The sequence below is a fragment of the Archocentrus centrarchus genome, chromosome 14 (assembly GCF_007364275.1).
Source record: "Archocentrus centrarchus isolate MPI-CPG fArcCen1 chromosome 14, fArcCen1, whole genome shotgun sequence".
Taxonomy (NCBI): Eukaryota; Metazoa; Chordata; class Actinopteri; order Cichliformes; family Cichlidae; genus Archocentrus; species Archocentrus centrarchus.
This window is the reverse complement of record NC_044359.1, coordinates 1,439,296-1,727,653: the sequence shown is the minus strand read 5'-3', so window position 1 is coordinate 1,727,653 and position 288,358 is coordinate 1,439,296. Positions and strand designations below refer to the sequence as shown.

General features: G+C 43.4%; 3 protein-coding genes across 9 annotated transcripts; 2 read left to right on the top strand and 1 right to left on the bottom strand.

Moving 5' to 3' along the window:
* Positions 1-67,251: 67,251 nt before the first annotated feature.
* ins (preproinsulin) lies at positions 67,252-68,628 on the top strand. Its single transcript, XM_030746975.1, has 3 exons — positions 67,252-67,315; positions 67,387-67,582; positions 68,282-68,628. The coding sequence occupies exons 2-3, from the start codon at positions 67,399-67,401 to the stop codon at positions 68,437-68,439; spliced, it is 342 nt and encodes a 113-aa protein (XP_030602835.1). The 5' UTR covers positions 67,252-67,315; positions 67,387-67,398; the 3' UTR covers positions 68,440-68,628.
* Positions 68,629-70,505: 1,877 nt separating this feature from the next.
* nipal4 (NIPA like domain containing 4) lies at positions 70,506-89,832 on the top strand. 2 transcript variants are annotated; one of them, XM_030746443.1, is made up of 10 exons: positions 70,506-70,771; positions 75,495-75,599; positions 78,119-78,256; positions 80,599-80,655; positions 80,998-81,088; positions 81,177-81,337; positions 81,730-81,897; positions 82,482-82,561; positions 86,451-86,663; positions 87,563-89,832. In XM_030746443.1, exons 1-10 carry the CDS (start codon positions 70,732-70,734, stop codon positions 87,764-87,766), a joined length of 1,257 nt encoding a protein of 418 aa, XP_030602303.1. In that variant the 5' UTR covers positions 70,506-70,731; the 3' UTR covers positions 87,767-89,832. The 2 variants fall into 2 exon arrangements, with proteins under 2 accessions (XP_030602303.1, XP_030602304.1); XM_030746444.1 differs by lacking the exon at positions 75,495-75,599.
* A 25,485-nt stretch (positions 89,833-115,317) lies between these two features.
* LOC115791590 (glutamate receptor 1-like) lies at positions 115,318-233,709 on the bottom strand. Of its 6 annotated transcripts, none has more exons than XM_030745719.1 (18): positions 233,471-233,709; positions 215,165-215,299; positions 183,063-183,302; positions 170,858-171,042; positions 157,275-157,328; positions 156,774-156,932; positions 156,418-156,585; positions 155,554-155,658; positions 153,463-153,570; positions 151,566-151,772; positions 149,671-149,886; positions 145,632-145,752; positions 145,402-145,537; positions 140,136-140,334; positions 139,795-140,042; positions 133,336-133,450; positions 126,278-126,412; positions 115,318-116,916 (listed from the first exon to the last, which is right to left on the bottom strand). In XM_030745719.1, the coding sequence occupies exons 1-18, from the start codon at positions 233,583-233,585 to the stop codon at positions 116,704-116,706; spliced, it is 2,859 nt and encodes a 952-aa protein (XP_030601579.1). In that variant the 5' UTR covers positions 233,586-233,709; the 3' UTR covers positions 115,318-116,703. The 6 variants fall into 6 exon arrangements, with proteins under 6 accessions (XP_030601579.1, XP_030601574.1, XP_030601577.1 ...); XM_030745714.1 differs by lacking the exon at positions 133,336-133,450 and adding an exon at positions 131,322-131,436; XM_030745717.1 differs by lacking the exons at positions 133,336-133,450; positions 215,165-215,299; positions 233,471-233,709 and adding exons at positions 131,322-131,436; positions 191,715-191,792.
* Positions 233,710-288,358: the final 54,649 nt, after the last annotated feature.

Below are 288,358 nucleotides of genomic sequence, written 5' to 3'. Positions count from 1 at the left end.
TGCACAGTAACATTTCAGTAACCTTTTAAAATATGTCATGGTCTGTATAAAGATCATTTTTATTCTCATTTTTTAATCCCTTTCCAAATCTATTGATATATAATGCTTTTTATGATCAAAGTTTTGCTGCTACAGCTCAACAAATTTCCCAATTTGAAAAATCTATTACATACTATGTTGTGTAAAAAGGTGAGAGAAGATGGTGAGAGAATGACTAAGTCAAGTCAAAAAACTTTTAAACAATATAAAATTATGGTCAGAAAGGATCAAAATGTTACACAACAAAAGAATGAAGGTCCAAAGGTTATGATTTATAAGTTAGTGTTACAGTCACAAGTATTTTGAGTTTAATGGATTAACTGATTGGCATTAGTGTTTATGTCTCTGTCACTAACAAATGTAAACATATTTCTAGGGGATCTCTTTGTATAGGAATGTTTTTTCTTGTATTACAGACATTTAGTCCTTTCACATTTCCATTATTTTAGATTCTTCACAGTTGCAGCCAAAAGTGTTGTGGAATTTCTTTGTCAGGTTCTGAATGTTTGTAATGTCAGTCACTACATCAGCTTTTTCTCCATTTTAAGGTGGGAGTGGACAGCGCAAATTGGCAGTCATTCCCCCTGACTCAGATGGCTACACAGGGCAACAGCTTAAAGGTGTTAGTGCAAATGGAGAGTCTATGATTTACATTGCTCCCATACAGGAAAATATGGACACTACTCCACTACCACCAGAAGCCAAAGAATTTGAGCATATGCCCAGAGTTACTTGCACAACCTGCGGGAAGATGTTTCCATTGCAAGCGCTTCTTTTACACATTAAGAGCTGCAAGGAGGAGACAATTCATCTGCACAGTTCTTCTGATGATGTATGTCAGCTACTTTGCTGTCATATTTTCAGTTTAATTTCCTGAAATTTTAAAATTAAAGTTGTTTCATACTGTTTTGTGTATTCATAACCATATTTAGGACCACCATGTGTCTTCTGACTGTGCTGAGGATCAAGGAGAAATGGTGAAATTTTCATTTCCTTTTTTTCATTTTGCAATCTTAGCAAAGTATTTTAATCTGCATGATGTTTTCAGAGTGCTGAATGCCCTGTGTGCCATGTTGTATTCCATATCAAATGATTGAGAGTCACGCATCAGAGTGTGGACTACGGTACCTTATTAAATATTGGATAATATTCATGAACACCATAACTATAAAAAAGGATATAGTTCTGTAATGTAATTTCAATGTAATTTCAACTCAGTGATTTAAATGATTCGATTGTGACTGTCTGTCTGCAGAATTGTTGACAGTGAAAGCAATGGTACCAGCTCAAATGAACAAAACTTTCAAAGGTACTATTACTTGTGTGTCTTTGACCTTCAAATACCTGTTTTCAAAAGATATAAGTGTATGTGTGTGTGTGTGTGTGTGTGTGTGTATACACATATATATATATATATATATATATATATATATATATATATATATATATATATATATATATATATATATATATATATATATATACACACACACACACAAAGTGTGTGGTGTATCTTAGCATAATCTTGGCCTTGTGGGGGGTGGTGTTATTTTTGACTAAACTTTTAATGCCAGATTTGACATTGTAGATTTAACATTTTTCTTTTGTGCATGTCTATATTTTTAAAGTGCTGAGGATGTCTTACAATGGCTCAATTGCCAAGTGGATGAAGGCAACACGTTCTCCCTTTGTATATCGGGAAGCGACCTCTTCACAAGAGGAATACAACAATGACAAAGACAAAAAAATTATCTCCAAGATCCAAACTGAAGGTTTCTTTTTTTGGGGAACCTGGTATAGACACAGGGGCTCTGAGCAAAGAATTTTTAACAGGTACAGCTGCATATGTCTTTCTTGAAGTGATTGCTTCACTGTAACAAGATTGGTTCAGTATTTTATTTCTCCTGTTCTCTGTCCCTACTTTGTTTTTTTGTTGTTTTTTTCTTTTTTTAATTCAGAAATGGTTGCTGAAATAGAAAAAAGACTCTTTCTGAGCAGCCCAGACATCAAGGGGAACAATCCTCGTTATTGCCTAACCAGCCTGGATCTCAATTACTTCAGGTATTCTGTTTACTACAAGTAAGGCAAATTTAATTTATTGCAAGATGCGTCCGGTTAACAGACACTTTGCTTTCTAATTGACCTGGTATGTAGGACTGCAGGAGAAATTATGGCAGCCAGCTTAGCATAAGGAGGACCTCCTCCAAACTTCCTTCGCAAATGGTGCTACACATATTTGTGCTCTGGTGATGTGGACCACATTCAGGTATCTGCCTGTGATGTCACTGACTTGGAGTTGACACAACTTATTATGGAGGTAAAGTAATAATAAATTGAGTGAAATTAGATCTAACATTGTAATATTTACTAAAAAGCACGTTTACAAGTATGCAGTTGAAACCACAAGTTTATATACTGTGAATACAAAGCCTTTCTTTTCTCCTCATTGTGTGACCTCTAGTCAGTCTAAACCTTTAACATTTTAGGACATAACTTATTACCAAAAGTAATTTTTCATGACAATTATACATGCCAATTGGAACAGATGGTTGAATAATCTGGAGCTGTCAGATGGCTAAACATCCACTACCTTTGTTTTATTCTGGCATTCATTATTTGGAAATAGTTTTGATCATCCTATCAGACCTAAAAAAAAAAAAAAAAAAAAGAGAGGAAAAAAAATGTTGTAGTCTGATTTAAGGTCTAACGTGGAAAAAAAAATAGCTGTGTTTTTATATTTTTCATTTAAACCTCTAGCTTTAATTGTATTTAAGCTCATGGTTTTTCCTAATTCCTTGCATGTGAAGCAAGACACAAAATAAATGCCTTCTCAGAACTGGCAGTAAAAATGGTATTAAATAATGAACTTTGTATCTTCAGGTAAATACAGCAAACAGGTACAGATAATCAGGTAGGTACAGTCCCTGACAGAAGTTCTGTCGCTTATCCATGTTGTGGAAACAAAAGCTCATAACTTGACTTTAAATTCATCCATTGGTTTTAGAAATGACTCATATGAAAGCTGAAACCCTCCCAAATGAGGTTTAATTTATGAAAATACATTTGCTTCACTGCAGAAATATTGATCATTTAATGAACACAGAAAGGTCAGATTTTGGCAAGACAAAAGTTTTGTCGCCTTGTCATATAATGCACCCAATCCTAGTTTACAGCCTCACCTGTGCTCACTAATCGATCGGTTAATTAGTGGGTGTGTATAAAAAGAACCCCAGCACCCCAGACCTTCACTTGAACTGCAACTTGACTTCTGACAACATGCCAAAAATCCACCCTGCGACCAAAGCCTTGATTATCAAGAAGCTGAAGACCAGATCCACTGCAGAGGTGGCTGGCACCTTTAATGTGTCTCAGCATCAAGTACAAAGAATTAAAAAAAGATCTGAAGAGACTGGAGATGTTTTTGACAAGCCCAGGTCTGGCTGACCCCGCAAGACAACTGCTCAGGGGGAACGTTTGTTGGTTAGAAAATCCAAAGCCAGCCCCTTTTCCACTGCAGCAGAGCTCTACCAGGCCTGGTCACCTCAAGCCCCTGTGTCAACTAGAACAGTTTGTAGGATTCTGTCTCGAAATGGCCTCCATGGTCGAATCAGTGCCCAGAAGCCAGCACTAAACAAAAGGCAATTAAAAAACCGTGTGGCATTTGCCAAGGCCCGCAGCCTGCTAAACGGATGGATGCTGGAAAAGTGGCAGAAGGTGGATTTCTCAGATGAATCTTCAGTTGAATTACACCACAGCCACCTCAAATACTGCAGGAGACCTACTGGAGCCCGTATGGATCCAAGATTCACCCAGAAAACAGTTAAGTTTGGTGGTGGAAAGATCATGGTCTGGGGTTACATTCAGTATGTGGGTGTGCGAAACATTTGCAGAGTGGAAGGCAATATCAATAGCCTAAAATATCAAGAAGTATTAGCTACCTCTTACATTCCCAATCATAAAAGGGGTAAAATTTTGCAGCAGGATGGTGCTCCATCTCATACATCCATCTCTACATCAAAGTTCCTCAAGGCGAAGAAGATCAAGGTGCTCCAGGACTGGCCAGCCCAGTCACCAGACATGAACATCATTGAGCATGTCTGGGGTTGGATGAAAGAGGAAGCTTGGAAGACAAAACCAAAGAATCTTGATGAACTCTGGGAGGCATGTAAGACTGCATTCTTTGCTGTTCCTGATGACTTCATCAATACATGGATGCAGTCCTTCAAGCTCATGGAAGTCACACAAAATATTAAATATGGCTCTAATAGCACCACAACTTCATTCACCAATGTTATGAAACATCTTTGTATAGTCCTTGGGGTTACAGATCTTGTACAGCACTTTGGTCAACGTCGTTGTTTTAAATGTGCTTTATAAATAAACTTGACTTGACTTGAAGTAAATTATTTGTTTGATTTTCACATTACTTTCTGTGGGTGACAAAACTTTTGTCTTGCCAAAATCTGACCTTTCTGTGTTCATAAATGATCAATATTTCTGCAGTGAAGCAAATTTATTTTCATAAATTAAACCTCATTTGGGAGGGTTTCAGCTTTCATATGAGTCATTTCTAAAACCAATGGATGAATTTAAAGTCAAGTTATGAGCTTTTGTTTCCACAACATGGATAAGCGACAGAACTTCTGTCAGGGACTGTAGACATTGCAACTGTCTCATGCCAGGTGACAAAATTTAACATACAATTTGACAAACTATCTCCAGTTATGATTAGAATGCTGGTACTGAACTGTTTACACATTTCCAGGTCTACTGTGCTTCACTCAACCATGAGGGTTATCCCAATGCTTGACCAACTGAGAAAAGGCCTGCAGCTGTATGGCCTGTATCTGTCTGCCACTGTTTGTACCAACTGAAGATGATAAGGTAGTTAAATGATTCTGGATCCTTTTTTCTTTTTCACTGAACATATTTTATGTTGAATGCTAGAAATGCAGTGTACATCTAAACCCACTTTTCAAAAGGTGGATGCAGCATTTATCCTTGAGAAGTGCCAGCCAGTTTTCAGTGAGAGGGGCTCCATGAAGTACACCCGAGAAGCGAACATCATGAATTTTTTCCAAGACTTCCTACGAGAAACAGAGGATTGCGGTATGTTTGATCTGGTTCACTACTTTTTTTTTTTTTGCTCACTACATACAGGTCTCTGCCATATGATTGTGATGGCGCAAGGGGATTGAGGACAGATGTCATAGATTCTAATCCAGCAGGAGATGGAGGGCATGGAGTTTCTGGGAGCTGAACTCCATGGGGTTCTTGTCTGACGCCATCAAATGTCTCCCAGTCAGTGCCAAACAGTTCCAGGTTCTGTCATTGAATAAAAATACATGAATTAAGATTGGAGACAAGAAAAAATGAGTGGTAAAGAGTGTCAAACACACCTGCAAGTCTTCCTCTCTTTCATCAGCTGGGTTTTGCATGTGTCCATAACCCACAGCTGGTTTGGGGTAAGTCCACTCTCAGACTTCAAAGGATGATTGTCCCACGCTTCAGTGAAAGTGTGCAGTGCATCTGCCAGCCGAGGGAGGAACACGTAATGTGCACAAAACATATGAACCACATTGGACAAATCCAGAAGGCCGTCCTCCTCCAGGCTGTGAAGTACCTCGTAGTACAGTTGTGTTACACTGGTCCACACATCTCGCCACAGGCGCTCAATTCTGTATCAGACAACGTAAACAATAAAAAAACTTAATTACAAAGAAAAAGATAATTTATGATTAACTTACTAGTATAGGAAAGCTACCTATTTTTTTTTTTTTTTAAAGAGGCAACTTTTGTTTTACACAGTCTTTATATAATCCTGAAAACTTTGCACTGTTAATGTGCACGATTGTGATTGTTGTTACAAATATAAAATATAGAAATCCTAAATGACAGTAACCAATTAATTATATATATTATTATTTACATTTAATTATATATAAATACTAACCTTTGATTCTGAACACTTTTACCTCTGCCTGTCCCTTTTACACTGAACATGGTTTCAGCTATCGCCACATTTTCAACACCTTCATCACCCCTGACCCTAAGGGAAGAGTAACAAACTTTTCATAGTGCAAACACAAACTATATATATATATATATATATATATATATATATATATATATATATATATATATATATATATATATATATAGAGAGAGAGAGAGAGAGAGAGAGAGAGAGAGAGAGAGAGAGAGAGATATACACAGGCTGACAGAACTTACCTTGATGGCCAACCGTAATTCTCTACTGCTTTCAAAAAAAATGTGGCTGATCTGTTATTTGTTGCTGCTTCCAGGTACATGATCTGCACACACAATTTGAGATTATCTGCAATTTTAGAACAAAATTAATCACATTCTCTGTAAGAAACAATGCCTCACCTTTCTGGACAACCTATCAATTCCTCCAAATATGATGATGTTGTACCTACACAAAAGTGCAACAAATTAATCAAAAAATTAGGCAAGTGCTGCCCATATCCAACTTACTGTTGGGTCTCTTAACATTTATTTTCAAGAACTTATTAGCTTATGGTTTGTGTCCATGTGTACTAAAGACAGAGCGTGTTGTACACAGTATGTCCTTCTGACAATACAACCAAGCTGCAATAATCTTTCCAAAACTCCAGCAGCATCAACTCTGTGCATTGAACCCTTATTGCGTTCCCATTGAACTCTGTGTCCTTCTGCTTGCAAGCAACCTTTAACCATTCTGTAACCAGCATTTGGTAGTCTGTTTTTTACAGACAACACAGCACTGTCCAGTTCTGTGTCAGATAAGGTGCTGTAGGAAAATCTGGTTGACAATCCAAGTTCTCTCATGCGTCGAAAGATGGTAGATTCACTGACCCCCCAGAAGATGAGCAACACATGACACCGGAAGGGACATGTCAATCAGATGAGCAAGCAGGTCCTCAGAGACTTCTAATTTAGGCCGTCCTTTTGCACTGCTAACTTCTGTGATTAGTGCTTGGAGTCCCTCTTGAGAAACAGCAAGGAAGATTTTTTCTTGAAGCCTTAAAAGACACTCCAAAACATCCATGGGTATAGGAAGCACAGTTGAGGCAGATGTAAATATAAAAACCTCCTGATTTATAACATAATGGAAGTAATCCAAATCCAAATGCTGCTGACCAATAACTTCACATATTCTTGACTGAAGACATCTCATTAGTTGCTCCAGCAGTAATTCCTAGAAATAAATGATGTTCAGAATGACAAATTATCTTGCAACTGTTTAGATTAGCATTAAAATCCTTTTTTCATTCTAAAAGTGACTACTTACTTTAATTAATAGTTATCTCTTGTCATTACATGTAGCAAAACAAATTTAGACAGTACAGTATTCTGTTAACTTGGATGAATCTATCTGATAGAAGACAAGAGCTTTAAATTAGCAGAAATAAAGCAGATAACACAGGACTCGAAAGGTTGATGCATCGGAGTTTCTGACACCAGCACTTTTTGAAACCAGGTCTCGAGTGGAACTCTTACGATTAATAAGATTAAAGTAGAATATTTTAAGATGATCCATTGTTTTTATCCCTGCAAGCTTTTTTTTTCTCAGTTATACAGAAAAAGACATTGACATGAACTGCTCACTCTGCAATCTCTATGAAGACCTTTGTAATTTATTCTGGTCCTGTCTCATGCATTTTCTGTCAAGATATTTGTACATTTAGTTTCCAAAACATTCTTGATAATTTTTCATTCACTTGTGTATATATGTTGTTTGGTTACTTCTCTTGTCCTACTAATAAAACAGACAAATTCTATATCATCAACCTAACTTATTAGTTGCAAAATATTAGATGCATAAATCTAAATTTTCAAATCACAAACCTTCTTTCTTAATCTTTAAAGAGGAATTCAAACAATATATTACAACACTTCAATATTCAAAAATACTAAAGCCATTAAGACAACTGATATGTTTAATCACTTTAACATGTTTGTGAATTAATTGTTTGACATTTCTATCTATTTATGATCTGTTAATGATAACCCCCTGGTCTTATATTTTTGTTTCTATATTCTTTATGATATTGATTTCGCTGTTTTGACAACCCAATACTATTAATAAAAGAATGGAACATCCTAAAGTCACAGCGCCATATCGTACCCTGGCATGACAACTACAGCGGATTCTAATGACCGAGAGCCGTCAAAATGTGGAACCTTTCCCCAATCAACATCCGAAAATACCGGCAGTTTCCAGATAGCGGTCTCGTGTAAACAAAGAAAAAAAACCCTCTCTCTCTTGTAGCACCGTTTCTAACTCAAGGATGTAAACAAACACTGTTGCCTGGAACATGGCAACCTCGGCCCACAATGCATTGCGAGCAGCCTTTCGAGACCTGCTACCTTAGCTCAACATACTCACCAACATAAAATATATAAAAAATGCTCTGGAAGCCAAATACACTACAGCGATATAGAACGTAACACAATATTAAACTGTCTGATTCTAATAACGCCAACATTAAATCATCTGTTACCTGATTACGTTCACTCTCTCCGTCCGCCATCTTGGCTCTCTAACCTTGGCTCTGGCATTCCCTGATGAACCTAACCTGCTAGTTATCATTGACACCAGACTGTGATACAACTACTTCCCAGAGTTCACATCAAAAACATCCTCTGATCAGTTCATAATCTCACATATAAACACAAAAAGTAAAACTTTTACTAAAAGTTCAGACTGGACTATTTGTAATGACACATGAATCACCTGAGAAGAAATCTTTAAAAACATTGAACACAATGAAGAAACTGAGGGGAATAAACATCTGTGGTGGGTCGTTACAGACCTCAGAATCGGTTCATTTATTTTTTTATATGCACTAACTTTAGTATATTAAATGTAGACTTTTACCTTCATGCTGTGAAAAATTACAATGAATTAATTGAAATATATTTTACATATGTTACTTAAAACAACTATAAACATTTTCCAACGTGTAGAAAGAAAATGTTTATATTTTTTCAGGACCTTTAATTTTGCCTGGTTCTTTGGTATTGTAATGTAATAGGAAGTTTTTAAACTATGGAAACCCAAAAGGGACATGGGAGAAAAAAAGACAGATGGTTTGAAAGAGGAGTAAAAGAAGCATCTATGTCCACTGTGAACAACCATCACTGAACAGAGGAGGTGGATTACATCACCAAATTTCTCCCCTTACAGTGCTGTCCTGAGCTCCCTCCCCAGGTCCCTCAACCCCCATTCACACCTTTGTTCCAGTGACCTCAATAGGTCACATGATACAATGGAGCGAAGTCCTATATTGGTTTCACCTTGAACCACTGATTGTGACCCACGCCTCCTTTCACACCTTGGCACATGTTTTTACGCACATGAACAATAGAGGGTCATAACCACCTCCAGGGGACTACACCCACAGGGGTTTGAATACCTGGGTCTCTCCACCATTTGGTTGAGAACTGAAGAAGGCTTTGGGATGAGAGGAGGAATGTCTTCAAGAAACAAAAAGAAGTCCAGTCGCCTTTCCATGCTCCAGAGACACCCACCTATTCATCTTAGTGACGTGCAGTCAGGGGAGGCAGGGGAGGCTCTGCCTCCCCTGTCATCATGACAAGTAAAATACTAACAGTGATAAGAGAAAATAGATTTGACCACTTGACTGTTTTATAAAACTGTTTTCTGAATTATTTCAACACTTTAATGGTCAAAATCGCAGAATTTACCCATTACCTGTTCAAACACATGGAGGACATGCGGTACTGTGCAGTGCTGTGGCTCACCTCTGGTGGCACTGTGTCACTTACCACTGCATGAAAAGTGGGGTTTTCGACAGTTTCTTGTATGTAATATTGCCGCGCGCCTTGAGCTTTAGGGCTCTCAGCAGGAGGCTTTGGTTGGACTCTCTGTGTCAGTGCTCCCCCCCCCCCCCCCCCCCCCCCTCTCCTCAGGTCTAGGGCAGGGTTTCATATGTAAAGGAGGTTTCTGTGAGTCATACAAATGCAAATCAAGTACTCACCAGTGGTCTACCCCTCCCAACAGTTGTAAGCAGCATATTTTTATTTTGAGATATATGTAATCAAATTTACATTATCATCACCCATCGTCCTGGGTGAGGGTCCAGACAAAGAGCGGTTCAGAAGACCCTTATGAGTGAAAAAACAAGGGAACAGTTTACCCTCCCCGGGATAGGGTTACCGGGGCCCCACCCTGGAGCCAGGCCTGGGGAGGGAGCTCGAGGGAGAGCGTCTGGTGGCCAGGCATTAGCCCGTGGTGCTTGGCCGGGCGCAGCCCGAAGAGGTTACATGGGCCCGCCCTCCTGCAAGCCCACCACCCGCGGGAGGTGTCGTAGGGGTCGGGTGCAGTGTGTGTCGGGCGGTGGCCGAGGGCGGAGGCCCTGGCGGACCGATCCCCGGCTATCGAAACTGGCTATTGGGACATGGAATGTCACCTCTCTGGTGGGGAAGGAGCCTGAGCTGGTGCGTGAGGTTGAGAGATACCAGCTAGATATAGTTGGGCTCACGTCAACGCATGGCCTGGGCTCTGGAACCAGTCTCCTGGAGAAGGGCTGGACTCTGTTCCAGTCTGGAGTTGCCCTCGGTGAGAGGCGGCGAGCTGGGGTGGGTATTCTTGTATCCCCCCGGCTTGCTGCCTGTACGTCGGAGTTTTCACCGGTGGACGAGAGGGTAGTTTCCCTGCGCCTTCGGGCTGGGGAACGGGTCCTGACTGTTGTTTGCGCTTATGCGCCGAATGACAGTTCAGGGTACCCACCCTTTTTGGAGTTGCTGGGTGGGGTGCTGGAGAGTGCTCCATCTGGTGACTCCATAGTCTTGCTGGGAGACTTCAACGCTCACGTGGGCAATAACAGTGAGACCTGGAGGGGCGTGATTGGGAGGAACGGCCTGCCCGATCTGAACCCGAATGGTGTTTTGTTATTGGACTTCTGTGCAAACCACAGTTTGTCCATAACAAACACCATGTTCGAACACAAGGATGTCCATAAGTGCACATGGCACCAGGACACCCTAGGTCGCAGGTCGATGATCGATTTTGTAATCGTATCATCAGATCTGCGGCCGTATGTTCTGGACACTCGGGTGAAGAGAGGAGCTGAGCTGTCAACTGATCACCACCTGGTGGTGAGTTGGATCAGGTGGCGGGGGAAGATGCTGGACAGACCTGGCACACCTAAACGTATTGTGAGGGTGCGCTGGGAACGCCTGGCAGAAGCCCCAGTCCGGGAGATCTTCAACTCCCACCTCCGGCAGAACTTCGACAGCATTCCAAGGGAGGCTGAGGACATTGAGTCCGAATGGACCATGTTCCGCACCTCCATTGTTGAGGCTGCTGCTCAGAGCTGTGGCTGCAAGGTGGTTGGTGCCTGTCGTGGTGGTAACCCCCGAACCAGATGGTGGTCACTGGAGGTGAAGGGAGCCATCAAGCTGAAGAAAGAGTCCTATCGGGCTTGGTTAGCCTGTGGGACTCCGGAGGCAGCTGACAGGTATCGACAGGCCAAGCGGAATGCAGCTCGGGTAGTGGCCGAAGCAAAAACTCGGGTGTGGGAGGAGTTCGGTGAGGCTATGGAAAAAGACTTTCGGACGGCATCGAAGCGATTCTGGCAAACCGTCAGGCGACTCAGGAGGGGAAAGCAGTGCTTCACTCACACTGTTTATAGTGCGGGGGGGGTGCTGCTGACTTCAACTGAGGCTATAGTCGGACGGTGGAAGGAATACTTCGAGGACCTTCTGAATCCCACTGACACGCCTTCTGTAGTGGAAGCAGAGTCTGGGGATGAGGGGGATGACTTGACCATCACTGGGGGTGAGGTCACCGAGGTAGTTAAACAACTCCTTGGTGGCAGAGCCCCTGGGGTGGACGAGATTCGCCCTGAGTTCCTGAAGGCTCTGGATGTTGTAGGGCTGTCTTGGTTGACACGCCTCTGCAACATCGCGTGGAGATCTGGGGCAGTGCCATTGGATTGGCAGACCGGGGTGGTGGTCCCCATCTTTAAGAAGGGAGACCGGAGGGTGTGCTCCAACTTTCGGGGGATCACACTACTCAGCCTCCCCGGTAAGGTCTATGCCAGGGTGCTGGAAAGGAGGGTGCGTCCGTTAGTCGAACCCCGGATTCAGGAGGAACAATGCGGTTTTCGTCCTGGTCGTGGAACGCTGGACCAGCTCTTTATCCTCTCAAGGATATTCGAGTGTGCGTGGGAGTTTGCCCAACCAGTCTACATGTGCTTTGTGGACTTGGAGAAGGCATTCGACCGTGTTCCTCGGGGTGTTCTTTGGGAGGTTCTGCGGGAGTATGGGGTGTCTGGCCCATTGTTGCGGGCCATTCAGTCCTTGTACAACCACAGTGAGAGCTTGGTCCGTATAGCCGGTAATAAGTCGGATTTGTTTCCTGTGGGTGTTGGACTCCGTCAGGGCTGCCCTTTGTCACCGATTCTGTTCATAATTTTTATGGACAGAATTTCTAGGCGTAGCCAGGTGGCGGAAGGCTTCTTCCTTGGTGGCCTCAGAGTCTCATCTCTGCTTTTTGCAGATGATGCGGTTCTGTTGGTTTCATCAGGGGGGGGCCTCCAGCTCGCAGTGGAACGGTTCGCAGCCGAGTGTGAAGCGGCTGGCATGAGAATCAGCACCTCTAAGTCTGAGGCCATGGTCCTCAGCCGGAAAAGGGTGGAGTGCCATCTCCGGCTCAGGAACGAGTTCTTGCCTCAAGTGGAGAAGTTTAAGTATCTCGGGGTCTTGTTCACGAGTGATGGGAGAAGGGAACGGGAGATCGACAGGCGGATCGGGGCTGCTTCTGCAGTGATGCGGACGCTGCACCGGTCCGTCGTGGTGAAGAGGGAGCTTAGCGTAAAAGCGAAGCTCTCGATTTACCGGTCGATCTACGTTCCTACCCTCACCTATGGTCACGAGCTTTGGGTAGTGACTGAAAGAATAAGATCGCGAATACAAGCGGCAGAAATGAGTTTCCTTCGAAGGGTGGCTGGCCTCTCCCTTAGAGATAAGGTGAGGAGTGCGGCCATCCGGGAGGGGCTCAGAGTAGAGCCGCTGCTCCTCCACATCGAAAGGAGCCAGTTGAGGTGGCTCGGGCATCTGATTAGGATGCCTCCTGGCTGCCTCTTGGGTGAGGTGTTCCGGGCATGTCCCACCGGGAAGAGGCCCCGTGGTAGACCCAGGACACGCTGGAGGGATTATATCTCTCGGCTGGCCTGGGAACGCCTTGGGGTCCCTCCGGATGAGCTGGAGGAGGTGGCTGGGGAGAGGGAAGCCTGGGCTTCTCTGCTTAGGCTTCTGCCCCCGCGACCCGGCCCCGGATAAGCGGAAGAAAATGGATGGATGGATGGATCTTTTAAGCCTTTTTTTTTATTACAATGTGACTACACATAAATTATACAGTGAAACATTCAAACAAGACTAAACTCGGAAGAAGTCATTCTATTTTATAAATTAGTATTATCTAGTTGGAAATATACTTTTGGACATTTTCAGCTTTTGTCCCTTTTTCCAATAAGGCTGTGAGCTTCTGTCTGTGAGCTTCTGTCTGTGAGCTTCTGTCTGTGAGCTTCTGTCTGTGAGCCTTTGTCATGGAGTTTTTTGTGAACCCTGAACTTTAGTGGACTGAGGGAGATAAACAAAGGCTATATCTTGATGTTGGTGACACTACAAGCATTATTTTCATTGAAAAGCAAACTCAGTTTTCAGTCTAATTCACTGTAACTAAAAGTCTGTCACACCATCATCCTCTCCTGTGCAGTGGCTTCCCAGCTAGCATTGAACATTCAGACAACATCCCATGAACACTGCTATAAACGTTCAGTGAATGTTCACATGCATTAATGACATTAAAGACTACCAAGGCAGATGGAATAAGAAAACATAGAAACATATAAAACATATAAACTTTTATTTTGCTATACATGGATGTACATAAGAGATATCAGCAAGACCAAAGGAAATCAGTGCGGTCGTTCTCTTCTGTTCAAACTGAATGGTGTTCTTTGTCTACGCTGCTTTCCTGGTACAACAATGGAGGTCGTCTATATTTTCAACACCCCAGAAGCTCCTCGTGAAAGCGGGCCTCTCTACCGGCCAGCTTCAACCAGCCCCGCTGCAGACGAGAAGACACTGCTGGCTGCAATGAGTGGGTTATCTCCTCAGTTAACTCAAGTTTCTACTAGTGCAACTTAAAGAAAAGATGGCGTCTATTGTGTAGAGACTCGATGCTCTAACAAAGACTCACCTACTAAAGAGGAAAAGACGGCAGCACAATCCGAAAACTGCGGTAAGACTTGGTCGTTTCTACAACAAAAATACTAAGAGTGGAGGAATGGTCACAGTAAGCTGACAGACGTATTGTGATTTGGTTTCTTATTTTTATTTGGTTTCATCTTATAGGAAGCAGTTCCTGCACAACTCTGAATCCCATAAAAGCCGGTATGTTCAAGTTCAAGTTCAAGTGTACTTTATTGTCAAAAATCTATGTAACAGGGTTAGCACAGAAGTTCGAAATTGCGTTTGACCAGTCTCCAATGTGCAAGTTTAAAAACAATTAAATAGGACATTCACAATAATCTCTCTTTACATACACACACACACACACACACACACACACACACACACACACACACATGCACACATACACAGCTAACCTACTCGTACATGAATTACCATTCTTACTCTGACATATTCATTCACAGCCTAAACACAGACAATACACACTTACATATGCGCAGTCATTCGAACACTAACATACTGATAATGTGCAATACAATACAACACAATACTCTCACTCATTCACACTCTTCATTCACTCACTCACTCCCTCACTCACTTCACTCACACACACACACACACACACACACACACACAACACACACACACAGTGTGTAATAAGTATACTGACATGACACGCAACCACACAACCCCCCCCCCTCACACACACACACACACATAGCAGCAGCAGAAGTACAATCAGTGGTCCTAGAAGTAAAGTGAAAAAGTGTACATCTGAATACAAGGTGCAAGAGTAAAATGCCAAAGGACATGGAATGTTCAAGTGTCTTTCCTCAGTGTGTTCATGAGTCTAATTGCTTGAGGAAAGAAGCTGTTACTCATTCTGCTTGTGCGGGACCGCAGGTTGCGGTACCGCTTCCCTGATGGTAGAAGGGAGAACAGTCTGTGTGCTGGATGAGTAGTGTCTTTGATGATGTTCATTGCCCTCTTGGAACAGTGTGCTGTGTACAGTTCCTGGATGGCTGGTAGGGGTGACCTGATATATATATATATATATATATATATATATATATATATATATATATATATATATATATATATTTAAAAAGAGAGACCCCCCCCACAAAAAAACATAGTTTGACCTTACATTAAATATTTTGTTTGTCTTGTCATCATTGTTGAACAGTATGGTGTTGAAGATAAGATAGTGTTAAAGCATAAATAATCATTAGCATAATTAATCATTAGCATAATTCAAATTGAAACATAAGCTTCTATTTTGGGTTCATATATGTTAACATCTGACTCCAGATGAGTCAGTGCCTCACCTGTCACAAACCTCACCGCAAGTCATTGATTCATCTATATCAGGGGTTTTCAAAGTATGAAAGGGTGAGCCCCCCTCCAAGGAGCACAATGCCTGCTGCGCCCCCCCCCCAATAATCAACCCACACACAAACAAATGCCACTACAAAACACCTTCTAATTGCTTTTATTTTAGAACCATCTTATATTTTAAAATGACACTTTATCTGAATGAAATTTAACGCATGAACATTTTAAAACATTTAATCCCATTTTAATTATTTTATCAGGGCTTTTGTATGGCAAATACGCCCTTTTTTCATTTTTCTAATGATAAGAACAACCCCAAACTCATTTTTCAACCGTTTTCTCAAACAAACGTTACATCTGAGATTCTGAGTTTAATGTTTGAGATACCAACAGTGTTTTCACATCTTATTTGTCCATTCTTTCTCTCACATCAGTAGACAGCAAGCAGATAGCTTCTTTTCCCGGTTTATTTTTTCCCTCGCACCGCGCCTCCCCTAAAGTGCTCTGGCGCCCCCTAGGGGAGGCGCACCTCACACTTTGAAAACCGCCGATCTATATCATATATATTCCTAAAATAAAAGCTCAAGGTGAGTGTGTGCATCTTTCTTTTTTCCCTCGTATTTTTTTCTCCCATGTCCCTTGTGGGGTTCTGTAAAAATTAGGGGTGGGACTTTAATGTGTTAATTTCGATTAATTAATTATGGGGAAAATAACAAATTAAAAATTTTAACGCATTTTAATCGCACTTTGCACCATGGAACGTTTCTCAGTGCACGAGTTCCCGGCATACAGATTATATCGACGCACAATGTCCAAATTCAGGGGCCGCATCCTTCGAAGGACCCGGCCCACGTCTTTCGCAGCCCACGAAGACCACAAAGGCCGGAAGTGAGCGGCTAGCCTTCATATCAGCTGCCCTCACCTCTGCGTAGCTCATGTTGCCTAGCAACCGTGAGTGTGAAGCACAGCTGTGTAAAAGCAGCTGTTAAACGGAGAACGAACTTTTTCTCCTTTTTGTGGTTTAATTTTGTCTTTATTCAAAATAAGCTGTTAAAACAAGCATAACACATTTCATCATCAAGGAATACAGCTGAGAGAATGATTAATTTCCAACTATAACAAGTGAGACATTAATGTTGAATAAAACTATCCAGTTATGATGCCTAACTTTAATTTCAGGAGTTTATCACAGGAGCACTTCCACCCTTCATTGGTCTGTGTAGTAGACTGGTGGGAAAATAAACAAAATTTTGAAGTTTAAGCTTATGTATATGGATTCATTCATCAACCAAACTTAAATTAATATTTCTCATGTTAAATATTGAAATGTGATTAAAATGCGATTAATTTCGATTAATTACAAAGCTCCTAATTAAATAGATTAATTTTTTTAATCGAGTCCCACCCCTAATAAAAACACCTCCTGGTGTTGAAAAATTCTGTAGATCTTGGTATTATATATACTCTTTCATCTCTATTAAAATATTGTATTTGTTGCACTAATAAAAATCCATCCATCCATTGTCTTTCTGGTTTTGGCAGCTAGGCGGCAGCACTCAAATTACACAGATTGACCGACATTTTCTAACTATTTAAAAGCTTTTACTGGTTTTTGCCCCCCCCCCCCCCCCCCCCCCCCCCACACACACACACACACACACACACCTGTACACTTTGGAAAATGTCGATAATTGTGAATCTTCCCTAAATACACTCAGAGAAACATGAAGAACTGATTTTCCCAGGCAAAGTTTTATGTGCATTCACAGTGTAGTGGTGTATGTGGTCCTGAGTTTGAGAACAGGGGCCTACTCCAGGAAGCAGGTTTAGCCAAAAACTCTCCTTAAATGTGGAAAAGTCTGGTTTTTTAATTCCAGAAAAAAAGCTAACGCCAACTCTGCAGTACCATGGTAACAGCCTCTGTGACTCTGTAGCCGACTCACTACCAGCATGGCTTCTTCTCCTATCTCTCCTGCACTTTCCTGCTCTGGGTGTCACATGTTTAGTTACTCCTCGGCCTCCTTTAGCAGTAACGGTACTTGTAATAAATGTAGTCTGTTTGTAGCTCTGGAGGCCAGGCTTTCTGAACTGGAGACTCGGCTCCGCACCCTGGAAAATCCTACATCTAGCCAGGCCCCTGTAGCGGGTGCGGACCATGGTAGCTTAGCCGCTGTTATCTCCCCCCCAGCAGATCCCGAGCAGCAGGGAAAACAGGCCGGCTGGGTGACGGTGAGGAGGAAGCGTAGTCCTAAGCAGAAGCCCCGGGTACACCACCAACCTGTTCACGTCTCTAACCGTTTTTCTCCACTCGGCGACACACCCGCCGAGGAACAAACTCTGGTTATTGGTGACTCTGTTTTGAGAAACGTGAAGCTAGAGACACCGGCGACCATAGTCAAATGTCTTCCAGGGGCCAGAGCAGGCGACATTCATGGAAATTTGAACCCCTGGCTAAGGCTAATCGTAGATTTGGTAAGATCGTTATTCACGTCGGCAGTAATGACACCTGGTTACGCCAATCGGAGTGTCGAATTAAGTCAGTTGAGGTTGAGATCTTGGTTATTCAATGGCCTATGCCTGGTACTATGTGGACAATCATAATTCTGATTTATAAAATGATAAGGTTGATTTATAGAATGTAACAAATAATCTGTATGATTTCTAGTCAAAGTTGATGAGAATGTGTGTAACACAGAAAAGATTTAAAGCACAGCATGTAAAGGAAGTTGTGAAATCTGGGAGAATCACTGAGCAGGGTAAAATGGGGAACAGAAACCGTTGATTAGAGACCAGTAGGAGCAAAGTTGAAAACATGTCCAGACATGTTCAGAATGGAAAAGTACCTAGAGGCCCAATGAAGTAATGGTTAAGTCCAACAGTCCCATAAATGGGTATGGACGGAGGGGTGATAATTTGTAATGATGATGTATGAAAACTAGGATGTGTCTTAGATTTAAACTATGTAAGGTGATGCACAGAAGCATCGAACGAGAATGTCAGGAGCTTCTTCCCCAGACCAGAACTGCTCTGCTGAGAGGACAGGACCAAGCCCTCCGTGGATTAATTCGACCTTGAACAGTTCTGCTGGATTCTCCCTGCCGACTGAAGCTGGAGGTTACTCTGCCTTAGGATTTCTATCTTTTGGACTTTGGACTATGTCAGAGAGGAGTTCTGAATTAAAAAAGCGAGGATTACAAGAAAGGACAGAAGGGCAGAAAACCATCTTTCTGTGGACTTCCCCTTTTCCTCCATTTCACGGAGGCAGCTGAATTGTATTGGCTTTGGGTGTAGTCGCTTCGGCCTGAAGTCCTTTCTTCCCAAAAAGGATTTTAAACAATTGGACATTTAAAAAAAAAAAAAAAAAAAAAAGAGGTTTAAAAGCAGCGGGGGGTAAAGGTCACGATCTATTGACCGACCAGTGAAAATGAGTGGAAGAGGTAAGGGAGGCAACCTCTAAGTTTATCCTTGCCCTTCCCTCCTTTGGCCTTTATTATGCCCTCGCTTGTTCCTGCATCTTATGCCTCTAAGTTTGGCAGTTTATGGGTTAGGTTGAAATACACCGGTGATGGAGAAACACCTACTCGAGAATATGTAGCTGAGGAATTGCTCTTCCAGACTACATGGGTTAATCCCCGTGACATTTATTCCTTCATTGCCTTACCGAATAAGAGAGATTTTGAACTGTGTTTCTTTCAAGAACCCCCCCTTCGACGTTTCCTGGAAATTGTGTCTTCCAAAAGCGATGATCCGAAATGGAAGGTATGGCAATCGAATCATCCCTACAGATTGATATAACGACCTTGGTGGTTAAGTTCTGGACTGGTAGAATACCAGACCAGGACATTGAACTGTACCTAAAAAGATACTGCAATATCCTACAGCCCCCAGTTAAATCTGTGGACAAGTTTGGCTTGTGGTATAGGATAAGGAAGTTCAAAGTCCGATTGAAGAAGGATAGCACTGGACATGTTGTCCAAATACCAAACTCCATCTCTTTGGGCCCGTACAACGGCCGCATTATTTACTCTGGTCAAGTGGCTAGATGTTTCATTTGTCAAGCAATGGATCATCAAGTCAAAGAGTGCCCGACGGTCAAATGCTGGAAATGTGGGGGTTTAGGACATAAAGCCAAAATCTGCCACAATGAAAGCGAATGCTCTCTGTGTGGAACTAAAGGGCACTCTTTCTTTGGATGCCCCAAATCATATAGCAACATGACTAAACAGACCCAGCAACTCACCACTGTTTCGACGGTGATAGCGGGACAGACGTCTGATACTGGGGAAAACACCCAGCTTCAAGCTGCAGTAATACCAACACCAGCAGTATCACAATCAACAACTGAATCTCAAGGATCGCCTCAACTGGAAATTGAAGAGACTCCATATGAGGGTGAGGGACCTGTAGGGGAACATGGAGACCATCGAGCAGTTGAGCCACGACGACATATTAAACATCTTGAGCAGAACCCGGAGGAAGAACTTGATAACGCAAAACAAGGTACAGCCCCGCTGTTTTTGGAGAGCAGTTATGAGGATAACGAAGATAATGAAGACATTACTAGGAGCGAGATGAGGAAAGTGCATCTGACCAATATGAAAGTGCCAGCGACAGTGAGGACAATGGTAATACATCTGTTTCATCTTCTGGAAGTACCACGATCTCCCACGCTGCTGCCTTTGCTGTGTCAAAATCTCGACGTATCTTCACTGACATGAATCACTTCGCTATGGAAGAACCAGCTAATGACCTACCCAGCATGAACAGGAAGAGATCTGTTTCTTCCTCCTCCTGCAGTAAGGTGAAACGGAAAGATAATAGACCCAGTCCCACGTAAGTCATTATTATGTCTCCCCTTTGTTTTATATGGCTTTGCTCAAAGTAGTGACTTGGAATGTTAGAGGTCTACAATCGGACAGACTGCGAAAAAAGAAAGTGGAGTTTTTATTGAAAATGGACTTTGATATTCTGTGTTTGCAGGAATTGAGACTGAAATCTGATAATGATGTAGCTGATGTAAGACGTATGTGGGGACAAGGACAGTCTGTGGTTTCCATTGGGAAGGGCAGTGCTGATGGGGTGGGCATCTTCTTCAAACACTCGGAGGTAAACATCATCAAAAGAAGGGATATTATCCCCGGGAGACTTCTCCTAGTGGACTGTTTTTAACTATGGACAAAAAATCCGTATTGTCAATGTGTACACTGCCCCTGAGAGAACTAAGGAAATGTCCTTGTTTAAAAAATTGAGACAAACATTAGAGGTTGTTTATGATGTGGTTTTATGTGGTGATTTTAATACTATAACTGAGGAAAAAGATAGAATTGCTGCTACACCTTTCAAAGCATCTTGTGAAGGAAATCTTTTGATCAAAGTGTCTCTGAAGCTTCTCTCAGAGACACTTATAGGATCTTAAATCCACACAGTGTACATTTCACCAGATTTGACTCAAAAACCCAAACGAGAATAGACAGAATATATGTCTCTTCTCAAATTCAAGTTTTTCATTATGAAACAATATTTTCTGATTGGTCAGACCACATGCTGGTCAAAGTTAGGATTACGTGTCGCTCAAATCATTTTAAAAATTATTGTAAATTAAATACTAAATGTCTTATGGATATAGATCTGATAACGGAATTAAAGATGGAAGTTCAAAGGATTTCACAACTGAGAGTTTTGGTCAAATCTGATCTTGAATTATGGGATTTATTAAAAACTAGATTGAAGGATTTCTTCAAATTTAAATGTCGTGAAATAAACCATGTTAAAATTTTAGAATATAATGAATATGTTAATAAATATATAAAATTGAAATTTATAAAAACAAGAACTGAAGTAGAGGAACATGATTTGAATGATTTGAAGACTAATATATATTTGATAAATAATGAATTATTATACAATATGCAAAAATCCACTGGATGTAATGAAAATGGTAATATTAATTATGTAATTTCTTCTAGTCAGGAGAGACGTAGCAGCAATTTTATCACTGCGATCAAAGATCTTACAGGTAAAATATTTTATGAAGAAAATGATAAAAGAATAATTATTAGGCAGAGCTGTGTGTCCATGTTTTTACCCTCAGATAAAGAAGCTGTTGAATCCTTACTTGAAGTGGTCTCCCCCTTTGATAATACAATCTTTTCTTCATTGATAGGAGAAATTAAGAAGGATGAAGTTATAGCAGCCATTAATCAATTAAATATTAATAAATCCCCAGGTCCTGACGGCCTCCCTGCTGAATTTTATAAACTATATTTAGAAGATGTAATTAAACTTTTAACCTCAGCACTGAACGATGGTGTACAAAAAGAAAAATTAAGTGATTCCTTTTATCAAGGAATTATGTGTTTATTATATAAGAAAGGGGATAAATGTGATTTAAACAATTATAGACAACTAACTTTAATGAATGTTGATTATAAAATACTGGCAAAAATTATAATGAATAGATTTAATGACATATTAGATCAAATAATTGATAAAGAGCAAACTTGTGGCATTAGAGGTCGTCAAATGTGGGATAACTTGTGCACCTTGAGAGAGGTTGTATATGCCGGTAAAGATACAGATTTCTACATTCTCGGTCTGGATCAGAGGAAAACCTTTGACTTTGTCTCACACACCTGTCTGTGGGCAGTGATGAGGAAATATGGGATCCATGAAGAGTTTGTTAAAATGCTCCAACTGTTATATAAAAGATCTATAGTGCAAATAAAGGTTAACGGGACCTTGAGTGAACCATTTGAGATTTCCCGTGGAGTGAAGCAAGGGTGTCCTTTAAGTGCAGCATTATATGTATTAGCCATCAGTCCTTTATTAAAAATAATTAATAAAGATCCTCATTTTAAAGGCTGTATGCTTGATGAGACACATAAAGGGATTGCCATGGCTTATGCAGATGATGTCACTGTAATTATAAAAAATCAAGAAGAACTAGAGAGATTAAATGATACCTCAAACAGTACGAATCAGCATCTGGAGCCATGCTGAACAAGGACAAAACTGAAGGTGTGTGGATAGAAGCTTAAACAGGCCCATCATAGACATCCAGGTTAGGAATGAAATCAAAGTCTTAGGAATATGGATTACTGGAAACGATAGTTGCCACACAAATTGGTTAAAGAAGAAGTCTTAAAATGGGAAAATAAAAACACTAATTATAAAGCACGCATTAAAATTGTTAAAATTCACATCATTTCTAAACTTCTTTTTCTTGCCACTGTGTTTCCTCCCCCACACAAAGTCATTATGACACTTAGTAAATTGTGTGTAAAACTGGTATGGGGAACAAACCGTGAGGTAACACAAAGAATATTGAAGTATAAAAATAAAAGAAATGGTGGTTTCGGAGCAACAGATCTGAGCATTAAAATCCCATTTATTAAAAACATCTGCAATGAACAGAAGAGCATTTTGGATTAAAGGAACTGAAAATCAGTGGATTAAACTGAGAGGAAGAGCAAAGATCTGGTGCTCCCTTTTATAAACTCATGTTTGGAGATTTTATTACTAATTGGGATTGTTTAAATATAAACTGGAATACTTTAAGTACAAAGCAAATTTACAATATAATTAATGGAAAGAACAATGGGGAACCGATAAAATATAAATATGTGAATAATGATGAAACTTTCCAAATTGTTAGAAATGTAAATGAAAAAACTATTTCAGAAAACCTAAGAGATCCTGTTTGGCTCATTTCTGTTGGCAGACTTCCTGTTAGAGCAGTTGTACAGTGGAGCTGTTATGTCACCACAAAGAAATGTCCTAATAATTGTGATGAAGATGAAACCCTGCAGCATTTCCTCCTGGATGTTACCGAACAACAGAAATAAGAGGTAAAATGGTCGATGTTGGGTTTGATGTAGATATTAATGAGAGGTCTGTAATGTATGGATTATTTAAAGAAAGAAGGATCGATAGTAAAAGAAAGTTGTTTTGGTTAATTATCTGCATAATCAATACCCACATTTGGAAAACAAGAACCAAGACAGTTACTGAACAAAAAATGATTAATAGTGATGTTCTTAGGAATATTATTGTGGATCTGAGGAGGAGGAAAACTATTGGACAGACAAATAACAGCCCCCTCCCTTGGAATATTTTAAAGATATAATGAGGAATATGTAATGTGAATTTATGTCATTGTGTTTTATTGTGATGTGGTTGTTTGTTTGCCAAATAATTTTGAATAAAGGCTTTAAAAAAAAATAAATAAATAAATAAAGGTACAGGGGGAGCCAGCCGGCGGGAGGTGTTAACGACTCTACTTTACTCTCTGGAGCTTGAAAAAGGCGACTGGACTTCTTTTGTTTCTTGAAGACGTTTCACCTCTGATCTGGTGACGTTTCACCTCTGATCTGGTGACGTTTCACCTCTGATCTGGGGTGAAGCTGGTTCTGTTCAGTAAGGAACAGAACCAGCTTCACCCCAGATCAGATTTGTGCACTTTTAGATCTCTGCCTTACCACAACATATTTTAAATACAATGATGGATTCTACAGACAGAAGCATGGATGTGCCATGGGCTCCCCAGTGTCTCCCATTGTAGCCAACCTTTACATGGAGGAAGTGGAAAGTAAAGCTCTTGGTTCTTTCAAAGGGATGGCACCTAGCCACTGGTACAGATATGTAGATGACACCTGGGTCAAAATCAAAACCCAAGAAGTAGAAGCCTTCACTCGTCACATTAACTCAGTGGATAAATACATACGTTTTACCAGGGAGGACACCAGAGATAACAAGTTACCATTCCTGGACTGTGCGGTGCTTATCGAGGAAGATGGAAGCCTCAACATTGAAGTTTACCGGAAGCCCACACACACAGACCAGTATCTCCTCTTTGACTCCCACCACCCTCTGGAACACAAACTTGGGGTGATCAGGACCCTACAACACCGTGCGGAAAGTGTTCCCTCTAAGGCAGAAGGGAAGCATAAGGAACACACACACATTGAGAAAGCCCTCAAAACATGCGGTTACCCCAACTGGGCCTTCATCAAATCAGCTAAGATGCACAGGAATGAAGGCCAAACACAAACTACAGAGAATGGGAAGGACAAGAGGAACAACATTGTCATCCCATATGTGTCAGGCTTGTCAGAGAAACTCAGAAGAATTTTCTCCAAGCATGACATCTCAGTATACTTCAAACCAAGTCACACCCTAAGACAAAAACTGGTTCATCCCAAGGACAAACCCGCCAAACACAAGATCAGCGATGTAGTGTATGCTGTCCAGTGCAGTGAAGAGTGCTCGGACCTCTACATTGGTGAAACCAAACAGCCTCTTCACAAACGAATGGCACAACATAGAAGAGCCACCTCGACAGGACAAGATTCAGCAGTACATCTGCATCTGAAGGAAAAAGGGCACTCTTTTGAGGATGCCAATGTTCACATTTTGGACAGGGAAAACAGATGGTTTGAAAGAGGAGTGAAAGAAGCCATCTATGTCCACTGTGAACAACCATCATTGAACAGAGGAGGTGGATTACGTCACCAACTTTCCCCCGCTTACAGTGCTGTCCTGAGCTCCCTTCCCAGACGTCTCAACCCCCATTCACACCTTTGTTCCAGTGACCTCAATAGGCCACAGGAAACAATGGAGCGGAGTCCTAAGTTGGTTTCAACTGAAACCACTGATTAAATATGACCCACGCCCTCTTCACACCTGGGCACATGTGTTCACGCACATGATCAATAGAGGGTCATAACCACCTCCAGGGGACTACGCCCACAGGGGTTTAAATACCTGGGTCTCTCCACCATTTGGTTGAGAACTGAAGAAGCCTTTCGGATGAGAGGTGAAACGTCTTCAAGAAACAAAAAGAAGTCCAGTCGCCTTTTTCAAGCTCCAGAGATACTATGACCTGGATGACTGGGAATCTACACAGACAGACTCTACTTTACATATGAATAGCAGCCCCTCAAGCCGAAGCAGCGGCAACAGACCAACGTTGTTTCTCAGTCATTGGATGAAAAAGAAGACATCACAATTCATCACTCACATGTGATTGGTTGGTAGATCTGTCCCCCATTGGCCTTTATAAAGACAGGCCTGGGTAAGCCCCTCCCTAATAAATAATAACCCGGTAATAAAAATTATTTTTAATTTTTATTTCTGTGATATACCTTGTATGTTATGTTGTATTCATGCCATGCTAATAACCTCAACTAAAAGGAATTCAATTAAGAGAAAAAAATTGTGAGGCACAAGTCTGAATTTCTTTTTTTTTTTTTATTTATAAAGCAATATGCACACACACACACACACACACATCATATAATCCATATATATATATATATATATATATATATATATATATATATATATATATATATATATATATATATAAAGAAAACAAAAACATTATGACATATAATGCTTTGCTACTTCTGGGCCATGTGGTGGTGGCTTTCTCTCAGAGCATGGTCCAGCATACAAACACTTATGGTGCACAGTGTTGTATTTAGGGTGAGCTTCTAGTCAGTCTTGCAGTTTGGCTCAGAGGTCACTGAGCTCCTGGCTGGGGAAGCTTGGGGGTCTTAATCCAGCCCGACACGCCCTCTGAGACGCCATCCTCCTCATCCAACATGAGGTCAGTGGTGACACCGTCCCAGAAGGCAACCTCCTCCACTGCCAGGACACTCGCCTCCAGCAGCTGTTGACACAGAGCACACATTAAGTCATTATGAAACTAAATGAAATATTGTGAAAAATCAGGAAACTACACTGAAAGTTTAAGTCTCTTGACTTTGAATGCACACATAGCAGATAAGACCCTGAATGCAAAAAAAAAAAAAAAAATCAGCCCATTTTTGTCATCAGAAACAATGGTTATGTGACAAAGTACCAACTCCTGCATCCTGTGAATAAAAGACAAATGAACAAGTACTTTGAAAAAATGTAACATTGATAAATGTACTTCAGTGATTTTGGTCATTAACCCTTGAGGCACCTTTAAACTGATTATACACTTTTTATCTTTAGGTCCCAAAATGTTACAGCTGCTAAAACTATAAACATTCAGTGTTAATTATTTTCACCTTCACTGCATCACCTTTTTATAGACATTTTGGGTTGTTCAAAAGAAGCCAGATTTTATATAAAGTTAAAAAAAACAATAAGTAATATTTCCCAAAAATAAAACTGCATTTACAAGCTAACTACACAAATACAGCAGACCAACAATACAATCCAACACGTCTTACCGGCTTCCTTCTTGCACGTCACCGGGCAGGATTTTTAATGGATGCCGCCTTTTCCTGAACGTGAGGCTGACTGTAGCGGAAGCTGCGGCGGACCGTCTGTAGGTTTAACAAGAAGCTGGAAAACATTTTTGTACATTGTAAATAAAGAGCATAAACACAGTGTATACATAAACATATCCAGGCAAAAAACACACAAACAACACCAATAGATACTTACACACAATTATATCACGGTCCATGCATTAGGAACACTCACTTTTTACAGTGTATATATTTTTATACATTCTGTATTTTTATATATTTTATTTTCTGTATATTTTTAGATTATATTAGATCATTGTATTTTTATTTTTATTTTAGAGAGTTTGATTTTCTGTTGCATGGCACTGAACAGGAGTGGCCCTCCAATCTCATTGTACATCCTGTATAATGACAGTACAGGCATTCCATTCTATTCTATTCTAGAAGCTTGATGATGGCTCCCAAATGTGTCTGGTCAAGGTGCAACGTGCCAAGGGATATTTAACATATATTAGTGATGGTTTATGTATACATCCTCTATGTATACTTTTGACTCTTTGTGGGTCATGAAAATCCAAGATAAATTCACATTTGTGCACCCAATTCTTGTTTTTTAAGGAATGAAAAAAGTAAGGGAGAGCGAGCTGTCAAACAGAATTTCACTGCATGAGAATGTGCAGTGACAATAAAGAATTTCTATTTTCTTAGTTTTCAAACAAATTTTAATATTAGACTCAGATAACGCAAATAAATACAAAATCCATTTTTTAAATAACAAGAACACTTCAAAGAAATCATTGAAAGCCCAAAATGGTCATGATATTCATGCCTATGATGAGTGGATGTAAACTTCTGACCACAATTGTATATCCAATAATCTTGTGATTTAATATAGTAATAGAAATTATGGCCATGTTTCTTGTTATAACAATGTTGGAGCAGATGGGTGAGTCGAGGGTTAGTGTAATTGTTTTCTCCGGTTAACACCAGAGGTGTTGTTCAGAGGTGTGGCCCCATAATGCAGGTAATTATAAAGGGTACAAAACACATTAAATATGATCTAATTTACATTCCACATAAAATCAGATTCATGTTTGGCTGAACCACAAATCAAGATGTAACTAAAATACTGAGTGTGTTTTTAAATCATCGCTGTTTTGGAAAACTTAATTTGAAATATTGACATTTTTCTGTGTCTCAGTCAAGCAGGTGGCTTTCTATTCAATTCAATTCAATTCAATTCAATTCAATTTTATTTATATAGCGCCAAATCACAACAAACTGTCGCCTCAAGCTTCTTTGTTGGATAAAAGCACTGGAAATATTGTCTGTGTAGATTCTCAGTCATCCAGGTCATAGTAGTCTCTGGAGCTTGAAAAAGGCGACTGGACTTCTTTTTGTTTCTTGAAGACGTTTCACCTCTCATCCGAAAGGCTTCTTCAGTTCTCAACCAAATGGTGGAGAGACCCAGGTATTTAAACCCCTGTGGGCGTAGTCCCCTGGAGGTGGTTATGACCCTCTATTGATCATGTGCGTGAACACATGTGCCCAGGTGAGAAGAGGGCGTGGGTCATATTTAATCAGTGGTTTCAGTTGAAACCAATTTAGGACTCCGCTCCATTGTTTCCTGTGGCCTATTGAGGTCACTGGAACAAAGGTGTGAATGGGGGTTGAGACGTCTGGGAAGGGAGCTCAGGACAGCACTGTAAGCGGGGGAAAGTTGGTGACGTAATCCACCTCCTCTGTTCAATGATGGTTGTTCACAGTGGACATAGATGGCTTCTTTCACTCCTCTTTCAAACCATCTGTTTTCCCTGTCCAAAATGTGGACATTGGCATCCTCAAAAGAGTGCCCTTTTTCCTTCAGATGCAGATGTACTGCTGAATCTTGTCCTGTCGAGGTGGCTCTTCTATGTTGTGCCATTCGTTTGTGAAGAGGCTGTTTGGTTTCACCAATGTAGAGGTCCGAGCATTCTTCACTGCACTGGACAGCATACACTACATCGCTGATCTTGTGTTTGGCGGGTTTGTCCTTGGGATGAACCAGTTTTTGTCTTAGGGTGTGACTTGGTTTGAAGTATACTGAGATGTCATGCTTGGAGAAAATTCTTCTGAGTTTCTCTGACAAGCCTGACACATATGGGATGACAATGTTGTTCCTCTTGTCCTTCCCATTCTCTGTAGTTTGTGTTTGGCCTTCATTCCTGTGCATCTTAGCTGATTTGATGAAGGCCCAGTTGGGGTAACCGCATGTTTTGAGGGCTTTCTCAATGTGTGTGTGTTCCTTATGCTTCCCTTCTGCCTTAGAGGGAACACTTTCCGCACGGTGTTGTAGGGTCCTGATCACCCCAAGTTTGTGTTCCAGAGGGTGGTGGGAGTCAAAGAGGAGATACTGGTCTGTGTGTGTGGGCTTCCGGTAAACTTCAATGTTGAGGCTTCCATCTTCCTCGATAAGCACCGCACAGTCCAGGAATGGTAACTTGTTATCTCTGGTGTCCTCCCTGGTAAAACGTATGTATTTATCCACTGAGTTAATGTGACGAGTGAAGGCTTCTACTTCTTGGGTTTTGATTTTGACCCAGGTGTCATCTACATATCTGTACCAGTGGCTAGGTGCCTTCCCTTTGAAAGAACCAAGAGCTTTACTTTCCACTTCCTCCATGTAAAGGTTGGCTACAATGGGAGACACTGGGGAGCCCATGGCACATCCATGCTTCTGTCTGTAGAATCCATCATTGTATTTAAAATATGTTGTGGTAAGGCAGAGATCTAAAAGTGCACAAATCTGATCTGGGGTGAAGCTGGTTCTGTTCAGTAAGGAATCGTCTTCCTGTAGTCGTCTTCCTGTAGTCGTCTTCTGACGGTCTCCACTGCCTCAGTTGTAGGTATGCAAGTGAAAAGTGAAACCACATCAAAAGACACCATGGTTTCATCTGGATCCAGTACAAGATTCTGGACCTTGTTAGTAAAATCTGTAGAGTTTTCAATGTGGTGGGGTGTGATGCCAACAAGCGGTGATAAGATGGTGGCGAGGTGTTTGGAAGTGTTGTAGGTGACCGAGTTTATACTGCTGATAATGGGTCGAAGTGGGACTCCTTCTTTGTGGATCTTTGGGAGTCCATAAATGCATGGAGTGGCTTCTCCAGGGTACAGGCGGTAGTAAGTGGGGCGGTCAATGGCTTTTTCCTTTTCAAGTTGTTGCAGGCAGCAAACAACTTTTTTCGTAGTTGCTTGTGGGATCACGTCTCAAGACCTCATAAGTATTGTTGTCACTGAGGAGTGTAGTAATTTTGTTGTGGTAATCCGATGAATTCAGCACAACCGTGCACCTCCCCTTGTCGGCTGGCAGTATGGTGATGTTTTGATCCTTGCTTAGGGCTGTGATGGCCTTCTTCTCCTGAATGGTGAGGTTGGATGGAGGAAGTCTTGCACTGGAGAGAGTGGCTGAAACTTTCATCCTGATCTGTTCTGCTACAGGATGAGAAAGTTTGTTATTTCTTATAGCGGTTTCTGTTGCTGTGATGAGGTCTACTATAGGAAGCTGTTGTGGATGAGAGGTGAAACGTCTTCAAGAAACAAAAAGAAGTCCAGTCGCCTTTTTCAAGCTCCAGAGACCACTGGAAATATTGGACCCTTTAACACAGATACTTCTCTGATATTCAAACATGTTCTCACAAACATTGGAAATGCCTACAACCCACACACAGGTAAGAACACTGCATGTCACCGATGTCAGTCTGATGTTTCACATGATTTTCCATTTAACAAGACAAAAACAAATGTCCCTCAGGTATTTTCACTGCACCAGTGAGAGGAGCCTACCACTTTGAATGCCATGCATATGGAAGAGCAGGCATGGTCACACGGATTGCACTGTTCAAGAATGGAGAGCAAATTTTTATTATATTTGAAACACAGTCATCTGATGTTTGGACCTCCTCTAATGGTGCCTCACTGCTTCTAGAAGTTGGAGATCATGTTTTTTTACGTCTCGCAGCTGATGCAGGTGTACGTGACAGTGAAGGTTGCCATACCATCTTCAGTGGTCATCTGCTTTTCACCATGTGAGAGCTGTAACAGCCCAAAAACCTATTATTTGCATTGTAATATATGGTTTGATTCTACATTTATTTAGATGTAAAGCAGAAAGTTCATCATGTGCTGGAATAATGTTTTTATCTCTGTGGGCTGTTGGATTGGTTAGGGGTTCGGTATTGTGGTTTCTTCTGTTTGATACAACTTCTGAAACTGCTGACTTGGAATTATGTTTGTCCTTATGTTATAATATCAGTGTAACAGCGCTGTCAATAAAAATAAATTTCAATGGTGACGAGTGTGTAACGTACAAGCAAAATCAGCCAGAACCCAAAACGCAGCCAAGACCAGAGTTGGTTCACAAAATGTCTTTATTACCAAAATAAAGGTAAGGGGCTAGCAGGGAGTAGTCAGGCTAGTGGGTCAGGACGGGGGAGGTCCACTGGGGTCGGGGATCCAGCCAGGGAGGGGTCAGGTGGATGGGCAAAGGGAAAACTAGAGGGCTCAGGGGACAAACAGACGACAGGGACAAATTCCACCAACCAGAGGCTGAGTCAGGGGGGCAATCCAGGTCCATTCACAGGAGGCAGGCAATGAAGATCCAGAAATCAGAAAAACATGAGACAAGGTCAGAGTCAGGCAGGGTCCATCAGCAGTAAGTCAGAAATCCTCCAGCAGCCAAGGGAAAAGGCAAATCTGTGGTCAAAAACAGGCAGGATCAGAAAACCAAAAAACTAGGAAACATGAGACACGGCTTGAAAGCTGAGACTGGAGCAACAGACGATCTCGCACTGAGCTGGTGACGAGCAGCTGTTTAAATAGGGAGCAGCACAGTGCAGGTGAGGGTAATGAGTAATCAGCACTCTCAGGGTAGGGCTGCAATCATGACATCACCCCCCCCTCAAGGGGCGGCTCGCGACGCCCCTCTGGGCTGGTCCGGATGCCGGCGGTGGAAGGCGCGGATGAGGGCCCTGTCCAAGATCAGGCGAGAAGGCAGCCAGGACCGCTCCTCAGGACCATAGCTCCGCCAATCCACCAGATACTGGATGCCACGGCCCCAACGGCGGGAACGCAGCAACCGCCTCACAGTAAAGGCAGGGGCCCCATCAATGAGCCGGGGGGGCGGAGGGGGTCGGGCCGGAGGGCAAAACCTGGAGGACATCAATGGTTTGAGGTTGGAGACATGGAAGGTGGGGTGTACACGCAACGAAGGCGGCAGTTTGAGACGCACAGCTACTGGGTTGACAACCCTAGCAACAGGGAATGGGCCCACAAAACGGGGTGCCAACTTACGGTTCTCTACCTTGATGGGCAGGTCCTTGGTGGATAACCACACCCTCTGACCGACCAGGTATCTAGGGGCTTGGGATCTGTGGCGATTGGCATTCCGGGCATAAACAGCAGAGGTCTTGCAGAGTGTAGCTCTGGCCCTTCTCCAGACTCTGAGACAGCGACGCACTGATAAATGGGCAGCAGGAACCTGGGTAGCTCCCTCCTGAACAGAGAGAATGGGCGGCTGGTAGCCATACACAACATGAAATGGTGACAGACCCGTGGCGCTTGATGGTAATCCGTTGATGGCATACTCCACCCAAGGTAAGTTCTGGGACCAGCGACTAGGAGCATCCATGCAAAGGATGCGCAACTTGGACTCAATCTCCTGATTCATCCTCTCTGTCTGGCCATCAGTCTGAGGGTGAAAACCTGAAGAGAGACTGACATCAATACCAAGAAGGGTGCAAAACTCACCCCAAAAACGGGAAATAAATTGTGGTCCTCTGTCCGACACGATGTTGCGGGGAATGCCATGAAGTCTGAACACCTCTCGAGCCATCACATTAGCGAGATCAGGTGCTGATGGTAACTTGTGTAACGGAATGAGGTGGGTCATCTTGGAGAACCTGTCAACCACAGTGAGGAGTACCGTGTTACCTTGAGAGGGAGGTAGTCCGGTGACAAAATCCATCGAAATGTGGGACCACGGTCGATGAGGAATCGGCAGAGGCCTCAGTAGACCGGCTGGGGAGCGTCTGGAGGGTTTTACTCTGGAGCAGGTGACACATGCTGACACAAACTCTCGTGTGTCCTTTCTCAGAGTGGGCCACCAGAACCCTGACTGGACCACTGCTAGCGTCTTTGTTATACCTGGATGACAGAAAAGTTTAGAGCCATGACAGAACTGAAGGACCTTAGATACCATTTCTTCAGGGACAAACAGAAGACCCTTAGGGCATTGTGCTGGGGGTGGTTGTTTAAGATGACTCTTCTTGAGCAAGGTCTCTATTCTGGTTATAGCTAACCTGGTCTTGGAGGGAAGGATGTAGTCATGGTCAACAGAATCTGAAGAACAGACAGAAGACTGATGAAGTCTTGAAAGGGCATCTGGTTTGATGTTCTTGCTGCCAGGTCGATAGGCCAGAATGAAGTCGAATCTGCTAAAAAACAGTGCCCATCTAGCCTGTCGTGGGTTCAGTCTCTTGGCAGACTTGAGGTATTCCAAGTTCTTATGATCTGTCCACACAGTAAAAGGAAGTGTGGACCCCTCCAACCAGTGCCGCCATTCCTCCAATGCTAGTTTAATAGCTAACAGCTCTCTGTCTCCCACGTCGTAATTCCTCTCGGAGTCAGAGAGCCGGCGAGAAAAAAAGGCACAAGGATGTAACCTGGCATCATCTGCAAAGCGTTGAGATAGAACTGCCCCTACCCCAGTGTCTGAGGCATCAACCTCCACCACAAAAGGGTTAAACGAATCAGGAAAACGCAGAATGGGAGCTGAAGTGAAAAGACGTTTCAGCTTACGAAAAGCATGCCTCGCCTCAGGCGACCACTTGAACTGAGTCTTGGTTGAAGTGAGTTGATGAAGAGGGGCAGCCACAGAGCTGTAACCCCTGATAAAACGACGATAAAAGTTGGCAAACCCAAGGAACCGTTGAAGCTCCTTCAAACTGGATGGTTCGGGCCACTCCAAGACGGCTGCCACCTTAGATGGATCCATGGAAATCCTGCCAGGAGCAATGATAGAACCCAAAAAGGATACAGATGACTGATGAAAAGCACATTTCTCGGCCTTAACAAATAGATTGTTCTGCAGAAGCCTAAGAAGAACCTCACGAACATGCTTGATGTGGGTGGGTAGATCCCTTGAAAAAATCAGAATGTCGTCAAGGTACACAAAAACAAATCTGTTTAACATGTCCCTTAAGACATCGTTAACCAATGCCTGGAAAACGGCGGGGGCATTGGTTAGCCCAAAGGGCATGACCAGGTATTCATAATGCCCTGAAGGAGTGTTAAAAGCCGTCTTCCATTCATCTCCCTCTCTCATTCGGACCAGATGGTAGGCGTTACGCAGATCCAACTTAGTGAACACAGTACTACCCTGAAGGAGCTCAAAAGCAGAAGTCATGAGAGGCAGAGGGTACCTGTTCTTAACTGTTATCTCGTTTAGGCCTCGGTAATCGATGCATGGTCTAAGAGACCCATCCTTCTTGTCCACAAAGAAGAATCCTGCACCTGCTGGAGAAGAAGACTTTCTTATAAGACCTGCTTTGAGGGCATCGGAGATGTATTCCTCCATAGCCTTTCTTTCAGGACCAGAAATGGAATACAATCTGCCCCTGAGTGGGGTGGTTCCAGGGCGAAGATCAATGGCACAGTCGTACTCTCTATGGGGAGGCAGAGAAGTGGCCTTTGTTTTGTTAAATACCTCACGCAGATCATGATAAACCTTAGGGACCTTGGACAAATCCGGATTGTCATGGTTAACCTCGCAGGGAGATGTCATGATGGGGGCTTCCTTCAAACAAGAAGTAGAGCAAGATAAACCCCAAGACAGAACCTCACCAGTGAGCCAATTGATGACTGGGCTGTGTTTGATTAGCCATGGGCGTCCCAGAATCACAGGAATCTCAGGAGACCTGGTCAGTAGAAACGTGATCCTGTCGTGGTGGTTTCCTGAAATCAGAACAGACACAGGCTTAGTGCGGTGAGTTATTTGATCAATAAGATGTCCATCAATAGCAAGAATCTCACGTGGTTTATCAAGCAGTTCCAACTCCAAGGTGAGCATATGAGCTAGGCCAACATCAATAAAGTCAGCATCAGCCCCAGAATCAATGAAGACAGGAATCTCCCTCCCTTCAGGAGAGTCAAGAAATCTGATGGTGCACTGATAGTGTGGAGGGTTCTGAGACCTGAGGATAGGGCTCAGCAAAGACCCCCCGAGCTTTACTGAGCCTGTCCTTTTGACGGACAGTTAAGAGCGCGATGGTTTCTCTCTCCACAGTAGAAACACAGGTTATTTCTGAACCTCCTCTCCCTCTCTTCAGCAGAGAGCCTGGTCCTACCCAACTGCATGGGCTCCTCAGTGCCAACAGGGGGGGCTGTGGAGACTTGTGGCATGCTGCGGGGACTGACCTGGACAGTTGAGACTCGTCTTTGATAATTAGATGAAGGCCTCTCTCTCTTACGTTCACGAAGGCGTTGATCAATCCGTGTGGCAAGTCTTTCTAAGGCCTCGAGGGTCCTGGGAGGGTCACGGGTGGCAATCTCATCTTTGATTTCATCTGACAAGCCCTGGTAAAAAACATCAAACAGGGCCTCATTATTCCAAAGACAACTGGACTTCAAGGCATGGAAATTGATTATGTAGTCAGTAACAGGCCGAGAGCCCTGTTTGAGGGAAAACAGTCTCCTGGCAGCCTCCCTCTCAGAACGGACTGGATCAAACACCCTCTTCATTTCATCAGAAAAACCAAAAAATGAGTCACAGCTATCGGCATCATTCTCCCACTCAGAAGTTCCCCACAGTTTTGCCTTACCAGATAGCAGAGAAATAGTGTAGGCCACCTTGGCCCGCTCAGAAGGGAAGGCAGAGGGCTGGAGTTCAAAAAGCAGAGAACACTGGGTTAAAAAAGGTCTGCACTGTTCGGGATCCCCATCAAAACGCTCTGGGGGGGGAATCTTAGGTTCGTTGTTCGCGTTAACCGAGGGAGTGACAGCTAGAGGACGTGGCGGTGTAATGGAGGGCCTAGCTTGGGCTTGAGAATCCCTTAGAGAGGAAAGTCCCTGTAAAAGCTCCTGGACATTTCTTTCCAGGCCCGTAATGGCACCCTCCACCTTAGAACACCAATCAGGCTTTGGCTGTGGGTTCATTCTGGCGAGATCGTACTGTAACGTACAAGCAAAATCAGCCAGAACCCAAAACGCAGCCAAGACCAGAGTTGGTTCACAAAATGTCTTTATTACCAAAATAAAGGTAAGGGGCTAGCAGGGAGTAGTCAGGCTAGTGGGTCAGGACGGGGGAGGTCCACTGGGGTCGGGGATCCAGCCAGGGAGGGGTCAGGTGGATGGGCAAAGGGAAAACTAGAGGGCTCAGGGGACAAACAGACGACAGGGACAAATTCCACCAACCAGAGGCTGAGTCAGGGGGGCAATCCAGGTCCATTCACAGGAGGCAGGCAATGAAGATCCAGAAATCAGAAAAACATGAGACAAGGTCAGAGTCAGGCAGGGTCCATCAGCAGTAAGTCAGAAATCCTCCAGCAGCCAAGGGAAAAGGCAAATCTGTGGTCAAAAACAGGCAGGATCAGAAAACCAAAAAACTAGGAAACATGAGACACGGCTTGAAAGCTGAGACTGGAGCAACAGACGATCTCGCACTGAGCTGGTGACGAGCAGCTGTTTAAATAGGGAGCAGCACAGTGCAGGTGAGGGTAATGAGTAATCAGCACTCTCAGGGTAGGGCTGCAATCATGACAGAGTGTCCCTCCACTGTGTCCTTCTTTTGAGAAATTTTTGGAAATTAGTGAGTACTTTCTATAAGGTAGTAAACCACTTTAATTACCATCATGTGTGATGTTCATCGGACTTTATTTATGTAGTTCTTTTGAACATCACAGAGAGGACCTCCATTTAAATTATTTGTAAAAGCTTTGTGTGTGTGTGTGCGTGCATGTGTGTCATCCAGACTGAAGGAACACATAAGGAATCATGTAGTAAACTTAAACATGTTAAACAAACCAGAATATGATTCAGGTTTTAGATTCTTCAGAGTCGCTTCCTTTGCTTTGATCTCAGCTTTGCACTCTCAGGGTTCTCTCAGTCAGCTTCATGAGGTCATCACCTGAAATGGTTTTCCAACAGTCTTGAAGGAGTTCTCAGAGGTGCTGAGCACTTGTTGGCTGCTTTGCCTTCCCTCTGCGGTCCAACTCATCCCAAACCATCTCAGCTGGGTTTAGATCAGATGATTGTGGAGGCCAGGTGATCTGACGCAGCACTCCATCTCCCTCTTTCTTGGTCAAATAGCCCTTACAGAGCCTGGAGGAGTGTTTGGAGTCACTGTCCTGATGAAAAACAAATGATGGTCCCACTAAGCTCAATCCAGATGGGATGGCATGTCCCTGCAGAATGCTGTGGTATCTGTGGTGGTTAAGTGTGTCTTAGATTTAGAATAAATCACAAACAGTGTCACCAGCAAAGTGTGGCACCTGGGTGTAGATGGAGGTAGAGAAATAGATGCCCCCCCATTTAATTTTTACTCTATAAAAAGGACACATTTGCTTGGGACAAATACTATTGCTCTTTTTGTTACTGTCAAATCATCTAAATGTGTGTTTTGGGTTGATATGTAGTTCCGCCAGCAAGGGGTGCTTGGTGCCTAACGCATTAGCAGCTGACGGCCAGAAGAAGAAGGCTAGTCAGTTGTAATGGCAGACTTTACACCGAGTGCGCTCCGAGAGTAAACCTTTCTCTGTATTTCCACAGGTGAGCTGGTTGTAAACAACACTTAAATGATAGACAACAGTAGCAATAGATCATAAATGCCCAGTAGTGTCAAAGAGATCGAGCTAAAGAGTAGATCGTAAGGTTTGTGTCTGGTAGGATCAAATCGCCACACTGTTATTGTAAAATGGCGGATGCGCGTCCGTGGCGACCGCGGCGATTAATCAGACGAGTGTTTGTTTGTGAAAGCTAAAATGATGAGAGTAAACTGTCAAAGGAAGCAGATGTCTAGCACAGAAGCATGAGTGGCTGGCGAAGAGTATGTTGGACAGAGTGAGTGTGTCAGGATAATGAGATGACATCAGAGCTAAGTGTAAAGCTAAGCTAAAGCACCAAGTGGTGGCTGTGTAGTAGTACAGACCCAGTTACTGAGTCGTGATTAAAGTCTATGGACTCTATATGCTTGTTATGTGTTTTAAAGCAAGGATTTATATTTTGTTTGTGTTTGCTAAAGTTTAACATGCCTGAAGTTTGTTTTAAGAAGAGTTAATACAATATAACAGTGTGTTTTGAGTTCTTAAAAGAATTTGTTTATTATGTGAATTTATAAAGTTATGTGTAAAACTGTGGCTACAGATACACCAGTATGGTGATCAGAGAGACTGTCTAGAAGTAATATGGTTTGTGTTTAACAGTATTACTGTAACATGTTATGCATAAGAAGCTGACAGCAGAAGAAGAAGGCTAGTCAGTTGTAATGGCAGACTTTACACCGAGTGCGCTCCGAGAGTAAACCTTTCTCTGTATTTCCACAGTGTCTGGAAAAAAATAAATATGTTGCACGGGATCTGACTAGGCCCATCATTTCCGTCTGTGCTACATATTTTGGCGAGCCAGCCAGGAGGTGGCGCTAGTGAGTCACAACACCACCAGCCGCCCCTCCTTCCCAAGAGACGAACCTCCCTCAATCAGTCAAAGATGGAAAAGGTGCAACCTCTGCGAGACCAAGTGAGTGCAGCTTTGTGGCAGCTGGAGAGAGAGCCTCTCGTGGACGTCTGCAGGCGATTGAAATGTTCCGGCTTAGACAGCGGAGGCCTTCCCAGCCAAACCAAGAGGACACTGATCAAGATGGCAGAAGGCGTGTTTGATGAGATTGAGGAAGCTCAAGAAGTGGATGAAGTGGAACAGTTCTACACAGACATAGCCACATACATCCAGAGTTTAAGTGAAAATGAGTGTCAGTCATCTGAGAAACCCCTATCAGAGGAGTCTGTGCCAAAGAAAGGCCCTGAGAATGTCAGGCTGTGCGCCACTCCACTGAAGACTACAGATTCTCCACCCAAAACCCAGCCAGAGCCAACACGAACTCTGCAAGAGGTAACCTTGAGGAGGGAGTTTAAAATCTGTGGGCAGATTGGAGAGCAGGGACAGAGAGATAAATTATCCTATCTCAGCTTAGTCCGCCAAATTGAAATGGGGGTTGAGAGAGGACACTCAGAGGCTGAAGTAGTTGAAGCAGTAATCAGGGCTATTACCCCAGGAATGCCTCTAAGAGATATGCTGGAGATAAAGCGTGGGCTGACCCTCAGTAAAATGCTCACTATATTAAAGGGTCACTACAAGGTAGACAGTCCCACAGAACTTTACCATCAGCTCCTCAACATCTCCCAAGAGCCCAGAGAAACTGCCCTAAATTTTGTATTTCGTGCCATTGAGCTAAAAGATAAACTGTTATGGAAGGTAGCAAACGAAGAGACTGATGAACTGTACAGCAGAGCCACCATCCAGCGCAAGTTTCTACGTTCTATTGAAACCGGGTTGCTCAGTGATTCAATAAAGTATCAGTTACTTCCTCTTCTTCACAACATAAGCATAACAGATGAAGAACTGATAGAGAGAGTCAACGAAGCTTCAAAGTTGGAAGGTGAAAGACTTGAGAAACGTAAAAGGTCAACTGCAGCCAAGATTCCCAAGGTGCAAGAGCTCCAAACAGAATGCCAGGTCACTCCGACGTCCACTCAGAGCTCCACCGTGCCCAAAGATTCTCTTACTGCAGTGGCTGTGAAGACAGCTAAAGGGAAAGAGACTAAGTCGGACAGCCCGAACACACAGCAGATTATAGAAGAGCTGCGCAAAGAAATGAAACAGATGTTTGCGGCTGCTCTGGAAACCAGTTCACGCCCTATGCAACCAAAACAGCGAGAGAGAGGCTGTAGAAAGTGCAGAGAAGAAGGAAAAGGAGAAAACTGTTTGCACTGTTTCAAATGTGGGCGAGAGGGCCACTACTCTCGTGGATGCCGAACACCAAGACAGCTGTCGGGAAACGGAGAGGGACTGCTGAGATGGGACCATCAGTAGTCCAAAACCATGTGTCCCAAAACAAACAGTCGAGACCAGCACCAGCCCCGAAGGAGACACCTAGTGCCTCATCAGCAGTAACTGAAGTTCACTACCTTCCCCCCCGACGTCAGTCACGTCTGGTGAGTCTGGTAGGAAGAAGATGCATGGTGAACTGTTTCATGGACAATCATTCAGTCAAAGCATTGTGGGATACAGGTGCACAGTCCAGCATAGTGAATGACACCTGGCGGCGAAACAATCTTCCCCACACAGTTATTCGGCCCATTTCAGAACTGTTAGAGGATGAGACGCTGACAGTTTTTGCTGCTAATGACACGCCCATCCCCTACATTGGCTGGATAGAAGTCAGTTTCAGACTAGACAATGACTCTTCCCAAGTAAATAATCTACAAGTCCCGATATTAGTATCAAGTGACCCAGCTGTAGCCAGTGACCCCATCATTGGCTATAATGTTATAGAGGCTATTGTCAACAAGAAAGATGGAAGTACAAAAGATGGAAGGAAACAGCTTGCACACAAAGTGAGTAAAGCCTTTGAAATAACTGTGAAAACGGCGCACAACATGGTCAAGCTGGTACAGAACAGCAGCAAAGATTCAGAGACTGGTGTGGTATGTACAGGAGTCAAGAGAGTGCCCTTACCAGCTAACCAAGTCACAGTAGTCTACCTGCGGGCACATGTTAGTCCACAAGCCAGAGGTCAACACATGCTCTTCTCACCAGATATGCCAGACCCACCACCCGAGGGCATAATTTATCATGAGGTACTTCTACAAATCCCAGAGAGAAAACTGCCATATGTGCCCATCCCAGTGACTAACACAACAAGCCACACCACCTACTTGGAGAGCCGTAAGGTGATTGGACACCTCGAGCCAGTTAAGACAGTCTATGCAGCAACCGTGGAGACAAAGGTAAATGAACTGACACAAGAACCCAAAAGCAGTGCAGCGCTCAACTCACACGAGCCAGAGAACGTGTATGGAAACAGGCCAGAGTCATGGGACCCACCTGTTGATCTCCAGCACCTAAGTCCAGGTCAGCAGGCAGCGGTAAGAGAGGTGCTGAGAGAGGAATGTGAGGCTTTTGCATTTGATAGCGATGATGTGGGCCAGATACCATCTCTGAGGATGCACATCACCCTCCATGATCCAAGCCCAGTGCAAAAGACCTACATGTCTGTCCCAAAGCCCCTGCACAAAGAGGTGAAGGAGTATTTGCAAGACCTGCTTAACAAAGGCTGGATCACACCATCACGATCCCCCTACTCATCACCTGTGGTGTGTGTCCGGAAAAAGGATGGTAGTCTCCGCCTCTGCTGTGACTTCAGAGAGCTCAATCGCAAGTCAGTTCCAGACCGCCACCCGATACCCAGGATTCAGGACATGTTGGATGCGCTGGGTGGGAGCTCATGGTTCTCAGTTTTGGACCAAGGAAAGGCGTACCACCAGGGTTTCCTGGATGAAGAAAGCCGCCCGTTGACAGCCTTCATCACACCCTGGGGGCTTTATGAATGGGTGCGCATCCCTTTTGGGCTGAGCTCCGCACCTGCAGAGTTCCAGAGGAGCATGGAACATTGTTTGGCTGGCCTCAGAGACACTATCTGCCTCCCATACCTGGACGACAATCTTGTGCACAGCGATAGTTTCGAGAACCACCTAGAGCACATCCGCCTTGTCCTCCAGCGGTACAAGGAGCATGGTGTTAAGTTGACCCCGAAGAAGTGTGAACTGTTTAAGTCGAGTGTAAAGTTTCTGGGTCAGTTGGTAACAGGAGAAGGCTATACCATGGACCCAGCGGAGTTGGCTCCAGTAAGGGCTCTAAAGGAGAAGACACCTGCCACTGTTGGAGAAGTACGTCAGATGCTTGGTTTTCTGTCTTATTATAGACCCTTCATCCCCAACTTCTCTCGTGTGGCCCAGCCACTGTACAGCCTGCTTAGTCCGCCAGCCCCTGAAACCAACTCTACAGCCTCACCAGCAGATAAGCACAAAGGAGGAGAGAAGAAAAATAGAGGCCACTTACCTTCACGCACACCTGTCCAGTGGACCAGCTCCCACCAGGAAATACTGAGTCAGCTTGTAGACGCTCTTACACGGCCTCCTGTCCTTGGATACCCTGATTTCACCCAGCCCTTCGTGTTACACTGCGATGCTTCACAAGTTGGTTTGGGTGCTGTGTTATACCAGCGACAGGAAGGAAAAATGAGAGTGATAGGCTGTGGCTCCCGCACCCTAAGTCCAGCAGAGAAAAAGTACCACCTGCACTCTGGCAAATTGGAGTTTTTGGCGCTGAAGTGGGCCATTTGTGAACGTTTCCGGGATTACTTGTATCATGCCCCATCCTTTGTGGTATACACAGACAACAACCCGCTGACGTATGTGCTCACTACTGCAAAACTCAATGCCACAGGCCACAGATGGGTTGCAGAGTTGGCTGATTATAACTTCACCATACGTTATCGTCCAGGCAAGACCAACACAGATGCAGATGGGCTGTCGCGGATGCCGCTGGACATAGACGACTACATGAGTCACTGCACAGTGGAGGTCAGTCAAGAAGTATTAAGTGCATCTATAGAAGTGGTGGCAATAGAAAAGAACGACCCCTGCCAAGGCATTGGAGTCGTGCAGGCCAGTGCTCTTGAGCTGGTAAAAGACCAGAACAGCAATCAGCCTTTTACCCCAGAACAGATCCGCAGAGCACAACAGGAAGATGAAGTCCTGGCAAGAGTCCTCTGGTACAAGTCCCAGAACCAAAGACCGAGGAGAATTGAGGTGAAAGCAGAACCACCTGCTGTAGCTACACTACTTAAGCAGTGGTTAAAGCTTCAGGTAGACCGAGATGGCATTCTGCGCCGGTATACTTCTCGTCGAGAGCAGTTGCTGATCCCCAAATCTTATCGTCCATTGGTCTTTAAGGAACTGCACCAAGAGATGGGCCACTTAGGAGTGGAAAGGACATTAGACCTCATTCAAGAAAGGTTCTACTGGCCTCAGATGAGTAAAGACGTGGAACACTTTGTCACCAAAGAATGCGAATGCCTCAAGAAGAAGAAGCCGAGTAAGCAGACCCGTGCACCTCTGACACCGATCCATACTACCTACCCATTCCAGCTTGTGTCTATAGATTTCCTGCACCTGGAAAAGTGCAAGAATGGATATGAGTACATATTGGTCATCATGGATCACTTCACGAGGTTTGCCCAGGCTTATGCTACAAAGAACAAGGCAGCTAAAACAGTCGCTGACAAGCTCTTCAACGACTTTGCGCTCAAGTTTGGTTTTCCAACCAAATTGCATCACGACTTGGGCAAAGAGTTTGACAACAAGCTGATGGCAAGGTTAAAGGAACTGTCTGGCATCCAGGGCTCACACACGACACCCTACCATCCACAGGGTAACGGTCAAGTGGAAAGATTCAACCGAACCCTATTGTCCATGCTACGTACCCTGGAGGACAAGGAAAAAGATGATTGGAAAGAGTCGCTAGCGAAAGTTGTACATGCGTACAATTGTACAAAGAGCGAGGCAACAGGCTACGCACCCTATCACCTGATCTTCGGACGTTCACCACGCTTGCCCATTGATCTGCTGTTTAGTCTAAAGAAGGATGAAAGTCATCTTGATTATGATGACTATGTGGACTGCTGGAAGAAGAGAATGCAGGAGGCATATGCAATTGCTGCCAGGACTGCTAATAAAGAGGCAGCTCGAGGAAAGGCCTATTATGACAAGAAAGTTCAAGGGAGAGATCTTCAACCCGGTGATAGAGTGCTCCTCCGGAACCTCACTCCTAGGGGTGGCCCAGGGAAGATCCAGTCCTACTGGGAGAACCACGTCTACAAAGTGAAGGAGAGGAAAGCTGATGACAATCCTGTCTACCAGATCAGTCCTGAAAACGGTAAAGGAAGAGATAAGGTAGTGCACAGGAACCTCCTGCTCCTGTGTGACTTCCTTCCCCTTGAAACAACGCCAGTGAAGACTGTTCATCTGCAGAGAGACTCTCAGACTGTTACAAGGAGAAGGTCACCACCAGCACATGGACCACAGCAGCGGCCAGAGGACAGCGACACTTCAGATGACGACTACAGTGGTACCTATCAGGGGTACCTCAGACCCGCTCCAGGGAGAACACAGAGGCACACTTCACTAAACCCCTTGGTGGAACCCTTCCAGCCTCAACGAAGTCATCAGGAAACAGCAGAGTTGCCACCGCAGAGTGACAAGGATGTATCCCTGCAGGTCGGAGTCCCTCAACAAAGTCGTCAGGAAGCAGAGGAGTTGCCACTGCAGAGTGACAAGGATGCATCCATGCAGATCGGAGTCCCTGAACCTGACCTTGACAGGTTGGGGAGTGGTGAGTCAGAGACAGATGTTCCAGCTGGAGTTGGAGGTGAGACAGAGACTGTAAGACAGCGGCCTCACCGGTCAAGACAACAGCCAACGATACTGAGTTATGACACTTTAGGTCAGCCGACTTTGGTTCAAAGACACTGTAAGATAATTAAGACTCAGGCTATTGAGACAAGGGCCTTTTGGAGACCCTGGGCTGTTGGACTGTGTTAAAGACACTATTGACTTTGTGATTTGAACTGAAATGTCAGGAGACATTTAATTTTGTGGGGGAGAGTGTGGCACCTGGGTGTAGATGGAGGTAGAGAAATAGATGCCCCCCCATTTAATTTTTACTCTATAAAAAGGACACATTTGCTTGGGACAAATACTATTGCTCTTTTTGTTACTGTCAAATCATCTAAATGTGTGTTTTGGGTTGATATGTAGTTCCGCCAGCAGGGGGTGCTTGGTGCCTAACGCATTAGCAGCTGACGGCCAGAAGAAGAAGGCTAGTCAGTTGTAATGGCAGACTTTACAGCGAGTGCGCTCCGAGAGTAAACCTTTCTCTGTATTTCCACAGGTAAGCTGGTTGTAAACAACACTTAAATGATAGACAACAGTAGCAATAGATCATAAATGCCCAGTAGTGTCAAAGAGATCGAGCTAAAGAGTAGATCTTAAGGTTTGTGTCTGGTAGGATCAAATCGCCACACTGTTATTGTAAAATGGCGGATGCGCGTCCGTGGCGACCGCGGCGATTAATCAGACGAGTGTTTGTTTGTGAAAGCTAAAATGATGAGAGTAAACTGTCAAAGGAAGCAGATGTCTAGCACAGAAGCATGAGTGGCTGGCGAAGAGTATGTTGGACAGAGTGAGTGTGTCAGGATAATGAGATGACATCAGAGCTAAGTGTAAAGCTAAGCTAAAGCACCAAGTGGTGGCTGTGTAGTAGCCACCACTTGCTCCAGCCTCTGACGGGGACGGTCGCATTCTATCTCTCTCCCTGCCCTCCCTATCTTTCCTGCTTGCTGCTTGCTGTGAGAGCGTCTCTTGCACACTGTTCGAATAAGAATAAGATTGAGAGCAATATGGATTTGGCAAACTGGGCCTTCAAGACCATGGATCGAATTTTTTCCACTATGAGATCTGGGAAAGGGGAGCCTGCGTGTCCGAGTGGAACAGACCCGGTTGGATACGTCATCGACTCTTGGAGCTCGTGGAGACCTGTGTGCTTCTCGGCCCTAGAGGTGGAAGACGTGGAAGACGCTTACATATTTGGCTATCTGGTAGCGGTATCTTTTCTGTTTGGGCTTGGAGGATACCTGATTTACCGTGAAATCAAGAAAACCTGGACGGCAGTTCGACATCTGCAGAGGCTGCCGACCCAGGTGGATGGGCTGACCAGAATGGTACAGACTCAGACTCAAAGCCTGATGAACCTGAGCCGTAGACTTGGGGAGTAGCAGGTGAGAGGGGTTCGATCTGGAGATAAGGTACGGTTCTGCTCAGTGAGGACGGTAACTAATGAATTTGGATTATTGGATTTATTGAATGGTTTCCCAGTGAGACTGAAGGCTGTTGAAAAAACAAGCAGCCTGTTCCAAAACAACACCTGCATTATCAGAATTCGGCTCCCTAGCCGGCCTTGGCTGGCAATCATATCTCTCCAGAACTATGTGTGAAGGCCGCTATCCCCCTCAGCCCTCTCTGTGATTTGTGAAGCTGGATCTGGTGTACCAAGGCTGCTGATGAACTTCCATCACTATCAGCAAACTGTTTGCCTGGGAGCTGGCATCTGGGCTCCACAATGCCCCCACCCTCTCGTCTCCGTCTGCGTCCCCTCCTGACCCTGACCCTACCCACCATACTGCTATCCCGGCTTTATATGTGCAATATGCTTTTTGCTGAGGTGTTTTTTGGAACCTCGTAAGGTGTTCTTTATGAACACAGTATGAGATGATTTTTTTTAACCTAACTATCCCAATGTATCTCTTTCTGTCTCTCTGCTAAAGGTAGCGCCGTTGTGAAACGGTTGCATGACCTCAGACATCTGTCCCCCCCTGTCTGTGTTATGTTTTTGTTTTGGATGGATGTTCTGTTAACTGCAATTTCCCCATTTGTGGGACTAATAAAGGCATTCTTGATACTTGATACTTGATACTTGATACAGACCCAGTTACTGAGTCGTGATTAAAGTCTATGGACTCTATATGCTTGTTATGTGTTTTAAAGCAAGGATTTATATTTTGTTTGTGTTTGCTAAAGTTTAACATGCCTGAAGTTTGTTTTAAGAAGAGTTAATACAATATAACAGTGTGTTTTGAGTTCTTAAAAGAATTTGTTTATTATGTGAATTTATAAAGTTATGTGTAAAACTGTGGCTACAGATACACCAGTATGGTGATCAGAGAGACTGTCTAGAAGTAATATGGTTTGTGTTTAACAGTATTACTGTAACATGTTATGCATAAGAAGCTGACAGCAGAAGAAGAAGGCTAGTCAGTTGTAATGGCAGACTTTACACCGAGTGCGCTCCGAGAGTAAACCTTTCTCTGTATTTCCACAGTGTCTGGAAAAAAATAAATATGTTGCACGGGATCTGACTAGGCCCATCATTTCCGTCTGTGCTACAAAAGCACCCGCATACCATCACACTTCCTCCTCCATACTTCATGGTGAGAACTGCACCACCCACTCACCTGTTCTAAAAATCATACAATGTGATTTTCTGGATATCTTTTTTTTTTTTTTTTTTTTTGATCCTGTCTCTAACAGTTGAAATGTACCTATGATTTAAAAAAAATTACAGACCTCTCCATTCTTTGTAGGTGGGAAAACCTGCAAAATCAGCAGTGTATCAAATATTTTTTTTCCCCACTGTATATATATATATATATATATATATATATGGGATGGTGTTCTGTAACTGCAATTTCCAATGTGTGAACTTGTTCACCCACATGGCAATAAACTTTATTCATTCATTCATTCATTCATTCATTCATATTAATTTACCTCGCTCTATTTCCTTTAGAAATTAAAAAAATATTGATCATCTGACTTTGCTTGATAAACTTCATAGTCTTGCTAGTAAAGATAATCTATCGACTCTGGATCACCTGGTTACTCATTACAACAGTGGACTTCAGAACATCCTGGATGATATTGCTCCTGTTAAAACCAAACTGTTTCTTTTTCCTCATTCTGCACCCTGGTATACTCCAGATCTCCGGCTCCTAAAAGCTAAGGGTCATCATCTAGAGTGCCTCTTTAGGAAGACTGGACTTATGGTTCATAAAGATATGTATGCCAACCATATTCAAGCCTATAAGAATGCTCTGTCTACAACCAAGACTGAGTATTATGCTAATCTCTTTACATCTGCTGAAGCAAATCCTAAAATACTGTTCTCTACTTTGAATTCTATTCTCAAACCTCCTCATCTGCTATCACGTGACATGTACACTGTTGAACATTGCAACAATTTTATGGACTTCTTCAACTCTAAAATTGAACAGATCCACCAGCAATTAGACTCTCAGAGCCATTCTGTGTCTGCCCATCCCAAATAGTGTCCTGCAATTCACCAACCGTTACTTTTTCCAGTTTTTTGCTTCCATCCACTAGTGAAATATCTGCTATTATTCAGAAATCCAAAGCTTCCACCTGCCAATTAGACCCTCTGCCGACCTACCTGGTCAAAATCTGCTTATCACCTCTGTCCCCACATATAACAAATATCATGCACCTCTCTCTTACTTCTGGTCAAGTTCCTTCGCCATTTAAAACAGCTGTAATTTCTCCATTGTTAAAGAAGCAGGGGGCTGATCCCAGTAATTTGAATAATTTTCAGCCCATCTCTAATCTTCCATTCCTTGCTAAAGTTCTTGAACGAACTGTAGCCAACCAGGTTTACAATTACCTCTCAAATAATAATCTTTTTGAGGAATTTCAGTCTGGTTTTCGTCCTCTACACAGCACTGAGTCTGCCTTAGTTAAAATCACAAATTACCTACTAATGGCAGCTGACTCTGGTCTCTTAACCATACTCATTCTTCTCGACCTTAGTGCGGCTTTCTACACTATTTCCCATCCAATCCTCCTTCACCGATTAGCTTCACTAGGTTTTACAGGTATTACTTTTCTATGGTTTCAGTCATACCTCTCCGGACGCACCCAATACATTCAGCTCAAAACTGCCAAGTCATCCATCACCCCAGTCTCCTCTGGTGTTCCTCAGGGCTCTGTCCTTGGTCCTCTTCTCTTGGTTATCTACTTACTACCATTAGGACATATTTTTAGGAAATACGGCATCCATTTTCATTGTTATGCCGATGACACCCATCTCTATGTCTCTTCTAAACCAAATGCTCTTCTCCCCCCGTCCTCCCTTTCTGACTGTCTTTCTGAAATAAAATCATGGTTTTCTGACAATCTTCTCAAATTGAATAATGATAAAACGGAAATCCTGCTGATTGGTGCCAAATCTACCCTTGCAAAATCCAATTACTTCACACTCACCATTGATAATTTCCCTGTCCCCATTTCCTCCCAAGTTAAGAGTCAGGGTGTCATCCTTGATAGCACTCTTTCTTTTGAAACTCATGTCAAAAACCTCACTCGGTCTGCTTATTTTCACTTACATAACATTAATCGTCTCCGTCCTTCTCTTACACCTGCCAGTACTGCAACTCTTGTCCACGCTCTTGTCACTTCTCGTTTGGATTACTGCAATTCACTTCTTGCTGGTCTACCACTCAAACTTCTCCGTAAACTCCAGATGGTTCAAAACTCTGCTGCACATATCATTACCCGAACCTCCTCTACTCAACACATCACTCCCATCCTTCAGGACCTACACTGGCTTCCAATCGACTATCGTATCAAATACAAGATTCTTCTTCTCACCTTCAAATCTCTCCATAACCTTGCTCCCCCCTACATTGCTGCTCTAATCCATTCCTATACTCCCTCACACCCACTTCGTTCTTCTTCGTCACTGCTCCTCACTATACCTTCTGTCCGCTTAGCAACTATGGGGTCTAGAGCCTTTTGTCATACAGCACCCCATCTCTGGAACACCCTACTGCAACATTTAAAGGTCATAAACAGCTTATCTCTTTTTAAATCTCGTTTAAAAACCCATCTGTTCAAACAAGCTTTTTGGCCTGTAACTGTGTGGGTTCTAGGATTTTACCTTGGTCTTAACTAATCTGTTTTTCATTTTGTTTTGTTTATTGTGTAATTGTGCTTTCTCTTTTGCTGTTTCCTCTTTGATTGGTTTTTACCTGTAAGGCGACCTTGAGTGCCCTGAAAGGCGCCCATAAATAAAATGTATTATTATTATTATTATTATCAGCAAATTTTAAAATGTGGCGCTGTGGATACCGGCTGCGACAATCATTAGTATATAAAATAAATAAAAGGGGTGAAAGAACACAGCCCTGATGAGACCCAGTAGAAGAAAAGAGGACATCGGAAAGAACGCCGTTGACCCTCACCCTTTGAGAACGTACAGTTAAAAAGTCAATCAACCAACATATGAGGCCAGAATCAATACCGTAAAAACACTGTAATTTCTTAGCCAAAATGTGTGGTTGAATACAATTAAAAGCAGATGAGAAATCAACAAAAAGCAGCCTTGCAAAGGTTTTTGTTCCCTCCAGATGTCTTAAAATCATGTTTAAAGGGTTCCCGTTGCATCCTCCACTCCCCTGCCTGACCTGTAAGCAAACTGAAGTGGGTCCAGATGTTCTCTAACTCTAGATAAAAGAATTCCCTTAATAATCTTTTCAAATGTCTTCCTTGCTAATGAGGTGAGGGCAACAGGCCTAAAATCATTCAAGGACCGAGTGTCCTTACTTTTGGGGACAGGAACAATAGTTGAGGCTTTCCAAAGCTGAGGGACCCTGTGAGTATTAAGAGACATGTCAAAAAGAAAACTAAAGATATCTGCCAGCTGCAGGGCACAGTTTTTAAGAATACGGCCTCCAATGCCATCAGGACCTGAGCTTTTTCTCTCCTTAGTCTTCCGAAAGAGATTAAAAACAGTTCCACTATCAATGTGTACTGTGTCTGTGACATCTGAGGGCACACTCTTAAAACCAGAAAACTCCTCGGTAAAATCATAAATATTAAAACTATTGTAAAAACTATTAAAATCATTAGACAACTTAAAAGCAGGCAAGGAATTAAAATGAATCCAAGTCCTTTTGGTTGGCATCCCCATCATAAATTTAACCCCATCCCAAGCCAGTCGAGAATTATTGGAGCTAAACATATTCTCCACCCTCTCCTTATAATTCACCCTGGCTATTTTCAGTTCCTTCCTCACTTGTTTTTTGAGTAACTGATATCGAGCCATATCCCCATTATTACAACTTATATTTCGCAACTTAATTAAACTTTTTACTGATTTGGAAATCCATGGTTTATTATTAGGAAATATAGTAATGGATTTCCTGGGGATGACTGATTCTTCATAGAAGGTGACATAAGATGAGACGGTGTCTGTGAGCTCATCAAGGTCAGTGCATGCACTTTTAAACATTTTCCAGTCAGTGCAGCTAAAACAGTCCTGAAGACAGCGGATAGACTCCTCCGACCACACCGGAAACAAACGTCGCTCTGGCTTGTGTTTCTTCAGGACAGGTTTGTAGGACGGAACCAAATAAACAACACTGTGGTCCGATGAGCCGAGCGGGGCTCTGCTTAAGGATTTGTAAGCATCTTTCACGTCCCATAACACAAATCCAAGGACTTTGTAAGTCGAGTGGGGCACGTCACATACTGATAAAAGTTGCCAAGTGACTTCCCGAACCTGCAGTGAATAAAATCCCCCATAATAAAGTTCGGAGCGTCTGGGGAAATTCCCTGAAGGCGATGCACGGTCTTCCCAATAGCCTGAGAAGCTAAATCCACATTGGCCTTAGGACGAATGTAAACAAGGGTAATATAAAGCTGTGCAAATTCCCTGGGCAGATAAAAAGGGCGCAATGACACAGCAAAAGGTCAATATCAGGAGTACAGTGCGTCTCCCTGATGACAATTGTGTTGCACCATTTTTTATTCACATAAAGACACCAGCCTCCACCGAGTGATTTACCTGTCACCGTGGAGTCTCTGTCCAACCGAATGGTCTCCCCAAACCCCTCAATCTCTAATCCAACTGCAAGTTATGGTCTTTTAGCCATGTTTCTGTCGGTGCCAAGACACAAGCACTTTTGTTTTCTGCCAAATACCTGACATTTGCCTGAAGCTCCTCAATTTTCCCACGGAGTGACTGCACATTTGCCAACATAATAGTGGGAATTGGCATCTGACGGTGGCCCTGCCGCTTCAACCTCTGACGTACACCAGCAGGGTGCAAGATGCTAGCAGGCAGGGCATACATGGAACGCCATAATCAAGTGGCCGGCATAGTATACAGGAACATCTGTGCCGAGTATGACTTGGAAGTCCCGAGGTCAAAATGGGACACGCCCCCAAGGGTGGTTGAGAACAACAGAGCTATGATCCTGTGGGACTTCCAGATACAGACAGACAAACTTGTGGTGGCTAACCAACCGGACATCATAGTAGTGGACAAACAAAGGCAGAAAGTCGTGGTGATAGACGTTGCAATACCAAGTGACGGGAACATCAAGAAGAAGAAACACGAGAAGCTCGATAAATACCAAGGGCTCAGAGAGGAGCTGGAAAGGATGTGGAAGATGAAGGTAACAGTGGTCCCCGTGGTAATCGGAACACTCGGGGCAGTGACCCCCAAACTGGGAGAGTGGCTCCAGCAGATTCCTGGAAGAACATCTGAGATCTCTGTCCAGAAGAGCGCAATACTGGGAACAGCTAAGATACTGTGCAGGACCCTCAAGCTCCCAGGCCTCTGGTAGAGGATCTGAGCTTGGAGGGCAAAATAGACCGCCTGTTTATATATATATATATATATATAAACAGTGGGGAAAATAAGTATTTGATACACCTTTTCACCACTTCACCCTGTTTTGGGCTCAGGTTAAAGGGTTAATATTGCAGAAAGTCTCACCTATCCTCGGCCATCCTTTTATAGCCTCTGTGTGTTGGTGCTTTTCCTGGCTGGTTGCCTGCAGGTCAAAATGAGCAGAGCCATCTTCCTTGATTCCCCTGATCAGGCTCCTGTTCTGGTTTTCTTTCTTTTCTTTTCTATTCCTCACACTTTACATACTTACTTCATTACAAATTCCACTTTCCAGTAGATTCATATTTTGCAAATTAATTTAAAATCTCTCTTTTCTCACCCTCTTTTTCCAGTTCACAGCCAGACTCTGTGCCTACACTACATTTTCTAGGCGTATGCTCACTTTGTTTAAAGGACAATGGCACCATCGTGTGGCCAGTTACCAAGCAAAAAGTGACTTCCACATCTAGTGCTTCAAATCGAGCATATTTTAGAGAGTACACTGGTCAATAAAAAAACCTTTTGTTCTGCTACCTGAGGAAAAACAACTGATTGTTACTACTGTGGGTATGCTGATTCCAAATATGCAAACAGAATTTCTCCAGCACGTCAGGATCTTGAGTTACATAACTATGCCAATTAATGCCAATCACCAAACTCGACTCAATGATTTTATTAGGAAAGTCCACCATGAACATACAACTGGTGAAAACAAAGACACAGATGGGGCGCCAGGATAGCTCAGGGTGTGAGCAGGCAACCATGTATGCCACTTAGCTGTGTGGCTGGCGCAGGTTTGAGTCCTGACCTGTCGCCATTTGCCGTGTGTCCTCCCCCGTTTCTCCTCCCTGCTTTCCTATCTCCACTGGAAAACTATCAAATAAAGGCCAAAAAAAAAGACACAGATCCCAAAATCAATCATATGAAGACTCTCAAACTAATACAGTCCACAGTTAGTCTGCCTACACAGTTCAAAAGTGTGAAAAACACTTGCTCTTGTGCTTCATGCTGTAGAAACCAGCAGCAGCCACCATCATGTTTGCGTTATAGCACCCCTGGTACCTGATCTCCATCTCAGAGGTATCCTGATGGAACCTTTCTCCATGCTCATCGCTCACATCACCCAAACTGTGTGGAAAGAAGTCAAGATGAGAGTGAAGGAAGTGAATCTTCAGGGACGTTCTGCAGCCCATGTGTGAATGAGACGAGCATGTCATCAAGTTCTTCATAGTTTGTGGTTGCCCAAGAAATTCTGTCCCACCTGAACAACTTAATTCAAGGGGTTTGAGCTTAGATGGAAAGTCTTTGTCTTTAATAAGCTCACGGACTCAGGGTCCATCATATTCCTCCATATTCTTCAGTTACTTACTTGGCAACATTATTCATAGATTGTTAAATTATTGTTTATTGTTCACAATATTTTACAGAGTGTTGAAGCCTTCATCATCTTGTTACTACACCCCACCATATAACCACTTAAATTCATTAGCTGTGAGATATTGTAGGAGGTGTTTTTAATTAGCACTGTGTCCCTGTAGGTTCTCAGTGGTTCAGATCATTGTAGTCTCGAGAGCTTGGAAAAAAAAAAGGTACCTGGAATTCTTTAAGCTTTTGAAGAAGTTTCACCTTTCATCCAAGAGGCTTCTTCAGTTCTAAAGCCAAAAGGTGGAGAGTCCCAGGTATTTGAACCCTGGTGGGGGTTGTCCCAAAGTGTAAAAACAGGCTTGGGTTGTTACTATCAGGTGAAACCACTGTGAGACCATGCTTCACTGTATCAGGTGATTTACTGAGGTCACCTTTAGTAAGGTGTGAGTGAGGGTTGAGATGCCTGGGAAGTGATCTTAAAAGAGCACTGTAGGTGGCTGACAGCTGGTGTAGTAAGCTGCCACCTCTGTTCACTGATGGTCGTTCACAGTGGACATAGATGCTTAGATAGGTACCAGTGGCTTGGTGCCATCCCTTTGAAGGAGCCAAGAGTTTTACTTTCCACTTCCTCCATGTAAAGGTTGGCGATGATGGGAGACACTGGGGAGCACATGACATATCCATGCTTGTGTCTGTAGAATCCATCATTTTATCTGAAATATGTTGTGGTAAGGCAGAGGTTTAAGTGTACAAATCTGATCTGGGGTGAAGCTGGTTCTGTAGAGGTTTTCTGACCAGCTTCACTGTCTTGTTTTTAAGTTTAATAGTGAAAGGTGAAACCACATCAGATGACACCGCAGTTTCATCTGGATTCAGGCTACGAGTTTGCAGACCTTGTTGGTGAAGTTTGTGTGATGAGGTGTATTATCCACAAGCAGAGATCAAATGGTGGTGAGGTGCTCGGGAATGTTGTAGGTGGCTGAGTTTATACTGGTGATAATGGGTCTGAGTGGGACTCCTTTATGGATCTTAGGTAGTTAAGATAAGATAAGATAAAACTTTATTGATCTCATGACGTGGAAATTTGTGTATTACAGCAGCTCAAGTACAGAGAAGAAGGATGAAATAAAATAAAATTATCCATCCATTTACTTCCACTCATCCTGTTCAGGGTTGCGGGGGGGTTGGAGCCTATCTCAGCTGTCATAGGGCGAGAGACAGGGTACACCGTGAACATGTTGCCATCCCGTCGCAGGGACAACACAGAGAGACAACCATTCAGACTCACATTCACACCTATGGGCAATTTAGAGTAGCCAGTTAACCTAACCCCAGTAAGTGCATGTCTTTGGACTGTAGGAGGAAACCCACGCAAGCATGGGTAGAACATGCAAACCCCACACAGAGAGGCCTGGGCGGAATCAAACCCAGACATTCCAGATGTTATTCTAACTGTGAGGCAGCAGTGCTAACCACTGCGTCACCGTGCTGCCCAAAAAATAAAATAATAAATATAATAATAAAAAATAAAGAAAATTAAAGAAAATAAAATAGAAAACACTATATACATAGAATATATATATATATATATATATATATATATATATATATATATATATATATATATATATATATATATATATATCTCAATACACATACACATACAGACATATACATCAAAACACTACATACATTTGTAGCCGGTAATTTGTATACAGCATACACAGTACCGTATTTTCCGGAGTATAAGTCGCACTTTTTTTCATAGTTTGGCTGGGGGTGCGACCTATACTCCGGAGTGACGTATATGTGACATTTATAACACATGAACCAAAATACTCCAGCCACTTGACATCTCCGTGAACTGCAGCTTTAAGGCAGTCTTGCGTAACCTGTGGGCGCAGTGGATGATGGATGGAGAGCACAGCTTAACGGCAACTGGGAGAATGCGCCACCCAACTTTCCTGGAAGTCATTGGATGGATCAAGAAAACATGGGCTTCAGTGACAAACCATCCTGTTGGGATTCAGAAAGGCTGGAATAATTGGAACTGCAGCTGACGACGAGTCTGACTAACGTGACACAGAAGAGGAAGCGGCGCTTCGTCTACGGAGTGTACGGAGTTGTTTAGAAGTGACACCGAGGATGAAGAATTCAATGGATTGATGGTTTGGTTAACTTGTTAGTATGTTCTTTATACTATGGTTATCTGAATAACTGTTAATGTTACGTTAACATACCGAACACGTGTTCGTTGTGCGTCGTGTAGCTGAATGTGCTACGTTAGCATAACGTAGGCGTAACCGTGTTCGTCCTGTTCTTTAATCCATTATTATTTTAAATTGCCGTTCAAGATGGAATTTCTGCTCTGAGTCTCGGATTCTATCAACCCCCCCCCCCCCCCCCCCCCAAAAAAAGTGCGACTTATAGTCCAGTGCGACCTATATATGTTTTTTTCTTCTTTATTATGCATTTTTTGGCTGGTGCGACCTATACTCCGGAGCGACGTATAGTCCGAAAAATACGGTATGTATTATGGGTGGGAGTGTAAATAAATAAAATGTATATACAATATATTTAATCCTTATTGTTGTTTCTGTGGCCATGTTGAGATCCACAATGGGCAGTCACTCCACAAATACATGTCACAACATAGACGAGCTTAACATTTATGACCATTATGGTCAGTGTATATACTGTATTTGTTTGTGGATATAGTGCATTTTTTAAACTACTTGGTCTTAATTTTCTATTTTAATTTCACCAAGTTCTTTAGAAAGTATTGTCTGTGTGTTTATAGTACCTCTAATAAATGCAACTAAATCAAAACAAAAATTGTAAAGAAAACAAAGAGGAGAAAACATCAAAATTGAGTACTCACTCCAAATTCAGCATTTAACAGGATAAAGTCAGAGTGATTGAGCAGCTTTGACAGCAGGCCTGATTTCTGGTTCATTTGTGGAGCCAAAGCAGATGAGAAAACACTCTGAGAACTCCGAAACACTTTGTGTTTGCATCCTCCTCCGTCACGGGCAGTTCATCATGGCAACCATCTTTCACGGTCAGTTGAGTTTCTCCTATAAGTGACTAACGAGCTGGAACGAGAGCTCTGTTAGCACACCTCTGACACCCATTAAGTACTGTTGGGAGATGGTTTGATGAGGCTCTGTGGTTTTGTGTAGTCGGGCTCTTCAGTGTGTGACTGCACCATGAAGAGACAAACTAAAACCTGAGCTTCCAGTTCTGAACTTGAAGTAATAAAATCTCGTTCTTAGTCCCACAAACTGCATTTAAAAGTTTGTAACATTAGGACAGTCAGTGGTCGGTTCACTCATTATCATCTTTGTCTCAGAGATCAAAGAAACAAACACAGCTTTCATGTATTGAATTAAAATAAGGTCTGGACCACATGTTTAACTTTCATGTGAATTATGTCTGGATTCATTTTATTGGGTCGTGATCAAAGCACCTTACAGCCCTATTCACACTGGATTATTATTACTGGTGAGCCCATGATTTAGAAAATAAGGATGGCACAATACCACTTTTTTTTATGTCCGATATGATGCTGATCTTTTACATTGGGATATCTACCGATACTGATAAAAATCCAATCTTTTTTTTTTAAATGCTTGGATACATTTCACATAAGTCAATAGTCTCTCACACAACAATCGCTCTATCACCTGAATCCTGTTGCTCCTATGTGAGAAGGTGATGCATTGGCTTATGGCATGTTGCAAATTTCATTACGGCTGCAACTATCGATTATTTTAGTAATCGATTATTCTATTGATTATTCCATTGATTACTCGAGTAATCGCATAAAAAATACTTTTTTCATATTAACAGTTTATCTGCATATTTTAAATTCCGTACTGCAGTTTTTCCCTGTGTGAAACAAACAGGGTGGATGGAGCAGCTACAAAGTTCTCTTTTCTTCACTTACTGATCAGGTGGTTGATGAAGGACCTCCAGCTGTTTCCCAGTAAAGCTTTAAAGGTGGTTACAGGGAAAAAATATTTTCTTTTGCTCCACCTGAGCTCACCATCTCTATAACAGCTCCGCCTCTTTGTGCAGACAGACTGCAGGTAAAACAGCTGACTGCTGTTGTGTTATCAGTGTTTATGTTGAAAAACTGGGGGCTGCAAAAGCGTAATCTTGTAATGCTTTATATTCACAAGCATTCGTTTCTACTGCAGGTCTATATTTAGTCACTAATCAGGGATTAAAGTATAAAAAATATTTTGACGGGGAAAGGGTCCTTCCAGTACAAAATGATTGCTAGTGCTAATAGTGGCACTCACTAGCAAACTGCAGTTATAGCGATCTGTTCTGGGAGCTGAAGTAGAGAAAAAATAACAGCTGATTCTCAGCACAGCGAGCACAACACACAAATACGGCAGAGAGCGGTGGAGGCGGAAAAACATGTCAGCGATGATCCACTCAGTGTTAAAAGGGAATCCGTCGCAGCGACGGAGAACTTTTTAGAATCTGAGGGGGTTGTTTTCTAACTCCTGATCCCCATCTCCAGTCCAGTAGGTGGCGGTAATGCAGCTCTAAGCTGGTTTGGTCAACCGCAAACCGACAAGAAGAAGACGACAGAGAACCGTAATGCAGTTAATGTGGGCAAAACGCAATTAAATGGATCAGATTGCATTTTTTATTCCTTCCCGATATGCGATCCAGTAATTTAGGTCAGGATCAGACCAATTCCGATACTGAATATCGGATCGGCGCATCCCTATTAGAAACTACCCCTTATAGCTAATATATATACCCCTTATAGGGGTTGTTTTGACTGTTGGGTTTTTTCTGTATCATTGTAGAGTCTTTACCCACAATACAAAGCGCCTTGAGGTGACTGTTTGTTGTGATTTGGCGCTATATAAATAAAATTGAATAGAATTGAATTGAATAGCTGTGGTTTGTGTAGCACATTCACAGGGGCTCCTCCGTGAATCACCACCTTATTGTGGTGTAAGGGTTTTTGTGTCCCAGTGATCCCAGGAGCTATGGGTCTCCCGTGGCAAACTGGTCCTGGGTGAGGGTCCAGACAAAGAGCTGTTCAGAAGACCCCTAAGTCTGCAACAATGAGGGAACAGTTTACCCTACCCTAGGGTTATCGGGGCCCCACCCTGGAGCCAGGCCTGGGGAGGGAGCTTGAGAGAGAGTGTCTGGTAGCCGGGCATTAGCCCATGATGCCCGGCCGGGCGCAGCCCGAAGATGTTACATGGGCCCACCCTCCTGTAGGCCCACCACCTACAGGAGGCGTCGTAGGGGTTGTGTGCAGTGTGTGTTGGGCGGTGGCCAAGGGTGGAGGCCCTGGCAGACCTATCCCCAGCTATCGAGACTGGCTGTTGGGACATGGAATGTCACCTCTCTGCTGGGGAAGGAGCCTGAGCTAGTGCGTGACAACAGCATCAAAGCAATTCTGGCAAACCATCAGGCAACTCAGGAGAGGAAAGCGGTGCTCCACTCACACAGTCTATAGTGCGGGTGGGGTGCTGCTGACTTCAACTGAGGCTATAGTTGGATGGTGGAAGGAATACTTTGAGGACCTCCTGAAACCCACTGACACGCCTTCTGTAGTGGAAGCAGAGTCTGGAGATGAGAGGGATGACTTGCCTATCATCAGGGGTGAGGTCACTGACGTGGTTAAACAACTCATTGGTGACAGGGCCCCTGGGGTGGACGAAGTTTGCCCTGAGTTCTGTCTTGGTTGACACGCCTCTGCAACATCGCTTGGAGATCTGGGGCAGTGCCATTGGATTGGCAGACTTAGGTGGTGGTCCCCATCTTTAAGAAGGGAGACCAGAGGGTGTGCTCCAACTTTCGGGGGATCACATTCTTCAGCCTCCCCAGTAAGGTCTATGCCAGGGTGCTGGAAAGGAGGGTCTGTCCGTTAGTCGAACCTCAGATCCAGGAGGAACAATGCGGTTTTCATCCTGGTCGTGGAACGCTGGACCAGCTCTTTATCCTCTTGAGGATATTCTAGTGTGCGTAGGAGTTTGCCCAACCAGTCTACATGTGCTTTGTGGACTTGGAGAAGGCATTCGACCGTGTCCCTCGGGGTATCCTGTGGGAGGTCTTGCGGGAGTACGGGGCGTCTGGCCTGTTGTTGCGGGCCATTCAGGCTCTGTACAACCACAGTGAGAGCTTGGTCCCTATAGCAGGTAATAAGTCATGCTCATTTCCTATGGGTATTGGACTCCGTCAGGGCTGCCCTTTGTCACTGATTCTATTCATAATTATTATGGACAGAATTTCTAGGCGTAGCCAGGTGGAGGAAGGCTTCTTCTTTGGTGGCCTCAGAGTCTCATCTCTGCTCTTTGCAGATGATGCAGTCCTGTTGGCTTCATCAGGGGGTGGCCTACAGCTCGCAGTAGAACGGTTCGCAGCTGGGTGTGAAGTGGCCGGCATGAGAATCAGCACCTCTAAGTCTGAGGCCATGGTCCTCAGCCGGAAAAAGGTGGAGTGCCCTCTCCGGCTCAGGGACAAGTTCCTGCCCCAAGTGGAGGAGTTCAAGTATCTCGGGGTCTTGTTCACGAGTGATGGGAGAAGAGTGCAGAAGATCGACAGATGGATCAGGGCTGCTTCTGCAGTGATGTGGACGCTGCACCGGTCTGTCATGGTGAAGAGGGAGCTGAGTGAGAAAGAATAAGATTACGGATACAAGCAGCACAAATTAGCTTCCTCCAAAGGGTGGCTGGCCTCTTCTTTAGAGATAAAGTGAGGAGTGCGGCCATCTGGGAGGGGCTCAGAGTAGAGCCGCTGCTCCTCCACATCGAAAGGAGCCAGTTGAGGTGGCTCAGGCAACTGATTAGGATGCCTCCTGGCTGCCTCTTAGGTGAGGTGTTCTGGGCATGTTCCACCAGGAGGAGGCCCTGTGGCAGACCCAGGACACGCTAGGGAGATTATTTCTCTCGGCTGGCCTGGGAAAGCCTTGGGGTCCCTCCGGATGAGCTGGAGGAGGTGGCTGGGAAGAGGGAAGCCTGGGCTTCTCTGCTTAGGCTCCTGCCCCTGCAACCCAGCCCCGGATAAGCAGAAGAAAATGGATGGATGGATGAATGGATGGATGGATGGATATTCACAGGGTTCAGTAAAGTCTGTGTGTACATGAATATACTTCCATCTAAAATAGATCTAAATAAGCTTCCAAGCTGCATGTTGAGACTGAGCAGAAATGTTCCTGACTTACTGAATGCTGCCATGCATGTATGTGTCTCTCTGTTGTGTCCTCCTGAATCTGGTGTCCCAGCTTTTCTTCATCATTTCCAATGCAGACTGCATAATTCTGCAGTCTGTGTGCTGAGAAAAACCAAAAATTATAAAGTTTTCAAAGTAAAAAAAAACCTAATTCACATGTTGCTAATGTTTGTAGGGAAGTATGGTGGATTTTTTGTAACTTTCCAAATTACAGACATGAGAAATCACACAAGATTAATATCACAGCCAACCTGCACAGTTATTACAAATTACTGGAGGTCTCACGTTAACACTGGTCCTGTGCATCGACCACGTTAGAGCTTCTGATAGAATGGATTTCTTCCTATCTCCAGTGTACAGATGATCTCAACCCTGAGCATTATAAAAAATTAGTAAATACATTTTTTTTTTAATTCATTTACTCATCACATGTAAAGTCATGTTGCAAATAAATAATTACTATGTGGATGGGCTTGGGACTGTAGTTTGAAATTGGGAAGACTCACAAATAGTTGTGTGACACTTGATTTCTAAGAGTTGCTACAATAAGAAAAAGTGTTGTTTTAAATCTTCAGAAATATATCCTGATATTCATGATAGTTTTGTTTGGCCACTTTTGCTCAGGCAAACAGGGTCATGTGACCAAGTCCAAACACATGTATGTACAGATGTTAACATATATACAGGTACGAGGTATACACGGCGCTTCCTTTTGTGTTTGTTGGTTTGAAGAATATCTAAAACAGTGATCATCAGTGTTGGGATGTTTTATTCCTGTCATAAAATCAGCAGTAAACAATACAAACATTAGGTTAGAGTCACACACACTCACACAAATCCTCACACTGATGAGGACGCACACAGGAGTGTTTAAGTTTGAACAGAAACAGAAGAGCAGCACAAAGAGAACTTCACAGCAGGGGGAACAGGCACAGGTTAAAATGAAGGTTATCACTGAGCTCATCACTGCTCCTGACGCTTGTTGAAGACCACGTCTGTCTGCTGGTCTGCAGAGGTGGGAAGTAACGAAGTACAAATACTTCGTTACTGTACTTAAGTAGATTTTTCAGGTATCTGTACTTTACTTAAGTATTTATTTTTCTGACTACTTTTTACTTTTACTCCCTACATTTTTACACAAGTATCTGTACTTTCTACTTCTTACATTTTCAAACAGACTCGTTACTTTTTAACACGTCAGAGAGAAGTTTGCATTTCCGGTCAGTGCGCCTTCAAACATCAAACGATCTGAGCCTAAATGGAGGAATAATAACATATAAGAGACAATCGTACTGGCGTGTCCTCCATCACCGGGGCTGATCTCGTACAAAGGGATTAAATACGCAAACCCATATAATTAATGTATCATTTATAGCGCTATAATCGGGCCGGACCGAGTCCGTAAGTTGCGCTGCGGCACATAAACAGCTTAGCTAGCGCTACTGAAGAGGAGCGAGCATGAAGGGAGTAACGTGTGGCAGGTAAATGCAACGTTTCTAAATGCTCAACAAATATCAGCAAACACACAAAGTGTGTGCAGTTTGTCACACAGTGTGTCTGCGAGCTAAAAGAAGAGCTGCTGTATTTCAGGGAGAGCAAAGAGAGAGAAGTTCACTCAGAGATGGAGAAAGAGGACAGGAGAGGAAGAAGAGAGGTTAGATTTAAAGGTAAGGACTGGAAAACAAACTGAAGTATGCTGACGTTGTGTAATTCAAAGATTCTATGAAAATGCTGCAGTTTAGTGTGTAATAAATAGGTTAGTTTGTTGTACTGTATTTACAGTAAAGCTCTGTGTTGGACTGGAGCGCAGTGTTTGTGTTCATGGTCAGAGTTACAGGTTACATCAGTGCAGCAGAGATGAGTTTGAATCAAAGCTGCTGATGCTGAGATTCATTCACTGAATCCAACATTTCTACAGCCTGTATGCTGTCAGTGTAGGGGATGGAGATCAGCTCAGATAGCTGTGAAATACTGGGTTACATCTTTGTGAGTTCAGTTCATCCACACAGAGCAGTAAACCTCAGAGCAGCAGCAGCAGGTCAGCTGATCACAGCCTGCACACCAACATCATTTACTGCAGCTACAATAGAAAGCTGTGATTCTTCTCCCCATGCAGAGCCACTACAGCTGATCTTAGGGTTCCTCCACCTTCTGAATCCCACTGTAACCCCTGAGTATCCTCATGTTGGTGTTTAGGTGGAGGCACAGTCACCCTCTACTATGGAGGACACAGAGAATAGAGCTGTGTTTAAATTCCCTTTCACAGTTTGTGTCCTACATAACAGATTCAAGCTGAGTGCATTCATTAGAATTAAAATTTAGATTGGAATAACATTTGTATTCTCATGTATTATTTTATATTATTACAATAATATATAATGAGGTTCGGTTTGTTTTACACAAAAATAGCAGGTAGAAACGTCCTCCAAAGAACTACTTTTACTTTCTTACTTTGAGTACATTTCAGAGCCTGTACTTTTTTACTTTTACTTAAGTAGAGAAGTTGAACCAGTACTTCGACTTTTACTAAAGTATTTTTTAACATAAGTACTTGTACTTCTACTTAAGTACAGAATGTCAGTACTTTTGCCACCTCTGCTGGTCTGAGGTCAGCATACTCTCAGCTTTAACATCACTCTGAATTCATGGCTCCTGTTATGTCAGCCTGCTGTCAGCCCAGATGTTGTGTAGACAGTTGTTTGTGGTCTGGATGGATTTTGTACTTTAATTGTAGTTTTGCTGTTTGTTTAAACTGCTGAGCTCAGCAGGAGCTGGGAGCAGAGGGTCAGCAGCTGATCAGTGCGATCGGAGCACGTCGGCTCATTAGCTTCTGTTTGTTTCACTAAGTGCTGAAACCAGTTAATGAGAGGGAAACTTACCTGTGTGCTGACACACACACACACACACACACACACACACACACACACACACACACACACACACACACACACACACACACACACATTCATTTCCTGAAAGTTTAATATTATCTCAACTTTAAACATTTAAATCTTCAACATCAAGTTTAATAAATTATATTAGGAGTATTTTGTTTCATGCCCAGAAAGAAACTGAGTCGCTATAATAAAGAAAAACTTCCTGCTTATGGATGATTTACACAGCGGTTTTCTGTCATCACTGTTTCAGCAGCTCTTTACCAGGATCTGTACGGGAGTTTTCTCCAGATTCACAGCTGAAAATATTTAAAGAAATATTTTTTACTCAGTTCCTCAAAGGACATCATGGGATCAGAGTTTGTGAGGTTCTGATCTTGAATCATTGCAAAGCCTTCAGAGGCCACAACCTTTAATGTGGCCCCTGTTTTACCTGGGGAAAAAAACTGGTTATCATGCATCTATTCTCTTCCACTTATTGATAGATTAGATATTGAGATAATATATTGAGACAAAGGGTCTTAATTTCATAGCCAATTTGTAACATAACGGATTTCTGACAAAGTTTGAAATTGTTTATTTTTTCCAGTCTGGCCTTCCTAACACCAAATATTCTCAACATTGTCTAATGGATTTTTTAATTTCAGAAGTGTTCATCCATCACAGTCAATAGAAATTGGCAAACACATATCTCAGCAACACTTTGATCGATCAAAACCTGACTTTGTGCTTCTTCAATATTTCGAAGAAGCAGCAACAATTTAAGGCATCTGCCTTTCAGTGAGCATTTCAATAAGGAAACAGGCTTCATTTGACATCTTATTGATTTTAATATCTTCTAATATTTTCATAGAGTGACCTTGATATTTTTGATGGTTTTGTTGTAAAACTCACAGAGAAGTAGAATACTGGACTTTGTTTCTTTATTTTCTTTAAAAAAAACATTTTTTACACATATGCATATTTCCACAAGTGCAGAGGGGTTTGAATAAGTTCACATTTACGCTTAAAAAGAAAAGAAATTTGTGTTTGGTTGATTAGTCCTTTGTTGTAACGATGCTTCTTACACTGTTGGACAGCCTGTTTATTGCCCCTTGAATGGAGCCACATTTGTAAGGAAAATGCATTTGTGGGTTTGGCAGCAGAGTTCAGTATGTGGGGTGCGCCCATGAAAAACTATCTTCTCTGCAATGCCAAACAGCTCATTCTGCTACTGACTCTTGTTTTGAGCTTCTGGTACTCCAGATGCTGACAATCAGCACCTGCTTTTACTGCACTGAGATTGCATCAAATGATGACATTTGATGCAATCTCAGTGCAGAGAAATATCGAGATAAAATTCTGCAACTGGGACAGAACTCTATCCTCCAAGATGACAACAGTCGCCCACCACAGAGAGGGCTCTACCAGAAACTACCTCCAGAATTTGGGAGAGGATGGAATGGCCTGCCTGCAGTCCTGACCACAGTTTCACTGAACACTTGTGGGATAATCCTGGATGTGCTGTTTGTGGCACAGTGACCAACACAACTACATTGACCACTGGCTGACTTGCAACAAATCCTGACTGAAGACTAGGATCCCGTCCCACAGCAGCACGTGGACAAACTGGTGACCAGCATGAGGAGGAGGTGCCAGGCTGTTGTGGCTGTGTGGTTCTTCCACATGCTGCTGAGGCCCTTGTTTGTTAATGAACAAATTGTTAAACTGAATATATGTCTTGTTTCTTCAGACAACAATCATCCAATCCAATAAACACCAAACTAGAGTCAGTAGCAGAAGAAGCTGTATTTGTCCTTATGACTTTTACTGTTGAAAAGACAAAGTGTCAAAAAGGAGATGCTGCATAGTCTGAACAAACTTCATTCGAAATTAAAAAAAAAAAAATTGCAACACAATATGAGCAAAAGTATTTATCCATCCATCAAAATAATTGAATCCAGGTGTTGCAGTCCCTTCCATGGTCACAGGTGTATAAACCAAGCACCTAGGCATGCAGACTCCTTCTACAAACATCAGTGAAAGAATGGGTCGCTCTCAGGAGCTCAATGAATCCCAGCGTGGTACCGTGATAGGATGATACCTGTGCAACAAGTCCAGTCACTGCTGAATATTCCACAGTCAGCTGTTAGTGGAAGCGATTGGGAATGACAGCAACTCAACCACGAAGTGGTAGGCCACGTAAAATCACAGAGTGGGGTCAGTGGGTGCTGAGGGTCATAGTGCACAGAGGTCACCAACTTTCTGCAGAGTCGATTACTAAAGACCTCCAACCTTCATGTGACCTTCAGATCAGCTCAAGAACTGTGAGAGCTTCAGGAATGGGTTTCCATGGCAGCTGCATCCAAGCCTTCCATCACCAAGCTCAAGTGGTGTAAAGCACGCCGCCACTGGACACTAGAGCAGTGGAGACGTGTTCTCTGGAGGGATCAATCACACTTCTCCATCTGCCAACCTGATGGAGGAGTCTGGGTTTGGTGGTTCTCAGGGGAACAGTACCTGTCTGACTGCATTGTGACAAGTGTAAAGTTTGGTGGAGGGGGGTTATGGTGTGGGGGTGTTTTCAGGAGTTGGGCTCGGCCCCTTAGTTCCAGTCAAAGGAACTCTTAATGCTTCAGCAGACCAAGACATTTGGGACAGTTTGATGCTCCAACTCTGTGGAACAGTTTGGGGATGGCCCCTTCCTGTTCCAACATGACTGCACACCAGTGCACAAAGCAGCTCCATAAAGACATGGATGAGCCAGTTTGGTGTGGAAGAACTTGACTGGCCTGCACAGAGTCCTGACCTCAGCCTGATAGAACACCTTTGGGATGGATTAGAGCAGAGACTGTGAGCCAGGCCTTCTCTCCAACATCAGTGTCTGATCTCACAGATGTGCTTCTGGAAGAATGGTCAGAAATTCCCATAAACACTCCTAAACCTGTGGAAAGACTTCCCAGAACAGTTGAAGCTTTTACAGCTACAGAGGGTGGACCTACATCATATCAGAGCCTCTGGATTAAGAATGGATGTTACTCAGGTTCATGTGTGTGTGAAGGCAGACGAGCAAATACTTTTGCAGTATATCATCTGAGTGTTACTGTGTTTAAATGACTGAGCTCAGCAGTCGGAGCAGAAGGTTAATAGCTGATGAGTATTTGTTGGAGAGGTGATCGGATCATGTCGGCTCATTAGCTTCTGTTTGTTTTACTAAGTGCTGTAACCAGCCAATGAGAAGGAAACTTTCATATGTGCTGACTGCAGCTCATCTGTTCACACATACACACACATTCATCTTTCCATTGCCTCAGAGGACGGTACACCGATCCTGGAAGTGTAACATTATCTCAGCTATAAACAAATCTCAAGTTTAATCATTTATATTAAGGTGGATGTTATTTTGCTTTGTCCCCAGAAAGAGTTTGAGTCCCTGTAATTCCTATTAAGGAAACAGTTCCTGCATTGTGGGTGAAAGAGGTTCACACACACACACAGGGAAGAGGAGGCGTGTCCAGGTGGTGCTGATGCAGTATAAATGGAGAAAAGGCCCTTTGCTCTACCTCACACAACCCAGCAGCTCCTGCTCTTCATCCCAGAGTTACCTCGTCCTTTGTGAAGCAGACTCTGCAGGTAACTGCTGCCTCTGGGTCTGATGTGACTGTGGAGACTGTAATAATAATCTGCATGTTTTCTGTGCTCAGCTCTGTTCCAGCATGGCAGCTCTGTGGCTCCAGACCTTCTCCCTGCTCGTCATAATGCTCGTTTCGTGGCCGGGCTCCCAGGCTGTCAGCGGCCCCCAGCATCTGTGTGGCTCTCACCTGGTTGAAGCTCTGTACCTGGTCTGTGGGGACAGAGGCTTCTTCTACAACCCCAAGAGAGATGTGGATCCTCTGCTAGGTGAGACCATCAACCCAGACAATAAATGCTAGACACAGTGATCTAGTAATTACTTTCATTTTAGTCTTTTATAAAACATGGTGATGCTTTAATTATAGAAAGATGCTAATTAATAGCTGACAGATTTGTGTCACTTTGCAGTCTTTTTGCAGCTGTACATGTTCATTGTGTGACGGTGTTGATGGATTTTGTGGCCTTTTTGCAAATCTTTCTAAGGATTTTAATGCTGCAGCTTTTAATTTCTCTAGTATTCGCTCTTAGTATTTTAGTATTCTAGTATTCTTCTCTCTGAATCATTACGTGGTGTTTTTGTGTTAATTTGCATGTCTTTATATTATATTTATATTATTTTATGTCTATATTCATTTGTCTCTTCATTTGTCTCATATATTAAAGTTTATTTTGTTTTTGTTTTTTTCATGACTTTTGACATTACTTAATAGTTTTTGGTGGGTTTTTTTGACAACAACAAATATCAGCGAATGTCAGTGATTCCTGCAGAGAGTTTGGTCTAAGTTTGCAAACATGGATCTAATAATGAGTCTTCATTGAAAACACTGACTGTAACATTAGCATCATAAGCACTGCTGTGACTGATGAAGACTTTATGTTGTTTTGAATGAGGAACAATCCAACTGAGTTTCTGACTAAATCTGGAACGTTGGATCTGAACATCCACCTGTCTCTTCATCCCATCAGGTTTCCTCCCATCGAAGGCAGGTGGCGCTGTGGTGCAAGGCGGTGAGAACGAAGTGGGCTTTAAGGACCAGATGGAAATGATGGTGAAGAGAGGGATTGTGGAGGAATGCTGCCACAAGCCCTGCACCATCTTCGATATGCAGAACTACTGCAACTGAACGTCGGTCTGGTGGGTGTCGTTGAGCCTCGTCCGGCTTGGCTGAGCCGCTCTGAATCCTTCCCCACCTCAGAGGAGAGGCAGTCACAGCCGTCCTCTCTCTGAACACCGACTGCTGTCAGATGAAGTGCTGAGAAATGGATGAAATTAATTTTCCAAAAAATAAAACAAAATGTGAAATGCAACAACATGAGCCAAAAGCTGTGTTCATTGATGTGATGTTTCCTTTGTGATGAGTTCAGTTAACTGGTTAAAGCTCAAATGTGAGCATGTTAGCTAACCTAAACAGCACCTTTGCTCTGGTCTGAGCCACAAACAGAACAAAGCAGCCGAGAGTTCACTTTCCAAATCTTCACCTCTGTGATCAGGGTATAAACAGATCCTGAACTCGGTGCTTTCTCATCACTGTTTCAGCAGCTCTTTACCAGGATCTGTACGGGAGTTTTCTCCAGATTCACAGCTGAAAATATTTAAAGAAATATTTTTTACTCAGTTCCTCAAAGGACATCATGGGATCAGAGTTTGTGGGGTTCTGATCTTGAATCATTGCAAAGCCTTCAGAGGCCACAACCTTTAATGCGGCCCCTGTTTTACCTGGGCAGAAAAACAGATTTGATTTTCAAACTCAGAGAAGAGTTGCCTACTGAGTTCATACAGATCTGCACCTTTGAGTTTTATTTAAAAAAATACACATGCACACGTCTGCAAGTGCAGAGCTGTTTGAATAAGTTCAGATTCCTTCATATACAAATGTGATAACAGCAGATGTTTGTATGCACACAGGAGCAGCATATCATGGTTATGATTTTTGATTCAAACGGAGTCACAGAGGAGACGCTGTGAAGCATGAACGAACCTGAAAGGCGTCTACACAGTGTGCAAATGTTTCACATTCATATTTTCTGACCAAGTTCGATTTTTCTGACTTTCACAAGCGAACAAACAGGTCTGACCAATCAGAGCGCTGCATTTAGTAACACGTGAGCTCACAGCTCAAAACGCGCACCGATGCCCTGAATACACAGTGATGTGGTAACAATAAAATCTTACCTCAGACACTCAGCTACACGCTGCTCCGGGTCAGTCGGTTCTCTGAAATTATTCTCTGCCTCCTCACATGTGATCCCAACTCTGAGCTCAAACTGTCCCACTGACATCCTGAAATATGCGTGAAAGCATCCGTGATGCAGCTTCAACTCCTGGATCAAACCATGAAACTCTCCCTGCTGCTGCTTTCTTATGAGTTGGATGAACCCAGAATCTATGTTTCTTCCTTCTGTTGTTTAGAAACATCAGGACCTCATTACATCATCGTTTGATGTTGACTTCCTTTCTTTCACAGTGTGTTTTATGAGGACAATTTATTCACAAAAACGCAACGCGTCCGGTGTGTATGTAGGTTACACAACAAGTTCGAAACATTTGGAATTTAGTGTCGTTTTTATGCAAGGCATTCGGTGTGAAACGGCCTTAAATTGTAAGAACATATGAGTGTTTCTGGTTCTAAACTGCTGAGCTCAGCAGTCAGAAGGTTAACGTCAGGGTTTGTCGGAGGGGTGATCGGATCATATCGCTCAGTGCTGAAACCAGTCAGTCAGAAAAATGTATTTACTTAATATGTGCTGACTGGCAGCTCATCTGTTTGTCCTCACACACGTCAGAGCGATTTGTGTTTCAGCATCTTACCCAAAGACACTTTAATGTGTGGACTGGAGGAGCCGGGAATCAAACTTGTGATCGGTGGAAGCCCGGCTCTGCTTCGTGCATCTCTCTGAACAAGCTTCAGCCTCCAGGCTGAGAGCTGTACAAGCAAAGCTGCAGTTCCTCTGATGTCCAACAGTCCAGCAGACTCCCATGTTAAAATGCCCAGTGTCACAGCACAAATTAACACTATTATATACTTAATAACACGTTTTATTGTAAACAAATTAAGACAGGAAAAGTAGCATCAAATAATAAATACTGCTTACAGTGAATGTTTGCTTTATGACATCATAAATGAAGCTGGGGCCCAAGGGTACTCGTTGCCCGGGGCCTTTGCTGCGCTTGCTCCGCCCGTGCAGGGGCGCGGTCAGGTGTTCACCTGCTTCAGGCGGTGGCTGCTGAGGAAAACAGCCTTAAATGAGCGGAGCTGACGGAAGCAGAGTGTGCTGGCCTCCACGCTGCGTGAAACCGTGACGCCCGTTTTTTAAACTTGCTACATTTCGGTGAATTTATCCGTTGAATTTTGAGGACGAAGAGGCTCCGCGGACTTCCCGTTTCTGTGGATCGGTTGCCTCAACAAAGCGACACGATGCGAGATGTTCACCTGAGCAATGGGACGTGTACCAACGGTAAGACGTTCACTTCAGGTGGAAGGATTTCACACAGCACACCGCTGTGCCTCAAACACCCACTCAGTGGTTTCTGCTGTCCGTCATGTTTTCTATGAATGATGTCACACAATACTTCGTAAAGTCTATGATATGTTGGTACTGTCAAAAACTGCAGTTTTTGTTTGAAGATTACGCCAAAGATCCGAGTACCTGCTCTCTGACCTACAGGAGCGTTTCTGGTGTTGTGCCAAAAAGTGATCGTCTGCCAGAAAGTGATTTTTGATGTTTCTGTGTGCTTTTATGTGTAATGTGTTTGCTCATATTGGTGAATAGAGTGTAGTCAATAGGATTTATGAAGGGCTTAGGTATAAAATAAAGAAATGACCTGTTATTCAAGTATGTTTATGATTCTGCATTATTGCACGTACATTATAATAAATCCAGTCCTCTTTGGTCACTTAAAATATCTTTATAGAGTGTAATGTCATATTTGTTTTGATTTCTGCTGCCCTCTTGTCCAGATATCTCTTTAAAAATCTGGCCAATCGCAGTTTTTACCCTGATAAATAAAGAATATATAAAAGTTGCTGCCAAAAACTGATTGCAGCTTCTACCTTGTGACATAAATGTTGTTTCTTACTCAAAATGACTTGATATCAGAATCAGAATCAGGCTTTATTGACCAAGTATCGCTCACACAAACAAGGAATTTGTTTTTGGTTACGCTCGCAGTGCACGAAAAATACAGTAAAAACAATCTTATTCACACAGCTCACTCTCTCCTTACACACACATTCATACCCGTAAATCTAGAAAAGGTTTAAAATATTTAGCATGTGCAATTTCATTCACGAGAGAAATGTTTGACATATTTTTCACAGGTTATAGGTCAGCAAGTCATTTACAGCAGTTTAAATTTGGACAATCACTTTTTGGCACAACACCGGCAGCCCCCCCCCCCCCCTTCGTGCTGTGTCACAAATATATTTGAAGGCCAATAACTGATAATAACACTGGATACATTTTGATGCTTTTCAATATTTCTGGCAGTTTAGAATTTTCCTTATTTTGTGTGTTAGCGGGCTAATAATGAAGCAAGCAGGTGTTTTATTTTGAACAAAAACGAGATGCACCAAATAAATAATAAATGACCTTCCCAAACGAAACCTTAGGCATAGAAATGCGCACATGGCAATTATAATAATGGACGTTAGTGATATTCAGACCTGTTCCAGGAAGCAGGTTTAGCTCCAACTCTGAGTTTGTTAAACCTGAAATGAGGAAACTCGGGTTTCACAGAGTCTGTGACCCTAACCTGGCAGGTTTTATCTCTCTGACTCCGCCCCTGCTGTTGCACCTGCACCTGAAGATGAGGCTGAAATGATTTGAAGACTTCAAACTGAACTAAATGGATTTAAAGTGACTGAATTCAACATTTTGAAAGTTCTGATGTCTGAAATTCAGAGTATGAATCTCCAGATATTTTCATATTTTCAGGTCTTGAATAATCATAGTACCGTATCACCCCAGTAGAGCACTTTGTCTTCAGCTCCCAGCTTGGATTCAGGAGACAGACACCCTCTCTATTTTTAAGAGTAGGTTGAAAACTTAACTTTATGATCAAGCTTAGGCAGTTATTCAACACAAAACAGGTGGTGCCGGGGCCAACAAGCCCCTCTCCACACACTGAATCAGCAACGTCACACAGAGGTCCTGTTATCCATGCATTTAATGTTCCAAGGTTTAAAAAGCTGAACTAAAATAACTCATTTTTTATAAAAGTTTTATCTCTTACAGTGAGAAAGTACTTGATTTGCTGGGTGATGATAGAGGACTTCAGTTAGACAGTCAGATGTTATATCATATATTCATGTATCCAGATCATATCCTGATCAGATGTTACATGTCCATGGCCTTCATGGTACACCATCCAGTGGCATTGGCAGGACCTTCAGAGAACACACCCTTTCTTGAGTTCTGCATAATACACAGAAACTGCAATCACCACAAAACTACACAAAACCACACAACACACCAACAGCCAATCAGCTTTATATCATAACATCTATGTGAATATAGCCCAGAGGAAAGTGCAAATATTCTTGCATTTATCAGCAGCCTTGTCATAAAAATAGTTGAGCCCAAAGTCTACATCAACTATACACAACAGTAAAATGAAACCATGCTGATGTGCTACATAATTACAGTGTTGGATGAGAAGATTAAATCATCAGCACCTGTAAGTATCTGGTTGGAGACCATGTTTCTAAGATTTGTGAGGCCGAGTAGTTTGTAGCACCTCTGATGTTCCCGGTGTGAGGGGAACCACCCTTCATCCATGTCCTTCCTTAGCCAAAGCCAGAAGCTTCCTTGCTGTGCTTCCTCAGCTCGATCTATGAGGGTCTTAAAGACTTTTGGGGCCACTGACATTCAGCACTTGGTGGATGCTCCCACAAATCCCCTGCAATGAACTTCCACCAAGTAGCAGACAGCTGACTGTGAGATGGTTACCAGTAATTTTTTTCTCTAATGTCTAAAATGTTATTTGTAAAGAAATCCATGAAGTCACTACTTGTTAAAGTGAAAGGAATACTCGGCTCTACAGAGCTCTGACTCTTTGTCAGCCTGGCTACAGTGCTGAAAACAAACCTGGGGTTGTTCTTATTTTCTTCAATTAATGATGAGTAGTAAGATGTCCTAGCTTTACGGAGGGCTTTTTTATAGAGCAACAAACTCTTTTTCCAGGCTAAATGAGCATCTTCTAATTTAGTGAGACGCCATTCCCTCTCCAGCTTTCGGGTTATCTGCTTTAAGCTGTGCGTTTGTGAATTATACCACGGAGTCAGGCACTTCTGATTTGAAGCTTTCCTTTTCAGAGGAGCCACAGTATCCAAAGTTATACGCAGTGAGGATGTAAAACTATTGACGAGATAATCGACCTCACTGGGAGCAGAGTTTAGGTAGCTGCTCTGCACTGTGTTGGCACTGAAGAGCATAACAATGAAGGAATTAGATCCTTAAACTTAGTTACAGCACTTTCAGAAAGACCTCTACTGTAATAAAACTTATTCCCCACTGCTGTGTAATCCATTAAATGTAAGACTTGTGCCTTCACCTCAGTGTTTCTCCTTCTCAGTAGTTTTGGGTTTTGTGGCATTTAAATTGATCCTAAATCTGAAATCCAAACACTTTTTTTCCTCCACTTCCTGTTAAGCTGTAATTGAAACTACTGCCAGACGAGTGTTTTTCAGAGTCTGTACATACGGAGCTGTCAGTGTTGACAGTGTCAATATTAAACTGCTCTACCCAGTTTAACGTGCCCTCTCCTCTCCTTCTTGCTGTTGTGACAGCACCACAGTCAGGTCAGTATTACCCAACCCTGCACCCCCGTCTCCAAACCAGTGATTGAAACAAACATCCAGGAAACTGTTTACTTGAATGCTGCTGATCAGCCGTGGCTGAGAGAGCTCACACTGCCAATATGTGGCTGCTTTGGCTGGTGGAGTTGGAGTTCTGTGTATTTTTGTTCATTTTTGGAAACTGATTTATGAATTACAGAATATGACCCAGTGTTTTTCCTGGGCACATGTCCAGTAATGAGAGAAACTAGCAAAACCATAAATGACTGCAAAATGGAACTGAGACTCTCTCACTGCTGAAAAAACAGACTGATGGCTGCTAAAACTGATCTTCTGCTTTCATCTGTATTCTTATTCTGTTGTATAACAATATCATTAAGTGCCATCACCTGTAGTATTTCACCTGTAGTATTTCACCTGTAGTATTTCAGCTGTAGTATTTCAGCTGTAGTATTTCACCTGTAGTATTTCACCTGTAGTATTTTGTCTAACAGTGCAGGGCTTGAGCGATGATGATTTCAGTGAAGGAGCAGCATATTTATTTGTGATGAAAACCAATAGATCCAGCAGTATAAATACTGCAGGAGTTTGTGGGCTGTCACTTCAACTCAGGGTCAAAGGTCCACCAAACAAATCGCTGCATCTGTTTTTTATTCTGAAAGTTCAAACCTGGCTGCTATCTTTTGTCCACCTTCTTCTGGTCTCATGCTTGAAAATTGTGTCATAACTAAATGTGTTTGTGTAGTTCATGTGGAAAAGAGAAGTTCAGATCACACTGCTGCCTATTTATGAGGCGTCCTGGGTAAGAATTTTACTGTGAAATGTCAGCCGCTGCTAATTAGAGAGGCTGACTGAGGCAGCTAAATGACTCTGAGGACCACCTGACAGCTAAGAGTTTGACTCATTCAGTTCATTAAAATTTTAGAAATTCAGGTCTGTTTGCAAGTTTTCAGCATCAACAGAGGTGCTGTGCTATTATGCTATCACTGGCTCAGAAAGCAGTGCTCACACATGGTTGGTGTGCAGATGCACTGCCACACGTTTGATGCAGCTCTTTTGTAAAGCACAGCTGTCAGAAACATACGCCTGCATTCAGGAAAGGAACTGATGAGCTTGGAGGCACGCAGGACTGGACAGCTTGTAACAGGAACCACTTCTTGATAGCAGCATGTTAGAATCTGTGATTCCTCTGGAGAGAAGAACATAGGCCAAATTCAGCTTGGCTGATCAGATACCCCTAATGAACTACCTTTGATTAAAAATACAGGATTTCCATGCAGTCAGCTGTGATTACTGAAAGAACTTAAATAAACGATTAGCTAACATGTAACTGATGTAAAGGTTCTCTGATCTGACTGGTTTGTGACGCTCTGTCTCTGTAGGGTCTGTGGTCATGTTGTGGTGTGGCTCTCAGTCCACAGTGTGTTTGGTCACTGGAGATCAAACACTGATTAACACACACCTGAGCAACAGCACACATTTGACAGGTATGTCATCACACACACACACACACACACACACACCTCTAACATACCTGTGTGAATGTAAATGGAAGGAGGGGTTTGTTAAGGGTTAAAGGTCAGTGTGTATGACGGCTCTTAGCAGGTGCGTTGATGGTTTTTAGGGCTCGCGTTCGTCTGTTTTGGATCAAACAAAGTGTTTCAGAGCTTCAGGCGCTGCCTCAGCGCTGATCGGCCTCTGAAATCACTCCTATTGGCTCACAGTCATAATGACATCTGTCACTTTCACTTAGTTCTTCATTTCCCATGACCACAGTGCTGCCACGTCAGCAAGGTGCTGGAAACATGAGACAGAGCTGCAGTTATAACAGCTGCAGCTAAACGAGCCATTCCATAATGGACCTCATTCACTAATGCGTCCATGAAAATGTTCTTATCCTGTTGTTCTTATCACTGTGTGTATGTTAGTGAGTCAGAAACGGTCTAAACCTGCAGGCCTGTGCAGTCTGCACACATGTCTCTCCACAACATGTTGACCTCGAGGTGAAGTGCAGAGAGCTGTCACGGTGTTGAGGCCTGCAGGGCTCAGGCAAAAAAGCAGGAGGAAATCCCCCTGAGGGAAGAGGAAGACGGAAAAGGCTCCCCTTAAAAATCTCCGACCAGTTTAAATGTCAGTGACCGTGACCTCAACGTCAGAGGTCAAGTTATCTGAAAATCGTGCTAACTGGAGAACGATGTGACCTAGGATGTTCAAATCCATCCCATAGATTAGCTGTTTGCTTTTGAATTAATGAATCAAGTCACTGAGGCTCATGTGCACCCCAGTAAGATCTACTGAGCCCTGTCCTAAAACCTGCACTCCCAGGGGATTCGTGCCACCTAACGACTCTGAGGCTGAGGGGTAGCACCGGCGGCTGGCGCTATTTTCACACTTTTCCAGCTCCACCGTGATGCTGGCTGCAGCCCTTTGGTTTCTGTTTCCAGGTAAACAGGATCCAGCTGACCAAAATTTTATCTGTAGCAAAAACATCTCAAACTTTTATTGGAAGAAAAAAATTTCATGCTGTATTTTTTGATATTATGGATGGTGTCATTAGAGGTTCCCCTACAGGACCTCCTGCTGTTCCATCTGGGGTCGAGTTCCTGAAACTGGCTTTCCAGGAGCTGATAGCAGTTCCATGTACTCATGGGATTAAGTGTGTAGCAGCTTACAATTAACAATAATAGCCTATAGAATACTTATAGAGCACTTCTTGTAAAAGCAAATATGTTTGGTACAATAGTGCCTTCGGATCATCATTCCGATTGAGAAAACTGGCAGACATGACAGACAGGTTAAAAACAAAGTGAATAGCAGCTCAGATGAACAAGGAAACTATGAGGCGTGTTAAACTCAGCACTGCAGGCAGAGTCTGTTTCAGTCATACCTGCGTTAGCATTTTGGTAGCCTGATAGGCAAGATGTGTCCAAGAAATGAAAAATAAAAGATTATAACATATTTGAAGATGAACAGACCAAATGGGAACAGAAAAACAGCAGTAAGAGGAAGGCTCCGCCACACTTCCTCAGGACACACAATGCAGCGTGACAGAAGGCTCATTTGAATGTCTATAGTTCCCAGTTCTAATAGCAGCAGAGTCTGCCTGAGCCGCTTTAGGAAAGAGCGTTACCTGTTACCGTCACTCAGAGGAAGTCAGAAGCAGCACAGACTCGTTCTGGGTGCTGCGGTCGGTAAACTGAAGCGTGACGATCGCTGTGAGTGAGACGAGTTTAGGCTTGAACGAGCAGCATGTAAATGACAGAGATTATGTCTGACTTTAAATGGGGGGGGGGGGGGCTGCTGAAGGGATCTGAAAGGTTATAGTTTGTTTTTACAATGAAAAACAGCAGAAGTGTGAGCTCTTTATCACACTGTGCTGGAACATTTAGCCAACTCATAGTCTGTGACAACACATGGGTAACCCCACCCCCCCATCCCCCAAACAGAACTATTAAACAGGAAGATGCCTCCAACAGACCCAAGCTCAGGGAGGGGCAGCCATGACAGGCTGGGGGGGTGAGTGGACAGGGAGAGCAGAGAGACACAGGACTAAACAGAACCTGGGAGAGAGAAGACAAAAGTTACTGTCCTGCAGCGGTCGGGGAAAAAACACCTGGAGAGTAAAAAGACGGGAATATAGAAGAAGTTCTCAGTGCATCGTGGGTCCCCCAGCAGTCTGAGCCTATAGCAGCATAACTAAGGGAGGGTTCAGGGTCACTGATCCAGCCCTAACTATAAGCTTGATCATAAAGGAAAGTTTTAAGCCTAATCTTAAAAATAGAGAGGGTGTCTGTCTCCTGAATCCAAGCTGGGAGCTGGTTCCAGCCTGAAGGCTCTGCCAGCAGTCTGAGAGCAAAGTGCTCTGTTGGGGTGACATGGTCCTATGACAGGGCCTGATTATTCAAAACTTTGTATGTGAAGGAAAGGATTGTTTCACAATGTTAACACACAGTCTGCAGGCACACACCCTCAGAAACACACACAGTGACTTAATGTTTGTCTCCAGAGGTACAGTTAAGCAGCACATACAACCTGTGGCTGGGCCTGACCCTTGCCCTGTTGTCGGCCTTCTTGATTGGTGGGAGTGTCATTCTCAAGAAGAAAGCCCTCCTCCGATTGGCCAGCAATGGACACACCAGAGCAGGTGAGTGGGTCAGGTGTTTCTAATGTTTGATTGATGTACTTTATTTTAGCTTGGCACTGCTGTTATGAATACTCACACAAAGATTAAATATGGATTCCATTGAAAATGGTCCCCAGTGAATACATTGGTGGAGGAGGGAGGGGCAACTTTGTTTAAATGTATTTATTTATTTATTTTAGTATCATCTTGTGTTACGTACATATTAAAGGACTGTATCTATGCCAAAAAGTATTCACTCACAATCTGCATCACTGAATCCAGGTGTTCCAGTCACTTCCACAGGTGTATGAACCAAGCACCTGGGCATGCTTGTACAAACATCAGTGAAAGAATGGGTCGCTCTCAGGAGCTCAGTGAATCTGTACCGTGATAGGATGATACCTGTGCAACAAGTCCAGTCACTGCTAAATATTCCACCGTCAGCTGTTAGTGGGATTATAACAAAGTGGAAGTGACTGGGAATGACAGCAGCTCAGCCATGAAGGTGTAGGCCACATAAAAATCACAGAGTGGGGTCAGAGGATGCTGAGGGTCATAGTGCACAGAGGTCACCAACTTTCTGCAGAGTCAATCACTACAGACCTCCAACATCAGTGTCTGACCTCACAGATGTGCTTCTGGAAGAATGGTCAGAAATTCCCATAAACACTTTTAAACCTGTGGAAAGACTTCCCAGAATAGCTGAAGCTGTTATAGCTGCAAACCCAATTCATGGAATGGGATGTCACTCAAGGTCGTGTGTGTGTGTGTAGACAAGTGAATATAATACAGTATATCTGGAGTATTTATTGCTGTTTTGGGTGATGCCAGTTGACCTTTGTCACTACAGGAACTGGAACCCTTCAGCTCTGAGTCTGTGCTTCTGCTGCCGTGTTCTTTGGTAATGACACTCTGGGTGAATCCTGTGCAGGAGCTCATGTGTACCATGACAGATGAGACGCGTGCGTTTGACTCAACAGACTCAGTGTGTACTTTAGTTAGTCCCTTACTGGCAGGCAGCCCGATGATAGCAGATTACCACAGTGTTGACTGGTTCATGTCTGAGCTCAGATTCTGCTTTCCATCATAGCTTCAGATGGGTTCTTTTTAAAAAGCCAGTCTGTGCTGTTATGGGGCATTGAAATGACATAAACTACACACAGAGAACCTGCCAATAAACTCAGTCTCAAATTCTGTGACACAATTTGCTCTGAAAATAATAAAAGCAGAAAACACACATTAAAAGCAAAGATGAGGTCGGAGAGCTGCGTCTGCATCACTCTGAGCTGATATCACCACTTGACTTTCACTGGGCAAATATGTGAGAGCTTTGCACTGAGAATTACTAGAGTGTTTAATATGGTGAGTAATTTAATAAGCTGAAAATACTGAAATCAGGCTAAGAAGTGTTCTGTTAAACCCTGAAAGGCTTGTTGTGAACCATCAAGAAGGAAATGTTGGGGGGGGGTCTTGAATGATGAGAATGAATGCGTGGGGGGAGAACAGCTGCAGCCGGCATGAATCGTATTAAAGCAAACAGCTTGTGCAGTTACAGAAATGAATTCTGCCCTCTCAGTCCAGCTCCCACCCAGTGTGTGCTGTTTAATGAATCCACCCTTTAAAAACATGCCTCTCCTGTTGTTCTTGGCTACCTAACATGGGTATTTAGTATTTATACTTTCATAATCGAGATTTTTAAAGTAGGCTGATTATCCTTGAATTAGTTCTGTGACCTGTGAAGGAGGCCCGGTGTGTAGCCTGATAGGATAGAATCGAATAGAATGCCTTTATTGTCATTATACAGGATGTACAATGAGATTGGAGGGCCACTCCTGTTCAGTGCCATGTAACAGAAAATCAAACTCTCTAAAATGAAAATAAAAATATTATAAAAATATTATAATCTAGTATAATCAATATGATCCAGAGATATACAGAAAATAAACAATGTGTAAAATATACAAAAAATAGAATGTATAAAAATATATACATACATACCTACATTGGTGCATCTGTACATTGTAAGAAAGTAAATGCGTGTATACATATAATAATGAAGATGATGATGATGATTGGCTCTTGCACAACTGTGTAAATGTAACAGGTTTCAGCCTCTGGTTTGTGGATTTAAAGAAGAAGGTGTTTGGACCCTGCACGTGGTCAAATTATTAGTTTCTCAGTTTGGACAAACCAGTTGAGCAGCTGCAGGCAGCTTTACTCTAACTCCAGTTTCCTGGTTCTCTCTCTAAATGAGGAAGTAATCTTCTCTAAACAGGAAGACAAGTTTCAGTTTAAAGGTAAATGAGGTGGAGCATTATGTTGCCAGGTTGATGTGAAATATGATACTGTGTGTGTTTGTGCAGGTGATGGAGGCCATGGCTACCTGAAGGACTGGCTGTGGTGGGGAGGCCTGTTATCCAGTAAGACTTTCAGTTCCATCTAAGCTCATTTTATAGTCCACAGCTCTCTGTAAGTGTGGCTGGAGTCAAACCTCAGCAAGCAGCTGTCACATGCTGGCACGCTGTGAAAATAATGGAAAAATGTGCATGTCATAAACCGAGTGTGATTTTTACTCAGGTTCTTTCACCTTATCTTCAGGAAGTTGATAAAAATAAGTGCAGGTGAACACGGTCCTTCTGCTTCCAGTCTTTGTGTTGGTTGGGTTTAGCGTAGATAAGCACAGTCTGGATATTTTCTGTGTCATGTTTGGATGATTCAAACTGTGCTGCTGCTGGCAGTAATCAGAGGCCTCTCCTCTGCAGTGGGAGCAGGAGAAGTCTGTAACTTTGCCGCCTACATGTTTGCTCCGGCCACGCTGGTGACTCCACTGGGCGCTCTGAGTGTCCTCATCAGGTAGCCGTAGTTTTGACTTTGAATTCCCAGAGATGAAACAAGAGTTCGTGTTGATCACCGTGAACATGACTTCCTGTCTGCTCCTCAGTGCAGTTCTGTCCTCCTACCTGCTGGGGGAGGTGTTGAACGTGGTGGGGAAGCTCGGCTGTCTGCTGTGTGTGCTGGGAAGTGTCCTGCTGGTTATCCACGCCCCACAGGAACAGGAAGTGACATCATTACAGGACATGACAAAGAAAATTCTGGAACCTGGTGAGACAACTGAGGCGTGCTGAAGGCTGACAGTTAGAAGATGATGATGATGATATAATTTACACTTTGATACTCACAGAGTGGTCTCACTCTTCAGTGCCTAATGCGCACACACTGATGCAGGAGTGAGTCTGACTCGTTGCCATGGTAACATGTTTTTAGTGTCTTGGCATCTGAAGAGAAGTTTGAACTGTTGGCTGTAAATCTCCAGCTTATGAAAGAAAAATAAAAAGAGGTCCATGACCTCAGGATATGGTGCACCTGCACCTCGGCCTATTAAATCTTGGCATTTTTATAAGGACTTCTTATCAGTGAGGAGCTCCAACTGTTCCTGTTTCCGGTGGAGAGGCTGCTCAGGTTGTGTCAGTCGTCTCTCTGTCGTGTGTGTGTAGGTTTCCTGGTGTATGTGGCGGTGGTGTTGGTGCTGTGCGTGGTGCTCGTGCTGTATTGCTGTCCTCGGTTCGGTCGTTCCAACATCCTCGTCTACATCAGCATCTGCTCGCTGCTCGGAGCCTTCACCGTGTCCTCTGTGAAGGGCCTCGGCATCGCCATCAACACGGGTGAGTGAACATCCCCATCAGCGAATGAAGAACTGTTTTACAGCACTACAGGGAATAAAGTTTATTTGTTCTCTGTTAAAGTGTTAAAGAGAGCTATGATGTGATTTTTTTTCTACTTTTTCCTGCTAGTTTCTGCTGAAACAAGCGTCTCAAACATCGTCTCTCAGGACTGTTTGAGGACGTTTGGACTGACAGGAGCAGGTTTCATTTAAGAGGACACATTTATTCTATGTAGCTCAAAGACTTGACAGGGACTCCCTCACAGGTGCAGCGTATTATAGGATATAAATGATTTCATATTAATACGCCTGCTGAAAGACGGGACGTATCATGTGATTTCTAAGAAATAGTTTTTGGATTTTGATGAATTCTTGCACGATTATTCTCCATATCAAGACATTGTGCAGAGATCAACAAACAAACGAACAAACGGGGTTAATAAAGTGCGGTGGGCGTATTTTTGCCCCTCTCAGTGACTGAACATTTTTAATTTTCTGCATCTTTTTTTTATTAAAATGTCTAACTAAATAAAAGTGTTCTGAAACCCGGCAGTGTCAAATCATCTCTGCGGTCTCTCTCTCCAGTGTTTTATGATCTCTCCGTCCTTGCTAATCCTCTCACCTGGATCTTGCTGCTCACACTCATCATCTCCATAGTAACACAGGTAAGCTGTAATGCTCCTTATCTCTAGTTCTCAGTTGTATTATTGCTTAATAGCCAAACACACTCTGGTGGCTGGAGCCTCATCTTCTTTGTGTCACTGTCACTTTAAAACTTGCAGTTTCTGGTTCAGGTCAGTCTTTTCTGACTGTGCAGCACCTGGGCAGAAAGGTGCTGCACATGAAGTAACTTTCCAGCAGCTGTCAGATACCCACTCACATCAAATCATTGTATTGTTGCACTAATAAAAATCCATCTGTTCTCTTCCACTTATACTTTTCAGGGTCGCGGGGGGGCTGGAGCCTACCCCAGCTGTCATAGGGCGAGAGTCTGGGTACACCCTGTAATGAACAGATATATATTAGAATTTATAATAATAATGTGAATGTGTACTGTACTGCATGTACACAGTGGCAGTGGAGCAATTTGTCATCTGAATAGCCGGTTTTGTGCCAAAAAGTGATTTCCAGTATTTGCCAAAAAAATAATTGCTGGTATTTATATTGTTGTATTGCATCATCTCTTATGAATGATATAATTTCATTTTGAGCCATGAAGAACTTTCCTGTCACATGGATTTGGGAGACAGACACCCTCTCTATTTTTAAAATCAGGCTGAAAACTTTCCTTTTTGTTAAAGTTTATAGTTAGCCTGGATCAGGTGACCCTTAGTTATGCTGCAATAGGTCTAGGCTGATACACTGAGGGTTTTACATGCACCTATTTTTACTCTGTTTATACTCCACTCTGCATTTAATCGTTAATTATTAATCTCTGTCTCTCCCCCCCTCAGCAGATGACCCCCCCTCCCTGAGCCTGGTTCTGCTGGAGGTTTCTTCCTGTTAAAGGGAGTTTTTCCTTCCCACTGTCACCAAGTGCTGCTCATAGGGGGTCGTTTTGACTGTTGGGTTTTCTCTGTATTAATGTTACTTTATAATACAAAGCACCTTGAGGTGACTGTTTGTTGTGATTTGGCACTCTATGAATTAAATTGAACTGAATTTAATTGATTTAGCCAGAAAATGGGGCAGCACGGTGGCACGGTGGTTAGCACTGCTGCCTCACAGTTAGAATACCATCTGGAAGGGTTTGATTCCACCCTGGCCCAGGCCCCTCTCCCTCTCTGTGTGGAGTTTGCATGTTCTCCTCGTGCTTGTGTGGGTTTCCTCCCACAGTCCAAAGACATGCACTTACTGGGGTTAGGATAATTGCCAAAATCGACTGGATTGATTATAATGTGGCTACAATAATGCAGAGTCATAAATATATTTGCAAAACAAGTCATTTCTTTATTTTATATATAAGCCCTTCATAAATCCTTTGCACCACAGCCTATTTACAATATAAGCAAAGATAATACATTTGAAAAAATCACTTTTTGGCACCAGAAACCTGAAAACATCGCTGTCGTTGTCTGTGTAGATTCTCAGTCATCCAGGTCATAGTAGTCTCTGGAGCTTGAAAAAGGCGACTGGACTTCTTTTTGTTTCTTGAAGACGTTTCACCTCTCATCCGAAAGGCTTCTTCAGTTCTCAACCAAATGGTGGAGAGACCCAGGTATTTAAACCCCTGTGGGCGTAGTCCCCTGGAGGTGGTTATGACCCTCTATTGATCATGTGCGTGAACACATGTGCCCAGGTGTGAAGGGGGCGTGGGTCATATTTAATCAGTGGTTTCAGTTGAAACCAATTTAGGACTCCGCTCCATTGTTTCCTGTGGCCTACTGAGGTCACTGGAACAAAGGTGTGAATGGGGGTTGAGACGTCTGGGAAGGGAGCTCAGGACAGCACTGTAAGCGGGGGAAAGTTGGTGACGTAATCCACCTCCTCTGTTCAATGATGGTTGTTCACATTGGACATAGATGGCTTCTTTCACTCCTCTTTCAAACCATCTGTTTTCCCTGTCCAAAATGTGGACATTGGCATCCTCAAAAGAGTGCCCTTTTTCCTTCAGATGCAGATGTACTGCTGAATCTTCAGAAGACGACTACAGGAAGACGATTCCTTACTGAACAGAACCAGCTTCACCCCAGATCAGATTTGTGCACTTTTAGATCTCTGCCTTACCACAACATATTTTAAATACAATGATGGATTCTACAGACAGAAGCATGGATGTGCCATGGGCTCCCCAGTGTCTCCCATTGTAGCCAATCTTTACATGGAGGAAGTGGAAAGTAAAGCTCTTGGTTCTTTCAAAGGGAAGGCACCTAGCCACTGGTACAGATATGTAGATGACACCTGGGTCAAAATCAAAACCCAAGAAGTAGAAGCCTTCACTCGTCACATTAACTCAGTGGATAAATACATACGTTTTACCAGGGAGGACACCAGAGATAACAAGTTACCATTCCTGGACTGTGCGGTGCTTATCGAGGAAGATGGAAGCCTCAACATTGAAGTTTACCGGAAGCCCACACACACAGACCAGTATCTCCTCTTTGACTCCCACCACCCTCTGGAACACAAACTTGGGGTGATCAGGACCCTACAACACCGTGCGGAAAGTGTTCCCTCTAAGGCAGAAGGGAAGCATAAGGAACACACACACATTGAGAAAGCCCTCAAAACATGCGGTTACCCCAACTGGGCCTTCATCAAATCAGCTAAGATGCACAGGAATGAAGGCCAAACACAAACTACAGAGAATAGGAAGGACAAGAGGAACAACATTGTCATCCCATATGTGTCAGGCTTGTCAGAGAAACTCAGAAGAATTTTCTCCAAGCATGACATCCCAGTATACTTCAAACCAAGTCACACCCTAAGACAAAAACTGGTTCATCCCAAGGACAAACCCGCCAAACACAAGATCAGTGATGTAGTGTATGCTGTTCAGTGCAGTGAAGAGTGCTCGGACCTCTACATTGGTGAAACCAAACAGCCTCTTCACAAACGAATGGCACAACATAGACGAGCCACCTCGACAGGACAAGATTCAGCAGTACATCTGCATCTGAAGGAAAAAGGGCACTCTTTTGAGGATGCCAATGTTCACATTTTGGACAGGGAAAACAGATGGTTTGAAAGAGGAGTGAAAGAAGCCATCTATGTCCACTGTGAACAACCATCATTGAACAGAGGAGGTGGATTACGTCACCAACTTTCCCCCGCTTACAGTGCTGTCCTGAGCTCCCTTCCCAGACGTCTCAACCCCCATTCACACCTTTGTTCCAGTGACCTCAATAGGCCACAGGAAACAATGGAGCGGAGTCCTAAATTGGTTTCAACTGAAACCACTGATTAAATATGACCCACGCCCCCTTCACACCTGGGCACATGTGTTCACGCACATGATCAATAGAGGGTCATAACCACCTCCAGGGGACTACGCCCACAGGGGTTTAAATACCTGGGTCTCTCCACCATTTGGTTGAGAACTGAAGAAGCCTTTCGGATGAGAGGTGAAACGTCTTCAAGAAACAAAAAGAAGTCCAGTCGCCTTTTTCAAGCTCCAGAGATCGCTGTCATTGTGTTTTGTGTACATACACCTCTAGTACTGCTTCTCTTCATATGCTATGGCATCACCCGGACCTCGCTTCGGCACCAAGTGGGACACCATTTATTCTCAAAATGCAAAATTGCGTGTGTGTGCGTGTGTGTGCGTGTGTGCGTGTGTGCGCGCGTGTGTGTGTGTGTACGTGTGTGTGTGTGTGCGTGTGTGCGTGTGTGTGTGTGTGTGCGTGCGTGTGTGTGCGTGTATGTGCGTGTGTGTGTATGAGCTACTCTAGGCTGCTCACTTACCACAAGGGGTCACCACAGCGGTTAGCTCTGCATGTTAGATTTGTCAGAGTTTTATACCCAGTGTGCTTCCTGAATTCTGATGCTGGAATCAAACCAACGTTAAGGGTCAGAGCAAAGAGAAACACACTTTATCTTGTTATGTGTCTCCAGGTGAACTACCTGAACAAGTCTCTGGACACCTTCAACACCCTGATGGTCTATCCCATCTACTATGTTCTCTTCACCTCCGTGGTTCTGTCCACCTCCATTATCCTCTTCCAGGAGTGGAGGAGCATGTCGGCCGTGGATGTCGTCACAACTCTGGGATCCTTTGTGGTCATCGTGGTGGGCGTGGCCATGCTGCATCTTTTCAGAGAGCTGCAGGTCGGTGATCCGTCTGCATTAATGTTAAAATCCAGGTCACCTCAGTGATTTTCAGAGATCGATCAGAGTCCTGATGAAACCTGTTGATGTGTGTTGGATGAATCTCTGCTCTGCGTTGATGATGATGATGATGATGTCACATTGTAACTCAATAAAATGTGTGCATTTAAAAAGACCTTCAGTGTTGAGTTTGTCAGTGTGAGAAAACTGGCAAATGTGAATGATTTAAATATGTTTGAACTGGAGAAATTAAATGAGACCTAAACATTGTTCGATACCTGTAAAACTAACAAAGGCCCAGCAGTCTCTACAAATACCACAACATATACGACAGGTGTACAGGACATATGGCTGCAGATCAAGTTCACCTTTGACCTTTGGCTGTAAGTACTCTGGCTCCAGTTCCCTCACAACCACCTGTTTGAAGCTGGTGTTTTGGCTCAGCTTTGCCCGGCACAGGAGGTTTAGATCAGCCTGTTCCTCCCAGTCTAGCTGCTCCAGCTTTTTCCATCATCACCCACATGACGTCTCCCAGGAGAACGATGGAGTTCCCACGTGGAACCCCTTTCCAGATTACACCCAGTGACTCCAAGGAGACCAACTATCCTGCACTGCTGTTCAGTGCACAGGTGCAGGGAACTGACTCCACCTGCTGTCACTACTTAGTGTGTTAGTTCAGTTTTTTCCTTAACATAAAGAAGTCCAGCTTGAACGAAGAGTTTAGTGAAAGGTTAATGTTGTATCATGCAGTGTTGTGTGTCTGTTTTCAGCTGATTGCAGTTTGTCCTCCTGTTTTCAGTGAAATGTGTCTGAGAGACGCAGCCGAGCATCTCTTTACACTTTTTGGCTTCAAAAGACTGTTGAGCTAATTTACAATAAATACTGTGATGTCTCTGCAGATGACGATGAAGGAGCTAACCAATCAGCTTTCTCAGCCAGTGGAGCAGGAGGGGCTTAACCAGGAGGTTGCAACCAATGGAAGAGGAGGGGGAGGCGGAGGGAGGAGTAAAAAGGAGGATAAGTACGGGTTGATGGACAACATGGTGATCGAGAGTCTTCCTCCGATGAGAGAAGAGGGACCGAGAGTCTTCATCATCAGCTGAGTGGGACAGGAGGAGGAGGAGGATGGAGACTCGGGTTCTGACTGTTACTTTAAAAAGAAACCTCCTGATCTAGTCTGACAGCGATCCAGTTTAACTCAGTCACACGGCGCCGTCAGGGGCACCAATGTCCTCAGTTACACTTTGTCATTTCATGCACTTCACAGAGCAAAAATACATTCGTTTTATATTCTTCTAAAATTAATATTAATGAAAAGGAACCTGAAAAAAGTTTAAGGAGATGCAAAATTAGTTAATTTTGCCCCTCTTTGCTTTAGTGCAGTCTACAAAGAGACTCAATGCAACAAAAAGTAGATACATTTCAAAAAGTCTCCAAACAAGAAAAAGAAGTGCAGCTGTTTTCCTGCTGCTTTCCTCAGAGCTGTGAGTGAATGAAGGAGCCTTCAGTCAGATTATTATATAAGAGACATCTGACTGCATTTACAGCCAGCTTCCATTCCTGAACACTTGAATATAATCGTGTTTTTATGGCTGATGTCACTTTTTTGTAACCAAATCCATGAAAAGAGCAGAACAGACGCTGTGACCCTCCACACCTCCTGCAGTGTCTGATGATCAGCTGTGACAGGGCTGAAGTTGTAGACGTGTTTCCATCTGACACCAGCTTTTGAATAAGTGATAACATCAGCATGTTTTAGGTCTCACACACACCCCGGCAGCCTGCAGACACTGGTTTTAATTTTATATGAGTCAGTGATGACGTGCTGAAACAAAGTCCCTTTTTTAAAATATCAACCTTATTAGTTCTTGTCAGGAGGGATGAAGCAGTGTGAGTCAGCATATTTACACAGCAGTGCACAGGCGTGTCTTCATAGAAGTTATTTACCCAAAGATCAACAGACCTGACGACATTCATTTATTTCAGTTTGTTCCTCTTAAACCAAAATTATTAATGCATCAAATTAAATAAGCTCTCAAAAATCATAAAAGCTTTAAACCGTGTCCCAGCAGAACGTTTCATTATAAAAACATAATCCGTGTTCAGCCGTCTAATGTTGCTGGTGGCCTTTTAATCTTTTCATCTCCCCCTGCTGGCAGTAACAGTAATTACACAAACACTGCCCACATCAGCTTCCCAGCAGGGCTTTATTTTAACTGTGAACACCAAGAGCTCCGCCCACATGCTGTTCAAAGCTTCTGTTTGCAAGAGAGGGATACTTTATTGATCCCAAAGGAAATCAGGGATGATCTGTCAATCAGTTTGGTGAAAAAAACAAATGTAGCAAATGTGACTTTTCAAGAATAATATTTCCACTTTTTTCACTTTTTAAACATCATTTTTAGACTGAATGGGCTTTATTACACATCTAGACAGCAGTAATACTTAAATTTTATACATGTTAAATTTGACTGTTGCAGCTCTAAATGTGTCCCACCAGTTTTGTTTCATTTGCTGTTATCAGTGACTGAGAGGTTCGGCCCATTTGTTTAAAGGTAATGAAAACTTTGACCGCTGTGCTGGATGCTGTCGAACTAGAGGCCCCGAGGAGAGAAACACAGGATGTTTTTTTATTTCTATTTTTTTCTAATGGAAGGAAAAACAACGGTATGAAGGAAGCAGGCGAGCGCCTCTGACTGACATGTTCAACTCTCTCTGCTGATGGCTGAAGTCAATGAAGCAGGCAGACAAATGTGATGCACCCCGACCATCATCGTGTGTGCCGACAGCTTTAACCTGGCACTCTGTTATTAAAGAACGCTGGGGGGGGGCAAAAAGAGACAAACTATCAATAAAGTTGGAGGGGCATCAACTGCAGTTGAAATCGGGCCTGATCGAGCATCAGGCTGCAGCTCATAATTAATTTAGTGTTCTTGCTTTAACCTGCAAACACTTTTGTCTGCTCTCTTTGGCCCGTTGTGTGTTTGAATGTCCTCATGAATCATTGTGGTCATGCAAACACTGACTGCAGTGTGTTTGCTGCTGGAGACGTTTCAGCTTATGAAGCTCAGAAGAACAAAATATCCAAAGTCATGAAACTGCTTAAAGGAACATACCGCTGCTTTTTAAAATCAGGTTTTACTGTTTTTAGTTATTGTCTGTTTTGCTATAAAATGAATTTTCCTTATTGTTTTTAATGTGATCATTTCAATAAAGAACTATGACTAAAGAATTAATTTTATTCTTCTTCATGATGTTAGTCACAGTTTAAAGTCCAGACTCGGGTTTGGTACACGTGTCTAAATTACACCTGCCCTCAGAGGCTTTTATTTTCATCTGAGCTTTAATCGTGTGGGCTGGATTTCAGACTTCTGAACAAACCGAGCACAGAGAGTGAGCGTGAACTCTGCTCCTCAGCATTAGTATTATCATTGTTGTTATTGTCAGTCTGCTGATGGGCGGTGAAACTCACCACAGTCCAGTCGTTCACGACTTTGTTCAGTGATGAATGAACACCTAAAAACTCAGGATATGTTCACTGATTTTTAGGAACTCCCTCTAATAAGGAAACATCTAACTATCTGGGCCCCGTTATTGACAGTAAACTGACTTTTGAGGCAAACTGAAGCTGTGTATAACAAAGGGAAGCATCTGAATACTGACAAACACAGCTGAGTCTGATTTATCTGCTTATTGAATCAGTTGGATCGTTCTGCTCGACGGCCTGTGTCTCTTAGAAATAAGAAGTGCAGTAAGCTGAGCTGCAGTTAAATCCAGAGTCTCTGTACTCCAGGCAGGTACAGAGGGTTAAAGGTCACTGCTCTCCCTGTTACTTTTGTATAAAGGTCGTTTTTGTACACTTTTACCTGTTTGATGGACAGAAGTGGTTTGTGCTTTTGTCTAACCATGTTAAAGGAGGGGGAACAGGAAGAGACAGCAGTGAAAACTTCAACACACCTGCTGGTAAAATGCTGCCCCCTGGTGGTAACACGTATATAAAAAGTACCTTCAATTCAGACCCTGATGATTTTGATTTAAGCTCACTAATAAACTCACAATATTACTTCACCTGAGAACAAAGTGCACGTTTTAATAGCTGTACTTGCTCCTTCATGTCTGCCACACCTAAGTGGACCTGCCTGCAGTCAGTGGCTGCTCCCTGCTGCTGCTGAAGCTGCAAACTAAGAGGCTCAGCAGGCTGATGGACCACAGCGCTAACACACAGTTACACTACAAACCCTGCAGACTGAGTATTACCCATGTTCAATCTGTGATGTTAAATTTGCTGATAGTTTTGTTCAGTTAAACAGGAGGAAAATGAAGGAGATGAACTCTGACTGCAGAGTGAGCAGCAGCACACGGGCACCTGTTACCTGACCTCAGGCAGTAAATGAATGCAGATGTTTGTGGACGGCTTCATGAGATACAAACAGGTGTCGCTGACAGAGGTTCTACTTCATGCTGAAACAGGTCCATTTCTGTTGTTCATTTATGGGACGTGTTCCAACTTTGTGTTTTATTGCCTGGAATTTTTCACTGTATGGTTAAATAAGACTGCAGGTCAACAACAGCAGTATGACACTGCTTTGTGAGTCCTGAGTGGTGGGAAAGAGGCGATGATGTGTGATGTCTCACGCCCTCTTTACTGTGAATGCTACTTGACAGGACAGCACCTGTGTGAAGGTGTACCCGCAGATCTGGAAGCAGGTGTAGCTAAAAATCTGAGTTGAACCCTGAGATGGAGGAAACTCGAGTTTTCTGTTCCAGAGAGAGAGTTAGCTCTGAGTCAGTTACCATGGTAACAGACTCCTCCCCTCCTGCTGCACCTGAACAGGTGACTGACACTCAGCTGGGGAGCAAATTAGTTTGCAGAAGTTTGTTTTTACAAGCACTGAAATCCGAGCTACTGTTAGTAAACATGAAGAGCCACTCGCTGATATCTAATCCTGCGATTATCAGATTATTCCTCGGGCCACTGGATTCAAACGGAGACACACTGAGATGTGAATCTTGGTATCGGAGCTCTGCTGATCGTGACTTTCCTTCTCTGCTCATTGAACTGACTCTGATCAGCTGTTCAGACTCAGAGTTTGTGAACCTGCTTCCTGGAAGAGGGCCCTGGTCTACGGTCTGCTGAAGAAAACCAGGTGATATGATGTGTGCTCTTTAAAATGGGACTGTTATCAGGTAAGTGCTGTTCTTGTTGTTGCTGTTCTGCTGGGGGATGCAGCTGCTGTGGTTTAGAGGCAGGTGATCAAACTACCACCTGCAGTAAGATCTACATGAACACCAGGATGCAAGAGTTTCCCTGCAGAACTTTGTAACATTTGTAAGATGGTCATAAATGTGTGGCTTCTTTCCCTACTTGTTTTCTTATTTGTTTATTTATTACATCATCCATATGTGAGCTCTATTGAGGAGCAGCTGTGCTGGTTTTGCTTATTTTTGTCCTTCAGTTCCCTCGACGTCCACTTGATGTCACTGTGATCACAACTATCAGCCACAGACAGGCTGATGGGACACACTCCACAGCAGAGTTTGAACATTAAAATTAGCATTAATCACAATGCATTTCTCTCTCTCTCTCTCTCACACACACACACACACACACACACACCCCTGAGCTGCAGCACTGCTAAAAACACACACTTTAGATTAGTGAGAGCTTAAAATCCTCTGCCTGTCTGCTCTGGCCTGTGTGTGTGTTTTATCTCCTGCTGCTGCTCTCTGCTAATTAGTATTCAGAAATGGAATAAAGGGAAAATGTGTTTTACCTGGATTCACCTCATCACTGAACGCCGACCTGAATATTCAGCAGCCATACACCCGGGAAGCTGTTTGTCTGGTCGACAGTAAATGTTAGAAATGTTTTTGTGGCTTTGAGTCTGAGTTCATCACATCTGCATGAAGTGCTGGTGGGAGCTGTACATCACTGATAACCACAGAGCTGCTGCACCCCGGACGTGTTTCTTCATCATCACCATCAGAGCCACACACTCAACTTTGTTGTGACTGAGTCCCACAGACACCGCCCAGCTACGACACACACTCCCCAGAGCACCAAATGTGGATAAATCCACCATGAAAATAGTTCCTAAAAGGTTTAGGCGCTCACAGCCTGCAGATGTTTCTGATTCCTGGTTTTTACTGTAGGACATAAATATTAGCTATCATTATGTGATTCTGCTGATGGCTAAGATCAGTACTGTCTGACACAAGTTAGCATCACAGCTCATGTTCCCTGATGAAGGCAAGCTTGCCGGCCAGCGTTTCTCTCTCAGACGCTCTCAGTTCCTCTCCTCACATCTTCGTTCCTCCCACAAGGTGTGAGCAGAGGAGGAGAGAGGAGGAGAGGCAGTGCTGTAGGTCTCTAACTGAGTCAGACCTCCTCGTGTTGGAGCCTCACTGTAAATATGACCTGTGCATGTCTGTGCTACAGCTGGACCTGCCGGCAGATCGATACACCTGATCCAGTGAGAGGAGTGACACAGCAGCAGTGATAGAGAGAAAATAACAGTGGGATTGTACAACCACACTCAGGTCCTGCTCTACTGTACTGTGCAAAAGTCTTGAGCCACCCCTCATTTCTTGGTTGAAAATGGGAAACGGGTGCAGAGATTGATTGAAGCATGTGCAAACATACAGGGAATCAGCATATAAGGCCAAAACAGAGTTAGTACAATTCTAACAAGCTTGAAAGTTGGTATTTGGTGTGACCGCCTTTATTCTCCATCACAGCCTGAACTCTGTGAGGCAACTTCCTGTCCTTTCTCTGAGCAGGAAGCTCTCCAGCTTCCTGAAGGACATTCAGAGCTCTTCTTTGGATGTTTCTGCCTTTGGTTCGGTTCTCCGTCCGGATGATCCCACACTGCTTCAGGAATGTTGAGGTTCAGGCTCTGAGGAGGCCGATCCATAACTGATACTGTTCCACTGTGTGTTTGTATATGCAGGTGTGCTCTTGCTGCACTGGCAGTGTGTCTGGGAATCAATGTCAAAAATGAAGCTGTTGCCAATCAGATGCTCCCAGTTGGTGTTGCACAGAGGCTCAAATCTAATGGTACTTTTCTGCGTTCATAATCCATCATAATCTCCAACATCACTGACTGAAATACAGCCCCAAACGTTTGCACCTCTCTCCTGCCCTCCTCCACACACACTGACAATGGTTTAAATCAAAAATTCAGATGTAGATCCATCTCTCCATCAGACCTGCTGCCCCTGATTTTCAGTCCCGTCCTCGTGTGATGTGGCAGACGTCAGCCTCTCCTCCTGTTTCCCTTCATTAAGAACGTCTTTCTGACAGCTGCCCTTCCACTGAGAGCATTTCTGATGAAGCTTCAGTGAAGAGCTGATGGGTCAGATGAAGGACCTGATGCAGCTCTCAGGTCCTGTCACATGACTTTCAGATACGGTTCATCAGCTGTAGATACGTTTTTAGGCCTGATCGGTTTCTTTATCCTCCGCTTCTCCAGTTTCCTCACATATTTATTCTTGGCATTTTTCATAGTCAGCTACAGGAATGGGAACAAATGATAATTTTGTGACAGGCTGTGAGTAACAGAGTGCCTAAAGGTGCCATTTAAAACAGGTTCTTTGCTAAGTTGTCTGTATGTGTAGACACAACACGGCTTCATCCCCTGCATCAGGTGCTTTTTCATGCTTGAATGAGTCACAGGTGAGTTAAGTGGCTTAAACAAAACAAAACAAAAAAAGATGGAAAATATACCTCTGAAAATGATCAAGTACGAGGACGGGACTGAAAGTGAGTGAAAAAGCCTTCGAAAGACCTCCAGAAAGCTGCAGAAGTGTCATAAAGACTTTTCATGGTGTCATGATTATGTCATAAAGTACATGTTACTGTATTCAAACCAAAATGATGCCTTTATAAGTCGCCCTGTAGGCAGTTGCTAAGCAGCATGATGACATCATAATATAAAAAGCTTGGTTGCTCAGCTCGTGATAATGTTGCAGTTCACAGACAGATTAGCATGTTATTAGTATAGCTGTGTTATAACCAGAGCACAGCTGTGTTTATGAGCTCAGGTGTAACAGTGTTCACAGAAAGGCCAAAGGTTTGATCCCACTGAGTATCGTCCCAGCTCGGTTTGTGTAGTGCTGCAGTGTGACGCGCCTCTTTCATATGCGTTGCTGTTTAGTTTGAATATGGACAGCTGGATGATCAGATCGGCCCCGGGAGCTCGGATGAATCTGAACACGATCTCCCCTCCGAAGAGAAACCTGAACGATCCACCACGAATCAAAGTTTCCACTGAGGGTCGCATTTTTGTTCGGCTTCAGTTTTTCTTCCTGCTCATGATGATTAGCTTAACTTTGAAGCCCCATCAGTGTCAGGTTTTGTCCTTGTGTGAGTCTGTGCTGTGCTGGTTGGTGTTTGAGGGGCAGAAGGATTTGAAGTTCAAGGATTAAAAGCTCATTTGAAGAGGAAATCAGAATTATGACCTGTTTTAAAAGAGGGAATCATGGCATGAAAAGGTGAGATTATTCACAGAAGTCTCAAATGTTGATACTCATTAAGTTGGAAAGCTTACAGACCCATGTGGAAAGCTTTCCTGCTCTGGGAAACGTGGTGGGCGTGGGCAGCATTATGGTTTAGAACAGCTCCCCGTGATCGGTGGAATCCAGAGGAAAACCAGCACATTTAGGAGAAAATGTCAGAACATCTGTGTGAGGATCGACTCTAACAACAGAGTTAGTCATGCAGCAAGACAATGACGCAAAGCACACGAGTACTTCTGCCAGGAAACGTTTAAAGAAGCATAAAGTCAGTGTTTGGAAAGGCCATGTCAAAGTCCTGACCTCAATCCAGCAGGAATGCTGTGAAATGGCCCGAAGCGAGTGGTTCATGTGAGGAAAACCCACAGTGACGAGTGAAGGGTGGATCTGACAGAAGAACTGAGGCAGCTGCTTTACGTGATAGATGTCTCACTGACATCCATGATGAGTCGCCTCCAGCACTGTATCAAATCTTTATTTCAAAGTATCTGTTAATACACATAAAAATGTTAATTAATTCCTACCCCTAACTCATCCTTTATATCTGTTCTGATTATACCGTCTGAAATATACATATGTGCATAATATGTACATAATACACAGTCTTTATGAAGTAATCTGTAATTATTTAACAGTACATAGCCAGAAGTATTGCTTTTTGATAGTATGTCATAATAATCAGTTATTTTTATATACAGTATATCCATATAAATATTTAACACCCTGCCTCATTCATATAGTGCATCATGAGTGTTATTTTACATGGTTTTTTAAACTGATTTATATTAGTACATCATTTCAAATTCTTCTGTAAACACTGCACATGCTCATTGTTGTCCTTCCTCAGCTCATAACCTCCTCTGTCTGAACATGTTTTAATGCTTTTTGCTAGCACATTATTTCTTTGTACAGTATTTGACCAATTTTAAACTTTACCATAAATCCTTAAATTTCAGCATGTTTGACCTGATAACCAACATTATTAAGTATCTTTATTGCTCTTTTTTTGTAAAGTTTTGCAATGATTTCTGTTTCAAAACCTTTTTCTTAACACAACAATGATCTTTGCTATTTTTGCTTTTACATGACTAACACGAGGCTTCCAGCAGACTTTATGATCCAACCCAGAAATTTGTACTCATACACCCTTTCTACACATACATCATCTACCATCACTTGTACTCAGTTAGGTGTTGTTTTCCAAACCACATAATTTTTGTTTGACTCAAATTTAATGTAATTTCATTGTTATATCAAACCATTGTTTCATTTATTCATTTCTGTTGAGATTGTTTCTCAACAGCTGATGTAAACTGTCACCTAAACTAAAGATTTTAGTATCATCTGCAAACAGTACAAATTTCGGTATGTTGGAGACTTTAATGTGTTGTTTATGTACAGTGGCTTGAAAAAGTATTCATACCCCTTGAACTTTTCCAAATTTTGTCACATTACAACCACAAACATAAATATATTTCACTGGAATTTAATGTGAAAGACCAAACAAAATGGTTACAATTGTGAAGTGGAAAGAAAATTATACATACTTTTGCAAGCCACTGTATGATATGAATAGTGTTGGACCTAGCACTGACCCCTGAGGAACTCCACAGTTTATATCCATGCAGGCTGATTTGTATTCACCTATTTCTACAAACTGCTGCCTGTTTCTTAAATAGCTCTTCACCCAATTCAGTCCCAGCCCTCTGATACCACACCTTTCTAATTTGTTGACTAATATGTTGTGATCAGTGGTGTCAAAAGTTTGTTTTAAGTCTGTAAATATTTCTGCTACATACCTTTTTTTGTCTATAGAATTAGAGATTTCTTTAATTAATCCTAGTAATGCCAAAGATGTTGATCTGTCTGCTCTGAATCCATATTGGCTGTCAGTGAGCAGTTTGTTTTTCCATGAAGTCGTCTAATCCATGTGTAAAGACTTTTTCTGAGAGCGCAGAGAAACAGGCCTGCTGGTGTCTCTGTGCTCTGTGGACCCAGAAACTACATCCATCTCTTAGAGTCTGTGGGAGGCTTTAGCACAGACCTATGGCTGCTACCATCAGGTCAAATTTTTTACTTACTGTATGTGTACATTCTTTACAGTGTGGGTAAAGCAAGGGGAAACACTGCATTTCTTTACCTTACAATAAAAAAGCACCTTGAGGCAACTGTTCACTGTGATTTGGTGCTATTTAAATAAAACTGAATTTATATTTAGTCACCAGAGCATTGTTAACAGATGGTGGTTGAGTAGTATTGAACACTGTTGAGCAGTATTGGGTTAGTATTGGTAGCACCAGCTAATTTGATGGTGTGTCTTTGTGGTTTGAGGATGGGGGGGGGCTTCAGACTGTATTAAATGGGAAGAATCAGAGTCCTGATTTCTAACTTTCTCAGATCACACAGCTCTTCCATCATCTCTGCAGCCCAGTAATTAGTTTCAGCGCATGCTGATAAGAATAATAATCAGCTCTATCTGCTGCAGCTGATAAAATTGCCCACTGTACCAAACTCACTGTAAACCCAAAGCCGTAATTACATGTTGTACACTTTGACTGGCTTTTCGTTAATTCCCTGACAGCCAATCAGCTCGCCTCGTCTGTCTGGGTTGTTAAACTTGCATCCATGTTTTATATTTGATGGTCATTTTAAAGCCTCATAATCCTCTCGAGAGGCTGAACCGGCTGCCTCGCACACACAAACAACAAAAAGCTGCCTTCAGCAGTGCGACAGCTCCGCAGTCATTTCTGCACTTTTCTTCTTATCTGACAGACTTCAACAGATGTTTCTCTGTAATTCCTGCATAAATCGTCCATCTGCTTCCATAAGTTTACTTTATGTTGAGTCATGTGTGATTTTTATTTTTTTTCCCATCAATACAAACCAGAGCTTCGTCACTGTGCTGTTGTTTCTGTCTGTTGGAGATGGATGAGGGCATTTGTTGGAAACATCATGTGCTTCATGCTGAAGAACGTGGACCGCGCCGAGGAGCTTCCTGTTATTTTAACCCTGTCTTAAAACACTCACATCAAAAGGAGCTTCAACTCTAGAAAACAAAGTGTGACATCGTTATTAAAACCATATCCTCTTTGGGGCCTGTTGTTAATAATTGCACAAACTTTGGGGAAAAAAAAAACCTTACGATCTGTCATAGTGGCTCCATAGTGTTGTGGTTTACACATTTCTTTGTCAAATTAAAAGTCCCTGGTTTGATCCTTGGAAGAGGGACAAACCTCTTTGGAGTTGTGTTAGAAAAAGTCTTTCACATCAAATATGTGGAGCTACTCGCTACGGCAAACATTTGTAAATAAGGGAGCAGCCAAAAGTAGCTTTTACCTTCAGCTCCGGTCACACGAGCCTAGAGACCGATCAGCAACCATCAGTCCCCAGGAAAAACCGTATATCCCCATGACTGGAGCTTAAGGTCTAGTCATAATAGCTCTTATATAGGCAGGGGCCTGTCCATGTTGAGCTTTAAATGTCATTAACAGTGAAGGGATGCACAAATAGGTGTGACACGAGAATGCCAGCTGGTTTATCTTAGCAGCCTTGCTGCTGCCTTCTGCACTAATTGGAGATGGGCTACAGAGGACTGAGATAAACACATAAATAGTGAGTTACAATAATCAAGGCAGGAGAAAATCAAATTTTGCATTAAAAGTTCCAGATGATCGAATGATTTTAGCAACATTTCTTAGGAGAAGAAAACTGGATGAGCTTTGAGATGTGAAATGTAAAATTCAGGTGTTGGTCAAAGATGACACCAAGGTTTTTAGGAGATGATTTAATGTTATTAAGAGGGCTGATGTGTACTTACTGATCTCCTTATGGTAGCAGTGAGGGCTAAACACAAGAACCTCTGTTTTACTAGAACTGAGATGGAGAAAATTTGAAAGCATGCAGTCATTAATGGCAGAGAAGCATTTACTGAAGCAGGAGAGGCTGTTGAGGTTGTCAAGCTTAATAGAGCAGCACAGCTGTGTATCATCTGCATAGCAATGATAAGAAATTCCATTAAAACCATTAAGCAGATGGCTAAGGTGTAACGTAAAAAACCAAATCAGTCCAAGGAATTAGCCTTGGAACTGAGGAGAGGCGGAGCTCCAGCACCCCTCATGGTCACTTTTCACAGGGACATTGTTGAGAGCATCCTAACCAGCTGCAGCACTGTGAGGTTTGGAAGCTGCACAGCCTCCAAATGGAAGACCCTGCAGCCCGTAGTGAAGACTCCAGGACATATACAACACCCCCCTCTCCCACAGACCAGCCACCATTGTGGGCAACCAACACCCACCCCTCACACAGCCTCTTCAGTCTCCTTCCATCAGGCAGGAGGTTCAGGAGCCTCCGGGTCTCCTCCACTAGAATGAGCAACAGCTTCTTCCACCAGGCTGTCAGGAAGCTGAACTCTGCCCTCTGCTACCCAGGACAGTAGATTGTAATCTGCCCCCCCCCCCCCCCCCCCCCCAAAGCACACACAGTTTCACCATATTCCCCATCACCAGCTGCCTTACTTTATTACTTATTTTTTTATTTTACAGCCACTGCATTGCTGCTACCAGCTACTGTTGCTGTGTAGAGTTAGTTAGTGTGTATATAGTGTGTTGCTGTGTATAGATTGTGTACATTTAGAGTATATATTGTATATGTTGTATTTTATATTGAACATGCTCTTGCACACTGTGGCTTGTGGGAAACATAATTTCAGTTCTCCGCCTGTTTTGTACATTTGGCAACAATTGACACTAAAAGCTGAGTGGAGTTGAGCCCTGGGGGACTCCACATACAAGCGGTGCAGATGTAGACATACACTGGTTAATATGAATTGTGAAGTATCTGTCAGATGAGTACGATGAAAACCATTTGAGAGCAGTAGCAGTGATGCCAACCCAGCTTTGTAGTCTGTTCATAAGAATGGCACGATCAACTGTTTCAAAGGCTGCAGATAAGTCTAGAAGGACTAAAAGGGAAAATTCACCCTTACCTGAATGCATGAGAATATCATTTATTCAGTCATGTGTAATAAAGCTGTTTCAGTTCTGTGGTTTCATCGATAACAGGACTGGAATTCGTCAAAGATATTGTTTCCTTCAAGCAGCTGATAACCAACAACTTTCTCAAGGATTTTAGAAACTGGACTGTAATTTAGTGGCTGTTTAAACTTTGTCTGGACGAGGCCAGGGAGATGGCAGGTAGAACCTCTGAATTTAGGAGGGATAATTGGGCAGTCTGTTGGGCAGTAAGAAGTGTGCATGTATGAAACAATATCAGTGAGATTTGTCATGGAAATTAATTTAAATTTGGACAACAGAATTGGGTGAGAGGCTTGGACCGGCTGAAGGGTACAGACTGATTATATTGATCCTACCATGAAAGAAATCTGTACCCGTGCAGCTGTGAGGACGTGCATGTGATCTTTCCCAAATCTAAAGTGACCTTGACTCATTATGAGAGAGAACTTTTTTTTTTAAAAGTCACCAGTAAAATGCACCTCATTATGTGTGCCTTACCGGCTACAAATGTATATAATATTTTGATATCTTTATATAGTGTTTGACGTGTGTGTATATGTGTGTATATGTAAATGTGGGTATTGACACTGATATATATATTTATGTATATAGTGCTTATGTATATGTGTATAGTTTTTTGCTATTTTATTTTTATTCTATTGAATTTTAGTTTTAGTTTTTAGTTTAGTTATTTGTTCTTACTCATCCTTTTTCATTTTTTCTCTGTATTGAGCTGCTGTAATGCACAAATTTCCCCGTCGTGGGATCATTAAAGTTTTATCTTATCTTATCTTATCTTAACTTTTTTTTTTTTTAAAGTCACCAGTAAAATGCACCTCAGTGAAACCAGCATCCAGACCTCTAAATAAGGATAAAGACACTAGCACAAACCAAACCAGGCAGTGTGGTGATTTTGTTGGCACCCCCACCCTCAACAAAGTCACCAGAGTCCAAACATCACAACACAGGATGGGGATGAGAACCCAAGTGGCTGCAACCTGCATCAAAGACCAAGAAGGAGTGGACACCTTTGTGCCGAGGCAGAAGCATGCAGGAAGTTCTCGACCAGTGCCTGGGGCCCTCACCAAGACCTGGCAGAGGCAGAGAGCAGATGAAGGGAAGGATGGGGGAAAGGGAGAGCCACAAAGCCCAGCCAGCAAGACCCATCCGCCCCCACCCATCCCCCAGCCGCACTGCCCCCAGCGTCCACACCACCCACAGATGCAAAAACAGAGCCCCCACACTGCCACCATGACAACCCCACCACAGCAAGTATTATTATTATTATAACTAATGTGTTTTCCAGTTGCCTGATTGGAATAATTTTTTTAAACCACCTGCCTGTGTAAAGTGATTAGTGAGATGCAGGGCCAGCCGGGGCACCCCGACAACGCTGAGTGGCACCGCTCCAGAAGTTCAGGCCAGAAAGGGGCCCCACGACCCCCACAGTTCCCAGAACCCCACCACTAAAGCACCCACACCTCCCAGGCAGAACAGGTTGACCATATAGTGCCCATTGGAACATATGGGTCCCTCCAGGATCCTAAGAAATAGAAAGCCCAATAAACTCATGCTGGGGCATGAGTTTATTGGGCCTAGGAACCACAAGTAAGCCAGCAGTCTGAGAGCGAAGTGCTCTGTTGGGGTGATATGAGACTATGAGGTCTTTGAGATAAGATGGGGCCTGATTATTGAAGACCTTGTAGGTGAGGAGAAGAATTTTAAATTCTATTCTAGATTTAACAGGGAGCCAATGAAGAGAAGCCAATATGGGAGAAATCTGCTCTCTCTTTCTAGTCCCTGTCAGTACTCTAGCTGCAGCATTTTGGATCAGCTGAAGGCTTTTCAGGGAGCTTTTAGGACAGCCTGATAATAATGAATTACAATAATCCAGCCTAGAAGTTATAAATGCATGAATGAGCTTTTCAGCATCACTCTGAGAAGGGATGTTTCTAATTTTAGAAATATTGCACAAATGCAAAAAAGCGGTCCTACACATTTGTTTAATATGTGCATTGAAGGACATATCCTGGTCAAAAATGACTCCAAGATTTCTCACAGTGTTACTGGAGGCCAAAGTAATGCCATCCAGAGTAAGTATCTGGTTAGACACCATGTTTCTAAGATTTGTGGGGCCGAGAACAAGAACTTCAGTTTTATCTGAATTTAGAAGCAGGAAATTAGAGGTCATCCAGGCCTTAATATCTTTAAGACATTCCTGCAGTTTAACTAATTGATGTGTGTCATCTGGCTTCATTGATAGGTAAAGCTGAGTATCATCTGCATAACAATGAAAATTGATGCAATGCTTTCTGATAATACTTCCAATTCACATAATATGTTGACTGTCCCACCAGAGAAAATAAAACCCTCAATCTGCTGTATGCCAGTGTCAGAGAAGCTGACAGGAAACTCCAGCCAAGACTGGACACAGTGGGAGAGGTGGTGGAAACATGCAAACTTAAGATGTTAGAATCAATCCTGAACAACTGTGATCACAGACTTTATAACATCTTATTGGTACAAAAAGCATCAGTCCCAGAGGACTCCTCTGTCTCTGTTGCAAAACAAAGAGATACAGAAAATCCTTCGTACCCACAGCCATCAGGCTTTTCAGTTCTCATTCAAATAGCAGATGAGTTATGTCAGACATATGAATTTCCCTCTGGGATAAGAAGTTATTCTTATCTTATTAAAGAAACTTTAAAGTACTAAAGGCTGTAAAGAACAAATTACTACAATGATAAAATAATCTTCTTGTAGCTGCTCTCTTTAGGGGTCAGCACAGCAGATCATCTGCCTCCGTCTCACCCTGTCCCAGCATCCCCCTCTTTTTCTCCAGCCCTCTGCATGTCCTCCTTCACTACATCCATGAATATTCTTGCTGGGCTTCCTCTTTTCCTCCTGCCTGGCAGCTCCATCTTCAACATCCTTTGTCCAACATATCCATTATCCCTCCTCTGCACATGTCCAAACCCTCTCAGTCTTGCTGCTGACTGCTCAACCTGAGCTGTCTCTCTGATGGACTCATTTCTAATCATGTCCATTCTGCTCACTCCCAAGAAAAATCCTAACATCTTCAGCTCTGTCACCTCCAGCTCAGCCTTCTGTCTTTTTGTCAGAGCCACCGTCTCCAAATGATATATCACAGCAGGTCTCAGTACCAGCTTATAAACCATCCTTTTTAACTCTTGCTGCTCTCCTTCTGTCACAAATCACCCCGACACTCGTCTCCACCCTGCCTGCACTCTCTTCTTCACCTCTCTTGTGCACTGTCCATTTTGGATGGTTGACCCCAAGATTTTAAACTCATCTGCTTTTACTGCCTCTGTTCATTTCATATCCACCTTCCCTCCTGCTTCACTTACAATCACACGTCTTCTTTCTTGATTCTACTGACTTTCATTCTTCTTCTCTTTAGTGCAAACCTCCGACTCTCCAGAGATGCCTGCTCTCTGCTCTCACTACAGATCACAGAGTCATCTGCAAACATCTCAGTGCAGGGAGAGTCCTGCCTGACCTCATCTGTCAGCCTGCCCATCACCACTGTGAGCAAGAAGCTGCTCAGAGCTGATCTCGCCTCCTTGAACCTCTCTGTCGCTCCTACATCACACTGTCTCACTGTGCTCATACAAGGAAAAAATACTTTATTTTAAATTCAAGAAACAATGTGAGCAAAATGTATCTAAAGCAGAAACAAAAGTACTTGAGGTAATCCAGAGTGTTCTTTATTATGAGTGATTATAGACATGGAGCTTATACATTTAATAGCTAGAGCTCAATACGTCACACTGAAAGATATCAGAACATATAATCTGCTGACTATCTTTAAACTTGTATTTTACTGGTCTTATTTCTAATAACTCTATTGTCTCCCATCATGTCAGGTTGTGTGTCCTCACAGTCTGAGGACCAAAGAGAATCAAAGTAAACCGCCTGTCACGTCACCAGAACGCTGCCCTCTCAGTGTCTCCTGCAATTTCACACTGGCTGTAAAATGAAAGGTAGGAGGAGGCCGCTTTGGCTCCACTTTTAACGGCACATCCACCCATTTAAACCCCACGGGGGGGGGGGGGGGGGGGGGGGGGGGGGGGTGGAGACATGAATGGGATTTATCTTATCAGTGATATTTAGTCTATTCATCAATAGGCACTGCAGGTTCCTTGATATTTTATGTAAGAAGTAAACCCTGTTCATATTCTGTAAAATATCATCAGCTCATTGTTTCTGACTTTTCTAACTTGGTGTGGTGTCAGCTCCAAACACAGTGGGTACAATAAAGCTGTGCTCTCAAATAACGAGGGACATTTTCACTAGTGGATTAATACAGACCTGATGCTTGAGTGTGGCTGATGTATGTGGGACCAAGTGACAGTTTACTACAGTTGGTCAGTGGAGTGGTTAACACAGGGAGAAGCTTGAACCACCTCATCCTCAGACTAAAATATATCAATGACCATTTGATGGATCACACTGAAATGTATCCACTTATTTATCCATGGATAACTGACAGTACTTGGGTAAGCCATCACTTGACAGACACCCTCTCTATTTTAAAGATTAGGCTTAAAACTTTCCTTTATGATCAAGCTTATAGTTAGGGCTGGATCAGGTGACCCTGAACCCTCCCTTAGTTATGCTGCTATAGGCCTAGGCTGCTGGGGGTTCTTTTTATTCACCCTATTTACTCTGTTTATACTCCACTCTGCATTTAATCATTAGTTATTATTCATCTCTGGCTCTCTTCCACAGCATGCTTACACCAGACTGAGAACTGGGGACTCTAACCTACTATGGGTCATGTCATCAAACTAAATTTTCAAAAAAAGCTTTTTTCATCACATTTCTATTAAAGAACATGAGTCCCCTGGATACAGACTCATATACACGCCCTCCAGTCGTTCAGTATCTTTTGTTGTCTCTTTGTGGTCATTTTGTGTCGTCTGGTTATTAAGCATCCGTTCCTGTTGTGGTTTAGTGTCTGTTTATAGTCGTCTTGGGTCTCTTTGCTGATGTTTTTCTCTTGCTGGTCATTTTTTGGCTGTTTGTTGACTTTTTGAAAATCTTTCTCATCATTTTGATTATGATGTTTATCAAACAGAGCCATAATGGCCGGAGGGGTTTGTCACGAGTGTAAATTTGATGAGTGAAGCTTTAGTTGTTTCAACAAAGAATGGTTATAATGTGCAGAATATTAAAGGCAGTGTTTCCTGCTGTCTGTTATTGGGAATGAACAGTGACGACTCTGCATTACTGTCAGGCTTTAGCATGATGATGGAGTGTTGTCTGTTTTTAATATTCATCTTGGAATATGATCTGAATGGAGCTGAAGCCCAAACTTATCTAACTTATAATAATAAACAAAATATATTTGTAACTGCATTTTGTAATGACAACAAGCTGTGTTCACTGCACTGAGTCCCTCGTCATAAATCAATAATGTGATCAATAACAGCAGCGAGATTTAATGAAGCACAGATTTTTGTTCACATCAACACAACAGAACACAAATATAAATCAAGAATAATTATTTTGGTTTTACAGCCAGTAAGGATGCGTGAAAGGAACCATTAGTTTATTGAATTGAAAAACAAATCAAGCTGCACTCCATGAACAACACAACATCTTTTTCATCCACAGGAGCTCAGAGAGCACCACCACAGTCTGCTGAGCAGCCACAGTCTCAGCATATTTCACTCCTGTGGATTATGAAGCCTGGCAGAAATTCTCAAATTAATAAGGGAAATTAATGCAAAGCTACCTACATGTAAACTCAGACTTTAATCTCATCAAACGCAACTTTTCCAACTGAAGCACTTACTATTAATGTTATAGTGACAAAAGGCTGTATTTTCAGCCAAGCACATCAGCTAATTAATGTTGTATCTTATCAAAATTTGCTGAACATTATTTTACTGAAAGTATATGAGTTGCAGGCTTAAACACGGTGCTGGAAACCTTCCTCACAAACTGTGGTCCATATTGATATGATGGCATCACACAGCAGATCTCCACATCCCAACGGTGCTGGACAGACTGAGATCTGGTGACTGTGGCGCTGTTTAAGTGTCATGTTCAACAAACCAGTTTTGAGATTATTTGTGATGTGGTGCGTTATCCTGCTGGAAGCAGCCATCAGAAGATGGGCACGCTGTGGTCATAAAGGGGCTGTAGCACTTAAATGATGCTCAGTGGGTCCCAAAGTTCCCAAAGTCCTCCCACCATTATTCCACCTGCAGTCGTAACCTTTGATACAGGGCAGGACGGATCCATGATTTCATGTTGTGAGATTCTGTCCCCATCATCCAATTGTTTGAACGGAAATTAAGACTTATCGTACCAGGTAACATTTTTCCAAGTGGTCTTGGAGTCTGTCCCTCAGGTATACCTGGGGCCTGTACTATGAAGCAGGATTTTGGCTCATCCAGGCACCTCCAGGGTCGACCCTGAGTCATCTGTACTATGAAGGTGGTTCATTTCTTCAGGGTAGAGCAGCATGGTAACTGATGCTGTGAACCTAACCTACATAAACTCAGCCTATGTTTGAATTCTGTTTTTAACCTTTACTCTCAAACAGAACAGAGTCTGCAGCTGAGAGAACCAAAACTAAAACTGTCAGGAGAAGGTTATGATCAGAGTTTCACTTTCAGATTTCTGTTTTATTTTTAACATGTCAGTTTCTGTGCTGGGGAGCAGCTTTTATATGTGCAGCTTGTTAAGACATGCCTTACTAAAACCAGTGAATGAAGCACAAACTGTGTGTCACATTGTCGTGTGTATTAATTTGGTGATTTAGAAAATGTATAAATATTCTTCTACTTGATTCTAATCAGCTGCTCTTTTACACTCCTGGAATTGCAGCTACGAGAGCCGAGAACACACACCAAGAAAACCTGTTCGATCAGATTAATTCACTTTGATCTGCAGAGAAACTAAAGCGATTTCCACGTCTCCTTCATCAGGCTGTGGGACAGGACGCTGTGGGACAGGACGCTGTGGGACAGGAAGCTGCGGGACAGGACGCTGTAGGACAAGACGCCACGGGACAGGACGCTGTGGGACAGGACGCTGCGGGACAGGACGCTGCGGGACAGGACGCTGCGGGACAGGACGCTGTAGGACAAGACGCCACGGGACAGGACGCTGTGGGACAGGACGCTGTGGGACAGGAAGCTGCGGGACAGGACGCTGTAGGACAAGACGCCACGGGACAGGACGCCACGGGACAGGACGCCGCGGGACAGGACGCTGTGGGACAGGACGCTGTGGGACAGGAAGCTGTGGGACAGGACGCCGTGGGACAGGAAGCCGTGGGACAGGACGCCACGGGATAGGACGCCGTGGGACAGGACGCTGTGGGACAGGAAGCCGTGGGACAGAACGCCGCGGGACAGGACGCCGCGGGACAGGACGCCGCGGGAGAGGAAGCCGCGGGACAGGACGCCGCGGGACAGGAAGCCGCGGGACAGGACGCCACGGGACAGGACGCCACGGGACAGGACGCCGCGGGACAGGAAGCCGCGGGACAGGACGCCGCGGGACAGGACGCCGCGGGACAGGACGCCGCGGGACAGGAAGCCGTGGGACAGGACGCCGCGGGACAGGACGCCGCGGGACAGGACGGGGTGGGACAGGACGCTGTGGGACAGGACGCTGCGGGACAGGACGCTGCGGGACAGGACGGTGAGGGACAGGACGCTGCGGGACAGGACGCTGCGGGACAGGACGCTGTGGGACAGGACGGTGAGGGACAGGACGCCGCGGGACAGGAAGCCGCGGGACAGGAAGCCGTGGGACAGGACGCCGCGGGACAGGACGGTGAGGGACAGGACGCTGTGGGACAGGACGCTGCGGGACAGGACGGTGAGGGACAGGACGCTGCGGGACAGGACGGTGAGGGACAGGACGCTGTGGGACAGGACGCTGTGGGACAGGACGCTGCGGGACAGGAAGCTTTAATGTTTAAATGGATCCCGTTTAAAGTTTCAGGGCTCTAATGTGCAGTCGTCACCTTGTAAATAAACAACTGCTCTGAGAGCACACTCAGCAAGAAAATTATTAATTGGAATTAAAATGTTAATTTTACCACTCTATGTGATAAATCACCAGATTCACGATTATAACAGTGTTGCATTTTTATGTTCTTTATAGAATTTTATTTGGTAATGTCTCAGGAGTAGGTGGCACTCATAGGCATCATTTTCTGTGTAAGAAAAGTCACATGACCCATGAAGCAGCCCTTTCAGGTTGGTTAGATGGTTCCAACACCGCCACAGGGGAAACCCCGGGTTAACTAAACAAGCTGATAACCAGCTTCATGTGACCGTTTATCCTGATCACCATGCTAGGGTAAGTGAAACCAGATAATGGAAAGATACCCTGGGTATGCTGAACTCGCTGTGTAGCACAGGGCCCAGGTAAGTGTGAGTATAAATCCATGACTGAGTGAGGATGCTTCATGTTTCAGGAACTTTAAAACCTCCACGCCTCGGTTCAGCACAGAGCTTTGCAGCTCACAGTTGGTCACTAGTGGACAGTCTAGGCTCTGGTTGCCTAGGTAACTCTCTAATGAATTTACCACCCCTCATATGTATCAATAGCATCCTTCGGTCCCATTGGTAGTTGTTCACCTCAAAGCTGAGAATTTTAATGAGCTCTTTGTGTTGCCAACAGTGATTTCAGCCCTTGCTGCTGTTGTCATTGGTGCTCTGTGGTCTCTGGTTGCCACACAGCTGTTAATCCCTTCATGAGTGGAAGCCCCGTTGGAGGCTTTTTTAGTGCTCATTAGTAAAGTAAATGTTAGCAAGCTACAATGCTAAGAACAGCATAAACTTCTCAAAATCAAAAGCTTTATTTCAGTAGTGGGAGCACGTTAGCATGTTACCATTAATGCTGAGTTCTAAGCACCACAGCTAGCTGTACTCCAGCCTAAAAAGGCTGCTAGGTTTCTGGTGTGTTAATCCAGTTTGGTTTGAGAACTGAAAAATGTATCTGCATTCTGACCAACTATAGACCATATAAGTGAGTTTTAGTTCTCCTGGTTTAGTCTGAGCCAGTGTTCTTGGGCTGCCTCTGCGGTGTCATTCACACCGTCCTTCATGAGGATGAGACACCAATTTACTAGCAGACCTTTGGCCCTGAAAGAATCCAGAACTGAAATCTCTGGAAGAATTCTGCAACAGCAAAAAGGTGGAAGCAGTATGATGACGTCAGATTTGATGCTTTCAAAAACCTGTTGTTACACTTTTTATGCCCAAGTGACCACTGCAATTAAAGTTAACTTAGTGCTTCAAAAAACTGCCCAATAAGTGGCCAGAGATATTTCAGGATGGCTGCAAGCTGCTAGACTCACGTCTGGACGGATTTTGTAGCAATCACAGGAGTTACCCCTGCTGGCCATTAGAAAGCCTAATCAGAAAGACTGCAAGTTTCATTTTTTATTTTTACATATGAAAGTTGTCTCTTTTTAAAAAATATATCCATACTCTTGATATCGTTGCTAGCTTAGTACAGTATGGTAGTCTGTGCAAAAAGGGGTTAAAATAAAGTAAATGTAAACTCTGCTTTTTGCTGCCTTTTCATTCAGAGGATTTTCATTTTCACTTGTGTTGTTCAAACTTCTCTATTTGTCTCTGCGGTGAAGGACGGTGTGGAGTTTTGCCAGCAGCGCCTCGGGGAGCCAGTCCTCCTCCGCCTCGCAGTTCTTCCAGAAGTTTCCACAAGGCTGCACAGTGAAAGGTAATGGGCCACAAACTCCTAATCAGGGGTCTTTCTGGGGCTAATTGTCGGCTCCGTCTGTCTCCATCCTCGCTCACAGCCGAGGGAGTAATGAGGTGTTAGATGATATGACGTTCCCCTCAGGACAACAAACCATTCATTGAGAAGTCCTCAGAGCTTGGATAAGAGCTAATGGAGAGAAACGAGGACGAAAAGATGAAATCATAGGAAGAACAATGGGGTAGAAAGACAGAGGATAGAGATCAGAGTGGGTGTTTGTGCAGGAAAGGCAAAGAAAAGTTACACTTACAGAGAGAAGAAGAAATTAAGATGCTGCACAAAGAGACGGATCAATAGAGCAAAGAAATAAAATAATGGAGAGAAGAAGAGGTGAAAGAGCCAAAGGGGACTGACTCTGCAGGCCAACAGAACCAGAGGCAAAGAGGAACGTGTTCAATTGACTGAAGTTTCTTGTACGAAGCACTTAATTTTAAGATGCCTGCGGTTTGTCTCTAACTTTAACAACTCCACACAGAAATTCTGCTGCACCTTCATTTTCACCCATAAACTGAAGAAACATTTCAGCAATTAAACACCTTCTGTTTCCCCTCACCGCATAATCTTTTATAGTGCACAAATGTGTGCGATTCTTTGCTGAAGCGGTGTGTGAGTGCCTGAAGCCGAATGCCTGCCATCTTTGTGCAGATGGGAATATTGCTGTGGACGCAGCGTTTAGAAAGGTGACTCTGAGAGACTTCAGTCTGTTTTAATAGAATTGCTGCTGCTTAATGCTCAGTTCAGCTTTGAGCTGCCAAAATGTTGTCGATCGACGGCTGTCTGCACGAGGAAAGGGAAACTGCATGAAGTCGACTTCATTCACAGCTAATCAAATGTTCTCAAATCAAAAATAAGTCATCAGATTAGTTATTCTGTTTGTTTCGAGCTAACGTCCTTTGATTTAGTTCAGTATTCACAGGAAACAAGAGTGACGGCTCTGATATTTCTGATTAAACTGGATCATTTAATGCTTTCTGAAGCCACACAGGCTGAAACCTGATCCCTTAGTTTCATGGAGTCTTATCCTCAGTGTGTAACTGCAGTGATTTCTTGGAGTAGTTTCATAGTTTTGGGGATATTTGTTGTATAGACCTGCTTTATGGGTTTAAAGCGGGCGAAGCTAACAAAGCTTTACAGCTGGGAGTTGCTGTGAGCGTTTCCTCTGTCTTGAGAGCATCTTGGAGTAAATAACTTGCACTGATGTTCCACAGCACGTCTACAGTAATACCAAGGTTTCACTGTTGGTGCAGGAGCCTGAATCACTCACGTGACTTTGCTGAGGTTGGAACCTTTCTGCTTTCAGAGCACCATTCTTCCACTGTTGCTCCTTCTCAGAGCTGCTCATTGGTTGAATTAGCTGATGGGTCATTATGTCGCTGCAGGCGTTTGTGTTCAGATCTACTTCATTTTGAATGGGGTCTTGTTTTGAACATTAAAGTGGTCCTCGTTTACAGCTCTACATTTTTATTCTTGGACTCTGCTAGAGGACCTTTGCATGATTGACAGCTCAAAATAACCCTTCTTTATTTTGCACTGGGCCTTGGTGTAGCCCTCATTCATCCACTGTCTGAAAGAAGCTGCTTTAACTGCACCCCCGTTTGGCTAACCTTCTGTAAAAGGTGTTTATTGTGATTTCTCATCTTTAAAATTGTGTAAAAATGTTCAGATTTACCTCAAACTACCAAACAGAAACAAACACTATGACCATGTGCAACATCTGCTGTGTTAAAGAGACATTAGCTGAAATTTCTGAAAAATTTCCCGCAATGTGGGGCAAATAAAGGATTATCTTATGTGAAACTGAGCTGTGGCAGGGCTGTACTTTTATATTAATACCAGTTGTATATACAGAAGGTGGTGCAGTGACCCCGTGTGACCTTTATTTAACTGACCAAAGTGCACATTCTTATTTACAGTGCCAGCCTGCAAAAGGCGAAGCCCCTCGAGGAAACATGGAGCGCTAATAGGAAATGTGTGAAGTTAAAAATGGCAGCACATCTCTGGAAACTACAACATACTCACTGGAACAACGCTGCCACCTGGTGGTGAAAGTTTCTATTTTGAGGAGGGTAATTCCAAGGAGTACCTTTAAGCCAACTTTCTGATTGGCTGCACCTCGTAAACAAAAGGTTTCAACAGCAGGAACAGGTGGGCGTGGCTTCTATGCCTGAGATGACCGTTTTACAGAGCTTACTTATACATACACTGACCTGATTATTAGAAACTTCTGCAGTGTGTAATATGAACATCCAGGACTGGAAGGCTTTATACGCGACAGAACAGAAAAGCGTAAGAGGTTCCCTTTGAGCCACGCTGGGATCAGGTGGGTGTTAATGAGCCTGTTGTGTGAGTCAGATTGATTGTTCACATTCCTTGTGTATTCAGCATAAAACACAGCTGAAAAGTGCCCACTGTCCTAGTTTCCTGAGTGGCTGTCAAACCTCTGAGAACAAGCTTTCTGTGTCACAGACTCAGTATTGATTGTGACGGTACATCATGCTTTCTGCAGGGTGATTTTCCTCAGAAACGCCTGCTGAAGGGATGCTTTATTGAGCTTCTGCAGCCTCTCTGGTCACATTATCACTTCACACCAGAGTGAGATTTCACTGATCTGCCTCTGCTGTCAGGCAGCTCTGCAGTGGATTTTGGAGTGTTGGTTGTCCTGCTGTCTAATTTCATCACACAAAAAAATGTTTTTTAGCTTTTTTTTCTCCTTTCAGAGTCTGAGGTCTTTATAGAGGCTCAGTCACCACATTAAAGCTGCCTGTGGCTATTTCTGCTGTTCTATAGAACTGTCATTTAAACCAATCGGCCATGACAGATAATTAAAGAGGAGAGAAGCTTGATATCACACTCCTCCATCTCACTGTCCTATAGGGGGGAGACATACTATTAGAAGACACGAGACAGAGTTTCAAAGAGCCTCGTGTTGAGTGGGAAATATGTCTATAGAGAGATACATAGAGCTCTATGACTGTAGCAGCTGGAATGGTGTAGTAGTAACATTACCGTCTTTAGAGCAGGAGGTCAGGAGTTCGAATCCCGACCAGGGCATACTTCCAATAAGGGTCAGTAATAGCATACCTGCTATCACAACAAATGCTACGGCAAGGGGGAGCCAGGACAACAGGTCAGGGGGGAGATTTAATCTGCCCCCTGGGCATAGGGATATTTGAGGTGTAGTTAGAATACTATTAAACGACCTTAAACCACCTGAACTCTACTGCTGAACCCAGAGAACTCACTACCAAAGTCCAACAGTCAGTCAGGTTTATTATTAAATAGAGTAACTGACAAAAATCAAAAGATTATTCCAAAATAAGCAAAACAGACAATTTACAACATGTGCTGATTTTTTTTTTTCACAGTATAAAATGTTTCTGCTCCGTCTAACAGAAGAGCTTGAATACTCTGAATCATCGACCACTTAAAGTAACTGTGAAACCTGGTATAACTGAGCATGCTGTCTGGTTAGTCCTCTTATCTCCTGTAGTGTAACTTGAAGATCTAGAATTGTTTGTGTGGACATCTTTCATTTACTAGTGGCTATGCCCTTTAGTTCTGATTGGTCCCCTCAGTGGACGACCGTTTCCTCACAGTAATACACCAGGCTTTAGGAGTGCAGCGACAGCTCAGCAGACTCTTCTGTGGCTTCTAGCAGCTGGTTGAATGTGGTGCTGTGTGCCTGATGATGAGTTGTCCCTAATAATGGTCCCAGATATCCCATAAACGTGAACACCTGTTCTCGACGCCTTCAGTCAAAAACAAAATGTTTCATTGAAGATTTGTGGCTTTGAAACACGAAGTTCTAGAAGGTGGGAGTTTTCGAGCATTTAAAACTTTTGTTTTGACCACGTGAACTTGTGGATCTTCCTCCATGGCTGACCTCTGGGTTCAGGGTTCGTGGTGCTCACAGCTGGTATACTCGAGCTGTCTGAGGCAGGTCCTGTCCTCTATAGTGACATCTCATTTGTGCCTCTTTAGGACCTTAGAGTTAGTTTCTTCCTGTAGAATATATCATCAGCTGTTGATCTAACCTCTGAACATCCTTCAGGTCACCGGTGGAGCTACGGCTCTACATTAGCCTCATGCTAAACACGGGCAGCTTGAGGAACTGCAGAATTTACCTCTCAAATCAGCTGTCAGTCATTTTGGACTTTTTCTTCTGGTAGAAGATTTCCATTTCGGTATGACACACAAACCTGTATATATGAAGGGGTCAGTCAAAGCAGACGCTGGTGACCTGGAGGATGCTAAGAGGTTAAAATGAATCTTTGAGTATATTTAAAGAATATTAAACTAGTTTGTCAATGAACTTGGTTGAAACAAATAAAAAACAATGGAAAGCAACACTCGTACATAATGTGTGTGTGTCAGTCTGGCAAAGTTGAGCATAAGTTCACCACAAAACCCCCCGCCCCCCAAAAAAGTATTGGGATAGTGAGGCCTGTCCCTTTATTTTAGATGTAGGCTTAAAACATGCGTTTTAGGGTCTTTGTTGCTGCGGTTGTATTCCTCGGTTCACCTGTTAGTACACCTGTGACAACGTTCTCCTTCAGGACATCTTTGGTACTGCACGTTGAGCCGGGGATATCTTAATTTAGACAGGTGAAAGGTGGGACGTTTGGACGGTGAGCAGGACTGTTCAGATTCAGGACGTTCACTGACATTCTGAGGCAGCAAACATGGGATTTGAATTTTCTGCAGTTTTACAAGTCTCAGAAGTCAGGCAGCCCCCCCCCCCCCCCAGTCCAGGGGGGAGACTTTTAAGTATACATGTTAATGCAAGCATTACCACACTTCTCTGCAACAGATCATGCTTAGTTTGCCCATAAATGAAACCTAGTATAGATTTGCCTTCTTATATGAACAAGTGTACCAGGATCATGAGCCACCAACATGGCAGTAGTAAAAATACCAGAAAGGTCCAATTTATTCCAAAAAATACTTGTGTATTTTTACCACAGCTAAATTCTCCATGTTACAATGATCGTGTGTGTTATCTGACGAGCCTGAACTGCAGCTGTCTGACGGCTTCTTTCACAGCTGGAGCACATCTGTCCAATCTGTTTGATCACTGAAGTTTGGAGCTGTTGTTCTGCCTTGTTTCATGTAGTGTGTGTGTGTGTGTGTGTGTGTGTGTATGTACTGTAAAAACAAGACTTCAAGCAACAGAAGGAATTATTCAGTTCACTTTTGAAATGTGCTAAATTTGAGCAATAAATATGCAAATCGTGTGAGCCAGAAAGGACACCGAAATCTGGACTTCAGGTGTGACATGCTCACCCACAGCTCAGTGAAGGAGACGTGTGTCTGCGTGCTGCTCAGTGGTGTAAAACAGACTTTTCATCTCCTTAGGATCCAGCTTATAAGCATCTTTATTCCTTCCATCCTTCCATCCATCCATCCATGCATCCATCCCTGATCTGAGGCGTGGAAGCAGCAGGCCCAGACCTTCCTAACCTCGGCCACGTCCTCCTGATGGGACGTCCTCTAAACACCTTACCTAGGAGGTGTTCAGAAGTCGTCCTCATCAGATGCCTGAACCACTCATCTGGTTGCTTTGGATGTGGAGGATTAGCGGCTCTGCTCCAAGCTCTAAAGTTGAGCCCAGGTACCTTTTGCAGAAAGCTAATCTCAGTCTTTTGGTAACTAATCACAGCTTTTCGCATCTTTATACATTTTCTGAAACCCAAAATTAATGTAAGTAAATTCCTGTGATATCGCGACACATTGTTAGCACTGATGTGACGTTAAAGCAGGACTTCCTGTCATGGTATCAGTAACTCGTGGCTCAACAGGCTGCATGTACTGTCTAATGTGTTCCCTCAGCAAACAGACACCATCACATTTAAAGCACAGCGTAAACTGCAGTAGTTCTTATGCATAACCAGGTTACATGTTCAGCATCAGCTGCTATGGTGATCTATCCAAGTGTCACTTTCATGACACTGAAAACATTTGAAGATCGAAATAATTCACTAAGCCAATAAACTCCGACTTTGTGGTCACGCCCCTCTGGTTTCAGGAGTCAGGACACGTGGGTCACAGGTACAAACCCCAAAACTGGATGCTTAAAACTAACCGGCAGACTTATGTCCACATCAACACACTCACAAAGTATGTGACACCTGAACTGCAGTAATATGAACAGAATTATGGAGGCAGCACACAGATCAGTCTTCATGCTCGAACTTCTCAACCCACTCCAGTACGAAGGTGAACGTGACGAAGCAGAAAGGAAGAGGAGGGGACGAGTGAAGGGCAAAAAGAGGTTTTTAAAAAAAGCCCCCCCCCCCCAAACCCAGGACACCCCCTCAGGTGCTGGGTTGTTTTTTTCTTTTTTTCCCAGCAGAGCAGTTGTGTTTAAGACGGCGCCCGTAGAAAACGTAGGTGTTGTTAGAGTTTAAGCGCAGCTCGCTCGTCTCACTCGAGTCCTCTCAGGTGTTTTGTTCAGGTGCTCTCTGCTCAGACTGCTGCTGCATTCAGTCCATTCGAGCTGAACATGAGCGCTTCTGCTCGACAAATGTCTAAATCTTTTTCTTTTCTCTACTGAATTTAACACATTTTAATCCATTTTTGTGGCTCTTCCTCCCCTTTCTTCACTTCCCTTACCACTCCTCATTTCATCATTCCTTATTCTCCTTTTATTCTCTTTATCTTTCCCCTCCTTTCTTCACCAACACACTGACAAACAGATGGATAAAAGCGTCCTGTCCAATAAGGAGTCTCGGTTTGGATCACATGCCTGTGGAGGACAGTCCCAGGCCGGCTGCTTTGCTCATGCAGGGCAAACCCTGAGCTCCGGCTTTCGGGAAATCATGCGCCATCACACGGCCGTTCTCGCCTCCAAGTCCCGACGGTCCAACTCCTAACCCGCCAGCCACCGCCCCTCCTCCTGCGACCGCTATCCCGCCGAGGCTGGTGCTCATCATGGCCGCGTCGATGAGCTCCTGTAAGGCGGCACAGAGGAGACAAAAGCCCGTTAAGCACAAAAAAAGTCTTTATTCAAATTCAGAAAGTTTTACAGATTCAGGGGGAAATATTTCAAACTCCTTTCATTCAGCAGGTGAAAATCAGTTTTTCTCTTTAGCTTCATTTACGGTTAAACTTCTTCGTCTTCCATCAGTATTACAGTTTACAGCTCACAATTAATCCGACACATTTTCAGTGAATCTTGAACCCTGGACATCCATAATGGAGACATTTTCTTTCCTTCCATAACAGACAGCAGGAAAAGCTGTTTGAGTCCATGTTGTTATTTAACCGCTTCTCATACGTCAAACTTTTTTTCCCCATATATGAGCAAAATACCCCAAAAAGTAATAAAAATAAATGCCAGAATGTTGGTTCTATGAAGGAGCTGCAGCTCAACAGGATGTGATGTTTATGCTCCCAGCAACACTAAATGATGTCAGCTTTAGTCCACTAATCACTTCCTCCAATACAAAACGATCACTGACTGGAGTATCTGATTATTAATTAATGGAGGGATTTATTGTTGATCAATCCGACCACATCCACTAACACTGACAGACACAAGCCTTCCACAGTAGTAAAATGCTGCCTCAAGTGGAGAAGGTTGATTCATTCACACACATTATTGGGGCTGATCTGGCAGATTAGCTCGGTGTTTTTATCAGTCAACATTACAAAGTGATGAATCCATTCATTCCTGCAGTGTGGCTAAATTACAGCTAGCTCCTCCATCCTTCCTCTTTCTGCTGCTTATCCAGGTCCAGGCTGTGAGTCAGCAGTCTGAGCAGAGATTCTCAAACCACTCTCCCCTCGCTACCTCCTCCAGCTCTTCTGGGGGATTATCAAAGCACTCCCAATCCAGCTGAGCTCTTTCCAGCAGGTTCTGGGTCAGCCCCGGGCCTCCTCCAGGTATTACGTGCCCAAAACATCTAATCTTGGAGGTGCCCAAGAAGCATCTTTGTTAACCTCGGCTGGCTCCGTTTGATATGGACAGCGGTGGCTCTACACTGAGGCTCTCCTGAATGACCAAGCTCCTCACTCTCTCTCTGATAAGGTGCTCAGACACACTTCAGTATTTTTTAACTCATTCTTTCGTACACTACGCACAGCTCGTGGTCATGGATGAGGGCAGCAGCACAGAGTGAGCAGTAAATCATAGAAGTCTTTCTGACAGTGCTCTAAGTTTAAGTTCATTATTAGTGCCAGGGTAATAATAGTTTTGGATTTTACATTATAGTTTATTTTGTGTTAACTTTTTTTTCCCTCTAATTCAGTTTCTTTTAATTAGTTTCTATTTTTTGTTTAATGCTCAGTTTAAGTTTAGTTTTTGTTAGTTGTAATTTTTCATACTTTATTTTCTCAGGTGCAAGAGTAACTACTGTGTAATAAGACCTCAAATTACACCATTAAAAATAAATTGTATTTAACAACCAACTGTTCACAAGAAAGCAGCATTATGTGCTACATGTGTGTAACATTAAGGACACACATGAACATCACGAGACATCAACAGGAGCAGCATAAAGAAAAATCCAATAAACTCTGATCTCAGAATATTTATCTCAAGAATAAATTACATATTACAATAAATTACAATTACAAGAATAAATTGACCAAAATAACATCACTGATGGACAAGGTCTCCCATCCCATGCATGAAACTGTTGCTGAGCTGGAGAGCTCCTTCAGTGACAGACTGCTGCATCCTAAATGCACAAAGGAGCGTTACCGTAGATCCTTCCTCCCAGCAGCTGTAAGACTTTATAACCATCACTGCTCCCAACAAAAACCACAATAGCCTACACAATGTAGGATAATATATAATATACTGTAAATAGTCCGGCCTGTTAAGGTTCAACACACAGGCACATCATGTACATTGTATATAGTGTTATTATTATTAGTAGTATTAAGGTTAATCTTGTTTGTTGATTTTATATATATTCTTTTCTTAATAGTGTGAATTATTATATCTTTATTTATATTTATAATAACTGCGGCTGCTGTTACACCCAAATTTCCCCTCTGTGGGACAATAAAGGCTGTTTCTTCTTCTTCTTCTTCTTAAATTGTAGTTCCCAGCAGCAGATGCAGGTCCAGCTTCAGTGGATCAACATCAGCTCCAACATCAGAACACAAACATTAGAAACCAGAACAAACTGAACTCTGAGCGTCTGAAGGAATAAAGCTCAAATACAGCTTTTTAAGATTGTGTGTGTCACACAGTGGTGTGGACATGCCAGTCTCAGTAACACATTTATCAGTGCAGACTTCTGCGGTGGTTCTTTGTGCGGCCGAGGTACAACCAACCAGCATCTATTGTTGTGTAGCTGCATTATGTGTGCTACGGAGTCTCAAACTGATTGTAATGACCCACGCCTCCTTTCACACCTCGGCACACGTGTTTACACACATGAACAATAGAGGGTCACAATGACCTCCGGGGGACCACGCCCACAGGGGTTTAAATCCTGGGTCTCTCCACCATTTGGCTGAGAACTGAAGCAGCCTTTGGGATGAGAGGAGGAACGTCTTCAAGAAACAAGAAGAAGTCCAGTCACTCTTTTTTTCAAGCTCCAGAGATACTCTGAGCTGGAGATCTGTTGCTCATCACCTCGTGGTCGTGTGCTGGTGTTTTATCTGCGTGCCGACAAACAAAAAACGCTGAGACGTTTTCTCTGCCGCTTCAACGCTGACATTATTTTGTGCACCAACACGGTGAGCAGACACACGGTGAGGAGCCGGGGTGTGCGCTCGCAGTGGTGGAGCGCCTGGTTAAAACTTTCAAAGTGGAAAAAGTGATTTCATATCAATCCACAAAGCTTTCGAATAAACTGACAAACACGAAATCGAAGCACATTTTCTCTCTAATTTCAGTTAGTTTAGTTAGTTTGTGAACCCACAATACCTTTCAGTTCATTTTTTCCTTTTAATTATCATTTTTATTTCACTTAAAAATGTTTTTTGTTATTTCGTTTGTTTTCATTAACTATAATAACCGTGGTGCCAACACAGTGCAGAGCAGCTACCTAAACTCTGCTCCCAGTGAGGTCGATTATCTCGTCAATAGTTTTACATCCTCACTGCGTATAACTTTGGATACTGTGGCTCCTCTGAAAAGGAAAGCTTCAAATCAGAAGTGCCTGACTCCGTGGTATAATTCACAAACGCACAGCTTAAAGCAGATAACCCGAAAGCTGGAGAGGGAATGGCGTCTCACTAAACTAGAAGATGCTCATTTAGCCTGGAAAAAGAGTTTGTTGCTCTATAAAAAAGCCCTCCGTAAAGCTAGGACATCTTACTATTCATCATTAATTGAAGAACATAAGAACAACCCCAGGTTTGTTTTCAGCACTGTAGCCAGGCTGACAAAGAGTCAGAGCTCTCCGAGCGTTTTAGACAACACGAACAGAACTGCTGGTATTTGTAGTCGTGAGTGACTGAAGCGACCACCAGTGAGAATGAAGAATACTGCTGGTTGACATTTGACCTGGTAGTAAATACGTTACCTAAACTGTCCACAAGCGCCCAGCTGTCAGCTTCACAGCAGTGTGCGATGAGTGGTGGATGTTGAGGAAAAGGTTGGGAGGTGTGTTTATATAACTCTGAACACACAGACTCTCACTACAGCGAGTTTCTTTATTCCTGTGATTTCTAAGCTGATTTATAGACATTTGTTCTATAGTGAAATAAGAAATAATGACACACTCTGGAAATGTTAATGTGTTTACGGAGTTTTGACTCTGAGAAGACTTTCGGCATAAACTACAATGCTCTGGTAGAAGCCTCCTAATCGCCTCCATGACTTGTTTCACAGCTGCACAGCCAGTTTTTGGATAAATGATGCCTTCCTCTTGAAGGAGTATACACTGTAATATACTCTGTGTGTGTGTGTGTGTATAAAAACAGTCATCACCAAAAGCGAGCGGAGTAGAAGTTGTTTTTCAGTAGCAGAATGAAGCGCTTTTTCCTTCAGCTGCACCTCTCAGTAAAACTAATGATGTGGATCCAGAGTTAATATCCTGTATCGGGCCTCTGAGGCTCCCACGCTCCCTCACTGTTTGCTGCAGAGCGCCGACAGTCGTCGGGCAGATTGGTACAAATAAATCCCGGGTTTATTAACTTATTGGAGCGGCTTCAGCACTTACAACACCTCGGAGCGAGTGTCCTCACGTTTGAACGTCAGACATCAGCTCCCTCTTCCTTTCACATCGGCAGCACAAAGCAAACACCTTACAACCCGCCTCTAAACAGAATACTCCGGGCAGCTCCCGCCCATGTTTCTCACTTTGAGAGAGGGTTTGATTATCAAAGCAGGTCCACATGTGATGTCAACAACACAGCAGCATCTGTCCCTGCAGAGTCAGGCCATCACTGCTGTAGCCTGAGGATATTAACAGCCACCTGTTAAACCCTCATTTTTGTGTCCTGAATATAAAAATGCCTCCATCAAACCATTTTCTCAAACACAGCCCTGTTCAGCTAACACCGAATTTTAACCATTACTTATACATTTGACCAGAGTTTAAGTACAAAGGTTTGAGTATCATGAGAAAAAGGAATTCTAGACTGTACAAGGTGATTTTCATTAGAAATTTAATTGAAAATAAACTGGAGTGTGACGTAAAACGATAAAAAGCCTGAGTTATAGATGGAAAAGCTGCTGTTTGGAGCATTTTCTCATTTGCTAAGTACCTCTGAAGTTGACTATAATAAAAAACTATAACAATGGTTCTAAAAGAAGTCAGAGGATCACCAAAGTTATTACAGTCCAGCCCGAGGAGGCCATGAAAATGACACATTTTGTAGCAATCCATCGATTATTTCTCTAAAACATACAAATAACCAGATAGTTGCACAAAAGGAAAATCACTCCTCAAAGGTGGAAAGCCTGGAGACCATCAACTATCACCAACCATTTTTTTTTCTAATTCAGGCCTATCCAAACTGTCATAAGGTGAAAGGTCAGGTGCACCCTTGATAGGACATGTATGTCTGCAGAGCAGAGGAAGCTCGAGTACCCGGAGAGAACCCCTGCAGGCAGAGGGAGAACAGCTATGCTAACTCCATCCAAAAAGGCCTCAGTGTAGTCAAACCCAGGACCCTCTCACCTTCAGGTGTCAACCACTCTCAGTCAGTGGTTGGAAAAATGTAATCTAGAACAAAGTGATGGATGACTTCCCCCCCTCACAGGTCCAGGCTTTCACTTATCCTGTGAAATGTTTCCACTTCTATGTGATCAGCATCAAGGTTCATACAGATTTTAATGATGAAGAGCTCGAACTCTCCTGATCCTCTGCCAACAGCAGGTCAACATGGTTTGGATGGATTGGGATGAATTCTGTTGTAGACCCAGTTTTCCCCTGAGGATCCATTGCTTATGATACACAACTTTGTGTCAGAGTGGAAACAACGTTGCTGGTTTGATTTTTTCCTGTGATCTGATCTTTGAGTTGGTTTTCAGCCCCTCTGCTGTCAGTCATGTTAATACCTGAACTGAAAGAAAGATCTCGTGTGTCCTCGTTAGGACAGGCATGCAGCACGAGCCTAAATTGATCCCTAGTAATTATGGGTCAAAGGCCATTTAATGCAAAAGTAATGTAACAAATGACTTTCTTCAGGAGTAAATAAGAAAAGTAATGCATTACTTAAAAACTAACAAGTAATGTGTAGTGGAGTACTTTTTTGGAGTAAAAACTCAAACACATATATGGTGGGGTTAGACGGTGACAGGTACGGATGGAAAAGGATCAGTATCTGTGCCGTCAGCCCACTCTCATCCCCAAGGTATTAATTAGCATCGTTTTGTCAAAGTCGCTGCCGTGTCTCACTTGAGCATCACGTGTCCTCTGACACCTGTGCCTTTATCTGTTCAGTGATGGTATCAGTGAGAGGGGTCTGTCACCCACACCTCATCATTAGTCCATGTGTTGGATTATTGCTGTGAAGAGAAACCTATTCAACTACTTCTCGGTGCCTAAACCTTATCAAGTCCTTTCAGCACTTTTGAGCATCTAAATATAACCACAGTTTTTACGGTCTAAACCTAATCAAGTCCTCGTCAGCACCTAAACCGAATCTTTCGAGTGCTAAGGCCTAATCAACAAACGGAAGTGAAAGTAACAATCGACACTAACTTTTCAATACTCTAAAATGGGACTGCAATGGTTTATGTTACATGTTGGTGTTAATGGTTGATAGTTGAAGCCACTGGCATGTGTGGTTTACACACAGGGCGCCCTCTAGCATCCTGATGCAGTGCGTTTTGTCTTCAGGGAGGTGGGTCTGTCACCCCTAAGCTTTTTTTTTAGTCCTCTTTAGACTCTGAACCTAACCCTGTACTGTTCAATGCCTGAGCCTAACCAAGAATTTTTTGGTGCTTAGAATGAATCAGCAAGTGGAAGTTGAAGTAAAATGCAGTGCAGACGCCAAAGAATATTTTTTATATCTGACTTGAGGGGAAACATCTGAGAAAGAGGCCTGATGTTATGTGCTGGGACAGCAGCGTGCTCAGTCAATCTTACCTTTACACAAATGCTGGAGTTTCAGAAACTAGAACAGCTTCACAGTCCAAATGTTTAGTTAAGTGACCATAAAACTCTCGCTGCAGTGTTTCAGGAGAATATGATACAATAACAATGGCCTAGTTTCCATCCATCATGGATCTTTCTTTATTGATTATCAGTTCCATGTGTGCTGTAGCGCTCTTCCATGTGAGTTCCTCTGCAGCAGGTAACCGCAGTGTAACCTCTCTCCGTATGCGCCCCCATCTGCTGACTGATGAAATCCTGCACACATGTTGTGTCACTGCTGCAGAGGTTTTTAAGTCCTCCCTTTGTGCTCAGATGCACATGTGAAGGGAATACAAAAGTCCAACGGAGAGGAGACCGAGCACACTGGTGCCTCTGCTGTGGAAAAATGGCTCTAATGACTTGTTTGTTCCTTCTGAGCAGCCCATCAAAGTCTCAGCATAAACCAGCCCAGTCAGTAATGAGGCGACCGCAGTTTCATCACATATGGACGCCGGCGATAAAGAGGAGCTCGAGACCCGAGTGGCAGATGAGCAGAGTTCAGCTGATGTACTTTGAAATGGCAGAAGTGTTTTTGCTCCTGGCCTGTGGCTCCACACAGAAAAGGGCAGCAGCTCATGCACATGATTAAAAATAAAACTGTAGCCATGAATGAGAGAAGTTGGAGCTCTCTGGTGTGACAGAGATATGCACCAACATTATGTTCATCTACGGGGCCAGGCTTCGGCCAGCAGAAGGAAACTTACAGCATCCATGGATCAAGGTTATTATAGCTATGGTGTTATTATGCTAAAATTATAAAAACAAAAATAGAGTTAGTGAGCTTACAGAACTGATTTGTCATTTTGGTCAAACTTGTGTCAAGAAGAGACAGTCAGCTGAAGACTGAAATGTCTTCATGACTCAGTCAACAGAAATTTTGGTGTTCAGTTAATATTACAAGTTGTGCAGAATTTCTTCACCCTCTGCAAAAATAAAACTGTAATTAATCCATCTCTTTCCATCGCCTCCATTCACCAATATTTCTTTGTCTCTCGGGTTGTTGGCATCATATTTCTAAATCTGAGACCCTCTGTGGGATCTTTGATTCTTCGTTTAACTTGCAGATCAAATCTGTGATCAAAGCCAGTTTTGTTTCAAATAACAACCTTGAGAAGGTTATTTATGTTTTTATCACATTCAGACTGAATTGCTGCATTTTTTATATCTGGACTGACATCACTGTCACATCTGCTGCTTCAAAGCGCTGCCAGAGTCCCGATGATGCACATAAACACATCCTGGCATCACTGGTTACCTTTATATGTAGGACTGGCTTTAATCATGTCCCTGTTTATTTGTTTTAAGCTGATAGAAAAATACAAACGTATATTCATGCTAACAGACATGTAATGCCAGTGGATGGATTTTCTTCAAATTTCAATATTTGTGTTTGATTTGGATCAAAACAAAGTAAAAACAACATCAGATACAGGTTCTGTCATAAAATAAGAATATGATGAAAAAGTTGATTTATTTCAGTAATTCCATTCAAAAAGTGAAACTTGTATATTATATTCATTCATTACACACAGACTGATATATTTCAAATATATATTTCTTTTAATTTTGATGATTATAACTGACAACTAATGAAAACCCCAAATTCAGTATCAGAAAATTAGAATATTACTTCAGACCAACAGAAAAAAAGGATTTTTAGAAATGTTGGCCAACTGAAAAGTATGAACATGAAAAGTATGAGCATGTACTGCACTCAGTACTTAGTTGGGGCTCCTTTTGCCTGGATTACTGCAGTAATGCGGCGTGGCATGGAGTCCATCAGTCTGTGGCACTGCTCAGGTGTTCTGAGAGCCCAGGTTGCTCTGATAGTGGCCTTCAGCTCTTCTGAACTGTTGGGTCTGGCGTATCACATCCAAAGGAAATGCAACATTGACTTTGCTCAGAGAACATAAGTTTGGAGCACTCAGCAGCAGTCCAGTCCTTTTTGTCTTTAGTCCAGGAGCGTCTCGACACGAGGACTGTGACAGCTGAAACCATGTCTGCATACGTCTGTGCTGGTGGTTCTTGAAGCTCTGACTCCAGCTGCAGTCCACTCTTTGTGAATCTCCCCCACATTTTTGAATGGCTTTTGTTCCACAATCCTCTCCAGGGTGCAGTTATCCCTGTTGTTGTACACTTTTTTCTACCACATCTTTTCCTTCCCTTCGCCTCTCTATTAATGTGCTTGGACACAGAGCTCTGTGAACAGCAGCCTCTTTAACAATGACCTTTGGTGTCTCGCCCTCCTTGTGCGAGGTGTCAAAGGTCGTCTTTTGGACAATTGTCCACTCAGCAGTCTTCCCCATGATTGTGTAGCCTACAGAACTAGACTGAGAGACCATTTAAAGGCCTTTGCAGGTGTTTGGAGTTAATTAGCTGATTAGAGTGTGGCACCAGGTGTCTTCAATATTAAACCATTTCACAATATTCTAATTTTCTGAGATACTGAATTTGGGCTTTTCATTAGTTGTCAGTTATAATCATCAAAATTAAAAGAAATGAACATTTAAAATATATCAGTCTGTGTGTAATGAATGAATATAATTTACAAGTTTCACTTTTTGAATGGAATTACTGAAATAAATCAACTTTTTTTACAATATTCTAATTTTATGACAGCACCTGTACATGTAACAGCCAGCTGAAGCTGGTCCTAAATGAAGACCTGCAGACCAGGCTGAGTTCTCAAAATGATGTATTTAAAAGCAAACACACTGATTTTATTTGTCTGGTTTCCCGGCTCCTGTCAAACGTCAGGACTCACCTTCATCCTTCTTGATTCAATCCGAGATTTGTAGCAGAACTCGACCAGAGCCACGAGCATGGCCAGGCCCAGCCCACCAATCAGGATGTAGAACACTCCAGCCACGTTGCTCAAACTGAGCGCGCTCGTTTTGTCCTGTCAGCGCAGAAAAGCCGGGTTAGACACAACCAGTTGTGGTGCAGACTCATGACATCACTATGGTTTGAACTGTACTGTAAGCAGAAGGAGGAAAAAATGATCTAAAAATAAAAGATCTAAAATCATCTAAAATCTTAAAGCTAAATCCAGCTTTCTAACTAAGAGGACGGTTATTCAGCGTTCAGAGGCTGCGATCCTGAGGCAGCTGGAAGTACACACTCAGGAGAGAATGCCAGAAAGCTCCCTGCTACTGAATATAATGTACAAATACTTTTGATGGCATCCTTTCTGAAATGTGACATTTATAAATGAAGCACTGCCGAACTGGAAGTAAGCTTTTCTGCAGATATTCACAGAATAAAACCTAATCAGAAAACAGTGTTTTCACTGTTTTATAAATCAAAGTCCATTTTCAGAAAGGGCAGCACGGTGGCGGCGTGGTTAGCACTGCTGCCTCACAGCTAGAAGGTCTGGGTTTGATTCCACCTTGGCCCGGGCCTGGGTGGGTTTCCTCCCACAGTCCAAAGACCTGCAGTTAGTGGGGTTAGGTTAACTGGTCGCTCTACATTGCCCAGACTGTGAATGGTTGTCTGTCTCTCTGTGTTAGCCCTGCGATAGGCTGCTGACCTGTACCCCCCCCCCCCCCCCCCCCCCCCCCCCCCGACCCTGAGCAGGGTAAGCAGAGGAGAATGATGGGGGCATTATCAGGTATGAAGAAACCCCTCTCTAAAACACATCATCACTTTTGACTAGCTAATAACAGCCAACAGTTAAAACAAACATTTATCCATCTGAAGAAAACTCATGTCAGTGTTGACGTGTTGCTCTAAGAGTCTGACTGATCCAACTAAGCTTTTTTTTTAATTCTTTACTTTTTTACTCTGTTAAAATTGTGACTTTGAGCTGTTTAAATTGACCTTTTGAACTGTTTTCTTTGCTTCGGCTCTGACATTAAATCAACCCCTGACTCTTTTTTTGTTTTGTTTTTGCTGGTTATTCATCACTAACAATATTATGAAATATTAATGCAGAACAAACAGATGTGACCTTTGTTCTTAAGGGGACGTACCCCTCTAACTATCTTCTCCTCGTGGTAAACTGACCCTCTGCCTCTGATCGCAGCCTTTGACCGCCTGTCACATGCAGCTTCATGCACAAAAATGCAAACAGAACTGTGGAAAACAAAAAAAACAAACAAAAACTTTTAAAAAAAGCTCATATTTGTGTCACAGGTTATTCATCACCTCTGTGCTAACTGCATTTTTATATCACAGCCTTTGAAAACATTCCTCTAAAAAAACGTTTCGATCAGTCGCTGCGCTCTCGTTTTTGCTGTTTTCCACCCTCACATGCATCGCTTGGTTTTTGGTGGGCGTGACTTAGCTTCCTCATCCAATAACATGCAGCCTGTTAGAGAAAAGAAACAGGAGGAAACAGCAATCATAGTGGGCGGGGCCTCTCTAACAATAGGAAGTGTTGTAAGCCTATCAGTGGGATTTCCTCTCCACACTGTCATGTTACCCTCAGCCAATCAGCTTCTGGGAAATCCTACTCCAACACACTTTAAAGCCAGAGTTCTTAAAAATGAATCTAACAGCTGATGCTGAGTTTTATTCATTTGTTCATACTGATATTCACATTTAGCAAAGACAGTAAAAACTATTAATACCTGTTAAAACTGTCATTGTGTATTTTTGTGGTCATACCAAACACAACAGCTGAAGTTCATTTTTACGTGCTGTACTTTCTCTACTTTATGTCCAAAGCTATGCGTGCTTTCATGGTTTGGACCGGCTAAAATAAATCAAACTGCTCGACTAGATAATTTGCAAATTAATTAATAATGAAAAATAAATGGATGGGTAACATCCAAATGCAGCTGTTAACAGTGAACGCTGCTCTGTACAGTAATACATTAGACTTGTGGTTTCAGTGGAGAGACGACAAAGATCAATTTTAGGAAATTAATCTGCATTAGTGGGCGTGTCCTGCTGCCTCTATATGTTTTCATTACCAAAGGTTCTCTGTGCACCAAACTAATCCAAAGTGAAGGCGCAAACACACCAATCTCTGCTGTCTCTCTGCAGCACTTTCAGTCTCACGTTAAAAGTGTCGTTTCTCGACAGACTGATGAACGTTTTCCCCCATTCGTTAGTCACAGTCTGTTACTCAGCAAGTTCAGAGGAAACAGGAGGTACATGACAGATTGGAGACAAAAACATCAGCATTTGTGTGTGGGAGGGTGGGGGGGTTGAAGCTGTGGTCAGTAGCTTCAATTTTATCATAGTTGGTTAGCAGCCATAAACAGAGAGAGAGGGCGAGGTAGAGAGACACAGACTGATAGAGAAAGGAAGAGAGAAACAGGCAAATATATCTGCATTTAGAAAAATCTGACATTTTACATCTGACGTGTTGGTGGGAAAACAAATCTGGCTTTAATCTGGCGCTTCTCTTCTGGGCCTGATTATGTCTGTTTGATGGCTCCTTCGTTCTTTTTAGAAGACAAAAATGTCCCAGAAAAAGTGTCTTTTTCAAAACTCCGACACTGTACAGCCACCAGCAGAGACTAAAAATACACATGTAAAAGTGGCACCCAAAGGCAGTCGGGATGTGCCATTAAAAGTGATGTAAAAGGTCAGTTTTTCGGCAGAGTCACTCGTCCGTCTGTCTGCGGCTGCTTCCATGAACTGTGCTGACCACAGAATATTCTGGAGAACAGAAGGAAGGCTGAGCAGAGAAAAGCCTCTGAAGAAATCTGATGGATTTCCACTGATATGGACTCATGAAAACCCCTCATCTCCAAAAAAAAAAAAAAAAAAAAAAATGGTCTGCTTTGTCAGAAATGGCTGAAGCCTGACTCGTTTGCTTCCCAATTTGCATAAATTTGTCTTTGAGCTTGAAGCAAGTTTAGTGGGAAAGAAGTTCCTGAAGAATACTCGGGAGTGACGACAGCCTCTCAGTTCCAGTTAGGAGTACTAATTGGAGTCGTGGGGTTTTCACATGCTATCAGAATATTAAGATGTGTTCATGTTTTAATAAATGTATCTTTCAGTTCTTCAGAATGGTCAGCTGAGCAGCAGTGATACACTGTAAAAGCAAAAAGTTCCTCAGTAAATAAGAAAAGAAATGAAAACATGATTTTTATGTCCTTGGAGGAAAAGTTTGTCATTTTAGGACCTGCTTTCTTGCTTAAGAGACCATTCATGTTTAGCCTGCTCAGGCTTCAGTCTCACAGGCCTGGAGACCAGTTGGTGGCCACCAGTCGTGAGGGGAAAAATGTGTCACCAACCAGTTGGTGAGTAGTTACTGGCAGTCACTGGCAATCAATTGGCTGCAAAGAGATCTACACTGCTGCACCAAAATCTCCTCACAACTGCCCTGAGTACGACCAGACAGCTGCATTCATGTATGAAAGACACTGACTTGTCTGCAAACAGAAACTACTCACGAAGTGTAAGTGGAACTGTGAAATGCATGATGCAAACTGGAAATTAAGACTATTTGTATTCAAAGTAAAAGCTGGTTTCTGTAAGTAAATGGTGTTTGCAGGCAAATCAGCATCTTCCATGCAAACTACAGGCGATGGCAGCAATATGCTACCAACCAAGGAGGTTTTCGGTGCCATCTTTGTGACCAATTTAGTTTGCCATAGATTCACCGACTGGTCTCTAGGGTTTGGTGACTGAGGCCATAGCTCGGTTCAGGACTTGAAACAAACAGCTACCCTGGGTTGGTGCAGGGGTAATAAAATCCACATAATAAGCACTTTAGATCTCACTAACATGTTTAATCAGCTGAAAACACTTACATGTGAATCCAGCAGTTCTTCTGCTACAGCCAGTGACCATCGAAGATAAGACTTCCTGTTCTGTCCACTAGTCACTGTTGACAAATGTAGTTATATTTGCAGAGCTAACAAAAGGCTAAAGAGCTGCCAAAGGTTTTAGATTTTATTATAATGCTATTCTCGTTTGTTCTTCACAAGGAGGTTTTACCTGCATTATTCTATTCTGACTACAAACAGCTACAATCAGACCTGAGAAAGCCTGCCTTGCCTACAGATTATTCATGTTCATACGCAGGTCTCTGATATTTAGACATCATCTGCAGGTCAAGAATTTTTTTTTATGAACTTAGACATTAAAAATGTTCGTAATTTCCTTCTTCTGGTTTTCTCTAACCAAATGCAGTGTCCTTGCTCCACGCTAGGAGCAAGGACACTGCATTTCTTTTTTTGGGTCATTTCACAACCCATAAATATGTGACCCTAACAGCCAATGGGAGAACCACTTCCTTCCAGTACAACTGGTAGTTGGAATTTTCAGAACTACTTTCATATTTTTGATCTGAGTTTGTATCCGATGATCTGGCCACAGACGCCAAGGCTACATCAATACCTCGACTTTTTCTTCAAAACAGCCGAGCTAAAAATTGGTTCTACGGTCTACTGTTATAGTTTAGCATAATTTAACATAAATTATTGCTAAGCTGAAGACACCCCTTATTAACGCCTCAAAGTTCTCAGTAATTATTTGGAAGTTCCACAGTGACAAGGCTACAGTCCCAGTCAAAAGTTTGGTCATGCTCACCCATGAATGGGACAGTGTGTCCAAACTTTTGACTGGGACCGTACGTTACTGCTTAAGGCCAAGAAACAGCCAGAAGGCAATAACATGTTCCGCTTGTCTTTTTGTCTGCCTGGTATCTGTTTTATCTCCATAAATGTTACAAGTTATTGTTTTAACCTGAACTTTAAGCTGAACTTTTTTGCTTTTAGAGTGTAGCTGCTGAGGTTTGGGAATCTAATGAGGGAAAGGAATTGGATGAGGTGGATTGAGGTAGGGTAGGGTAGGGGGTAAACCAACACATAACCTTTGGACCAGGCCGAATGACCTCAAGAACTGACCTTTCTGCCGGAGTCCTTGTGTCCACACTCCCCCTTGTCATACCACCACTTGTTTTTCAACTTGTCTAAGACGGCTTGTTCATTGAGCTTCAGTACTGCTAGGTTTACTGGGATTCTTCAAAGAACCATGAGAGGAGGGGAGGGGGGGGTTGGAAATAACATAAATAACATTATGCACCTCCATGTTATCTTATGTTATTGTTCAGCTGCACAGCAACAGGGCTGCAATGACTTCAGCAGCAGTGGTGGTGGTGGCAGCAACGGTTTTAGCAAAAGTGGCTTTAGCAGTACAGATGCTATGGAACGCTACAAAGAACACCTCAACAGCAGAAAGAAAAACAAAAACCAACAAAAAACAAAACAGGCACAATCACACAGAAAACTCATTTGAAAAATGTCAGCATCAAAGTGATATGCGTTAATACTCCATCTAGCTTGGTTTAGTCTGACTCCCTGTGCGCGAGATGTGTATTACTATATCACTTTGGGTAACCGGCAAGGGCTGAAAACACTCCGGGAACTTTGGGTTTTCTGAGCAAATCTGCTTCATAAACGGTTTCAAAAATAATAAAAAAAAACCCCAAATAGATCGCATACTATAAACTGCATTCTGTAGGTGAATAACTAAGCAGGCTGAATAAATAACTTTTTCAGGTGTTAGATTAAACCGTGTCTATTAACTGTCCAATTGACTGAAGGGGTATTTTATTAAGTTGGCTAAGTGGTTAGCCAGTTTACTGCTAGCAAGCCTGGCTTCATCTTCATGCACGTACTGGATTTATAAACTGAATATATACCAATCAACCATGATTTTTGAACCTTTGACAATTAAAGTGGTTACATTTCAATTTTGTTCCAGGAAACAGTCCTAGAACGTAATACATTACTGTTGAACATCGAGCAAAACCACAAATGGAAACAGCAGTCCCTGACCTTTCCCAGCTGTACAACATGCTCTGCCACACGCTACAAAAAACAGTCCAGAAATGCTTAAGAAACCCAGTTTCCTAGGCCTACAAACTCAATCTAGCATATGTAGGGGACACACGAAGTCCAATCCTGCAACTTGCAGGACTTTCAGCAGGTAAATAAACCCTCCCTGGTCCCTCTGGTGAACATGCAGGTAGAAAAACTGATTTCCCCCAAAAGGCTCTACTTGATGCTGAGTTGCCCTTCCTGATGCAACCCCAAAGGGGATCACTGTTGCAGATAGCTGGTTACTATAGGAGTCATTCCAGGTGGTAAGTAACTCTGATGTATTTCCCACCCCATCACATGTCAGTCAGAGGTATCCTTCAGTAACACTGGTAGCCACTGGTGCTTAGATTTTGTACCAACCTATTTTGCTTCTCCTTGGCCAGCTATTGCTACACAGTGCTGAATTTTACTGAGCCTCTGTCACCAAATCTTTACTAGTGTGTTATTGCATGTATGCCCCTTCGCCAACCAGTAAAAGATAAAGTCAGAAGGAAATCATTTTCTTTGATATTGACAGCATTGTACCCTATAAAACTGTCCCCCAGGGTCCAGCTGCTAATGCAGAATAGTGGCATGATGCCAACTGAGTGTGCCATCATAAAGGCAGCAGATTTGACTCCCTGGGACTTTGTCTGATCCATGAAATGAAATTCAAATGAAGAGGTTGCTGTTTTTCACATCATGCAGATGTGAAAACAGGAACCCACTAACTGAATGGGGGCTTCCAGGAAAGAAGCGTACACAGCCCCTGCTACGACTGTTAACAAAAACCTGACTTTGTAAAATACCCCATCAATCAGAAGGCAATAAATCAGAAATGTCCAAGACAGTCACAATTTTGATGGTTCTGTCATCTCCTATTTATGTGGTGATACTACTGATATTATAACTGAGAAAGACACCAAATATAAGGTTCCTGTAGAGCGTCACCGGTGCCATCCGGAGTGTTTTAGTTAGATAACAAGTTGTGGGTTGTTGCCGGTTACCCTGGTGTGCCATTGCCTGTCGTTACCCGTTGGGGTTACGGTGATCTGACCTTGGAGTCCCCTCCCCCGGTGCCGCACTCTCCCTTGTCATACCACCATCTGTTTTTCAATTTGTCCAACAGGCCCTGCTCGTTCAGTTTTAACACTGCCAAGTTAACAGGGTTTCTACGAAGATGATAGTAACAATAAAGGATAAAAGGGAACTAGGTGTTAATGAGCAGACGATTGAAACAGTGAAGATAGTAACAACAATACATGTGCGTAATTATGACAGGCATGGTATTACTGATAGATGATGCATTAAAGGACAGATTCACTGCTCTTCAGCCCAGACCTTGCTAATATGCTGTTTTCCTGCACTTTAAGTTGCACACACCACAATCCAAGTAGATGAGCACTTACAGTTAGAGAAACATGCATATTTTGCTAAATTTTCTAAACTGGCAAGCTAAAAAGTTCAGGTGGTGCACAACTAACTGCCTGCACTCACGATGCTGTTGCAGTCCCTGTTGAAACATTATGGCTTCTGGACAGAGAAACTCTGCTGCCAAACAAAATTAGAGGTGTGATAAACATTTAAATGTAATGTCATAAGCACACAGGATTAAGTGGGACATCATTTCAGTAGTCTCTAACACCAGAATCATTCAGGCTAACAAAGTGTAAATGTTTCACAAAGGCTTCAATTTCTGTATCTAACAGTTGGTAAAACTGATGAAATTCATGTCTGTTAGCATCTTTTCAGTGGTAGCATATGTCTAAAATGGTCTCACTGCTTGGGCCCCAATTTCCAAAAACAAGGCTAATCACTGGATTAATTATTGTATGAAACAATGGCCTCACACCAATTCCAATACAGCATCAGTTTGTCCCTTTAATTTTCACCATCTACAGCTCATTGTTGGCTCTGACTTGTGAATGGTTGGCGAGTTTCTCAAAACCAAAGTTTCTGAGAGTTAAACAGCACTCTGATAGGATCTGGGTAGAAAAACAGCAAATGAATCCATTTTGACTATTGTGCTGCAAACTTTGACTTGCATTCATTTCCTGTCAATACCTGATAAATAAAGGAGGAACACCAGTCAAACATTCAGGAGCAAATTACTGCAAATTAGAACTAAGGGTAAATGTGGCAAAATGTCTTTTAAAACATTAATTTCTTGCCATTATACATTTTTCTGTCCCCCTTTACGTACCAGACATGATCAAAACTATAGTGCAAAAAGCAGCAGATGATGATGAGTGGTAAATGGCAAATCAATAATCAATCAATGAGCAAAAGTAACTCAGTTTGAAAGGACAACAACAGATTATGAGACGATTGCAAAAGCAGCAGGAAAGTTTTGTTTTAGAGTACATTAAAAAAAAAAAAGATCTGTGGAAATTCAGTGCAGGGAAAAACGGACGTGGATAAAAAATGTTTGTGAATCCAGATGCTCAAAGAAATCTGAACTAGCGATTACAATTTTAAGACATCAAGAAAAACTCATGCCGGGTTCAGACTTGATGATACTTGTGTTTGTTATGATGGCCACTGTAATCGATTAGAATCAAAAACGTCATAAATCTTTGTTTTTCACGATTAAGAAGCAAAGACTAAATGTTACTTCCTGATCAATACTGCGTAATGGAAGGAGGTGAACTGTGTTATCGGTGTGTCCACGGGATCTGACAGTTTAATCACCTGTGCAGGTAGCCATGCAAAGCATTCTGGTAACATGATGCCTCAAAGGACAGGATGTGACTCACTTCTCATTTGCATAAAATTGAGGTCTAGGCAGTTTTATGTAAATCACAGATATCCGGGGTGATGCGATGCCCCTGGAAACTGCTGAGAACTAGTTATCCATCTAAATAAACACATCCTCCTCCCCTCAGGAACATGTAATGGATGGAGGGTCTCACTGTGTACAGTGGCCTGAACAAAGTTTGTCTTTTCTTCTAGGATTACAGTGATCTCTGTCGCTTTATGTAGGACGAGGTCTATGAAACACTTGAGATCAGATATTTAGAACTGAATGTCTGCTCTACTCTGTGTGTTCACCCATTCTCCTTCATATCGAGGATTTTCCTAAATAAATGTATATTATAGTATATATTTCATATTATTCATCTGACTCCTGAACAAAACCCAATTTCCTCATAAAATCCATACTTAAACACATTTTGCTTAACTGTAATAAAGAGTGAACGAGGGCCTCGTGAGGCATCGGTCTCATCAGATGCTGCTCCACGTTTGCACAGCTGGAGAAGGTTGGTTTCACTCTCTAGTCGCTCATTCATCAAAATCCAATGACGAGAAACGCGTGCAAAAATTCCCCCGCTCACACCTTAGATGCCTAAAATTAAGATCTATTTGACATCAGCCACAGCATTTGTTTTCATTCGCGGATGTGTTGAGGCCACGGTGATGTAGTCTGAACCCGGCACGACTGTTCACAGGACTGAGGCCTGCATCAACACTGAGATGGTTCCTGTTATCTAAAATTATGTTTCACGTTTTTTCATTCCTACGTTTGGTCAGGTTGGCGGCGTTCCTTCAGGTATAAATACCAAATTATGGATTCAGAATGAGCATGCTGAAAGAACGAGTCCTACAACCCAGAAACGAGTGAGCGTTTCACACTTCTGATTCCCTCGTGTCCAAGTCAAAGGACTTTATGAATGAGTTTTTGGTTCGATGCCTGATATAAGGACTGTGGTGAATATGAACTTCTTTCATGGTTTGCTCTGTAACATAAAGTACATAAGTGAATCCTCCACTCATTCATTTTGAAGCTTTTACTTGCTAACAGGTGGCTAAACATTAAACGCTGTCATTGGCTTTAGGTGGTGATGACGCTGACTTCATGTAAGCAGGAGGTTTGTTACAGCATCATGACAGAGTTATCTGTGATTCAGAAATCATAAAAGTGAGAATCATAAATTCGTGGAGCTCAAAATGTGTACGTATCAGAAACCTATTTCCCACAGAGCTTTTTTTATGCCCTCAAAAACGTATTCAAAAAATCCGTTTGGCTTTTTATCCAGGGAACCAGGGTGATGCCAACATCCGAGCCAGCCTACAAACACGTCACCGCTGCGGCGCTCGGTTGAAGAAAATCACTATTTTGACTGCCATGTGTTTAAATCCCATCAGTCAGACACTTTGAAACCTGAGAATTGATTTTGGAGCAGAAACAGTTAAAGTTCAGGCTCAGAAACAGCAGAAAGCAGATGACACCAGTCTGATTATGGAGCGAGAGCACAGACTCCTCACAGAGGAGCTCATTTTTTTGTGTAACGGTGATTATACAATATGCTCAGCATTCAAGGGGTTTAACACAACTGTGTTGCTAAGCAACTGATGACAAAAACGGAGTCTTTTATATTTTCTTTTAAAGATGTTGATTTGGTGTTTTCTGCAACTGCATAACAAAATGAGAGCAGCGGTGAACACGTCACCCTCTGTGAACAGGCTGAATGTGAAACTGACTCGCTCACTGAGTCGTCCTACACACAGACTCTTCTTCAGGTGTTAAACAGTTTGGAAACTCAAAGGGGAAGACTCCTGACATTCAGATGCTGCTGCCTGTCTCTGACTCTGGGTTGGCTGTGAAATGCTGACGTGAGGCAGAGACAAAGAGAACACGATGTTCTTTCACCGAGCATCTGATAAAAACGAGTCCATTCATGTATGAAACAAAGAAAAAAGAACTTCCAAATGCTGCTGTCAGGTAAAAGAAGATCCACAGAGTCCAGCTCAGGTTTGGCTTTCCTGTGGACAAAAATCAAAGCTTCTGCCTCGATGCTGGTAAACCAACAACTCATCGTTTTATTAAAATGTAACAACTCATTTGTTTTGGGGTGTCGCTCTGTGGTTGCTGCTATTTTTTTTAATTTCCATATTCGTCACATATTCTTTAATGCTATTGGTATTAGCATTACCCCTAATGTTGGGTTCTCCATCAAACACACTAAAACTGGGTGGGAAATGTTTTAAAATCAAATTTATTAAACTCAAAGGGAGCGACGCACCTCTCAGGTGTAACCTGCTCTGCTACACAGTGCACATGTGGGACCCGTCCTCTAGTAACAGTAACACTTCTCCCAAATGGGAATCCTGCTGTAATGCAGAAGCAGCTAACCTCACATCTGTGACCCTCTCTGGGGGGAGTGACTCTGATACGTGGGACTAAACCAGGCTCCATAATGGGACTGATGCTATCTTGTGCAGACCACACCCAACAGTGCTGAACCTCACACCTGCAAACTCCACTCTCTTCACACACAGGAACTCAACTCCTCTGCAGGACTGATGCGCCTCAGATCTCCAGTGGGACCGACCTGGTTGTGTAACGTTCTAATGGGGCGATGCTCTTCATGTGTGAGGGATCGTGCGCTCCTACTGGAGTGACACACCTCATATCCAAGGATAATGCCACAATGGGAGCGACAAAACTAGAGAGCCCCACTAACATCAAATCATAGGACACACCTTAAATCTGGTGGGAGTGATGGGCCACCTCACAACCCCACTTTCTAACATGAGTGATGCTCTTCATGCATGTGTTCTCCTCCAGGAGTCATGCACATCTAAGGTCATGCTCTGCAGCAAGCTGGCCATAATAATGTTAGTAATGTTAACCTTTCACCTGTGAACTGCTCTCTAACATTAGGGACATTTTCCAAGCACAGGAGCTCCACTCTAATACAGAAATAATGCACCTTACATCAGGCTTGCATCACGCAGGCACCTTGCTTTCTGTGGAGGTCACACTCCTCCTGACAGGACTGTCAGACCTTGTGCATAGAAACCCTGCTCTGTAATGGGAGCAATTATCCTTATTCCTGGGAACAGGACGAGAGGTCTTCAGGAAACCTAAAGCAGTCCAGTCCCTTTTCCCGAGCTCCAGAGACAAAGACGACTGAACAGAAGAACGAGGCTCATCGACGGGCTTCTCTTAAACGTTTTACCTGACAGCAGCATTGCTCAAAGACTGATCGATAGACCCAGAATGAGATCAATGAGGATGTTAGTCTTAGATGTCAGGATGATGGTGAATGCAGAAGCACAGAGACAGGCGGGTAGGCAGTCAGACAGGCAGAACTGATGACAACAGACAGCAAAAAGGCCGACAGGGCAGCATCAGGCAGACAAACACAGAAACTGACAAAGACAAACAAAAGGAGAGAGACAAGACAGACAAAAAGACAGATTAAGAGACAGACAGACACACACACACAGACACACACAGACAGTAAACAAGTCTAAAACCCTGGACGACTTTTCTGGGGGTGGATTAGTTTTCATATTCCAATCATGTATACAGATTTTGACATTTGTTTGTCATCTCTAAAACCTGGATCTGCTCTGATAATGTCAACCAAACATCAGGTTTCTGAGAAAATGGCACGAAGGTTGGTGTTTGAAACAGACCAAGGCTTCGTTTTTCAGGTCTCTGCAGTCTCAGGTCCCAACAGGAAATTATAAGGCAATTCCACTGATTATATAATGCCATTACAGCCATTTATTTTACTCCTCTGCTCTTCAATACTTCTACTTAGCCACGTTTCAGAGTCACACACTGACATTTCAGCTCCACGATATGTATCAGAAGCTCATAAAATTAATACAAGCTCGTGACCTTTTTGGTTTGTGACCCCATCAATAAGATATCTGAAAGCCATTTTTCTGCTTGCATTGTTTGGTTTAAACGGCCGTGCGAGGTTCAAAGAGGATAAATGATGAAGAGATTCACAACACAAGCAAAAGGTAAAAGTTCTCTCTTCTCCAATTAATCATCTCACAGGCCCTCAGATTAATCCTGTGATCCTCTAAGCAGGGGCGAACCCCCGATAAGCAGCTCACTTTATACAAACTAATTAAAAGTAGCTCCAAACTGAGAAGCTGTGACACAAAATCATTGTGTACTCAAAGAGTCAGCAAAGTATAAATAAATCACTTAGTGGACATATACTGCAACTTCTTCCACTTCTCATAAACTTTATGCATTTTGCCTTCATAATTTTTTTATTATCGTATCATCAGATATGTACAGAACTTCAACAACTGGATGTCAAACAGACAAAAGCAGCTCTGTAAAAAAGACAATTTTCATACAAACTTGAATTTTTCAGCCATTTTTATTTTTCCCAGTGGCTCTCAGAACAGCTTGGAAACTATTTTAAAGTCATACATAACAACTGCACGTCTATTATTTCTAATTTATTTGTAGCCTATACTAAACATTGCTAATACTTAGAAACCTGCATTTATATAGATGCTGCCATCCACACACCAGAGGAGACTGCAGAGACTGAAAGTATCAGATCTGTAATAGTATAATTTGTACTTATCACAAGCCAATATTAGCAGATCCTGATATATACAGTTCATATCTTTTTAAAAGTACACCCCAGTGTAATATCTTGGCATGCAGTGGTCTAATTTCCCACAAAAAGCAGACAGAACAAGACGCCAACATTAATCCCACACAGACCATCCTGTCTGGAGATTCAGAGTGTACCTGAGGGGTGAACCTTTGGGTGTGGCCACTCCATAGCCCTTAGAGTCCAGGTTGCCTCCTACTTTCATGGTGTCGCAGGGCTTCCTCTGCTCAATGTACTCATTCATAGAGGACTCCAGCAGGTAGGCGTACTTCCCTTTGGACTTTCTAACTCGAATCACGCCCTCACTGGTGCTCTTGACAAACACTGACGGGTCTGCGCTCCGCATGTATGACCACATCTTCTCGAACACCGCAATCTTTGACCGCTGAAGTAGGAGAAGATAGTAACTACATGTTACTGTGCATGCAGAACAACATTATCCCTCAGACTGCTGCCTTTGACTGGCACCTGTCCTCACCCTGAAGAACTCCTTAGTGGAGCCTCCGTCCAGGGTACCATAGGCAATCTCTGTCTGCTTGGCTAGGTCCTCTGCACTCTCTATGGGGGACACCATCCTCTCTACAGTGAGGAAGGCTGCCAGGTTGGCTGTGTAGGAGGAGATGATGATGAGGGTGAAAAACCACCAAACTCCTCCAACAATTCGGCCTGAGAGAGACCTGAAGAAGACAAGATAACAAGGAAGGAAGGAAGGAAGAGAGAAATGGATCATTTGAGATACATCAGGGTAAGAGGAGTTTACTGAGGGTATTTCAGGGTCACTTTTATTTTCTCCAATCAGATTTACTGGGATTAAACAAGCAACAAAGCTGACCATTAGGTGAATCTACACAAAATGCAATAATACTTGAATATGCTCCCACCTCACTCTGTTATCAGTAGGGATGGGAAGCTTAAACTTCAAAATGTTGTTTTTTTTCCCACCAGTCTACTACACAGACCAACAAGGGTGGAAGTGCTCCTGTGATAATTAAACTCCTGAAATTAAAGTTAAGCATCATAACTGGATAGTTTTATTCAACATTAATGTCTCACTTAATATAGTTGGAAATTAATCATTCTCTCAGCTGTATTCCTTGATGCCGAAATGTGTTATGCTTGTTTTAACAGCTTATTTTGAATAAAGACTTAAAATTAAACCACAAAAAGGAGAAAAAGTTCGTTCTCCGTTTAACCAGCTGCTTTTACACAGCTGTGCTTCACACTCACGTTGCTAGGCAACATGAGCTACGCAGAGGTGAGGGCAGGTGACGCTGATATGAAGGCTAGCTGCTCACTTCCGGCCTTTGCGGTCTTCGTGGGCTGCGAAGGACCCGGTCTACGTGGGCCGGGTCCTTCGAAGGATGCGCCCTCTGAATTTGGACATTGTGCATCGATATAATCTGTATGCTGGGAACTCGTGCACTGAGAAACGTTCCACGGTGCAAAGTGTGATTAAAATTTTTAATTCCTTATTTTCCCCGTAATTAATTAATCGAAATTAACGTGTTAAAGTCCCACCCCTAGTTATCAGCAAACATTTCACAACTCTTTCAGTTATGCAGATGATACACAACTGGTGTCTCCTAATAACATTGGCTCTTTACATTAAAATCACATTACCTTTTTACACTGAAATACTTAAGAATGGGACGGGATGACGATCACCTCCCCGTGCTCCATCCTGGGAGTACTTTGAACTTCAAAGGAAACTAATCATTGTCAAGGAATCCGAGCTCAAAACTGCAATATTGTAGGTGGTAACAGGATAAACCCTCGGCCCACTTCAACATGTCTAACCTTTGAAAGAAATGCTCACCACTAGAACTTGATGTTGGTACCTGGGACGGGTACCAATTGGACAGGCTTTATCAAAGACAGATCCATGTCCAAGAAAACTCGTCCAGTCTTCAACCAGATTGATCATGTACTGCCAACAGAAAACATCCCTTCTGAGAGATGCTCATGAATGAGGTCGCAGATCTCAACTGTGATCACAAGCTTGTCTTCACCAGGCTCTGCATCAACAATATCCACCTTGTGTACAAATGTCATCCCAAGAATTCAGCTCAACCAAGATCAATATTGAAAACCTAAACAGTGACCATATTATCCAGCAAGCATACAAAGACACTTTAAAAGCCACTTTGCCAAAGTAAGACAGCAGAGCTGACCCAAATAAAAACCTGCTCTGTCTGCTGGACAGCATGAAGACAGCAGCCCTCAAGTCTGCTGGTGAAAACATGAACAAGAGAAACCAAGTGACCCAGTGCTGACTGACCTAACCAAGAAGCAGACGGTTTCAGGCGCAGTTCACAGACTAGGAAAATGAACCACTCCAACCTTTCACCAGTGAAGCCAGACCACCGAAAAAAAACAGTAACTGAGGAAGAAGGTTGTCATCGCCATTTCACCACAGCACAGTGGTCATGCAACAAGCCCTGATAACACAACGGTGAACTCTTTGAGCAGGCAAAAGACACAGTGGGAGGACCCACCGCTCACGTCATCAACAGATCATCAACACAAGCTAATAGAAACCCTGATCACCTTGCCAAAATCAAACAAGAATTTATATCATATCTTGGAGCTAAGATAACACTCAAGACAAAACCATGCCTGTAAAATACATACTGTGTATCTATTATGCTGTACAACTGCAACAGCTGGTCTGTCCAAAAAGCAAATCTCAGTAAGCTAGATGCATGCCATCAGAAACACCTGAGGACCATCACCCCTGTCCATCAAGAGGCTAAAATGGTCACGCTCTATGCATGGACCCCCACCACCACAGTGAGCTTTAATGTTTGCAGGTGATAGCAGCAACAAGTCCCAAAGCAGACGCTGCCGGCACTGCACCAGTCTGTTGGAGCGTATTCACATTGACGTAAAGAAAGCTGAACTGGACCCCTTCAGCACTCTTTCACACCTCAGAGGTTCAGGGACCTAGCAGTAGATCGGACAAGATGGTGTACTGTCACAAAGGGTTAATCGTGGCCATGGTTTGCCACTTAGAGACAGTAATCATCATCACCATCAATAACTTAACGAATATCAGCTTCAGGATGTTACAGAACTACATGCAGCTAAACACAGGAAAGACCATACTGTGTGTAAAAGCTCTGAAGCAGAAACTCTGTTTGTCCCAATCCTTTACTAACACTGACAAGGTCAAAAATCTCTAACAACGTAAGTAACAATTTAATATAATATAAACCTTTTGTGGCCCAAAGGTAAAGCTGCCGATTTAATGGTAGATCAGTGTTCTGTCCCAGAGTCACGGCCACAAGCTGCACAAAAGCTCCAACAGAAGTTCAGTTCTAACCTACCTGTACATATGTTTTATATTCATGAACTTAAATATGATGTGCCTCTGCTTACTGCTGAGTCATAACTGGGATCAAAAACAGGCACTGTGTGCAACACTAAGCTCGACTACCTGTCAGAATTATACACATACTGACATACAAACATACTCAGCTTCAACATTGGGATCACAGTCTGGCAATAAAATGCAGGTCAGATGTTTCCTCTGTGTGTGACTGTGGTACCATCACCTTCTAAACAAACATGAAATAAGAGGAGGGAGGAGGTGCAGGAAGGAGTCACAGTTTAGTTCACAGCTCAAAGCCACACAGGAGACACATGGAGACATGTCTGCATGGTTCAGCTGAACAATGAACATGGTGACAAAAGTAAAACCATAAAAAGAGTGTGTATCAGGACTTGGAGAAGCCATTTGATTACATCCCTTGTTGTTCCCTGAGTGGATGCTTCAGAAGTTTGGTATATCTGGCCCACTGTTACAGGCTGTACAACCGTGGTGAGAGCTTAGTCCAGCTGCTCTTCATTCACAATAAAAGGAGCCGGCTAAAGTAGTTTGGGCGTCTGGTTAGAATGCCTCCCTGGAACCTAATAAGCACGGTGTTTTTGTGCATGTCCTACTGGGAGAAGGCCCCCCAAAATTACATCTCTGCCATGGTTTGGAAATGCCTCAATGGCCCCCAGAAGAGCTGGAGGAGGTGGCTGGGGAGAGGGATGTCTGGACATGTTTGCTTAGACAGCTGCCTCCACAACCCAGATAAGCAGCAGAAGGTGGATGGACGGAACATCATTAAATATTATATTGTTCAAAGATACAACAGAAGGAGAAAAACTCCTTTTAAACCTTATTTTAAAAGTCAACAACACTTGGAAGAATCTGATTTTATATATAAATTTGCATTTGGTGTTTCAAACATTTTGACTTACAGAACCAATTACAGCATTTTTCCTACATTTAAAACCAAAGATATGAAACGGCGCGATATTTCACAAAAGCTGCTAACCAGGTAAGTCATGGATAACAAAGTAGAAATTAAATTCCAATTACCAAGAAAACATTTTATCATGAGCTGTTGTAGGATACATTTTAGGGGTCTCCATGTTCCTTTTTGACCGCAAATTAAAACCCAATTAAAACCATAATTACCCACAAATCACAGGGTTGAGCAGGTTCTGGTGCAGGCTGTTTATCAGACATCTTAGTAGCACACAAATAGTTAAAAAGACAGACAGTAGCATATGAAGACTGAGTTACACACACAGAGAAACAGAAAAGAGGAAAGAACCTGTTGATCATGCCCCGGCTTCCTCATCACTCCCTCCGACCGAGGAGAGCCCGTGCTGAGGTTAAGTATGAGTCTAAATAAAATCAAATGTCCAAATGATCCATGGCGATGAGCAAGCTCTGTTGCAAAAAGTTACTAGTACTTAAAAATATACAAACACAAAAAACAAAGGACAAAAAGCAAAAAGTAAAAGCAAGAAGCCCTCCCAGGAGGTTGTGCCTTAGTAGTTGCTGGAAAAACGGACAACACGGACAAAGACAGTCGCTACATCTTCCCTTCTCTCCTCTTCTAACTGTGGTATTTATACTCTTTCCCTTTCTTTGTCTACAATTTGTGCTGAGTCTGCACTTTGCAAACTTTCATTAGAAACTGCCATTAATTCTACTGTCAAAGGCACAAACATCCCGGAGCATTTTCAATACATCAACAAGACAGTAAGAAAAATTCATCACATTAATTGTCAGCCACAACCTCCTTGAGGCCATCCTAAGGCACTCTTGGAGAAGGATTTACACTAATCACACATACACTTGACCAGATATGAGGGAGAATGACCAGATATGAGGGAGAAAATGAGGCCCAGTTTGCCCCCAGACCTGTTGCATGGACAGATTTATACTTTCTTGATTTGCATTTCCAAAGTTTTTGGCTGTGCTACACAAGCAAGTTAGCCTATGGCTAGGTCCACTGGACAGAATTATCCCTATAACCAGTATAAATTAAAAAATGGGCAAACAGGATGACTGGTGTCCTATACACGAACCCAAAAAAGGGCAGCTTTATGAGCTGAGACCCCTAAGCATGAATTTGAATGAGCAACAGGTTCATCACGGGGCTAGGGCAGAAGATGAGTATGCTTTGAGAGTGATCTGAGAGGGCCTGCTTGGCCACAGCAGACTGTTAGGGAGGGGTAGCAGAGCTTCTGGGGCCCTGAACACAAATAAGAGCAACTCAAACAGGCCTCAAATCTTCCTGCTACTTTTAGACACACAATATGCATTTATTACAGTGTAGAAAGCAGTTTAGTTGCAAAAAACAGAAGTAGGAATAATAACTTTAAATATCAGTATTGGGTGATAAAAATAAATCCCAACACTGTGTTTGCAGAATCAGAAAGCATGTGGACAGGTGTCCTACCTGGGAGAAATGTCACAGCCCTGCTGCATAAAGGCCCCGAGTGAGAACCACAGAGAATTAAAGATCCCAAAGTCATTGGTGTATTCTGGAGTCTCCTTTTCCTTCTGCTGGTTCTGGCCCTGAGCCTGGGAGAACCCTTACAGAGTAAAAGAGCAGAAATATAAAATATGAAGGTCCAGTTTTTGCTGATACAAGAATAAACACAAAACATAATGAAGCTGTTGAGATACCTGAAGAGTGGACGTGTTCTGTGGATGAAGATGGCTGAGCTTGTCGTGAAGAAGAGGGAACAGTCTCATCTTCATCATCAGACTCCTCACCGTTCCATTCATAAGGACTGAATCGACTCACCTGTTTAAAAAAAACATTATCATTATTTCAAGTATTATCAATTTAACAGTAAACATAACTTAAAGAATAAGATCTTACTTGACTCTTAGTTTCCTCTAACGACCTTTGGAGTGATTTTCACAGTATGTAAAACACTCAAAAATCCAACTTATGCTTACTCTGAAGTGCTCTGCTTCAGTGCCCATCTCCAGCCCTACCATCAACAGGGAGCAACACTCACAAACCTTAGTGAACGATGGATTTCTAAGCTAACATCTGAGCAACTCCCAGAACAACTCACACTAGAACAACCAAAGTTGTTCTAGAAGCAAGCGTCACCACTCAGCAGCCATCTTGAAACACCTGAGCAATTAGTTTGAAGCATTATTCAAACTAACTTTAATGGCCATTGAGACATTTAAAAAATGCATATATATACACAGTCCAGAGTCCAGAACCTCTCTCTCCCCAGCCACCTCCTCCAGCTCATCTGGGGGGGACACCGAGGCTTTGCCAAGCCAGCTGAAAGATTACAATCTCTCCAGGGTGTCCTGAGTCTGCCCTGGGCCCTCCTCCTAGTAGGACAATACCCAGAGCACTTCACCCAACAAGGGCCCAGGAGGCATCCTAGTCAGATGCCAGAACCACCTCAACTGGCTCCTTTCAATGTGGAGGAGTAGCTCTACTCTGAGCCTCTACCAAATGACTGCACTCCTCTATCTGTCAATCTCTCGTCACCTTCCCCCATCACTCGTGAACAAGACCCCGAGATACTTGAACTCCTCCACCTGGGGCAGCAACTCGTCCCTGAGCCAGAGAGGGCACTCCACTCTTTTCCAGCTGAGGACCACGGCCTCAGACTTCGAGGTGCAAACTTTCATACCAGCCACTTTACATTCAGCTGGAAACAATTCCAGTGTGAGCTGGAGGCCACCACCTGATGAAACCAACCAGACCTCATCATCTGCAAAAAGCAGAGATGAGATTCTGAGGCCACCAAGGTGGAAGCTGTCCACCACTTGGCTATCCCAAGAAATCCTGTCCCTAAAATTCTGAACAGAATCTGTGACAAAGGGCAGCCCTGGCAGAGTCCAACACCCACAGCAAACGAGTCCGACCTTTTGCCGGCAATACAGACCAAACTCTTGCTATGGTTGTACAGGAACTGAATGGCCCACATCAATGGGCCAGACACCCCATACACCTGCAGCACCCCCCCACAGGATACCCGAAGGGGTGCAGGTAAATGATTTCTGCAAGTCCACAAGTCACATGTAGACTGGATGGGCAAACTGCCATGCACACTTGAGTAGCCTAAAGAGGATGAAGAGCTGGTCCAGCATTCCACAACAAGGACAAAAAAAACTGCATTGTTTCTCTTGAATTTGAGGTCTGACTAGCGGACAGACCCTCCTTTCCAGCATCCTGGCATAGACCTTCCTTGGGAGACTGAGGAGCGTGATCCCCAATAGTTGGAGCATACCCTCCGATCTCCCTTCTTAAAGATGGGGACCACCACCCCAGTCTGCCAATCCAGTGGCACTGCCCCAGATCTCCACACAATGCTGCAGAGGCATGTCAACCAAGACAGCCCTACAACATCCAGAGCTTTCAGGAACTCAGGGCGAATCTTGTTCACCTTGTTTTCTCTACTTTGCTCTCCTGAGTTGCCTGACGGTTTGCCAGAATCACTTCAAGGCTGCCCAAAAGTCTTTTTCCATGGCCTGACTGAACTCCTCCCACACCCAAGTTTTTGTTTCAACCACCACCCGAGCCATGTTCTGCTTGGCCTGCCGGTACCTGTCAGCTGCCTCCAGAGTCCCACAGGCCAACCAAGCCCGACAGGACTCCTTCAGCTTGATGGCTGCCTTCACCTTCGGTGTCCACCATCTGGTTTGGGGATTACCACCACGACAGACACCAACCACCTTGCAGGCACAGCTCTGAGCAGCAACCTCAACAATGGAGGTGCAGAACATGGTCCATTTTGACTCAATGTCCTCAGCCTGTTTTGGAATGCTGTCAAAGCTCTGCCGTAGGTGGTGATCAGCTGACAGTTCCTCTTTTCAACCGAGTGTCCTGAACATACAGCCGTAGATCTGATGATACGATTACAAAATGGATCATCGACCTGCAACCTAGGGTGTCCTGGTGCCACGTGCACCATCCTTATGTTTGAACGTGGTGTTTGATATGGACAAACTGTGGTTTGCACAGAAGTCCAATAACAAGACACCATTTGGATTGAGATCAGGCAGGCCGCTCCTCCTCACCCAGGCCTTCTTTTAACTAATGTTAGCTTTCCTTATCTAAAGAACTCCATCCAGGAAGGTCAGCAGCAGTGCGGCTTAGTCAGCTGTCTTTTTTATAGCTACCACTGTTTGCCTAGAAAGCCATCTAACAGACCCAAATGCTGAAAGGATTTTTGTAAGCTAAACTATCCAAGCTCCTGGGGCTGATCGGGCCATCAGCAAATGTTACGTATTAACCATCAGCAGATTCTTGCAGCCATATTAAGCTAGCCTTAGCTTGCCTGTCAATGTTATTGGTAGCAAACTCATATCCAAATGGAAATTTCTAGCAAATTACTTTACCAACTAAAATGATTTTGATACTAACCAGGTTGATTTGATTACATGACATCATTTATTGCTGACCAACAATAAATGGTGTAATGGTACTTTTTACAATAATGACCAACACAGTGTTAAGGACATGGTGTAATTTCATTTCTCCAACAAACAATAGTCTTTGGAGAATAGATTTGGACAATAAGGGAAAAATGATCTAAAAGACTTCTAACCAGGTAACTGGACAACTTATGGATAAAATTTAAGATGAAGATGTTTATTTTATAGATATTCTAATGTGTGTGTGCAGGCAGTGTTGCCAACTTGGCGACTTTGTCGCTAGATTTAGCGGTTTTTCAGACCCCCCTAGCGAGTTTTTTTCCCAAAAAGCGACTAGCGACAAATTTAGCGAATTTTCGTGGTGACGTTGGCGACTTTTGCAGAGTTTTTTGTTAACCTTAACCCCTCCGCTATCGCCGTGTTTTGTGTACATACAGCCTTCGTACTGCGTCTGTTAAGACGCTTTGGCATCGGCCAGACCACCAAGAGTACCTGGCTGTTGGTATGTACCGTGAGTCACGTGACTTTAATAACTGAAGTGGGTTCGTGTCCTGTGATGCAGCCGGCGGATACGACGCGGCATTGAGCGGTGGGCCCTTTGTTGTAATACGTCAGCGTATGGATTTACTGAGCTGGCTGAAATCCTGCTGACTGAAGGATGGAAGTTTGTTCATTCAGTCTGTTTACATGTTTGTTCTCTTACACAGGAGGAAGCACTTTGGTGAAGTCTTCTTCACTGCAGACTGGCTTTTTAAAGAATCAGTCAGCCGTTTGCTGTTGTATATATTTCTGTATCTTTTCTGTTTACATTTTAATAGCACAGCTGTAAGTCTTTTGTTATGGAGGAAAAAAGCATTAATTTATTTGAGGAGCATTATTAATTAAATATGCCATTGGTTTAGTTTTGAGCAATTTCTCATGTACATCTACAGCTGAATGTTAATAAAAGTGTCTGTGTGACATTTGGGACATGTAGCTTTGACTCAGATGTGCCTTTTTGTTTATACCTTTGGGAAGAAAAGTAGTTCTAAACATATTTAGGGTGTTTTTCTTCACTTTTTGTCTCTCCAAAGATGTAATTCCTCTCTCCTACAGCTTCAATTGCAACTACATGCAAATAACCAATTATGCAAATTAGGTGATGACGTCATGTAGCGACTTCTGGCGAGTTTTAGGACAGCCAATAGCTACTTTCCTTGCTGAGGAGTTGGCAACAGTGTGTGCAGGTAATCTTTAAATAAACACGGAAACTGAAAGATCCTACAGGAGATTTCTCCTGTGTTACACGCCATAGTCTACCCCATCTCACCAGGAAGAGCACCACGCTGACTCCGATGTAGGCAAAAACGATGCACATCCAGATCTCGTAGGCCAGTGGGTCAAGGAAAGAGAAGACACCCGGTTTGGACTTGGTGGGTTTCTTGATCATGATGGAGATTCCCAGAGACATGAAGGGTTTTGTAAAGTCGATTACCTGCTCTCGCACCAGTGTGATGGTCAGCGGGGCGACCGCCATGTCCGCCTTCTGCAGGAGGAGAGACACAGGGGCTTTCAGTCTCCACAAAAACCCCGTTTTTAGCCACTAAAGCCAACAGACAAACATCCGAAGACCTGCGTGTTTGAGCTCAGATAAGCCAGTTTTTTTCTCAGTATCCTCATCATCTGTTCATCAAAAAAACCCATAAAACATACATTTGTTAACAATGTGCAACTTCCAAAAAACACAATTACTTAACACTTCAAGGTATTACTGCATTTTTTATTGATCTTTGAATCTAAACACATGGTGTTAACAGCGATCCCACTGACAGTCTACAGCACACATTTTCATTTACAGTGGAGGCTCATAGTTTAGCCTAAAGATGAGAGTCTTTTGGACTAAAATCACACCTACAAACAGACTCACCTTTATCACCACAGATTTAGCTAAACTCACGTCATCAGATGATTAATTGTGCACATGATTATATAAACAGGAAACCATATGCAGGTGCTGAAATCATGAGTCAGCACCTCCAAGTGTGAAGATATAGTTCTCTGACACAACAGTGAAATGCTCCCTCTGGGTTGGGGGAGAGAGGCTGCCCCAAGCATGGGAGTTCAAGTATCTTGAGATGTTATTCCCAAGTTATGGGAAGGTAGAGTTGGACCACAGATTGGTGCAGCAGTGACACAGGCATTGTACTGGATAGTTATGGTGAAGAGAAGCTGAACTAAAAGGCCAAAGCTTTCAATTTACCAATCTGTCTGCAGGACCAGTCAAACGTTTGGACTGGTCCTGTATGTTCTAAATCTCATCTATGGTCATAAGGTCTGGGAAATGACCAAAAGAGTAAGTCTGCAAATACATGCAGCCAAAATGAACTTCCTCCATAAGGTGGCTGGGCTCAGGAATGGAGCTCAGAGCAGAGCCGCTGAGCCTCCACTTTGAAAGGAGCCAGGGGAGTTGGTTCAAGTATCTGGATAGGATGCTTCATGGGCATCTCCTTTTGGAGGTTTTCCAGGCATGCCGAATTGATGTCAAAAATAACATAATTTAGCCCTTTGAGTTACTTTTTTGACATTTCGCCTTCACCTCCAATTATGAGGGTTAAGCGAAATGTCAAAAAAGTAACTTAAAGGGCTAAATTATGTTATTTTTGACATCAATTTGTGGACCTGAAGGGGGCGGGGCCGGGGCCGGAAGCGGCCCATGGGCCGCAAGTTTGGGCACCCCTGGTCTGTTCGGACAGCATGGCCTCACAGCAGAAGAGTCCGGGCGCTGAACTGGCCTGCAGTCCAGACCTTTCACACACTGAAAACATTCAGAGAAATGAAAAATAAGAAAGAGAAGGTTCAGCTGCTCAGTTCCCAGAGGGGGTGCTGCACAGTGGGAAACACGACCCATTTGGGGATTTTTTTTTTTTTTTTATGTGTTTGAATAAAATATGAGTTTATGAGATTTGCAAATCAATGGCTTCGATTTTTATTACTATTTCATACATCATCCCAGCTTTGTTGGAATTGGGTTTGTATTAAGTTCCTTTGGTAAATGTGAGAGGCTTTTAAAGAGAGCTCAGAGCTGCACACAGAAATGAGAAGGTAACGACGACGCGCTGACGCACTGTTGGCTTGTTAAAATAAGAGAAATCATCGAGAAACCTCAAACATTTAAACTCTGATGGACTCCAAACAAATCGGAGGCTGAGCTCTGCTCACACTCACCCCGTACACCAGCTCTCCCACCATGCCGTTCCACATCTTGGTCTCGGGGTCTCTGGCGCCGTATTTGCCGTCGCCCACCAGCTGCAGGCTGTACGTGAACCCGACGTGTTTGGCGATCTCCGAGGCGAGCTCAGCACAGTAACCTTCATATTTATCGTTGCCCTCAAACTGCTCGTGGTTCTTCTTCAGCATCATGTAGGGAGCTTCCTGTGAGGAGACAGATGGTGCGAGCGTCACTGCTGCTCTGCTCCAGCATGTTCAGTTTAGAGCTGCCATTATTTTACATCATGCTTCTCCAGTAATCCGTGTCATGTTGTTCTTCTCGTTGTGCGACTGGTTTTTGAGGAAAGTGTCTGAAAACCTCGTGAACAAATTAGTTTACAAATTTTGCCGTGGCACCTTGGTCAGCAAGTTTGGACCCAGTTTCATGGGCAGTTATTCCTGCTGGCTGCATCTTACACTGAATATTGGCCCAGTCACAGCTGAGAGCCAGTGGTTTGGGTCCCATTCAGAGTTTATGGTTTGCACTTGTTTTCTTTTGCTTTGTTTTCGGCAGATTTTCACTCCCATTTGTTAGATTTACTCACTTTAACCACCTGCTTAGGTCAGGGGAAAGAAAGTGGTTTGAGTTTAAATTAGGGGTGGGACTCGATTAAAAAAATTAATCTAATTAATTAGCAGCTTTGTAATTAATTAATCGAAATTAATCGCATTTTAATCACATTTCAATATTTAACATGAGAAATATTAATTTAAGTCTGGTTGATGAATGAATCAATATACATAAGCTTAAACTTCAACATGTTGTTTATTTTCCCACCAGTCTGCTACACAGACCAACAAAGGGTGGAAGTGCTCCTGTGATAATTAAACTCCTGAAATTAAAGTTAAGCATCATAACTGGATAGTTTTATTCAACATTAATGTCTCACTTCATATAGTTGGAAATTAATCATTCTCTCAGCTGTATTCCTTGATGTTGTTATGCTTGTTTTAACAGCTTATTTTGAATAAAGACAAAATTAATCACAAAAAGGAGAAAAAGTTCGTTCTCCGTTTAACCAGCTGCTTTTACACAGCTGTGCTTCACACTCACGGTTGCTAGGCGACATGAGCTACACAGAGGTGAGGGCAGGTGATGCTGATATGAAGGCTAGCCGCTCACTTCCTCCCTTTGCGGTCTACGTGGGCCGGGTCCTTCGAAGGCCCCTGAATTTGGACATTGTGCATCGATATAATCTGTATGCTGGGAACTCGTGCACTGAGAAACGTTCCACGGTGTTAAAATTTTTAATGTGTTAATTTCCCCGTAATTAATTAATTGAAATTAACGCGTTAAAGTCCCATCCCTAGTTTGAATATGAATCTTCATATAAACCCTTCCTGGTGAGAACTGTTGAGAGACAGAACCATCTCACTGACGCCATAACCAGGAGTGCCACAGGGCACCTCGTTCATAACTGAGACACACCAATGGCTTTGATTAGACACCACTATTTCACACCTCGGTGACGGTGTCGTTTTTGGTGTCAGGTTTTGCCTGAATATGGATTTGGCAGTTGTTTTGGCGCAGCAGGCACCCACTCGCTGCCACAGGCTGTGGCAGCTTTATTTTGGCCCGTCTGCAGTCCCACCTTACACGTCACAGCCTGATCGTCAGCAGGCAACAGAGGCAATGATAAGCAGTCAGGTTCTACCTGTGTGGGCCGAGCTGTCTCTTTATTACTGACATTCATGAGTGTGTGTGACTGAAGGTTTGTGCGTGTCAGACACACCATGTAATAAATTACTTTCTACATGGAGTACCTAACATAGTACTTTTTGTGAAACTAACGAGTAATGCAGTAGTAAATTGTGTGAGACTTTCAAAGTAAAGGTCTTTCTCTCGCAGTCTTACCAGGATGGTGGTGACGGTGTAGGTTTTGTTCTGCACGATGTAGATCTCCTGCATCGGCTTGTAGATGGCCGTGTTCACGTAGCCTCTCTTCTCGTTCCAGAAGCCGATCTGGACACAAAACTGCAGCGTTGGACCAACAGCTCCACACTTTTAGCATAATTATTATCATCATTACTGTATTCTAATTTCCTGAACTCTAAACCTTCCTGCTCTACATGATTACTGTTTTTACACTTAGTTGTAACTGTCGTAACAAAGGAAGTCTGGGATTAATAAAGTGTATTTACAGTATTATGACACTTTAATATGCAGTGACCCACTTAAACTGTTCAGTAAAGACGGGCAGCAGCAGGTGGAATGCCGCTCACACACATTAAATTTTATATATGAAAGATATTAAGAAATGCAAAAACAAAAAGTCTACCACACTCTCACTACTACTAGTTCAAGTACTAGTTCACTACTACCATTAAGAACAACAATAATAACTTTATTACTATTTCCAGTGTGAGGAGTGAACTCTTAATGCACGTCAGTGTTTAAAACCTGAGCACAAAGCTCTGCAGAACCATCACACCAGCTTTTTAAACACTTATTGGTTAAAACGTGTTTGTTTTGTTTGTTCTCGTCCAGTTTCAGAGTTCCTGGCAGTGATCTGGTCCATGTGAGGCCTCCAGAGGTCACTGCATGTTCGGTCCACCTCACACTCACCAAGGCGCTGTCCCCTTTTCTCAGGAACAGACTGTGAGGTAACCCTGTACTGCAGTACTGCAGTACTCCCAAACCTCCTAACTGTGTAATCCAAACATCCAGCATCTCTTTTGAGGCAGCTCAGCCTCTGACCCGTCCTTGTGACTTTGGTCATTTTCACCATGCAGTGGTGATCTTCTGTCTTTTATCGATTTCACCGCCTTGTGCCAATCACAGCCAGCCTGATAATCATAAGTTAAAACCAGTCAAAGGAACTGGTTCTCACTCAAATCTCTGACAAACTGCACACATGAGAAATCGTCCCAGAGTCACGAGTGGAAAGAAAACACAAGTTTTCCTTTCCACGTCAGTCCACAGTCACACCTTCAGCCTGCGCAGTCGAGGCTTTAAGAATTAAAGTCGGCCAAGTCTGAAGTGTTTTTGTGTGAAGAATTTCACATCAGGAACATCAGGTTACCTCCTGTCCTCAATCAGAAACATGCAGCCAGGATACGTTGATCCAGTCTGTGCAAGAAGGGCGGCCTAACTCTGTGTGTGTGTGTGTGTGTGTGTGTGTGTGTGTGTGAGAGAATGGGTGGATGAGACGTGCAGCAGAAAGCACTTCGAGTGCTCAGCTGAGTAGAAAGGCGCAGCATCAGTACCGGTCCATTTCCCATCTGATCATCCTGCATCGTTTCTGTCTCTCGGTCTAGTTTCCGTCTCTTTTGGTTGTTCTGAGTCATCTTGTGTTTGCTCTCCATAACTGTGTGTACTTAGTATCTCTTTGTATCTGCTTATACTCACTGTCCATTCAGCTGTGTGTCTGTTATTCTGCATCCGTTCGGTCTCTTTGTGTCTGGTTTGCTGTGATGGTCGTTTTCCATCACTCTGCAGGCCTCTTGAGTCACATTCTGTGTATAGTTACACTATATTCACGTTTTTGTTGGTTTGTATCATTTTTGTTTGTGTTGAGTCATTATGTGTGTTTTTGTTGTTGTCGACTGGTTTTCAGTCACTTCAATAATAATATTTGGATGTGATTTTTTCCCCTCGTACTTCCCCTCAAAACCTTCTCTGTCCACAAGCTGCCAAACTTTAAAACGTCCTGCTTGGTCCTCTGATGTCATAGAAACTACACAGTAAGCAGAGGCGAGCGGGTCATTGCAGCGATAAGTCATCGTGTAATCTCTGCTTGATGGAGTTTAATAGAAAGCTGGGAGTCGGCAGGTTTCTGCACCAATCAAACGCTGCACAGGCTGATTTCACTGATTATCGCAGCTTTAATCTGAGGACAGGGAGCTAATTACTGCAAGGAGCTGATGCAGGGAAAACCTGTCAGCTCTCCGCCGAGCGCAACTCCACACAAAACTCGACTGAAGCGAACAAAACAACAAGAAGCACCTTCCTGGGCTCGGTCTGGCTCAGCTCCATCACAGTCAGGGTGTAGTTGGTTCGATGTCCCCGCTCGTCAAACTGGACGTGACCCGTCAGCCCCTCCAGACGAACCTGCAGACATGCAAAGAGAAGCAAAAATAAAGTCAGGATTTCAGAAGCAGCAGCGCTGCAGCATTGATGGAGGGAACCCATTATTTCTGCTTTTAACACTTACATTGATTTTAAAATTCCTCTGTGTTTAAAGTGCTTCACGCTCCGTTTGTCTGACATGTTTTTGGATCTACAAACTAGGACATTTCTGGGACATTTCAGGACAAAACTTTCATTTTTCATTTCCTCTGCTCTGCTGGAACCGTCTGAGGCTGTGAGAACAGCTCAGTTAATATTTACCTCCTCAGAGGAACTGAAAATATTGGTATTTTTAAAGAGGGCACATTCTGCTCATTTATGCCACCATATTTTTATTCTTGGATTTGATACTTGCACATGATTCACAGTTCAAAATAATCCTAATTTATCTCATACTGGGCCTTGGTTTTAGCTCCTCCCTCTTTAAGCAAACCTTTTCTGATTGGCTTTCAGATTATTCACAGGCAAAGGGCAAAGCTTAATTATTATTATTACAAATCATAGTATAATAAGTACATTTGAAAAGATGTAGCCTAACATTGTTAAAATGCTGCCCCCTGTTGGTGAGATTCCAGCAGTTTTTGTTTTATTTTGATCGTTATGATATTTTGAATCTATTTCATTGGTTTAACTGATTTCATGTCTCTTCAGCTTCGGTCTCCAGATGTTCTGAGACGTCAGCACTGATCCCAGTACAGCTTTGGCTCTGAGTAAATAACAGTGTGTGCTGCTTGTGTGTACCTGCTGCAGGGCTCTCTGGATGTCGATGCCCTGTCCCCACGGAGCAGGCGGGTTGGCCAGACACTCCCCAGCGTTGCCCCGGCGAGAGATGTCGATCCGCTGTCGCCGCAGATTCTGGAAAGCCGTCGCCATGACGCTGACACCGTCGTAGGTCAGAGCTCCTGTGTACTGAGCGGGCAGAGACGGGACAATCGATAAAATCCTGATCTTCTTTATGGATTTATTGGTGACACAATGAGATAAACTTTCCCTTTAAACATTTAAAATAGAAGAAGAACAGAAGAAAGAATTAAAATAAAAAGGTGGATGGAAAAGAACTACAGTGTGTGTGTGTGTGTGTGTGTGTGTGTGTGTACCCTGAGCCTCCTGCGAGCCAGCTTGAGGTCTTTGCTGTCAAAGTCCAGCCAGTTCTGATTGATCTTCTGCACAGCTGGATCGGACCGATTCACCAGCTGGAAGCCCGTCACGTTCGGTCCGAGCTTCTGAAACTCTGTAACGTTCAAGTCCAAGAAGCCCTGACACACACACACACACACACACACACACACACACACGTTTCACGACTTTAACTTCCTGTTTCACTGGTTCCTTCCAGGAAATAGTCTCACCCTTCCCCCACTGCACCCCTTTTTCTCATGTTATTAATAAGAATAAAAACAGCAGAGCTGTTGTGATGCCTGACATGTTTCTTCATTACAGAAAAAAAATGACAAACCAAAGCAGCACTAATAACAGCGAGCGCTTTCACGTCTCTGGGAAGTTTGTGCACACTGTGAAAGTTTGTGTGCATGTCCTCAGTGTGAGTCCTGTGTGTGTGTGTGTGTGTGTGTGTGTGTGTGAGCCCAGCTTAAACTCACCAGATTGGCCAGGATGTAATGGTAGTTCTTCAAGTTCCTCTTCTGAGCAGCAATCTGAGCGAGAGCCACAGTAAATGATATGCTAATTACATTTTTCTGATGTTTCTAATGATGATAAAAAGCAACCATCACACATTCATCACGATCATCCGTACGTGTGTGTGTTTGTGTGTGCGTCCTCTCAAACAGCTGCTAATTGGAAGACTCAGCTGCTCTTTGAGGAATTAATTGCCCATCTTTGCCATCAGGAAGAGTTGGAAATAAAGGGAGAAGCTCTCCTCAGATTCATGACTCGACTGACAGATGACAGGAAGGAAGGAAGATGGAGAGAAGAGAGAGTGTTTATAAAGAGGAGGAGGAAGAAGCAGGTGTTGTTTAACACCTTCCTCTCAGGTCCAGCTTTTAATGAGCGACAGTTGATGAGCGTTCGCTAACAGCTGGTCTGCAGCGCTCAGCGCTCCTGGAGGAGGAAGGGAGGAGAACGCTGTCTGAACATCCCTCCTCTTCACCTCCTCCTCTCCCTCTTTTCCTGGTGTTCATTCAAACTAAACTCATTTTCATATTACTCTGATTGAAAACTTAATGTTATCATAATAAATGTATAAAAACAATAGACAATATACATTTCACAATTTTACAAAGTAGATGAACCCTGCAGCGACCTGAGAGGCTGAAAAATGATCCTCATGCACCAAAACCTGCAGTTCCTCTAATGACCACCGGAGGCTCCAGCAGCGAGTCAGTGCCCATAGATGTTAAAATGTACAACTTTACAGCAGAAACAAACACATCAACAGTCTGATACACAAACTGGTTTATCTCTGTAACTGCAATAAAGCTTAAAGTTTGCATTATTAGGGGCGTGGCCTCTTTGACAGGTGGATGCTGCCGCAGGTGCTGCTGGCTGTCAGCTTGGCTCCACCTCAGCTAACTGGACCGTGTTTGTGCAGCTGGAGCCTTTTGGAGCCTTTTTAATGCAGTTATCTGACCAATAACGTGGCTGCTGTGCAGTTAATGGTACGAACAGACTGTCCAACAAGGTGGTGCTGCACAGTTTATTTCAGTGTTGCTTAGCTTTAATTAGCAGGGAAATGCGTCTCTGATGGAAGCAGCTCAGCAGAAAACGTGTGTGAACTCTTTAAATGCTGCTCGTAAAACTACAGACTGTCAGTGAACAGTACCCAGATCAAACTAATTCTTCATTCCTAGATAAAGAAGCCAAGTTTATCACTCAGGAATCAGCAGGAGTGAGAGGTCCTCCTCAGCTCTGATCCAGGAGCTCAGATTAGAGCTGCACTCACTGTGACGGTTAGCTGCTGCTCTGACCTTTGGCCCTATTATATATGGCTCCCCCTGTACTAGGAACATAACAGATTACCTGACACATTTTAATATGATGTCAGTGTGTTATTGTTTTATTTTTTTGTTCGTGGGGGAAAAGTTTTAAACTTTGACCAGGCTGTGAGAGCTTTACGGTCCCATCAGACTGTAATGTTCTCCTGACATTCACCATCATGCAAACATTAACAGTTTTTTTTAACAATCCTCTGAGCAATCAAGCTTCCATCTGAACTCACCGTCACCATCCACCTGAGACCTCACCCACATCCAGCTGAACTAAATGAGCCAAACCGAGCACCACCTGATCATTTCAGCCAAACTAAACCGTGAAGCCGAAGCCAAAGGCTTCATCTCACACATCCAACAAGCCACCTGATACTTGAGTCTCGCTCAGCCAGCTGGAGTTCAGCAGGAAGAGGAGTTTCCCAAATGACGGCAGGTTTCTGGCCAGAGTTCACGCTCAGCAGCTTTTGGCTTCTCGTCTCCTTTCATTCCTCTTTCCTCTCGGTACCGACTGAGTCGAGCAGAAACCGAGAGTTCCTTCTTCTTTCTGAAGTTTTCAGTCTGTCTGTTCCTGCAGTTATCAAAGAGTTCTGTTCAAATGTGGACAGTGAACCAGCTGAGCAGGAAATCCGGCTGCTCTGAACACCGAGAGGCACAAAAAACCTCAGTGTTTGTGGGAAAATGTGATGCGTGCATGAACTGCTCACTTCCAGCTTCATAGTTTTGTTCTTGTACTCTGCTACAGCCGCTCTGCATGACTCCCATAATAATCCTTATTTGTCTCGTGCTGGGTCAGTCTGCAAACAGGCTGTGTTAGCCTTAAGCATCTTTCCTCTGATTGGCTGCCAGCAGCAGGTGGTTGGGATGAGAGCTGTGAGGTATACGACAGCTCAATGCGCGATATCAGAAATCACAGCTAATGGCTGAAACTATGTTCCTGGGAATTTATTAGTCGACTAAACAAGGAAAAATAAATTAGACTAACCGACTCGCCTAAAACTAAGAAACACTCAGATATCAAATGAACTTTTATGCCTGTTTAATGGACAAAGTTAAAGGCTGCGTAAACAAAGGCATCTGAAACCATTAATCACGTTCTTCTATGATGAATCACACTTTAACTGTGCGGCACAGCGCATTATGAACACTGCACGTTACACTGCAAATAATAAAGAATAAAAACATAAAATCAACTTATATCAAATATATGAAAGCCTGTTACTGTAAACGATGTTCACGCATCGCTGAATATGAGGAAATAACATCCGAAAAACGAATAAGTTGTGACTAAAAATTGTGGCGCAGTATCAACGATGCTCGTTGCTCTATCCGTCCGTCCGTTTCCTTCCTCCTGTCCGGGGGGCATCAGTGGGGCCCAGGCCTCCCTCTCCCCCAGCCTCCTCCTCCAGCTCACCCCGATTCAGACTTCAGCTGCTACGACGTAAGTGGCCGATGTTGCCGGCGTGTATACCTGTGCAGGTGCATTGCGCCTGTTAATTGTCCCGGTGTTTTACACTTTTTTCCCTGCTGGGTCCTACTCTTTGTTGTGGTCAGTTTTTTTTTTTTTTTTTTTAATGTGCAAACACATTTGTCCCGCTAGTTTTTTCTTTGTGCAAACAGGAAATGCAGGGAAGGAAGGGTGTTTCTTTGGAGGTGCACTTACGTTATGGCATTTTTCTATAACGATGTAAAGGCTGCAGCTCCATCTGGTGGCAGATGGCTGCATAACACTTAGGACTAACATTTACCAGCACTGGGTTAATTAAAACCTTAATGATTAGGCTAACCGACTGGTAACAATATCAACGAGTAGTCGGCTAGTCGAGTAATCGCGCACATCCCTATCTGAAACTGTAAAAACACTTGCATCATAAACCGGGGAGCAATAATTAATGTTGCAGCTGAGCTTTCAGTCACATGACCACAGGTTACAGTTAAAAATCTATTTCAAACAGAAAGAGGAGGCTTGTTTGTGTAGCAGCCAACAGTGTGATGCTGCTGATGCACGGCAACATAAGCACAGGAAGTACAACTGCACTTAATATGGTCTCAGCGCTCACACCTGGCTCAGCTTCCTGAGTGAGGATCAGACTGACATCGGATCAGTGCATCCCTAATAAAATATGATTGTCATAAAAGTCAATAACCTCAGAATTATTGGTGAATGTTTGAGGGAACAATTAGTAACAAAATAAACAGGATCATTCAGTGGCTCCCACCTTTTCTGTAACCACCTGTGAGGTTTATCATAGTTTCAATAAACTGCATCACTTTAATGTGTCTGACACAGAGGGACAGAAACAGCATCCATGTCTGATTGTTTCTGATAATTCACTGGAAAAAAGCTCCAAATATCACCGTGTGGGATCCGTGGCTGCTCACAGGGAAGCTCGCCGTGATTCCTTCGCTCTTTAAATCAGTTTCTAATACAGACGCTTCTTTTAACACTTCATGATTGTTGGAGAACTTTTCAGATTGTGGTCTGAGTGGAGTCGGTCCTGATTCTACGATGATCATCTTCATATGCAGCACCTGCCTTTTCTACAGTACCAGCAGAATTACTGCACAGGACCTTTTGTCAGCACAGACATGGATGTCTTCATTCTCATAATTGAATATTGATTTGTTAGAAGTTTTTTAAATGAGCTCGAATGTTTTTCGGTCCTGAAGATTTCATGTTTCCATCTCCTGTGTTTAAGTTACGAGGGCTCATAATTATTTATAAAAACTGAATTCTGTCTATGGGCAGGAATTACAGGCACTGCAGCCAAATCTGGCATCTCAAAGCCTCCCTGGAAAATCTTTGTGCCTGTTAGGCAGCATTCCCACACATCACACCAGCTGGTGGAACAATAAGTGATGTGAAATGGAAATCTGAGGATGCTTTAATGTGGATCACAGGAAACATCACGGGTACTAGCTTACACTGAAAACACGCATACTGTAAAATTTAGGAGTAAATGTTACTATTAAATATTACTGGAAAAATAGAGCATATAATATGGAATTCTGTCTAAATAACATTTTTGCTCTCTTATTTCTTGGCACACTAAACCTTTAAAATCTGAGTAATTTCTCTTTTCCTGAACTTCAGTTATGAGTGTTATAATGATGTTACAAAGGCTCATTAGAAGATCATTTGGGGACTATCGTGCTCTTTTCCAGCTCCATAAGTAGAGCAGCTTCACATGGGTCACAGTGTAAACAGATAAAATCATTACCAAAATCCTAAAAGCCAAAAACCGCCCTCTCAGGGTCTCCTCGGAAGCTCCCACTCCCCTCCCGTTCTTTAAGAACACACAGATCCAAAGTTCCACGCCTCCCTCGGTCCTCACCTGTGGACACCTTCCACACAAACACCCCCTTCAGGTTCACACTTGTCTGTTGTGTTCTGACATCGCCTGTTCAGACTCTACTGTCGCACTAACACTGGCTCTAATAGGCTCTTAACAGCTGGCAGACAACAGCAGCTTCCCAGAGGGAGCCGACGGGATGAAAAGAAGCACAGTAACGGAGCCAAGCCGAGCTGAGCCAAGCCAAAACCGTGCCAAGTCTGGGGGAAAAAAGCCATGTTGTGTGGTGAGTTTTAGTCATGCAGAGTGGCACCTAATCCTCTGATTCCCTCTCCTAACAGCAGACGGGTTGTTTGGCTTTTTAAAGGCTGTTATCTGTTGAATATTCCAAACAGAAACTGTCATTAAATTTAATACATGAGGTCTAATTAATCTTTGGCTGCCATCTGGTTATTACTTTCTGCACCCCGCTGCCATCCTGCATATTAAATCTGTTTCTTTTTTATACACAATCAGTGTCAGCTCATCAGAGCTGCATTGTTCCATTCACTCTAACTGCTCTCTGCAGCGCCCCCTGCTGTGCGGATCCGGGCACCGAGGGTTTGTTTACACATCAAACCAGTTTCTCATTAACCAAAACTGAGATCTGTCATCTGAGAAGAACACATTTTTATCTGCCAGTGAAGTGGAAACTATACGGCTGCTCCCGATTTTCATGTTCAAATAATGAAGCTGGTGTAAACAATCCCTGTGAGCCAGAACACTCAGTTTCACACAGCCTTTCCCACTCTTGGATCTGTATGATGTCATAGAGGGGATATGCCTGATATGGCACCTGAGGGGCAGCCAGTCAGAAGAATGTTTGCTTTTGGGGGGGGGGGGGGGGGGGGGGGGGGGGGGGGGGGGGGGGGGTGGGGGGGGGGGGGGGGGGGGGGCGACAAGGGCTTGTGTGGTCAGACTGAGGGTGAACTGGGGGGTTCATCAAGGCCCTGTATTAGTAAAAGGATCATTTTGAACTATAAATCATGTAAAGCTACTTTAATAGATCCTGGAATAAAATTTGGAGCTGGAAATAAACAAATAAAACCATTTCAGAAAAAATGATGCTCACGTTGTTTGTTCCATAGACAAGATGGCGCCAGTATGAGGCTTGACCTCTGCTCTGTCTCCATATTTTGCCGTATCAAGCCTAATATCCAAATTTTGTATGCATCACGTCATCACCCTGAGTGCTAGCGAAAGGCCGAGGCCGGAGAAGGAAGCGGGGATCTAGAGCTGGTGCCCAGACCAGACTGAGGAAACAGCTTGGGGACATATGGTTGAGCAGGTCCACTCGATTTGGTGGGGACGAGCGGTGCCTCCAGCCGGTACCAGTCTGTGAGCTGGTCCCGACCTGTGCATCACCGCCCTTGTGGCACTCTGACTGGACCTTCCCGACTCAACTAGCACGGCACCCCACACCGTGTGAGTGGATCCTGTGAGCCGTCACCTGCCAGGAGAGGTATGTGGGCAGCGGCCATTCTCCGCCGCGAGGTCCAGCAGTCCAGCACGCATCTGTGGCAGAGTGCCCAAAGCCAGCACAGATCACTCTGCTGAACGCTCGCTCTACAGCGAATAAAGCTTTTATCCTTGGTGACTTGTTCAGAGAAGAATGCCTGGATTTGATGTTCCTGACGGAGACTTGGCAGCAGGAACAGGAATACACACATTTGAATGAACTGTGTCCTCCGAAGTGTTCTGTGTTCGGGACCCTGCGTGTTGCCAGGCGAGGAGGAGGACTCGCTGTTCTCCTGCAGGATTATGAAACCGGACCCTTTCACCTCTTTTGAGCTGCAGATGACTGAGGCTGGGAACACTGGCTCATTTTATTGTGCTTTAATATACCGACCTCCTGGTCCTGGATGTGCGTTTTTAGAGGATTTTTCTGAGTTTTTATCTTCTGTTATTAAACTGGAGAAAGTTTTAATTCTTGGAGATTTTAACATTCACCTCGATGACCCGTCTTACAATGTAGCGTCGGAGTTACTGTCACTCACAGGGTCGTATCATTTTAATCTGGTCCAACATATAAGAAAGGCCACACCTTAGATCAGGGGTCTTCAACTCCGGTGTCCTGCCGGTTTTAGATGTGTCCCTGATCCAACACACCTGAATCAAATGGCTGAATTACCTCCTCAGTATGCAGTCAAGTTCTCCAGAGTCCTGCTTCTATATTTGACTCAGGTGTGTTGAAGCAGAGACACATCTAAAACCTGCAGGACAGGGGCTCTCGAGGCCTGGAGTTGAAGAGCCCTGCCTTAGATCTCATTTTCTCCTTTGGTCTTAACATTGACCAGCTGAGTATTGTAGACGTTCATGTCACTGACCACAGCTGTGTCTATTTTAATTTGTCTTTTAATCTCAACAGTCGTCCTCATAAAGTGATGTCCCAAAGGCGAAGTAATAATATCCTTGATAAGTTTCAGGCTGGTTTTTGTAACATGCACTCTACTGAGACTGCCTTGTAAAAAGTCTCTAATGACATATTGATGGCGGCAGACACTGGTCAGTGTACTGGTTCTATTGGATCTGTCATCAGCTTCTGACACAGTCGACCACAAAATTCTGTTACACCGACTGCAGGAGGAGATGAGAATTTCTGGAAGTGTTCTTAAGTGGTTTTCCTCCTATCTGAGAGTAGCAGAAAGGATATTAACTACCTGGCCACGAGGGTTAGGAGGCCATAGTTTAAAAGGTGGTGGCCGCCTGAGCGTTACGATCTTGCTTCTTGTGAGGCACACCTTCAGGTTCTCATTCATGCATTTTACCCTAGCTGTAGCGGGTAAGGGCCGCGTTGACGTTGTCGCTGCTTCGTTTTTTCTCGTGTTGTTACTGATCGACATCTCCTGTTACAGAACGTGGATATCTTGTTAGAAGCCCTCCGGCCATTTTCATCTGTATTTGACTACAGAGTGCTGCTGCTTTGCTTTCCCCCTTTTTTGTAAAAGTGTTTGATTTATTGTATCCGTTCTCGATGTGGTCACGTTGCTTTTTTACTGGTGTTATAACTTCAGTGTCGTGTCTGTGGGAAGAGAAAAGGACGTCCTGTGATAGTCGGTTTAACTGGCTTTGGTTTCAGGGCGACACTGAAGGGTCTCGAACACTACTGGTATCTGCAGACGTGCTTTTACTCCTTTTTACTACCTGCCCGTTATGAACAGCAGGTAATGGGGTTTTAATATAGTAACCCGGTTTTAGATTTTGGTTGTGTGTGTGGTGAATGATCACACACACTGTGAACTGTTTTAATTCAAGGGTTAAGACCATTTAGTTATATTGAGTCTGTGTGAATTTTATTTTTTATATTTTTGTTTTTTTGTGTACCGTATTTTTCGGACTATAAGTCGCTCCGGAGTATAGGTCGCACAAGCCAAAAAATGCATAACAAAGAAAAAAAAACATATATAAGTCGCACTGGACTATAAATCGCACTTTTTTTTTGGGGGGGGGGGGGGGTTCTCTTCCTGCTCTTGATGGAGACGGTCGCACTATCTCTCTCTCCCTGCCCTCCCCATCTCTCCGCTTGCTGCTTGCTGTGAGAGCGTCTTTTACACACTGTCCGAATAAGAACAAGATTGAAACATGGATCTGGCAAACTGGGCATTCTCCATCATTGATCGAATTTTTTCCACTATGAGATCCGGGACAGGGAAGCCTGCGTGTCCGAGTGGAACAGACCCGGTTGGATACGTCATCGACTCTTGGAGCTCGTGGAGACCTGTGTGCTTCTCAGCCCTTGGAGTGGAAGACGTGGAAGACGCATATATATTCGGCTTTTTGGTAGCGGTATCTTCTCTGTTTGGGCTCGGTGGATACCTGCTTTACTGGCAAATTAAGAAAATCTGGATGGCGGTTCGACATCTGCAGAGGCTGCCGACCCAGGTGGAAGGGCTGAGCAGAGCCATACAAACTCAGACTCAAAGCTTGGTGGACCTGAGCCGCAAGATTAGCGAGCTCGCAGGCGAGAGGGGTTAGATCAGGAGATATAGTTCGGTTCTGCACAGTGAGGACGGCAATCAACGAATTTGGAATATTGGATTTTTGAATGGTTTCCCAGTAAGACTGAAGGCTGTTGGAAAAACAAGCAGCCTGTTCCAAAACAACATTTGTTATCAGGAATTCGGCTCCCCTGCCGGCCTTGGGTTGGCAACCATATCTCTCTCCAGGGCTCTGTGTGCGGCTGCTCTTCCCCCCACTCCGCGTTGTGATTTGTGAAGCTGGGTCTGGTGTACCACGGCCGCTGATGAAATTCCACCACTATCAGTGAACTGTTTTGGCTGGATCCTGGCATCTGGCTCCACAATGCCCCCACCTCTCGTCTCCGTCTGCATTCCCTCCTGACCTGACCTCACCTACCGCCGCTGTCCTAGCTTTACATGTGCAAATGCTTTGCTAAGGTGGTTTTTTTGGACCCTGGTATAGTACTCTTTTTGAGCACTGTACCAGATGACTTTTTTTTTTAACCTAACTTCCCCATGATGTGTTGTTTTCTCCTCCTGCCAAAGGTAGCGCTGCAAGTCGGCTGCATGACCCCAGGACACATATCCCCCCATGTGTGTTGTGTTTGTGTATTCTTGGATGGTGTTCTGTAACTGCAATTTCCAATGTGTGAACTTGTTCACCCACATGGCAATAAACTTCATTCATTCATTCATTCATTCATTTGATATAATCCGAGACTCAGAGCAGAAATTCCATCTTGAACTGCAATTTAAAATAATAATGGATTAAAGAACAGGACGAACACGGTTACGCCTACGTTATGCTAACGTAACACATTCAGCTACATGACGCACAACAAACAGAGTACGTGTCTGGTATGTTAACGTAACATTAACAGTTATTCAGATAACCATAGCATAAAGAACATACTAACAAGTTAACCAAACCATCAATCCATTGAATTCTTCATCCTCGGTGTCACTTCTAAACAATTCCGTACACTCCGTAGACGAAGCGCCGCTTCCTCTTCTGTGTCGCGTTAGTCAGACTCGTCGTCAGCTGCAGTTCCAATTATTCCAGCCTTTCTGAATCCCAACAGGATGGTTTGTCACTGAAGCCCATGTTTTCTTGATCCATCCAATGACTTCCAGGAAAGTTGGGTGGCGCATTCTCCCAGTTGCCGTTAAGCTGTGCTCTCCATCCATCATCCACTGCGCCCACAGGTTACGCAAGACTGCCTTAAAGCTGCAGTTCACGGAGATGTCAAGTGGCTGGAGTATTTTGGTTCGTGTGTTATAAATGTCACATATACGTCGCTCCGGAGTATAGGTCGCACCCCCAGCCAAACTATGAAAAAAAGTGCAACTTATACTCCGGAAAATACGGTATGTGTGTGTGTATATGCGTTAGCCCACTGGAAGGAGACTTCTGGGCTAGCAGCAGACTGCTAGTTTATTGTGCAGCTGGGTTAACCACACGCTGGATTGTGTATCTAATTTGTGTTTTGTTGTTTCTTTTATTTAGGAGCTGACGGTTTGTGGTGGAGGTGACTGGGCGCCCCCGGTGGTAGGGTCTATTTTGTTTGTGTGCAGTGGTCATTTTTAAAAATCACGTTGTGTTGCACTTTAGGTTTTTTGTGTGTGTGTGTGTGTGTGTGTGTGTGTGTCTTTCAGTCAGCCTGTTCACTCACTGTAAGCCACAGCTCGGAGCCATTTATAAGTATTTGCGTGTTTTTAGTATAAACAACTTTTCCTATAACTTGACAACATCTGTGTCTGCAGTAAAACAAACCTGAATGGCTTTTTTGTGGTAACTGATGCACATGATGAAAGTAGATTTCACTGGGTGAAATTCCCAGACTGGGAGACTCCAGCTCCGATCCCTTACACGTCATTGTGTCATTTACCTCACTCACCTCACCTCATTTACCTCACTCAGAGCGGTGAAAGAGGCAAAACATCGCTACGGCCGCAGACTGGAACAGCAACTACAACAGTCTGACTCCAGGGGACTGTGGCAGGGACTACGCACCATCACGGACTACAAAGCACCACACACACACCCGCTGAGTGCCGACGCTTCTCTGGCTGATGAACTCAACATCTTCTTTGCGCGCTTTGAGTCGGGAAGCCAACAGCCCGCTGCGCTCCCGGCCGGAGGGGCGGAGACACTCACTGTGACGGAGCGCGACGTGAGGAGGGCGTTTAGACGTGTAAACACCAGGAAAGCGGCTGGACCAGACGGTATTAGTGGACGTGTCCTTAAGACCTGCGCTGACCAGCTGGCACCTGTGTTTACACTGATATTCAACCTCTCACTGAAACTGTGTGTGATTCCCACCTGCTTTAAAAAGTCCATCATAGTCCCTGTCCCAAAGAAACCACACCCCAGCAGCCCCAATGACTTCAGGCCCATAGCGCTCACCTCTGTGGTGATGAAGTGTTTTGAGAGACTCATCAAGACATTCATCACCTCCTCACTGCCCACCACCCTCGACCCACTACAGTTTGCATACCGGCCAGACAGATCCACAGATGACGCCATATCCTTCCTCCTCCACAAGACCCTTTCACACATAGACACTGGTAAGGGGAACTATGTGAGAGTGCTGTTTGTAGATTACAGCGCAGCATTCAACACCATAGTTCCCTCCAGGCTGGTCTCTAAGCTGCTGGACCTGGGCCTGGGCCCATCCCTGTGCAGGTGGGTTCACAGCTTCCTGACCAGCAGACCACAGGTGGTACGAGTGGGTCACCTCACCTCATCCTCCCTCACCCTCAACACTGGATCCCCCCAAGGCTGTGTGCTCAGCCCTCTGCTGTACTCACTGTACACCCATGACTGCGAGGCCACGTCAGAGTCCAACGTCATCATCAAGTTTGCTGACGACACTGCTGTTGTGGGACTAATCTCTCACAATGAGGAGACAGCCTACAGGAGAGAGGTCTCCCGCCTGGAGAACTGGTGCCAGGAGAACCACCTCCTGCTCAACGTCAGCAAAACAAAGGAACTGATCGTGGACTTCAGCAGGAAGCAGCAGAGGGACTACCATCCACTTGTCATCAGTGGTGCTGAGGTGGAAAGAGTGGACACCTTCAAATACCTGGGAGTGACCATCTCACAGGACCTGTCCTGGACTCATCACATAAACATCACTGTGAAGAAGGCCAGACAGCGTCTCTACCTCCTCAGGCGGCTGAGAGACTTCAAGCTCCCACTCAAGGTGCTCAGGAACTTTTACACCTGCACCATCGAGAGCATCATGCGTGGGAGCATCACCACCTGGATGGGAAACTGCACCAAGCAGGACTTCATGGCCCTAAAAAGGGTGGTTCGTTCAGCTGAACGGACCATCAGAACCACCCTCCCCAACCTGCAGGACATTTACACCAAGCAGTGCAGGCTGAGGGCCATGAAGATCCTAAAACAGCCCAGCCACCCCGGACACTCTCTCTTCTCCCTGCTCCCATCAGGCCGGCGTTACCGCTGCCTGAGGGCTAAGACTGAAAGGTTGAAGAAGAGTTTTTACCCACAAGCCATCCGTCTGCTCAACTCTGAGCCCTAACTGGACCATTATTGCACAGTGTAAATATTATAATTTAAAAAGTGTGTATAGTGTATAGTATATAGAGTATAGTGTATAGTGTGAATTACTTTTTTAATTTTTATTCTTCTTATTTATATGTGTGTGTTTATTAGGTTGCAGGTACAAAATACATTTCACTGTGCATTGTACTGTGTATAACTGTGCATGTGACAAATAAACACTATCTTATCTTATCTTATCTTATCTTATCACATTAAATTCATGTAGCCGTGGCCACATGAGCGACAGAACCTTTTCCATGTCTGCAAATAACATAATGTCCAAAGTCACTCCCTTCCTGTTCCTCAGGGTTCAGTCCTGGGCCCATTTTGTTCCTCTTATACATCAGCCCCCTTGGTCAGATCATCAGTAGCTTTAATAAGGTGTCTTACTATTTGTATGCTGATGACATTCAACTGTACTGTTCCTTCAATGACTCAGAATCACAGAATTGCTGACTTAGATAACTGTGTCTCTTGTATTAAGGACTGGCTCGCTAACAACTGCCTTCAGTTAAATTCTAGTTAGACTGAAACCCTGATCATTGCTGCTGATCAGAAAGTTTCTTGGATCAAACAACACCTCGGGTCTCTGGCTCCTCCTCCCAGCGCAGCCTCAGAAACCTTGGTGTTTGACCGGTCAGTGTCTCTGCACAGATTTCTGCAAAGACTTCTGGTAAAAAGTTGCTTTTATCATCTGAGGAATATTTCTAAGTTGAGGGCAATGTTATCCAAATGTGACCTGGAGATGATAATTCATGCTTTTATTTCCTCTTGTTTAGATTATTGTAGCACATTATAAGGTGTTGGCTCTACCTGTCAAAGAGGAAAAGTCGAGCTGTCAGAGGAAAGCTGGTGAAGAGCGAGAGTGATAGAAACCAATGGAGAGAGCTTGGAGACCTGAGAAGGCTCAAAAGCAACATTCAGCTGGCTGAATTTCCACAAGATCAGGAAGAAACAAAACCCACCCAGTTATTAGTCCTGCCACTCAGCAGCTATCTGGACAGTTATTTAAAAGAAGTTTGATAAATGAATGCAGAGGGAGCCGTCAGTCCCTGCACTCTCCTAACTGTGCTTCCAGTTCAGGGTTGCAGGACTTTCTGTGGAAAGCAGAACTTTGATTTCAGCAGACACTGAACAAACTTCATGTATGCAATCACAAGTCAAATCTATTCAAATAAACCAAAATCAACAACCCCCCCCACAAAGTTTACTAAAGGTTATGTAATCTGCAGCTCTGGCTTCTCCCACCAGACCTCAGAATAAATGAGGATGCCAGGAGACGCTCATTAAAAATGGAACGTCAGGAGTATTAGACATACGCAGTCAGAGCCGAGTCCACTGCTGTTCTGGCTGTATTTAGTGGTTTTGGTGTTTTACCAGGTTAAGGATGGAGTTGAGGCGTTCCAGCTCGCAGTCGATGATGATCTGGAAGTCCTTCTTGTAGTCCAGGTCAGCCAGCAGCTTGATGAAGGCCGCCTCTGTCAGAGCGTCCAAGTTAACGGAGGTGACCTGCCAACTCCGCTCCGCCGCCGTGTCCAGAATCCTCTGCAGCACTGCCAAACCTGAGGGAGACCAAAGCAGGACGGGAACCACGTCAGCCGCAAAGACGTGATGATACGACTTCTTTAACTGCAGAGTGAATTTCATTCTTCTCGTTCTTGTTTTAATCTGGGAAGTGTGGGATGGTTTTAATCAAATCTCTATCTATTATACACTTTATTAAGCTTACCTGTGCATTAGTTCCCACCTGACACAGTCACAGTGTCCGGACAGGTGGACTGAAGGAAGCCCCCGTCAGCACCTTTCATCATCACATGTATTGATTTGAGCTCTTGTTAAACTGGATCTCAGTTACTTCAACATCATTCAGTTATGATCAGTAAACTCTCAACCATAACAGCTGGCTTCCTAATGTAACCATCAATCTGCTACTGTTAGCTTCTATTCATTTAACAGCTCTTCATCATTTAGTGACCACCTTTGTTGTTCCTGCGTATCCATGTTTATCCATACGTTCATCTATGTCAAGTGTCAAGCTGCCATATGTTAGTGACTCATATTTCTATTGACATTTTAGCCATTTGTGCTATAATAATCACTCCTTGCCTTAATTATAGCTAATAGTTTCCAACATTTATTCATAATTTTAGAAAGCTATTAAACTGTGTCTCCATTATGTTTAGCTAACAATGTCGACTGCTCGTCCATGACTCTGACATTTATCAGCTAACAGTTTCTACTACTGGCAATAATGTTACCTAGCAAATTAAATATAATTTTTTTAATTTAATTTTTTACTTTTTGACCTGTACTGATCTATTATTCAGGTTATTTCTGTTTTTGACACTATTTCACATGCTTTTCCTTTACGCTAACTTAACCTTTCAGCTCAAACCTGTTCAGGTACACGAACCAAATGAGTTTCAGTTTTTTCCAGATGAGTTGGGCTAATCTTGCTGTACCCTCTGGTTACTGTACACATACCTCTTGGAGTATTTCCTGCTGGTTGGGAATCACTACATCAGAGGTTTTCTTGTCTAAAAAGGAAGAAACTGATTCCAGTTTCAGCCGAGCAGCAAACATTTAAACCACTGATTAACTGACTGAGTTTAACCATTTTAATTCAGAGCATCATGATATAAACCTGCCAAGGTAATAAGACTTAAATATTTCACAAGCACAGGGGAGAAGGAGACATTACAGTAAAACATAATTATGACTAACAAGCTTAAAACATATTTTAGAGCAAGGTTTTTAATTGTGAAAGAAACTATCATGAGCATTGTTGTGAGAAATGTCTGAGTCAGTGGGAGGTTTTAGTGAGTACTTGCTTTGAGTGAGTGGGCGCTTTAATCGCTGAGTCACTTGTTTTAAATCTTATCAGCACATTGAATGCGTCTTATTTGTTATCTGTCCCATATGTACTGCTAGTAGGTGGCATCCTCTGCCTGCAGGCAATTATCAGAGCATTCAATGGTGATTGCTCAGCCAGCTGAAAGGAAGTGTGTGTGTGTGTGTGTGGGGGGGGGGGGGGGGGGGGGGGGCATTGTTTACACTCATTTTTCTGCATTGTCCATTTTTAGCCACTAAGATTCTATTTAATTCGATTTTATTTATAGAACACCAACTTACAGTAAAAACCAGTAGAGCATTTAAGCTGTCAGTTTGGTGATTATTGATTATACTGATGATGTAATATCCTGATGCCACAGTTAGGAGGGCTTTTCCTGTAATTCTATGTCGTATTTAAGACCTTCAGAAAGTTTTTATCTTTGTTGAATACAATATATATACAATACACAATATAATCATCAGAATTAAAAGAAATAAACATTTGAAATATATCAGTCTGTGTGTAATGAATGAATATAATATACAAGTTTCACTTTTTGAATGGAATTACTGAAATAAATCAGCTTTTTCATGATGATCTAATTTTATGACAGCACCTGTGTGTTACGTAAGCCTCCAGCAGTGCGACAGTTAACCTGAGACTGACTCCTGAAACCATCCCAGAGACCTCTTTACTCACAGGTGACCTCTGACCTGTGCTGGCTCATGTCTGTTCTCCGTCCCTTGTTGCTGTTTGTCAGCTGGACTGATTACGTTTCAGAGACACTTTGCTCCGAAGTGCCAAACTAACAGATATTTTCACGTCAGATGTTGAGGAGTGGATCTGAAGAGGCTCCTCTGACTGACTGAGGCTGTCTTGTAGTTTGGTTTTTAGAGGAATCGGCCTCTTGTGATGTCTGCTGTCAGCCTCAGGCTGGACTCAGCCCGGGTGCAACTTCAAAAAGCTGCTTTGCACCAAGACGTGAGGATATTTTTATTTAAGAGGTGCGATTTGACTAAGAAAACAAATCGATGTCTGTGATGATGATGAATTATCCAAGAAGACAGATACCTGAGATGCTTACTCAGAGCAGTGAAGTCTCTCTTATCGTCCACACTGCATCATCTCCTGTGCTGTGATCCATTATTTAAGCAGACAAACCTGACCTTACACAGTCACATGGTCAGGGCAACCAGCACACTGCCTGGCCTCAGACTCCAACCTGCAAGCTGCAGGAAAACTGACCAACATGTGTTTCTTATCACACTGGACATGACGTTCTACACTCACCAGACACTTTTTTAGGAACCCATTAATGTGAGAACAGGTTTGCACCAACATGTCCTGAGTGGGAAGGACCGGGGCTGAGGGTTTTCTGTAGTTTATTCATATTCTGGGTATCTGTGTCCTTTCCTCACCTGTGTGAGTGGGAGTGTCTGTGCAGGTGATGCAGACAGGTGTAAGTACAGTGGACTGAGTGGATGTTGCAGCTCGCTCAGTTCAGGGCTGCAGTGCATGTGCGAAACATGCTCTTGGGTATATTCAGTGGGAAGCTAACGTCACCTTTTCAAATTGTGTGTGCGCACATGCGTGCATGCATGTGCGTGAGTGCGTACGTGTGTGTGCGCGTGTGCGCGCGCTCGGTCTGCTGGTGAGCCAGCTATGAAGTGTTCTGTGTTGCTTCACTGATCCTGTCAGTGACCTGTTACTGCTTATTCACAGCCAGTTTTCCTCTGAGCCGGCAGGAGCAAAGATTAAGGTTCTCAGTTAGTGCGTCTTCAAATGTCTTCGAGTGTTTCTACAACCTAACGGCGTTTTCTCCTGTGTATAAAAAAGCTATGAGTCAACACGCAGAGTAATCACATCAGCATTTTACAGTACACACACACACACAGACACACACACACGCACACACAGTGTTCAGAAGACAAGTCAGCAGAATTTAGATAGACTTCAAAGAGCAGAGACACACACTGAAAAAGAGACTTCAAAGATTCTATGACGCACACACACACACACACACACACACACACCTCCTCCAGCAGAAGATTCAACACTGTTACAATCAGCAGACTGTGTGTGTGTGTGTGTGTGTGTGTGTGTGTGTGTGAGTCCATTTGTTTCAACATGGGGACAAAGGCACTTCAGTGGAGCTGCTGATGGATGTGTGTGTTCCTCCTTTGACTCCAGCAGATTAGCTAATGTTACAAACTGTATTCTGCAAAGTAAACAACAAAACTTTCAGAATTAAAATGATTTATAAACCACATAAGAATGGACTCAAACTTCAAGCCCAAGTTTCAGACCTGAAAGAAGAATCTTAAAGATGACCCAAGAGGAAGATTACCACAGAAATGTCTTGAAAGCCCCCCTCAGCACCCCAAAGTACTCATCAGTGAGGAAGGGGCCACCAATCTGGGGCAAACATCAGGCTAAATCCATAAAGCATCGATCTCGCTTGTGTTTGGGACCAAATCCCTGCTGTCTGCTGATTCCATTAACGATTTCATTATAACTTAGATAACAACACTGAGGGGCCAACAGGGCCCACACTAAGATCACAGAAACACCACCAGGCAGACCAGGGGACAATCTCAGGCCAACTACGGGACACCACCTGGCAGTCAAAGAGCCAAAACCAAACACAGACCTGGTTCCTGAAGTGGAACCAGGTCTGTTCCACTTCAGGAACCATTAACCTGCTGCTAACACACTGATGTATCAGTATTAGTACTGAAGTTTTTCATGATTTCTGGATTATCCTGCTGTGTTGTTGCCTCTTTTACTGAAGTAAAGGATCTAAATGCTTCTTTGACTTCACTTCTTGTGCACGTTGCACTGCCACATGTAACCATAATGTTGAACTGTGCGTCTCATAGGGATTACTTATTCCCTTGGCTTGGTGTAAAGTAGGAAAGGGGTAAAAATGGACATCAGTAGATATGCTGACCATAATTGCCGCTATCTGACAGAAATTATGCATCTCCTCTGAAAGGTAGCTGCTGATTAAAGCCCATACACTGGCAGTGTTTACAGCTGCTGCCGAGGATCAGCTCAGCAAGTCAAGTGTGTTAATGATAATGTACAACCTTCAATTAGACGTACAGCCAAGCAAGACACCCACGCTGACAGGGCGAGTGTCAGTCACTAATACTAGGAAGGGAGGAAGGGAGAAGATTCAAATTAAGGAGTGAAAGAAAGGAGGTGTTCACAAAACAGAAAGAAGAACATGTATAACAACTTTTTATAAACACAGACACTAATCAGCTCCTATTTCTACATCTAATATCCATAAATCTGCTGCATGCATGTCATTTACCACTGACACAGAGGAACATGAAGAAAGGAAAAGCACAGAAGGAAGCAGACAGAGAATCAGGTGACAGAGAAAAAATAAACAGTAAAAGGAAGGGAAGGAAAAAATAGAGAAAAGATTCAAAAGGAGGAGGAGAGGGAGGAATGAGGGGAGATAGCAGTGCTGTAGAAAACATGAGGATAGAGGAAACCAAGGGGAGAAAACAGGGAATTCAAATGGATATCCTAAAGTAAGAAACGAGGATGACAGAGAAAAGTAGAAAGAGTTAGCAGGTGGGAACAGGGACAGAGATACCAGGCTCTTTTCCCCCATTAGATCTCTTACTGTAGAATTACAGCATCAGCCTCCACCCACCCTCAGAAGCTATTAAAGAAACAGTGTGTATGTGTGGGGGGCCAACCCCAACTTACAACCATCACAAAGCCAACTCAGGGCCTAAACTGGGCCCTGAACGCATCAGAGACCTGAAACATGAAGCAGAATTTGGGCTAATCCAGATAACTTCAGGATTAACTCTGGGTTTTCAGTATTATCAAGGTGGTTCACTTCTTGCAGGGGTATATCAGGGTACAACTTACTGCATGCTCCAGGGTACAGTTGATATCTGCAGCAAACATATTAATGCATGAATGATGAAGATTAACAATTTCTGCAGCCTGGCTATGAACTTTGCTTCTTAGTACGGCTCGCAGGCCAGTGCCTGCTCCCCTCAGTGGTTTCATTTAAGAAAACTGCAGCTCGATGGCCGTTTAGTGCTCACTACCAAATGTTAACACTGGTTAGCTGTCATAATCTGAACTCTCTGAACTTGATTTCTCTCAGTTTGCAAATGCAGATATTCAGCATTAAAAAAAATAAAAGACAAAAAGCTGTCAAAAAGTCATTTTTTAAATTGTTGTTCCCTCAGTTTCTCTGTACAGCCTGTGTGTGTGTGTGTGTGTGTGTGTGTGTGTGTGTGTGTGTGTCATTGACATAACTACAGCCGCATCACCAGTTTAGTATCTAAATATCTAACACACACACACACACACACACACACTTTACGTTATCACAATAACCACCTTTCAGGGTCAAGTGGTGAACTCAGGTCTTGAAACAAACATACGTACACACACACACACACACACACACACACACACAGTTTCATGTTCAATTACACAGAGACTGTTCATTTCCTCTCCCTGGTTTATTTCCTTTACAGCTGCTGCCCGTCTGTATGTCCAGCTGTTTTTTCCTTTGTGAATCAGTGGACTGACTCTGTGCTGTCCAGCTCATCCACATCAACCACTGCACCTTGTTGGTGAAGAAGAAGAAAAGTAAAAACAGAGAGAAGACTGCAGGATGGAAGGAACGTGTAAACGCTTCTTCAGCACTCTGGACAGTTCATAAAACAGGAGAGGACGGCTTTATTGTCACAGCTCAAAATCTTTGAGCTACAGTGGTTCAGGAGGAGCCTTCAGGAGCTCCAGAGACCAGAACAGGAAAAGGTTGGCTGGCTGAAAGAACCTAATTACAGCATTAAGTGAGCATCTCCACACACGTGCTCACGTCTGCCTTTCTGCAGCCAGAGCCTGTGACAGTACAAAATCAAACTAATCCCACCACCATTAAAAATAGCATCCATCAAACTACACCTGGGTGAATACAGTTTGATTGAGCCCTGTATATACTTGCATGCAGTCATCAACAGCTGTGATTGGTCCTGCACCAGCAAGACTGGGTGGAAATCTGTCTAAAAGGAAGGAGTGTGGGACACATTCTGCAGAGCAAATAAAGCCATGGCTTGTAGATTTTTCTGGTTTCCAGGCTGTGCTAGAAAAATCTGTACAGCAAACATCTTTAGATCCTCACCTAAGACAAAGAAAACATTCCTAAAACCCTTTAAATGGGAAAAAATGCCCATTACAAGAAATATCAACCTGAAGAGGGGAGAGGAGAAGGTGGCAGAGGATGAGGAGGCCAGAAAGAAGAGGAGGATGAGAGGACCGGGCTGAAAACACTTCACTGTAACTACTGTTTCCAGCAGCCTCTCACATCTGTAAGCCTGTATCCATGGCAACAACACAGAAATACAATTATGGGATGAGTCAGGCTTGATAACTTTTTATCCGCTTGTGTGTTGAATAAAGGTCGGGGCAGGCCGGCAAGTTCATGTAATAAATGGCAGGGTTGGTGAAGTTGTACACATCTGTTTGGAGTGCTAGCATGCGCACACACACACACACACACACACACACACACACACACACACACACACACACACACACACACACACACACAATGGGCAGTGGAGAGCCCGTCACTGTGAGTCGTCCACCAGCAGCCAAGCAGAAAACAGGCCCTCAACACTGTGTTTACTGAGAAGTGCGACCTGAGTCTGCAGAGGAGAAAATACAGAGACAGAATAACACGAAGCAGCGTGACAGGAACCGAGGACACGATTAAGGGGAGAAAGGGGGAAACGGTACTCCAGCAGAGAAAGGCTTCGTTTTTAGTCTTATTTTCCTCTGTAACATATTAGACCAGATTTCATCATAACAATAAAGTCCAGCTTCTCTTCTCTGACCTTTCTGAAGTCATTATGAAGGAACACATAGGAAACACTTGAACTCTGAAGCACGTCGGTGGGCTCTTATCTGGGTGCTGTTAATGTTTCTGAGGCTGGTAACTCTGATGACGGTATCCTGGGCAGCAGAGGGAACTCTGGGTCTTCCTTTCCTGGGGCGGTCCCGATGAGCCAGTTTCATCATAACCTTTGATGGTCTTTGAGACGGCACTTAAGGATACTTTCAGTTCTTGAAATCTTGTATTATTGTAGGGTCTGAAATATAAAGCGCGTTCAGGTGACTGTTTGTTGTGATTTGGCGCTATACAAATAAAATTGAATTGAAAATTTTCAGATCGATGATCAATCTCCTCATCTCAGACTCAGAAAGATGGATAAGTTTTAATAAGTTTTAATGAGGTTTGATAGGTAGGACTGAGGTCATGATTTTTACAGTCACTGCAGAACTACTTAGTTGAGTAGTTGTTGCCATAATATGGATCAGAACATTACTCAAATAAGGCTGTTCACTGTGTACCAACTCTACCTCTGCACAACACAACTGATGGTCTCAAACACAACAAGAGGGCGAGAAATTCAAGATGGCTGCCTCATAAAGCTGAAAGATGTGCAAAGCTGTGTCTAAGCAGGAGGCGCCTCCTCTGAAGGATCTAAAATATCAAACATATTCTGGTTCAACACTTTTTTCCTTTGCTATATAATTACACATTATTTCTTTGTCACGGAGGGGGCTGTGTGCTGGGAAGGGGTGGACCCAAATGCAGGAGGCATGAACCAGAGCTTTACTCTAAACAGCTTTACTGCTGGAGGCTCACAAATCTTAAATAAAAACTCGAAAATGCAACAAGATCTCGACCAAGGCAAAAAACATTCACGAAGCCTGGGAGAAAGAAAACACAAAAATACTAAACTGGAACACACACACAGCTGAGAGGGGAAACACTGGGGGAAACAATGACAACACCACAACCACAAACAGAGGAAAACTGAGGGCTTAAATACACACAAGGAAATTAGGGCAAGTGAAAACAGGTGAACCAAATGAACCTAATGACAGAGGGGAAGCAAAGCTAAACACAAAGCACAGGGAACACGAGACTGTCAAAATAAAACAGGAAGTGACACAAGGGAACAGAGACGGAGACCTGACACTGAACACTGGGAAACACAAGGAACTAGAAAATCAAACAGAACAAAACCACACAACACAAGAAAAACCCCAGAACAGACAAATTAAAGCCAGACCAAAAACACACACAGGGGTCCAACGGACCCCGGACCATGACATTTCTTCATCGTTTGGATGACTTTAGTATTTGATCTACAATGCAGACAATATTTAAATAATGAAAAACCACTGAATGAGAAGCTGTGTCCAGACCTTTCTGCTGCTGCTGTAATTTCCTTTTTGGAGCCACTTTGAGACTTTTTCCAATTGCAGAATTCAATTTTTCAATCTGATTCTTTTCTTTGTCACAAACAATTTTAAACAGAAAATAACTGAGCCAGAATACTAAAAAAGAGCTCAGATTGTGTAAAACTGATTTTTTTTTAACTACCTAAACTATGAGTACAACTACTTAAAAACCAAAGTCTGAATGTTTATTGATTTCGTCACCAGCGGGGACACTAATATGTGTTTCAGTGTGTGCAGATGCTGAGAGCGGACATAAACCGAAGCTGTGCTGGAAGCTCTCAGCTTCAGGAAAGCCCCTCTGCCTCCAACAAACAGCTGGTGTCCTCAGCAGATGTCGAGGAGCAAGAATATTGGACAGACTGCAGCTACACACTATTACACCACATAGATTTCCAGCAACACTTCCTGGGTAGATGTAAAAAAGGCAATAAGATTGGACAGTTTGCTGCAGACTGCCAAATGGACTATAACAGATGACGGGCCGCGGGGAGACACTAGACCAGCTCAGACTGGAGGCAGGACCACAGAGCTAACAGCCCTTTGTGTCAGTTCTCCAGCTCTTTGATTCAAACAACAAACCTGAAGTTTTCAGCACAAAGTTTGTCAAGAAAGTCTGCACAAGATGACGGCACTGACTTCATATTCACTGAGGTTGTTTTTGCAGCCTGAGTTCAGCAGACTGAAGTAAAGTTGTTCAGATGAAGCTGAATAGCCTGAATCTTTTTGTGCAGCTCTTTATTATTTATAGTTGTTGTGTTTTTTGGGAGTCTGAATACACTGACATTAAAGTTACTCTGAAAATATGTTTTCTGAATCATGAACATCTATATTCAGTCTGAGCCTCCAACAGCATTAGACAACACTGACTTCATGATCACCTCCAAGCTCATCACAGGAATCAGAGGCCTGAACCATGGAACAGGGTTAACAAAGTCATTTCAGGTTTAACCCTGTATTTTCATGCTGTTACACATAGGACAGTGCTATATTACAATATCAGTGATATAACTATACTTTACGTTCCCAGCACACACAAGAATGTGACGAGCCCAGACATGTCTGAGAGCGAGAGTCGCGTCAGCCTCTGAGGACAGTTTAGAAGCTAAAAAGAGAGCTCCTTCAACAACCTCCTGCAAAGCACCATCCATCCATCCACCCATCCTTCATCCATCTGTCCATCCACCCATCTGTCCATCCATCCACCCACCCATCCATCCATAAATCCATCCTTCATCCATCTGTCCATCCATCCATCTGTCCATCCATCCACCCATCCTTCATCCATCTGTCCATCCACCCATCTGTCCATCCATCCACCCACCCATCCATCCATAAATCCATCCTTCATCCATCTGTCCATCCACCCATCTGTCCATCCATCCATCCTTCATCCATCCATCCATCCTTCATCCATCCATCCATCCATCCATCCTTCATCCATCCATCCATCCTTCCTCCATCCATCTTCCATCGTCCATCCATCCATCCATCCTTCATCCATCCATCCATCGTCCATCCACCCTTCATCCATCCATCCATCATCCATCCACCCTTCATCCATCCATCCATCATCCATCCACCCTTCATCCATCCATCCATTCACCCTGTTCTGCTTATCCAATTCAGGGTCGCTTTGCAAAATATGCAGGAAAACGGCTCCTACTAAACGTGGACACAGCAAAACCTTTTCCGCTAAATAAAACACTCGGTCGCCGGTGTGTGAGGAGTAGAAGCTAGCAGCTGGTGATGTGTGGCCCAAAAGTAAACAAATGACTCAATCGAGCATCACCGGCGTGCTCGCTGGCTCCACTCCACACAGTGAAGATTGCTCATGCTTTAAGCAAACAAAGCTCAACCCATCACAACATCAAAGGTAGAAAATTTTTTTTAATTTCTCATTTATATTGTGACAGTACTGTTGAGGCACCTGCAGACTTACAGTCTGTTAAGATTTCCAGGGAAACACTACCTGCTGAGTCATGCTGTCACCGCTGTTGCGCCATAACGCTGCTGCTGACACCTTGTGTCAAGATTCACTCTAAGAATTAGACAGCAGTGACTGACAGCAGCTCATTAGAAAAAGGAGGATGGAAAATGCCCTTTATTTTCTTTGCACTAATACGTTCTACTGCCTGCACGCTGAAATCATCACTGATAAAATGTTGTTCAGTATTTTTTCTAGATTGTCATATATATATTTATGACAATCTAGAAAAATATAATTTTTCTAGATATAATTTTGAGCCTCTATCACTCACCTGTAGTCTATAATCTCAGCGGCAGTCTGAAATTGTTGCCTGTAATAAAGACAGATCCTTAGGACAACATTGTCTCTGTTGACTACAAGCTATGTTATTGTTCTATAAAGCTGAACTTAGTGATATAATCCTAAAACAGTTTAGCATCACCGGGGCTGCAGCTGGAAGGACTGAGGAAGCGCCTCACACACCTTATGAAACCATCTTAGTGACACACTGATGGAACAGACATGTGTAATTACAGTCAGATCTCCCCTGGCCTTGATGACAGAGCAGTGAGGTTAGTCTGCATAGACCGCACTGAGGATCTTTCCTTCCTGGCTTTAAAAAGACTATTAATACAAAGTGCTTAAAGCACACACACAATATCAGGATACAGTGTACACACTGAACAATGCTTTCCTTATCACACACACACACACTGCTGCTGTGTAACAGTGATATTACAATATGTATTTAACTTTGTCATACAGTGTAAAATCAGCTGTTCTGCTGCCAGTACACCCATGCTTGTTTGTGATTGGTCAGATGCTGCCAACTCTGCTTCCTCCATGTGAGCATGCACCAGTCAGATTGATAAGACCTGAGTTAACTCATGGAGCTGATGACCAGCTCCATGCTGACTCTTAGCCTGACTGACGTCAGAGTAAGTGAAGCCACTGATATGCTGCTTCACAGCAGAGGCCTCAGGATCAGACCGATCAGGCATGTTTGCCCTCTTCCTGCAGCGCCTGCTGTTTGCTGACAGGAGGAAACACTACAAACTTCATTTGATGAGAACAAATCAATTCTGCAAATTTCCCGCTCCATCTTTTTAGCCTTGTTGCCTATGAGCATGTATCACTGAAACAATGCAGCGCAGGACAGCAAACACTGAAAAGCAGATTAGGTCCATTTTAAGCTTTTCAGTTTCTAAATGCATCTGTTTCTCTTACTTTCAGCCCTCCACTCACAACCAAATGCAGCATTCTCCTCCTAAAACTGGAGCTTTTCCACAAACAGCCCCCAGACTACAAAAACCTGAGAATATTGAGCTAAACAAACACACTGATAGACCCTATCCCCACCTCAGGCCCACACACATCACTCTGGAGTCATTTCACACTGCTTACTGAACTGGCAATTCAACATAAATCGCTAAGATGCATGCAAAAAAGGTATTTGTACTGCATGCTGCATCTGGTGTCCTCACCTGAGTCGGCGCTGTACATGTAGACGAACCGGGTCCAGTAGAAGTGCTCCAGCAGGGCCATGAGGGGCTCCTGCAGCTGGGGCCGCAGCTGCAGGACGAACTGGTTGTTGGTCTGCACGGGGAAGGACGGCGTGACAAAGCAGACGTGCAGAGAGCCGCAGAAAGACATCAGCATGTTGACCGTCCGCCGGTCATACAGACCCATGATGGCGTACACACCCTTAGAGAACTGGGAGCAGACTGGGACAAAAATAAAGAGAAACGGGGTTTTATTAACATCTATTTAGACTTCTGACAGCAGACAACACTGGGTCAGGATGGGCAATATTTTCATATAAGTGCTGACTAGTAAGAGGACAGAAAGTTAAGTTTTTCTGGAGAACCCAAAGTGGAACTATTATGATTCTACTAAAAATGGGAATGGGGCAAAAACAGAAAGTCAAAGTTATTATCAATTAACTGTGAGGCAAAATATATATTTTTTTCGGGAGGTTGTCAAAGAAAGATGCCGACACAGAGTTAAGATTTAAAGAAATATTTTGTTTTACAGTCTGTTGTTCAGGGAATATTCACACCAGCTCCTGCTGTTACAGAAAAATAAGAGACTTTAGTTTCTAGTTCCTAACTTCAGCTCATCCTTCAGCACTGCAGTAAAATTATTCCATTATCCAAATGTGAGAAAAAAGAAAAAGAGTACAGCATCAGAACTGAGGTGTTTCTGATGCTGCTCATTTCCAGCTCCATATTTATAATCTTGGAATCTGCCAGAGCATCTTTGCATGATCCATAGTTCATAATAATCCTTCTTATACTGGGCCGTGGTGCCGCCCCACCATTATTCCCCTGTATAAAAGAAGATTTTTAAACTCCTTGTTCTTCAAGGCCAACTCTCTTCTGATTGGCCGTCCTTCATAAAGAGAAAAGCAGTGGGTGGGGCTTCTGTGCCTTTAATGACCACACGTCTTACTGACATCACAGACATCCAAGAATAGAAAAAACTGTCTGAAACTGAGTGTTTAGAGCAGTCTGAAGCTTTTGGCTTACAGGGATTACTGACCTGGTCATTTAAACAGCCCTTTGAGTAGGTCAGTGCAGCACTTTGGTCCAAACTAAAAAATCCCAACAGCTACAGAATGAAGTTTCCATCAGTGTACACATGCCTGTCACTGTGCCACACCATTTCAATGAAGAACCAGGCAAATTAAGCTTTTAGCTGATATCTGTCCACTTATCTGCTTTCCTCTACACGGCGCTCCAAGCATGTGAATGTAAGTGTTCCTGTCATTATCCTTAGTCTTTGTCTTCCTTTTTGGACTCTCATTGCTATCTTCAGTAATTAAAGTGCCCGACGGACTCCTTCCATTTGCCTCATTTCTGACACAATCTCTCTTTCCGTAAACGATGACCCGCCAACTCAAAAATGAAATGCACCATCTTGTCGTTAACTTTTCATATCGTAACTATTTTCTTTCCATTATTTACATCAGCGACTAAAACAAACAAACAAACAAACAGGTGTAGCTAGCTAACAGTATAGCTCTGCTGAGCAGGAACATGAACATCCTGTCACAGCCACGAGCTTCTCGGTACAGCCAGACATACAGAAACGGATCTCAGCAGAAAGAAAATCATCACTCATGACAACGTTTGTGGAGTTTTTGAGTTGCTGGGACATGATTTCTGGAAAGAGGCACGCTCACTGCCATCCTTTATTTTGGTGCTTTCAGTCCCACAAGGCGAGTGCCATTTACTTCCATTAAATTCAAGGGAAGACAGACATCTCAAAAACTGGGCAACTCACACCAAATCAATCCAGAATAATAAATACAAGTAAATAAATAACACTACAGAGCAGAATAGAAATGGGAATTTGATTTTTGGGTCAACTGTCCCTTTAAAGACTGACGCTGTGGGCCCCGACTCTTTTTCACGTTTTGCTTCCACGCCTTCGGCCGGAGGTTACACTGCTGCTCGTGGTCGTCCCCACCTTCCTGTGACCTGTGTGTTTACCGGCTCTTTGCCAACCAGCGTGACATCAACAATAAACATCTCGTCATCGCCCTCCATTTCTCTGCCAGCATGAATCCCTCCATCCTCTGCCCTCTCTTTCACCTCCTCCCTCCCTCTCTAACAATACCATTTGTCTCATTGTCTGTGTTGTTTTAAGCTCCAGTTGTCCAGAAATCCAGGTCACCAAACAAACCAGAAGGAAAATATAGCTCTTACACTCTATTATGACTCCTCAGTCACACTGAGCTTCACTTTGATTTAATGGTGCAAAACGTGACAGCATTTTTTCCCTCTTCTTAGCGTTGTCTTGTCACATTCGGGTCGCCTTTCTTTGGCATTTTAATAAGCTCATCTTCAGCTGGCTTCAAACAAACGTGCACACTCCTGAATGTGCTGAACTCTGCCATTTTTCATGCACGTTTATTGTTTTATCTGCACTCCCGTTTTTTTGTTTTCCCATCAACACAGAACAGTCAAATCTCCATGTGGTAATAAGCTAACAGATGATAACGTGTTCTTATCTTCACGGTAAACAGACGTCACTTCTGACTTATCTGCCGCTGTGTAGCTGATGAAGAGCAGCTTCCTGTTTCCCACAAAGGGCTGCCACATGCTAAATCCCCACACACACAATGGCTCTAATCAAATTACTCCAAGATCCTTCACAGTCAGGGATTAAGTCTTAAGACAAAATAATACTCACTGCTGAGGCACCAAAAGTCATTCTGTAAATCACCGGCTCATTTTGTGGTCCTCCTGGATTTAGACTGAATGAAATCATGTCCATATTTGTGTGTCATCACCCACAAAAATCCTCATTTAGGCTAAAACGGGTGAAACCTGAAGGGAGATGAGGAGAAATAAGGAAGCATCTACACCGGTGAGTCACAACAGTAAACGCGCCTGTGCCAGTACTGTGTAAGCCCCCTCTGCACCACCAGAACAGCCCTGATCTGTAAGACCTGTGGGTGCATTATGAGCTGTCTGGTACCAGGACATCTTTAATGGCTGCTCCACGGGGCGTCCATAGGTCAGGCTTGATCATTTGGATTACTCTGGAGCTTGATTTGATTGGCATCTGGGGAGTTTGAAGGCTGGCTCAACACCTTAGACTCTTAATGGGGGAGAGACCATTGCTATTAGGGAGCGCCGCTCCTAACGGGGGGGGGGGGGGGGGGGGGGGGGGGGGGGGGGGGGGTACTTCAGCTCATCTGCAATCGAATTTAGTTCTGCAGAGTTTGAAGGCTGGGTCAGTGCCTCGGACTCTTCTACTTTCCGGTGTGGCAGAGTATGATTTTTTTTTGAGGGAAGCAGCTGCCATAGAGGAGTGCTATCGCTGCGAGGGGCGGATGTTTAAAGATGTTAAAGTAACATCCACATGAACGGGGTTCTAGCCAGCAGTTGATCGCCTGATGCTGGGCTGAGTTGGGCTGAGGCGCCGTGGCGCCGGACTGAGAGTTTTACCGGCTCGCTATCAGAACTCAGAACTGATCGCTATCACTGCAATTAGCAAACGGGGTCGGCTTTTAAGATAGATAAGATAAGATAGTGTTTATTCGTCACATGCACAGTTATACACAGTACAATGCACAGTGAAATGTATTTTGTACCTGCAACCATATATACACACACATATAAATAAGAAGTGTGTGTGGGGATTTTAGCACTAGCAAGTGGTCGTCCGATGAACGGGGGGGGACCTAGAAGGGAATCCACTGAGCTATCAGCTGAGACGAGCTGATACCATGAAGCTAACCTTCCAGAGTTTGAGCTTGACTTTGTTTCCACGGTCAGTTTACTGACTGGTTCAGCTGGTAGTGGGTCGCTGATGTGATCAAGGTTAAAAAAAGGTGAAGTTCAAAAGTTGATACATGGTAACAGACATATGTTTCTAATCCAATAGCCTTTTTTTTTTAGTGCTCACCCTTTTCCAGTTTCCTGTGATGACCTTCCAGATGGTTCTGTGTAAAAACCATCTGGTGTGTCAGGTTAGTGAAACATCAGCCCTGCTTTCAGCAGTAATTGACCTGTAAGCTTGTGTAATTGCTATTCATTTACAAATATAATGCTAATATAAGTGAGCCCCCAGGTTGTCACATTGGAACTGATTGGTTTTATTTTAAAGGACAACTATTAATAACTGTCAGTTGAATCTCTGTTCATTCAGAGAAAACTTCTTAATAAATAGTCCACAGATTCACGGAGCACAATTCAAACACTCCAGTTATTACAGTTTTAAAATCAAAATGTTGAAAACTTTATGAGTTCATATTAAATCACTGTTTGTGGTTCTAAAATCTGCCAAATTACTAATCAAGAAATCATTATTAGATCAGACATGTGTGCTGACAGATGTCCTCTTCTATTCTCTTTGTGTGTGTGTGTGTGTGTGTGTGTGTGTGTGTGTGTGTGTGTGTGTGTGTGTCCTTGGTGCAAATCCCTGTGGCCAGCGCTAACATGCTAACAGCCAGACCAGCTCCCCTGAGCAGGCTCACGCTGGAAATAACCATCCCCTGTGGGGTCGTGCTATCATTGCTAACAATAGACGTTTGCCCTCAGGCGAATGTTATCACTGCTAACGAGGTATCTGTCTCTTGGCATTAACGCTGCTGTCCAACTGGGACGACAGGCCGGTCCATCAGAGAGGGCCGGGCAGCACAGAGTCGACAGATGCTCGGAGCCTTGGGAATCTTTGCAGTTCATTATGTTTAGATTAAAATCATCCCATGACGGGGGTCCAGATGTTTAACCTATGGGATCAGCCAATGAAGTGGTTTCTAATTTATGCAGTGTTACATAAACGGCTGTCACTGTGGAATTAATAAGCTCAGCTTTTCACTATTTTAAATGTACATAAATTGATTTTAAATGAGTTTTGACTCATTGTATTGCTTTATATTGGCTTTTGTAAAAATGTTGCATAGTTAAATTACTTTTACTACAACTGCAGTTTTTATTATCATTCCTACTGTTTCTCCTGGAAGTACGTAATCAGGACAAATCGCAGCATCAGACGTTGAACGGGAGACTCTTCCTAGGCCTTGTCAATGATTTCCCCGAGTCTCAGATTAAGTGTATGGCAACCAAACAATCATTTTAACATTTCAGCTTTCTAGGGATTAACAAAACAGCCCATAAAGGGTTGATTAGCAGCATGAAGACATGCTGGCAGGCAGATTATTGAAATTTGGCAGAGCCAGGCGCATTCCTTGTTTTTGGTCTAAATGCTGATGCTGCCTTTATGTCACATGGGACCGATGCTGTGTTCAGCATGGATTTATTTCTGTGATTCGGGCTGATTTTTTTACATGATTTTGGCTTTTCACTGTATTTTTTTAAATGTCGCCAATAATCCAGTTTGAACTGATCTGAAACTGAATCAAAGCTCAGTGTTCCACTTGCAGTTTAACCCATTATTATCATCTTTATTATTATTAATAATAATAACAATAAAAACTAAATGAAGGAACATTTGAACTGAAAAATAACTGAAATATAATGAAATAAAAATTATGACCCATAAAAATACGAGTTTGACTCTAATGCTTAAATAATTTGGTTAATGTGACCATCACAAGAAATATCAACTAAACAAAGCGTATCAAAGTGAATACAATTTTTATTTTTAAATGAAAATATAATGTGCCAATAAATAAAAATGGCCTCTGTCCAAAAGTGCAAACGCTGATATTAATGTGAGAAATAAATCGTAGCTGCTCCTGTTGTCCTTCACTCGTTAGCTGCCGCTCAGCAAACACCATCCATGAGAGCTTGTCTCCGACAGGTAAGCTAACAGAAACATACCTGTACAAACATTAACAGGTATCAGCGACGCACTGACGTATCCAGAGCTGACGTCACCGCTCCAGGGTGCCGGAGGGAAAGCTCTGCTCTGCATTCAGCTTTATTTGGTTTCTCTCCAACGCTCCCACACCTTTGACAGTCTGTCTGCGTTTTCGTTCATTTTCTCCGCCCTCCTCACTGCTCCACCGTCATTATGTTGTTCACGTTGTTCTTCTTCGTTGGTTGTTTTTGGCAGATAATGGAGGCAATACTGCCCCCTTATCTTCCTGTAGTGTACTGCAGTTACAAAATCACGATAAGCGGCAGAAAATGGAAGGATGGGTTTCAGAACAGGACACTTCAACGTTAAAATTCCACGTCGACTAATTTTTGTAGTCGACGTCATTGATTACGTCGATGAATCGTTGCAGCTCTGGTCTGAAGTCTGGCTCCTTGCGCTGTCTTTGCTGTCAAAGAACAGCTGGCATAATCAGAGGAGGAGCCAGCAGCAGTGTCTGCACAGAGCAGGGTTACCACCCGGCCCCTAAAATACGGAGTCGTCCTTTATTTGGCAATTAAATTAAATGATTTGTTCCGTATTTTTCAAAAATGTCCAGTACTCATCTCTGTGTCACACACATCAACAATAAATGTGACAATTAAACGCAGAATAAAATACAGGAAATACTAAGGCCAGCAAAATTGCCCTGATCCTCTTAGGACACCCTGGTCTGTTTCATTTGTGAAACGTGGAAACCGAGATCAGAGATCAGCTGAACGCCTCCTGAATCTGGCTGTGTGGTTCCCGGTTGTGCTGACAGACGGGTGGAAACTGTTTCTGAGAGTGCTGCCTTTCAGATACATTCTGGGTGCATTAAACAACCATAAAAAGAAGCATTCCTGTATTCACGATAAAGTTATTCACGATAAAGTTATTCACGATAAAGTCTGAGGGCGGGAGAAATGGAAGGTCCATGACCTGAAAATACGGAGGAGACCTGGAAAAGCACGAAGCCCAGTGTTATAGGTTTATTAGCCCACCTTCCATTTGGATCTTTGTGGTTTGCATTTTCCTCTTGATGGCTGGTTTAATTTTCCCTGTTTTGCTTTCACCCGCTGGGCAAAACTACTAAAAACAAGACCGAACACGTTTCACCTGCAGTCCGAGCGCAGCCTTAGAGCTGCTGAATCAAGAATGACGGGAAAATAACACATTTACTGTAAGATTTTATGAGCACAAATAAAAACTAATGAAAATATGTTTTTTTTTTGTTCCAGACTCCTGCACGCATCCACTGCCTGATGGAGAAACCCATCATTTTTCATGAGGTCCATGATTAGCACTTCTGTCACCACCACAGCTGTTTAAAGCACAGCTGTCCTGATTCCAGCCACCTTCAACATAAGGAAGCCAGAGAGTGAACGAGGACGCCGATCGCAGCCTCTCAGAGAACGGGCTGACCTCGCCTCGTACCCGCAGAGGCTCCTCCACTCAGACATCTCGCTCCTCGCCACCTGAGGCTTTTAGACAGAGCTTTATTTAAACACAGCCCACAGTTGACAACGCCAAGCGCCGTGGGGCCCACAGCTGAGACCGCATCTACCCACAGAGCCGTGCATCCTCCTGACACATCGGTCCATCTCTGCCTGTCTGTGATGAATAACCATCATCACCCTCATGTTTGCAGGGAGAGAGGGGAGGAAGGAAGGACTCTTCCGCTAAGGGGAACAGGCGGGTAATTGTGAGGACGTCTATTAACCTGAGGCTTTCACCGTCATCATCATCATCATCATCCTCCCCCTCCTCGGCGGCTCGACTGTTTACTCTCCTCCACAGAGCAAACAGTACAGCCCGCAGACACACAGCCCACGATCAGGTCACTGTCTCACTGCGTGGTTCGGCGTTTCTGTCACTCGGCCAGTCCGACTCACTGTCACTTCTAACAGAGTGACATGCAGTCAGGTCAGAAACACAACGAGGAGTAACTCCAGCGCCAAACCTTCCACGGTGACATTTATATTCACCATTTATTTGATGAGAGCTGACGTACAGTGAGAGCTGGAAGTGTGTGACATTATAAAGAGCCCAGAATGGGACGTTATGAGACCACAGACAGGAGCGGTGAAGACGTGAGCCCTCTGTTTAAATACCCTTTAAATGTCCCCTTTCTATTTATGTTTATCTTCTTTTTTGTACAACAGTGAACACTACAACAAAAAGACAGCATGTTAGAGTCAGGTGGCATCAGTAAAAAATCACTGTGTGTGATTTAAAATCAAAGAACAGACGTTTTGTTAACCTGACATTTTTGGTTCATGTGTTGTGGTTCCCTGTGAAGCTTCATTCACGTCAAAAGCTAAGCTAACTTTTGTTAGCTTAGCTTTTTAGCTAAGCTAAAAAGTTAGCTTAGCTAACAAAAGCTAAGCTAACTTTTGTTAGCTTAGCTTTTGCTAACTTAAGCTAACTTTTGTTAGCTTAGCTTTTCCAAGACTTCTTGCACATGCAGTCAGCTGGCAACAGGATCATCAGTTTTGTTTCTCTTTAGACCGCCACCTTTTTTCTTGTAGTATGTGTATGTAACATTTGCCCTGTTTTTCACTGTGTTGACTTGGATTATACAAAAAATACATAAATTCATCCTGAAACACTTTGGGTTGAGTTGGAACCTTCGATTCTGCTACCATCACAAGTCTGCCGATGTACTCACACTCAGGATCGACCACCAGCTGTTGTCTGTCAGCTTACGCACCCTAGGAGAGTTAGCCTTTGAGCAAACAATCACATCAACATAAAGGCCCCAAACTGCAGTTATAAATTTTGGATTATTTGACCAACAGCTGGACACCAAAGATACCTACCTGTAGCAGATAACTACCAGCTGTAGCTGCTACCTGTCTGCGAGGTTCAGTGACCAGTCACCTAAGCTGACTGGTCACTGAACTACACCTCTTGTACACTATCTAGTCCAAATATGGTCATTCCTGGCTCAGATAACCAAAAAAAAAAAAAACTTCCCCAAAAAACAAAATAACAAGATGGTGATAGACCGCTGAAATCAAAGTTTTCAAAATACAGCTGCCCCTCACTTTATATCATCTTCACTGAGCAACCAGCAGCACCAAGCCAAAAAATGTAGATATTAAAGGAATCCAAGCTTAAAATATAGACCACAATATAAGCCTGTATGTTGATGATGTATTACTTTTCCTTTGGGAACTCACAAACCTCTCTTTCTAAGACGATCACACTTATAGATAAGATCTCATCTATATCAGATTACTCCATTAACTGGAGTAAACTAGTTGTGCCTCTGAATTGTAATTTTCAGAATTTTCACCTCCACCACCCCATTAGTCAGGTAACATTAGATTTTTAGGTATAAATCTTTCTGACAGGCTCTCAGACGTGGTCTGGTTGAATCACACACCTCTACTAAAAATCATAGTGGATGATTTCATGTGTGGGTTACATTATCTACAGTATATCACTCATGTGAAGGGTTGCCACAATCAAAATGATGATTCTGCCAAAAATCAATTATCTGTTCTCACTGATCCCCAACAAACCGTCTGCCACTTGGTTTAAGTCACTAGGCAAGCATATCAAAATTGTTATGTAAAAACAAACCATCACAAATAAAGTTTGAAAACTCTGAAAAAGCTAAAATGCAGTGGTGGTCTAGAACTATCAATATTTCTTAGCACATAGATTGCAGTATGTTTCAAAATGGATCAAATCAAGCTTTTTAGACAGCCCATGGCTGGACCTAGAACAAGCACTCTATGGAATAGTAAAGATCTCTGATCTGCCTTTCATTAGCTCCAGTATCAAACACTGTAACTGCTCATCAATCCAGATCAAAACGTCTGGACACAAGTTTGCTTAAACATTTTCAAAATGACTAAAAGCCCCAGTGTACAACGTAAGCAACACAAAAATCTCCATAGAACTCACTATACAGGACCCACTGTATAGGCAACCATGCTGAGAACTACATGCATGCTATATGGTACTGAACTCCTGTTTACAGGTTCTGACTGAGGATATGTGAAGACCTATCCACATGGGTTAGTTGCTTTACCCAAACCTCACCCAAACTGTGCATGTAGGTGATGTAAGTGAATTAGATATGAAAGCAAACATGTCACGCAGTTCTTACTGCCTTACGCATCACTAAGAAAACTATCCTCATGAATTGGAAATCAAAAAAGCATCTGTGTGTTACTCAATATAGGACTTTTCTTCTAGATTACTTCAGTCTGGACAGAATGTCTGCCTCCTCTAAAAACCAGTTGGATGAATTTGATTCTTTCTGGTCCCCACTGATCAATTCCATCACTTAGTGGGGGTGATCAGCAGTAGTCTCGTCTCCTCATGTGACTAGCAGAGGGCTGGGGGTGGCCCAGGGGTTTCTTGGGGCTCTACAAACCTGAACATCACAGCTAACAGCTGTAGTTTCCCGTTTGAGTGCAGCTAGCCTACAACAAAGAACCACTGGCTGCTAAAGAAACAGAGTGAACGTGGACAGTATATCCTTGGTTTTTAACAGAGGTTAACGTTTCCTTCACTAGTTAGCTAACATAAGCTAATGTAAGTCTGTTAGCGGCAACCAACCAGCCAACCCAGTGACATCACATTCTGAACTGGCACAAGATGGTGCTACAAATGCTCTAAAAACTGTAACTTTAAACACTAATTTCTTAAATCCAGCTTCACAGGCAGAGTTAAATGTTTTAGAGCAGGCTCAATGGTGTAAAATAGTCTTTATACACGTAGTGTTTCATGTCCCCTTTAAAGGATTGGAATCGCCAGGTGTCCACGACCAGGAAGCCAACAATGAGACCTTCAGTTCAAACAAAATTAGAAGAGATGAAGTTTTAATCCCAACTCGCAGTGATCTGAGTGGCACTGTGAACCCGTCCCAACCTCAGGCTCTAATTAATGTGTTTAGTAGCAATGCTGAATAATAAATTAAATGGCTGCCTTCCTCAGGGTGATACACCATTCTCTGTCTCGCTCTCTCTCTCTCTCACACACACACACACACACACACACAAACACATCCACATGCTGAATCAGACTCGCGCACACAACCACCCACACCCCCCACACACACGGAGTCTAAAGTCATTTAGGCAACTGCTGCCTCTGAGGCATCAATGCAATAATCTCCTGCTGAGAATGCAGACTGCACACACACACACACACGCACACACACACACACAAACACACACAGCTCTGGAGCGTCCCTACATGTGTTGCCTCCCCCCACAGTTGCAAGTTCAAATCCCATCTATCTGCTCAGGGTCTGAACATTTATGTCTACATTTACATTTCAGTCGTCCACAGAGATTTACCCACAATTCACTGAAGAGGCAACAAATCAGTGTGTGTAAGGGCTGCATGAACCACCAAGCCTTTATTTAGCAGCAGAAGAAAAAGAATGTCCCCTCTGCCTTAACTATAAAAGCTTGTAGATTGTTCAGTTAATCTATTAATTGTCATTGTCAAAATGAACCATAAATAGGGATGCGCCAATGTGTCAGACAAATACAGAAATGATCTTTCTAATAGACTCCAAATTGTTCATGTAAATGGGGAGTCTTCTTCACACACTAAGGTTAATTATGGAGTTCCACAGGGTTCTGTTTACATTATACATGCTTCCCTTAGCCAGTATTATTAGAAAGCACTGCATCAATTTTCATTGTTATGCAGATGATACTCAGCTTTATCTATCAATGAAGCCAGATGACACATCAATTAGTTAAACTGCAGGAATGTCTTAAAGACATTAAGGCCTGGATGACCTCTAATTTCCTGCTTCTAAATTCAGATAAAACTGAAGTTCTTGCAGTTCTTGCCCAAGCAGCCCCCCCCCCGCACCTAAAAACAGCCACAATCATCCCCGTGCCCAAAAGGTCATCTGTCACCAGCCTAAATGATTATCGCCCTGTGGCCCTCACCCCGGTAATCATGAAGTGCTTTGAGAGGCTGGTTCTCCAGCACATCAAGGACCCCCCCCCACTTTCGACACCCATCAGTTTGCATATCGTGCAAACAGATCCACAGAGGACGCCATCGCTGTAGATCTCCACTCTGTGTTGAGCCACTTGGAGCAGCAGCAGAGCTACGCTCGCATGCTCTTTGTGGATTACAGCTCAGCGTTCAACACAATCATCCCGGACATTCTCACCACCAAACTGCACACCCTGGGCCTCCCCCCTCTCACATGTTCCTGGATCAAGGACTTCTTAACCAACCGGCCCCAGACTGTGAGACTTGGCCCCCATCTCTCCTCCACCTGCACACTGAGCACTGGCTCCCCACAGGGCTGTGTGCTGAGCCCCCTCCTGTACTGCCTCTATACCCATGACTGCAGTCCGGCCCACAATAACAATCTCATCGTCAAATTTGCTGATGACACCACAGAGAGAGGGGAGATGAAGCAGCTTACAGAGAGGAGGTCTTGAAGTTGACAGCCTGGTGTTCAGAGAACAACCTGGTACTGAACACCATGAAAACCAAAGAGATCATCATCGACTTCAGGAAGCACAGGACTGACCCAGCTCCCCTCTACATCAACGGTGAGCGTGTGGAGAGGGTCCACACCTTCAGGTTTCTCGGTGTCCTCATCTCTGCTGATCTTTCTTGGTCAGATAACATCACAGCTGTTATCAAGAAGGCTCAGCAGCGACTTCACTTCCTGAGAGTTTTTCCTTCCCACTGTCACCAAGTGCTGCTCATGGGGGGTCATTTTGACTGTTGGGTTTTCTCTGTATTATTGTAGGGTCTTTACCTACAATACAAAGCACCTTGAGGCGACTGTTTGTTATGAGTTGGTGCTTTATAAATAAAACTGAATTGAATTGAACTGAAATTGAACAGCATTTTGTGAGCTGGATGATACATTGATGTGATGTACAGGTTCACTTTCATGGACGTCTGAGTTGCTGTTGGAGGATTTGTGTTAGCATGTGTTGCATTGTTTTTCCAGTCTTTCATGCATTAATTATACTGCAGTTTGTGGTGTGTTTTCAGGTGGCTGAATAAGTTAGCTGCACTCTTTGATGTGTTCATGGTTAAACATCATCATCACATATTTCTAAACAGTGGATGATCATCTGCTCCGAGGTACGAGTCTTCTCCTGTGCCAGATATCTGATTTATTTATTTATTTTTGGTATATTTATTTTTTCCACAGTGTTACTCATTCAGAGTACTTCCAGAAGGTGTCAGCCTGCATAGGGTGTGATTAGCACATGCAGACATGCGGTCAGGCAGTGATTTAAGGGTGTTTGATTTGTTTTGCTTTGAGCTCTGTCATATGTTCATTAAATGTGGGAAGCCATAATTGAGATTAAAATTCAATTAACTGGGCAGCCCCTTCAAACTATGTTAGTGTAACTCATTACATCAGGTTTCTACTTATTCAGGGAGAGGAAGGAAGGAAGGAAGGAAGGTTTACACAACATATTGCAAATAGACAAAGATCATTGCAGAGTAACCAAACTCTTTTCTGGAGAAAAGAACTTTTCTGGTAACAAACATATATTATTATGTATATAAGTAGTATTTTATGGTCAGTGGTCTTTGTGTTTGAGGTCAACAGAAATCAATCCAAACACATAACAAGTGGTGCTGAGCATTAGAAACCACACCTCAGGCCGATTTTAGCAGACAAACATGTCACTCTCCAAACATTGACTCACAGAGGTAACACAGAGGTGCTGTTATCCATAATTTTCCAAGGTTTAAAGACTAAGATAACTTTTTATGATTGTAAATGGAGTTTCCCATGTTAAAACCGAGGAACCTGCAAATCCAGAATCTGGTTTCAGTTTTAAACCAGAATTAACCATGAAAAGATGTTTTGAACAAAAAATACTGTCAGCTGCCAGCACTCCTCCTCAGCTTCCTGCCAGCAGAAGCTTTAGGCGGCACAAATACTAGAACGCAGAATTATCCGGTCTCAGAAGATCTCAGTGGGGTGCAGATGAGCCTCAGTCACTTTCTGTGATTGGCGTTATTATGGCAGGAACTAAGTTGTCTGAGATGTTTAGCAGATGCATCTGTGGCATGAATTTGAACATCATTCTTGAGTTATCACGTTCACAAAATTTTCAGAAAAACTTGAACTCTGACCTCGACCCAATTAAGGCAAAAACTTTAATCAGGTGATTTAGGAGTCAGTCGTCCTCTTTCATGCAATGCATCGTGGTATGAATCAGACTGGTGATTTTGCTGCATTATTATTAGCAAACCAACAAACAGAGAAATATATAAAAAACAATACCCTGATCCCCCCCCCCCCCCCCCCCCCCCCCCCCCCCGGGGGCGGGGGAATTAAGAAGTAGATCAGTATTGAAAAAATGCAGCTCTAATGCACTAAAGTTGCATAAAACACACTTGGTTAATTTATCATTTGAAAAAGGGAGGAAAACCACATGCTCCAACTGTGACCTTTGACCTCTCTGAGGTCAGGAAGCAGTTTATTAAACATCAGCGTTCAGAATTCAAACCGTTGTTTAATCCAACAATTAGCTTTTGCTTTTCCTTCCCACAGTCACCAGGTGCGTTTTGACTGCAGGATCTTTACCTACAGCATAAAGCACCCTGAGGTGACTGTGGTGATTTGGTGCTGTGTAAATAAAATTGAATTGAATTATCAGAGGACAGTGAAAGGTTTTTAAAACCCTGCTCCCCTCTCCTTTGTTACTTCCTCTCTCGATACATTCTGGATCTTCCTCGTTTATCCTGCCACTCTGGCATCTGATATTGCTTCTGTTTGTCCGACATGAAATTAAAGATTAAGATTATTAATTAAAGATAATCCCCTCTTTCTCTGCAGCTAGCCCTCGTGTCTGACAGCCAGCTTTTCCTTTCTGCCATTATTTGCCAAATTGTGTTGTTGAGGATAAAACATCTTTCCAGGCGATAGACGCGGCGCTCTTTTTTTAACGCTGCACTTTATCCTCATTTCACATTTGAGGCATTCAACTGAGCGTGTAACTACAAGTGAGTCCTCAAGGGCGAAATGTCACCAGCAACCCAAATCAGCTCTCCCCCCCTCTTCCTGTTTCTCTCTCGCTCCTCTTTCCACCGGCTTCCTTTCTCAGTGTGTCCGACACGACTACTCTTTATTTTTTATTTTCTACACCAACAAACAACAAATAACACCAACTATGGGGAGTGGGGCAATCGTGTTCCTTCCTTCTGTCGTCTCAATCTGTACGCTCCTGATAAGGCGAGTCCTGGCAGCGAGAATCACCATTTAATTTCTCCTCCGTCTCCCTCCCGCCTCTTCCTCCTCCTCCTCCTCCTCCTCCCGTCTTCATCTGGACCTCAGGGAGGGCGGTGAGTTAAAATGTGAGTGAGCTGGCTCCCATGCTGCTGCTGCTCAGTGATTACAGCTGATATTTAATGTGCAAAGTTCCACTGCTGAGGACTCAGAGGAGGAGCTGAGATATTACAGCTGCTCCGTCTGATGGAGTGTGAAGACCCAAACTTTAACAGACCTCTGCATCACCTCAGAACACCTCTGTGATTAATGAACCGTCCTGTTGTTCAGGTTCATGTGTGAGCGAACACTGGCCAAAACATCAATGAGATATGGACCCGTACTGTCCTGCACTGTAAGGACATACAGGAGTGTGTCCAGACTTCTGACTGACACTGTAAATGTTAATGTGTGTTTCAGGATAACAATGGAGAGTCCTGCCATACCCAGCTCCTACTGCTTTTCTTATCAATGAGTCCCTTTGGAGCAGTTGCAGCAGCTGCAGACTAGATATGCTAACATAGAGCCACAAGCTTAGAGTCAGATTTAAACCCTAAAACCAAACGAGCCCTCCAGAAATCAAATGTCCTGCTGATGCTCAGAGTAGTTTTCCCCTGAAGTTGGTCATATTCCTGTTTGGCCAGGTGGTCTCCAATAGATAAAACTAGGTTTACAGCAAATCTTAGTGAACGTTACCTTACCTACTGTACCCCTCCCAATGCTGAGAAAGTACTTGATACACTGCATAGCAGGTTTGGTGATTAAGGATGGAAATGGAAATGTACTAACAAGCGAAGACAGTGTGTTGAGAAGATGGAAGGAGTACTCTGAGAAGCTGATAAATGAATTGAAAGAGGAGGATGGATGTGGACAATCAGTAAGGAGGAAATGAAGGCAGGTATGAAGAGGATCAAGAGTGGAAAGGCAGTTGGTCCAGATGACATACCTGTGCAGGTATGGAGATGTCTAGGAGAGAGGGCAGTGGACTTTTTAACCAGATTGTTTAACACAATCTTGGAGAGTGAGAGGATGCCAGAAGAATGGAGAAGAAGCGTACTGGTGCCAATTTTCCAGAACAAGGATGATGTGCAGAGCTGCAGTAACTACAGAGGGATGAAGCTGGAGAGCCACACCATGAAGATCTGGGAAAGAGCTGTTAAAACTCGGTTAAGAAGAGAGGTGACGATCAGTGAGCAGCAGTATGACTTCATGCTGAGAAAGAGCAACACTCAGCAGAACAGAGGTTCCCCTAAAATCACTGTTTTATGTGTTTGCTGCAGTAAAATTCAGTCTGACACTCGTTTCATTAATAATCCTGCAGGTGAACGGTGTTGCAAAGCAATTTAACAGCCCAAAAAATTACCTTAACCAAAATAAAGAACTTCATTTTCTGTGCTCGGAGTACGTTTCTCTACTTCATTTCATCTCTGCTGACGGATGGATTTTCTGCCGCTCAGCCGCGACCCATTACTTCAGCCTAAAAAAAATAAAATAAGCTCCATATTTCTTCATGAAATGGTCCCATCCTGGATTTTTAAGATGCAGCCGGGTACGAGTTCATGGAGCCATCAGCAGAGTCTGAGCCTGTGTTAACACGGGGTCACACTCAGGTTAAAGCTCCATTCAAAACCTTGTTACATGCTCTGTTAGACTGGGACGCTCACCCCCCCCATCCCTCTCTCTACCTCTCCAGACTCAATTCATTTCACTTCTATTCAGTCCACCTCCATTCAATTCAGGCTGATTTGCTGGCATGAATGAGACATGGTGACATATTGCCAAAGACTGCTTTCAGCTTCCTTTGAAGCAGGATGTTTTTATCATTGCAGCAACATTTTTATTAAGAGCCAGGCTTCTCTCCATCATTCGCTCTCCTCTGACTGTGAAAATCATGACCTCAGTCCTACTTATCGAGCTCTGTTCCAAACCTCAAGAGTTCGCTCATTAAAACATATCTGCCATCGTTCTGAGTGTGAGATGAGGAGATTGATGCCTCTCTCATGTCTGTCAGTTGAAGGCCAAAGCCAAAAGGAAGTTAGTATAGCCTAGCTGAGAAAGAGGAAATAGGGGGGTGACTTATCTGGCTTTGGTGGAGGATAATAAAATCCACTACCAGGGCCTCTGAATCTTGAAGGCACCATGAAGTGCCAGAAACTGCAGTTCTTCGAGTGGCCGTTTGAGGCGGGTCCCAAAAGCGATTGAATCCAGATAGACTCCGAGGTTAAAATGTCTTTACAGCAGAAATGAACATGTTAACATCCTGGTAAAACAAAATGTTTTGTTCTCCAAGGACTGTTTACACCTGAAAACAAGTGCACAACAAGTAAATATATTTATAACTCATTTAAATGCTATTTAGGCATGAAGCTGGCAGTGACCTGAATGTGGCACCTAAGTTGGTAATAATAAGAAGTAAACTTTGAATGCTGTGTCTACAGTTTATGTTTTATGCACTGGCACAAAAATTCACCCCAAGAAATAAGAAATAAAGCAACATCATTGATTATGCCTCATAACCAATTATTAATTATTCTCAAACAACACATTCACTGTTAGTGTGTGATAGCATCATGAGGATCAGCTGCATGTCTGCAGCCCGCTTCAACCCTAACTCCTCCTTTAATGCTGTGACAGGAGAAACCAGCTCAGGGCTCACACTGACTCAGCGTTATGGTCAGTTGTATTTTTCATGCGCAGTAAAAATCACTGAAGTCAAACTCGTACAAATCGGATTTTCGCTCTAGTCGGATGGTTTCTGCAGGTCCAGATTTTTCCTGACATTAATTCCAATAAAATATCACCTAAATCAGTCAGATTTTCGCCTACCTCGGGTGAAAAATCTGCTCCCATTGTAACACATTTCCAGTTAAATGTGATCCATAAGTAGGGTGAGTTTAGCGCTGAAGCCCTCCTCAGCTCCGCCCACTTCCATGCACCGGCTCGTTCATGCACAACTACACACACTAACAACGCCTGGAGACGCTGTAGTGTGTTTATCAGTTAATTTCACCAGAGACAATCAGGAGGCAAGCGTGAGCTACAAACTCACGCTTACGAGCAAAAATATGAGATTATAAAATTTGTGGAAGCAAATCCAGAGATGAAGCAGAAGCAACTGCAGCAAAATTTGATACTGGAGTCCAAACTGGGCCGTTTGAATCCAACTTGTCCAACTTTCTACTGTAACTGCGTCTCTTATTTTGAAGACGTGTAAACGTTACCACGGGGACCAGAGGCCACTGTGGACAGAGAGGATGTTATTCAGCTGGAGCGATGGCAGGAGGAGCATATGAATACCAAGTGGACTCACGTTTATTATTATACTATCACACTTTTGATGACGGTCATATCATTTATTTTGACGCATTTATCCGCCAACCTTAAAGGCCGGTCCGTGGAAATATTGTCTAACACTAAACTGCTCCGTGGCTCAGAAAAGGCTGGGGACCACTGGGTTAGAGTACAGGTACCGGGTCTGCAGAAGGATGATAGCCAAAGCATGAAAAATATGCAAATGAAAAGAATGGTGCACAAATGTGAGAATGTAAGCAAAGAAATATGAGAAATTGAAGTTGAATGTGGGAAGAGAGAACTGCTCAGAGGGTTCATGCCTACAATAAAAGCAGCCTGACAGATGTAAGACATGTCGAGGGTGAGACAGGTTTAGTCACCGGCTGCCTGATGACTGAGACAGGCGGCTGGCTCTGCATTATTTGTATGTGTCAGTCTCTATAAAGGATGAGACTGACTCAGAGAGCAGAACATCAACTATTTTGTTTGATTGCTGATGTTAACAGTGTGGCCTTAATTATGTTAGAATTTAACTTTCAGGTGTTAGTCAAAATCTTTCTTACAAAACCAAACTACTTTATTTTCAGCAGTGATTGCTGGTCACATGTTGGTTAGATCCCAAATATTAGATTATTGATTATTTATTTTTAATAGGAAACATTTATTGTTTATCGTGAAGCAACAATTGCTTGTTGTGAAGATGTTAGCTTGTTTTCTTCGGACAGTCTCGTTTTCTCTAAAATGAACAACTTAATTGTTCGGTACTGTTTCTGTCTGTCTCTCATCAGTTGGGTGAGTTAGTTGGGATTGGCAGAGTCGGCTGATTGGTTGGCTGAGTGGGTGGTTTGGTTGAGTGAGCAAAGTGGGATGGGTAGGTGGATTTGGTTAGGTTGGATGAGCTGGTCTTATGGGGTGGGGTGGTGCAGTAAGTTGATTGGTTATGGTGGGTTGTTCACCTGGGGTCAGCTAGTTGAGTGGGTTTCCCATCAGTTGGGTGGGATGGTCTTTAGTGGCTGGTTGGGCTGACTTGGAAAAGCTGGCAGTGTGGTGGGTTTGGTTAGATTGCATTAGTTAGGTTGGGCTGGGTTGATTGGCTACATGGGGTGGGAAGGTAAGTTAGTTGAGAGGAGGCCGATAGAGCTGGTTGATTGTTAGGGTGGGTTAGCTGAGTGTTGTTGAACCCCTGGTGTTTAATACCATCAAGAGAATACAAGCAATAAGCTGAGTGAAGACGACAACATGTGAACAAATATTCAGTCACTTTTACTTTCTATCCTTCAGCAGGATGTTGCACCACAGACATTTGTGGAGCACCGTGTTAACTGCTTTCTTCTTTTGTCACTGAAGTTAAAGGACGTCACAGCTCAGCTACTCTGTCCACAGCTGTGTGGGATTTATTGTGAAGTGACATGGAAATACAGTTTGTGCAGTACTGAGATCACAGATTATTAATATGCTTTGTACGTTACAAAGCTGAATAATGCTTGAACCATTTTCCATTTACAGTAAAAGCACAGTTGCATTGATGAAGCTGCAGCAGCAGAGGCACAGCTGCAGGTTTTTCCATGAAGCTTATTTCATTCATACAGTCTGTATTTACAAATCCCTTGTGGTCCTCAGCTGCTCTCCCACCATCCCCCTGCACAGATGCACCCTACTTTCTCTACTGTACACTGCTGATGTGCAACTGACATCGAGTCCACCGTGAAGGGGAAACGTCATCAGAAGAAGCAAGAAAAAAAAAAAAAAAAGGGTGAATGTCTGAATTTGTGCACAGAGGTTTTTTATTTTTCCGGTTAAATGTAACAGTTTTTATGAGGCAGTTTAATTACAGTTTCACAGTCACAACAGAAGGAATATTTGGTCCAGAATCAGATTTTATTCACATTGTATTTTTGTTAGCACTTCCCAGCTGTAAACAACTCCAAATATGCCACTGATTTAATTAATGCAGTGTGGTGGAAAAGTGGACAGATGGATTAACTAATTAAAAATTCACCATTGACTGCTACAACAGTCCCACATACAGTTTACTGGTGTGTGACTTCTAACAGTCAGCCATCAGAGGCAGGAACAACTGAAAAATATTCAAGACTTTCCACAGATTACCTGAGCTGATACCTCAGGTGAGGCCACGGTAACGTAACCCACTCAGCAATTTGAAGCTTCAAAGTTAGCTTCTTGGCCACCGCCATGTTGATCTGTTACAAGACGTTGCCATAAATGCCAAGTCCTTTGCTAAACAAGCTTGGTTGGCAAGCTGCATCCATAAACCGCATGCATGACACAGACACGGACATAGGTAAGTAAGAGAGTAACCAAACTGTAGGTCACTGACTCCAGTAAGCTCAGGGGAAACCTAGCAGAGCGCTCGCAGCTACAGCCACCTGTGTCACCATCCACCTGTCAACCCAAATAGCCACACCTCTAAGTTTAAGCCTTAAAAACTGCAAATGGATGAGTTATGACAAATTTACCACCCCTACATTTGTTATGAAGGGAGACATTGGCTATAGAGACCAAAACACTTCTTTGCATCAGGATGTAATCAAGTTTTTCTCTGCTGCACATTTGGACACTTTAACAAAGGAGTGTGTGAGGATGGACCCACTCTGGAGCCAGCCTCAGACGGACTTACAGGAAGTGCCGTTTATGGCACTACGCTGATCACTTTGTGAAGTTATGCTACCCGTTATGTTCTGCTGAGATACTGTGGCATTCATATGGATAACCTTTGACATATGCCAAACCACCAGGGCCGTGCACCCCCGATGGCAGCAGTGTCTGACACCACATACACTACAGACCTGTCCTGTAATGACTCGATTACACTATGCAACACTGGATTTGTCTTTGACAAGCAACTGTTATTTTCTAACACTTTTTATTATAAAACAATAGAAAATGTTCATTATTCCTGTCAAACTTTGCTTTGGGGGATTTTTAGAATGATGTTTGGCCCAAAGTAGCCATTATGTTATTAGTTACAGTTATTTTTTCTTTTAACTGAACAATTATCATTTTTATAGATAAGTTTTGAAGAGAAAACAGCTTGAAAAAAAGCTTAAAACCTCAATGAAAACCACCAGTAACTGGCATTATATGTGAAAATGATAAATCTGTACCGTCATTGTCTGAACCACGAAAACAAAGTTTTGGGATCAAACTAAAAAAAAAACAGAACTAGAAAAACATAGTTTAAACCCAAAAACCATACAAAAGTGGAAATTTGTTTCACATCACTGACAAACAGCCCAAAGTGTTGATGTGGCCTTCAAACCTCCCAGTACCCGATCAGAACAAGCCTCTGAGGGATGTGCCAGAACACGTGTGATCTATGGAGGCCCCATCCAACACCAATGGCCCAAACCAGAGACCACATGACACCCCCAGAGCTGGCCGTGCCCTGACAGATCGGAGCTCTTCTAACAGAACCAGGAGGAGGTACATGATGTTAGGCAGGTTGACTGATTGAGTTTTATGTTCCATGTGTGAAATTAAAAAGTTCCTCTGATAGGAACTCTTCTCCTCAGATTAAAAGTATCTGACAAATGTTCCCAACATGAATGGATGCAAAGAAAGTTTCCTGTCCACAAAAAGAAATGAATACTCTATAAGAAATTAATGATCGAGCTACAGAATGAAGACCTGAGTTAGAACAAACTAGAATTAACCTCAAACAGAAGGTGTGTCCTGATTCTGCTGTGCTGCAGGTTATTTTTCTAAACCAGACGTGAACAGCGTCTGAATAATGGAGATGTAGCACCTGAGCTGATCCCACTGCCCTCTGGTTACTGCTGAAAAACTCTCCCTCTATCTCTCTGTCTCTCTCACTGTCTCTTTCTACCCATCTCTTTGTCTCCCTCTTGTTTGCCCTTTTCATTATCTGTCTCGGTCTTCTCCTGTGAAGCCACTTGTCTTCATTTCTCTCCTCCTCTCTCACTCCATTTCTGTCTCACTCATTTAGCCTCCACCCATCTCTCTCTACCCTTTTCTCTTCCACGTAGGGTCAAAAAGCTTTGAGATCTAGTTGAGAGTTTTCTCCCCAAGTGTTGCCATGCTGGCGTTCTTGTTAGTGAACTATTGTGGCGCATGTGGTCAGATTATCCCTTAATGTCTAAATTTGGTTGAAAAGTGAAAGTTAAAAGTCATCTTTTCAGACTGTAACAACGACTTGAGTTCAACCTCATTCCAACCCTGAGTTCACATTTACCCACTGAGCAATTTCCTGTTGGTTAGAGGTCTGACAGATGGCTGCATGATACGGCTCCCTGAAGGCTCAAACTGGGTTCCACTGGTTTCAGAACTGTTAGCTTCATCATGTACTTGTACAAATATAACCTGACATTTTATTTGATTAGTGTGTTTGAAAGATAAAAACATGTTCATCTCCTGGACGTAACGCCTGACTGTGTGTTACAGCTGAGCTCCTCATCAGCTCCTCTCTCTCTGTAACGTCTTTGCAGCTTTCGCTTTGTAACAAATCTCAACTTTGATTAACCTTCTTTAAACTCATCTTTTTAAAGTCTTTTCAATCAGTTTTTGATTATACATGAACAGCCACAATGTTACCCAGCAATTATCATCACTGTTATTTTTACCCAGTCAGAGAAATGTCAGCTTTAAACTCCTTTAATTTAGGCCTGAAACAACCGCTCTATTAATCATGTGGAGAAAATCAGTAGGCACAAAATCGGTGGTGACGTCACGGCTTTTTTTCTATAAAATCTTCTTGCTGCACTTACACAGAGCAACTTCACCGTCAACTAGGACTGAGCAATTAATCCAATTTTGATTTAATGACAACTTTGGTTTGCAGACATTATGAAAACAATGTAACCCAGACAAAGAGTTTGGCATTAATTTTCAATCCAAATAAAACAAGTGCATCACTTTCCTTAAATCCTAAACTCACTCACGGTTTAGTTCAGCTTGAGCCGGGATCACAGAGATTCCCGTCTGTGGAGCTGTGGAGGGCTCATTAGTGGATGCCTGCAGCTGCCCTTGTCTCAGGATTGTCACAAGTCTCTCACCTGAGCCGCTTTCACTGACATGTGACGGAGGTGTGGGCTCGGTGCTGGATTCAGCCCACAGTCGCTCTCCCCATGGCTTCTGTCCACTCAGTGCAACCCACCACCTCCAAACGTTTCAGGAAATACTAATTTGTTATCGATCGTGTTAAATAATCAAGACTCCAAAAATATTCTTGATTATGACTTTTTTGTGTTTCCACTTGTTGTTCGGCCACCAAAGCTGACAGAGTGTCCTCTGCACAGCTCAGTCACCATTTCAAATCCCAGCTGCACAATCAAACCCTCCTCTCTGTGCCTCCCCCATTCCCGCTCTCTTCTTTTCTCTTTTACTATGAAAGTCTTCCCCTCGCTCGGTTTCCTCTCCGGTCTGCTGTTGTGTGAAGTGTAAAACAGGCTGCGCTCGGCCTCCTGTGAGACAGACTCTACAGTCGGAGCGAAGCAGCATGGCTGCGTCTATCCGGAGCGCTCTGAGGCAGAAAAACAAACAGAGCGCTGAGACTCTGACACTCTTTTATCAGGAATTAGTCTCAGTGATGACGGCGTGAGTGACTGACAGCTAGTTCACCTGAAAATGAGGCAACGGTGAACCCGAGTTCAGGAAGGGAAAATAAATCTCACACAAAGGGAAAAACGACTGCATGAAGGCGGAGCGGACAGCTGACAGCAGCTCACTAATCACAAGTTAGAGCCTGTTTTTGCTTTCTTTGTTTCTTTAAGCATATAAGACGAGGTGACTGTATGACTTTGAGTTCAGGCCCACATCACAGCAGGAGCAGAAATGCTGACTGAAGTCTAAAAGAAACCAGTTTTTCTCTGAATATGTAAATCAAGCAGCGAGCTGCTGCAGAATCTAATCAGATGATCTCCACGTCACACCTGTGTGAGTCTGAGTCCTGCTAAATTACTTTCCTCCTAATGAACATGATTAGCTCATTAGTTAGCATTCATTAGCATATCTGTCCACACCTTCTCACCTGCTTCATGGTCATCTCCAGGCTCCCTCCTGCTCTGCCTTCAGACTTTATTATGAATAAATAGGAATCAGTTCATTTTGCAGGTCTGACTTCACCAAAGGTGCCAGATCATCTACAAAACACAACCAACCCACACACTGCATACAGTTTGAATCCATCTTTCTACACAAATAACAACCCACAGTCCACAGCCTGTTACTGTGTCAAAGGTTAAAACCGAAACTTCTCTTCTTATCCACACAGGTCAGTTAGTAGTACTGGCAGGAGGGCTTCAGTGATCATGTTACTGCCAACTTGCACATCTGCTGCGATCCAGCGTGTGTCTTACATACACCTGAACCACAGTCCGCTCGTATTCCAGCAGCACAGCAGTAAACGAGTCGGGGCTGAGAACAGCAAAGAGGACACATGAGGCTGAAACTGAATATCAGCTACGAATGGAAGCTTTGTGCCTACAGGTGGCAGCCTCTGACTTACCACACACTTAAACAACTGTAGTTATAAAAGAGGGGATGCACCACCATCACGCTGTAAAAAGAAAAAAAAATCATTGGGGAGTTAACATTTTTATGTGCTGTCTGTGGTGATGTCTGTGGTGATGTCTGTAGATTTTAATATAGGATGAGCCAGTAGTTCAGCTACACTGGAAAAAGTTAAACCGCCACCATATACATGGAAAAGTAATCCATATTTGAAAAGCTTAAATCTGACAGTAATGTGTTACAGGAGTTTTTATTATAGTAGCAGAGTAAGAGTCTACAGTGGACTTATTCTGCTCATATCCAGTTTTTATTCTGGGACTCTATTAGAACAGCTAATATGCTAATACTCTGCAGGACTCAGAGTCCAAAAGAGTCCACATTTATCCTACAGTGGGCTTTATCATTATTTTTTAAACCTTTGTTTTACCAGGTAAAATGTTTGAGAACAGTTCTCATTTACAAATATGACCTGGCTTTGGTGCAACCCCTCAGTTCATGCTGTCTGAAACCAGCCACTTTAACTCCGCCCCCTTTAAGCCACATAAACAGAAAGTATGGACAGCAGGTGGGCGGGGTTTCAGTGCCTGGGATGACAACATTAGGGATATTATACAGGTCTAAGAAGAGGAAAAACTCTATATGAATGAAAGTGTAGACTGAAGCGTGAGCTTTTTGCCCACAGAGATTACTTCTTCTTGTGACCTCATTATCTCAAACTTTGGCCCTATGAATAAGAACCCCCCCCACTGCAGCAGGAGGTGTGACAGGACAGAAGTCACTGACTGCAGCCTGACACTATAACGTTCCCACGGTGGCAGGATGCAGAACCAGCAGCTCACGGTTGTTCAGGAGCCAGTCTCTAAACAAGAAAACACCCATTGACTGGTGTTTCCATGGTAGCAACGGGCAACACCGGCTGAGCAGCGTTTCCACGGTAACAATCAGTGACACCCACTAACCAGCATTTCCATGGAAACAATCAGCGGCACCTGCTGACCCGCAGAAAAGAAGAAACCCCGAGCGGCACTTTGTGGTTTCTGTTTGCTGAGCGGCGCTCGGAGGAGAGGCCGAGCTGCAGTCTGAGCCGCGCTGCACTGAGGCTGCTCGCTTTGCCCAAAGAAACTAGTCTGTCTGAACAGTTGGCAGCACTGCTAGGATAAGACCCGCAGCACGTCTGCTCTGCACTCAGCTGACTTCATGCAACTGCGTGTTTTCACTGTGCAACATTCCTGTAACTGTGGGATTTTTCTGGAAGCCAGCCTTTTTCTGCTTCAGTGAAGGACAGCCCTTTGACCCTCATTTTCCAGCGCTTTCAGACAGAGACGTCCTGACATGGAGGAGGACCGAGTCCTCGCTAAAGCCTTTTTTTTTAATAACTAAACTGTGAAATCCAGTAATACACAAAAACCTACAGCTAGTATTGGTAACCAGTGCTCAAATGGCGAGAAAGCACAGGACCTTTACTACTCTTCCTGCAGATGGCAGGTCCAGTTCCTCACCCAGGACCACGTTTCCTTCGTAGACCCTACAACGGGAAAATTGCCTCGGACAACATGATGCCTGGGATCATCTGGGGACACAAACCTTTCCATCACCTAAGGTGGTGATTGTGACGGGCTCAGAGTGGAGCCGCTGCTCCACTGCATCGAAAGGAGCCAGCTGAGGCGGTTCAGGCATCTGACTGAGATTATTCTCAGACACAAGAGGGTGGAGGGCCCCCTACAAGTTGGGGACCTCTAACCACAAGCTGACGGATAGACCAAAGGACGGACCGAAGGACAGCTGTCGACTAACAGGAAGAGACCACTTCCTTTTCCAGCTCAATGTCTGTGACAGCTGCTTTTGGCTGTTTCACAGATTTTCTCCCTGCTTCATTTCCGTAGTAAAGACGTCCATGAACTCGCCTCCAGGAGTTCCAGCAGATTAAATAAGCCTAACTAAACACCCTGAAGGCTCGCCGGCACAGAAGAACCCACGTATAACTGACTGAAAACATTGCTAGCTTAGCTACAAGCAACCCAAAGGTCAACACTTTGAAGAGGTGGTGCTGGTGCTTTAATCATCAAGCTATTAAAAGAAAAACTAAGTATTTTAGTGAGGTGCTGAGACACCGGAGCAGCTTCAGTGCTCCTGTTTTAATGGTCGTAATAAAGAGCACGTTGGTTCAAAATCCCCACTGCCCCCCAAAATCTACAAACACCTCCCTATGGATGGAGGTGACAGGATGGAGTTGCATCTTCATTGAAGAACAATGGCAACACTCGCCATGTCAGCACGCTATGCATTTAAGGGTCAATAAAGATGTAAAGCTGGGTGTAATTTGTAACATACAGACTGTATCAACCTTTGAGATCCTGATCAGCAGCTGCATGAATCCCTGAGGCCTCCTGCAGTGCAAAGTCAGAGATGCATCCAAATCAAAGCGAGAGATTCTGTCAGATGAGAGCGTTAGACCTGCTCTGTGGGGCTCTGCACATGTACAAAGCACGACTCAGCAGAAACACAGGCACTTGTTGCTTATAAACTATATGGAATTGGCTCTAAATCCATCGTGTTCATGATGGAAGCTGGTTTGGGGGATTCAGCTGCTCTGTTTGGCACTAAAACAAAATCAGTGAGGGCTTCATTAAGAACTTTCTACCCTCGTAGCAACACTAAAACCTGCGTAATGTGCAGTTGAATTGTCTTTTGGTGGAAATATAGCTTTAATGCTGCAGATGCACAGCACAGCTGTACCACTGAGAGGCCATTTCACATTCTATAATTATTTAACTTGGTTTATAGGATTGTTATTTTTTGGCTTAGTATTCTCAGACTAGAGCTTTTAAAACTGACCGCTTCAAGATGAGACAGAATATGAATAAATAAAACAATGTTAATACTTGAAGTCAAACATCTCAGCATTTATGATGAAGCATTTATTTTAGTGCTGGTACCAACTCTATATTTACTCCCATATTTAAAGGAGGTAGAGTCTGAGGCTCACTTGAGTTTTCTGAAATGGAGTCATAGTTTTTTTTGGTTTTTTTTCACTTTATGGTAATTTGATTTTTTTATTTTAATGTTTGCCTGTAAATTATGTGCTATGATTTAGGCACTGCTTGTTCAGGTTCAGAGTAAAAATGTATCACTACAATAAAAACCTCTTCCAACATTTACTTTGTTACCACAGTAACAAATACATTTATTGCTGGTGGCGTTAAATTCCTTAACAACACCAGCAAGACTCATGATATCTGTTTCAGACATTCAGAGCCTTTTATTGAACTAAAGTTTAAAGGGATACCCAGGTGTGTCAACAAGTCATGTGATGAGTTGGGAGTGAGGACAGGTTGGATCCACAAAGCAGCCCAAGATGATTATTATGCCACGTTTCCATTAGTATCTACTCAGAGCTGCTCGACTCAACTCGGCACGGTTTGTATCCCTTTCCATTAGGTCCAGGTACCGGGTACTTTTTTAGTACCCACTCAGCCGGGGTTCCAAGCGATCCGAGGGGATCCGAAAATGTGATTTCAAAGGACAGCACGCCACTGATTGGCCAGGGAGTGTCGTCACTAGTTGAGTTTTGAGAGCGACTCCTTCACCAGAATCAACCGCACCATTTTTAAAACCGACAGCAAGAAACTGGAGGCACACAAACAGGGGGAGGCCCGGTTGAATGCCCAGACCGACAAGTTTGCGACAAGAGAGCCATATGAAATGTGCGTACAGCATACAGCATACATATTTTAATACTTAACAATGATAACCTTCATCCATTATAACATTGTACAGGGACTTATGCATGATGAAAATAGTAAACTGGTATTAGCTATGTTAGCTTGCCTGTATCTCATCCATTATTATGTTGTGTTTTTTATTTATGTCAAGAGACTACTGCCCACGTTGCTGTATCGACTCCACCCACACTGATGTGGTCCTCAATTGTAATGGAAACCAAACCAAACCGTGGAGAGTTGAGTCGACCCACGCTGAGTGCAAACATGGCATTAGAGACTTCAGTCTCTGTCTCTCCATTACACCTGTGTGGTGAGTGGAAAATATGGATAATGATGAATCTTAAAGTTTGCATTATTAGGGGTGTGGCCTCTTTGAGTTGTCAGCTAGGCTTCAGCTAACTGGAGTCCTTGAAGTGGACCTCTCCATCATGTTTGTGCTGTTGGCGCCTTCTGGAACATTTCTAAGGCCGGTTTCTGACCAATGTGGCTTCCTGTGCAGCTAACTGTACTAACAGACCCTCTGAGAAATATTGCTGTTTTTTTAGTCTGTTACTTACCACCAGTTAGCAGGTGCATGTGTCTCTGTGCGGCACCTAGAGGTTTATGGATGCAGCTTGCTAACAAAGCTAGCTAGCATTAGCTGATAATGTAGCGCTCCACCCACCAGTTCAGATATGGTCATTTCTGGCTCCAATTAAATAATGCTCAGTGGCCAAAACACTAATGATAAATGGGCTGGGTCTCATGTAGCACTTCTCAACTCTGAGTTTTTACTGTTAGACTGTAGTCTTAGAGTAAAAAGTGTGCAGGCTACACTGTCCAGTATTTACATCTTCTAAAATAAGTGACCAATGATTGTTGTTTTGTGCATTTCTATTGCTTCCTCTGCTGACCCACAAACTTACTGAACTAAGACTTTGTACTGTTGCACCTCTGATACGTACCAGTGTTATTATTACACACTGCTTTTAATGCTAAATCATCAAGAATAACGTGTTCAGGGACTGAGTTATAAATCAGAACTGTTCAGAGACAGACCTACATGAACTCCTCAGTTTAAAAACATGACCTCTGTAATCTTATGATGCTAACTGATGACAGGAGTTGGTGTCTGTATCCAAACATACTGTGTGATTGAGCACTCCTACTGTTTCACTTTAAACTGCCCGTGTCTGTGGTTCCAGCAGATTAGTATTCAGGTGGTAAAGTCAGCCTTTTTGGGGCCGAGTGAAACAGGTCAGCACATTGTTGTCTAAACCTCCTGCACCGTGCTGAACGCTCCCCGGAGCCACAGTCCATTTAGTGCTGCGCTCCCGGCGGCCTGCGTGCATTTACTGCCGCAGTGTGCTCTTTTAAAGGCTGCTTCCATGTACTTGTGTTTACCCTGTAAATCCCAGGTCTGCTGAATGAAGTCTGGATGACGGGAGAATGATGCACTGACCCGTGACAGTGAGTGCAGCGGACAGCAGGCTAACCCTTCAAAAAACCCAGTCAGACAAGCAGCACAGAAAGCCCAATGATACACTAACAATGCAGCAAAGCATCCAAGCAAAAGTGCACATTCACTCGATACAAAAACCATGTGTTACATCATCGGGGATCCAAAAATAACCGGCAGGAACTTTGTATTTCATATTTGTACTGTGTTTATAACGTGAATTATAAAGTGAAGGCTTGAAAAGGTGTTTACTGCAAGGTTCTGTTTCAAAAAGCTTCCAAAAATAAAAACCGAATGCAAAGAAACGAGCGCTGAGACTTCATGTCCAAAAAACTGCTAAAAAGAGATGGAGGTGGAACAAGGGCTGGGCTGCACCACTGTTCACTACTTTGTACCTGTGGTGGTATGGCTTTCCACTGCTGGAGACGGCTCTGAGAGTAAGATCCAAGATGTTAATGGTTTTCATATAGCAGTAGTTCACACAGCGAGTTAACATATTGGTATTGTTCAGTTTTTGTAGATTCATGTTTCAGTTCTGTCTTTAGATTATTAGCATTGGGGTGAATGTAAAACTGAGTTTAAATGTATTTTTTAACCCTGATAATTTAATCTCTCTTTAAATGACTGGGACTCAAAAACACTGGTCAAAATAATGAAGGGTCAAATATAAACCCACCTGTCTGTGCTTCAAACTACAGTTAAACAGAGCAGCATCAGCAGCAGAGACAATAGCGATGGATTAAATGTGCGTTTTCTTTCCTAAAAGTCGGGCTTCCTAGCTGCTGGAACGAGCAGCAGTGACAGAGTTTGCTGCAGGTCTGATGTTGAATGAAATTTCCTCAAAGAAAGCGGTTGAAGAGCCTCCTGCAGCACACTCCACTGTCACAACAATGGCTCTTTTAGTTCATACATGGAGAACGTCTCCTGACAGCCTGCGTCTCCACACACCGACATTAAGAATCAGCCGAAGAAAAAAAGACTTGAAACAACAAGAAGAAGTTTTAATGTCCTAAGAGCTCGGGGAAACTCGGGGAAACTCGGGGAAACTCGGGTCTAATGATGCCCCGTGCATCAGGACACCAGCAGCATGTGGCAGAATGGCAGCATTTGATGCCCTGGGATAAAAATGCTCTGGCTTTTCACAGCTCTTGGTGGGATTTGGTAAGAGAGCGTGTGGCGTACGCTGCTGAAGCAAACAGAGCTGCAGTTTTACTCAGAGCTGAACTTTTTGTTTTTGTAACCTGAGATCAACTCAAAGAGAGATCGATGGTTTCTGCACACAGGCAAGAAATACATAAAAGAATAAAATCAGAGTCGGGTTGAATCTCGTGCAGGATCACACAGGAACTTATGAGTGATAAGAAGACCGAGAGTAGGATATTTATTATGTTTTCTTATAAATGATGTTGCTGATTCTTGCACACGTCTCTGCGTGGAGGACTTATTGATAGCAAACACCGGTTTTATGCTGATGCAACCAAACATCCTCCTGATTTTGATTCCTTTCATTTTCTTCTGGATGAGTTCGTGCTGACGATGCTTTAATGAAGGCTTCATAAACACTGAGTGAAGCCACAAACGCCTCCGTTTCTTTCTGTTGCTATGAAATAATAAAAGTACTTCACTGAGTGTTGATGATTTCATTAAATAACTGAGCTTTTAGGGACTCATTAAACTAGTTCTGTTTTTTAGTTAACCTTCTTTTTGTTAGATTTCAGCGAACGTGAGCACAGTGAGCTCCAAAACCACCAACACCAACCAGTCCATCCCAAACTCCACCCTCGATCTGATCCGACTGCCTGCTGACTCCGCAAATCCGAGGTAAACGGCTCGTGTAGCTCGCTGAGATTTGGATCCTGGGATGCCGCAAATCTATGCACTGCTTGTATTCATTCATTTATTCACATGTGTGAAAGACAAGCGCGGCACCTGGTTTGCTGTGTGAAATGAAACCAAAGGTACGAACTCCTGAACTAAAGTTGTGCAAACTGTTGTTTACATCAGAAATAAACCATAATGTATAAAATAGAGTTGTTTGAAAGAAAAGAACTGTTGTCCCCACAGAGAGCTGTTCGTTTATGGACTCACAGGCGTAGGTCATGGCGAAGCTGCTGCCCGTGTCCACCATGTCCACCTGCGGCACCAGCTTGGGGATGTCCTGGTTTTGCGCCAGGGCGAAACGAAACACCTCGTACTCATGGGAGCCGGTGGGGAAAAGGCCTCCTGTTGACAAACACACAGAGACACACAGAGGGAGTTCTTTAGTGTCCCAAAGCACAAAAACCCCAGAGAGCGAGAAACCACCGCTCAGCCGCGAGCTGGAAACACCAGAGTGGGTTTAAAGATGAGCCCGAAGTGATGAGAGCACGAGAGTCTTCACTGAGCTGTTTCTGTCCTCGATGTCTCACTCACCTTTGGAGTCTTTGTCGTCACTGCTACATTTCTCACTATGTGATTTAATCCAGTGTGTATGGAAAAAAAAAGATTTTTACATTTCTGTAAATTAAAAATTTTAAATGTCGTGTACCTGAGCTTGTAAATACGTGATGTGTTGGGTTGAAATGATGATAAAATGGCAATAAATCTGTTTAAATACAACCATTATGTTATGTAATGAATTGTGTGTCTGTTGTCTTCCTGTTAACCATTTTTGTTTCTCCTGTTTGCAGAAATCTTGAGGAGTTCCCCCTCAAAGCGTTCTCATTTTTAATATGTTTAACCGTTTTTTCCAAAGTGTTTTTTTCACTCCAGCATCAAATCAGGTGGTCACCAGATCCCACCTCTCTTCCTGCTGGCTCCAGTCCCCCCCCCCCATTATGGCTAATAACCTGGCACTGATACATCATTCTTCTTTGTTGCCTGTATATGGGGTGAGTATGATTATGGTTCCTTCTCTTCATGCTGGATGGAAATACATAATCTCCCCGGCTTCTCTCTCAGTGTTCGTCCATGATTCAGTCATGACAGAACAACCATGCTGTAAAATCATATTAATGCCCCAACAAGAGCAAAGAGGTTTGAGCTCCAGTGTCTGCTCCTGCTCTCTCCCAGCGCTCCTGAGCGTCTGAAACTCCAGCTTTGAATAAAAAATGGGAATGAACTTCAGAATCTTAGTGATGTTTTATCTCGCTGGCCGTGAGCGGGCTGCTCACACAGAGTTTACCATCATCGCCAATAATGACAAGTGCCCGCTTTGCTGTAATTACTGTTAAAAGCCTCTTTTCTCAGCTCTTACTGAAACCTTTTTCCCGGCACTCACACCCTCTCAGCATAATGGTTTTTAGGGTCACATGGAAATTATCTGAACGCTTAAACTCCGGCTGACTGACCCTCTTCTGTTTTCTGTGCTGAAGAGATGCTTTGTTATTACTGCACAGCAAGGCGCCCTGACTTTCTCAATTCAAATGTTAATTTATGTTTTTCTGTCTTTTGTACTGAAGCCTTCATGGTTCTTTGTTCTCACCAGGAATGTAAAAATGTCCGTGTCCTCTCTGTCTCCACAAACAAATCTTCACTTTATCCTTGAATCAAACACAGTTTTAATAAAAGGAATTCATTTTCAGCTTTTTACATTTGATTTTCTGACTTTATGTAAGCGTTAGATCTGCACTTACAGAACAAGGCAGGAAAACATCCGAACTTCATTTTCTTGGTCGTCATTGTGAGAATTTCTGATGATGAGACATTTTGTGCAGGCCAACCCAGAAGGTAGCACCCGACGGTTTCCTCAACAAAAACCTGCTGAGATTTTTACGTAGCTCTGTGGATTATCACAAAATAAATGTGGAAAATTAAAGTTTATGACACACACAATTTTTTTTCAGCAAGATCTCCACAAATCTGCACCATTTTTATTATTATTATTATTTTATTATTAACTGTAAATTCATCCACCAGAGCAGGGCAATATGGACTGGAAAAAAATGATAACATATAACAGACACTGTCAGTATTTCCAACAGAACAATATATGAGTTGCAGATTTTTAAATCATATTTAAAAGCTGCTGGTTGAGTTTCCTGCTCAGTCAGTGGGTCAGTGGGCTGCAGTAACTGCACAGGAGCACCAGTGTATACTGTGATTTCACTGCTGTGGAAATGAACACATTAAGCCAGGATGAGCTTCTCTTGTTAGCCACAAAGTGCCAGAAAAACACGAATCATTTCAAGAGATTCCTTAAAAATGTAAATTGGGAGGAAACTGTCAGATTTGTCTCTCATTGCTGTGACAGTTTGGAGCCTCTGACACACTCAGGTTTGCCATCAATGTGGAGCTTAATCATCGAAGGTGTGCCGAGAAGATTTCCACTGAATCTACTCCTGATGATCCAGGTGTGACAGACCGAGGACACAGAAACCTGCTCTGTTGGCTCCTCCATAGGAAAAAAATCTGTTCAAACAATGTGATAAAAAAATGAAAGCGTTCTATTTCACAGTTATGTGTATTTGTATATATAAATATTAGTATTTTCTGTATTTTGCAGTTTTGAGATACGGTGGATTGTTGCATTTCTCAGATTTCCTGAACTAGAAATAAACTGAAGACTCACTGCAATTTAACACAAAGTCACTTCAACTTCAAAGATATCAGTCTGTGCAGTTAGGAAGCGTGTTGTTGTACTGAAGCTTGTTGTTGTACTGAAGCTTGTTGTTGTACTGAAGTGTGTTGTTGTACTGAAGCATGTGGTTGTACTGAAGCTTGTGGTTGTACTGAAGCTTGTTGTTGTACTGAAGCTTGTTGTTGTACTGAAGTGTGTTGTTGTACTGAAGCATGTGGTTGTACTGAAGCTTGTGGTTGTACTGAAGCTTGTGGTTGTACTGAAGCTTGTTGTTGTACTGAAGTGTGTTGTTGTACTGAAGCTTGTTGTTGCACTGAAGTGTGTTGTTGTACTGAAGCATGTGGTTGTACTGAAGCTTGTGGTTGTACTGAAGCTTGTTGTTTCACTGAAGGGTGTTGTTGCACTGAAGCTTGTTGTTGCACTGAAGTGTGTTGTTGCACTGAAGTGTGTTGTTGCACTGAAGCGTATGGTTGTACTGCAGTGTGTTGTTGCACTGAAGCTTGTTGTTGAACTGAAGCGTGTTGTTGTACTGAAGGTTGTTGTACTGAAGGTTGTTGTTGTACTGAAGTGTGTTGTTGTACTGAAGGTTGTTGTTGTACTGAAGCTTGTTGTTGTACTGAAGGTTGTTGTTGTACTGAAGCTTGTTGTTGTACTGAAGTGTGTTGTTGTACTGAAGCGTGTTGTTGTACTGAAGTGTGTTGTTGCACTGAGGCGTGTGGTTGTACTGCAGTGTGTTGTTGCACTGAAGGTTGTTGTACTGAAGAGTGTTGTTGTACTGAAGGTTGTTGTACTGAAGGTTGTTGTTGTACTGAAGCTTGTTGTTGTACGGAAGCTTGTTGTTGTACTGAAGTGTGTTGTTGTACTGAAGTGTGTTGTTGTACTGAAGCTTGTTGTTGCACTGAAGCTTGTTGTTGTACTGAAATGTGTTGTTGTACTGAAGTGTGTTGTTGTACTGAAGGTTGTTGCACTGAAGCATGTTGTTGTACTGAAGGTTGTTGTACTGAAGCTTGTTGTTGCACTGAAGCGTGTTGTTGTACTGAAGTGTGTTGTTGTACTGAAGCTTGTTGTTGTACTGAAGTGTGTTGTTGTACTGAAGCTTGTTGTTGTACTGAAGCTTGTTGTTGTACTGAAGTGTGTTGTTGTACTGAAGCTTGTTGTTGTACTGAAGCTTGTTGTTGCACTGAAGTGTGTTGTAGCACTACTGAAGCTTGTTGTTGCACTGAAGGTTGTTGTTGTACTGAAGTGTGTTGTTGTACTGAAGGTTGTTGTTGTACTGAAGCTTGTTGTTGTACTGAAGCATGTGGTTGTACTGAAGCTTGTGGTTGTACTGAAGCGTGTTGTTGTACTGAAGTGTGTTGTTGTACTGAAGCATGTGGTTGTACTGAAGCTTGTGGTTGTACTGAAGCTTGTTGTTGAACTGAAGTGTGTTGTTGTACTGAAGCATGTGGTTGTACTGAAGCTTGTGGTTGTACTGAAGCTTGTTGTTGTACTGAAGTGTGTTGTTGTACTGAAGCTTGTTGTTGCACTGAAGTGTGTTGTTGTACTGAAGCATGTGGTTGTACTGAAGCGTGTTGTTGTACTGAAGTGTGTTGTTGTACTGAAGCTTGTTGTTGCACTGAAGTGTGTTGTTGTACTGAAGCATGTGGTTGTACTGAAGCTTGTGGTTGTACTGAAGCTTGTTGTTTCACTGAAGTGTGTTGTTGCACTGAAGCTTGTTGTTGCACTGAAGTGTGTTGTTGCACTGAAGGGTGTTGTTGCACTGAAGCGTGTGGTTGTACTGCAGTGTGTTGTTGCACTGAAGCTTGTTGTTGCACTGAAGAGTGTTGTTGTACTGAAGGTTGTTGTACTGAAGGTTGTTGTTGTACTGAAGCTTGTTGTTGTACTGAAGTGTGTTGTTGTACTGAAGCTTGTTGTTGCACTGAAGTGTGTTGTTGTACTGAAGCATGTGGTTGTACTGAAGCTTGTGGTTGTACTGAAGCTTGTTGTTTCACTGAAGTGTGTTGTTGCACTGAAGCTTGTTGTTGTACTGAAGTGTGTTGTTGCACTGAAGTGTGTTGTTGCACTGAAGCGTGTGGTTGTACTGCAGTGTGTTGTTGCACTGAAGCTTGTTGTTGCACTGAAGCGTGTTGTTGTACTGAAGGTTGTTGTACTGAAGGTTGTTGTTGTACTGAAGCTTGTTGTTGTACTGAAGGTTGTTGTTGTACTGAAGCTTGTTGTTGTACTGAAGTGTGTTGTTGTACTGAAGCGTGGTGTTGTACTGAAGTGTGTTGTTGCACTGAGGCGTGTGGTTGTACTGCAGTGTGTTGTTGCACTCAAGGTTGTTGTACTGAAGTGTGTTGTTGTACTGAAGGTTGTTGTACTGAAGGTTGTTGTTGTACTGAAGCTTGTTGTTGTACGGAAGCTTGTTGTTGTACTGAAGTGTGTTGTTGTACTGAAGTGTGTTGTTGTACTGAAGCTTGTTGTTGCACTGAAGCTTGTTGTTGTACTGAAGTGTGTTGTTGTACTGAAGTGTGTTGTTGTACTGAAGGTTGTTGCACTGAAGCATGTTGTTGTACTGAAGGCTGTTGTACTGAAGCTTGTTGTTGCACTGAAGCGTGTTGTTGTACTGAAGTGTGTTGTTGTACTGAAGCTTGTTGTTGTACTGAAGTGTGTTGTTGTACTGAAGCTTGTTGTTGTACTGAAGCTTGTTGTTGCACTGAAGTGTGTTGTTGTACTGAAGCTTGTTGTTGTACTGAAGCTTGTTGTTGCACTGAAGTGTGTTGTAGCACTAATGAAGCTTGTTGTTGCACTGAAGGTTGTTGTTGTACTGAAGTGTGTTGTTGTACTGAAGGTTGTTGTTGTACTGAAGCTTGTTGTTGCACTGAAGGTTGTTGTTGTACTGAAGGTTGTTGTTGTACTGAAGCTTGTTGTTGTACTGAAGTGTGTTGTTGTACTGAAGCTTGTTGTTGTACTGAAGGTTGTTGTTGTACTGAAGCTTGTTGTTGTACTGAAGTGTGTTGTTGTACTGAAGCGTGGTGTTGTACTGAAGTGTGTTGTTGCACTGAGGCGTGTGGTTGTACTGCAGTGTGTTGTTGCACTGAAGGTTGTTGTACTGAAGTGTGTTGTTGTACTGAAGTGTGTTGTTGTACTGAAGCTTGTTGTTGCACTGAAGGTTGTTGTACTGAAGGTTGTTGTTGTACTGAAGCTTGTTGTTGTACGGAAGCTTGTTGTTGTACTGAAGTGTGTTGTTGTACTGAAGTGTGTTGTTGTACTGAAGCTTGTTGTTGCACTGAAGCTTGTTGTTGTACTGAAGTGTGTTGTTGTACTGAAGGGTGTTGTTGTACTGAAGGTTGTTGCACTGAAGCATGTTGTTGTACTGAAGGTTGTTGTACTGAAGCTTGTTGTTGCACTGAAGCGTGTTGTTGTACTGAAGTGTGTTGTTGTACTGAAGCTTGTTGTTGTTCTGAAGTTTGTTGTTGTACTGAAGCTTGTTGTTGTACTGAAGCTTGTTGTTGCACTGAAGTGTGTTGTTGTACTGAAGCTTGTTGTTGTACTGAAGCTTGTTGTTGCACTGAAGTGTGTTGTAGCACTACTGAAGCTTGTTGTTGCACTGAAGGTTGTTGTTGTACTGAAGTGTGTTGTTGTACTGAAGGTTGTTGTTGTACTGAAGCTTGTTGTTGCACTGAAGGTTGTTGTTGTACTGAAGTGTGTTGTTGTACTGAAGTTTGTTGTTGTACTGAAGGTTGTTGCACTGAAGCATGTTGTTGTACTGAAGGTTGTTGTACTGAAGCTTGTTATTGCACTGAAGCGTGTTGTTGTACTGAAGTGTGTTGTTGTACTGAAGGTTGTTGTTGTACTGAAGTGTGTTGTTGTACTGAAGGTTGTTGTTGTACTGAAGCTTGTTGTTGTACTGAAGTGTGTTGTTGTACTGAAGCTTGTTGTTGTACTGAAGTGTGTTGTTGTACTGAAGTGTGTTGTTGTACTGAAGCTTGTTGTTGTACTGAAGTGTGTTGTTGTACTGAAGCATGTTGTTGCACTGAAGCTTGTTGTTGTACTGAAGCTTGTTGTTGTACTGAAGTGTGTTGTTGTACTGAAGATTGTTGTTGTACTGAAGAGTGTTGTTGTACTGAAGCTTGTTGTTGTACTGAAGTGTGTTGTTGTACTGAAGCTTGTTGTTGTACTGAAGCTTGTTGTTGTACTGAAGCTTGTTGTTGTACTGAAGCATGTTGTTGTACTGAAGGTTGTTGTTTCACTGAAGTGTGTTGTTGAACTGAAGCTTGTTGTTGCACTGAAGTGTGTTGTTGCACTGAAGTGTGTTGTTGCACTGAAGCGTGTGGTTGTACTGCAGTGTGTTGTTGCACTGAAGCTTGTTGTTGCACTGAAGCGTGTTGTTGTACTGAAGGTTGTTGTACTGAAGGTTGTTGTTGTACTGAAGCTTGTTGTTGTACTGAAGTTTGTTGTTGTACTGAAGCTTGTTGTTGTACTGAAGTGTGTTGTTGTACTCAAGCGTGGTGTTGTACTGAAGTGTGTTGTTGCACTGAGGCGTGTGGTTGTACTGCAGTGTGTTGTTGAACTGAAGGTTGTTGTACTGAAGTGTGTTGTTGTACTGAAGGTTGTTGTACTGAAGGTTGTTGTTGTACTGAAGCTTGTTGTTGTACTGAAGCTTGTTGTTGTACTGAAGTGTGTTGTTGTACTGAAGTGTGTTGTTGTACTGAAGCTTGTTGTTGTACTGAAGCTTGTTGTTGTACTGAAGTGTGTTGTTGTACTGAAGTGTGTTGTTGTACTGAAGGTTGTTGCACTAAAGCATGTTGTTGTACTGAAGGTTGTTGTACTGAAGCTTGTTGTTGTACTGAAGCGTGTTGTTGTACTGAAGTGTGTTGTTGTACTGAAGCTTGTTGTTGTACTGAAGTGTGTTGTTGTACTGAAGCTTGTTGTTGTACTGAAGCTTGTTGTTGCACTGAAGCGTGTTGTTGTACTGAAGGTTGTTGTTGTACTGAAGCTTGTTGTTGCACTGAAGTGTGTTGTAGCACTACTGAAGCTTGTTGTTGCACTGAAGGTTGTTGTTGTACTGAAGTGTGTTGTTGTACTGAAGGTTGTTGTTGTACTGAAGCTTGTTGTTGCACTGAAGGTTGTTGTTGTACTGAAGTGTGTTGTTGTACTGAAGGTTGTTGTTGTACTGAAGCTTGTTGTTGTACTGAAGTGTGTTGTTGTACTGAAGCTTGTTGTTGTACTGAAGGTTGTTGTTGTACTGAAGCTTGTTGTTGTACTGAAGTGTGTTGTTGTACTGAAGCGTGGTGTTGTACTGAAGTGTGTTGTTGCACTGAGGCGTGTGGTTGTACTGCAGTGTGTTGTTGCACTGAAGGTTGTTGTACTGAAGTGTGTTGTTGTACTGAAGTGTGTTGTTGTACTGAAGCTTGTTGTTGTACTGAAGGTTGTTGTACTGAAGGTTGTTGTTGTACTGAAGCTTGTTGTTGTACGGAAGCTTGTTGTTGTACTGAAGTGTGTTGTTGTACTGAAGTGTGTTGTTGTACTGAAGCTTGTTGTTGCACTGAAGCTTGTTGTTGTACTGAAGTGTGTTGTTGTACTGAAGTGTGTTGTTGTACTGAAGGTTGTTGCACTGAAGCATGTTGTTGTACTGAAGGTTGTTGTACTGAAGCTTGTTGTTGCACTGAAGCGTGTTGTTGTACTGAAGTGTGTTGTTGTACTGAAGGTTGTTGTTGTACTGAAGTTTGTTGTTGTACTGAAGCTTGTTGTTGTACTGAAGCTTGTTGTTGCACTGAAGTGTGTTGTTGTACTGAAGCTTGTTGTTGTACTGAAGCTTGTTGTTGCACTGAAGTGTGTTGTAGCACTACTGAAGCTTGTTGTTGCACTGAAGGTTGTTGTTGTACTGAAGTGTGTTGTTGTACTGAAGGTTGTTGTTGTACTGAAGCTTGTTGTTGCACTGAAGGTTGTTGTTGTACTGAAGTGTGTTGTTGTACTGAAGTGTGTTGTTGTACTGAAGGTTGTTGCACTGAAGCATGTTGTTGTACTGAAGGTTGTTGTACTGAAGATTGTTATTGCACTGAAGCGTGTTGTTGTACTGAAGTGTGTTGTTGTACTGAAGGTTGTTGTTGTACTGAAGTGTGTTGTTGTACTGAAGGTTGTTGTTGTACTGAAGCTTGTTGTTGTACTGAAGTGTGTTGTTGTACTGAAGCTTGTTGTTGTACTGAAGTGTGTTGTTGTACTGAAGTGTGTTGTTGTACTGAAGCGTGTTGTTGTACTGAAGTGTGTTGTTGTACTGAAGCATGTTGTTGCACTGAAGCTTGTTGTTGTACTGAAGCTTGTTGTTGTACTGAAGTGTGTTGTTGTACTGAAGCTTGTTGTTGTACTGAAGTGTGTTGTTGTACTGAAGCTTGTTGTTGTACTGAAGTTTGTTGTTGTACTGAAGCATGTTGTTGTACTGAAGTGTGTTGTTGTACTGAAGCTTGTTGTTGTACTGAAGCTTGTTGTTGTACTGAAGCATGTTGTTGTACTGAAGGTTGTTGTTGTACTGAAGCATGTTGTTGCACTGAAGCTTGTTGTTGTACTGAAGCTTGTTGTTGTACTGAAGTGTGTTGTTGTACTGAAGCTTGTTGTTGTACTGAAGTGTGTTGTTGTACTGAAGGTTGTTGTTGTACTGAAGTGTGTTGTTGTACTGAAGCTTGTTGTTGTACTGAAGCATGTTGTTGTACTGAAGGTTGTTGTTGTACTGAAGCATGTTGTTGTACTGAAGGTTGTTGTTGTACTGAAGCATGTTGTTGTACTGAAGGTTGTTGTTGTACTGAAGCTTGTTGTTGTACTGAAGTGTGTTGTTGTACTGAAGCTTGTTGTTGTACTGAAGTGTGTTGTTGTACTGAAGCTTGTTGTTGTACTGAAGCATGTTGTTGTACTGAAGGTTGTTGTTGTACTGAAGCATGTTGTTGAACTGAAGCTTGTTGTTGTACTGAAGCTTGTTGTTGTACTGAAGTGTGTTGTTGTACTGAAGCTTGTTGTTGTACTGAAGTGTGTTGTTGTACTGAAGGTTGTTGTTGTACTGAAGCATGTTGTTGTACTGAAGGTTGTTGTTGTACTGAAGCTTGTTGTTGTACTGAAGGTTGTTGTTGTACTGAAGCATGTTGTTGTACTGAAGGTTGTTGTTGCACTGAAGCTTGTTGTTGTACTGAAGCTTGTTGTTGTACTGAAGTGTGTTGTTGTACTGAAGCTTGTTGTTGTACTGAAGTGTGTTGTTGTACTGAAGGTTGTTGTTGTACTGAAGTGTGTTGTTGTACTGAAGCTTGTTGTTGTACTGAAGCATGTTGTTGTACTGAAGGTTGTTGTTGTACTGAAGCATGTTGTTGTACTGAAGGTTGTTGTTGTACTGAAGCATGTTGTTGTACTGAAGGTTGTTGTTGTACTGAAGCTTGTTGTTGTACTGAAGTGTGTTGTAGCACTGCAGAGGCACCACGACACATCACTCGACCTGCATGGTGCCGGTCTGAGAACAGGTCCCACTGCAGGACGTGGCGCCCTCATAAAGTCCGATTCTGACAGTTTGGACAGAACATGCACACGAGGAGCCGGCCGAGGTCATTTTGTTCATTCTGTTCCTCCTCGCACAAAAGAGCAGAAATCAGTCCTGCTGCTGACTGGATGCTGTTGAGATCTTGAGAATGTGCTGAGGACACGGATGTGCCATCCTGGAGGAGATAAACTACCTGAGAAACCTGCAGGTATCATCTCACGCTACCAGCAGTGACAATGAAAGGAAGCAAAACCTGAGAAAAAGAAAACTTAGCCAGGAGGGAAAAGCAGAGAGCAGTGGTCTGCGGCCAAAAGCATTCCTGTTTGGGGTCATCCTGTTGTTGCCTCTCCAGTGCTCCTCTTGTCACTTTCATTTGTAGCAAAGCAGGTGAAATGGATTCATAATGGTTAACGCTCTGGACAGACTGATACCCCTGAAGTTTAACTGACTTTGTGTTAAACTGTGTTCCCTTCATTTATTTTATCACTGTGTTTAAATCCATTCAGGGATCCTTGGAGATTCTTTGTTGGAGCCTCACTCAGTTCCTGCTTTATAAACTAGTAGTTAAACAAAGTAGCATTTGTTCGTATCTGTCTTTGTTCAAGTCACATCAACACATTTACCAAATAAAAAGAAATCAAACTTATTCTGTAGGCTGATTAAGTACAATTATTAATGATTAATCAATTAAAAAAAAAAGCTACCTGCTCAGTAACCCACGACACCTCACTTTTAAACTTAGAAAAACAGTGAAAAGACACAATAATCATGCATAATATCAATCAGGATACAAAAGGTAATATTTATAAACCCTCTTCCTTCATCACCCCGAGGAACACAAACACCAAGCAGGACATTTTCCACTGTTTATGAGACCAAATTCACTGAGCTAAAGACGGCACACCTTCAAAATAAAAGCTCCAGTATTTATAATCCAATGCTGAAGAAAGTGCACATAAAAATATTAAAAATCAAAGACAATCTATCCAGATACACCAGATTATGATAAACATCATTTTTAACCACACAACCAAAAATCATCCAAATATTCTGTTTCAGATACCCCCCGCCCCCCCTTCTGTGTGATGTCATAGAGTAGGCATATACCCAACACAGTCATCTCAGCCACAGGTGCTCCATCCACCTGCTGATCACATATTCTGTTGAAGTACAGCCAATCAGAAGACAGTCAGCTTAAAGGGAGAAGGCTGCAATCTTTTTTAGACCAGTATGAGATAAATAAGAATTATTTTGAACCCTGAATCATGAAAATCTACTTTAACGAAATCAGGAATTAAAAATATGGAGCTGGAAATGAGCACAATAGGCCCACACTGTTGGTTTACATCTCCTATGTCAGAATGTCAACTGCATATCACATATCCATCCATCCATCCATCCATCCATCCATCCATCCATCCATCCATCCATCCATCCATCCATCCATCCATCCATCCATCTAATTTCCTAACTGCTAATCCAGCGCAGGGGGCTAGAGCTTATCCCAGCTGTCAGAGGGCATGAGGCAGCCTATCATAGGGCACATAACACATATCAGATGTTATATGCAGCTTTAGTATACTTTAAAGGGTGTAGCCTTATTGGCCTTAATGCCATCAAGGACTAACTGCCAAAGTGTCTTAGTGGACAAGGCACTGGTCTCCTCAACCAGGGATCGTGGGGTCAGGTCTAAGTGGGGTGCTAGATGTTCCAGACCCAATAAAATAAGTGAAAGGACTTCCAACGGTGTCCATTAAAGTAATCAGTAAACTGCAGGAAGACCACATTATACAAGAAAATGAAGTTAACAGAAGAGAGCCTGTAAAATCTCCGCCTCTTTCTGACAAAGATTGTGTTATATCATTGTGATGAGCTTTCTTTGAATATTCAGATCAAATGATTTTGTAAATAGGTTTCTGGCAATAACATAAAAACCAGTTTTCAGGTCAGGGTCCCTTGAAATTAATACCGGTGTCCCACAGGGATTCAGTCCTGGTCCTCTTTTATTCACGCTTATAAACAAATACCTGTTACACAAAACTTTAATGTAAATTTTATGTAGATGATAAAAGATTTGATGTGGCCACTGTAAATCTAACATCTGCTGCTGATACTCTTCATAAATCTGTCATCAAACATCAGTTCCTTCTAAACTCGTCTAAGATCACTGAAGACTTTTTCAACCTGCTCTCCAGAGCCAGACCCTTCATGTCCTCACAGCTGGAACTGCTGCTTGCCTCTGACTGGATACGAGACTCATGTTTAAGACACATATGGAACAAGAAGAAAACTGGAATTAGCACTCATTCTGGTTTTGTTCTACGAAGATCATTCTACAGTTTACAGTTTTGATCAGCATTTGAATATTGTTTATATGCAGCCACCTTAAATACTCTTGGTTTTGCTTAATCTTCTGCACTGCATTTTATTACTCAGCAATCTCACAAATGATTGCAGTTTGTACAAAAACATGGGTTGGTGTAATAAACTCAGAGAGCAGGGAGGACTCAAATGCAGGGCATCAGGAGGCAGAGTCAGGTCTGAAATGTAGGTCTTTAATCTCTGCAGGGATCATACATGAAGGCAGTCAGTGAAAGCAAACAATGCAGACAGGGGGCTGTAAGACAGCAAGGCCCCGAAAATCAGATCATACACAAGGAAAATAACTATGACCCTGAAGATGAGGAACATTGTAAAGCTGGAATACTGAGAGTCCAAGGGTGCTTTATTTAAAAAAAAAATCTCCTGGCACTTTTCTTTGACCTCGTAGGAAAATATCAGGATGGGAAGGAAAAGTGTGAAGGACAATTTCAGAGGACTTAAGTAAAAAGAAGAACAGTGGTCAGAAAATCTGACCTCACTTACACCAGACTCCCCATCAAATGTGACATCAGATTTATGCTGAGTTCAAACTACAATGTCCAGAAGATGGACTACAAAATGAGCCGAATGAGTTCTGGCCCTGTTATGAGGGAAGTGGAAACATCTGGAGAGAACAGGTGACAGAACACACAAATGAGACACGGGAAGCAAGCACAGAGGACGAGGGATCATCAAAATAAAACAGGAAGTGAAGAAACATTACAACAACAAAACAGACATCAAGACAATGACACCAGAACCAAAGAAGGAAGTAACCAAACGGGAGAGACAACATCGAAGACTAGACACAGGAGGAATAACAGAGACCAGCACGCAAGACCACAGGGAAGCCAACACGAGGGAAACGGGAACTAAAATCAAATAACTATGACACAACTCATGGAAGAAACACAAAACACACACACTCATGTAGCCTGTGCAGTTTCTGCCAGCGTAACTCCTGTTCTCCTCTCTGTTTGGATTTCTATGGCTGAAGCAGAATTCCCTCCATCCACGAGTCAGCTGACCCAAAGCAAAAATTCATCCATGATAATCCTAAAGGAACCTGGACTACAGCAAACCATCAACACACTTTAATGAATTAATATAGTTCCTGTTCTGGATTCATGTTTTTCATGGAAGTCAGCACCTCCACATGAATGTAATTGCTTTTTCCAGCAGTGTGAAGTTCAGCTGTGTGTTTAACAGCTTGTTGCTGAAAATTCAAACTGTATCAGCAGATCATGAAAATGCAAAACACACATATAATTAACATGTAAATCATATGTGCAAGTTTGTCAGTTTTGTCAGTCATTTTCATAAACGGCCCGATGGTGAATCGCTGTGAATTATGAGTCAGACTGAGCTCTTCTCCCTTCATTAAGGAAGCTCCGGTGTATCCTCTGCTAAAGGGGGTAATAAAGGAAGCTTTGAAGCACCTTTCCTTAGCATTTAGAGACTTTGGCCAGCTCTGCCACAAAAATACTTCCAGGTCACTTCCCTCAGTGGGGAACTTTCCTAACTACAGCTGACTATTCCATAACACCCCAGGACGTATTATATATTTATTATATATTTGGTCACATGACTTAATTGGACTTCTTCTCAGTGAACTGGGCTACAGTTTTTTTTTTTTTGGCTAGAAATACAATCAGGTCTCATATTTCACTCCCAGAGTTTAAAGGCTTATTTTTATGTATTTGCAATCACACTTGCACATGTTTTTCTTAATTTCTGTATCTGTGTATTATACATTTCTATCTACTTTAAACTTTATATATTTGAAGTTTGTCTTGAAAAACAAATCTCAGTCTCAGTGGAAACCTGTTTAAATAAAGGTTTTATTAGTAATAGAAATAAAGTAAAGTTTGTTGTGTATGCTTTGGCCTAAAATAAAATCTGCTCACACTAAACAGTTTGGGAAGTTTTATTAGAATCATTTATGATTTATTCATCAGAGTTATGAAGGCTGGAGGCAGTCCATCTGCTGCAACAGAAGACCTCATTGGTTCAATAAAGACATGCAGGGAAAACCAATGTTACTGATTTTCAGTGCTGAGGCGCTCTGGTCTGGTATTTGGGGTCAGACCGCCACAGTGATTATTCCAGTGAAATGAAAGTTAGTTCAACTTGATGCCACATCAGCACCCGACCCGAGAGGAAGCAGCAGCAGGAATGTGGACCAGTGGACTGATGAGTCGCATTTAAACTTCATTTTTACAGAGTAACATGCTCTGCAGCCCACAGCTGCTGAATGTGAGCCGACCAGTCGAGGATCAACGTGAGGACAAAAGAGGGAACAGGAGTCAGTGAACGTCTGTTTACTGACCTCAGGAGTGAGGACAGAACACTGGACTGAGCCACGGCTTTACTCCAGCTTTCAGCGCTGTATGAAGACGGTCACATGGACAACATAACAGAAGTACTGAGGATGCAGAATACTCACTCACTACTTTGTAATAACTGCGTGTAAGGTCTTCATTTAATACAACTTTATATGTCACTACTATCAGATGGGATATTGATAGTTTTGATCACTGAGTACTGTGCAATTATATATTATAATTTGGTCAACAACTTGAGTGAATCGCTGATATGATTTAGTGTCAATAATTCAATTTCATCAGCAGAAGCCTCAATAACTGCATTTAACCGAGGCTGAAGTTTCTCTCCACGCTGTGCATGAACTGAGTCCTTGGATCCAGATTAGTTTGTGATATTGAAGTTTACACATACTGAGAACATCAAGATGATGGCTCACAGTTTTTCTTGTTCGAGTTTTAGATGTATTCTGCCCTCATAACAATAAGAAATCCTTCCCAAACATCCCAAATTTAGTAAAGCTGGATTTTTGTTCCTTATAGTAGATGAATATTTATATAGTTCAGTATGAATACTTTAACCTCAGTAAAGTATGTGAGCATTGCTCCCACTACTGGTCTTAGTTGGCAATTAATTTTCTTGTAATACATAAATTGGTGGCATCTGTTTAATCCCATATGGGGTGCACTGTTTAAGCATCTGCAAGCTGCTTTGCAGCCCACCTCCGCCCCAGCTCCTACTCTCAGGCTGCATCTGACTTAATCAGTGTCAAGTTTGTTGTCACTGATCTGGGGTCTGCTCTCCCAGAACAGAGCCCTGCCACCAAATATAAATTACTACAGAACGTCTTTTTACTGTAGTGGTCCTGACTGGAATAAGGTTAAAGCACCATATGTACAAATACTTGTTATGTCAGCTGACCTATTTCTGGATTGTAAATCTTGTGTTGCTCATGTGATAGGGTAGGACGTCCTTATGGCAGGGTTGGTGATTTAATCCCTGGCTTCTTCTGTTCCCACACCAATGCATTTTGGAGCAAGAGAACCACACCATCTATGTGAGTGTGAATGAGGCAGAAAGTGCTTCACAACCTGCTCAATAAGTAACTGAACTATTAGGGTACAAATCTCCAGGGATCAACAAGCTCTTATCTTAGCCTATAATATCACATCATGATGTAATAAAAGGTACACTTAGAAGAAGTATAAATCACCAATTAAACATAGAGATATAATAGCAAAGCAGAAGTACTTCAGTGCAGCATTTGAGTAAATGTACTTAACCACTGTAGTACACATGTACAGTGGCCCGTGCAGACTGCTTCTTAATACAAATCTGAGTGAAATCACTAAAGCTGCAGGAAATGCTTGAGAGTAATGAAAAGGTACAGTTAAATTTAGAAATATGATAAAGTCATTCCAAAGAAAGATTGCAGGCTCCTCTCTAACAGTCCCATCAGCCAGGAAGTCTCAAAGGAAATTATAGGAACCATCAAACAGACAAAGTCAGGATTATCGTAGCACATCATCTTATAATAAAAAGAAAAAAACCCACATAGTTAAAATGCTAATGTGTGAAATTAGAGCTGCAATCATTAGATGATCAGTCCTCTGAGAGAAAATTAATCCACCGGCTCCTCAAACAGATGTCTTCACACATTTCAGCAACAAATAGACTAAACATCAGATCAAGCTGAAAGGTGATTGGCTCATAAATTAATAGCTCATTGTGTAAAACCCTGTTTTGTACATGTAGTCTACCCTGATACCTATCATTTGACTGTTCTAATCATATCCATTCATAATTATTAGCGGTGAGAAACGGCATACCTATAGGATTCTGTCTATGGTCCTGGGTACACTTTTCTTACTGTTTATTAGTACAGATCGATCACATTCCAATATGATGCTGCAGTTCTGACTTCTATATTCATATGACGGGGCGGGGATCATAAACTATAATAGTCCCATGTAACTCTGTCCATGGTCCTGAATCCCATAAACAGAGTCTGCATGACTGAATAATTCCATTATTTTTATTACATAAATCATAAATTTTGTGTTTGTAAAACTTAACAGGAGAACTCATTTTGTATATTTATGTCTAAGGTGCTGATTCCTTTAGTTCTCTTTTTTATTGGTTATATTATCTGTTTAAAAAACAAGCCCTCATGTAGCTCTCTCCTTGGTGCTGTACTGTATGTCTTTATGTCCTTTATGTCTCTGTCCAAGGTTCTGATTCCAGTATTCTGATAGAAAACTTATATGTAGCATTTCTTTCAATAAAATAAACCCATAACATTCCTAAATGTCTGTCCATGGTGCTGAATATTACCATTTGGCTTTATGACTACATATATGGTGCTGATTCTGATATTTGTATGACAGGAACCTTATTAATCATCCAGAACATTAATCTGATCCTATAATAAGTCCCGAATCCTATAATAGGACAGTAATAAGCTCTGTCTACATCTCTGTGATCGACTGCTGACCTGTCCAGCATGTATCCACCTTTCACCCTGTGTCAGCTGGGATCAGCTCCCCATCTCCTCCACTCATGGAACCCTGCATGGAACAAGCGGATGGTAATCTTGCTAATCATAGCACAGGTAATGTGACTGTGCCTGTGGTGCTAAAAAAACAATCTATGATTGTGTCCAAGTTGCTGAGTCCCCTATTTGTGGATAGGAAAATTTTCTATCTCTATTTAAGGCCACGATAGTTTTCCTACAGGAATCATTAAGATCATATTTAGCAATAAAAATAAATAAAGGTCTTGTGTAGTTCTGTCCATGGTGCCTCGTCCGACAATAGTTCTTCATAACTCTGCCCATGGATGTGAACCCAGCATTACAACCCACAGTGCAAATTAGAACATTAGAACATTCCTATGTGGCTCCGTCCTTGGTGCTCTGTGTGTGTGTGTGTGACATATTTTATCATATATATATATATATATGATAAAATATGTCACACACACACACACACACAGATATATATACATCTGTGTGTGTGTGTGTGTGTGTGTGTGTGTGTGTGTGTGTGTGTGTGTGTGTGTGTGTGTGTGTGTGTGTAAACTCTTTTTAACAATATTTAATTGAGCGCTGTCATTAGTCATTGACTCTGTGTCTCTGTCCACGGTCCTTATTTCTATGATATTCCTGCCCCAGAGAGTTGCACTGTCCACAACAATATTTACTCGTATGCATTCTGAAGCGCCTCAATAACTGCTTCACGTCATAGTGGGAATACTAAACTGCATGTTGCACGAATATTAAAGTGCTACAAGCAAAAAATATTGTCTTTTCTTACGTGAATACATGACTCCTAACTTAGTGTAAGTCATAGGGGAGTCCCGACCACAGGAGCGCGATGGTATCAACAACACAGGAATATTCGAGCAATGCTGGATCAGCGTTAGAGGAAGCAGCACTGAGGATGTTACACTGGCGCATGAGGCTTCCACAAATGAATTCAAGTGATATGAATATGTTGCGGAATCAGTTTATAATGGGAGTTGGGAGAGGCTGAATATTTAGCACGCCTACATTAAAAACAAGCACTGCGTCTGAGTGAGGAAATTTTTGAATGGAATGCAGCGGCTCCTGGAGCGCCCCTGGGCGCAGGGACCCCACCGCCCGCCGCTCACTCACCTATGTTGATGTTACTTGGGAAACTTGTGCCGCTGCAGAGCCCAAACAGCAGCAGTAGCAGCGGCGGCGGCAGCGGGAGGAGGACCGAGGGGACCGGGAAGCTCTGCAGCCGCATGTTTCCTCCAGCAGACGCGGAGCAACCGGCGTAATCCCATTCACACCTGGACCGGCAATGATCCTCCGCAGCCCGGCCACAGACTCGCACATCCACCGGCAGTCCGCGCACTCCTCTCTCTTTATCTCTGCTCTCTCTCTCCTGCCCCCTTTTCAAACATCCATACTTGGAGCGCAGAGCTCGGCTGCCGCGTCGACTCTGACTCTCAGTGTTTGTTCACCGCTTCTGTACTCCCCCCCCCCCCCAGCCCCCCCCCCCCCCCCCCCCCCCCCCCCCCCCCCCACACACACACACACACACACACACACACACACAACACACCCCTCAAACGCGCGTGCGCGCATACACACACACACACACACACACACACACACACACACACACACACACACACACACACACACACACTCCAAAGAGCTGTACACATCAATCAGGTGTTTTTTACAGAGTGTGACAGATTTCTGATGAGAACCATAAAGTCCTTAAAAAGAATTTGCCAGACGTGAAAGAACAAACTCAGACTCCTGCTGTGAGGAGGAACCGTCTGCAACATGCAGGGACGTGTTTATTGGGTTTGATTGGACTTGTGTGTTCTCGGCTGTTTTTCAAAGAGACAAAGAGTCCATTTTGAAAACCAGACGTGCGCTGCAAGCAGGACTCGAACTTCCGCGGGGAAACCCAATTAGCTTATTAAGTCCAACACTTTAACCGCTCGTTAACTATCCTCCCAAGTGAGGAGTTATAGGTTCAAGTCCCATCTAGGGAACAGTGGTCTGATAGGTCCAGTGTATGTTTGGTGGAGCCAAGAAAGCCTTCTTTTCTATGATTCCATGATTGCCCTTTAATATTAAAGTCTTGTGGGTAACATGTGTGACTTCAGTCTGTAAAATGAAGATCACTGAAGAGCCAAAAACTGCAGTTCCTCTAATGTCCACTTGAGGCTCCCGCAGTGAGTCAGTCCCCATAGATGCCCATGTTAAAATTTCACAGCAGAAAAAAACATATTTACAGCTTGATACTAAAAACAGCCATATGTGGAGGGAATGATTTTTCCTAATGCACCTGTTGAAACAGTTAAAGCATAAGGCTTGCATTATTAGCTGCTAGTTTTCTAGGTTTCATAACCATTGAGATGTGCATGTAGTCCCAGAGTCCATACTGTTCATGTGGGAGTGCATTCATGTCTATGAAAGCAGAATATACATGATTAAAATCATCATAAATTGGTGCATTTTCAACTGAATTTCAAGCTGTTTTTTGTTACAAATGTTGGAGCTGCATTTATGATGCAGGATACTTCAGTTTAAGATTTTCACACCAGAGTGTTTCTCAGCATTAATAATAACACTGTCCTTCTATGAACTTATGTTTAACAATGTTCTGCTGTAGCAACTAAAATACAAATGATGGGATTCTTCCATCATTTAAACCATTTTACTGTCCTATTAAAGTCTGAGTTGAACTGAGAGCTGCAGATGTGTCACTCCCACCCAGTCCCAGCAGAGGGCTGCCCCTCCCTAAGCCTGCTGTCCCCAAGTGCTTATTCATATGTGAATGATTGTGTGATTGTTGCAATTTTCTTTTTCCTTAAAGTTGCAAAGCTATGGCACCACAACAACCTGACTCATAAGCTGCATCGATGGGCCTGAAGCAAAATTAATAATGCTGCTGCAGGAACAACACCAAGACGGGGTGTCTGATCATGCATTTTAGGCGACCCTGGACTGTCTCCTATCTGTGCTGCTGTGGCCCAAACTGCAGCTTCACTTTGCTTTAAGCCACCAGCACACTGGCCTTTTCCCAGCAGAAACCATCTGTAACTCCTTATTTCTCCTGCACAGGATTTTTTGCTTCCCTTCAAACAGGATTAATTGTAAACAGTTTTTACCAAAGAAATAAGAAAGTGGGAGTGGACACCTGAAAGCTGAGTTTATCTGCACTGACAGACTGAGGGCGAGGCGGCATGTGCGTCTAATTGAAAGTCGGAGAATTTCCTGCCTTTAGATGTTAATATTTACAACATACACACGTAGCTGCTGGACAGAGGCAGATAAATGAGAGCTGTGAGAACGAGGCGTATTCACCGGCAGAAGTTGCTCATTTGTCGTGGATTTTTCTCTGGATCCACCTACGCTGCCGTTAGCCTGTTTGCCAAGAGCAGATAAATTAATTAGGCAGAGACGTGCATGAAAGAGGGTGATCACTTTCCTCACTCTCTTTGTTTTGTCTCCATAAATTGGCTGACTGGGAGTGAATAGAAGGGGATTATCACCATGCCCGTCATTCCTTGTGTGGGCAAATTGTGTAGGAGGACGGCCATTTTGTGAGAAGAAACTAGCAAGTTAAGAGTGTGACTGCTGTCCTTTGGTCCTGAGAAAGAACATCTGCTGGACTTTGAGACTTGTGGATGAAAATAGTGACTATGAATAAACAATGAAATGTTCACTAATTAATGTAATAGCAGAGCAGAAAAGTCTTGCAGTGGATAATGTTTATTTCATGGCAGTAAAACGCCTTGATCGGATTGTTCACACTGAAATGTCTCAGCAGGTGTTGAAGAAACGTAGAAAATGTACCGACGCACACGAGGAGCCTCGGAGGCTGATCACAGTAATGTTCTCACTCTGTTCCCTGCATATAACAGCACTGGAAAGCCTCACTCTGTAGAATCACTCAGAGCCTCAGACTGTCACCGTGTCTCAGTTTGGATACTTCTGTTACTACACTGATACACAGTACAGCACATGCTTTTTACTCCCTGTTGTGTTATTAGGGCTGAGTACCATTGGTATGAATGATGTGCTCCAGAGCACCCCTACAAAATTTTTATGAGGCAGCTCCACTGCTGTATATCACCTATATGTATGAAGTTCAGTACACATACACTATACTAACACAAAGTATTCATCCATCCAGATCACTGAATCCAGGTGTTCCAGTCACCTCCACAGGTGTATAAACCAGCACCTCGGCATGCAGACTGCTTCTACCAACATCAGTGAAAGAATGGGTCACTCTCAGGAGCTCAGTGAATCCCAGCGTGGTACCGTGATAGGATGATACCTGTGCAACAAGTCCAGTCACTGCTGAATATTCCACAGTCAGCTGTTAGTGGGACTAGTGGCCGAGCAGCTGCATCCAAGCTCAATGCAAAGCGTTGATGCAGTGGTGTAAAGCACGCCGCCACTGGACTCTAGAGCAGTGGAGACGTGTTCTCTGGAGGGACGAATCACACTTCTCCATCTGCCAATCTGATGGAGGAGTCTGGGTTTGGTGGTTGCCAGGGGAACAGTACCTGTCTGACTGCATTGTACCAAGTGTAAAGTTTGGTGGAGGGGGGGTTATGGTGTGGGGGTGTTTTTCAGGAGTTGGGCTCGGCCCCTTAGTTCCAGTTAAAGGAACTCTTAATGCTTTAGCATACCAAGACATTTGGGACAATTTGATGCTCCAACTCTGTGGGAACAGTTTGGGGATGGCCCCTTCCTGTTCCAACATGACTGCACACCAGTGCACAAAGCAGCTCCATAAAGACATGGATGAGCCAGTTTGGTGTGGAAGAACTTGACTGGCCTGCACAGAGTCCTGACCTCAGCCTGATAGAACACCTTTGGGATGGATTAGAGCAGAGACTGTGAGCCAGGCCTTCTCTCCAACATCAGTGTCTGACCTCACAGATGTGCTTCTGGAAGAATGGTCAGAAATTCCCATAAACACTCCTAAACCTGTGGAAAGACTTCCCAGAAGAGCTGAAGCTGTTATAGCTGCAATGTTGTAGATGATTGAATGTAAGTTTTATATTAAGAAAACAGTTCATTTACACATTATTCTGTTTGCACATGAAAACTGTGCTTACTGGCTCTGATGGTGGTCGTCAGAGAGGGCGCTGGGATCTACACGATGAACCTCTGGGCTGTTACTTTAGCTGTGACGGAGTCCCCCTGAGTCATGTGGTGGCTGTACCGACACACTGATTGTGCCATCTATGTGTTTGTACTTATTGTGGGAATGAAGCAAACTGACAGCTCAAAGTTTGCAGTTTTAGCATTAAATGTAGCATAATATCATTTACATCAAAGTAGTAAAAGCAGTCACTGCTGATCTGAGGTACTTCTCTGTTTTTGTGCCTCCTCCTTCATTCAGACTCTAATTAGTGCTGCGTGTAATTAGCTGAAGCAGCACATACAGTTGGGCGTCTGGTTTATCTGTATGAGCTACATCAAACAGCCTAATCTGTGTCCACGTGCCGCCTGCATGCTGACAGGAGGACGTGATTGGTTGACAGGATGTTTAGTGATAATATCTGAAGGAGATCTGGCTGCGATAGGAGTCATCAGCTCACAAAGAAGGAGACGTCTGTCAGACGTGAGTCTCTTCCTCACTGTGCTGTGATTTACAGCTGCAAACCAATTTCATTACATACAGACTGATAACAGCTGAAGGTCAGAGGAAACACGTCGTCCTGCTGCTGTGAAGCCTTTCTGTAATCTGTGGAATAATCTCAGTCCACAGCCTGTTTGTTTTGTATTTATGCTGCAGTTTTCTTTTATTCTGTTTGTTTGACTGTAATCACACATTATTGATGTTTTTTATGTTTATAGTTATGAGAAAACAGGATGGTGAAAAGATAAAGATCATATTCAGTTTTATTTATATAGCATCAATTCACAACATCATCATCATCTCAAGATGCTTTAACCCCTTAACTGGCAGCAAATAAAATCACCTGAAACAACTACATAACACCCTCTGGTTATTATTGGCTCTGAACAACCCATTTCATAGCCTATTAATCGGCTGCGTCTGGTCCGCGGGCCGAATGAAGTGCATTTATATGGCAGGCTAGACCCGCCCATTTTGACTGACACCTCATTCGGCCAATAATGTTAAGAAATGGGTTTCCCAGAGCCAATAATACTCAGAGGGCGTCACGTAGCTTTGTCAGGTGATTTGGTGCAGCCAGTTACATGATTGGCCGAATGACGTGTCAATAAAAATGGGAGGGTCTAGCCTGCCATATAAAAGGGACTACAAACGGCCCGTCACCGGGCCCTTGCCAGTTAAGGGGCTACCTTGCAAGGTGAAGCTCCCACAGTATTAGCAACACAACCCCAAAGATCAGATGATCCCTATGAGCAGCACTTGGTGACAGTGGGAAGGAAAAACTCCTTTTTAACAGGAAGAAACCTCCAGCAGAACCAGGCTCAGGGAGGGGGGGGGGGGGGGGGTCATCTGACCCAGATGGTTGGAAGATGAGGGGAAAAGAAAAAGGAGAACATAGTTGGTCTTCTAACATTTATCACCTTGTTGCATCTTTGAAGGAGCTTTTTGATGGTCAGTGGGGGAAGGGGCGGGGGGGGGGGACTGTTCTTCTAAACAGACAGATACATATGAGTACATACATACATAAACAGGAATATAACACTTCTCTAACCGAGCACTCATGGAGCTTTTATACAGAAGTCTTAACAGGCTGTGGCTTCTTTGTTGTATTACCTCAGTAAACACTTTGGTGATGAGTTTATGGACTCAGGCTGAAGTCTGATGTTTGTTTGGTAAATTGTCCTCATTAGTGTCCAGAAGGACAACAAAGTGGGCTATGATTCACTCATCACATCTGACATCAGAATAATAAGATGGCAATGACAACTCTCAGCTTAGAGTTACACAGTGGGACTGCCATGGTGGCAATGTCCGTCTTTTATATACAGTCTATGTTCCTGAACAGGGCTCAAGTCTGGATTCAACCATTGTAACTATTAGGTTAGACTGACACAGTGGAAGCCCTGTTGGTGCAACAAGCCTCAAACAATATCCAGTCCCAGATTGGTTTGTCTCTGTTCAGGTTTGGGTTTCAGCTGACCTTTGGTTTGGTTTAGGGGTCACACAAACTGCACTTACCACATGTTCATCTTCAGGCTGATGGTGTGGAAAAGTGCTGGCTGAATAATACTTTCAACTGAAGTGCTTGAGGCTTAAAGTTGTGCCATGAAAATAATCTCTAGTTACTTATTGTAATTATTTGCTGACATGCATAAACTCTTCACTTGTTCTCATCAGTCTGCAATCAGATCAAAATTTCATGCTGGTCTTTATTACATGTTGTGCTGCGAGCTGTTTGTTGGACATGAAGCTCAAACCTGCTGCGGTTTAGAGGCCTGATTCCCCTTCAGGTCAGATATAATAGATTTCTATGCTGTACATTAAATGATCTAAAGCAGCCGGTGGGGTCGTAAAAGAATCATGCTTTTAATTTGCAGCGTTCCATAAAGCATGATGTGAGAATGAATAAATGATGACTGCATTGTGCTCACACAGCGTTATTGTTCCTGTGCAGAGTGCATGTGATGTGTGTAAAAGCTGGTTATCAGCGCTCAGTGCTCAGATTCACCTCCTCTCAGTTTAAATCATAGATGTGGTCCATGTGGAAGGAAGGTGCACCTATAGCTTTCTCTGGACCTCCAGACCCCCCCCCCCCAAGGGATTTGTGTTGCCTCCCAGAACTGAGCTGGGGATCTTTTGCTTGTTAGGAAAATGATTCAATTCATCACTTGGTGACAGTGGGAAGGAAAAACTCCCCTTTTTTAAATTTAGTTACATGACTTTTTGAGATGATGACATAAACAAAATATGGTGAAATTAATAAAGTAAAAGTTTGAATGATGGCATAAATTCTCACCTTCTGTATAAACTTTCCCAGCAGCATTTAATTAGTACTATAGTATCAGCTTGTGTTGTCCATGCTGAGAAAAGCTAGGAAGGTTCATTTTTAGCTGTAACGATGATAACAGATTAAATAAAGTGGTTATATTTGTGAAAGAGGTGTAAACATGAGCATTCAGCACATGAAGGCAAACAGCTGACCAAAGCTGACTTCAGTTTAGCACCACGGGTGAATGCACTGGGAAGGCTTCAGAGACTGCATTGAAACACATCTGCTCTGTAGGTTGTTACATTGTTTACTTGTAACGTTCCAGACAATGCTTCAGTAACAGCGCCCTCTCATGGTCACAGGGACAGGCCCAAAGGAGAAATTCAGGCGATTCGAACCCTTTTACTACCAGGTCAGGGTCACCAGTGACCTCTGTGGTAGTAAAAGGGCTTTTAATGAGTCATGAAGGAGGACGAGGTCGCAGCGGGTGGATGTGCCTACAAAACAATGTCAACAATGTCAGTACTGGATTCAAGCTAATAGTGAGTTTTTTAATGATAACTTTAACAGGTTTTAGCACTATAATGATGACTGAAAATGCTTTAATCCTAATGAAGAATTGGTTTTAGGCAGAGCCGCCTGAAGCCTTACTCCAGCACTGCCACATCAAACTTTAACCGTCGCTGCTGTGGTTTCCATCAGAGGCGAAGCTGCGGACTCTGTTGAGAACAGTGAATGGCATCCTCATTCATTTCTTCTTCAACAAACTTCTACCAGAGGACCATTAAACTTTGATTTACCTCTACATAAAATATTGCTTGCTGTATTTTGCAGTTTAGCACAAAAGTTCAAATCTATTGTACCCAGCAGCGTGTTCCCTGTATAATTGTATAAAAGTCCTCTGTAAGGCCATTGCTGTTATTGATTTTGGCTTTCTGCTGGCCTCCCTTGTGGGCGCTAAAGTTAACTGAGCTGCAAACCTCATGACTTTACGACTCTTTTTCTTTGTTTAAGACAGTTGCTGGTTAGTGCTCAGTGTCAGGAAAGTGGACAGAAATGAAAAGAACTTTCTTAAAAACTTCTGGACACGACTGAGAAATCAGCAAGTCAGCAGAGAGAAGAGTGTCCTCCTGAAGTGCTTCTGTCTGCAGTGGAAATGGCCCCAATCTGACCCAGAATCAGGTCAGACATCAAGTGCAATAAAGGTGAACGAATTAATCTTAATGCTGCAGAGCACACAGTTTTATGGCTGCAGTCTGAAACAAATCCTCATAAGTGAAAGCTGTAAAGTCTGTTTTTAGTTGAACTGTATGCTCTGAAGTCCATCTTCATAACCTGCATTCTTTCTAATGGCCAGCAGGGGGCAAATCAGGTCTGTCTGCTTAGATCGTGTAGTTGTCTATGAGAAAATGACCCTTATTCTCATTTGATTTATGACATCAGTAAAAACTTTCCTGATGAGTTTATGGTTTCAATTAATAGTTCCAAGTCTTATTTAATACAGCATGATGCTCATTTTCTAAATGATAGTCCCATCTCCAGTTTAAAAAACAAAAAAACTACATCTGAAAACAAAGCAAGCCTGAATAATGATGCTGCACCAGGATATGCCAGAACCAGAACTTTACACTGCAGGTAACAAAGAGCAGGTGCACCAGCCAAGGAGGCACAGGAGACCAGGAAACCTTATCAATTATGCAGTAACTATTATGGTTTATGTAAAGAAAGAAAAACTCGGAGATGATACTTTGAGGCTGAGAACAAGCTTCAGACAGAGGGGCTGATAAACAGGTCGAGCAGGTGGGATGATGCAGTGAAACAGGAAGTGGGACACACTGATTATGAAACACCTTTGCTCCATCACTGATGCAGGAGACTGATTTTGTTTGCCGTTACTCGAGGCATAATCAAACGTCTCGCTCTCACAGCTTTAGAAAATCAAACCTAATTGTCCTGAATCAGTGCAGCATGTCAGCGAAGTCTAATTACCACAAACTTTACAGGAACTTCTCCCTCAGTCATTCTGCTGTGAAGCCTCCAGCCTGCATCCACATCTCCATCCATCAAGGTGGAGTGTAAAGAGACACTTGGCCTTAAAGTAGATCTGCTAACTCTGCCTTACAGCCACCAACATTTTAACTTTTGCTCTGAAAATCACTGTGAGATCAGAACAAAAGCCTTAATGAAAGTCTTTAACGACCTATTTGACTTTCCTGTGATGCATTTCCTGTTCCAGTGGTGAGATACTGCATCTCTGTGGAGGCAGCTGAGGTGGTCCAGGCATCTGGTGAGGCTTCCTCCCTTTTGGAGTTTTCCTGGCACTGGGAGGAGCCCCCAGAGTAGACCCTGAACTGGCTGGAGAGATTATGTATGTGATCTGGCCTGGGAATTCCTCAGGATCCCCTGGAGGAACTGGAAAGCATCGATGGGGAGAAGAACGTCTGGACTACCTGGTAAGCCTGCTGCCACATCATGGTTTTCTACATCCTCATTCTCGTCCTCTGGAAGCTCCATTTTCAACCACCTTTTCCCAGCAGCATCTCTTCTGTGAACATATCCAAACCAGCTCCGTCTCACCTGCCCAGCCTCAGCTGATGCGCTCATCCCTAATCCTGTCCATCCGCGTCACCACCAGCACAGCTCTCAGCATTTTGAACCCATCTTTCAGATGATGAGCTGAGATTTAAGAGCAAAGGATGAATGTCAAAGCAAATGAAGAAAATAAGGAAAAAAATCCACAAAATGTGACAAAATTGAGAAGGAAAAGAATCTGCAAAGTGTCATAAGAGCCACACAGGCCGTTCCTCTGATGGTGCATCCAAACACCTGAGTACAGCAGGAAATTTTGAGCAGGCGTGTGATTTATTCATGGCCTTTATGTGCATTAAAGCTGTCATGAGGCATCAGCGGGCTGCAGTGCTGCTCGTTCCCGGGTTGCACATTCAGATCCGGCTCAGCGGGGCCGCCTGCCTGCTTCTGTTCAGCGTCAGCCTGAACTGTTTGCCAGAGTAGTTTCAACAGAAGCACTTAAGACACAAAAGCACTTCGCCAAGCTCCGAAGGCCAGAAATAACACGACACATTACAGGAAAATGAGTTCATGAGATTTCTCTGCAGAGGAGATTTCGACTCGAGCTGAAACGAGGTGAGGAGGTCATCGTGTCCCCTCTCCTTCTGTTTATTTGTCCTTCCTCTGGTTCAGCCACACTTTCTCCCCGTCTTTTCATTCATGCTCTCCTCCTTTCTGTTCATCTGCTCCTCCAATCTTTGAGGTCACGTTAATGTTGCAGGAAACAAGAATAAACCTCAGTAAAATCACACTGCAGTGAGGTTTTCATCACTTGATAAAAAACTAAATGTTGGTGTTTCCATAGAAAGTCTGAGGAGCCAAACAGCCTCTGGAATTGTTGCCCATCATGTGAGAAAACTTTCATATTCCATTAAAAAGGTTTTCACACAAAAACATGAAAATAATCAGGAGCAGACCTTCTGAAATGAAACAATATTTCACCTTTGGTTCAATTTTCCAAAACAACATTTTCAGCAGCGTTCAGATGATGTTTGGGTGGATTTATCAGCTCGTTCATCTACATGAACCTGAAGCTGCTGCTCAGGCTGGACTTCAGTTTGCAGCCGACTCAGCTGAATCCTGACTGTAGGAAACATGTTTGCTTTGTACTAAATGATTGAAGAGGCGTCCATATGAAACAAAATCTGATTTTATGTGTGTGTGTGTGTGTGTGTGTGTGTGTGTGTGTGTGTGTGTGTGTGTGTGTGTGTGTGTGTGTGTGTGTCTGTGTGTGTGTGTGTGTGTGTGTGTGTGTGTGTGTGTGTGTGTGTGTGTGTGTGTGTTTCAGTAGCCCACTCATCATCAGTATGTGCTGGTTCCTCGACACCTGACACAGACCTTGCTCATCTGGGTGATGTCTGAGCCGGTATGACTTCAGTAATTACGGACAACAACAGAGCTAAGGTCCTGTGGGACTTCCAGATACAGACGGACAAACTTGTGGTGGCTAACCAGCCGGACATCGTAGTGGTGGACAAACAAAGGAAGAAAGTCGTGGTGATAGACGTTTGAATACCAAGTGACGGGAACATCAAGAAGAAGGAACACGAGAAGCTCCATAAATACCAAGGGCTCAGAGAGGAGCTGGAGAGGACGAGGAAGATGAAGGTAACAGTGGTTCCCGTGGTAATCGGAGCACTCGGGGCAGTGACCCCCAGACTGGGAGAGTGGCTCCAGCAGATTCCTGGAACAACATCCGAGATCTCTGTCCAGAAGAGCGCAATACTGGGAACAGCTAAGATACTACACAGGACCCTAAAACTCCCAGGCCTCTGGTAGAGGGTGAAATAGACCGCCCGTAGGGGCGAGCTGGGATTTTTTATATATAAAATGAATTCTATTGTCTCGACTGTGATCTATGAAAAGATAAACATATTTTTCCCAACCAAATTTTATGTTTTTGAGTTCCAGCCTCATTCATTCTGGACTACGAGCACAGAAATGTTTCCTGAGGTCACAGAAGAACTCTGTGACCTCAGGGATTTCTACACATCTGGACTTTTAAGCAATCAGAGGAGTCTCCCCCTGCTGGCTCTTAGGGAGAATGCAGATTTAAAATACGTCCATCTTTTATCTACAGTGTGTGATTTGTGCACAGACAGTAAATACATGAGCAGTGTGGGGATAAAGCAGATAACAGTTTCTCAGCTGTGTTTCTGTGTGTTTTCAGCTCCTGTTTGAGGTCACACGAGGATCAGTCTGAGGCGTCTGGGATGGAGGGAGTCTGAGCGCTCTTTAAAGTGTGAGCTTCATAAAACGCAGCAGAATCTGTTCTGCATTATTTCTGAAGCTGCAGTCTGAGCTTGGGGTTACATTTCAGATGTGGTCAGCCAGACGCAGCACTTATTTCTATAAATTTCCATTCTCTCCTTCCCTTTTCACGCCTCCGAGCAGGAGCAGTGCATAATCATGCGACACTGTTTTCAGCGGTGCCACTTGTCCTCCATATCAAAATCAGGTTGTTATTTTTTTCAAAAGAAAACTGGTCTTCTCTCCAGTCTTCCCTTCCTTTCTGTCTTTGTCTCCTCTGCCTGCAGGAAGCAAAGACAAAAAAAGAAAGGGGAGACTTCCCTTCAACAGCTCGGCTGTCACCAGGAGTTAGAGCTCGGTAGATAGGAGAGGAAGAGGGAGGAGAGGTGAGAGGAGGAGTGTGTGAGTATTCATATTTCTGGGTATTTTTCTAAGGGGTACGAAATTACTATTGTGAGACCTGTTGAAAAAAAGAAAGGCAGAGAGATGGAAGGAGGTAAAAAATGTTAAAAATAAGGAAAGCTTCTCTGTCCTCCCAGCAACCGTTTGGACAAATCAAATCTAACAAACACTCATTTCCTCTGTGAGATCACATGACTTCAGTCCATCACCTTCTTAGCTTCATTCTTCCTCCTTTGGAAAACACACGGCCGAGTCTTCCAGCAGCAAACACACAGTGAGCTGTAACAAAGAGCTGAGGATGACTGAGTGCTACATTAAGCTCTCATTTAAAAACAACAGAAGCTTGATGATGATCTCATTGTGACTCTCAGGTGAGTCACATTAGTTTCAAATAACTGAGCTGAAAACAGCTGGACTTCATTTTTAGGTTCCTGGGTAGATCTATGCTCTAAGACACGTGTCAAACTCAAGGCCCGTGGGCCACATCTGGCCCGCGATATAATTATATTTGGCCCATGAGACATAATACATATAATACAACTCCCATGATGCACTGCAACAGCTGCCGTGCAGGTCAAGACCTGTGCATTTTCAGTGTTACCAATGACACATTGATCAGTGATCAGCAGATAAAAACAGTATCATTTAAGCTGCCTGACCCCCAACAATGACCAAATGAAAAGTGGAAACAGGGATTTTCCAAAGAGAGGACCTGATCACTGACATCGGAGGTAAACCGTGTGTCTCTTTTCCTCACCTGTGATGTGCAGGGAAGAGAGTGGATTGGTGGGACGGATGTGGGAGATGCAGAGGGAGACCTGCACAGGTGAGCTGACAGTGCATCACTGTGTCACACAGCACGAAACACTGCAGTCCTGAAGATAGAACATAAACACTGTAACACAGACAGTGACCTTAATAAGAGTCAAAGGTTGAAATCACTGCAGTTTTGGTCTTTCTCTGCGACATAATGAAGCATCTTAATCTTTTAAACCTGCAGCTTCAGGGACGGGACCGCGTGATTACACGTGTCACTGCCAAAAATCAAGAATCAGCTCGCGTCTCCAGCGCCGTGTTTGCAGCGGCGCCTTCTGCTGATGAGCTGGATGCGCTGCAGAGTGAAGAGGAAGAAACTCACATCACAGTTTTTACCTGAAAAATTTGCAGATTTTCATCAGTTTGAAATATTCTCATTTTTCCTGATGTTAGTTTTGAAGATAAACATAATTTTATATTTTATTTAATGTGTTGAGGAAAAAATTTGCTGTTTCTGGCCAATCAAATTCATATTGATGATTAAAATATTTTCAGTTTTAGATGTTCAATAAATGTTTGTGACTGTGTCTGCAGTCCCGTGCTGTGACTGAGTTTGAAGAGGCTCGGCTATTTAAGCTGCAGTGAGGTGGTTACTGAATGAGAGACAGAAAAGAAGCTCAGATATTAAACATGGAGAAACAGAACAGCGGCGTTCCTTGTGTGGCAGGAATGTTGGAGAAATTCAGAAGAACCTTCTCCAAGCAGAACATCTCAGTGCACGTCAGGCCTGACATCACTCAGACACAAACGGGATCCTCTCAAAGACACCCAAACAGCCCTGAGTCTGCTGTGTTCTGCAGCGAGGAGCGCTTGGACCTTTAAATAGGAGAGACCAAACAACTGTTCCACAAACACGTGGCTCAGTTTCTCCTAAAAGATAAAGAAGAAACTCACCAAGGCTCACCAAAGGGTGCTTTTGTCTGTTCAAACTCAAAAACAAAGAAAGAAGGAATATAACCAGAGAGACCTGAGACACTAAGAGCTCATTTTACCAAACCAAAAACACCCTGAAATGTTCCCAACAGGTGAGAGTGTGTGAAACGAACCCCTGAGCCAGTCTGCAGGTACGCAGGAACCCGTACACAGATTAGTTCAAATGTTTCTAATCACAGGTGTGCATAGTGCCTGCACATAGGGCCAAAGCACCACCAACGAGCAAGACAAAGCAGGTGGAGTCTCACTAATGAACACTGACAACAGTCAGTCCCAGCGAGCAGCTCCAACCTGACTGCTCAGCTTTAAGCAGGTCGTGTAACTGGTGATGCAGCTTGACTGGAGCAGGGGTTTGGGCAGCACTCCAATCAGGCACAGGCACAGTCCAGACCGGAGGAGGAGGAGGAGGCAGAAAGGGCATCCTGGGTAAGCATCGAACAGACCAATTAGCACAGAGAACACACAAACTACAAAGCCTGTGTGACAGTGACAGAGAGAGGAGGATACAGAGGAGCCAGTGAGCACAGGCATCTCAGAGAGAGCAGAGCTCTGAGTGCACATCATGACAATAATCAACCACAGCAAGGATATTTATACTGTATTGATCAGTTTAATATGAATTTATGATTGGTTACACCTCACACGCCTGTCAGCACCGAGCAGCTAATGAACACTGACAACTGTAAGATTATGTTATTGATAGTTATACATATAGACAGATGCAATTTCTTTGTTGAATAAGCAGCAGCTCCTTTTCAAACAGCTCCATGATGACAGTTTTAATGGATCTGGATGTCGTGATGTTCTGTGTTCAGGATCAATCAGAACAAAAAGAAACAAAAGATTTTCAACTGAGAGAGAAAAGAAAAGAAAACCAGAGGAAATTCAACCTGCTGATGTCTCACCCTGCAGAGCTGACTGCACTCTGACCCCCATCACCGGGTTTATGAGGATGATAATGGAGCAAAGAGCTGATCGCCTTGACCGGCCACACATGCTTAAATAAGACATGAACATATTTAAAATATCCTGTAATCCAGTGCTCTTGGATACTGTGTGGCCGTCTGTTCAAAAACCATTTAGTGACCAAATAAGGTGTCAATCAAATGTTGTTGCACAGGCATGTTTAATTTCTCCATTGCAATAATCTGAAGGATGAGTCTCTTTGGAGGCATCCATCCTGCACAAGCAGCCAAGGAAACCCACAGGCTGTTAGCAAGAGGCCGAAGTGATTAAGCTAGCTGGAAGCCTCAGACTGAAAACCAAAACTTTCAGATGTACGGGTCAGGACTGAGAATACCTGAGAGGAGCTAACAGTCGATCTTAAACCAGAAATCAAATGAAATAAAGCAGAATGAGCCTTTATGCAGGGCTTTCTCTCAGCTTTGGTGCTTATGCTGCCTTACAGTCAGATACCTCACATTCCATGACAGACGGTAACAGAACTGCAGCTTCATCTGAGGGATCCGCCTACACGGGGAGGGGGGGGGGGGGGGGGGGGGGGGGGGCATGCTACACATCTGTGCATGTGTACTACATCACTGACAGCATAATCCCCCTCCACCACTGTTATTGTGTTCAGACTTTTTAAAATAAAATTCTGACTTTAGCAAAAAGGCAGAAAAGTCATCGATCGGGCCTCAGAGCAGAAAAGCTGACAGATACTTGCTGCTTTGAGTCAGAGCGTACCTGCTAATGCAGGTACGGCAGCAACAGGAGCTGCTGTGCAGATGAAGGTGAACGAAGCAGCAGCAGCAGCAGCAGCAGCTCAGCTGACCGAGCTGTCAGTCAGCAGCACGCGCTGCCTCGTGTTTTCTCTCGCGCGCACGCAGCGGCCGCTTAATTGGCCCGGGATGAGAGAGGGCTGATGAACCCTGCTGATGATTTCCACCAGGCAGCGCTGCCTGGCTCAAAGGCCCATTGGAGAGCGAGCCCTCAGCGTGATGCCTTCAAACGCAGAGCCGAGCTTCTCGCAGTCTGAGAGATTTATGTGAACCTCTCAAAACGGCTGTTTTTGTTCTAAGAGGAGCTGCAGGACGAAAACGACCTCTTTGGGGCATTCTGGGGAAAAGCACTTCCTTTGATAGGAATTCAGCTTTATTAGTTAGACATCTAGGTCAACACACACACACACACACACACACACACACACTGCATGTACATTTATTTCTCCTTCTACCATTTTCTTTGTTGTGTTCATGCCTCGGCAGCATGTGATCATGTGTGCAGGATCTCATGTTTTTTTGTTTTTTTTTTGGGCGGGGGGGTTGTCATGCGGCTCACATGTTTTGTGCATGTTCACTTTAACAGCTGACAGAAGAAGAACTGTTTGAGATGCTTAAATGACAAAGGATTCCTGTTACGGGAACGTTTTGGAAAATCTCGAGTCCTCCTGATGCAGCCGTGAAACAACAAATACAGGACACCTCCCTCCCCCACCTCTAATCCACCTTCCAGCTGCTCCAACCACCACGAGAACCACCTCAAGAACCACCATGAGAACCACCACCAGAACCACCACGAGAACCACCACAAGAACCACCATGAGAACCACCACGAGAACCACCAGAACCACCACGAGAACCACCACGAGAACCACGAGACCCACCACACTATACTTAAATATGCCTGCTGTGACACAGACTGTTCTACAGTAAGTACACAGGAACATTTATCCATGTTTGAGGCTGTAACAGCACACACACACACACACACACACACACACACACACACACACACTCTATCTCCTCTGTTGCTGAACCAGCAGTTATCTGTTCTCTTGTCAAACCATTAGCAGCCAATCAGCTTGAAATTATCTTATAATTGCTTTTTATGCCAGTTGCCATGGCAACCATGGCACTCTTTGAAGCCAACTGATGATTTTTAGGCGCCTTCAGGGTTTGTGGGGCCGACTGCGAGTGGAAGTATGACCCTGATGATTCACAGATTTACTGGGCCGCAGATAAACACAGCGAGGCTCACACACACACTCACACTCACACTCACACACACACTCACACTCACACACACACACACACACACACACACACACACACACACACACACACACACACACACACACACACACACACACACAGCTGCAGGGTGCAGATCTGCAGGAACAATCGTGTGTTCTCGCTGAGCTGCAGGTCTGCAGGGAGCACAGAGAAAACCAGCAGCCCAAAGGTTGCTGGTTCAATCCCCATTATCACTGACAGAGGATGGAATAAGCAGCCATGCTCCCTCACGTTGTTCTTTTATAAATCTAGTCCACTGGATTCATCTGACAGCTCCTAATCTTTTCATATTCAGATTTTACATATAAAATATTACTTTCAAAAAGCAGTGAAACATTCCTGCTGAAACAGCTGAATTGCTGAGAATCATAATTACCCACGAATAAAACTAATGCACGATTTCTTTTCTCTTCTGCTCTTCATTAATCATCTTTCTCCCAGATAACAATTAACTTTTGGCCCAAACAGAGCTCACAGCTGCACCTCTCTTTGTGCCACATTTGGCCTTGACTGACTATGTTTTACTCAGGAGACATTGAGCTGCCTCAGCTCCACAGTTCCACCTGATATTCAATTCAAATTTATTTATATAGCACCAAATCACAACAAACAGTCGCCTCAAGGCGCTTTGTATTGTGGGTAAAGACCCTACAATAATACAGAGAAAACCCAACAGTCAGAACGACCCCCTATGAGCAGCACTTGGTGACAGTGGAAAGGAAAAACTCCCTTTAACAGGAATGTTAATTATGTGACAGACAAAAAATTAATCTCTCTCTCTCTCTCTCTCTCTATATATATATATATATATATATATATATATATATATATATATATATATATATATATATATATATATATATATATATATATATATATATATATTAGGGATGGGACTCGATTAAAAAAATTAATCGAATTAATTACAAGCTTTGTAATTAATTAATCGAAATTAATCGCATTTTAATCACATTTCAATATTTGACATGATAAATATTAATTTAAGTTTGGTTGATGAATAAATCAATATACATAAACTTAAACGTCAAAATTTTGTTTATTTTCCCACCAGTCTGCTACACAGACCAACGAAGGGTGGAAGTGCTCCTGTGATAAACTCCTGAAATTAAAGTTAAGCATCATAACTGGATAGTTTTATTCAACATTAATGTCTCACTTGTTATAGTTATAAATTAATCATTCTCTCAGCTGTATTCCTTGATGTTGAAATGTGTTATGCTTGTTTTAACAGCTTATTTTCAATAAAAGACTTAAAATTAAACCACAAAAAGGAGAAAAAGTTCGTTCTCAGTTTAACAGCTGCTTTTACACAGCTGTGCTTCACACTCACGGTTGCTAGGCGACATGAGCAGAGGTGAGGGCAGGTGATGCTGATATGAAGGCGAGCTGCTCACTTCCTCCCTTTGTGGTCTTCATGGGCTCTGAAGGACGTGGGCCGGGTCCTTTGCAGGATGCGGCCCCTGAATTTGACATTGTGCGTCGATATAATCTGTACGCCGGGAACTCGTGCACTGAGAAACGTTCCACGGTGCAAAGTGCGATTAAAATGCGTTAAACTTTTTAACGCGTTAATTTCCCCGTAATTAATTAATCGAAATTAACGCGTTAAAGTCCCACCCCTAATATATATATATATATATATGTGTGTGTGTGTGTCTGTGTGTGTGTGTGTGTGTGCATCGGAGATCTCAGGACTAACTTGCACAGACATTATCGCTCCGTCAGCACATCGACTCACGAGTTCTCGGTTAGTGAGTCCCGAGAGTGTGTGTGTGTGTGTGTGTGTGTGTGTGTGTGTGTGTGTGTGTGTGTGTGTGTGTGTGTGTGTGTCTGCGTCTGGCACCAGATGTGTGTCGACGAGCTCCGCTCATAAAGAAAAGCAAAAGGACAGAAGTTGGTGCTTGGTCACATCTGAAGCTGTTTCAGTCTCAGGACTCACTTCATACCAAACACAGGAGACTAAAGTCTCAGCTTGTTTCTATCAGCCTTATATTTGGGTGGGCCTCACAGGTAAGTTAAACAGCTACTCAACTATACGCAATCTATTTTTGTTTTTTCATCCATTTGAAAAACCTATAACTGATGAATAAAACCATCACTCTTACTTTGAAAGTCACTGCTAACCAGGTAGCTCTGTTTCTTCCCATCTCATGTTTCCATAGAGACACACCAACCAGGTTGGAGTTGTGACGGTTCCCCCATCAGTGAATTTACTCAGAGCAGGGTTATAATAGTTTTGGATTTTAATTATAGTTTACTTTTAGTTTTTACTTTTGTTTCTCTAATTCAGTTAGTTTTAATTAGTTTTCAGAGCAGTTTTTCTCATTTTTATTTTTGGTTTCATGCTTAGTTTCAGTTAGTTTCAGTATTAGTTTTAGTATTTTCATACCTGATCAGGTGCAAGACTCAAGGCGCAAAAGTGACTGTTGTGTAATGAAAACTTGACAAAAGATACCGTTTAAAGAAATATATTCAACAACCAGCTGTTCACAGACAGCAGCACTACATGCTAAATGTGTAATAATTAGGACACACATGAACATCAACAGGGAGAAACAAAGAAAAACATGAACTCCCAAACTCAATAACTTCTACAATAAACTCCACAATAAAGTTCAGCATCAGTGCAGCAGATTAACAGCACCTACATGTGGTGTTTGACAAAAACAAACTCTTTGAAGGAGTCAAAGCTCAAATCCAGCTGCATCCTGATGTTCTCACCACCTGAAGCTGCTTCTGTTTAGGAGCTAGCTTGGTTAGATGCTGCTAATTAAACTTGCAGGGTCTTTGTGGCCTCTGTACATAACCTACGGAAGTGTCCGACCTCATGTCCGCATTTATGCTTGTGTAGCTGGTGTGTGTGTTAATTACCTTGTGGTCGTGTGCAGGTGTTTTATATGCGGTGCATGCTGGGACTTCTTTTTTGGTCCTCGCTCTTTGTGCTCAGTTTTTTGGCTGCAAACATATTTGTCCCTGTTTTTTTTCACTTTCTTCATTCCTTCACGTCCATCCTGATAGTTTCAGCAGTCTCCTACCAGGAATTTGCTGACAGTTGTGAGTCCTCATATTGATGCTTTGATTATTATTCCTGATTGTTATTCTCTCACTGATAAAGTAGCCGGAAACGCACAAGGACTAAACAGTTTAGTCACAACGTTCTGGGCTGCGTGGACCCGACAAGTAGTCCCGTTTCTCAGAGGCGCAGGCCAGGTTACCTGGTAGGATCAGAGCGGTTTCTGTAGCTGCTGCTTCTCAGGTGGACTTTGATGTTGCTGGTTTTTCCTGACTGAGAAATGTTCCGCACATTTTTCATCATCCACAACAAGACTTCAGATTCTATCTGTGCTCTTGTACTCAAAGAGCCTCCATACGGGACTCTGCCGCTTTCTCTGCAGACCGCAGCCATTACTCTGCGGACCAGCGCGGTGAGCGCACGCACATGCGCACACACACAGTTGTCCTGTGGCGCTCCCAGCTTAAACTCGGAGAGCGGAAAAAATGATTTCATATCAATCCACAAGGCTTAAAAAAAAAATAGTAAATGAAAGTCAGTTTATCGATAATTTCAGTTAGTTTTAGTTAGTTTTGTAAACTCACAATTCAGTTTTAATTAGTTATCGTTTTTTCCTTTTAATTATAGTTTTTATTTATTTCAGTTAACGACAATGTTTGTTCAATTTCAGTTTTCGTTATTTCATTCATTTTCGTTAACTGTAACAACCCTGACTCAGAGTGAGTCTAACTACTTCAGATAAGCCACTCATCTACCTTTTGAGCCACATGTAAGCTGTGTAGTGGTATTTAGGCCACACAGCACTTGTTAATGCTGTGACTGAGCTGAAAGCCCCCAAACAGGCTCAAACGTGTCTGCTGTCTGAGCTGTCGCGCTGTCTTAAGTTTTGAGTCCCACAGATTTCAGCTCCACCCTCTGTGACTACAGCTGGTGACAGCAGTCCTGGTCTGCAGAGCCTCTGTGAGCTGGAGGCTTTCTCTGACCATAACCTGTGGAGAACTGCTTCTTATGCTCCTCTGCCCAGTGTGAGTCTGTGAGCAGAACAGGACCTACAGCTCTGGTCCAAGACCATGTAGGTGGAGTTCATCCATTCAGGGAATGAGGAACTTATATGTTGTAACAAGGTATAAATAGTACTTTCAAATTAAGCTGGCACCATGTTTGGTTTTTACAGTTAAGGTGTCCAAAGTTCAAACGGACACCTGTCAGCACCTCTGAAGCTCATCTGTTGAAATCACTGAAGACTTTTGTGGAAGGACAAGCTGAGATGATGCCCAAGAATAGCAATAAAACTCTATAACAGTACCTCAATACACATAAAACTATATCTTTGGCTGTGGTGGTGGGGTGTGGTTCAGTTGCAGGGGAGGGGTGGGGCAGTAAGGTCAGGGGGTGGTGTCAGGAGAGGATGGCCGGTGCAGCTGGCCAGCACGAGAGTGATGAGGCGTTTCTCTTTTTACACAGTAGCGGGCTGGTGAGGAGGAGGAAGGATGTGAAGCGTGAGCTGGTGGCAACAACCAGTCTGTAACCGGAGGTAGGCAAAATAAAGTGTGGGCTGACACACCACAAACTGTGTCTGTGAAGTGTGTTTGTGTTGGGGACCAAGTGCAGACATCTGCTACACTGGCAAATTATACTTAAATTATGAAAAGTAAAAATAATTATTCTCCAGCAAGATGTTCCACATCAGTGGTAGATAGATTAATATTTCTGCTGCAGATTTTTTTGTGCCACAGTGGCTTTTCACCCACAGTGGAGGGAGACAGGAAATGGGGGAAGGATACGAGAACAAGCTGGTGACAGGCCAGGACTCGAACCCACGCTGCCCGTACCGCAACATATACATGAGGTTGCCTGCTCCACCACTGAGCCACCTGGGTGCCTTCTGCTGCAGATTTTTGAGTTTGGGCTCATTTCAGCAGTGAAAGCAGATCCAGCAGCAGCTTACCTACTATGGAGTCTTCTGTTGGTCTCCTGTCAAAGTGCAGCCAGCTGCAGGCTGCTGGCCTTTCAGCTCGATAAGCTTCAGCCATACTGATAAGCTTTGTTAACAAGACTCAGATTTCAGTGGCTCCGTAATCAAGTGGGATTAATCCTGCTTCCAGAGACAATAGCCAACTGCAGCCACAAGATGGCAGTGATTTAAAGGATGGATGCAAACAGGCATGAGAAGCTTTATGGGAGAAGGCTGTTGGAGATGAAGGGAGAGAGATCACTTTACTTTGGTATGTTTTAATCGATGTCTGATTTCAATAGACAAGCAGTGCTTGCCCCGACTGAACGCCACTGGTTGAAATTAGTTCAGTGAAAGAAAAGTGAGTCCACTGATTTCCTAACTTTTAATCTTTAGAGCTTGATGCTGAAAAAGGATATTTTTGAATGCATTTCGGACTGTAAAGTTTTTCTAATGTGTTTAAATATAAGATATCCTTGTTTTCAGAAAAGAAATGGCTTTAAAAATCCTCGTTATGGGCTCGACACACGGGGAGCGACGTCGCTCGCTCTCCATTCATTTCCTATGGAGCTTGTGCGATGAGGCGACAATCGCTTGCCCTCCTCCAGCTAAGCGACCGGCGACGTTCGTGCATGTGAAATTTCAAGCTCGTACACGTAGACGTGCACACGCGACCAGGCGACACGACACAACAAAGTTGGAAAATGTTCTACTTTTGTCGCTGTCGCGTGGCACTAAACCAATCAGCAAGAGTTTCATTGACTGACCAATGAGCGAAGAGTATGCTACACACTGCCGTCTGCAACCACTTTCAGCAGGAAGGAAAGCATCGTTTTAGCTGTGTTTGACTTTCCTATTTTATATGACACTTCAGGCAGTGATTATCGAGTTAAACATAAAAGGCAGCCATATGAGAACGTGTTGGTGTAACACTAACGTTAAACAGACGGATAGAGAGGACTTTTGTGCTAATATAGGATGAACGTGAGGTTGTCTTTTTCTTTTGTAGAGGAGACTTAACAGCAAGATTTCTGTCAGTTCCAATAAAATCTTCTGACTCATCTTTATTGCCGTGTCTGACACGGACTGCTTTGAAAATGTCTAAATCCCTCCAGTTTCATAACCAATCACATTTCTTGGAGACGAGTGACGTAAGAGCGCGATTCGCAAAGCTGCCGTCGCTATCGCGTCCCGTGTGTTCGGTTTCACCCCAGTGGCGATGCGACCCATTCGTCGCTGTCGTTTGTCGCTCCCCGTGTGTCGAGCCCATTACTGTGTGTGGTGAGTTTTTAATTAGCCTTAAATAGACAGAAATTATTTTATTTTAGGAGTTGTTTTAAATTATAGTCTATATAATACACTGGAGTTTATAGTTTTGTACATCACCCTCCCACCGGGAAGAGGCCCCGTGGTAGACCCAGGACACGCTGGAGAGATTATGTATCTCGGCTGGCCTGGGAACGCCTTGGGGTCCCTCCGGATGAGCTGGAGGAGGTGGCTGGGGAGAGGGAAGCCTGGGCTTCTCTGCTTAGGCTTCTGCCCCCGCGACCCGGCCCCGGATAAGTGGAAGAAAATGGATGGATGGATGGATGGATGGATGGATGGATGGATGGATGGATGGATGGACATCACCCTCCCTACCTGACTCTTTGATATCTTTATAAGTCATTAATTATTTATAAGCACATGTAGAAAAAAAATCTGATTGGCCAAACTGCTGCACAACTAGAAAGGCCCAATAAAAACTAAAAATAATGAAACGTTTCAATTAAAAGATGAACAATCAAACACAGATGATGAAACTCAGTCTTGTTTAAAAGCCAAAGATTAAAAATGAGGCACTGTGCTGACGGCGTGATCTCCTCTACATATATTACATATCTGGTACATGAACTTTAGTGATGCATATATAAACATATATTCCCACCAAAACACTGTTGATCTAGTTTGAATCATTTTGAAAGCTCAAACAATTAAAGAGTTATGATACTAAAAATTAATTTGGGCTGGCTGTGTCAGCAGATCAGCTATTTCCAGTCTTGATGCTAAGCTAAGCTAATTACCCGCTGGATGCAGCTTCATATTTAGCTCAGAACCATGACAGTGGTATCAATCTTCTCATCTAACCCTCGGGGAGAAAACCATTAAACTTATTTCCTTTGCCTGATGTGTGAAATCAACATCAGAAAAAACACTTGGAAGGAAACCTAATTTAAGTCAGAGCCAGAAGCTTCGTCTCCACCCTTCCTGCGGTGTTCAGAGCATAACACTGTGATTTGCTACCAAATGCAATCAAACAGAACAACAAAAGGCAGTAATTCTGCTCTTCTGGTTCAGCGCCTCACTGCCGTGAACTGCAAAATGAGTTTAGAAAGCCAGGGAGAGCCTGCTTCTGAGATCCATCTGACTCACAACGTGGAAATTCATCACAGCATGGCAGCACCTGGAAATTGGGCTCATGGCAGGGGTGCTGCACTCCCCTCCAGTACTCAGTATGGAAATGGGGAATGATCATTAGGACATCAAATTGGATTGCAGAAGTAGAAAAGCTGGAAGGAATTCACAACTGTGGCTTCTTTGACTACAAAAAGCTGCTGCTTGACAGATTGAATTACAGCCCATAATGGGAGAGGATTAAAGCCATGCAGGCGATGCTGTAATGAAGGGGAAACTGTCAGACCAAAGACTCACCGCGCACAAAGAGGAAAATCTAACAGCAGATCAAATGTAAAGCTTACAAACGAAGAATGCATTCAGGTGAAGACTGAACATGATGGTTTATAGGACACGAACAGCTCAGGGGCCTCACAGTAATCACATCTAAAGATCCAATTTTATCCCAAGTAATAAAAGTGAAAGAAACTGGATCTGGTTTTTGGAGCTTTTGGTCTTTCACCCAAATTATTTGACATCTTCCCTCCATCACTGCCTTATTTTTTCTGCTTGAAGACTTGGCGAAATGATCTCAATCTGGGGATTTTAAAGTTTTAAAGCCCAATAATCCAGCCCCCTCCTTGATGTCAGTGTCAATAAATCATGGTCAAAAATCACTCCTGATATTAGCCTTTATATGTAAATATTTTCAGTTCAACTCAGTTTTATTTATATATCTCCAAACAGTCGTCTAAAGTTACATAATAATGTAAAGTAAAAACTATACAGTAATTACAGAGAAAACCCAACAGTCCAAACGACCCCCTATGAGCAGCACTTGTGAGAGTGGGAAGGAAAAACTCCCTTTAACAGGAAGAAACCTCCAGCAAAATAAATATATTTTAGATCTTTAAAATCAAATAAATGAAACAGGAGGTGTGGAAGGTGGAGGATTGTCCAGCAGAGCGTCAGGCCTTCAGTGTTTTAATGCACACCTCACATGGGAACATGTTAGTCTCTGCTGGCATGCTTCCACCTCAGCACGTCTACACGTCTACGGCACCGACAGGCGGGGCGAGGACAGGAGCCTCGGGGTGACTTGTTTTTACCACAGTTTAACAGAAAGGACTGCACTTCATTTATAACATGGGGAAAACACAAGGGTTTCCTAATGAAGGAATGCAAAAGAGTTTTATCCTGCTGGTTTCATAATAATTAGAAGACAAACTTTAACTGATAAATCATGTAACTTTATGCATGTGAACCTGCAGAGAAATGAGCTTTTAAAGTCTTACTTTGGGGTAAATGTATCAATCTTGCTGAGTGGCTTTTATCAGATGTGACTGATGGGTTTAAGCACGATCATGTGACAGATATAATTACAAAGAGTCAGTGTATAATTACCTAGCAACATGAAGTGTCTGAAATGTACCAGCTAAGTGCACTTATTCCCTGTAGCAAACAGCATAGTCTGGATGAGTCAGACGGTGAACACAGTCCACAAAACAGAAATAACTGAAAAGCAGGAAATTCAACATAACGTAACCCAACTAAAGCCAACCTGCCACAGAGCCCAGAGACAAATGCAGGATATCTTCAGAACGTTTGTTCCATTTATGTCCACATTTAAACTGCAGTCTGTGTTAAATCAGTCTGTGTAATGACCACATAACCACTGACCAGTGTTAATTTTGTTAACGAAATATTTTCGTCATAGTTTTCGTCAACGACCCTTTTTTTCACGACGAGACGATAACTAAATTAAAACTACCTAAAAGGATAAAAACAATGACAAAATTAATTGAGACTTTCATCAACGAATGAAAACGAGACGAAAATGCTTGATGGGGACGACATCCAATCAGAACTGATTTAAGTTTGTGACAGGGCGGGACAAGTTAGGAAAACATCCAATCAAACGCACAGATGCACAAATTAGCTCTAAACCCGGGAAGACCAAACTAGCCTGTGATTGGTCGTTACTTCCACTAGAACTAAGTGATGTAGCCAATGTCAGCAGGGAGAAAGAGAAGAGCCGATGTATGGACACATTTGTCCTTTGACGTTGTGACAAACCAAACGATGTGTAAACCATGTGGGGCGACTATCTCGGGTAAAAACACGACAAATCTTAAACGACATCTGCAAACCAGTCACCCAGATCTCCATGCAAAGGTCAGCATTTTAATGTCATGCAGGGTAAAGTGTTTTTCCCAGTTTGTGTTTAGAGAAAATCTCCACACCGCGGTGGATTAGCCTTTATAATCTTAGTCCTGAACACTGCCCTGTACCTTTCAGAGCGTCCTGCTGTAAAACGCTCTATTATCTCAGTGAGGTGGTGTTAATGATCAGGTGTGTGGGAAGCAGGTGAAACGCTCATGTTAATATTATTAATAATATTCCATAACTTTGAATAAATATTTAGTTTTGTGTAAGTGTGTATAATGACTAATTCAAGGGAACTGAAGAAAAAGCATTTACATTTTACACCCTTTATATTTTAGTCGACTGTAGATTTAGTCGACTGTATTCTTACGATAATTTCATCGACTAAAACTAAATCAAAATTTGCTGTCAAAATTAACACTGCCACTGAGTGGACCAACAGTATGCACGGTGTGACCGTACAGAGCCCATAAAATAAAAAACTGCAGTGTCATCTTCTGTCAAACAGCTGTGAATTCATCTCCCAGTATGAGAGCGTCAGCGTGGAGTTTTCCTGAGGCAGGAACAGAAACAAACAGCCTGAATGATGCCGACTCAGACTGCACCAAAAACATCTGTGTTTGAGGCCCAATTAGGCCCAATTAGAAGGAGCTCTGCAGAGTGATCTGAAATTACTGGCCACACTGGAGGCTCTCTCAGCAGGAGTGAGAACATGATCTTGAAGTGGAGATGAGTCAAATTTAAAATGATTTTTTGATCAGACCTTGTATGAGTGCACGAGCTGAGTGAGAACAGGTGAGCGAGCAGGCTGGGAGGTTAGAACACAGACGGCAAACCCCGTTATCAAAGCTTCAGGAAACCCATGATCTCATACTTTCATTTGTTCAGTGAAATTATTTATGGATTGGTTTAACTTAAGTCTTTATATACTGTCATCCACACATCCAGCAATAAACCCTGAAGAACTTAAACTGGAAAAATATCCTTCCAAAAAATAGCTTTCAAGCATATATGAAATCATAATTTGACGGTAAAACAAACATTTTATCTGCTCTGCTGGAAACAGCTTTGAATTCCTGCAACGTCTCAGGTGCTGTTTAAAGGCAGACCCGATCCAAACTGTCAAATTAAAGCCATTATTTGGAAGTGTAAATGAGTGTGTGTGTACAGTTTCTCTCCAATAATCCGCCGGTGTGTACTGCGCTGCGGAGCTGCTTCGAGCTGCCGCCTGACAAGATAAATACGAGTTACTGTAGAGTGAACGGATCATCACAGCACGGCGGCACCTGGAAATTACCGTCACAGAGTCCCTGAGAGCAGAGAGAGGATGACCTCAGATATGCTCAGGATGATTAAACAGCTTCTGCGTATCTTTGATCTCCCAACAAATGTCTGATTATTATTGGCTGATTAGGAAGACGGTTTTATTCAGTTGGTTAAGATCCAGTAATTAAGTTGGCAGCATTTTTTATTGGGCTGGATCCAAATAACGAGTTTATTTTTCTGTGAGAGGCAGGCCAAGGGCAGGTTTTTAAATGTTTTAAAAATTCATACTTAGAAAATATATTTAAATAAGACAAAACAAGGCTGCAAGGACACCTGACAGATACAAAGTCCATCAGAGTAAGAAAAGATGCTCCGACTGAGCGGGTCATCCCATGGCCGCGGCACAGAGCCCACTCTGAAAGAACAGTCAGCTGTATCACTGATCGTGATGTGTAAGTTGAAGGGGAGAAAGGCAGCTTTCCAGGAAGTAAGAACAGAGTGTGCTGATGTTACAGCAGTGCACTAACAGCAAAGATCAGATACAATAAATCAGCATCAGGGTCAGTCCTCACATTCGCAGTAAATTTCACAAATACCAAAAGCTCAAGAACACAGCTGATCTGAACTCATCGGGCTTCACTTTATGTCGCTGGTTTTGCCCCCGTGTCGGCAGACATTTGTGTCCATGCAGGAGATCTTCACACTTAGACCGGCCTCAGTGATTCACTGTGTCCCACATAATGACAGCAGGCAAGTCGAGTCATCCTTCTTCCTTTGACAGCTTTTCGCTGGACTCTTTTCTGTGGCTGAGGATGAATCTTCAGATACTTCGGATCGCTCCAGGAAAGCCCTCTTTTGACCACTTAGACTTCTGCTGTCTGACCTCGAACTAGTGCAGAGAGCTGAACTGACCCGACTGTTGAGAACATTCACGGTACTGAGACTGTATCATGTCAGGAGTTCGACCGTGTGACCGTTTTTCTTCATTCACAGGGTCGTGTAAAACTTCATTCCTCCAGGGCAAAAATGACTTCTGTAATGTCCTGATCTGACAGATTTGCCTCCCCATGACTTTGTGACAGGAGAACATCTGGAGCACAGCAGTTCAGGGAGCAGCGTCAGCGAGGGCGGCTCGTGCTGCAGTCACACTGGGGTTCAGACCATGCCACAACCAAAATGATTGTGACCATGTGCAATAAACTTGCAGTCTCGTTGCTGTTGAAATGGTTGCTTTGAAGCCTGGGACCAGGTCTGTGAGCACTCGCAGTCAGGCGCCGTCTTCAGAGCATTGAGAAGGCAACAAAGCAGCAGAGTCAGTCTGCCATCAGTTTGTGATTATCAATAATAAATCCGCAAAAATCACAAATTTGTTGCCGTCTACATGCACAGAAATTCACCTTAAACAGAAATTCAGTGACAGAGTTGCTGCAGGTTTACAGCAAACTGACAGGAACTCTGCAACCATCCAGCCATCTGCCACTTACTCAGGCTGCAGTCTAAGCAGAGATGCCCAAACCTCCGTCTTTGTGGCCGTCTCCATCCAGAGGAGACACTGAGCTGTTCCCACGCCAGCCGAGAGATACAATTACTCCAGTGTGTCCTGCCCAATAAACCTCACCGAGGAGGTATGCCCGTTAGATGCCCGGCCCATTTCAAATGGCTCCTCTCAATGTGGAGTAGCGCCTCTACTCTGAGCCCCTCCCAAATAACCCTGCTCCTCACCCTCTCTCTAAGAGAGAGCCCGGCCACCTTTGGGAGGAAGCTCATTTCTGTCAATCACAGTCTGTCAGTCACTATCCAGAGCTCGTGGGCCCAGGTGAAGGTCGGTGAGGAGATCGTCCAGTAGATCTTCCACACTTTCTTTACCACAAGAGGCCGGTAAAGCATCCACATCTGTTCCACTCTCCTCTTACTCATGAACAAGACCCCATGGTACTTTAATTAATTCACTTGGGGCAGCAATTGACCTCTGACCAGGAGGGAGTACTCCACTCTTTTCCAGCAGAGGACGATGGTCTCAGACCTGACGATAGTGAGATGGGACTTCTTCTTCTTATTATTAGTCTCAAATGTAATGGCTTTCTATCCAACAGGCCACTCTGCAGCACTGTAATACCTTAAAAATAATTAAAAGGATTAAAAGGATACACCTTAGTGTAGAAAAAAATGTCGGGAAATACAAAAAGTTCCAACTGAAAAGTGAAGAGACAGAAAACTGAAGAGAAAGCCTCTGAGAACAGCAGGAGATCTTTTAATAAAGCACTACGATTTCCTCTTATCTGCTCGTGTGTGTGTGTGTGTGTGTGTGTGTGTGTGTGTGTGTGTGTGTGTGTGTGTGTGTGTGTGTGTGTGTGTGTGTGTGTGCTGATCACCTGCTGCTCATCTGTTAAAAAGAAACTTTGTTTCCATCTGGGCCAAAAAGTTCAGCAGAATCTTTCTTTCAAGCAAACTGTCAGTCGAGGAAAATGTTTTCCTGTCACGCTGAAGCTCAACAAATCCAGCATTTTTATCTTCTTCCAGCTCAGAGTGTCTTTTCCTTCAGTCTGCTGCTCATTTGCATTATGTGGAGGTGTTGCTAAACAGCTGGAGTTCAGAGTGAGCTCTCTGAACAGCCTCAAACTGACATCAGGTCAGTGCAGGCTGATTTGAGTTCTTAGCCCTGAATGTTTGGACACACATATTTGTGTGATTGCTGCTTTAATGTAGAGAATCATTTGGAGAGAGGGGGAGAAATGTTGCTCAATATCAGATGCTGACAGGCCATGTATATTTTACAAGCAATAAAGTTGCTTCTTACAATCAGCGCAGCACTTTGCAGTGTCTCAGCTTTTTCAGCACATTCTGCACAGAGACTGGTCCATAATGAAAAGCGCTGAGAGCACCAAAGACATGCAGGTCACCTTCTCTTTTATATTACATCTCTTAGATAACATGTTGAAGTGTCTGTCAAAAAAACTGTAATTCAAGATTTTGCAGAAAAGTCAGATCCTCAGTTCTCCTGTGCACGGCTGGCTGTGTGTCAGATCCTTTCCTCTGGCTCGAATAAATACCTGCCACATCACAAAGAAGGCATAAGAGAAGGAATGCATTTCTTCTTTAAGCACATTAATGCACATTACTCAGGTTTGTGAAATACCCTTTAAACACTGCTTTGGTTAGACACAGAATTCAGGTTTATATGACAAAACTGACTGCACTGCAGCTTTTCTCTAGATGAATCTGGCAACCCATCTGAGCTGTCAGGATGCATCCAAAGAATAGATGCTCCGGCCTCCAAAAATCCCACCTGGCTCCCCTCATAGCATCACTCCTTCCACTGCCTCTCCTTGGACTAAATGCCATGCTGTCTGTGGAGTGGTGCACACTCTGTGTGCTGTGCAGTAAATCTATAATGCTCTTCAATTGAAAGGTTATATTTTAATAAAATGACCTGTCTTCAAACATCAAGGATGAGGGTGCTTTCAATAGTACACTTGGGCTCTGACATACAGTAGCTCCTGCTTGTTCCATCCATCCATCCATGGCCGTCCACCTTGGCCCAGACCCTTCTGTGTGGAGTTTGCATTCTCTCTCTGTGTTTGTGCGGGTTTTCCGGTTTCCTCCCACAGTCCAAAGACATGCCGTTAGTGGGGTTAGGTTAATTGGTCACTCTAAATTGCCCACAGGTGTGAATGGTTGTCTGTCTCTCTGTGTTAGCCCTGCGACAGGCTGGCGACCTGTACAGGTGTACCCTGCCTCTCGCCCTATGTCTGCTGGGATAGGCTCCCAGTGCAGTACAGCACCATATCCCTCTGCACTCAGTTTCACACTAGAGACCTCCAGCCAGTCGCATAATACACATTTTCCCTCACCAGATGGTTGCTGATTGGTCTCGAGACCTGTGTGATGTGGGAGGAGCTAAAACTGCTGTAGAGCTGCACCAAGGCCCCTCGGTTCATGAGATAAAGGATTATTTTGAAGCATGAATCATGCAAAGCTACTCAATCTAAATATGTGGCAGGAAATGAGCAGAACAAGGGTGCTGACAGGGCGATGAAAAACAAACTGAGCTCTGTAACCAGAACACTCTGAGATACGGGACCGGCCTTTATCATAAAGCTTCACTCTGCATTAAAACCACACGTCTTCCACTTCATCAGCTCTCTGAGTCAGTGCTGGGAAAAACACTCGGTTGCAGCCGCCTTTAACACGGTGATGCTTTGATATCAGTGGATCCCAAATAAACTATGAACTGAAGGTGGCGTGAAACCCTCCTCACAGGGGCGCTCACCTCCTCCATCCACAAACCAAACATATGCTAACACATTACTCATCGCTGCTCCTTAGCGTGCTTCTCTCGCCTCTTTAGTGTATGGAGTTTCATTACTCATGAACAAGAAGAGATGCAGCTTTGCATATGCATGAGTTCTGTTGGAGTCCAGTGTGGTTTTGATGTGAGCTGAACAGAGCAGAGGGGTGTACGCCTCATTTAACTCCTCAGAGCCTAATGGACGGAGGAACCCCGACAGGGCAGCGCTGCACGCTCTGAAAGCTCAATCAGCCGTACGGCTCTGCACGCTTCAGCCCACGCAACATCCTCCACATGTTAAAGGAACATTTCCACAGTGGCATTCAGCTTCATCTCCTTCGTGTCACCCAGGAGAAGCAGAGGATGCCTCTGGTTTAAAGGGAAGCTGAGCTGAAAGCACAGATTCGTCTGTGTGGTTGTCACCCTTCAGGTGAAGGTTTGGAGTGCTCCCAGCTGCTGACACTGTAGCATAACAAGGAACATAAGGAACCAAAGATGGAGCAAAATGAGCAGAAAATCCACAACAGAGGTGCAAGGAGTGCATGGGAAGTTATTAGAACTGATGAATTGGCAAAGACTGAGGGACAACATGAAGACTGGCACAGGTACAGGTGACCTCAATGAGGACAACAATGAGGGCAGGAAAAGGAATAAAACAGGGAAGCTAAAACAAACAAGGACATAATCTCTAAAATAAAACAGGAAGCCAAAGACGAACCTTGCCTTCACATTTTTGTACATCTGTGATTCCTTTTTCACCTCCTCTCTTCGTGTCCTAGTCTTTCCCAACTATGAGATGCAACTCAAAGAGAGAGGAGACAAGGAAGCACAAAAAGCACTCTGAGAAAGTGCAGGAGACACAGAAGGCTGGAGAAAGATTAGAAACACAAAAGGAATAAAATTCAGTCTGCTGTGGGTGGGGGTGGGTTATTGAATCACGGGCCCGAGCAAACAGTGGAGTGGACACACAGACACCTTAGAGGTGCCGTCCCAGCACAACCCCTGCTTCTAATATTTGTATTACCTATTGTGTATTCAGCTTATTTGTTCCCCTTTCTTTGTCCACCAGGTTTTCCATGTTTGTGTCTTTTTCTGTCTGTGTCCCGTCCAGTTTTTGCAAATAAACTAAATATGAAAAAAAAAAGAGAGGGATACAAAATGAAAGATACGTACATGACCACCAAACAGGCATAAACATAAACAGATGCAAAATGACAACAATAACAGCATAAAAATATAAAATGACACAAAGAAGCTTCAAAGATGCTCATTTCAGACTCACCAACACAACAGAGAACAAAGGCAAATGAGTGCAAAACAGATTTAACTGAACCGTTGCCTCTGTGTTAGCCCTGTGATAGGCTGGAGACCTGTACAGGTGGACCCTGCCTCTCACCCAATGACAGCTGGGATAGGCTCCAGCCCCCCCGCGACCCTCAACAGGATAAGTGGAAGAGCATGGATGGATGGATGGATGGATGGATGAAAAAGATAAAGTTGCAAGAAAAGGGACTGTAAAGAGACACAAACTGACCTCCAGCAGGCAGGAAGTAAATATAGAGGTGCAAAAATCCAACAAAGCAGCACAAAGAGATGCAAAAATAACTTTTAAAGACACAACATAAATGACGACAACTACAAAGGGACGTGCCACAAGTATAAAATAGTAAAATGACCACAAAGATTAAAAAAAACACTAAATGATGAAAAATCACGACAAAAAGCAACTGAGGAAAATACACAAACTGAACAAAGGTGGAAGAACATTGATGACCTGAGCAGCACAGTTCTTACCTGCCTGCTTCAGCCACACTGGTGTGACTGCTGCAGACTTCATCAGCGTTCACAGTAAGTTCTCCAACACTTTGATTTATGGATTCATGGCTGAACATAAGGACGTCCCCACCAGCTCCAGCTGATCTTCATGTTCAGTGGAGGAAGTGGAACACCAACTAAAGCTACAAGACAACAGCACCACCACCAAGTTTCAGGACACAGGTTCTCATGAGCAGAAAGTGAAGTTACACAGAGTCCACATCCCTTTGGCCTTTTGTATGAATAATACAGGACGGGAGCATATTGAAGGACAGCCCCCCGCCTGGCCGGCGCTTTAATAAATCATCCTGTAATGTGATGAATGGTTTGCGACAAGGCGACTAATACGGCACCGCTAACTTCCCTCCACTTTACCTTTCTTTGTTTTAGTGTTGCTCTGAGGTGGAGAGTCTGCTGCTCTCATTTAGGTGGACAATGACCAGAATCGAAGAGAGAAACAGCGTCTAGTCACATTTAGAGTCATTTTTCATCCAGCAGCAGAAATAAAAGCAGACTCACAAACACAAACGTGATCGATGGATCAGTCTGAATATTTGAATCTGTCTGTTTACTCAGATGCAGTTAAAGCAGTGAAGTCTGCCTGTGGTTGGATGTGAAATGTCCGGTTTTGTGCTTTATAAAGGAGATCGATGAGAATGGGGACACAGCAGGATGCTGAGTGTTAATGTGCTCAGTTCTGCTGATTCCCAGCTCCAGTTTATTTTGTTCTTGGACTCTACTGAAGCAGCTTTAACTGAAACCTGAGCTGCCGGCTCACAGGGTTAACTTCACATAAACCAAACAGACTCACAGTCCTGCATGTGTAACCGTGCACAAACAGCGAGTCCTGCACATCTGCCATAAATTGTTGTGGACAAACCTATTTTCTGTTTGTGGACTGATGGTGAATTAACAAGCTTCTCAACTGCCAGAAATGTAAACATTTTAAATTCACCATTAATTTCCAAGAATTATAATGGAAAGTTTCTGTGCTTCCTGAAAATTCCCATGAAACATTGTGGATCTGAACTCTCACAGTGATCCGCAGAGGGAGCTCCTGTCCTCATAGACCTCGTCAGTCTCAGACTGCAGGCTTCCTTGCAGGCTGTGAGGCAGCTCTCCTGTGGACGCAGCTCCCAGTTCAGATTCAGGAGACAGACACTGATTCTTTTATTTGCTACTTTTAGTCTCTTGCTGTTCTCCACCCAGTATAAAAAAAGAAAAAACTCTTCTGCCAAATCTACTTTTCATGGATCTGATCTCGGTCATCCAGGTCACGGGAGTCTGAAGTGCTGGAATCAAAGGTAACTGGACTTCTTGTAGGTTCTTGTACGTTATGAACATAATGTATGCTGTGCAATGTAGTGAGGAGTGCTCTGACCAATGCATAGGAAAGAGCAAACAACCACTCCATGAATGCGTGGTACCACACAGGAGAGCCAGCTCATCAGGACATCTGCTTTTAAAGGAGAAAGTTAAGGATCTCATTTTGGACTGAGAACTGGAACAACCATTCACACCTCAGAACATGTGACCTTACCAACTCACATGATCACAGGTCAACACCTCCAAGGCGACAGCCCCACAGAGGTTAAATATCTGGGATTCCCCGTCAGCTTTTAGGAATGAAGAAGCCTCTGAGATGAAACGTCTTCACCAACCTGTAAGAAGACCAGTTCTCTTTCACTTGAGCACCTCAGACACTTCTCATCTATTCTCCCCCTTTTCCCCTGAAACACCCTTTAAATGTGCTTTAGGATCAGCTCTCCTCGTGATATTCCTTGTGACCATACAGTACAATGGTGCCAGATGAAAAGTCAGAGATCAAAGTTCACAATGATCCTATCGGTTGTTCGGGTACTGCAAACAAACAGACAGCTTAATAAAAATAAATGAGAAAGTCAGATAAAGTGCATGAAGAGGTCTTACTGATATTACCACAAATCTCAGGGGAGCATCAGTGTTTCTGCAGAGCGTGGCATCTCAGTTTCATCCAAATATCAGATGATATCAGATCCCAGTGACCTGATATTAAAGCCTGAACAGAGCCCGACTGTGCCCTCGACTGTGCCCTCGACCGAGCCGACCTCAGTGAAGAGCCGGTCCACAAACACCCAGAAAAAACACAAGAAAACAAAGATTTAGACATGAAAATGTGAGACATACAGTAACAAAGAGGGAGGAACGGTGCTGCCAGCAATGACAGCTTCATGCTGCATTCATGTCGCGTGGGAGTCCGGACTGTCGGAAAGACCTGACAGCTCAAAGACGTGCGAGTCTTCATGTGTCTGAATGTGAATATCAGACACAATGAGTGAAGTTTCCCGTCGACTTTGTTTGATCTGAATCGTAATTATTCTGTCTTTTCACAGCTGAAAGAGAAGTGACACATTGAAATTATGTTTCATAGGGAGAAAAAAGGCTGTAAAGGGTCTAATTATCAGGCAAATATTTAGTGAGAAGTTTTGCTTTAAAGAGGACTCAGAAAGGTGAAATCACTGACAGGTTTTATCTGATTGGATTCATTTCCATCATCTATTCATCCACTTCCTGCAGCTTATCCAGGCCTGGGTCGTGGAGGCAGCAGTCTAAGCAGAGAATCTCATGCTGCTTTTCCACCACCGAGGAGCCGGTGCTCGTGCCAGTGCTGGTGCTGGTTTCAATGAACCGGCAAAACGCTTAAGAACGGGCCCGCGTTTCCACCGCATTTCCACCGCGTTTCCACCGCGTTTCCACCATGTTTCTCTGCTGCTCAACATCAAGTTTTCTACCATATTACATGTGTATTACATGAGAAAAGCGAAGCGATTTTCACGGCTGTGAATTAGGTTGGGCTCTAAGGCTGAACTTGCTGCTTTGTATCAGTTCATATCACAGATAAAAGGACACAAAGTGCGTACTTGTCGTCTTGCTCTAATCTGTCTGTGTTTCCCTCTGTGCTGCACACAGATGCTGCAGTAGTTTGGTTTGGACCCTAAAACGTATCTGCAGCACAGAAAGGAGAGCGTGTTCTCCCACGTTTGTGGGCTTCGGCTTTGTGTCCAGATGAGGACCCGCCCACACTCATACGTGGTGGAAACGCGGGCCCGTTCTTAAGCATTTCGCCGGTTCATTCAAACCGACAACAGCAACTGGCACGAGCAGTGGAAACGTAGCATAAGGGAGAGTTCCCATTATGGACAAAAACTGTCAGTAGAAACTGAAACAAAGGCTTCCTGTCTAACGGCTAATGCCAAAACTGTGCCAAACAGGCTGAAGGAAAACCAGGAAAGCAAACATCTGTTCTAGGAGAAACTTCTAAAAGGCTCTGGGTCTGAACCAGAGGCAGCGGCTGTGGGTTGGGCTGAGTTTGTGTCTGCAGCACTGATTCAGGTTTTTCCAGTTCCAATGAGCTGCCATTACCTTGTTTCTGAATACGTGCCAATGTCAAACATTGATCCGACAGCAGTCAATGAACAGCATAGGCCCTAACAGTGAGGTCAAAGGTTAAAGGCCTAAGAGTCCTGGCAATGATGGATGGAGCTCATTAATATTTTGTTAGCATCCATCATCTGGGAGACTAGGGACAAAGCGTCAGCTACTGAAGACATCGTTAATTTATCTATATTTTCATTTGTCAGCCATCATTGTTTTGATTTACTTTGATTAACTCTGATACCTCAGTATGTAACAAAGATACATAAATGAGCCATAAACCACTGGTGATGTTTGGAAAAGAGTTGATTTAAAAGAGAAACTGTTTTCAGTCCCAGAGGTTGTGGTTTGATTAACAAACACCAGCTAACCAACCAGTCCAGGCAGCAGTCGATGAACATCTCAGTAAACGTGTCATTTAAAGTGCTTTTTCATCTGTTAGCTTCTCTGAAAGTATGCAGTCAACACTGGAGTCTTGCTCTGAGTTTTGCCTCTTGTGAATCAGGTTTGGGTCACAAAGGTAACCATGAGATATCAGTCTGTTTCTGTAACATGTAACTAATGAGACACTGAGGACAGCGGTCATTTTTCCTGAGTCTGACTCGTGGCTGGGATAATCTCATCATTTCAATTTCATTATTCCTCAAGGCACTCCAACACCCAATGAGGACTCTTATTGATTTATCATTTAGCTGATTGACAGTAAATTAGTTGCCACTAAATGCCATAAATTTTCCTGTATCTGCCTCCTCACTTTGTTTACTTATTTTTATCTTTTCTTTGATCGTAAACAGTCCATCCATCAATCCAGCATCACACTTATTGAAGAATGTAAGCTAGCTGTCAGTTTCCAGTGTGTCAGTTAGTGAAAGAGAAGCAATCTGATGAAACAACAAATGAGCTCAAACTAAAACAATAAAGGTTCCTCACAAGAGGCAGAGCTGGAGGTGGAAGACGGTCGACATGTCGTAGTTCAGTTCAGTTTTATTTATATAGCCCCAAATCACAGCAAACGTCTCAAAGCACTTCAATACTGTAAAGTAAAAGCCCGACAATAATTACAGTCAAAATGACCCCTATGAACAAGCATGTATTCAACATTTCAGTCCACATTTCTTCATCCATTTTCTCATATTCATTTGGTTCTGAGTCGGGGTGGCAGCAGAGATGCTGAGACCTCCTGCTCCCTTCTAATCTCATCCAGATCTTCCAGAAGGACACTGAGCTACAACTGCTTTTGTGTCCTGCCCTCATGATCGTCGTCCTGCTGCCACTACCCACAGCTCAGGGCCAAAGATGGTAAATGGACTAGTTCTTATTAGTTAGAGTTCTCTTTTCTACTCCGTCTGAGCATTCAGAGCGCTTATACAACACGTTTACATTTACCCCATTCATACAAGCAGTTCCATGATTAACTGAGCTTTTATAATCTATAATCTTTTATAATCACACACATTCACACTCCAATGCTTGTGTCAGAGAGCAACTTGGGGTTCAGTGTCTTTCCCAAGGATACATTGGCATGCAGCAGCCAGGAATCGAACCGCTGACCTTCCGATCAGTAGGTGACCTCCTGAGCTACAGCCACCCCCACCCCAAGATGGGGGCAGGATCATTGACTGACCTACATAACCACTTACCACTGACGTGACCACACAACCATTCATGCTTTCATTCACACTCACGGCCATTTTAGAATCAGTTAACCCTTCTACTACCACAGGGGACCCCTGTGGTAGTAGAAGGGTTAACCTAACACGCACGTCTTTGGACTGAGGGAGGAAGCCAGAGTACTTGGAAGGAACCCACACAGGTGTAGAGAGAACATGCTAACTCCACACAGGCCTCTTTCCCACCAACAGGGTTCCGGAGCCTGTGCCGTAATTGGAACTGTTAGGCGGGTTTTCCACCGCCGAAGCACTCGGTGCTCGGCCGAAAAACGGGTTCAATTCCGGCCCTGCAAACTAGCTGGTCTGGAACCAGGAACACGTGCGGAAAGCGGCAGAAGGGCGTGACTCTGCCGTCTCAACATCAAGTTTTCTACCATATTACATGTGTATTACAGGAGAAAAGCGAAGCGATTTTTTTTTTTTTTTTTTTAAAGCCTGTCATGTCTGGTAGATCTTGCAAGCAGAACTGTGATCTGAATGCGTTGTTGTGCCAAACATATTTGCTATTTCAAGATGAGCTCTATAGGTTCTCAATAGGCTCTTCTTGTTGATGTTTTAACCCTTTATTTTATTTATCTGAGTTATTTTTTCACATACAATGTAACAGCCAGAGCTGACAGGCTGAAGAAGAGGAAAATAAAGAGAAGAAAAAGGGAGAGAGAAAGGGAGCAAAAAAAGGAGAGAAGAAAAAAAAATAAATAAAAAAAAAAAAAAGGGGAAAGAGCACAAGTCTATTAATCAGATAGTTCATCACTTTAACATATAAAAAAATACTATCAATACTTGCAAAAATAAATTTGTGTGTGAAAAACAAAACTAACAAAGCATGTTACGCACACCAACAATTTTGTTGAGTTGTGATTGAGTGGGCGTTTGTGTCTGTGTCATGTTTGTGTCTGTGTCATGGAACGTACTTACCAATGAGGGCAAAACGCTGCAGCTCCACCCATCAGAAGCCAGAGGCAGGTACGGAAAGCCCCCGGAAACCCAGGCCACCAGCAGCCCACCAAGAGCCAGGAAGACCCCCGGCCACTCAGTCCAAAGACAACCGCACACCTACCCCAGCAGACGGGAGAGGGTGGTCTCAGACGGAGCCCCCCCAGTCGAGGAGCGAGGGCTTCAGGGAACCCAAGGCGATGAGAAGCCAGCCCCCCCCAGCGGCCAGCCCCCTGCACTGGCCGGCGGCAGGGCTCCCGGGCCCACGGCACCCAAGGACCGCCCGACCCTCCACAGAGCCCCCCCCCACGCCGAAGAAGCCAACGCAGCCCCGCACCGCACCCCCAAGGGGGGCAGGCCAGCACCCACGGCAGAACATCCAGCCCCACCCAGGAACCCTGAGGCACCCCCATCCCAGGGGGGTAGGGGGGAGGAGGCAACCAGCAAGGAGTGGCCAGGAGGCAAGGCACAAGGCCCAGACCCAGGTCCAGCCATACATACAAACACACCCAGACACCCGTGTACACATTTATACACAGATACTCATACATGCCCATACATACTTACCCACACACAGATATGCCATACATACACATTCACTCACCCACCCATACTCACGGAGACGGTGACAAATACACAAAGACACACATTCATCCATAGCTACCCACCCTCTGAAGACGGGGCAAGTGGAAACCACCCCAGGGCCAACAGCGACCCCAGGACGCCACCAGCCCGGTCCCCAAGGAACCACCCGACCCCTACCCTGGGCGAGACGCAAGAAATCGGGGTGTAAGATGACCCATCCACCCCTCCTCCTCCCCAACTTGTAGGTCTATGTGTTAATGTTTGTGAGTGAATGAGGTGTATAGGGTGCAGTTAAAATTGAGGGGACAGTTATGCCACAAGCGCCAACTGTTGGTCGTCAGTGCTTGCCCACACTGCCCCCCCAAAACCCTCCATGTCTAAAGTGCAAATAAAATTTGGGGACAGACAGTGACGAGGATCCGAGTGGGGCCACCTCAGCGGCCCCACCTCATCAACCTCTGAGTAACATGCCTGCCCCAAAGGTCCTATGTGTATCAGGTTGTAAGTGTGTATGTGTTGTGAGTTATAATGACTAAAGTGCAATTAAAACGGAGAGGCAAGTGGTGGTGCAGCTCTCCACGTGGCCTCTCCATCCTACATCTGTGAGTGATGTGTGTTCTGTGTGTGTGTGTGTGTGTGTTTGTGTATGGGGAGGGGGAGGGGGGGGGGGCATATGACCAGGAATCCTGGAAGAAGAGAGCCAGCTGTCCGCTGGCTCAATAGGCACCCCGACCTCCCACACCCCAGCACAGGGCAGGGGGAGGCGAGCCCGGGGCCGCGGTGACAGCATCCCGGAGCACTGCAGCACCCGAGGTTGGCGCCCTCGCCCCCACTGCAGAGGGCGGCCCGCTCCCCCTAGATGCCCATTCACTCAACAATAGACACAAACAGGCGACAGGACATACTGGCCTGGGCATGGAAATACAGTGCCCAGTCCCCCCCAACCACCCCACCGTGGCCCCATCCCCCACCCCACCCCCCTGCAATGCAGGCACCCCAAGGCCCCAACAGCGTAGACCGGACATCCCGACGCCAGGCCAACCCACCCCACCCGGTGGCGCGGCCGGGACAGCAGAGGCCCCCCCCGCGCCAGGGGGGACCCACCGGGAGCCGGCGCGGCCCCAGTGTCGGGGCCCCAGACCCCAGCCCCCAAGCCATCCAGGGAAGACCAGCCAACCGACCGACACAAAATGTGTACAAAGTGCGTACTTGTCGTCTTGCTCTAATCGCTGTCTGTGTTTCCCTCTGTGCTGCACACAGATGCTGCAGTAGTTTGGTTTGGACCCTAAAATGTATTTGCAGCGCAGAAAGGGGAGCGTGTTCTCCCATGTTTGTGACCTTTGGCTTCGTGTCCAGACGAGGACCCGCCCACACTCATACGTAAAGGAGCAGTTCACAGAAACGTGATAGGAACGCGGGCCCGTTCTTAAGCGTTTCGCCGGTTCATTGGGAACAGCACGAGCACTGGCACGCGAACCGGTTCCTCGGCGGTGGGAAAGCAGCAACAGAAAGGCCAGCAGGCAGGTTCAAACCAGGAAGCCACTGTCAGGTTTATTATTATTTATTATATTAGAGTTTATTATATTTTTTGTTTGCTGAAAAACACTTCCTGTCCTTTGAGGACAAGTTCAGTGATGATATCCAATCTCAATGCCATCCTTTGTATTTCAGACAGAAACAGTATCTCTCAGTGAGGATGTTCCTGGACTGTAACAAACACAGGGGCTGAATGTGGGACCACTGTGGGGCGTGGTGGCCATCGGGAGTTTCGGGAGGTTTCCCGAACGGCCGGTCGTTTCCAGGCCAAACCGCCCGGTGATCAGAATTTTTTATTTTAATTTTTTTTAACCCAATTAAGAACTGCAGCGCTCGCGGCACAGGTGCAGACAGTGATGGTCAGTCTCGAACGTTTCGGCTCTAAGAGCTGGCTCTTTGACGTGAATGACAGGAGCTTCACTGAGAGCTGTTTTTCATCAGGAGGAGCTACAAACACAACAGCCCGGCCAACACACCATAGGAAAGGTGAAAAGCGAGACACCAGCTAAGGGGGACGATCGTGTTTTCCCCCCTTTGCTGCTCAGCTTTCATCCTCAGTGGCTCCACTCTGCATCCTGCTGCAGCTTAAAAATACATAATTAATTATTATTATTGGTCTGTTTGGTAGATTTGTTTGCAGTGTTTTGTTCATTTGTTTTTGTGTTAAATAAAAATGAAAAGTTTGATCAAAATATTATACAAAAGTAAGAATGCCTGCTTTGGTAATAGAACAAATACATAAAATCAAGCAAGTATAAGGCTTCTCATATAGGGAACACTGAATGCAAAAGGATTTATCTCACAAAACATTCATATTTGTCAGGTTAAGCTAAAATATATGATGCTGCAGATGATAATAAATTAAGAGCCGTGCTTTCTTTGTCATTATACACACACAGTTGTTTTAATGCTGCTGAAAAAAACATAGTGTTTTTATACTGCAAATAAAGTTCTCTTGTTTTAAATTTTTGGTTTGTCCGTTGTACGATCGTATGAAAGGCCTCTCCAAACCAAGCTCCCGGGCTGAATTTCAACCCCAGCCCGCCCCTGACTGTGTCCAAAATGACTAAAACTTTGTGTCCAACATCTTTAAAAGTCCAGGGTTTCATGTGCCATTTCCAAGAAGCTCGATGCTAGCATTGCTGGGGGCAGCAGTGATGAAGACAGTGATGAAGAGGTTTGATGGTGGTTTTCTAACCTTTGGAAAAGCAGACAGCTTTTCCAAAACTACAACCAGGATTTCTGGTTAGATATCCCTAAAACACCTCAACTACAAACCATCCAAGAGACCTGAACCGCCTCAACTGGCTTCTTTTGACGTGGACATGTCAGGACATGAACCTTCAGACACTTTCAGGTACCGTTCTGTTGTAATTAGATGGATGCTTGTCCAGTTTCCTCAAAAATTCAAGGCCACGCTGCACACCATGCTGAGATATGCTGCGTTTGCAGCTAGCAGCTCTTTGGGATTTCAATTCATTTCAGTCATTTCTGCATTATTATTCCAGGAATCACCTTGTTGGTACAAAAATAACACGTCATACCTGTCAAACTGTTATCTTTGAGGTTGTTGGTAGCTTCAACTGGAGTAACTACAGAAATGGGAATAAATGATGTTGCTCTGAAAATGGTCAGGTACGAGGACTGGACTGAAAAGCAGCCAGTGTCCAAAGACAAACTTTGACCTCCAGAAAGCTGCAGAACTGCTGCTCAAGAGCACTTTAAAAATTACAAGAAAGTCTGGGGTGACTCAAAACTTTTGCACAGTCCTGTAGATGGGTCCAAAAGTGAAATATCTGACAAACTGAACAAAGCTCAGCCCCGTGTTTCCACAGGTACAGTCTCTCTCTACAGCTACAAAGCCATAATATACAGAACATGAAGGTTCAAGCTTTGCATCTAATTATATACAACAAAGCAAAAAAAGGATGTCGAACAGTTTCTTGAAAAATCATCTTTTGCAGAAAACTTCTGATATCATTTTTCTGTCGGCCTCTGTGGTCAAAGCTGCAGCTGAATCCAGCAAACCTCGTCGCTGTTTTCAGTAAAAGCATTTTAAATACATCTATCATGGTCACAAACAAGAAGAAAAACCTTATATTAGAACACAAAGCTTCAATCTCATTTAATTTTCCACCCACGTGATTGGATGTTTGTGCGGGTGTGATGTCGCAGCCCTACCTGCAGCTCTCAGGTCAGCCTGTAAGCGTGTTAATTACCGTCCTCACTCTGTCATTCTGTTTTATGTCGGCTCATTAACCTGCTTCAAACCGCCTGTTTACCGACACCTTCTGCTGCTCCGCTCGTGCTGTGTTCGCTCACTTTGCTCTTCCCTCTGCAGCTCTCCTTCAAACTCTTTGTTCCTGGACTTTTTTCTCTTTGTGTTTCATCCACCCATCTGTCCACCTTCTTTCTGTTCTCCTCCTCTTTTTCACCGGACTGTCTTATAATCTGGAGTAAAAATACAGCTCTCGGTGCTCATCCTTCCTCCTGCTGCTCTCTTTGAATCTGATTTTTGTCTCTTTTTAAACTTCCATCTTCTACTTTAAACGTTCTTCCTTTTCATGACACTTTCTGCTGCTGACTTCATCGAAATCAGTAAGACAGTGAAGTCTGTATTCAATCAGTTGTAATTTCCCCTCCATCAAATATTGACTCAGTCAGCTCACTGGTTAAAGAAAGTGACTTTCCTGAGATAAAGAGAGCTTCCTGTGAGGACATAACCTTTAGAAAGAGTATGGATGCATTATTTTTAGTAGGAACCTCCACCACGGAAGCACAATAAACTCATTTAGTAACATTTATGAGGCAGTTTGCATTTTTGTCTCATAAAATTTTAGGTTTCATCCATTTTCTGCTGCTTCTCTGGATCCTGGGCATGGAGGCAGAGATGCCCAGACCTCCTGCTCTCCAGCCGCCCCACAAAGATCTTCTAGGTGGTGTTCACCAAACCACCTTTTTTTTTCTCTGAAAATTTTCAGTTATTTTCCTGTGAATATGCCAGTTCTCACAAATGTACTAGTTTAATCTGAAAAATGCTAAAATTTTGAAATTTAACCCTTCATGCATGTAGGTGTAATCATGGGATTTACAGTAAAGCAGTAGCAGTAAAGGTGGCCCAGGATCTGTGGACACAGAGATCACGTGTGACTGATTTAACATATGTGACAGTTTGCCTGTCACACTTCTTGTTTTATGAAACAGCAGAGTCCCCACACCCACCCACTCCTGTAGAGCCAGTTTCCTGTTGAGTCCTAATAGACTTGTGCCCCCCTGCTGAGCACTGAACTGAAAATACTGTTGAATTAATAAGCTGTGTTCCTCCTCACAGTGAGGAACAAAGTGGGAATCATTCTTTTATGTCCAACCCTATCCCTAACCCTTCAAGCTCAACTTATCCATCACTTCACTTTTTGTGAAATTAAAGTTAATAAATGAATGCATCCAAGAATGTCCATTTTCTGAACTGTGTTTAGTACTAACAGGATCAGGAGAACTTTGGAAAGGAGGAACTTCTCCAAGAGTTTTAGGATCAGTGATAAAGTCTCTGCTGTGTCAAATCACCTGAAGGCAACACAGCAATCACTGCAGTAAAATCCACAGTAAGTTGACATGAAGTTGTGTGTTGACCTACTTTTTTAAAATTGTGTCAGAGGTTGGGGAAGGGTTCGGGGTCATGGTTGATTAGATTCTGTTATTTGGATGTTGCAGAGAAAGAGGAGGAGCAGCACGAGGAGGAAGTACAGAGCTGCATCAAACTGGAAACATAAAACATGTCTGTCCGGAGCAGCGGTGACCTCGGAGCATTCACTAAGAACCAAACTAAATCTTGTACTGTTGTTGGAAAAGCTCCCGTGGCTGGAATAGTCCAAATCTTAAAATTATATTTTTATTTTTGATATTGGATAATTACATGAAGCTTAACATGTTTGGTAAATACTGGCCTTAAACATGGAGGAGAAGCTCTGGGTTTCTTTAGAAGTGGAAGAAGAAGAAAAACCAGTCCTAACAGGAGCTTTCCTGGGACAGCTTTACAGTTGATGCTGCTGTCGAAGGATTACACTGGGACAAAGAGGCAGAAATCAAAGGCAGGAGTAAATCAGGCATGTTGTTGCTGTCACACAGTTCTTCACATCCCAGTTTCTGGTCATGATGCAGGAATCTGCAGCCACAGATTCAGCACATATTTATCACCTGGGGTGGCTGTAACTCAGCAGGTACAGCTAACCAGAAAGTTGGCGGTTTGATCCCCGGCTATTCCGGTCGGCATGTCAAAGTATCCTTGGGAAAAATACTGAACCCCAAAGTTGCTCCTGGATGTTTTCACCCAAGTGTGAATGTTAGAAAGAACTTAGATGTAGAAAAATGACTGAATGAATGGGTGAATGAGGGGTGTAGAGCAGAAAAGTGCTGTAGAACCAGTCCATTTACTTCATCATCAGAAGCAGCAGGAACGTTTCAGAAACAGGATCAGATTCATAAAACGGTGTGTGCACACTATGGCAGAAAATGTGATGTGTAAACACACTTTCTGCCACATGCACTCTTTTGGAAATCTGAAGCATTATGAAATTTTAAACATGTGCTTCACGTTCCTTCGTTTTTAATCCATGATTGGACGCTCACAGTCCCATAACAGATGTTTGAAGCAAGTTGTAAAAATGTTTATTTCTGCCATAAAGTTGAACATGGGAGACTTTAGGGGTTGACTCCCTTCTGGAGACGTCCTTAGGTGACCATTAGAGGAACTGCAGCTTCATTTTTCATCTCCAGAGAGTTCTGCTTGGTTTTAGTGCTGCCAGCTAAACTTCTTCAGCTTAAGTTGTCAAAATAGTCAAACTTAGTGGATAATCCACAGTACACCTGCTTCAAGACGTTTTTTGTCTGCAACAATAACCTGCACAGACATCTGCAGAGAAACACGGCTCTTGCTAAACCTACAGGAGCTGTGTGAGGCAGCGAGGACCTTCTGTGAGGCAGAGCGAGGTGCAGCCGCAGGACGAGGGCAGGCACACATGAAGGGTTAATGTAGTGGACTCTAGTGAGTGATAGAAAACAGAGGAAAAGAAATCTGAATCTATGTTTTACTGACAGGATGTGTGCCGAGATGGATCAGTGTGTCCATCCCTGTGATCCTGGATCAGACAGCCTCCTCTGTGAGGAGGTCTGGCAGACGTTTTACCGGCCTGGAACGAGGAAAGCTTACAATAAAAGATCTGCATGGATAAAGCCACGCTCCCCGCCTCGACACAGGTCTTCAGGATTTCTCTGACCGTCCCAGAGAACAGACGCAGCAGCGAATGGTCACTCAGCTCCACACGAGCAAAGTTTTCTACTAAACATGAACTCGATGCTCAAATGAATATGAAATACTTTTATAGATATAATGTGCTGTAAAGTGTGAATGTTGTTCAGTCTCAAGATATAGAAGATATACACCCCAGTTATGGCAAAGGTTATTCAAAACAAAGAATAAATCCAGTCACATTTACAGACAAACAATTTGTGAACTGTCCCTTTAAAGGTGACATTATGGGACATTTATCAGACAGTAAATATAGAAGCATGACAGGAAGTTTCAGTCCAGAGAGCCTCAAAACCCAAGAGGCACTTTTCTTATTTTAGAAAAGTCGAGCTTTGAAGTCGGGCTTGATTTAGAAATCTTCAAACCTTTTTCCTCCTGTGAGGGTGAAGTGACTGATCGTCAAACACTCACTCGAGTGAAGAAAGGAGGCCGCTGTCTGAACGGGGAGCAGCAGATTGTTTTTCTGTTTAATGGTTTTGTTCTCGTCCTGATTAAAGAGCTGCGGTTTGGTTAAAATAGATCCAGACGCTTTATTTTGGGACGCGAGAGCCAAGACCTGTGAAGGGAGACACGAGAATATCTGTGTGAGTGTGAGGACAGACAGCTGTGAGTGTGTGTGTGACCGCACTGCTGCAGCTGTTCAGCTGTGTCAGGACCCGGAGCCGAGGACAGCGCCCGGACTGACCTCTGCTCAAAGGGTCAGGCTTTATGGTTCATGGAACTGTTGCTGTGACGGTCCTGATCATCACCAATGGTCCTCACAGAGAACAGCTGTGTGTGTGTGTGTGTGTGTGTGTGTGTGTGTGTGTGTGTGTGTGTGTGTGTGTGTGTGTGTGTGTGTGTGTGTGTGTGTGTGTGTGAGAATGAGATTATGAAAAGTGGGGAGTCAGCAGACCAAACAGCTGATGGTCTCACCTCCCATCTGGTAACCATCTCACACACACACACACACACACAGAAAATGCTACACATACCTGCCAAAATGTAGGAATGAAATCCAAGGATTCACACAGCCGAGTGCAGCAGCTGGTAGTCTGCAGCCAGGGCTGAGGCCACGATGCTCTGTTGGAAAATGGTGGATTACTCCCTCTGAGCAAGCAAGGCAGGTATGTTGGGTGGAGGTGCAGTGTGAAGCATTAGATCTGCAGTAAAGTACCAGACAGGGAGGCAAAGGCTTGGATTTACCAGTTGATCAACATTCCAACTTTTAGGCCGTGACCAGAAGGAGGACGCTGAGTGTCCTCTGGTTGGACTCAGACAAAAACTAGCAGTGATGTAGTGACAGAGATCCTGTAAATCAGTGAAAATTAGCTTAGATTGGAATAAAGTTTGTATTCTCGTGTAATAATATTGTTTTATTATTATGGTACAAGGTTCAGTTAGCTTTGCACAAAAATAGATGGTCGAAACGTCCTCCAAAGAGCTGCTTTTACTCTGAGTACATTTCACAGTCTGTACTTTCTCACTTTTACTTGAATAAAGAAGTTGAACCAGTATTTCAACTTTTACCAGAGGATTTTTGAACACAAGTATTTGTACTTCTACTTAAGTACAGAATGTCTGTACTTTTGCCACCTCAGGCAACAGGATGAAATAAAGGGTGAGATCCCAGATAAAATATTAGCTCTGTGGCAGCTGATGTGAACAACAATGGAATAAAGAGTATCTATGATGGACACGAGAGTGTGGGAAATACTGTACATCAGATGATTAAGTACACAATGAAAGGTCTGAATGCCCACTATAGTGATCAACTGTGGAAATTACTGCACAAAGCAACCCGCAGCATTCAAACTGCTTCATCTCTGAAGGGGTTCTAGAGACAAAGTCGCTGCTCCTTTGGGCCAGAAGGAGCTCAGGTGGTTCAATTCAATTTCAATTCAATTCAATTTTATTTATATAGCGCCAAATTACAACAAACTGTCGCCTCATGGCGCTTTGTATTGTGGGTAAAGACCCTACAATAATACAGAGAAAACCCAACAGTCAAAACGACCCCCTATGAGCAGCACTTGGCGACAGTGGGAAGGAAAAACTCCCTTTAACAGGAAGAAACCTCCAGCAGAACCAGGCTCAGGGAGGGGGGGTCATCTGCCGTGACCGGTTGGGCTGAGGGGAGAGAAAGACATGCTGTGGAAGAGAGCCAGAGATTAATATCAATTAATGATTAAATGCAGAGTGGGTTGGTTCAAGAATCTAACCAGGATGCCCCAGATGATTCCTTTTGGAAGTTTTCCAGGAAAACCCAACTGGAAAGAGGCTTTGGGATAGATCTAAAACTTGCTGGATCTAGTCTGGTGTGGGAATATCTCAAGCCACGTTTAGCCTGCAACACCCCACTCACCTGCTAAGGGTTGTCATGAACACTTTTTTAATGCTCATCTGACATCTTATATTAGATTATAATAATATATTTTTTATTTTTTTTAATGCCTGTTACCTCAACTCCTCCACATCTCAGGTAGGCGGGACTAAGACTTGAGGTCAGGAGAAGAAGAGAGGAAGTACAAAGTGAGAACAGAAGAGGGTGTGAGTAACCGAGTCTTCAGGATCTCGTTGTTCTGTTGTTTTTTCTCCTTCTTTCTGCACTTGTTGGCTCCGTGTTTATTTGCATGAAACGACACTGAAGCAACTTCAGCTGGTTTTCAGTGTCAAGACATCGACTTGGTTAATTAATTCTCTGCACAAGCTCAGCTCAGCTGAACGTAGTAAAAAAGGCAGCAGCATTCAAACAGCAGTGAGATGCTGAGCCCACAAGCCCCCCCAACCCCCCCACCCACACCCACACCCACACCCGTCTCGTTCTGCTGCAGCGTTCAAGTGCTGCCAAACCTTTTTCCTTGAACGGAGTAGCCTCTGGCTGTCAGTCAGGCGGTGTTGCTCCAGTGGGGAGCAGCAGACTCTCAGTAGCAACCTGCTGATTAATGACAAACTGCAACGCAGAACAAGTGAGACGTGAACCCGACACCTGCCCTGACAACATGATGGAGAGTGTGAATGAAAACAGATGACAGTGCTCTTTAAAAGGATGATCACAGGGCTGATGTTCCTCTCTGAAAAAACTGCAGTTTAGTCTGAATCACCAGCACATTGGCAGTCGATCAAACTACAAGTACATATGTTACAGCTGTAGGGCAAGAACTCAAGAGACGAGGAGCCACACTGATGCAGGAAATGAGCATCTTTTAGTCAGCCTGTCTCTATTCCAAACAATCTCATTCAAAAAACAAAAAGAAAAAAAAAGGGACTCATTATCCAACACATGGGTGTATGAAACAGTTGGCGTCACTGGCTTTATCACCCCAACGTTGTTTTAACTTTTGTGTAGTGTGTTTTTCATTGCTGGAGTTTGTCTGGCATTATAGGCTGAGACCAGGATGAGTCTAGCAAAGCTCTTTTTTTTTAGTTTCCTGAATTTTGGCTTAAAGCTTTTTGCATAATCTTGCAGTTAACAGAGAAATTTCACTGAAAACGCACTTCAGCCCTGCATTGGTGAGCAACTCTGTGAAGTCTGGGATTATGATGTAAAAGAGACGACAGCAAGTCAGATTAAATCCACAAAAGAGCTACAACAAGTTCTGCCTCAGATATCAACCTCCAAGGCTGAAGGAAGTCGGTGCTGAAGGGCCAAAAGCTGCAGTTCCTCTAATGTCCACTTGAAGCTTGCTCCAAAAGTGAGTTGATCCCCATAGACTCCCATGTTAGAAGGTACAGAAAAACAGCTGCATAGTATCTTAGCTGTTCCCAGTATTGCGCTCTTCTGGACAGAGATCTCGGATGTTGTTCCAGGAATCTGCTGGAGCCACTCTCCCAGTTTGGGGGTCACTGCCCCGAGTGTTCCAATTACCACGGGGACCACTGTTACCTTCACCTTCCACATCCTTTCCAGCTCCTCTCTGAGCCCTTGGTATTTATCGAGCTTCTCGTGTTCCTTCTTCTTGATGTTGCCGTCACTTGCCATCACTACGACTTTCCTCCTTTGTTTGTCCACCGCTACGATGTCCGGTTGGTTAGCCATCACAAGTTTGTCTGTCTGTATCTGGAAGTCCCACAGGATCTTAGCTCTGTTGTTCTCAGCCACCCTTGGGGGCGTGTCCCATTTTGACCTCGGGACTTCCAGGTCATACTCGGCACAGATGTTCCTGTATACTATGCCGGCCACTTGGTTATGGTGTTCCATGTATGCCCTGCCTGCTAGCATCTTGTACCCTGCTGTTATGTGCTGGATAGTCTCAGGGGCATCTCTGCACAGCCTGCACCTGGGGTCCTGCCTTGTCTGGTACACCCCAGCCTCTATCAATCTTGCACTCAGAGTTTGCTCTTGTGCTGCCATATTACTGCCTCTGTGCTGTCTGTCAGTCCAGCTTTGTGCAGCCATTGGTAGGATTTCTCTATGTCAGCCACTTCTTCTATCTGCCGGTGGTACATGCCGTGCAAAGGCCTGTCCTTCCATGATGGTTCCTGTTCTTCCTCCTCTTCTTTCTCAGGTTTCTGCTGCCTGAGGTACTCACTAAGCACCTGATCCTTTGTGACCATCCTCCTGATGTATTCATGGATCTTTGTTGTTTTATCTAGGACAGTGGTTCTGACACTCACTAGTCCTCGACCTCCTTCCTTTCACTTAGCGTACAGTCTTGGGGTGAAACCCTCCATGCATGGTAAGGAGCTTTCCTGTCTTGACATCAGTGGTTTCCATTTCCTCCTGGCCACAGGAGGAAATGGAAACCACTGATGACACTGATGACAACTGGCAGGGTGTAGGTGTTTATTTAAAAAATCATATAATGAGATTTTCTGGAATTTCTTTTTAGGTTTTGTCTCTCACAGTTGAAATTTACCTATGATAAAAAGTACAGACCTCTTCATTCTTTGTAGGTGGGAAAACTTGCAAAATTGGCAGTGAATCAAATACTGATTTTCACCACTGTGTGATTGTATGTGTGTATAGATAGATAGATAGATAGATAGATAGATAGATAGATAGATAGATAGATAGATAGATAGATAGATAGATAAAGGCCCACTGGCACAAGCAATAAATACAACTCAGCATGCAATTCCTCTTTTTAGGCAGTCATGTAACAGCTGTCTGCCAACTGCATCAAAACCTCAAAAAGAAGAAGATTGAATGATTAACCAATCACAGCACATGCTGTGTGTTGTCATGCGCCTTGGGTGGGCGTCACAGGTGACACAGTGTTGCCAAATTAGTAACTTTTCAGAACCCCAGCTGCTTTTTTTTCCCAAAAAAGTGACTAATGAGAAATTTAGAGCCTTTTTCTGGTGACTTCAGTGACTTTTGGAGACTCTTTGAGATGGCCTGGAAAGCTCCGGTCATGGTTGTCAGTATGGGTGTGCAAATGAAGCGGTGTATGCAGGAGTTAGCGCTGCTGAGTTCAACGCCCATTTTTGGGATTTTGCTGCTATTGAATAGAACATGTTGCTGTTTGATCCTGATGGTGCTCCGCCTCACCTGCAGCTTCACCTGAGTGAGCTTCAGTGTGACAGGCGACACCAGCGTCTCTCGTGCCTTTTTACCGGTGTTGTGCCAAAAAGTGATTTTTGGTATTTGCCAAAAAAATTATATGCCCATGCCACCTGAGTGGCAGATTTAGGCTGCTAGTTGTCTGCTGCGCTGCACCTGCCATAACTGGAGTCCTTGAACTGCGCTATTCAACCATGTATGTGGTGTTTCTACCTAAAGGGCATTTTCAGTGCAGTTATTTAATAAATAATAGGGCTTTCTGGGTTATTAGACCATCCAAGAAGTCCAAAATACTCAAAAAAACTGCAAAATTGCTACTAAAATATAACAGGAAGAGATGAGAGGATGTCAACAAATTAACAGAATGTATACAGAAGAAAAGGAGGGAAAGAAATATAAGATCTTGGCGCTCTCTGGGTTTTCAGATTTGTTTATTCTTGGGTGGAAAAAACTTCCACACCTGCTGAGGTCTAAACATGAAGCCAATCAGCCTCCAGCCTCCATCTCCACAGGGAGCGATGTGCACTTTAGTTCGGCATTGTTTGGAATAAATTTAGTGAAGGAGCCGAAATGTTTCTGCTTCTTTTCCGTCTTATTGTACAAATATTTTACCATGATATTTTCTCAGGTTTAGCCTTGTAAATATTTCATGAAGTCACTCTGAGACTCTCCTTGGATGTGTTTCCCACATAATAGAGTGTTATTATTTTTTTATAGAGGATCATTTAATGTAATTGCCTCCTGTTTGTGTGAGTCACACTCTGCTCCCTGCTGAGTTTGCTGAGCTGCAGACAAACAACTTACTTTCCATGTGCTGTGCCAAAAACTACATTTAGCAGAGAGGATATTAAATAGTTAATACAAATGAATTTCTAAAAATACGTGTAAAGCTGAAACCATGACAGAAAGCAGCACTTCAAAAGTATTGTTTTTCATTTTAAACGCACACGCTGTAGTATTTTTAACGTATTAACTGTTTTTGTTGCCTGTGTTTGAACATATTGTGATTCTTATGTTGAGGATGCTGGAAATCAGTGAAAATGCAGCCCCCTCTTCTGCTCCCTTACACCATTAACAATAAGCAGTACCAGCTACTGTTAGCATAGAAAAAGCTACCAGCACAACACACACTCCAACACAAACTCGACATTAGGACACATCTCTGTTGATGGCTTCGTATTTAGCTAGCAACATTAAAGAGAAAGGTTAGCCAAAGCTAGCCAGCTAGGTGCTATGTTAGGTAGAAAGCTACTCATCTAGGGTTAGCAAACAAGCTAATGTTAAGACTAACCAGAAGACATTATTGTGTAGTAAAGAAAAAGTGAGAGAAGCCAATGAAAAATAGCTGAGTAGGAATAATAATTGGCTAGCTTTCCAGCCTGCTTCAGCATATACTAAGCAATACTAAGCAGTACTGATTTTAGCCACCAAAAAATCATGTAACAGCACAAAGCAAAGCTGTAGGCTCTGTTTGTAAAACTCCATCCAAATATTAAGTGATTTGATCGTTGTGTATCATGTTGCAGCTGACAGTTGGTTGCAAGCAGACATAGGTTCTGTAGCTAACCCTCCAAAGCAGAGGTCCCCAAACCCCGGGCCCCGGGCCGGTACTGGTCCGTGGGTCATTTGGTACCGGCCGCTCTGAAAGAATAAGTAACTTACATTATTTCTGTTTTATTTATTATCTGAGTCTGAAAGATGTTTCATTTTGAAAAATGGCCAGATTCTCTCTTGATGCAGGTCAAGACACTTGTCTCAGTCACGTGATGTTACCACTAAAATTAAAACCCATAATAGAAATGAGTAAAAAACAAACGTCCCTGGAAAGTTTCTTTGGGAAGGAGAAAAGGCCCAGTGAGGAAAAAGAAAGCTGCATTTAACAGACAGTACCAGGAGTCCTATTTAAAATATGGATGGATCACTTCAGGTGATTACCACGCACCAAGCCCACTTTGAGTTATATGCGGTGACCAGCTTTCTAATGAGGCAATGAAGCCATCAAAACTGCTTCACCACTTGGACACCAAGCATTCTGGATTAAAAGACAAGCCTGTGGAGTATTTTGAAAAAAAAAAGTGAAGAATTGTAATTCTCACCACTAAACACATATGCCGTGAACTTCTAGGAGAGGCTGCGTTAACAAGATAGCACAGGTGCCTCTTTCAGCTAGCATCAGCACTCGGCGCATTGCAGAAATGACAGAAGACACTGAGACACAATTGTTGGAGAGGATAAATACATCACCGTGGTACACACTCCAGGTCTACAGACATTGACAACAAGGCAATACTACCTGTTTATGTGGGATAAC

Coding starts and splice junctions, on each gene's coding strand:
- ins (XM_030746975.1), top strand. CDS start 67,399: ATGGCAGCTCTGTGGCTCCAGACCTTCTCCCTGCTCGTCATAATGCTC. Junction 67,583..68,281: donor AGATGTGGATCCTCTGCTAG/GTGAGACCATCA, acceptor TCATCCCATCAG/GTTTCCTCCCATCGAAGGCA.
- nipal4 (XM_030746443.1), top strand. CDS start 70,732: ATGCGAGATGTTCACCTGAGCAATGGGACGTGTACCAACG. Junction 75,600..78,118: donor CAACAGCACACATTTGACAG/GTATGTCATCAC, acceptor GTTTGTCTCCAG/AGGTACAGTTAAGCAGCACA. Junction 81,898..82,481: donor CGGCATCGCCATCAACACGG/GTGAGTGAACAT, acceptor CTCTCTCTCCAG/TGTTTTATGATCTCTCCGTC.
- LOC115791590 (XM_030745719.1), bottom strand. CDS start 233,585: ATGCGGCTGCAGAGCTTCCCGGTCCCCTCGGTCCTCCTCCCGCTGCCG. Junction 140,043..140,135: donor CCACTAAGGAGTTCTTCAGG/GTGAGGACAGGT, acceptor CTCCTACTTCAG/CGGTCAAAGATTGCGGTGTT. Junction 133,451..139,794: donor CCCAAAGGTTCACCCCTCAG/GTACACTCTGAA, acceptor TCATCTTCGTAG/AAACCCTGTTAACTTGGCAG.